The sequence below is a fragment of the Hippopotamus amphibius genome, chromosome 10 (assembly GCF_030028045.1).
Source record: "Hippopotamus amphibius kiboko isolate mHipAmp2 chromosome 10, mHipAmp2.hap2, whole genome shotgun sequence".
In the NCBI taxonomy this organism is placed as follows: domain Eukaryota; kingdom Metazoa; phylum Chordata; class Mammalia; order Artiodactyla; family Hippopotamidae; genus Hippopotamus; species Hippopotamus amphibius.
In genome coordinates, this window is record NC_080195.1 from 18,651,075 (window position 1) to 18,939,432 (window position 288,358).

Sequence of the window (288,358 nt, forward strand, 5' to 3'; positions counted from 1 at the left end):
AAATGAAATAATCTATGTGCAAAAATTTCAGAGTTAGAGGTGCCATATAAAAGATTAGTATACTCTGCATCTGCTTGAGTTGTGGGACTCTGTCTTCCCTCCTTGACCCACTAAGATCTAGCACAGTGCAAGACTGAATTATATTTTCAAGCTTATCTTTAAGCAGCCTATGTAGAGATGGTAAGATCTTCTACCCATTAATTTTTGTGCCCTGTCACCAAGATAGGATAAAATTAAATCTCCTGTCATGAGTAATGAGGACTGAAATAAAGGGAATATGGACTATGGGAAATCCATAGAGACAAGTTATGCCTTTTTTCATGTTGGGAACATCTTGGTAATACCTCTCACCCCCCAATAAGGGTGTGAGGTAATCATGTTACCTTGTTTTTTTTTTTTTTTTTTTTTTTACACATAATAAAGGTTTAATCATACAGAGATTTATAGAATTATTTTGGAAGACATCACTTTAAATGATTATAATATTCAAAGTAAGCTCTAAAATAACATTTTGTACCATAATCCAAAAAGAAACATGTACCATAATGTTCACTGCAGCACTATTTACAATAGCCAGGACATGGAAACAACCTAAATGCCCATCAACAGATGACTGGATGAAGATGTGGCACATATATACAATGGAATATTACTCAGCCATAAAAAGGAATGAAATGGAGCTATATGTAATGAGGTGGATAGACCTAGAGACTGTCATACAGAGCAAAGTAAGCCAGAAAGAAAACAAATACCGTATGCTAACTCATATATATGGAATCTAAAAAAATGGTACCGATGAACCCAGTGATAGGGCAAGAATAAAGATGCAGATGCAGAGAATGGACTGGAGGACACGGGGTTGCAGGGGCAGGGGGGACTGGTGAAGGGGAAGCTGGGACAAGAGAGAGAGTAGCATAGGTATATATACACTACCAACTATAAAATAGATAGCTAGTGGGAAGTTGCTGCATAACAAAGGGAGATCAACTCGATGATTGGTGATGCCTTAGAGGGCCAGGACAGGGAGGGTGGGAGGGAGTCGTGGGAGGGAGTGGATATGGGGATATGTGTATAAATACAGCTGGTTCACTTTGGTGTACCTCCAAAGCTGCTACAAGAATGTAAAGCAATTATATTCCAATAAAGAGCTTAAAAAATATCATTTTGCAATGGTAGAATGTAAGACAATTATGAAGAAATATTTAAATGATAATATAGTCCATTGACAATTAGAGACAGTAGGAATGTGACAAAAGATACTACTAAACGTCCCCGAAGAATGTTAAAAATGGATTTCAGTATCTAGCGCAGTGATACTGAATTTTAAAACTTCTTAACACTAAATAATGGTAATATAGAGAAGGTTAAAAACTGCATTGAAACTTGCAAATATGAATACATGGGCAAATAAGAAATCTAAATCCATGCATTTTGAGGTGTGATAGGGCTGAAATTTGAAAGCAGCATATCGACACATCAAATATTGCAAGGGTGCTTCAAAAATAGTATTCCCTAAGTATCAAGCAACAGCCTTCTTTCCCAGAGGAATGGAAAGCGCATGCTCACACTTTCAGGAATCCGTCCTTTCATAAAGGAATCTAAAAATACATGCTAAATATAGAAATGCCTTCTTCCCTAGGGATCATAGAAACAGGTGTAGCTACATGATCGTAGGTGAAAATGAGGCACCAGAAATTAAAAAGCTTAAAAAGGAGAATGAATTTTTCTCATAATCACCTGAAAAGATGCTGACATAAAATCACCAGTGAAGATATTCTTCAAGGCTACTGTCCTTCTCATAGTCTTACACTAAATATGCTGTACCATACAGAAACTTCCATGCATTTGAAAAAGCAGTGAATTAGATAGGCATATCTTTTCTCTATTTAAAAACTATATAGTAAAATTTAAGAAGAATTTTCAAAAAAGTACTGAAAAACAATTAACCTCACACCCCCCCCCCCCCCCGCACCATTTAACTTGATTTCGTTTTTCTACATCAGTTTGAGTATCCTGATTTCTGCCCATTTTTCTCTTGCTTTCCACACTCATCAACCTCTTTACTCCTATACAAAGGCACAACAGGGTAAAAAAGGCACCTTCAAAAGCAATGCCTCTTTTCTATAAAAGAATTTTGCCTTTTTACCATTATGGATATTTCATTTATATATACATATGTATATATCTATAAATCTACCTTTTTGGTCATTATGTACCTAATTTAGACTCTGAAAGTCCTGACGACAGGATCATGTCTTTTTGAATAGCATTGGTTATAGGTTGCCAAAATTTTTTTTAAAGTTATATGCGTAATTTCTTTGCGTTCGTAAAATAAACACAAAATTTATCATTCTAACCATTCTAATGTGTATACTCAATGTATTAAATACATTACAATGTTGTTCAACAACCATCACTGTCTAGTTCCATAGTATTTGTCACCCCACTAAAACCATTGTGTAGTCACATCCCATCTTTCTCCTGCCTCCAACTTCTAACAACCACTCATCTGCTTTCTATGTCTATAGATTTTTGTTGTTGGCATCTCATATAAATGGAAGTATACAATGTGTGGCTTTTTATGTCTGAATCCTTTCATTTAACATCATGTTTTCAAGGTTCACATGTTTTAGCGTGTATCAGCAATTCATTCCTTGTTATGGCTGAGTAATGTTTCATTGCATGGATACACGCATGTTGTTTATCCATTCATCAGCTAATGGCCATTTGGGTTGTTCTCTCTGTTGACAGTTATAAATAGTGCTGCTTTGTACCTTCATGTACATATTTTTGTTTGGACATCTGTTTTCAGTTCTTTGGGGTGTATACCTAGGAGTGGAATTGCTGGGTCTTATGGTAATTATGTATTTAATTGATTGAGAAACCATTAAATTGTTTCCAAAAGTAGCTTATTCATTTGACATGCACACTAGTAATGTGTGAATGGGGGCTCCCACTTTTCCACATGTTGGCTAACACTTGTTTTTTTCTTTTTAAATTACAGCCTTTCTGGTAGGTGTGAAGTGGTATCTCATTTTGATTTTTGATGTAGCATTTGCCTAATAACTAATGACATATTGAGCATCTTTTCATGTGTTTGTTGGCTGGTTTTGTATCTCTGTCTTAATGTTTACTCAAGTCTTTGCCCACTGTATTAGATTCTTAGGACTCCTGCAACAAAGCTCACAAACTGTATGGCATAATACAACAGAAATTCATGGCCTCAATGTTCTGGAGGTTAGAAGTCTAAAATGAAGGTGTTGGCAGGGCCATGTTCCCCCTGAAATCTTCAGGGGACTCCTTCCTTGTCTCTTCTTAGTTTCTGGTGATTTGCTGGCAATCCTTAGCATTCTTTACCTTGTAGCTGCATCCTGCCAATCCTCCATATGGAATTCTCCCTTTGTCTGTCTTCATATAGTTGCCTTTGTCTAAGGGCACCAGTCTTATTCTATTTGGGGTCCACCCTATTACAGTATGACCTTACATTAACAAATTACATCGGCAGCAACTTTCCAAACCAGCCCTTCTGAGGTACTGTTCTGAAGACTTTCACATATCTTTCTTGGGTGGAACACAATTCAACCCACAATATCTTTTTTTTTTGTTAATAAATTTATTTATTTATTTATTTATTTATTTATTTATTTATTGGCTGTGTTGGGTCTTCGTTGCTGCACACGGTTTTCTCTAGTTGCGGCGAGTGGGGGCTACTCTTCCTTGTGGTGTGCAGGCTTCTCATTGCTGTGGCCTCTCTCGTTGCGGAGCACAGGCTCTAGGCGCATGGGCTTCAGTAGTTGCAGCACATGGGCTCAATAGTTGTGGCTCACGGGCTCTAAAGCACAGGCTCAATAGTTGTGGCGCTCTGTGGCATGTGGGATCTTCCTGGGGCAGGGCTCGAACCCGTGTCCCCTGCATTGGCAGGTGGATTCTTAACCACTGAGCCACCTAGGAAGCCCACAACATCTATTTTTAACTGGGACTTTATCTTTTTGTTGTTGACTTGTAAAATTTCTTTATATAGTCTAGATAGTAAATCCTTATCAGATTCAATATGTAGATTTTCTCTAATTCTGTGAATTGTCTTTTTACTCTCTTGAAAATGTCTTTTGCACAAAAATTTTTAATTTTGCTGAAGTCCAATTTATTTTCTTGCTTGTGTTTTTGGTGTCATATCCAAGAAACCATTGCCAAATCTAAGATCATGAAGATTTAACGTCTATGTTTCCTTCTAAGATTTCGAAGTTTTAGCTCTTACATTTAGGTCTTTGATCCATTTTGAGTCAGTTTTTTGTAAATGACATGAAGTAAGTCTCCAACTTCATTCTTTTGCCTGTGGGAATCCAGTTGTCCCATTATTACTTCTTGAAGAGACTATTCTTCCTTCATTGAAAGATCTTGGCACCCTTGTAAAAAATTAAAACAGAGACTATAGGTATATTTTGGGGCTCTCAGCTTGATAAAGGACATTTGTGAAAATACACAGGTAGCATCATCCTGAACAGCGAAAGACTTAAAGCTTTTCCTCTAAGGAACAATGAAATACCCCATGAAATCTTTATCCATTCATCCATCAGTGGGTACTTGGGTTGTTTCCATATCTTGCCTGTAGTAAATAGTGCTGTGATGAACATACATGTTCATGTATCTTTTCAAGTTAGTGGTTTTGTATCTTTGGATAAATACCCAAAAGTTGAATACCTGGATCATATAGTAGTTCTAGTCTTACTTTTCTGAGGAACCTCCATACCGTATTCCATAGTGGCTGCACCAATTTACATTCCCACTGACGATATACGAGGATTCCCTTTACTCCACATCCTCTCCAACGCTTGTTATTTCTCACCTTTTTTATAATAGCAATTCTAATGGGTGTGTGGTGATATCTTATTGTGGTTTTGATTTGCATTTTCCTAATAATTAGTGATGTTGAACATCTTTTCACGTGCCTGTTAGCCATCTGTGTCTTATTTGGAAAAATGTTTATTCAGATCTTCTGCCCATTTTTTTTGATTGAGTTGTTTGTTTTTTGTTATGAGTTCTTTATATATTTGGAATATTAACTCCTTATCAGATATGACTTGCAAATATCTTCTCCCATTTGGTAGGTCTTTTAATTTTGTTGATGATTTCCTTTACTGTGCAGAAGCTTTTAAATTTGATGTAGTCCCATTTGTTTATTTTTGCTTTTGTTTCCCTTGCCTGAGGAGACATATCCAGAAAGATATTGCTAAGACCTAAGTCAGAGAGCATACTGCCTATGTTTTCTTATAGGAATTTTATATGGTTTTAGGTCTTGTATTCATCTGTAATGCATTTTGAGTTAATATTTGTGTATGGTACAAAAAAATCATCATTTCCTTTTCATGTGGCTGTCCAGATTTTCAACACCATTTATTGAAGAGGTAATCCTTTCCACATTGTATGTTCTTTGTTCCTCTGTTGTAAATTAATTGTCCCTGTATGTCTGGGCTTATTTCTGGGCTTTCAGTTCTGTTCCATTGATGTTTATGTTTGTTTTTTTGTTTTGTTTTTGCCCATACCATGCTGTGTTGATTGCAATAGCTTTGTAGTATAATTTGCAATCAGGGAGCGTGATAGCTCCAGCTTTCTTTTTTCTCAGAATTCCTTTAGCTATTCAAGGTTCCCTACAAATTTTAGGATTTTTTGTTTTATTTCTGTAAAAAATGTCATTGGATATTGATAGGGATTTCAGAGTTTGTAGATTGTTTCAAGTAATATGGACATTTTAGTAATGTGAATTCTTCCAATTCATGAACATAAAATATCTTCCCGCTTCTCTGTGTTCTCAATTTCTTTCAACAGTGTCTTACAGTTTTTAGTGGACAGGTCTTTTTACCACCTTTGTCCAATTTATTTTATTCTTTTTCGCTGATTGTAAATAGGATTGTTTTCATAGTTTCTCTTTCACTGAGTTCATTGTTAGTGTATAGAAAAGCAACATCTTTTTGTATATTGATTTTTATACCTTGCAACTTTGTATTCATTATTTTTATTGGCTTTTTGGTGGAGTTTTTGTGGTTTTCCATATATAAGAGCATGTCATCTTTAGTGACAATTTTACTTTCTTTACAATTTCAGTGTTTATTTCTCAGTCTTGTCTAATTGGCCTGGCTAGGACTTCCAATACTATGTTGAATGAGAGTGGTGAGAGGTGGGCATCCTTGTCTTGTCCCTGATCTTAGAGGGATAGCTTTCAGGTTTTCATTGTTGACTGTGATAGCTGTGGGCTTGTCATATATGGCCTTTATTATGTTTAGGTATTCTTCTATACCTGTTGTGAGTTTTTTTTTTTAAATCATAAATAAGTGTTGAATCTTATCAAAGTTTTTCTGCATTACTGAGATGATCATATGCTTTTGTTTCATTTTGTTAATGTGGTGTATCATGTTGGTTGATTTGCAAATGTTGAACCATTCTTACATTCCTGGAATAAACCCCACTTGATCATGCTATATGATCTTTTAAATTTAATGTTGTGTTTTGTTTGCTAATATTTGGTTTAGGATTTTTGCATTGGCGTTGATGTCTGTGTTGTCCTTGTTTGGTTTTGGTATAAGGTAATGTTGGCCTTGGAAGATGAGTAGGAAGCATCCCCTCCTCTTCAATTTTCTGAAAGTGTTTGAGAAGGATTGTCTTTGAATGTTTGCTAGAGTTCACCTGTGAAGCTTTCTAATTTGGATTTTACTATTTGGGGAGCTTTTTCATTACTATTTCAATATCTTTACTAGTAATTGGTCTATTCAGGTTTTCTGTTCCTTCTTGATTTACTTTTGGAAGTTTGTATGATTCTAAGATTTTATCTATTTCTTCTGGGTTGTCTAATTTGTTGGTATGTAGTTCATAGTATTCTTCATAATCTTTCATGTTACTGTTGTATCCACTGTAATTTCTCCTCTACTGTTTCTGATTTTTATTTAGCTTAGCCTTCCCCCATTTTTTTCTTAGTCAGTCTAGCTAAAACTTTGTCAATTTCATCTTTTCAAATAACCAGCACTTAGTTTCACTGACCTTTTATACTGTAGGTTTAGTCTCTATTTCGTTAATTTCTGCTCTGATCTTTATTATTTCCTTCCTTCTAGTAACTCTGGGCTTTTGTTGTTGTTGTTTCAAATGACCCCTTTTTATTTTGTGAGTTTGTTACCGAATTGAAGTAGCTATAGCTATTTTTACAGCTTTTTTTCCCTTTAATTTTTATGCTATAATTAAATGTGTAACAACTTATCCTGATACAGAGTTTTGATTTTCGGATTCTTTCCACCTTCCACTTTACTCAAAGCTTTATGTACTTTTGCCTTTTCATTTCAGGTAGAACTGCCATTCAATACTTCTTTATAAGGCAGGTCTAGTGGAGATTAACTTCCTCAGCTTTTCTTCATCTGGTAAATCCTCTATTTCCCCTTCACATCTGAAGGATAACTTTGCTGGAAATAGTATTACTGGCTGACGGTTTTTCTTTCAGTATTTTGAGTCTGTCATTCCATTCTCTCCTGGCCTGTAGTATTTCTCTGGGAAATCAGCTGATAGCCTAATGGAGATTCCTTTGTAGGTTACTGTCTTTTTTTCTCTGGCTGCTTTTAAATTTCTTTCTATGCCACTGACTTTTGCCACTCGTAATGTGTACCAGAGAAGGTCTTTTTGTGTTGAGATAATTAGGTGTTCTCTTAGTTTCATGGATTTTGTATACAGTTACTTCCCCAGGATTGGGAATTTACCAGCTAATACTTCCTTAACTCTCTGCACTGTTCTCCTTCCTCTCTTTTCCTTCTGGTATATCCATTATCCTCATGCTGTCTTTCCTAATAGAGTCAAATAGTTTTCACAAAATTTCATTTTTACAAAATATTCTCTCTTCTTCTACCTGAATCATTTCTAGAGTTCTAGTGAAAGAGAAAATTCACAAACTCAAATTTCCAATGCTTTCAAAAAAGTTCTTCATCTCATTTACTGAGTTCTTCAGCTCCAGAATTTGGTTTTGTTTCTTTCTTTCTTTTTTTTTTTTTTTTTAGGGTTTCAGTCTCTTTGGTAAAGTGTTCTTTCTGCTCATTGATCTGATTCTTGATCTCACTGAACTGCCTTTCTGATTTTTCTGATTTAGCTTGTTTCTTCATGACAGTTATTTTGAATTCTCTCAGGTTGCAGTGTTCTGTGACTTTAAGTTTGGTTTCTGGAGAACTGTCATTTTCTTTCTGTGACACTATCTTACCATGGTTTTTCATGGTGCTTGGTGAGTTGTTCCTCTGCCTGCACATTCTGAAGTAGCAAATACCTTTGTTCTTTAGGTAAAGCTTGTCTTTTACTTTAATTCTAACAATTTAACAGGTTGGTAATAAGAGGCCTTTCTTTTGTTTTTCAGTAGGTGGCACTATAGCACAAGTTACCGCTTTCTTTTACCTGGACTGGCTCTGGCTATATGAGAATCAGTACTTTTTATTTCATGGTGTCTACTTCATGGTGTCTGAAGGTCTCTTAGGCCTCATAGGCTCTACTCATTTTTCTTTCATTCTTTTTGTTTTGTTTTTGTTCCTCAGACTGGATCATTTCAATTGCCCTAGCTTCAAGTTCACTGATTCTTACATCTGTCTGTTCTGCTGTGAGTCCCCCTAATGAATTTCTCAATTCAATTATAGTATTTTTTAGCTTCATAGTTTGTATTTGATTCCTTTTATAATTTCTTTTACTTTACTGATAGTCTCTATTTGAGATATTGTTCACCTTGTTTCCTTTAGTTGTTGATGGTTTCATTTAGCTGAGTATATTAAAGACAGTTATAGTCTTTATCTAGTAAGTCCATGTCTGTGCTTCCTCAAGGATAATTTTCTGCTAAATTTCTTCTTTTCTGTGAATAGACTACGTTCTCTTGTATGCTTTTATTTCTTGAAACTGGTCATTCTGAGTACTATAATATGCAACTCTGGAAATTGAATTCTGCTCCCTCTTCAGAGTTTTTGTTGCTTGTTGTAGGTTGTAGTTCATGACTTTTCAAAATTGTTTTTGTAAAAACTGTATTTTTTATCTTGTGTGGCCTGTGAAGTTTCTATTTCATTAGCTTAGTGGTCAGCTTGTGGTATGACAGAGCTTTCCTTAAATTCCTAGAGACAAAAAGAAATACAAGGAAACAAAAGAAAATACTTTACTGGTCTTTGCAGATGCACTCTGTGTTGTGGTGTCCCTTCAGCACTTACCTAGGGTGTGTACAGCTCTGCTTTAGCCTTCACTTCCTGCTTGGGCTTGGGTGTAAAGATCAGCAAGAAGTAAAAGCTTAAGGTTGTCTCAGATTTTTCATGAGGGTTCATCCTGTCCTGGGTTATTGGCAGGTCTTTTTATATTCCTTACAATACGTGGTTGCTTCTCAAAGCTCTTATTCCCTGAAGTATGTCACGCCCCAGTTTTTCTCTCAGGCTTTCAGCTGTGTCTGTTGTTTGTTTGTTCCAGCTATTATCTTTTGCTCAGGCAGCAGCATGTTCACTTACCTTCAGAGTTTTAGAGAAACACCCTCTGTGTGTAGTCTCTTTGCTACCCTGAGTAACTTCTGAGTTGGGTGAAACAAAGGCAGGCCCCTTGTATCAGTTCTCCCAGGAGCCTCCAGACAGGTCAAAACACTGTTCCTTGGGAACAAGGTCTGTTCTGCGTCCTCCAGAACCAGGCATTCACACTAGGAGCACAGGCTACCCTTTTTAAGAGGCTGACTGGGGAGAAGGGTGGAGGAAGAGGAAGATGAAATACCATTAAGCTATCTCATCTGGGTTTCAGGTTTGTTTGTTTGCTGTTTTCTTTTTAGCATTTACTTAGTTCTTGTAAGCCTTTAACTATTTTACAGACTTTCAATAAAATTGACTTATGCCAGTCTGCGGTGTTTCTATGGAGGGGGTAGGTCCCTAGAGTTTTTCATTCTGCCATTTTTGTTGACATATATGCATATTTTTAACGGAAGTAGATGCACCAACATTTGGGTGAATATGACATGATTTTCGTATTATAGTCTGAATATGTGATCTTTATTAAAACTTTGTGTGCTTACACTCTAGTTATGATATAAAAATTTGCATATATTTCAGAAATATAAATAGATAAAAAGAGTATGGGAAATTAAAAAATGACAGATGTGCATGAATTATATAAGGAAATTTAGGGGCTAATGTGTACATACTTGTACCCTCTGAGTGTAACTAGCTAGTATGCTCACCCTTTCCCACTATTAGAAAAAATACCATTAGATTATTGGTTAGAGCCAGTATAGCTGCCTGCTGGAGTATGAAAAACATCTTAATGTTTTAAACTTTGTGGACTCTGAGGAACATTAAGTCTCCAAGAGGCCACTCAAATGTTTTGTCCCTAGATGCTACAGCTAATGTGTTTGCCCCTGTCACCAGTCCTTCTTAAAACATGATGTTTAACCTCTTTGATCTCGGTATGTCATGCCTTATTTAGAATAACCACTCCCTTTAAGTACCCTTAAAGAGGTTCTCATAACAGCAAGAAAGGGAATACTTGGCAAGCTTTCTGGTCACAAGATCTCATCTTCCCAAATCACCATGCTTGCTGAATTGTGACTGACAAGGATATTACTCCATGTGCAAAAAAGAAATTACAGTAAACACACAGCACTACTGGGCTTACTCATGTGAATATCTAATGCAAGGAACAGTGTGCTATGGAAAATGGAACACTTTATTCATCAGATGTTATTATAGATGAAATTTTTATATTAAGATTTAAATGGAATTTCACTCCTTTAGATGGAATTTTATATTAAGATTTTTTTCTCTCCAACTGAGTAGGAAAGTTAATTCCTCTTATTCTAACTGGAGATTGTTAAACATACAATACGTTTTCAAGGGAGTCTTCCACACAGTGAATCTAGCTGAAGTGACGCTGGAGGATGTAACATATCATGTACAAATTAATTTTTCAATTTACATTATTTGGGAAAGGTAAAGATACATATTTTGTATGTGATTTTACACATGCTACATTCTAAAAGCAAATTACATTTTAGCCACTCTCTGTAGTTTTGCCTGTAGCACTTTCCCATAACAGCTTATTTTAAGGCAGATTTTTTCCTTTCCCTAATGCAATAATGTCTATAGAGAAGCAACATCTTTTTAAACTGAAATTCTGAAAAAAAAAAAGTTTTTATAGTTGGCATATTTTTAATATTCAGAGACATTTACAGAATATAGGCTAGAATTTTTTCTTTTAAAATTTTTTGTTATTATTTTTACTAATCTGGGATAGGGAAGTTCTCCTTACCTAAGTCACAGTGTCTGAGAATTCTCTATCTTTGGTCATGATTAAACATTATTAGGCTTTATACAGAGAGATTAGATGTGTGTTGTTAGTAAGAATTTTGAGCTTTAAGGGGACAAACATAAGTAACTGTAATTAACAGACATTTACTCAATGTAAAATTTGGCTTCAAACTCCAATTTTGATGTTTGTTCTGAATAAACTTTAGAAAATGGAAAAGTACTAGGCGGATTAAGATTTACAGGTCAAATGCTACCTAGGTGTAGACATTAAACAAATTATGATGATCACTCACAGCATTTTCCATAAATGCCATTCCAATACTGAATTTATCAATCTGTTAACAGGAATTAGGGGAATGAATGTGATTTTTAATAACAGATTTTGGGAATGTGAGATAAGGTTAACATAGTTCAGAAATTACTTCATAATTTTTGCTGAATATAATCATATTTTGAAAAGATAGCTTTCTTCCTGCTAGCGCACATGCTGCACTAGGATTTAACTTCATATACCCTTGTAGGCTTTTATATTTCCCATTCTTTACTGAATTTCATAGGTACAAAACAGGTAGGGTCACTGGATAGACACCTGGGTCCTGGTTTGAGACTACACAGCTAGAACTCTCAACTAACAAAGTTCTCCATGGTCTATTACTCAGATCTTAATGAAAATTAGATAACAAAGCCTAAAAAAAAAAGTTTACTTAGTTGACCAAATAACTGTGTTTCTAAGTCCTTCTTTAGGTAGCACCACAGAAAATAGAAATTCAGGTTTGAGAGTCTGAAAGCCCAGTTACAAGCTCTGTTTTTTCTTTGCAGCTTTCAGCTTCCAGTACTTGAATAAGTCAGATAAAATTTACACTTCCTGTCTAAATTCCTGTCTGATTTACAGGATTGGTGTGAAGAAAAAAATACCATAACATATGGGGAAGTGCTTTATAAACTAAAATACAATATACAAACATAATGGTTACACTCCTATACTGGATTTTCAAGAAAGCTTCATTGAGTCACTCATATTAGGGTAACTAATCTCTATCTAGGTCTGGGAATAAGATTTTGATGAGAAGCTTCTTCCATGTAACACAAGGGGAAAATGTCCATAGTGGATTAGTTTTGTGGCTGTAAATCTGGATTCTTGGGTGACACTTCTAAAGGTGGAGAATTAATTCCTAGTTCTGGGGTGTTGCTTTCGTCTCCTGACGCCTTGAGACATGTTGATTTAGTCATGTTCACTTTATGTCCTGGGAAGGACCTTCATGTCCCAGGGTAGGCATTCAAGTACGACTGATCCAGGCCCCTGTCCTATCTCCTTTATCTAGTTACAATGAATAAGAACAGAAGGCTGTTTGTAACCATGCACGTCCTTTATACTGAAACTGCAGAAAGAAGAGTTTTTTAGTACATGACATATTTTCATGCATACACCTATCTCTGTACAATCCCAAGAATTGTTTAAGATACATTTCATAGGTTTCCTTTACTAACATTATGGTTTTCTTTACTAACGAGTGAACAGTTTAAAAGCATGAATTCATAATTACATTGTCACTTATTTCAATCTATAGCATACACTGAATGTAATATGCTTGAGAAACACTTCGATGTTGCCTTTGAAACTTCCGTATTAAATTTAACCATCCATGTCTATAAATTAAGTTTACTAGGAAAACGCACATTTAAAAAAACTGTACAATAAACAGCTGGATTATCACAATTAGCAAGGAAATGAACTCAAGAATTCGAACTAGTATGTCAGGAACACTCTGTCTTCACGGTAAACATTCACTTTATGCAAATCCCACTTGGCTTCATTTAATTAAAAAGCTGAAAAAGAAAGAAAATTCTGTGCTGAAAATAAAGAAAACACACGTGCTTTTTATTCCATTCTAAATTAGTACATGTAAATATGAAATAAAAATGTCATAGTTATGTTAATTCACCTCATTCTATGTTTTATATCAGGGCAATTCCTCTGAACTAGTTCCTGTAATGGGATCAGGCTTGTGGTGAGAAAAGGTCAGGGGTGGAAGCAGATGCTGATAAGAACTTGGACTTATGGTGTTTAAGTTTGGTAACTTTTTTTTTTTAATGGTTGATTAATAAGGTGTTTGTTTCAGGTGTACAGCAAGGTGATTCAACAATACATATACATGTATCTGTTCTTTTTCAAATTCTTTTCCCATTTAAGTTATTACAGAATACTGAGCAGAAAACCCTATGCTATATAGTAGGTCCTTGTTGGTTATCTATTTTAAATATAGCAGTGTGTACATTTGATCCCAGACTCCCAATGGGTAACTTCTGTGAGCCATTCTCATTGTTAGCTAGACCATTAGTTAAATCAGCATTTAAACTGACAGTGTAGGGGCAAAAAAGGGAATGGATTAAAACACATAATTGGAGTGGGTCATTTCAATGTCCTAAATAAACAAAATATTTTTTCTGGTTATTTAATCTATTATGCATTTACTTAAAATAACTAAAGACATTAAAAAATTTTATAATTTCATTATATCAGCCAAAAAGAGTGTACTAAAAATCATAATAAAAACATCATCAGATTCTGATGAAAGAACACAAATAGATGTTTGTGCATAGAGAAATACAAGTATGAAGTAACTGTTTTTCCTTTTTTAACTTCCCTAAGCAAAACTTTAACCTATAAAAAGAAATTTAAGTTTGTAAAATCGTAAGTCAATTTAAGTAACATTCATTAAGCTTTTGTTGGCTGTTTGTATCTTTCTGCTAACAGGTAGCAACTTTTTTTTTTTTATTAATTCTTGACAACATAACTTTAGGACAACCAGAGATGAACCAATTCTTAACTAAATTTAAAAATATATATATATATATATTAATGGTTACTATAGTTGAAAAGCCATGTAGTTGGGAAACTGTTCAAACTAGTAAGTTTAATACTTGAACATTTAAATTATAATATCCTAGGCATATGTTACTTCGTCTTTCTGAACCTCGGTTTCCTCATTAGTGAAAAGAAAACTTGTTTTGGATGGTCTCCAAAGTTCTTTCCAGTGCTAATATTTTATAATCCTGGTGATACTATATGCTAAAAGTAAATATATATATACACATATATATTATAAAACATTATATAAATATTTAAACTTAAAATATTTTAAATGCATGTTATCTATATTGGTTTACATTATTATAATAAAGTAATTATTCAATACAAAGTAAACTTTTTATCACTCTGTTTCCAAGGAATTACTAAGTTACAAGATAGAAATCACGTGCTGACATCTAGATGCAACAAGACATTGCTTCTATTTTTTTGAGATAACAAGCTATGAGTTAAGTACTGCAAGGGTAACCGCTGCCAGGAAGAAGAGTCAGCAGCAGAATTCCTCAGAGCAGTAAGAGAGAGGTGCTGCTCAAGCCACGTAGTCCTTAAAAATATGATGGCAAAGCGGGTATATAGTCACGTGCAGAGGAACGCTTCGGCTTTCTCTGTCCTCAACTGTAAGACTGCCCTAAAGATAAAGCTAACTGAAGAATAAAGGTTAATGAAAAAAGAAAACTTGATCATAAAATATTTAAGACTGTAATTAAAGTTGAAAAACTTACAACTTAAAAAAAAAAACCTTGAGAATTTATAGTTTTTTATTTTTTGTGTGTGGAAAATAGTCTGAAAATTTCAAGCTATGGGATACTAAAGCTCACCTTTTAGCACTGCTAAAAATATTACCATCACAAAAGCAAGGACAGTAATATGCCCCTTTATGGTCATTTTATATTTGTTAACTTTCTGGTGCTGGAAAGGTTAAAAAGGTTCTGCCACTTTTATATGTTGCTACAGTCACAGAGTAAAAGGCTCTTTGTATTTTCTTAATATTAAAATAGACTAAGAATCCTTAGTTACCAAGTTATTTGTTTATGCCAGGGGTTTTTCCAAACTGAAATATTTTTAGAAAACTGTTAAAAATAACCTTTTGTTTATATATTATTATGAAATGAGAAATACATATTTAATCTTGAACTGATCATTCTATTGCACTACAATAAAAGATTAACCTAGCAGAGTACTACCTAATTTATATTTAAAATAATCTTTCTCATAAAGAGTCATAAGCATTTGTTCAAGACACTGGAAATACTTGAGACACAAAAATGTCAAATATTTTGTTAAAATATTTCTTAGAAAAGTATGAACTATTCTCTAGGTAATCATTTAATAGTTCATGTTTGATTTTTTTCATTATATAAATGTCCAAGGTGTGTTCTAGTATGAAAGTTTTACACTGATTTCATCACTTAAGAAATAAGTTCCCTCATTTCTATGTATCAGGGTCTGACATTTTTTTCCTCCTCTCACATTTACCTGTTTAATAATGTTGATGTATATCATCTAATGGTTCTCGTAGATGCATGTTTCTAATACTGTTTGGATATTATCTTTCCTATTAAGGCTTATCATAAAAACATATAAAATGATTTTGTATCATACTTAAAAACTGTTCAGTACTAAAAACTGAGTATATTCCTCTTATTTGGAATGTGTTTTTCAATGTTGCGGTCTGTTTCCTCAGAGGGAGAAACTGCCTTGGGTGCCACAATCAACTTGTGTCTGGACTTCTCTACACCCCCTGTCATGAATGATGAATCTCATTACAACTCATAGTAGTCTGTACATGCGTAACACTGACTACAGTGGCTGTCTTATTCTCACGTGAATACATGCATGGTCAACTCTAACTCAGGTAGCAGTATAAGATAGATGCTACTTAGCAAGGGTATTGACCTGTACCCAAGAACAACAGGTAGAGGCCAGGACCAGCCAAATATGCCCCAGAAGCTCCCCTTCTCCTAGCCTAAAGGGATGCAAATATTCCCTTCTAGTCTGTGTGACTTGATTATTGTTTAAAGTACATCAGGGATGCCGAGTGGCCTTCTGTATACAAAGAAGGGATGGGATGCAGATCTCAAAGCACTTCTCCCTTTAAGTCTGGCTCTCTCCTATCTGCTCCATCACAATAGCAAATATTCAGGATTTAGATAAAAATGTGGTCCTTCGCTTGCTGGGGAGTGATATTCCAAAAGTTCATAAACAAGCTTATTATTTGAAATCAAGCTTTCCTAGAGAAAGATTATTTAAAATAGTAATTATTTTCTCAAATTCAGCCCCCACCCCCAAAGTCAGCTTCAGTCAGTAGTCAACAAAGACTTATTGATCATCTGTTGTGTAGAAGAATATTATGACTAGAAGGGTGTTGCAAGAAAAGGAATGACAGAAAGTCATGGCCGTTATGTTTCCTCTCTAGAGGAGAGAGACCTGGATACAATGATGTGTAACTCAGTGACACACTTGGTAAGATGGCAAGTCCAAGTGTTAGGACAATTTAAACAAGGAAACGAAGAACTCTGGGAACAAATGAAATGAGGGGATGACAGCCTAAGCCAAAGGCGCTGCCTGAGGAAAGACACTATGAGAGTACTTTCTGTGCGCTCCTTATGGCTAAACCGAGAGTCAGCACACTGCCTGTGAAAAGGCTGAAAGTCAATATTTTAAACTATGTGGGCTGCAGGTCTCTGTTGAAACTACTAAATTAAGCCTCTCTAGTGCAAAAGTAGTTGAAGACAAGGCTTAAACAAACGAATCTGGCTCTGTGCCAATAAAACTCCATTCATGGGTGCTGAAGTTTAAATTTTATATAATTTTCATGTCACAATATTCCCTTTTCTCCAGGGGTTTAAAACTGTAAGAACCTTTCTTAGTGTATGTGGCACACAGAAAAATTGGCAGCGGGCTAGACTGGGCCCACAGGCAGGAGTTGGTTTAGAGCAGGGTTAGCATAGGGTACAGTGGAGACTGTGCTAGAAGAAGAAACAGATGGAACCACACTTTAATATAACCCTTCTCTAAGTTCAAAATATATACAAGTCAAACTGTTGACATCCCAACCTGAGTGTTGGGATTATAAAAAAAATTTATTCAGTGTCTTTATATTTTTCTAGAAGGAACATGTATTAACTTTTCCTTCTTTCTGGTTAGCCATCAATGGATTTTGATGAAGAAGCAGCATAATTTGTGCATATTTGAAAAAAAAAACTCTGCATTAGAGGAAGTGATGGCTTATTGACGGTAACATCTAAACACAGGGAGACAGATTAGGAGGCTAGGTGGCATTCTGGAAAAGATACCAAGTACATAAATTAAGCCAGCAGCCGTGGGGACAGAAAGTGATGGAGGTCAAACTGACTCCAAGGTTTCTATCTTGTATGATTTTAACAATAAGTGTCCTAGGGAAAATGGGCAGAAGAGGAGACACAGGTTTGGAGCAGAGATGAGCTTGGCTTTGGAGTTCAGGGTGAGGTGGCAATAAACGTGATACTGAGGTGTGGTTCTAAATCTAAGGAGAAAAGTCAGGATTTGACTTGTATATTGGGACTGAGAAGTAATCTAAGAGGAAAAATGAAGGTCCAGGGGTGTCATGTTACAAAATCCAGGGTATAACATGACCAAGAGGAGCTGGTTAACTGAAGTCCTAGGAAGGTTATAGGGGTTGCAGAATGCGAAGAGATTCCGGATTTGGTTATTGGGTGGCCACTGAGACCCATATTACATGTAAAACACGTTTCTTTTCTCTTCCTGTGAAATATCTGAACAGGCACCAAACAGTGGTTTGTCGTTTGTTTTGTTTGACTTCTCTTAGCATAATTAATTCACCTGTCCCCCAGTGTTTAAAAAAATCAGAATGTACGCGCTGCTCTTGAATGAATGAATTCTGTCCAATTGGGAGCGTGTTAAATTCTCTACAGCTGGACAGACTTTTTCGGTCTAACGTTCTCATCTCCTGTTCTCAAACTGGGAAAGAAGTCCGAGATCTCACGGTTATGTGATGGCACTTGGTTGCACAGAAATAACTTCTTGGATAAGGGGCAGCTGCTCTGATTGCATCTTGGAGACAAAAAAGTGCAGAAGGGAGGAAAAGCCTTGCCTCTTTACTCAGAACAAGGATAGGTCACTAGTGACTTCACTCCTGTTCCCCTGGGCTTGTAGTTGGCAGAACTGAATGATTCAGTGTCCTCAGGATTTTCTAACCTCTGTGTTCACAATTGTTCTAAGGGGATGCGAGGGAGAAGCACATTATGGCTGCCAGCCAGACCCCTTCAGCCAAAAGCCTTGGGGCTCTCTTCCTGGTAACAGAAAATTATTGAACCCGGAGAAGTCTTCAAGTCTGAAGTACATGATCTAAAATAAAGGCCTAAAGAAATGCAGGGCTTTATCAGGACTTGGGAAAGAGAACTTTGGGAATGGAAACCTTTCTACTGATACAGCTACAGTTACACAGGGTGAGAGCTGTCACGTCTAATGATTGCTAAGGCCGCTTCTCTACAGCCTACACGAGGAGGGCACTTTGGAAGAGTCTGGATAACATTATTATTATAACCAGGTGTGGTCAGAGACATGGATGCTAGGTCTGGGGGAAAAAAACCAATCAAGCTAGTATGTGGGGTAAGGTTGGGGGACAGGTAAAGAACAGAACTTGTAGATCACAGGCGCTTCCTACTCTTTCCCTCCTTTTTAGGGGGTTGCTGACTGGTAGAGTTTCTGCTGGAGTAAGAAAGTTGTATTTGCACAATGGAAATAACCCTCTAGAGCTTCACTTTGCTGTGTGTGTCTCTGCACTGACCATGTGTTCTGAGGTTTGAAGGATTCGCATGTGCAATGAAAAACAATCCTGGATTCTGAGTTTTCTATAAAAATTACTTTGGATTTATGTAGAGGTTCCTAGTGTCTATTTCTGAATTATCAAATGTTGATCTAAAAAATTAGTACGTGTTTAGAAGGCTTGTATTTTATTATTTTGGACATTAGGGCTTATTTGTTTATTAGTGGGAAAAAAGCATTTGACTAAATTTTTCCTTGGCGGAATTATATTTGTCAATTGTTTTGTTTTCCTCCGTAAAGTAATAAAACAGAATTAACCGAAAGGAATTATACTTTGTTTGAAGTGGAGGGCATATGCATGCATATGAATACTATTGTTTAACCATTGACAAACACTGTTTTTTAATTCCATGGGTCACAGCCTATTGCAGGAAATTGGTATCTGAGGACTTGTTCCTACAGCAGCTAAGTACAACAGCACAAGACTGGGATATGTGATCTCACAGTTCAAAGTTATCTTGCATTTGTAAAACAATAGTTTGCCACAACTTGTCTTACTTATGAGATAAATATTATGGTTGTTATCTGAAAGGTGAGGAAAACTGAGGCTCAGAGAAGATGAAAAGACTTGCCTGAGGTTACAGTTTTAAAGTGCCATGGTCCAAATCACATCTTCTCACTCAAAGTCCAGATCACTTTCCAATACACCACAGTGAAATACAACAATATGGAGAAAATAGTCCTTAAGATTCGAGGTCCATTTGTACAACAGCATTACAAAGATTTAGCACTGTATTCTTTATGTAGATAAGATAGGAGACACACAGTGGTGCCACTATAGCACTGCAGCTCTGCTCTGAATCACCTCTAAGTCTTTGGTCCTTTACGTCATTCTTCAAAGCTGGAACTCAGCATCAGAAAGGCAATCCCAGTGAAACTCTTATCAATGGTACATATTGTGGGTTGATCACCACACCATTTCTGTGTTTTCTACTTGTAAAGCTAAAGACGGTGTTTTACATTTTCCGTACAGATGAAAGGTCTACATCTAAGTAAGATGTAGGAATGAACGTGATACTGTTACATACTGTACGTCCTGGGAATTTTTGCCTTGCTGTGCTTGGTTCACTAGCACACGTTTCTCAGAATTCATTAGGAATGTCTTTCATGTCTGGCTAATATTCTGTGCTTTCCCTTACTGAGTGTTGATCCATTTTCTGCTCACCCTCTCTCAAAGTAACCAAAGACATCATGAATTACAAGTATCGTATTAAGACAATGGAATAGTTTCTATGTCCATTGTAAGCTTCATTAATACATATTTTTATTTATTTATTTTCTGATGCCAGCCAGCTCAGGATCAACTGAGGCTGCAATAAGTATCTTTAGAGCCCAGGTTTCTGGAATAATGTTTCCACACACCACACACACCTCTAGATGTGTGGAACAACCCGACAACTCCATGGGGTGTCATGGGGTGTGAATTCCATCTTCTGGAGTTGTGCAGTGTGGCAAAGCCATACTCTTCTCTCCACTATGTTTCTATCTTAATGGTTCCTGTTGTATTTACATAAGGAATAAATAAAAAATGTTTTTGAGTAAACATTCAATTAACAAGTACACGATGAGCACCTACTATGTGCACAACATTTCAGAGATATCAAAAAGGCATTTCCATGGACCTTCTCTAAAATACCTTACAATACTCTAAAATGAAAAGAACTTCAGCACACACAAGTTCCATATGAATACTTAATGAAAAACGTAATGTAGTAAGGTGATACTGAAATGGCTAGTACAGGCATGAGTGAAGTAATGACTCTTGAGAACCCACTACATTTCAGGCACTACAGATTGATTATATAATTTATCCCCTCAAAATTCTCAGATAGGTATTAATTATTATGGCAAGTTTACAGATGAAGAAACAAGCTTGACAAAGTTGTTATCCATCCCCATAAAAACACTACTGTTAGAGGTGAGGAAAAATGAGACTCAGAAGTTAAGTAACTCGAAGTCCCAAAGTTAGTGAAGAGAGAATGGGAGAGTCAAACTTGGATCCGTGTGACTGCAGAGACAGAGTTCTTAACTAACATACAGAATTATTATTATTATTTTTTACTAGATCATCGGTTTATTATAAAAGGAGCTAACTCAGCTATAGCCAGGTGGGACAGGCAGAGGGTGAGACATGGGGAGGGGGCAGGAGGCCCCCACACCCTCTCCAGGCTGCCCGTCTCCCCAAATCTCTGTAACAAACAGAATCATATGCTGAATTTGAACTCGGGTCTTGTGATTCTAAATATTATTTTTCCATTATACCATACTACCTCTCTAAGACAGCTAAAGAGTCATAAACAGGAAGCATAGTGATAGAATTAGTAGGGAATGTTTCATGCTATTTTCCTACTAAAATAAAGACTTGATGTGTCAAATAGTTTTATAGAATTTTTTTGAAGAAAAGTTTTGAATCAAAGTGTGTCAGTGGCAAACAGTGGGAAAGTAACGACCCATAATGGAAGACTCTCACGTGTGACCACTAGGCACTTTGCTCTTCTTAGAAAATGGAATAAGCCCTAAAGTTAATCTTTATTTAATACCTAAAATGAATTCATTGCTACCACTACAATAAAATTCCTTTTTCTGAACTATGGCTCAGACGGTAGTTAGATCAAATTCTTAATAATCTTTGATATTTCACTGATAATTTCAGTTGATTCAATTAACTTCATCAAAAGGTTCAGGGAAAATCTGTTCTTCACCCAACTGAATCATGCAAATAAAAAAACAATAGTTGCCAATCCCAAACTTCCTAACAACAACAACAACAACAAAACAGACAAAAAAATTATAAATTACTATATTGTACACCTGTAACCTATATGATATTGTACATCAACTATACATCAATAACAAAGTGAAAAAATATAAAAAGAAAAAACAGAACACCCCACACAACCGTTGCTTAATATATAGCATAAAAAAATCCTGTTTAGGAAAATGATATATAAATGTGTAAAATCTTTGTCAGAACTAATAATAATTAGCATCAAATAGTTACTGAGTAATTAACACTTTGTGCCATTTACTAAGGACTAGGCAGTGTGCTAAGTGACTGAGTCATGTAATCTTTAGAAATGTAATCTTTAGAAATGTCAAAGTATGTAAATATTTCCCATTTACAAATGAGAAAACCAGTTATTGAGCTAGTAACAGGTAGATCAGGGATTTACATGAGGGAAGTTCACTTACTGAAACTTGAGATGACCTGGGAGAATTTAGTGATGGCAATGAAACATGTCCACACTGTAGGAAAGAACCCTTAAGACTAAAATGTGGGTAAGATTTAAGGAAATACGGTAAACATGTAACAGATTTTATACCTTTCAGCAAGTACACAGATCAACAACAAAAAGCAACTGTGTGAAGTGCTAAGAAAACAAGAGGCACATAAACATTTAAGGTTTTGTGAGGTTTAAAATAAAAATGAAAAGCAGAAAGATCTTTCCATATAGAAGATGTTATGGGGATAAATGTCTAAATACAGCTGATTCACTTAGGTGTACCTCAAAAACTGGTACAAGAGTGTAAAGCAATTATATTCCAATAAAGAGCTTAAAAAAATAAAAAAATATAAAACTGCGAGAAAGAAAGAAGATATTAAAGGTTGTAGATCAGACAATTTAAAATTGTGAGGAAATAAGAAATTAGTTTAAAAATATTTCTGCACATAGTTCTGTGCATCAGTGGCATTTCTTGGTACAAAAGTTACAATTCACAAACTTAAAAACACAGATATCGAAGGCCACCAAAGCCTGGGGTGTTACACCCGAGACAGTCCTTTGGCGTTGGAGCCCCTGTCTAAAGGCGTTTTTCAGTTAGTGGATGGTGTTATGTGCAAACGTGCATTTTGAGTAAAGGACATCTTGTGTCTTTGCCAAAGTACCAGTATTATCTAATGCAGGTAGAACTGGGAGGTTCTTTTCATTCTTTTCGAAGAAAACTGTTTGTCCTGGCAGCTCATCTCACATTTAAGGAAATGGTCTTGGTTGAGAAAGTATTCTCCTTTTTTTCCCAAGCCTACTTCACTGTATGTCTGGAACAAAGGATTGGATCGGTTTAGCTCTTTATCACCAGGGTTTATGGTTCATTATAAAAGGCACTCACTCTCTTTGAAGATGCACATTCACAATGTCTTTTCAGAAGTACTTAGGCCAGGACATATGGAATATGGAATACCTTTCCTCTTGCTGTAATGATGGTGTCCAGTATCTCATTTTCTCATTCCCTACAAACTACCTGTTTCTGATAGGAGCTAGGTTTGGTTTGTTTTTTATCAAATATTATCACGCTGGTGCCACAGATATATGCTTCTGGGAGTGCATTCCTTCAGAATGTGATACTATGTTCATAACTGACCAAGCCTCTCCCACAGGATAATTCAGTGCGAAAGATCTCTTTTTCTTTTTTATTAACATCTCATCGTTCAACTAGTCCCAGAATTATTTCTCTCATCCTTTCTTTGATTTATTCCCTTTCTCACTCTGGCTTTTGCCATCCCTTTGCTTTTTCTGCAGTGAACTGGTTGGACAGATATTTTTTTCGCTGTACTGCCAGGTTTCTAGAATTTAGCTCAGGGTTTATCCAAATCTCTGCTGTACATACTCTCTCGAGTCCTTCTGGCAGGAGCTGCTCTTGATGTTAACCACCTATTTATTATCATAATCATTCATAACAAACCTAATAAACTTTCTGAGAAAAAACCTTATTGTGAAGGAAAATGATGCAGGGGATTAAAAACAAACCCCAAAGCATATCTAGCATTACTAAGGTGACTCTGGCGTATATCCACGTGTTAGACTAGTAAGAGAATAAAACTTTTCAGATCAAAGTTGTTTGCTCACAGCGCTCCCCTCTACCATGTTCTGTTCGCTCAGAGGGATGCGGCAACGGTAAAGGAGGGAACACCTGTAGCCTGTCCTCTCCTGCTTAGGAGAATCTGATGACGAATGACTGGAGAGGGCTGATCTAGGAGGCCTAGAAGGATTTATGGAAGCTTGATGACAGTGCACCACTACATCCAGGAAAAAGACAGGATGCAGAAAAGCAGATGCAAAGAGAAGTTCTTAAGAGGCTGCAGGGAACTATTAGGAAGCTTGGAAGTGATCTGGGGAGAGATGAGTAACTGAGAGGATGAGTTCAATCAGGCAGTGGAGGGACTGGATGGCCGCGTCCTGCCGCAGCACAGCAGGTGGCAGAGCTTGCGAGAGCGGACGCCACAGCCAGGATCCTGCCTTCACGTCACCGTAATGACGTGTCGTGCTCTTCAGTGCACCGGGTTTCCCAGGCTTTTTTGCTGGGCTCTATTCTGATTCTGCTTCTTGGCAGCTCCTTCTTAGGGATTTTCATCTAAACTATGTCAGATTTCACATTCACAAACCACTCTTGGGCGTGATTTCCATCTGACTTCTTACAAGAGGTTTCATCTCTACTTCCAGCCCCATGAGGCCAGCTGACAGCAAGCCCCGTCCCTGTTTAGCCCGGTGGGCATCTGACAAGCAATGGTTGACGCTACACTAATAGAGAAATAAAATAAGGGTGTCCCTGGTGGCGCAGTGGTTAAGAATCCACCTGCCAATGCAGGGGACACGGGTTCGAGCCCTGGCCCGGGAAGATCCCACATGCTGCGGAGCAACGAAGCCCGTGAGCCACAACTACTGAGCCCGTGCTCTAGAGCCCGCAAGCCACAACTATTGAGCCCATGGGCCGCAACTACTGAAGCCCACGTGCCTAGAGCCCGTGCTCTGCAACAAGAGAAGGCACAGCAATGAGAAGCCCACGCACTGCAAGGAAGAGTAGCCCCCGCTCTCCACAACTAGAGAAAGCCCACACGCAGCAATGAAGACCCAACGCAGCCAATAAATAAATAAATTTATAACAAAAATAGAAATAGAAGTAAAATAAGCATATACTCTGGTTCAGGAGCTTGTACTATGAATGTCTAGGGTGAGGCCTAGAATATGTATTTCGAAAAGTTTGCCAGGTGATTTACATGTCCACTCCTGGTAAAGAAACAGAGGATTACAGATTTTTACTACTATACGACAATTACTCCTTGGGAAAAAAGTACAAACTGAAACTCTTCATATCATAACAAAAACAGTACTGTCAAATGTAACATTACTCTGTGGAACTAGTAAAAACTTAACTTTTCTCTGCTTGTTCTAACAGCAATATAATGACTAGGAAGACACAGATAAGGAATGATATTCTTCTTAGATTAGGTGCTCTGATATATAAGGAAAGGTGGAATTTGCTCCTTACCTTCCCCCATTTTCTGACTGTCAACTAAATAGGTTTTCAGAATCACACAACATCCCTTACTACACTTTACCGTGTATAAAAACAGACACCTTTCATTGACCTTGTAAGTGCTGTAGGTTGAAATGAATTCAAGTGTTTTTGGCACACTGAATAAAAACTTTAATAGAAATACTCTTCTACAGGTTCCATTAACAGAACACATGCAAGTCAAAATAAGACTCCAATCATACAGAACTGTGATTCTCAATTTAGGGTGGGGGAAGAAGAAAAACATAAACTGCATCTTTCTTGGGCAAACTTAATCTTGGGTTGGTTGGTCTGATTTTACATTTTCAAGACCAAAATTAGACAGCCAGCCAATGGGAAGAATTAAATCAAGAAACTGGAGACTTTGCTTGCCTTTCTTATTACTCTTCTTGCCCTCAAAACTAATGTTTTTTAAAAATTCACACACACTGCAGGCAGGTTTTAAGGCAGATGGTCCCTTGGCTCAGATCTGATACTCACATTTCTTCCACTCCTTTAGTACATTTATTTTTAATGGGTGTGAGAAAGAAGAGAATTGGAAATGTGCCTCTGCCCGTATGAGAAAATACAGAGGTGGAGTTCACGTGTCTTACTCTTCCATTATAAGGCCGTAATCAGATCTGTCACGGGAATAGTTCTGTGCCCCAGAAAAAGCTATACGTTGCTGCCATCACCTGTGTAGAAACATTCTCTTAAAATAATTGCTAAAGTTTCCAAAATCTCTGAGAAAGGAAATACAGGACCTTTACTTCATTAGAGAGGAGGATGGGTTAAGCTATTAGAAGGATTCCTTAAAGAAAAAGGAAGTGGGATATTGATTCCCTCTGAGAGAAGCTGAGGGAGGAACGTGGTCAAGAAGTGAATCTACCTAATTGATGAGCTGGAAAATTCTCATCTGGCACGTCAGCTGTACCTTTAGTATGAGTATAGTTTGGTTATAACAACATCATTTCAGAATGAATTTTCAACCTCTTCCCCTTACCAACTATGAAAATATGTTGGTGAAAATCGTAGGAGATACTCATTATGACAACTTCTAGTGACCAGCGATTATTTTATCATTTAATTTTCCCTTTCAAGTTGATTTTCTTATTTGAAAAAGCTAAAACTTTGCAGAGATCAAAACGATGTGGTTTATTGGACACTGGACAGTAGATTATATGAGAAAAAAATTTTTGCAAATGAAGTAACAATCATGATGGATAGGCAAATCAAGATAAGAAGCAGTTTTGATAAATCCCACAAAGTTTAAAACCCATGCTGTTATATGTATATGTACATAAGCCATATGCATATAACATGTGTGTCTCAAGTGAAATGACGCTGTGCTCGGCAGCAGGAAACAGGCCTTGTATCTCCTTCATATAGTCTATGCTGAACACATGGCAGGTGCTCAAAAACTTGCTTAACAGAGTTTAAAGTCACTTGGCAAATAAGTTAGCTACTTTTTATTAATCCTTCAATATATGTTAACCATTGAAATTCTGTTTATGCTCTTAGTTAAAAATGAAAACATCCACATTAGTATAATGATATTACCTGTAAGGGTAGCCGTGGTACTTGGAACGAAATATTGAAAGTAGAAAACTGAAGAAGAAGACCACCAGGCCTAATCCCACTAGACAAATGACTAGAAAGAGACAGAAAAACTCCATTAGTCTAGACACATGCAACCCAAATGTTTCTATTTTTTAAATGCATTCAGTTGATTACAGTGTACTCACATGTGCTAGTTCACGGCACATACAGGTACAAACCAGATAATCATTATTTTCCACATTCTTCTCAATGAAAATATACTATTTGGATATGAAAACAACCAAAGTGACTGTTCTAAGTCTTCTGGTGGTTTTCTTCTCTTACAGAATTCCCAAGTACTAAAATGTCCCCAGAGGGATCAAAACAAAACACAACAAAATATGGGATAAGCCACAAGCAAGATTCTCAGCCCCTGTTTGTGAAGTGCTGGCTATATCAGTGGAGACATTTGCGTTATTAGAATGCGCACTATAATTTTATTTTCAGATGCCATGCAATATTTACAAAGAAAGGTAATTTCAGATTATTGGCTAGATTATTGCCTCAATGAAAGCCTGTTACTTATAAATAACAGTTCATCCCAGCGCACCGAAGGCCAGGAACAAAAGCTTGGGGTGGGAGAAACTATGAACTCTGACAGTCAAAGAGGGAGAAAGATCCCCCTAAATAGCTGGTGACAGTGTCAAGGTATTACTGTTTGTTTCACAAAGGAACACACGTGTATGTTACAGCAGAATGCGCTAGGCTGCAATCTAGGTTTTCATTATTGCTTTGTCCAAGGCAAAGTGACAATAGGTTTTCTTTTCCTGTTATGGTTAGGAGATTTAACTCTAAAGTAGATGACTAATCAAATATATATAATATATATATAATAAAAAACATGCAGATACATACATTGGATTTTTAATTAGATACACTGTTCTCAGTAAATTAAGTAAAACTGAAATGCTTAAAAATTTAAGCCAATTAAATGCAGGTATAGAATTAAATCCTTGGCATGAAAGAAAACAGGTATATTTAGAGAAACAGAAATTTATTTAAATCTGCTCTGTAAATAAGTAGAAATTAGTTCTCTTAATAAGAACTAAACATTTCTTAAGAATAAAACATTTGTGCAGTACTTGTAGCCTTTCATTAGTTTCAAGGAATTCTTTAAAAACAATGAAATAGCTAATATAATTAATTATAAAAGAAAGGGGAGGACAAAAGAAAAAGAGATTAAACATACTAAGAGAGAAGAAAACAAGGAAAATTAAAAAGTTCTATATGCTGCAATAGTAATGAAATACGATTTTTAAATTATTCTAGCGTATAAATTAGACTAGGTTTAATTACAACCCTGGAAACTGGGGAGTAGATAAAGGTATGGCACTGTCAAAACATGGTCCAGAAATCTGTCAGTTTTCCTTCAACTCTGCGGGAATACCATTCTCTCAGTTTCGAGAACATGCTGTAAAAATCCTAAGTGCTTAATAACGTTCAATTGCAGCCTCTGTGACATTTCATTTCAGGTAACACTCATGCAGGTGAACTTCAAATGAATATTGGCAGAAAATAAGGCAGAAAAACAGGTTGCTGAATACCTCCAAGTGTAAAACACCTTTTTTCCCTTAAACTATAGAGCGTCCAAGTATGACAGACACCAGCCACTAGACATAGCAACTTTGCTTATAATCTTAGTAAACCGAGAATGAATGCTATGATGCTTCTTTACTTTATACCTTCCTACGTTTGGTATTACCAAATACCTCTTCCTTTCCTCTTTTGTTTTTCTTCAGAAGCTAAGTAAAACACTTTATCACTTCCTTTGCTGCTTTTAGCAGCCTCATTTGACTGTGCTCGATGGGAAATGAGCCTCAAAATGTGATCAAGTAAAACAATATATTTACTTGATTCTATGCAGTGGAACAAAATAATGCTATTCAAGTACTCGCATGTGGGAGAGGACTCGAGAGAGCAGTTGGTAGTGACCCAACAAACCACTGCAGCCCGTACGAGATAACGTACGTAAGAAGAAAATGTTGTAACGACACACGCATTCTGACCTGGGCAATAATAATCACAGTACTTGTATTATATCAAAAATAAAAACCACACTGGAATCAAAAGGAAATAATTTAAAAATGTATTTCCCTTTCCCCACCCCTTCTCTCTCTCTGTCGCGCTCTCTCCCTCTCTCTCACACAGACACAGACACACACAAGGAAATAAACTGGCAGTGGGTGGGGGCTGGAGTGACTTTATATATATATATGTATGTATCTATCACAGATGTGAGATGGAAAAACTACGACATCTTTCTTACTACTTCAGTATGACAGGATACATGATAAATATATAAACATGTAAGAATTCATCCTTATAATCTTATTTGTCAGTCCCAAGAATATCACATCCTTTATTCAAAAGATAAATCATGAAATGATGTTCTGAACAATGCTTAACAAAGCAACGTGTTTATCGCTTCTGTAGGAAAAGGGTGTAGAGGGCATCCTGGCAAAACAAAGGGTAGACTACAGTGTCTATTAGAGGCAAAACATTTCAACATTTCCCATAAGGAAAATAAGTCTGGATTTTTATTTTAAACTTAGTAAATTATGAATCTTTTCCAGATGCTTAGGCTCCTCATACATACCTTCCGGGCTTTAAAAAGGGTTCAGAAATGCAGAGAATATTGAGAAAAATCTTAATGATAGGTTTGTGGAGGCATAATCCTGAACTCACACAGAGACTTTATATTAATTATAAAAAGATCTGTGGCAGGAAATACTGAATTTAAGGCTCTCTGTCCTTTCCGAACCTATGTTCTTCAGGTCCGAAGATTTTTCCCATGTGTTTTTCCCTTTTCCTGCCCAAAATATGTTACTTTATTAAAATGTATTTTTTTTCTACAGCTCCCTGAGAGGAATAATTCTGTCAAAGGATAAAACATAGTTACCTTGTTAAGACATAATGCTGGAACTTGGTAGAGTTGTAAATCTTGGAATATCATTGGAAAAGATGGTATCACGAAATGCCCCCTTTCTAAATGTTGTTAAAAAGAGGTTTTGGAAGTAATTGGAAGTATCATAATATTTCAGGGTACAAGACCTAGGCAGAAACTTCTCTGAGTCCATCCTTGAATGCATACCTGATTCTTGTGGTACAGGGAACATATCATTAGCCAATAAAACCTCTGAAGACTCTGCCGGCAGAATTTTCCACCTCTTGCTGTAGGCAGATGTGACTACCGAGACTTACAACTTCAGCAGAGATGAGTCAGAGCACCCCAGCAAGGGTGAATAATAGCTCTTCTCTATATCCAATCTCATGGAAAATCACCCAGTCCCATTTTGGAAGAAATATATTTTTAAGTATTTGCACACATACATCCAAGAAATAGAAAAAAGTAAGAAACACCACATCTGTCTTCAAACTGGAACATTTCTTTAGAAGTTCATTTACAAAGGACTTTTATCTATTTCCCATTTGATTTAAATGACGCTTAAGACTAAAACAAACTTACATAAATACCAACACAGAGACTTACTCCGTCTTTTTCCAACATCGCCTTTGGATGTTGCAGCTTCATTTAGAAGAACCATCCCCATGGTGATAGCAGCATCTATAGCAGTTGTCAAGGAAACAGTAGAAATAGATGCAAATAAAATCTATTAATTTTTCTGGATCTGAACACAATGTGTTCTGTCCCAGAATGATTAAATTACAGATGCACACCGAGTAAATGCAATTTATTCTCTTTCTATAACATAAAATTACTGTTCTTTGTGTATTTAAATATGCCTTAAGTTTTAGACTATATAACCTGAAACTTTAATTTGTGAGATTTTAAAGGTCTAGTTCTAAATGCTTTTAAATTCCAGGACTTTCATGGTGCATATGAATTATATACTCTCAAAACCTATAATGACATTCCATGTTATACATAAAGGTATACACTAGTTACAATTCAAATGACATTTCATTGGCAGTCATAGAAAATTAGAATATATTCAGCATAGAACCAACCAACCAACCATGGGTGGACGCCCAATGTATACAAGAGAAAAAGCCACTATTAGCCCCATGCAGTACTGTCCCCCTGCCCGACACACATATATACCACTAAACTTTTAGGAAGTCCACTGTAACACAGTTTGAAAACCTCTGAAATTTAGATAATTACTAAGTTCTTTGCATTTCAGTCATAGTCATGGCCTGAAAGGACAAGGTAAGAGAATGAATGTTTTGTACTAGCAGTATGTTAGTTTGTGGACTTTAGGGATTCATTATTCTTAAGGTGTTTTGGATAATTTACCGATATAAATTGCCTCGAGTCCAGAGTCATAGGAGGTTGCCAATAATAAAATGATAGAAAAATTAAAAGCTTGTATCGCTCAAACTGCTGATATACAAGAAATTTCGACTGCTTAACTTAATTCCCTGGACTAGACTGATAGGACTGACGAAGATCCTTAATAAGGAGTTAAATTAGGATTCTCCTTTCATCTTTCTCTGACAACACCCTTTTATATTCATGTGTAATTCTTTTTGTAAAAAGCTATTTCTTTATTTGGTTGTACTGAATCTTAGCTGCAGCAGGCAGGCTCCTTAGTTGCAGCACATGGGCTCCTTAGTTATGGCATGTGAACTCTTAATTGTGGCACGCATGTGGGATCTAGTTCCCTGACCTGGAATCAAACCCGGGCCCCCTGCATTAGGAGCACAGAGTCTTATCCATGTTACCACCAGGGAACTCCCTCACGTATTATCTCATCTATACATTTAAATGTACATATTCGATCTACTGAAAATTCATACAGAATTCTGGATTATTTTAACTATCACAAAAACATTTTTAATAAACATTCAAACTATAAATGACATTTAAACGTGATTTTATGTAGATAATATAAACAAAACAAATATTTATTTTATGATGCCATCTGCTGAGTAGCTTCCAAAATTCCTTTATACAATTGGGGAAAATGGCATTATTTTTCTTTCTGGAGAAAACAAATTTTAAAAATTAAATGCTTTAAAATTCTAATGAGTGTAAAGCCATATATTAAATATTCTCAGGGTAAAACTGAACACATGAACACCCAACGTGTACATTATATATATGTGTGTGTGTGTTATTAGCCCACAGACATAAATATGTACTTAGGGAAGACTTATTAAGCAAATTATATTTTATTGGATATTAACTATGGTCACTCAAGTGTAAGCTATCCCTGTTAACATATCTTCATACTACATACTATTTTTACTACTGTCCCTCTGTAAATTGCTACATTCTTATATTGAAAACTATGTGAACAACATGCTTCTCGTTTGATTGCTTTTGAACTTCATACAAACTCAAACAATGTTGTTACAAAATTGTAAGGTTTTCCTAAGAGTATACCACGTTACTGCTTCATCTTACTCATGGGCATTTGTTTCAAATTGTTTGCTATTATAAGTACTCCTACAAAGAATATCTTTTTATATGTACATGTGCAATATTGTTTTCTAGGGTCTACATCTAGAGGTAGAGTTTTTGAGAAGCTGGTATGTGTATTTTCAAATTTACTAGGTACAATCATATTCTGTAAAACAATCATATTCTCTAAAACAAGCAGTGTTAAGCATGTCTGTTTTTCGTACGTTGCACCAACATGATATTGTTGAGCTATTGATTTTATCAGATTATTGAGTGGGGATCTGTATCACTAGTGAGTCTGAGTATCTTTTGATATGTTAATTCTTTTTTGTTTAATCTTTTGTACAGTGTTTATTTGCCCATTTTTCCATAAACATATTTGCATTTTCTTATTAACTTAGAAGATGCTTCACTTTTTTCTGGATATGAATTGATTGAGGTGTTGCATATAGATTCTTCTACTTGTCTTTTAAATTGTTTAGGTATGCAGAAGGTTTTCATTTTAGTATGGTCAAAAATTATTATTCTTTTCCATTATGAGCTTTGGTTATTGTTTCTTGCTTATGAAATTAGTTCCTACCCCTAAGTCTTAGAAATACTCCCTAGCTTTTCTTACTTGAAGTGCACAATATTATGTTTGTTTCAGGTATAAAACATATTGTCTGGACATTTAAATACATTAAGAAATGATCACCACCTTAAGTCTAGTAACTATCTGATCCACACAAAGTTATTACGATATTACCAACCATACTCCTTATGTTGTGTATTATATCCCCATGACTATTTTAAAACTGTAAGTTTGTACTTCCTAATCTCCTTCCCCTATTTTGCCCAACCCATCACCCACCTTTCCTCTGGCAACCACACTGTTCTCTGTATCTATGAGCCTGTTTTTGATTTGTTCTATTTTGTTTGTTCATTTTTTAGATTCCACATACAAATGAGATCACATAAGCTATTTGTCTTTGATTTATTTCACATAGTATGATTCCCTTTAGATCCATCCATGCATGTTGTCACACATGGCAAGATTTCTTTTTATTTAATGGTTGAGTAATGCGCCACTGTGTGCGCCACATCTTCTTTATCCATTCATCTTTGATGGTCACTTTGGTTGCTTCCATTTCTTGGTTATAGTAAATAATGCTGCAGTGAACACAGAGGTGCAGACATCTTTCTGAATTAGTGTTTTTGTTCAGGTAAATATCCAGAAATAAAATTGCTGAATCATATGCTGGTTCTAGTTTTAATTTTTTTGAGGAACTTCCATACTGTTTTCCTTAGTGGCTGCACCACTAAGAAAAAACTTCCATTCCGTTTTGTCCACATCCTCGCCAACATTTGTTATTTGTAAACTTCTTCATGTTGGCCATATTGACAGGTGTGAGGTATTATCTTATTGTGGGTTTTTTTTGCACTTCCTTGATGATTAGTGATGTAGAGCATTTTCTCATGTGTCTGTTGGCCATCACATATCTTCCTTAGAAAAGAAGAGGTCCTCTTCAAGTCCTCTGCCCATTTTTTTTTTATAAATTTATTTATTTTATTGGCTGTGTTGGGTCTTTTTTGCTGTGCACGGGCTTTCTCTAGTTGCGGTGAGTGGGGGCTACTCTTCGTTGTGGTGCGTGGGCTTCTCATTGCTGTGGCTTCTCTCGTTGCAGAGCATGGGCTCTAGGTGCGTGGGCTTCAGTAGTTGCAGAACGTGGGCTCAATAATTGTGATTCGCAGGCTCTAAAGTGCAGGCTCAATAGTTGTGGTGCACGGGCTTAGTTGCTTCATGGCACGTGGGATCTTCCTGGAGCAGGGATCGAACCTGTGTCCCCTGCATTGGCAGGCGGATTCTCAACCACTGCGCCACCTAGGAAGCCCCCTCTGCCCATTTTTTAATTGTGTTGTTTGCTTTTTTGATACTGAGTTGTATGAATTCTTTGTGTATTAGGATATTAACCCTTAGGGGACACATGATTTGCAAATATCTTCTCCCATTCAGTAGGGTACCTTTTCAATTTGTTGAAGGCTTTTTTCAATGTGCGAAAAGCTTTTTAGTTTGATGTAGTCCCACTTGTTTATATTTGATTTTGTTTCCCTTGCCCGAGGAGACAGATCCAAAAAATTATTGCTAAGACCTATGTCAAAGAGCATACTGCCTATGTTTTCTTCTAGGAGTTTTATGGTTTTAGATCTTACCTTTAAGTCTTTAATCCATTTTGAGTTATTTTTTTGTATATTGTGTGAGAAAGTGGTCCAGTTTCATTCTTTTGCACGTAGCTGTCCAGTTTTCCCAACATCACGTATTAAAGGGGCTATCTTTTCCCCATTGTATATTCTTGCTTCTTTTGTTGTAGATTAATTAATTATAAGTGCATGGGTTTACTTCTGGGCTCCCTAGTCTGTTCCAGTATCTGTTGTGTCCGTTTTTGTGCTCATACTGTACTGTTTTTATTGGGGTTGGCCAAAAAGTTTATTCGGGTTTTCCCATAAGATGTTATGTTATGGAAAAACCCAAACAAACTTTTTGGCCAACCCAGCATTACCACAGCTTTTTAATACAGTCTGAAATCAAGGTGTATGATACCTCCAGCTTTGTTCTTCTTTCTCAAGATTGCTTTGGCTAATCAGGGTCTTTTGCAGTTCCATGCAAATTTTAGTATCATTTGTTCTAGTTCTGTGAAAAATGCCATTAGTGTTTTGAAAGGAATTACACTGAATCTGTAGACTCCTTGGGTAGTATGAACATGGAGCACTCTAATAGCTTTCCATCTTATGCTGAGCCCCAAGGCTGTACCTGGTTTGTACCCTGACCCACTTTCTATACTTCTCTACCTTCGATTGCTCTTACTCATGTCCTTGGTATTCTTCCAACAAGAGGAGCCCCTCCGCCTCAGGACCTTTGCACTTGCCTCAGGACCTTTGCACTTGTTTGAATGCTCTTCCCCCCCAACGTCCATGTAACTCACTCCCTCACCTCCTTCAGGTTTTTGCTCAAATGATGTCAGAGAAGCCTTCCTTGAACTCTGTACTTCTTTATCACGCTTTGTTTTTCTCTATTAACATCGTTTTTTAAAGACATTTTAGATTTTGTATATTTTTTTTTATTTACGTACTGTCTCTCTCCTGTCACTACAATGTTAGCCCCCAAAAGGTAGGAACTTTGTTCTGTTCACTATCTCACCCATTACCAACTACTCTTTGATGCAGATATTGTTAATATTATTGTTATTCTCGGTTTACAAGGAAGGAAACTGCAGCCACCAGAAAGGTCCAAATAACTTGTGCAAAGCCACAAAGCTGGTGAGCAAAAGCTGCAAACCAGAAGAACGTGGAAGAAATGAGGCAGGACGATGAAAGGGTTAGATGGAGGCCATGAGGAGCAAAGGAACAAAACAGCTAAAATGATCTTCACTTAATGTATGAGCATAAGATTTTATGTCTAGTGAAAATGCACATAAACAACATGATCTTATCCCTTTCAAAACAAATACTAAGACAAATACCAGGAAAAAAAGATAATAAAAAGTTAAAAGCAACTGTCTTGGGCTAGTGAGGTTGTGTGTTTTCTTCTATTATTCAAACCCTACATAGCAGCAGTTTGCAAAACTTTCCTGTAAAGGGCCAAAAAGTAAATATTTGAGGCTGTGCAAGCTGTATGGTGTATTGTTACTTCTCAACTCTGCTATCACAGTGCAAAGTAATCATAGACAATACACAAACGAATAGATGTGGCTGTGTTCCAATAAAACTTTATAAAAATAGCAGACAGGCTGGATTTGGCCCTCGCTGGTCCTAGTTTGCCAACCCTTGCTACAGAGGATCTAAGATGGTGCCAAAGATACTATAAACTATTTTGTCTGAGAGGAAGTTAGCTTTGCTCTTAATGTAAAAATAAAGAAATGAAACTTAGTAAGCTCTTGTACATATGAGCTTAAAGTAGGAATTTTAAAGCAAAGGGATTACTAGGTACAGATGTTATGTACAACCCCAAGACATATTTTATTAGAAAGCAGCCAGGACATGGAAACAACCTAGATGCCCGTCAACAGATGAATGGATAAAGAAGATGTGGCACATATATACAATGGAATATTACTCAGACATAAAAAGGAAGGAAATTGAACTATATGTCATGAGGTGGATAGACCTAGAGTCTGTCACACAGAGTGAAGTAAGCCAGAAAGAGAAAAACAAATACTGTATGCTAACACACATATATGGAATCTGAAGAAATGGTACTGATGAAACCAGTGACAGGCAAGAGTGGAGATACAGAAGTAGAGAATGGACTTGAGGACACGGGGCTGGGGTGAGGGGCAAAGGGGAAGTTGGGACGAGGTGAGACAGTAGCATAGACATATTTACACTCCCAGCTATAAAATTGATAGCTAGTGGGAAGTTGCTGTATAACAAAAGGAGATCAACTTCATGGGAGATGTCTTGGAGGGCCGGGACAGGGAGGGTGGGGGGGAGTGGCGGGAGGGAGGGGATATGGGGATATGTGTGCAGATGCAGCTGATTCGCTTTGGTGTACCTCAGAGATGAGTACAAGAGTGTAAAGCAAATATATTCCAATAAAGAGTTTAAAAAAAAAAAAGGCAGCAAGGTCAGGAACCAAGTGTGACTTTGTACTCAGAATGTTTCCTGCGAAAATGAATTTTCTAGGCTTTAACAAGGAATAAACGGTGAACCTGCTTTAAACTTGATGGTTGTAATTAAGATACCTGAATGAAACTAAAATGGCTTTTTTTTTTTTTAAAGTCACATTTAGGAATTTGTTATCTAGGATTATCTTTTTTTTAAGCTCTTTATTTAAAGCTAAAGATACTTTTAAACTTAAGGACTTTGAGTTTTGAGAATTATTTAGCTTAAGTTCTACTATATCAGTGAAAACAGTTTCGGCTAAAAGAGAGCCTACATAATACTTAACAACTGGGGGAAAAAATCACAATTGTAACAAACATTGTTAGATAAAGGACTGATTTATCTATTTATCTAAATAAGGAAGAAGCTTGAAGATTATTCGCCAGAGTTAATGTGTAGGTCTTCTTTCATTGGGTGGAAGGCTGAATGACTAACGAAAGCTCCTACAAATCTCTGAGAGATTCTATGTCTAATTCTGGAATGAGATGCTTTTCTGTCATTTAACTGATGGGTGTAACCATTTGACTATACCTTATTAAAGAGTCTCAACATTAAAAGAGAATAAGAGATGTAAATATATACTAGATAGATTACAGTGTTCCTGAGACTTTTTCTATCGTTCTGAGATTGCAAATGCCCATGCCCGCCTGCCCCCCCCACACACACCCTTGTTCTATTTCATGTATTACTTTGCACATTTGCGTTGATTAATATCATAGCAATATACGCTTCAACTACTGTGCACTCTCCAGCTTCTCTGCTTATCCTGTCGATCACCTTCTTACTGCTAAAGAAGTCAAAATATTGATATGATCCTGCATAAAACAGAAGCTGCTGTTTGTGTAAATTATATACAAAACCCAGAGGCAACGAGCATCCTACTGAACTGTTAACACATACATTTGCATTGCATTACAATCCATTCTCAACTGCACATGGGCTGGGTTTACTGCTGCTCCTGGGAAGAGAAGCAGGACTGTCCATTTAAAGATAAACGCGAACAAATGTTGGAAAAAAGTCAGCACATTATAGAAGACTTTGTCTTCTATCTAAATCTAAAATATATTCAACTTGCATCCTCATTAATTTTCTTCTATAGTATGTTTCTCCTTGAATATAACACATAAAAATAAAAGAAACATTTGCTCTCTATCACAGATGAAAACAAATCAGAGTAAAAATCATACTCTTTTGTAATAAATGGAAAACAAATGTTTTTCTCATAGGAAAAGCACATGTGATCTTTACAAGAATATATATTTTTAAATATTTTAAAACTGTTATTATTGCTAGTAAAAATCTGTCTTTTATATCAGAACTTTTACTTCCAATTGATATTTATCTCATGTCATCTTCTTGAGATCCCAGAACTAGAGCACGTGCAGAATCAGGGGTCGGTCAAGATTTGCATCCTTGACAGTAAAGCCAGTCCTGGAACTCAGGTGTCTTGTCTCCAACTGGCACATATGGCACATAGAACATATCTTGATGAATTCAGATCAGGTTGAAATTTCTTAACGAGGTATGGGAAGATAGTCATTACCCAACCAATTAACCTTTCATCAATCTGCCCTTCAGTTTGTGAATACTCTCTCATTTTATATTTTTGTGCCTGTTGTACCTTCCACTGGAATATTCTCACTCATTCTCCACCTAGGGAGAAATTCCTTTTCTACTGTATCAAAACCCAGCTGAAAAGTCAGTTCAACATCTCCAGGCATCAAGTTGCTCCTTCCAAGTGTTGATTATTGCGTCTGTCCTACCAGATTAAAATTATTTCTCTATCAGTCTACCTTCTTGCAAGCAGCAAATACATTACATTTGCGTTCAGGTGTTAAAACATAACTTAAAGCAATTAAAATATTTTACTTGGAAAAATGTAAAGGATTATATGAATTAGTCTTAGAAAGTTCATATATTCCTTTTTAAAATGTCATAACATTTTTTATTCCTTTTTAAAATAGTTTTCTCTCAAAGACTACTTAGGATTTTTCTCCCCCTCCCCTGCCACCCCAAATAGGGTACTGAAATAAAACACTACTAACAGGAAGAAAAATCTTATTTTTACTCAATGTGAATTTATAACCTATGACATCAAATGACTCCATATGTTCTTTCTTAGGTTTTTTCAATAAAATTTTGTACATAGCAATTGCATCTAATGATCTTGCTTACTAAATTAGGAAGAGAAAACCAAAAGGCAGAAATGTTCTCTAAAGCTAAACAAAAAGTAACCACTTGGAATTTACAGTTTTTTACATAAAGAGAAAAAATATACATGCAAAATTACAAAAAATGACATGGTACGTTTAAAGATATCAGTAAACTCTTCCGAGTAAAAGTAAAATCAGAAATTATCATATAATGGCTTCTGTTAAACTTTTACTGATAATTTTAATGAGTCCACTATTTTAAAGGACATTTTCTCTTTTCATAGATACCTGTAAATAAAAATAACAGGAGCAATAAAGCCACAAATAGTTACTAGTCAGAAAGAGAATAGGGGCTTTTTAAATTCTACATATTACTGTTAAAAATCTACACGGAAGACTTCATACTGTTCATGAAATTTCTTTGCATCCTAAATCTCAGCTTGATGTCAATGAGCCATGAAATCAAACCTTGGGGGATTCCTGCCATAAAATGGAATGATGGTCTCAACACACCTTTTCATTCCTTTTGCTAGGTATTCCTGATGTGTTTAATAGACTAGGTGCTTTGAATAAAGTATACTGCTAAAATGCTACAACATGGATTGAAATCAGATAGAAAAGAAAAAAAAATCTATACAAATAAGAACCAAAAAGTTACCTGCAATACATATTCCCCTCTTTTCTGCAGGTTCACTTTCTGTGGTTTCAGTTACCCACAGTCTAAAAACATCAAATGGAAAAGTCCAGAAATAACTCATAAGTTTTAAATTAAGATTTAAATGCCATTCTGAGCAACATGATGAAACCTCACACCTTCCTGCCCTATCCCATCCAGATGTGTCATCCCTTTGTCCAGAGTATCCACACTGTATTCACAACCCATTTATTAGTCACTTAGTAGCCATCTTGTTACCAGATCAACTGTCGTGAGATCACAGTGCTTGTATTCAAGTGACCCTTTTTTACTTAATGATGGCCTCAAAGCACAGAAGTAGTGATGCTGGCAGTTTGGATATTCTCTTACTGTGCCTAATCTATAAATTAACCTTTATCATAGCTATGTATGTACAGGAAAAAATATAGTGTATGTAGGATTCGGTACTATCTGCAGTTTCAGGCATCCACTAGGAGTCCTGGAACATTTCCTATGGATTGGGCAGGGGGACTACTGTATTGTGTTTTAACACAAATGTGTTTTACTTCATAAATTAATTTATATAATTAAAACATAAAGGAGTAAGTATTGCGTTATCCTTAATTTTTAATAAGGATGAGATGTTCCTAGAAACATATTTGCAAATATTTCATTTTCTCACCTACATTCTCTCTAATGTACAGAAACTATTAATCTCTTACCATATGAAAGCTGGAAAAGAGAAACCGGGTAGTTAACTAATCAAGATCAGAAAATTTGAGAATGGAAGTGGAAATACCTGCATTTAAGTAAACAATCTGAGACAAACTAGAGCAAAAAATATGCATCATAGTGGCTTCTTAATTGTGAAGCCATAAAGCACATGGGTAATTAAATAAATGCAAGGAATGGGCTACAGATACCCACAGTTCCACGAATGCGTTCAACTATGAGTAGCCAAGGGTGAAAGGAATAAAAATGTTGAGAACTGATACAGAGGAAGATGGCTGATGCCGTTCAGTGAGTTTCAAACAGACAGTGTTTAGTTCCCCTCTAGTAGAAAATGGAGTCTTATAATCTCATTTCAAGCTTCTTTTCCAAGTTCAAATCTTCAAAAGGTGTCACTTTACTATCTTGTTAATTACACATGGTTAATGGGTTCAGTGAATCTCGCTCCAGAAAAAATCATGCCATTGTGTTCCCAGTGTAACTTTTAGAATTCTGAGAAATATCAATACCCTAGGACTATGTTTTCGGGTTTTTTGTTTTGTTTCTGGTCATCTGCATCTTTGTCAAATGTTAAAGAATCAACCAGAAAATGTTTACACACAGTATCTGTGACCAGCAAAGTTCTGAGAGAGAAAGATGGGAAAATATAACGGGAAAAACCAAAGCCCTTAGTGAGTACTAGATGTTCTCTTTGTGCTATCTCACATTCCACAGAGAAGTGCTATGTAGGTAGTTTGCTAACCCTGGTTTTACAAGTGAGGAAGTTTGTGAGCTTCTTGAGAACTGGAAGCGCTTTTAAGTACCTGCCACCCCTTTCCTCCACTAGGGTTAATAGAAGGCTCGGTATATCCTGGTGCCTGATGCACTGGCCAGAACATATTATGCAAGTAGAAGAGAACTAAAGGTGGCAAATACATATTTACTGGTGGATTAAAGAATGCACTGTTAGAGCACAACAAAGTAATCAAATGCAAAAGCTTCAATGGTATTAAAAGGTAGTCTTTTCTATCCAGAATAAAATTAAAAACTTCATGATATCATGACTGACACTTATTCATGAAATCCTATAAATAATAATAATAAAATATTATATATAAAACCTGTACAACTGGTAGACCATAAAAACAAAACAAAACACAAAAAAACTGAATTCTAATCCTAGTTCTTCCTCCAACCTAAGGCAAGTCAATTAAATTTTGTGGGTTTTAGTTTTGCTAGCTATAAAATGAAATTTTGGCCTAGGTGAGTTCTAAGAATCCTCAAAGGTTTAAATAATTATGGTTACAGCAAATACTGGAGAATTTGGTCTGGACTGCTTCATTTGAATATGAATGTTAGTAACCAGGAGAGTAATTAAATTTTATAAATGACACTGTAAGGCACACTTTAAATCCTGATGTGTTCAACACTAAATTTAACATACAAATGTTTCCCCAGGACTCACACAAATGTCAATATTCCTCCAAAGTACAACTGTTTGCCCAAAAAGTAACCTTACTTCATTCTAGTAATATTTAGTTTGTTTTTAGGTACATGATCCTTACCTCTTTCCTGTCCTGCTATCTTCTTTACCCTTGTACCTCTAAATCATAAATTGTACGGTATTATCTAATTCATAACATTTAGTTTGCTATGTTCCAAAAAGATGTCTAATTATCCTAAATCTCCCTCTTCTCACTTACTATGACATTTAAGGGCACCAGTACTAAGATAATTTTTTTATCCTGCTTTTTATATTATAGGACACTTTTTTCTCCCCATTAAGATCCTAAAGGGTAAAACCATTACAAATCTCACAAAAAAACTCTAGCCAGAGATAATCAATGCAGAGCAAAAGCTATACTTCAAAATTCAATAGTCAGTTAAAAAAAAAAAAGAAAATTATAGCCTATTAATGGTTCAGAATTTTAAAAATTACATTGTAAGAGAAAATAATTAGCATAAGAATTAGGAAATTAGTCACATGGTAAAGTTTAAAATTTAATGTCTTAAGAGTCTTGATATTTGTTAGAAAAAAATCAATTTGATAGCATGCAGCTTTGCTTTGTCCTTTTCAATCCATCAGTGTTTTAAAGGATACTTAGTACCAGAATAATGTGTGACTCTGCCACGAATTGAGCCTGGCTGCTCCCATGAATGTAGCTCTATAAAACAAGACAAAGAAGCAAAAATTACAATCTGGGGAAAGCAGATTTTTGGTAGTTCTTTTCTTTGTATTGTATAGTTTTATGCCTTGAAGATAAACAATGGATGAATCTATGAATTAAGCCCCTGTTTATAGTTTTTGAATAAAATAATTATTAGTTATTTTTGAATAAAATAATTATCAGTTAACTAGAAATAAGAGATGAAAATGTTGGTTGCTTATGTAACTGTAAGCTGTAGAAAGCAACCTAATAGCAGAAGCAAACTTAATATAAGTTGTTAAAAGGTTTACCACAAACACATACACACAACGTAATGATTCTTCCAGAGTGACTGTAAAATGTACTTAATAGAACATAAGGTACAAATGAGAGCAACTAAGTTTAATGACTCTCCATCCTTCAAAGTAAGTAAAAAATGATCTATTAAAGTTATATGACTTTCCCACATTATCAAAGTTTTAAAAATAAGGAGATAGCTTTATAAATGCATTCATTTTATTAGAGAGTTTCAACTGATTTTTTTCAAAACATAATTATTAAAATTGTTTAACCCCATTGAGGAATGTACAGTGTTCTATACCTAGTAGGAGCTATACTGGCTGATACCAGTCAGCTGCAGACATTTGACAAAAATCTCCATCCAGGATATTTTGCTGATGCCCACAGTATTTCTACTTTAATGGAAAGAGTATTTAACTAGGAGTCAGAAAGTTATTCCTTCTTGTCCTCAACCCTGGGCACGTCACCAAATCACTCAGATACTCAATATGCCCTCATCCATAAAGCTAGGAACTGCATTAGATGATTCCTACCATCTTTTGGAAGCACAGACAATCTTGTGTGTATTGTCATCAATTCTGTCTTCGTATTTTCATGTGAAGGCTACTCTTGATCTTCTGACCTAAACTGTCTTTGTTTCCATCTCTGATTTCTCAGTCATTTGTAGTGCAGCTGCCTCATTCAAAGGTGTGTTTGGAAATATTTTTAAAGCACAGCTTCAAGCAAACTGACTGAAAAAATAGCTATTCCTCATTCATTCACATTATAGCTTCTGAGGAATCCTATCATGTTTTCTTTTTATTCTATTAAATATTACTAATGAATGACAATAGTATAGCAAAACAAATACTATAAGCTATGTGCTTGACATTCCTTCGTCTGATTAGAAACTAAGATCTTCAGAACTAAGAAGTGAAGGTTTTATTATTCTAATAACTTTAACAGCATAGATAGTAACAAATACAACCATATCAAGTACTAATAACAACTACCCTTTATCAAGCACTCATTTTGTGTTTAACACAAGTTCCACATGCAATATCTCCCTTAATTCTAATCATCATAACAAAGCAGGTATGCTTTGGCAAAAGTTCCTTACAAGAAAAAAAAAAAAAATGTGCTCACACTAATCCCAGAGAGATGTGATTTTGAATTTTGATCACTGAAAAAATGTAACTTATTTACAAAAAAGCATTTATGACACCAAGAAAATGGCAAATGAAAACTAAGATTTGATATTGTCTGGTGTTACCCAAATGATAGTTTCAGTTCAAGGTCAAATCCACAAAAGCACGTTTGGTCCTTTCTTTCATTTTAAAATACATGATTGCAAAATGAACCGAGAGCTTGTCAACAGCTAGAGGAAACACTGCTGTGATTATAATTTACCATCTACATGAATTCTTTCTGTCCCATCTTTTCATGCAGTTTGACTCAAATTAGTTATGAAATTTCATTTGTTCATTTTCCTTCCCCCTTCTGGCATATGTCACGAAAAATTACCTGTGTGAATCCTTTCAGCCTTTTTTCAGGCCCTTATTTACAATTTCCTGTACAAGAACAGCAGACTTGAAATTTAAGAAAATATTTAAGTGATAATCTTTCAATTGTCTAGCATATGATTCTCATTCTTTGCAACAGAAATACTGCAACAGCAATAAAAGAAAACATGATGATTTATTGTCAACATAAAATCAGAATGTAGGATGAAACTCGTGTTTTCTTTGGCAGGACTTCGGAGAAGTCAAAAGGGTTGCCTCATTGCTCTTAAATAAACTTATGTCTTTAAAGTTAATCTTGGCTATTTAACATTTAAGCCACTGCTTTCCTGATCAAAGCCTATATACAATGAAGGATCCATTTTTTATATATGATAGAATTATTTCTTTTTTTTACACCATGTAACTCTAAATAAAGAAGATGCTATTTTAAAATATATTAGTTAGTAGGAATGCAGCAATGACAACCCTAGGCCTGAGTCTCCTTTGTGTGCTCACGTACCCAGAACTAAAATGAAATCATCTTTATTATTTCCTTCTCAGTTTTCTTTCTGAGAATACTGACATCCAGGAAGAGATTCTTTTGAACTGTTAAGATATATTATCTTATTCAGTGTTAAGTTTAATAGCAGTACTTACAGGCATTCTATGATCTTCCCACTGTATGATACTATAATCTTGCTTAAGATGGAACCTATTATTTGAGTCTTCAGTAAATAAACAAAGTATGAGAACAGGCAAGTGGGTGAGTGGGCTTCTGTTGGCAAATGGGAGTATTGGGGTCACCACTGCTGGTGCACAAAACAAGTGGAAATCCCAAGGTACTTAGCACTCCGACATTCTAATAAAAGATGTCTCTATTTCTTGATAGTTACATATTCCTAGCCCTTTCTGTAGAGGTCCTCTTTTTATTCATCAAACTACATAAGCTTCTCTGAGGTAGCACTCGTTCTTGCTAGGCTGCTAGACCAAAGCGCAGATGTGATATAGATCATACAATGACTAGGTGAAGTCCTCCTGGATTTATCTGAAAGAAGAGATATAAATAGGTATTATCTACCTCTAGGTGGCAAAGAATGCCACTGGGTTGATTTCCCCAGGCTAGTAAGGGTGTGATTGGTTTTATTCAAACTCTTCTCTACAAAAAGCTGTTGGCTCTGCTAGTACAGTGGAGAACTGGCGGTCCTTATGAGCTTCACCTGAATTACAGCAGTAATTAGACTGGTAGTTCACATATTGTAAAGGGGGGAGAAAAAGTAAAACAGAACAACAAAAACAAGAAACTCCAATCAATACTAAGGAAATCCTCAGCAGAATATGCTGAAATAGTTAATTATAACTGGCCCTCCCTAGAAGGTCAGCCAATGAGAACACGGACTGCAGGGCTGGAAAACTCTGTGGATACTATAAAACAACCCTACGCCGCAGCCACTGGTGAGATAGCTACTGGGGATAAACTACGTTTGGAGAAGCACCTTTTCTTTTTGAACAAAACCGATAATATGATTGATGAGAGAGCTTCTCATATTCACTGTGCTTTCAAAATGTTGAGAGGTTAAAAAAAAGTGACATCGTAAGACTAGGTTTCTTTCAAGTGTACAGCAAAAACTTAAAAGGTCCTATGATTCAGCTTCTAAGTAATTTTAGTAATTAATATTTTCTTGACAACACATTTCTAGACTTACTATAGGTTTTCTTTTATTTACTAATGAATGAAAGCTTGAAATGCACAGTATACTCTCGGAATTTTTTTGGTAACTAAAGTAGTAAGTTCAAAATGAAAAGTTATTTGTTATATTCTTCTTTATAAAATCCAACAGAACAGCTTTTGATATAAGATACACTGAATATGTAAATCTACAATGCAAAAGTTTTGGTAACTCTGTCATATCAGATATATATGAAAAGTATAATTTAGTAAAAATATGTGGGCTTTTCCCCTTTTTATCCTTGGAAAAAAAATCAACCATCAGGGAGCATTACTATTCTCAAGTCATTATTATAAGCGTAATCTACAAGGCAAGAGCAACAACGACAAAAACAACTAATATAGCTTAAAATTTACATTATTCTGTGTTAAAAATAAAATCACTCATTTCCTATCACTGAACTTTTTGCATCTGTGATTGGTGTAAGAAATGCATTAGGAACAGAGTTTCTCTTTTGCCCTATTCTAGCTTTGCAAATAAATTCAGTGATTTCCCCCAGGAAAGCCATTTAACCTCTCTTTAATTCATTTCCCTGGTACAGATCATTTTTTGTTACTTATGGGGCTATTAGGTGGTAAAAAGATGCTATTATCAAGAAAAGTCTATAAAATGCATTTAAACAGAAAATAAACAAAAAAAGGACCACTGTCTTTTGAAGCATAGTCTCTCATGTTTTCCCTCTTCTATTTTGGATTATCTGTGAAAATGGATATTCACATCTTCACTCCCAGTGCTCACATGATAATCTTTGATAATCCTATATATGGAAGCATATTCACGTGGATGAAAGTACCCTGGCTGGCTAGGCAATTATTCCTTCATAGTGAATCTTTTAGCATATCTACTAGATCATCCTTTGATCCTGTTTGTACTTGGTATTTTTTCCTGTGACCACCTCACTGATTGCAACATGAGTAAAACATAGCTCAGTCCGGGTCCTCTTACATCATGCTGGACGACCTGCTACGACAGTTTTTCTAGTCCAGTCCTTCCGATAGCTTTGGTCCTTGAAACTTCTCTTCTATTGTCCTAAGAATGATACTCTCTCTAAAGTTCACCTAATGCCAACTGCTTCAGAAGTCCAGTGTCATCCATTTTCTCCGAATGTCCAGGATCAACTGCATTCTGATGAGCAAGTCTGGAAAATCACTGCCTCTAAATCTTTGACATCAGAGACTTTATCTTGACTTTTGATGTGAAATATAGCACAACGGTATGATAAATGAAACCTGTCTCAGAAGTGAAAATGACGCTGATAAGGATTCAGATATTAGACCCATATAACACTGCTGACAGTACCGCGGCTCTGCAGGCCTTGAGAATGGGTTTAACTAATGATGGATGCTACTGGCTAAGCATGCTAACCTGCCACATGAGACATCAAATTCTTGGTGTGGTTTTCTACTTCTTTAAGCCTAGTGTTTGAAGGCTTCAATTAAAGGCTCCTCTAATCTTTACTCTCCAGTCTCTCACTTCTAACTAAAACTTCCAAAATCACCACTATCATTAGTCTACTGCTCACAAATCTTTGAAAATTTAAAATTGCTTGGAGGCCAAAGCCCTCGGCAATTAAATCAAACACTTTTGAATCAATCAATTAATCAATCAAACCAACAAATATCTACGCAGTATGAGATACTGTATTCCATAATATAAGAAAACAAGTAAATATAAAATGTGGTGTTTTTGCTCAAAAGGAAACATAGTAACATGTACATAACGAGATATCTCATCACACAGACAAAATAAAATGAGGGCACTGTGCTTAACACTCTAGAATTAGTAGACCAAGATCTGAGTCTGTGCTTGAGTTGCCTCCTTCGTAAATGCAGGTAATAATAATATCTTTCTTACTGAGAATTGCTATAGGACTGAACAGATCAGAAGTTAATAAAATTAGCTACTAAATTACATGGTATTTGGTAAGGACTCTATAATTTTGGCTGTCAACTTCGCTGTGTGTTCAGTGAGTTCTAGAGAAATATAAAAGATGACATTACTGCAGGGTACAAAGATGGTTGACTGTAAACAGGGTATTTCAGTGGAGACTATGTTGAGATAAATTAGGAATACTGGGAGAGGATTTTAAACAGGTAGACTGTGACGAGGAAATTAACAGAGGATGGGAAGGGTTTGGAGGTAGAAATGATTAGGATGCCACAGTAAATACATTTATTTTCACACTATTTCTATTAAAAAAAATTACATCTCAGTAAAAGAAAAAAATAATAATAATAAAAAATATGGCCTCCAAACATCCTATCCTCATTTCTACCCCTACATGGGTTCTAAAGGCTGTTCCATTTTTTTTCTTCCTGACCCATATCAAGGAATGATCTTCATTCTTACTGGATAACCAAAATTCAGCTTGATTTAATACCAACTCAAATTCTACCTCTTTTTAATAAAACTTTCCCAGATAATTTTGCCTCAGGGTAATTAATAGTTAATGCTCTTAAACTATTATAATACTATTACATTTAATCTATATCTTAGTCACATATGGATTTATAATGTTAGGGTTCTGCACTTAAAACTCACATGAATAACTGTCTCAGGAAAAAAGATATATTATTTATAGAATACAGAACATTTCTGTTATTTAAAAAAAAGAGGCTTCAAATACTTGCTTCAACATATTTTAAAACAATTTAAATAAAAAATATATTTAAACACTACAGTGAAATGTAAAATGACTGTAGAACTGTGTATATTTACTGTAATTCAGGAATTTAAAAAAAAATCTAGAACATCTATTAATAGCTTCGTATTTTTTAAGTCTTAAATGAAGCTAACAAATGAAACTAAATTCCTCAAAAATGGCATAAAGAACAGTTAAACTCAGGACATTTCATATATAAATCTTAGAGAAAAAGTGATGATGTAAACAACTATGTAGAGTGAATGTTATTTAAAATTAATAAAATCAGAGTTTACTCTCTTCAGATTCAGACTGAGCTCATTAAATAATGATTTGTTTTTAGTAAGCAGTTTTTTGCCAATAAAAATTTTTGGCAATATCAAAAATATTGATATTTGGTGGTTATTAGTATATACTATAAGCATATAATTAAGAAAAACATATTTCTCCAGAGATTTCAAAAGTTTTCCTATTTCTCCATCACTAGTAATTAATGCATTACAAATGTACTTTTGTATCAGTGTATTACAGGGGCATATTTGTATGTACGTAATGATTTTTTTACACAATTTGCTTTTGTATATAATTCCATTTTTAAAACATTGGCTTTTTCTTTATAGATTTTAAAAATCTTACATTAGAGCTTGCAAATATCAAAATGCAAACTTACCTTCACATACTGAAAGTTTGTGACACTATAAGTATATAGATTGTTTAAAGACTAAAGCTTCTCTTTCAACTGTGCTTTTTCTCTCTGTTTTTAAAAACTGGCTAATTCATAAGAAATTCCTCAGATTTGTTCTTAAACAGAAGTACACATTAGGGGGAAAAAGGCATTCAAAAATTTTGCACTGGGATATTTAAGTTCAGTCAAAACTCATAGATTTAAGACTTTTGAATTTCTGTACGTAAATTATATGCCAATTCAAAAGAGATATATTTTCAAAGAAATATTATCTGGAAAAAACGAGCAGAAACAAACGAGCCTTTTCATCCTATCTATAATAAAATTCTTCCATGAGTTTTTCATTTATAATCAGGAAGCACTTATTTCAAGAATAACCAGTACTGCTGGAGAAATCTGAAATGACTTTTTACTGATTTTCTTTTACTATGTTTTTCCATCAGAATATTTTATTTTTTTAATTAAAATTTTATTGGAGTATAGTTGATTTACAATGTTAGTTTCAGGTGTACAGCAGAGTGATTCAGTTATATACACACACACATTCATTCTTTTTTAGATTCTTATGCAGGTTATCACAGAATATTGAGTAGAGTTCCCTGTGCTATAAAGTAAGTCCTTGTTGATTATCTAATTTATATATGGTAGTGTGTCTGTGTTCATCCCAAGCTCCTGATTTATTCCTCCTCCCACATTTCCTCTTTGGTAACCATAAGTTTCTTTTCTATGTCTGTGAGTCTGTTTCTGTTTTGTAAATAAGCTTATTTGTATCTTTTAAAAAATCAGATTCCACATATGAGTGATATCATATGATATTTGTCTTTGTATGACTTACTTCACTTGGTATGATAATCTCTAGGTCCATCTATGTTGCTGCAAATGGCATTATTTCATTCTTTTTAATGGCTGAGTAATATTCCATTGTATACATGTACCACATCTTTATTGATTCCTCTGTTGATGGACACTTGGGTTGCTTCCATGTCTTGGCTATTGTAAATAGTGCTGCAGTGAACACTGGGGTGTATATATCTTTTTGAATTATGGTTTTCTCTGGATATATGCCCAGGAGTGGAATTGCTGTATCATATGATAGTTCAAGTTTTAGCTTTTTAAGGAACCTTCATACTGTTCTCCATAGTGGTTGTATCAATTTACATTCCCATCAACAGTGCAGGAGGATTCCCTTCTCCACACCCTCTCTAGCATTTGTTATTTGTAGACGTTTTGATGATGGCCATTCTGACCAACATGAGGTGGTACCTCATTGTAGTTTTCATCTGCATTTCTCTAATAGTGATGTTGAGCATTTTTCATGTGCCTGATTCTTAATAAGACTAAATTGAAAAAAAAACCTTAAACTAGCAAGATAGAGAACAAGAAATTGTATATTTATCATTTATGCTAAGAAAGAAGAATAACCTAGGAATTTATTTATTCAGTATTGAAAATCTGCTTTGGATTAATACCAGATGCTTTAAGATAGCTCACAACTTTTCATTAGTATAATTAACATAAAATATAACTTAAAATGCAGTATATGCATTATAATGCAGAAATTTGAGGTAATTAAAACATTTTATGGCTAGAAAGAAGGCATGAGAGTTCTGTTTTATTCCTCTATCTTTAGATTATAGCATAACTTCAATAAACTTTGGCTTCAAAAATTAAAATTTCAAAACAAAGTAATTTTTTATTTGCTATATTTATATAAATTTATAGGTCACTTATCCAAATCCTTTATAAATGTGCAATATGTACTCAATTAAGCACTTTTAAAATGAGACGTGAATAAGTGACCAGTGGTTTTTATGAGACATATGTTTAACAAATGTCCCAATTGAACAGTCATGCTCTCTTATGGGCTGAACTGTATACCCCTCTGCCACGTGCCATATGTTTAAGTACCTCAGGAGGTGGAGATGGAGTCCTTAGAGAGGTAACCAAATTAACATGAGGACATCAGGGTGGGCCTAAATCTGACTGCTCTCCTTGTGAGGAGGACACAGACATGCACAGAGGAAAGATCAGGTAAAACAGACACAGGGAGGAGAAGGCAGAGCCATCTATCTAAAAGCTAAGGAGGGAGGCCTCTGAGGAAACCAACCCTGCTGACACCTTGATCTCAGACTTCTAGTCCCTAGAACTATGAACAATAAATTTTTGTGGTTTAAGCCACCCAATCTGCGGTACTTTGTTATGGCAGCCCTAACAAACTGACACGTATTCCAAGTGACAAAAAATGACTGTTAGTTTACTAAAAAATCCTTTTTTGTTGACACTGATGTTTGAGGTTCTCCGTGTCAGCTTCCTTCTGAACAGTAATATCAACATGTTTAGATTTTACACTTAAAAATGTAATATTAATTTTAAATGCTTACAAATTATATACACATGTATTTTTTACACATGAACATGTGTAAAAAAGCTTAGAAAAGCAATTGGAAAGATCTGCACAAAACTGTAAACCACTGTTAACTGTGGAACAAGTTTTACAAGTTGAGAGAGGAATAAGGAAAAAGGAGACATATTTTCTTTTACATAGTTCTGTATTATTTGAATCTTTTACAACATTTACAAAAATATTTGTGGATTACTTGGGGAACAACATGTTCTTTTAAAGAAAGGCAAAAAGTTTTACTCTTATCATCAAGTAGTTTATAAATTCTAGGAAAGTAAGAATTGCTTGCAAATGCTGTGGATTTTAAAAATGACTGAAAAGTGTCCAGCTGATTTAACAACGTGGAAAGCCCTGGAGAACCTGGTATGATTTTCAGGGGAGTGATGGGTAGAGCAGTCAGACAGAAGGACACGGGGAGTGACCAGAAATGAAATGAGTTCTTGGGCATAGACAGTCCTTTTGGTGTCTCACATAGGGAATAAGGTTATCTAATGAGTGTGAAGACTAGGAGACAGATGTACTACTGAGAAACTTTAGGAACGAACACTGCGGAATACATCCAATCAAACTTTATTATTTTCCATAATATCTTATAAGTAGCAATCAAGTAAACAGTAGAGCTTAACAGGAAAGGGTATTGACAAGGAGGATATGGTTGAAAAAAAGAGGATGGAGATTCTGGAAGAAAGGTTGACCTTAGTGTCCTTGGGGGACCAGTTGAGTCCCTCGGAAGAGGGTGAGAGAACAGGAAAATATGAGAGATCGAAGAAAATGGACAAGGAAGGAAGGCCAGAATAATCAGGAATAAGAGAACAGAAGAAATTGAATTCAATGATATTAATCTCAAGTTTGAGAGCTTGGTTTTGGAAACGTTATAAGTTTTGATGAGGTTTCAAGTAAATAGTTCCTAAATGAGCAGTTTAAATGGAATGAATGGTAGGTTATAAAATTTAAAGAGAAAAAAATGATAATATGAAGCCAGTATGCTAAAAGAATCGACAGCATGGGTGCTCTGAACAAAGGGACTGAAAAAAAAAAAGTCATATATGAAGACAGAAGAATGAATTAGAGAACCTTTAAAAGTCTTTTAAGACCCTCTAATCTTATTTTTCAATGAAGTTACTACATGATTGTCTTCAATATTATAAATAGATGTTTTCCAAAAAGAATATAAATGACACAAAGAATATTCAATCCTAAGAAATAAAAATATAACATCATTTACATAAGTGCTGCAAATCAACTTAATGGGATACTTTTCCTCTTGAAAATATTAAAAAAAAAATCAAGGGCTGCACAATTCTAATTTACCCTACTTAATTGCAATTAATACATCGCATGGTAGCTACTGCAATGTTTTCTTTAACAAATCACAACAACATGTATTCATAAAGTTAATTTCTTATTTATGGTTTCCTTTCAGTTCCTAAAAATATAGTGAAAACCTGACTATATCAAACTGGGGGGAGAAGGAAGGTGTAAATTTAAAAACAAATTCTCAAACAGAATAACTCTAATTGTTAAGTAAAAGTTCAAAAGCGGAAAACCTGTTCAGTAAAAGATAAAATATATTGGCAATTAGCATCATCTTTATGGATAGAAACAATCAAGGTACTATTGTTCACTTAAAGATATTTTCTTGAGCAAACTAAACTCAGTCAAAACTGTTTACAGCTTTAATTTGCTTAGTAAACCGGGCCTGTACAGTATAACAGTGTACTCATCTGAAGATAATGTTAAACTATCACAAACTCTAAAATTGAGTCCTTTTTTTTAATTGAAATATAGTTGATTTATAATATTATGTTAGTTTCAGGTGTACAGCATAGTGATTCAGGGTTTTTGCAGATTATATTCCATTACAGGTTATTACAAGATATTAGGTATAACGCCTTGCACTATATGGTAAATTCTTGTTGCTTATTTTATGTAGTTTGTATATATGAATCTCATATATATTGAGTTCTTAATTAATGCTTAAAGCAATTTAAAAATATATGTACCTTTCTTTAAAGTGTAGTGACCTATTTTATAAGATAAGCTTTTGGTTTAGAAAAAAATAAATTATCAGTGGCATCAATGTTTGGAAATTTTTATCCTTTCAATCTTCCAAATAATGTTTGAGGAAAAAAAAAAAGCAGAATCTTCTATGCCTAGTGGATTAATTCTGGAACCCTATAAGAGAAGGGGGAGACTCCCAAAATGTGATCCTAGGACTTAAGGAGTTCAACACTGAGGAAAAACTTAGAAGAATTCTTAAGAAGAAAATTTTTATTAATTTTTATTATAAAGGAGAGAGAAGATGACAAGAAAACAAAGGAGAAAGGAGAAAAAGGAGGAAGTAGCTTGGGGAATATGCTTGTTACATGTGCATGACCAGGAGCAGGCCTGGATTTAGGCAGAAGTTCTGCAACTTCCTGTACTAAAATGCAGGAAACTCTAGAGGGGTGGGTTGAAGGGATTAACTGGTGAATAAGGGAAGTGTGGCAGTGGCTTCTGGAATGCAGGCTACATTGATCTGGTGCTGGTTATATAGCTGTGTTCTCTGCATGAAAATTAACTAAGCCACACACTTAGGATTTGTGGCACTTTCTTAAATTTATGTAATGTTTCTATTTAAAAAATCTCAGATAAATAAATAAGTAAATAAACTGGGAATCTTGCTACAAAGGTACATTTCTGGATACCATTTTCTGGAATCTGCATTTTAAAGAGTACCCTGGGGGTCTATGCAGCCATTCCAGAACATAATTGGAAAAACAAGAGCTGAGAGGTTCAAAGGTAATTTCTTTATCCTCTCAGCAGTGCTTTCTCCTGCAGCAGGCATTTCTGGGTATTCAACAAATCTGCTGGTTTGAAACCCTCCTACTCTAGTCGGCCAGGAAGCAGCTGGATTACTGACTGTAGACTTGGGGTCGATACTCATTTCCATCCTTACTCTTGACCTATCGAGGCTTAAGATGTACCAGGCCCTACACTAGATACCACAACAATGTGAAAATCATAGTTGCTGCCTTCAAGAAGTTTATAATCTAGTTCAAATAACTATACATTACCTAAAATGCAAGACAAGCAAAAAATGAAGCGGCATGGGGGCAGCAAACAAAGCACTGCAGAAGTAAGAGGAGGGATGGAGAAGCAAACACGGTCTCTTGGAAGACAGCATCAGAACCCGATAAAACCTAAGGTAAAATGTCAACAGACAGGAGAGAAAAAGAGGAATCACTCCTGAAAGGGCAGGCGGGGAGCACTACCTGGGTAAGGACGGGTAAGGGCGGCAGGGACTGGCCAGGGGGCTACTGGGAAGAAAGTAGTTAGAGACAAGGCTAGAAAGGCAGGCTCTCACGACCTTCAGAGGGGTCTCGGATAAGAGGCAGAAATAACTGTGCCTAATTTTAATTTTATAGGAATAAGGACGTCACAGAGCACTTCTGGACAGAAAGAAGACGTGACTGTAAGTCACTTCAGGAAACTGAATCCGGAGGCCACCGATTTAGTGGACTGCGGCAAGATGCAGGTAAGTCACCACGCTATATCCCGGCGGCTGTGAACCAAGGCTACACAGATAGATCTAGGTTCTGTTGCTACTCTACATGATCAAGCTGCTTCACCTCTCTGGGTCTTGGTTTCCACTTGTAATCAGGGGATGACAGTGACCACCTCACATCAGGGTACCATGTACACGGGAGGAGGTAACACGTGAAGCTCCTAACACACTAGCGGCATCGTGTCATCACTGCCATCCGCTTTTTCACATCGCTCTAGCTCTTCCTGTGCTAGTGAGTATGGAACATTTAGATGGCTCATGTGAGTCTGCTTGGAGCTGAATTCTGATGAGGGAGATAAAGGGTAAGACAGAAAGCAGTAAAGTGAAGAAGGTCTAAAAGACGTGCAAGAAGTTCAGTATGCCAAAGAAGAACTAAGATATATGTGAAATAACCAAAAAGACACAAAATATAACTTTTCTGGTAGTGCTTGTTCTCATCGCCTCATACATGGATTTGGGTAAAAAGCTTCCAGATTGGCTTTGATCCCTCTAATAAAATAACAGAACTGTATATTGCTGTCAAGATACTACAACTAAAAGACAACTTTCTTTTTTTCAGTGGTAACCAATCTGCCTACCTGACATTCCAAGAGGGCTTACGTTGGTTTTATGTAGCCTAGATTTTTATGTACACAGTTCCGAATTCCACGCAGTCCAATGTTTGGCTGCTCTTTCTTTTCTGGTCAGGCTATCCTCCTTTGAGCCAACTTAAATATGACTTATCAAATCTAAATGCAGTATCACTTTCTAAATGTGGCTTCTTATAGCTCGACATAAGTCTTTTTCTAATCTGAAACTCTGCAGTATGTTCAAGTCATAACTACTAAGCTTACACTTGATTATATGTTGATTTCAGTTGTTTTCTGCTTCACTTTTATTAGTCTCATGACTCCAAATGTCTGGTAAAGTTCCTGAAACAGGACCATGGTTGTGTATATTAGTCTCCAAAATACCTAGGATAATGTTAGACAGAAAGCGTTTCTAGAAAACTGCTGATTGCTCAATGAAATTCCCTATCTAAAAATTTAATATTATATCTTTCCTCCCCCACGAAAATTTTTAGTTATGGCACAGGTTATCAAGTTGTCTCCCAAGCCAATCTCAAAATTACCCCAATCCTCTCTTCTTAACTGTGCTCATCTTATCACATACAAAGTTCTATCATTACCAGTCTAGCGTCACTACCACACTTTTTGTTCAGGAACCCACCATCTGTTACCTCAGTCTTCAAACTTAGTCTTCCAACCAACAGTTTTACATATCACTTTCCTAAAAAATACAGCTCTACCCTGGCCACTTCAAAGGCCTATAGGTTTCTAACAGCCAAATGCCTACAGAAGACAATCTAAACATCTTAGTGTAGCACACGAGGCTTTTCCAAATCCGCACCCCATCAAATTTCTTAGAATCACCTGAACAGTACTCAATTTACTCCATTTACTCTAAATTTATTACTCTGAGCCTCCTAATAACTTTTCATGCCTCTCTGCCTTCAGGCATTTTCTTTATTTTTTTGTATTTTGCCCAGTGTGGTGGGTTGAATAGTGTCCCCACCAAATTCATGTTCACGGAGAAACTCACAATGTAACATTTGGAAATAGGGTCCTTGAAGATGTAATTAGCTAGCACTGGGATTATATTGGATTAGGGTTTGCCCTAAATCCAAAAAGAGTATATCCTTTTAAGAGACAGAGATATAGAAGCAGGTGATGTGAAGGCGAAGACAGGGACTGAAGGATGGATCCACAAGTCATGGAAGGACAAGACGTGCCAGGAATCACCAGAAGCGAGCGGAGGGGCATGGGATGGTTTATCTCCGAGAAACTCCAGAAGGAACCAACTCTGCCAGTATCTTGGTTGCAGACTTTTGATGTTCTGAACTTTGAGAGAACAAATTTCTGTTGTTTTAAACTACCCCGTTTGTGGTACTTTGTTATGGCAGTTCTACAAAAAAATTTATTCAGTTATCGACTTGTCAAAATTCTACTTTAAACTTAAATATCTGGGCTGTTTCATTTATCTTTCCTCATCTCCTGTGGATTCATTCAGGCAGTAAGCTGGTGCTCCATCTTTGCGCCCATGGAAATATCTGAGGCTTATATCTGTCACTGAGTTGCATGATTGTTATCTATTTACGTCATTTCCCCTGTGGCTCTGGGAGCATATCGAGAGATTGATTTCCAGTATTTAGTGGTGCTTGACATAATAAATGGTCAGCAATTAGTTGCTAAAAGTACAGGTTTTAAGAAATAACACAAGCCCTACAACTTACAGGATTTTATATTGTATTCAGTACTGTCATTACAATGCTTATTACAGAAGTTCAGGGTAGAAAAAGCCCAACACCTGAAACCTAATTTCAGATTTCTTAAAATGTAAATTTAAAGCTTTTGAGAATAGCTTGGCAAAAGCATTTTTCAACTGTATATGCATTTACATTAACCTATTATCTAGGTTCAATTACTCTCTGCACACACTGTGAAAGTAGCTGAATCTCAAAGAAAATACCATCCTACATATTGATTAAAATTAGGTTAGTCTGACCGACTTTTAATGTAATAGGAAACAGTGGTGCTAAAGCTTTGAGAGACATAATAACTTGAAGACAAAATCAGGATTCAGAAAAAATATGCAGTCTAAAAATCATGAAATATACTTCTCTTATAGTTAACAAGTGAGGATTTATAATTCATACGATTCAATGATCAGGACTAGCATTCGTCTAGTTAAAAGTCACTGTTTAACGTTGCTCTGGATGGCTGCATCAGTTTCATGACTTCACCTAGAGACTAATTTCCCAAATTTAAAAGCACGACAGAGTGGAATAAAGAGTAGAATAAAGTGGACAGCTTAATATATGCTTCTCTAGAAGCACTTCAGTTTCGTTAGATGTTGAAATTGTTGTACAGTACAAGGGTGTTCAAAACATGGTTGTGAAATCAAGAGTTCAATGCAGTTTATGTTTCATCCATACAGGAGGCATAATTATGATTTTATTTTCAAGTTACGGATACTTTGTATTAACATCTATATTACAAACCACATTTTAATATAAGCGATGTAAAACTGTTCACACTGTAAAAACACTGATAATAGTGTTATCTTTTCTCTACTCTTGCAAACATAATTTCGGAATGGAAGCAGCTTCTACTGATATTTCAAATGCTTTTTAAGTATTCATATTATCATTCTGATACCTGTTTGATAAGTGCAATGCCATGAAGAAAGTCTGAAGAATAATTTCTTAATAAGCTTACTTAAGAACCAGTATTTTATATTACCTAGTTAAATGCTTTTGAGATTATATATCACGAGAAATCTTTCTTCGATTCCCTGAGGAAAAAGCACCTCAAAATAGAATGCTGTTCATGAGAAATAACGTTTTTTTCTTTTCCTTTGCTTCCTTAACTGATCTATTGATAAAATAAATGCAAAGAATAATACACTAGGTTCTAAAATGAAAATAAGCAGCAGATATACAATTATAGATTAAAAGATACCATAAATATATAGTATAGGTATATATATGGTATCTTTTTAAAGTTTTTATTTTATATTGGAGTATAGTTAACAATGTTGTGTTAGTTTCAGGTGTACAGCAAAGTGATTCAGTTATACATATACATGTATCTATTCTTTTTCAAATTTTTTTCCCATTTAGGTTATTACAGAATATTGAGCAAAATTCCCTATGCTATACAGTAGGTCCTTATTGGTTATCTATTTTAAATATAGTAGTATGTATGTGTCAATCCCAATTTATCCCTCCCCCTCACCTATCACCTTTGGTAACCATAAGTTTTTTTTCAAAGTCTGAGAGTCTATTTCTGTTTTGAAAATAAGTTCATTTGTGTCTTTTTTTTTTAGATTCTGCATATAAGCCATAGCATATGATATTTGTCTCTGTCTGACTTCACTTAGTATGATAATCTCAAGGTTCATCCACATTGCTGAAAGTGGCATTATTTCATTCTTTTTAATGGCTAAGTAATATTCTACTGTATATACGAACCACATCTTCTTTATTCATTCATCTGCCGATGAACATTTAGCTTGCTTCTCTGTCTTGGCTATTGTAAACAGTGCTGCAATGAACACTGGGGTGCATGTATCCTTTCAAACCATGATTTTCTCTGGATATACGCCCAGGAGTAGGATTTCTGAATCAAATGGTAGCTCTGTTTCATTACTTGTGATTGGTCTGTTTACATTTTCTATTTCCTCCTAGTTCAGTCTTGGAAGGTTGTACCTTTCTTAGAATTTGTCCAGTTCTTCCAGGTTCTCATTTTTATTGGCATATAGTTGCTTGTAGTAGTCTCTTATGATCCTTTGTATTTCTGTGGTATCAGTTTTAATGTCTCCTTTATCATTTCTAACTTCATTGATTTTTAGCCCTCTCACTTTTTTTTCTTGATGAGTCTGGCTAAAGGTTTATCAATTTTATCTTAAAAAAAAAAAAAGCTTTTAGTTTCACTGATCTTTTCTGTTATTTTCTTTGTCTCTTTCATTATTTCTGCTCTGATCTTTATGATTTCTTTCCTTCTACTAATTTTGGGTTTTGTTTGTTCTTCTTTCTCTAGTTGCTTTAAGTGTAAGGTTAGGTTGTTTACTTGAGATTTTTCTTATTTCCTAAGGTAAGATCATATTGCTATAAACTTCCCTCTTGGAACTGCTTTTGCTGCATCCCAAAGGTTTTGGATTCTTATGCTTTCATTTTCATTTGTCTCTAAGCATTTTTTGGTTTCCTTTCTGATTTCTTCAGTGATTTACTGGTTGTTTAGTAGAATATTGTTTAGCCTCCACATGTTTGTTTTTTACAGTTTTTTTTCTTGTAGTTGATTTCTAATCTCATAGCACTGTGGTCAGAAAAGATGCTTGATATGATTTCCGTTTCCTTAAATTTACCAAGGCTTACTTTGTGGTCAAGCATGTGATCAGTCCTGGAGAATATTCCATGTGCATTTGAAGAGAATGTGTATTCTGCTGTTTTTGGATGGAATGCCCTATAAATGTCAATTAAGTCCACAGGAGACCCTCCATTACCAGCAGGTAGTTCTGGCCCAGGCTCCTGTGAGGTCACTGCTTTCCTCCCTGGGTCCTGGTGCACATGAGACCTTGTGTACACTCTCCAAGAGTGGAGTTTCTATTTCCCCAACCCTGTGAAATTCCTTCAATCAAACCCCGCTGGCTTTCAAAGCCAGATTCTCTGGGGACTCTTCCTCCCATTGTCAGACCCCCAGCCTGGGGAGCCTGATGTGGGCTCAGAACTTTCACTCCTGTGGGAGAACCTCTGTGATATTTTCCAGTTTGTGGGTCACCTGGCGGGTATGGGACTTGATTTTATCACAACTGGGCCCCTTCTACTGTCTCGTTGTAACTTCTTTGCCTTTAAGATGTAGGATATCTTTTTAATAGGTTCCAGCATTTTTTGTCAATGGTTGTTCAGCAGTTAGTTGTGATTTGGGTGTTTTTTATAAGAAGAGGTGAGCTCATGTCCTTCTACTCCACCATCTTGTCCTTATCAGCTTTTAATACTCATTCCTGATTTCCTGAAAATTCAGATGTGCCTTGTGTACTCCTATGTTCAGTCAGGAGAACTGAGACAATAAGAGGTAATGCTCCTAGCTCTAGATGACAATCCAGTTCAATTAGGTACAAAAGATAACTATTTCTGTTAGACTCACTACTGAAATCTGGGAGAGATTCAACCATGTACAATGTGAGCATCTTAAAAAAGTGTACTTAATTATCATCTAAAATTTAAGTTAACAACATGTAAGAAAACAGTAGGAAATGAATGCCTTGAAGTTGATCTCTGCTGAGTCACAACACAGGGATTCAAGCTTTATGAACAAGAAAGGGCATATGGAGTTTTACCTGATTATAAATATGATACGGAACATGACAGTGGGATGACAGCAGAAAGATTAGCTATAACATCTAAGAAATATGACTGACTGAACATGACCCACCTGCCATCACCGCTGGAGTGAAGCAGTACTACACAGAGGAGAGGCACAAAGACCTTGTTTTTCCTAATCTATTACACAGCCATGCTCAAGGTTAGTGCAGTCTTCTGAGAAGGATTTATCAGTGCAAGCTACCAACACTTAGGCAAGAGTCATTTTAAAGGCAGTTCGGTAGCTCTATCACATTACCCCAAGAAATGGTTATATGAAGACTTTATTCAAAGTTTATGTAAATTAATATATACGGCAGTAGTGTTAGGTGATTAAATCTAATGTAACAAATATTCATTTTGATTTCTAAAAATGGTTTCACAAAAATGAATAGATTCTGGATCACTTTTCTATAACTATTTATGAAGTCTTCTTGCTTAAATATTAACGTTTAGAATATTTAAACATTTATAGTTTGCTTTTCTTCAAAGTAAATCTTTTTTTTAAAAAACATATATACCACCATGAAGCTCCACTCACCATAAAAGCCAAAGAAAATATCCCAGCAATATTGCTTTTTATCATCAAAATACTGTCTCTGCTCTCCTCTGGAATAATTATTTTGGTGATTACGACTCTAATCCCTGTCTCTCAGAAGGAATGCATGATTCTGAGAAAAAGAGTTATGCATCCAGAGCATTCTAAGTGATCTCTGGAGAGATGGGTCATGAAAATACAAAGATGTAAATAATACACTAATGAAATAAAGCCATAAACTATGAGATGCCAACTTGCTGTGTGGCTTTGGGGAAATTAATCTCTTTGATTCCCAGTTTCTTACCTAAAATTTAAATGACTGGAGTAAGGATTCTTCCCATTATGAAATTCTATGGTAAAGGAGTTAAATCACATAGGAACAAACAATGTTCATTGTCTCCATTCCTAAGCATCATAAGTCTGCAAAAGAAAAGGAGAGGGATAGAGGATGAGAGGGAGAGGGACAGACTGGGATATATGGTGGGTGCGATAATTTAAAGGATGGAGTGAAGGGGAAGAGGAAGGAAAGGAAAGGAAACTTCCTCTAGCTGGCATTCATGCCTATCTTGGTACTGTTCTTGAAGTGCTTCGGAACGAAGGTGCACCATTTATGGTGGGGCAGTTCTGACTGTTAGTGTCCTACACACAGCAGAACATTTGCTTCTCTGATCCTTAGTCACTGTGAAACCAAAAATACCACCCTACAATTCCAAAGCACATTTCTGTGTGGGGGAGGCGGACACATTTCTGCGTATGTCTTGTGGAGACTGAATGTCAGAATCCACTTTATTGGTGCCCTAAAGTGAATGAAAACGAAGAAACAGTAAAGCTAAATGCCTTTTTTTAAAAGTTGTATTTCCTTCAGAAATACAATTTGTATTAAAAGTTGTACTTCCTTCAGAAATACAATTTGTATTAAAAGTTGTATTTCCTTCAGAAATACAACTAGATTTTCTCTTTTAATTTGCATAAGCATGGCTTTTACCATGGTTTTTCCTTACACCAACTCATTACAAAAACGTCCATTCCCTTTAGATGGTACAGATATGAAGCAAAGAGTAGCTACTCTCTTTTGAATTAGTAACTAGGGACAGTGTACTTCCAAATATCAGGCACGTAAACAGGTAATTTCAATTTACCTCTCTGGAACCCTGTTACCAGTCATCCTCCACTGTGCCTAGTAATGCAAGTGAGCCATGAGTTTAACAGTCTGATGAAGCTATTAGCTCCAAGAATGTTAGTTTTGTTTTTGTTGTTGTTTAAGTGTGTAAGTCTGGTACCCAGAAATACATACTTCTCCTCCTCCCTGTTCACAACATATCTAAAGAATAATATTCAGACTTGAACACCACAGTTATTAAGAGCAGCACTGATAAACTAGAGAGTAAAAGAGAGGACAGTAGCTAGGACAGTGAGGACTTACACATGTGCCCCGTGGTAACACTGAAGGAACTGGAAATAGGTTGCCTAGAAGAGTCTGGAATGATAACCTCACATTTGTTCAGCTGATATATAGAACTGAGAAGGCCCTTATTCTATGAGATTTCAGCAGGTGGGGAGGACAGCGCTAGCATTAGGCATTTCAAAGGAACAGTCTCCAACCCAGTATAAGAAACACCTTCCCAACAAATAAAGCTAAACTAGACTGTCTCATGAGAAAGCAAGTTCCCTCTCACCTAAATTGTTTGGGAAGAGCTCTAAAACTTTGCTTTAATATGGATATTATAAAAGGGTTTCTTTACTCAGAGAATTCTGGCCTTGATAACTTCTAGAATCCCTTTCATCTATAAGATCTATAAGAAGTCTGAAAATTAAATGCCAAAGTAAGAGGTCTACAAAAATAAGCCCCATCAGCCCCTGAAAACAGAATCTCTTTATTTTTACTCCAAATATACTGTATTGATTCCTAATCTAATGGCTCTTCCATCCTCATCACATCACTATTACCTTGGTTGCAGCCTTAATAACCTGAAATTCATCAACAACCCTTTAACTTATCTCTGAGAACTGAGGCCATCTGTGTCAACCTGACTTAGTAGTTTGTTCAAAGAAATCTTTTCCTAGCAAAGGTAAGACTATAAACCAAAAAAACAACCTCACTGTTTGCTTCAGGTAGTTCTTATAGATCAATTTATCAGAGACAATAGTCTGCACAGCTGGACGAACAGCTTACTTTAAGATTTCACCTCTAGGTGTCCAGTAAATCTAAACTATCCTGTAAAAATTTTGGCTAATTCAAATCAGCCTCCTGCTTGAAAAGCCCACCCTTAACAGTATGAGTTCAGATCCCAAGATCCTATACATAGCCTACTTCTACTTCCTCCTTCTGAGATATTGCAAAGGGTTTCTGACTGCAGCAAGTTCTAACACATTTAGCTTTGCTTTATTAACGGCTGCCTGATGACACTGTGGGGCCATGCACCAACCACCCCTTAACCCCCCAAAACACCTACCATATCTACTGTAAAATTAACTTCCTTCTTAAAACATTGCTTTTAATATATTGTTCTGTGGCTTAACATTTTTAATCGTAATACACACATACATACACTCACAAATCATCTTCAATCTCAAAAACACTGTTAAATAAAAATATCCAGACATATATTGTGCAATTTTTTTCTTAAATTTTTAAGCACAGGCAAACTAATGGCAGTGGAAATCAGAACAGTGGCATGCTATGAGGGAGGGGGTGTAAATGGAAGCGGGCCTGAAGAAACCCATGCGGGGAGATACCAACAGTCTGTCTTGATAATTACAGGAATATATACTTGTATGAAAGCTTATCAAATTGTACATTTAAGATCTGTATATTTTACTGTACATTTACTTCCATAAAAATTTGTAAAAGTTAATTTTAAACCTTGTGGTTCTGGAAAAGATGGAATGGATGTACTTCTCATCATTCCTGGTGCAAAGTACTGCCCCAAACCCTGGATGTTATTTAAATATAAAACAAACATAAGAAGACTCTGAAAGGTAGAAGAACACGTACAGGTTAGGGACCTCGGGGACCAAAGAACAATACAAGTTCCTTGGGTTTTCTTGTACTTCTTACTTAAATCCTGGACGGAATGATACTGGAGAAGCCGGGAGGCCAGAAACAGTAATGGCCCAGACAGGAAAAAAGCTCCAAAAAAGCCTGCTCTTTCTAGCAAAAAAAAAAAAAAAAAAACAAACCCCAAAACAAACAAAAAAACCCCACAAAAAAACCCAAAAACAAACAAGCAAAAACAGAACCAGGAAAGGGGCAGCCTCACAGTACAGAATTGTCCAGGCAAACTTCTGCCAATTCATGCCACATCACTCTTGCTTCACATCATCCCATGACTTCCTACTCCTCTTATGATTAAGAACAAATTACTGCAAAGCTTTTAAAGTTCTTCATAATCTAGCACCAAGTTATCTTTACAGTCTTAGTTCTCAACATTCACAGACACTAATCACATCAAATTACTTTCTGTTCTCTGAACAAGGCAGATGGCCTTTGTTCACTCTGTCCTCTCTACCGTGAATATATTTTCCACTTGTCTTTTAACTGATAAAATTTTATTTTTCCTACAATTCCCAGCCTGAGGGATAAGGTCTTTTTCATTCCTCCTTACTCTGGGCTCACCTATCACTTTGCTTTTATCGTGATGATAGCTCCTGTCACACTGTATACGAAATGAACTCTATCATTTCCTGCCTGCTCAACGAAATTGTAAAACTTGAGAATGCAAGAATTAAGCCTAGAATATTGTTACAATGCCAGAGCAACACAGAGTGAAAAGCACACAGTAGTTACTTATTGAACTGAAGTGAACTGTAAATATTTCTGTGGTATCACATGATAACTTCATTTTTTTCTAAGTCAGTGCCACTGGTTTCCTAGACTTTGCGTTTATTTTGATATGAGTGGATTTGATACTTCACATACTGTCACCTGGGCTTGCTGCTGTCACTACAATCTTGTCCTTTATTTTGATCTCAGGAACATGCAAAGGACAAGGTATTTCATTTCTACAACTGATAATGGATTCTATTAAATTGTACACTATAAGTAGATTGTGATGTTAGGATACCCTTTATGCTGATCCAAATCCAGCTTATAAAGAATGACCTAGGACGATCTTTTACATGGGCTTTGCTCTTTGCATAACTCTTGCTTCTATGATATTTGTTGCAAGGACAACCATTTGGTAAAGAAAAAACAAAAAACCACCTATTTTATAAGTTCTATTCCCCTTTAAGTGCTGTATAAAACACAGAATTAGCTTTTTCTACAGCCTTAGTTACTGCCTAACAGAAAGTCTATACTCTGAAAACTGCACTAAATCTAACAAGCCACAACATATTTCAACGGTGTGTCACACTTGTCCAAACTCTTATGAGAGAGGGGAAAAAGCCCGGCATTGTCACAATCCAAAATTCATTAGAAAATCCAACCATAATTAATAAGGAAGTAAGTTTCATTCTGAATTTATTCTTTGTGGAGTAAGTAGCAATTGAAGTGTTTTCTTTACAGCATTTCTTCCAGCTTTACTGAGATATAATTGACGTGCAACATTATATAAGTTTAAGATGTTCAACCTGTTGATTTGATACATATATTGCAAAATGATTAACACTATAGCATCAGCTGATACCTCCATCACATCACATAATTACCATTTCTTTTCTGTGGTGAGAACACTTAAGATCTACTTTCTTAGCAATATTTAATTATACAATATATTGTTAACTATGTTCATTTCTCTCTGCTATAAATTATATCCCCAGGATATAAGATATTCTTATAAGGTAGACATATAAGACACATACCTTATAACCAGAAGTTTATAACCTTTGACCAATATCACCCTATTTCTCCCACCCTCAACCCCTGGTAACTTACCATTCTGGTCTGTTTCCCTAAGTTTGGCTTTTTTAGATTCCACATATATGTTATATCATACTGTATTTGTCTTGATCTGTCTGGCCTCCTGCACTAAGCATTACCCTTCAGGTTAATTCACGTTTTCAAAAATGGCAGGATGTTCTCATGGCTGAATACTATTCCGTTATATACATATATACACGTACATAAATACTTGTGTATGTGTGTGTGTATATATGTATATCACATTTTATTTATCCATTCATCCACTGATATACACGTAGACTGTTTCCCTATCTAGGCTTTTGCAGATGCATACCCAGAAGTGAAGTTGCTGGATCATATGGTAGTTCTATTTTTAATTTTTTTAAGGAAACCCCATACTGTTTTCCATAGTGGCCGCACCAGTTTACATCCCTACTGACAGTACACAAGGATTCCTTTTTCTCCATATACTTCACCAAAATCTTATCTCTTTTATTTCTGATGATAGCTATTCTGACAGGTGTGAGGTAAAATCTCATGGTGGTTTTGATTTGCATTCCCCTGATGAGTAGTGATACTGAGCATCTTTTCATGTTACCTTTAGGTCATTTTTGTATGCCTCCTTTGTAAAAATGTCTATTCAGTTCCTCTGCTCATTTTTTAATCAGGTTGTTTATATTTTTGCTGTGGAGTCATATGAATTCTTTATACATTTTGGATATTAACCCCTTACTGAATGTATAATTTCCAAATATTTTCCCATTCTGTAGGTTGTCTTTCCATTTTGATGATTTCTTTTGCTGTGCAGAAACTCTTTAGTTTGATAGTTGCACTTATTTTGCTTTTGTTTCTCTTGATTTTGGTATTACATCCAGACAATCACTGCAAACATCACTGTCAAGGATCTTTTCCCCAGCATTTATTCTAGGAGTTTTATAGTTTCAGGTCTTAGGTTTAAGTCTTTAATCCATTTCAAGTTAATTTTTGTGCGTGGTGTAAGAAAGGGGTCCAATTTCATTTTTCTGCTTGTGTTTATCTGGTTTTTCCAACACTGTTTATTGAAGAGGATATCCTTTCCTCTTTGAGTATTCTTGGCTCCTTGTCAAATATTAGTTGACTGTATACATAGGGTTTTATTTATCTCAAATTCTGTTCTATCTATGTGTCAATTTTTATGCCAGTATCAAACTGGTATAAAAGTACTATAGCTTTGTAGTATAGTTTGAAATCAGGACATGTGATGTCTCCCATTTTGTTCTCCTTTCTCAGAACTGCTTTGGCTATTCAGGGTCTTTTGTAGTTCCATATAAATTTTAGGATTTTTCTTTTTTATGAAAAATGCCATTGGAATTTTGAAAAGGGTTGCACTGACTCTACAGATGGCTTTGACAGTATGGACATTATAACAATGTTAATTATTCTGGTCCATGGTCATGGAATATCTTTCCATTTATTATGCTTTCTTCAGTTTCTTTTATCAATGACTTCAGTGTACAGTGTATAGCTCTTTCACTTTTTTGGCTGAATTCAGTCTCAAATTTTTTGATAGAAAACAATCCTACTTACAATACTTTCTCAGATATTTCATTATGAGTGTATAGAAACACAACTGATTTTCATATGTTGATTTTGTATCCTGAAGTTATACTGAATTCGTTGGTTCATTCTAACAGGTTTCTTTTGGCAGAGTCATTAGTATTCTCGGTACATTAGATCACACCATTTACAAACAAAGAGTTTTACTTCCTCCTTTACGTTTTGGATGCCTTTATATCTCCCTTTCTTGCCTGATTACTCTGGCTAGGCCTTCCAGTCCTGTGTTGAACAGGAGTGATGAGACTCTTGTCTTATTCAAAGCTTTTTCTCTAAGATCAGAACATCTCACTGTTGAGTATGATATTGGCTGTTAGTCGTATGTGGCCTTTTCCAGGTTTTTTCCTGTTAGTGATAAATAGTTTCATAGCACTGTAGTCAGAAAAGATACTTGGTATGATTTCAATATTCTTAAATTTGCAAAGACTAGTTTTGTGACTTATCATACGGTCTCTCCTGAAGAGTGTACCATGTGTGCTTGAGAAGACTGTGTATTCTATTGCTGTTGGATGGAATGTTCTATATATGTCTCTTAAGTCCGTTCTGTCTAATGTTAAAAGTAGGGTGCTGAAGTTCCCTACTATTATTGTATTTTTGTCTAATTCTTCCTTCAGATCTGTTTACTAATTCATTGTTTAAAATATTATTAAGCTTAATGACCCCCCTTATCATTATATAATGACTTTCTTATCTCTTGTTGCTGTTTTTGGCTTAAAGCCTATTTTGTCTGATGTAAGTATAACTAACCCTGTTCTCTTTTGCTTTCTAATTTCATGCTATATCTTTTTCCATCTCTTCATTTTTAGCCTGTGTCCTTAAAGCTGAAGTACATCTTCTGCAGGCAGCATATAGTTGGTGTTTTATTTTATCCATCCAGCCACTCTATGCTTTTTGATTAGAAAATTCAATACATTTATATTAAAATTAAAAAAATTTTTTATTGGAGTATAGTTGCTTTATAATGTTGTGTTAGTTTCTGCTGTACAGCAAAGTGAATCAGCTATACTTAGAAATACATCCCCTCTTTTTTGAAGTTCCTTCCCATTTAGGTCACCATAGAGCACTGAGTTCCCTGTGCTATACAGTAGGTTCTCATTAGTTATCTATTTTATTCATAGTATCAATAGTGTATACATATCAATCCCAATCTCCCAGTTCATCCCAAATCCCCCCCCCCTTGGTATCCATACATTTGTTCTCTTCGTCTGTCTCTCTATTTCTGCTTTGTAAATCGTCTATACCATTTTTTTCAGATTCCACATATATGCATTAATATACAATGTTTGTTTTTCTTTCTGATTTACTTCACTCTGTATGACAGTCTCTAGGTCCATTCACGTCTTTACAAATGACCCAGTTTCAATACTTTTTATGGCTGAGTAATATTGCATTGTATATATGTATCATATTTTCTTTATCCATTCATCTGTTGATGAGCATTCAGGTTGCTTCCATGTTTTGGCTATTGTAAATAGTGCTGCAGTGAGCATTGGGGTGCATGTGTCTTTTTGAATTATGGTTTTCTCTGGGTATATACCCAGTAGTGGGACTGCTGGGTCACAATGGTAGTTCTAGTTTTAGTTTTTTAAGGTATTGACAGGTAAGGACTCACTAATGCCTTCTTATCAATTGTTTTCTGGCTGATTTGTTGTTTCTTTGTTATTTTGTCTTGCTGCCTTCCTTTGTGAACTGATGATTTTCCATAATGATATGCTTTGATTCCCTTCTCCTCACCTTCTGTAAATCTACTGTAGGTTTTTGATTTTTGGTTACTATGAGGTTTATATAAAACATCATATATACATATAAATAGGAGATCATTGTACGGCGACAATTTTACTTTGCTCATATACAAAAACTCTAATCTTTTACTCCCCCTTTTATGTTTTTGATGTCACCATTTACATCTTATTTTATACATTAATAAATTGTTGAAGCTATAGCCATTTTTAATACTTTTGTCCTTTAACCTTTAGAGTTAACTATTTAACACATCACCATATTACAGTATGAGTATTCTGAATCTGACTATATATGTTTACTTTTGCCAATGTGTTGTATATTTTCATATGTTTTCATGTTACTAATTAGTGCTCTTTTGGCGAAGCTTGATTAATTCCTTCAGTATTTCTGTAAGGTAGGTCTAGTGATGATGAATTCCCTTAATTGTTTACTAGGAAAAGTCTTTATCTTGCCTTCATTTATGAAGGATAACTTTTGTGGGTAAAGTATTCTTGGTTAGCAGTTTTTTTCTTCTGTACTTTGAATATATCACCCCTTTCTCTCCTGGACTGCAAGGTCTTTGCTGACAAATCTCTGATAATCTTCTGGGGATTACCATGTATAAGAAAATTTTTCTCCTGCTACTTTTAAAATTCTTTGTCTCTGATTTCAGATAGTTTTGTTATAATGCATCTTAGAGAAGATCTTTTTTAATTGAAATTTTGGATTTACCTATTAGCTACAGAATTTGGATGTCCAAATATCTCTCCATATCTGGGGAGTTCTACGCCATTATTTCTTTTTCTTTCTTCCTTTCTTTCTTTTTTTTTTTTTTTGGTCGCACCATATGGCTTGTGGGATCTTAGTTTCCCAACCAGGGATTGAACCCAGACCCTCAGCAGTGAAAGCAGGGAGTCCTGACGACTGGATCACCAGGGAATTCCCTATTATTTCTCTAAAGAGGTTTTCTATCCTTTTCTTCTCCTTCTGGGAGATGCATACATCAATGATGCATACATCATTTCTCTTGGTGTTCCATCAGTCCCGTAAGTTCTTTATTTCTTTTCTTTTTTTCCTTTTTGTTCCTCTGATGTGATAATTAAAACTGACCTGTTTTCTAGCTCACTGATTCTTCTATTTGGTCAAGTCTACTCTTGAAACTCTCTACTGAGTTCTTCAGCATTGTATTCTGCATCCTCAACATTTCTGTTTGGTGTTACTTAATGTTTTCTATCTCATTGTTGAACTTCTCATCTTGTTCTTGTATCATTTTACTGGTATTGTTAAATGATTTATCTGTGCTCTGTTATAGCTCTGAGCATCTTTAGAGCAATTATTTTGAGTTCTTTGTTGGAAATTCCTGGATCTCCATTTCTTTGGGGCCAGTAACTAGAGGTTTACTGTATTCTTCAGTGGAGTCATGTTTCCCTGATTCTTTGTGATCTTTGTAGACTTGCATAGGTGTCAAAGTATTTTAAGAAGCAGTCACTTCCAGACTTTATGAACTAACTTTGATAAGGGAAGCCTTTCACCTGTAGGTGGGGCATAATGGAGCCTGCTGTCAGCCTGGGTCTAGTGGCACATGGTGGCACCAGGTGTGTGTGTGTGCGCACGTGTGTGTGGTGGGAATCAGGCATAATGCCGCTTTTCCTCAGGTTGCTGGACACCCAGGTAGGGGTTAGCAGGGAATCTAGGCTTGCATCTTGCACCACAGAGCCCTGAACCAATTACCAACATGGCTCCCAGCTTCCTGCAAAGGTGGGGAGGGACTTGGACGGCTGGTGTCTTCCACTTGTGCAGATGCAGAGGACTATGATGGCTGCTGGTGCGGTTCTGGGGCTACAGTAGGGTGGGGAGGAACTCAGGCGGCTGGTGTCAGCAAACACAAATACCTGTGGAGTGAAAGGTGGCAAAATTTTCTCCCTGGTGGCTGTGCTGGCCATTAGCTTCATCAGTGGCAAAATCTGATGAGTTTGTCCTCAGAACAGGTCTGTGTGAAACGCAATTATTAGCACTGCATTTATGCTAAAAATAGCCCCTGCTTTTCCTCTTTGATCCTAGGTGGCTCGATTTGTCTCAGCTTTGTTGGTATGGGTGGGGTGAAGCTGAAGCAGACCATTGCATGGGGCCCCAAAAGGATGAAGAAGCTGCTTGCTCAACCCACTCTTCCTTTTTAGGCAAGGGGAATTCTTTCCAGCTGAGAAGTCCCTTCCCGGTGCTGAACAATGCCAACATGAGGGGTGGGATGATGCAGGCAAAATGAAGCTGTTTTCCTTCTCTCCTTGTGAGATTATTTGCAGGCTTTTTGTTCCCCTGTGTTGCTAAAACTTCGTAAGCAGACTGTCTAGGTCTCCCACAGCTATTTTTATTTGTGGATAGCTGTCAAATCATTGATTTTTATGGGGTGCATGGGGGACTGGGAGGCTAGGTCTCCTATGTTGCCATTAGCACTTTTAAGCCATTATCTTAAATCATATTACTCCTATCAATGCTAGATTTTTTGGCAGACTTTGATTACTGATAGCTGGAGACTTAAAAATCTAGGTTGTTTGGAGTTTCATTAGCATTAATGAAATAGGAAAAAAGGAGCTATGAAGGTTTGAAACTTTCTAGAACCATGGTGAATGTAAGAAGTGTTTGGAAAAAATTACAAAGAAAAAACTTTCTCTGAAGTGAGAATGTCTTTAGTAATGACAATGATCAGTAATCAAGTATAGATCATAGCTCACTGAGGAGATATTAGAGGTAAATGACTGCTAGTTATATTTACAGTGTATTTAATAAACCTGTTAGTTTTTTTAAAATAGGTTGAAGATGATCCATGCTTTCAGAACTTAATATATTAACCAATAAGCAAACTGGAGAAAAATAATGGTTTCTAGTCATCAAAACTAAAATATAAGCAGTATAAGAATATCATGAAGACATATAACAATGAAAGATATGAAAAACACTTCCTTTTTATATAAAAATGAGGGAATGGTACTGGAAAAATAGCTTACATATCAAAATATAGTGTCAGATACTATAATCACCTGATAGCAAATGTTATTTTGAAATGTAATAGTTTCAAACAATGTAGGTGCCATAGATTAACCACAATAATAATGGGTTATCACAGTAATAATTTCTTCTTCATATATAAGGCTTGAGATAGTTTGTATGAATTGACCAGTTGCAGGACTCCTAAAGAACAATAAAGTGGTATTGCATTCTATGTGTGTGATCTTACACATTTTTAGATATTATTAAAAATTTAAAAAGCATGTACCATATAATTTTGAGTAAATGAGAAGAAACTGTAGATATTAGTTTGCACCTCTAATTAAACTGAACCTGACAGGTATGTACCTCAAAAAAAAAAAAAGCTCTGTGGTGTGATGCAATCTCATATAATGGGAAAAGCACTCCTGAAAATTTATAGTTTACATTTTGAACCTGAAACTGTAACTTAAAGATTTAATAAGTTTATACATTGCAAATCAAATTTCAGACACTATAGTTAGTGACTGCTTATTTCATAATGTTCCCTTTATTGTAAAAAATATTTTCATTCTTTTAGTGGAAGTGTAGTGTTACCTAACTTTCAGAGCTTTTGACAGATTCCTGCAAGATTTGATGTAGGACACAATAATTTTGTTTCTTGGCAGAAATAAAATGTTGCTTTTCGCAGTAATTGCTTCTTTGGGGAGAGAATTAAAGCATCTTTCCATTATTAACACAGTAACTCTGCTAGTACATCCATTATAAAATTCATTTTAGGCATGGGGCTTATTTAAAATACTATAAATTCCACAGCTTTTTTGAAGTTAACACTCAGGGATAAAATAAAAGATTAGAAGTTATAGTAGAGGCAAGCAATATTTAAAAATTGTTTTAAAACATTTTATGGTATATACTTTGTATTTCAATACACAGTTTGGGGTAAATCCAAATCAGACAAGTCCAAACTTTCCAAATAGGTTAAACTTTAGTAAGATAAGAAATAAACAATTACAACCTGTATAAATAAGTTATTAATAGGTTATTAGATATAACTGAATAGCCAGACATAATTTCATAAATAATCATTTCTATACTGTATGTAGTCAATGGTCTTCTAGTTAGTGAGTAGAACAAAATTAAGTTAAAGCACTTATTTTCTCAGATTAACCTAAGAACAAGCAAACAGAAAACAAAACAAAAACTTTGACATTTTATGAATAGCTAGGAGAACACATGCAGCATTATCAGCCCAAATATGGAATAAAATATATAGAATCCATTAGGTTTGATCATTTTGTGTGTATGTTCTTTGGCTCATTCATTCATTCAACAAGTCATACTGTATGTCTTATAAAGAGAATTATAAAGATAAGTCATATCCCAATTCTGTAATTGGCCAAGGTAATTTCATGTTATTAGTGGACATGATTATGCAAAAAATATTATCAGATTGAGAAAAATGAATATGACAAATAATTACCATGACCATTCGGAATTGGAGAACGTTATACTCATCCAAGAGCATAAAGAAAAGACTTCATCCAAAAAAGTGACACTTGAACTAGGAGAGAGGAGGAGGGTTTTACAAGTAAAGAAAAGGAGGAATGTCATTCCACAATTATAATACTTACAATAAAAGGAAATGTATTATGTGTTCATTGTTAACCAGAATTAACAGAAAATAAAATACATCTGACTCATTTTTCTACCCAAGTCCTATTCTAATACATCCCTTAGACTATTTTATTATTTAGCTAAAATGACACCAAAAGTTTAATATTTAGGGGAAGGGAAGAAATGAGTAAGAGAGAATGTAGGGAATGGGACAGAGAGAGAGAGAGAGAGACAGATCTACTGTTACTTCAAAATATTCAGCATGATTCCTCCAAAATAATGGGATATTTCTCCAATACAGACCTATTGTTTCTTCCCCTTGAGGTTATTAATTATATATAAAGTATAGCACAATTTGGTCTACAGCATGACCAAATCACACTGTGGCATTTTTTTAATATAAGAGGGACACAGTATATTTTGATTTCTTTGTTCAGATAAATATATGTGACACATATGATGTGGTGTTTAAGACTATGGGGAAAAAAAGGTTACTTAAATATATAGAAACACTAAAACTTATTTTATTGTAACCTAATACTTAAACTTCACACAAATTTTCTCATGGCTCCTAATCTTTATATCTAAAGGTGATGTGAGAATATGAATACTGAAATAATTTTTGAATGCTAATTTCATCCAAGTTTATTTATAAAAAATTAATTGTACTTAAATCATCGATTAGCATTTTAGAGAATCAAAATATAACGATGTTGGAAAATATGCAACGAATAAGAAATATTCTGAGTTAATGAAATTTACATGGTCTTGTTTTGCGGTTGTAGAGATAAAACTCAAATGCTGTTTTTTCAAATTAGAATGTATATGCTTACTATGAACTATGTTTAATATAACTGACTCAATTTTATTGATAGTATGAGAATAATTTCCTTGGTTTAGAATAACCATAGGAGTCTGTTTAGTACATATTCTTTCCAATGTATTAAATAATTTACCAAAATTGGAAAAAATTTAAATAATACAAACCAGTTAGCAAATAACTTATCCCTTTCTCTGTGGGTGGGTCAATTCTTCTTGTCTTTGTTTTTTTTACTATTTTCTCTGAAATCACAGTTATTCTGGATCCTCAGAATGTTTAACGGTATTAGATTCAGTGTGACATTGTAAAACACCTTCTCATCTTGTAGTTCTATAATCCCTTTGGGTATGTGCTTCCAAGGTTTTAATTACAAGGTACAAACAAACCTTAGGAGGGAAACCACTCATTTTTCAGACACAGTTAACATTTTTGAAAGGCTGAAATATAACTGGAGTTCCTATTTGCAAAGAAAGATTTACTTATCTATTCAGCTTTATTTTTATGTTACATATATCATGTGTGAAATGTTTTCATAGGTGCTAAGGATACAAACCACATGGTCCTTCTTAATTAACTGCCAGGACTGTTAGTAGCAACAGTTGAAAGGCAGTAAAGGAGGAGTTTGGGTTGGCTTCAGAAGTTGGTAAACATCAGTGAGTTTAGGATCAAGGGTGTACACTGTGATGATGAAAAGTCAAAACCAGGTGTAGAGACCGCGGAGAGAAGCAGCCACAGATGCTAGAGATAAAGGCAAAGAGTCTTACCCATGGTCAACTAGGCACAAAAATTTTAAAAATCAAAAGAAATAAAAAGATAAGGCAAAGCTGGTCAAGAGAAAAGATGCAAGGTCATAGCAACAAAGCAACCATGGTACTGAGGCAAACTTTTAAAACAGTTCAGTTTTTAAAACCACGCAAGACAATAATATGCAGAACTTTAATGAATGAGACTTGGGGCCACCCCAGATCATACTACATCTCTCCACCAGTCTATCAGCTCCATGATATAGCTGTACTACTGGGGCAAATACAGTACCTGGCATTTAACGGGCTCTCAACAAACTTTTATTGGATGGAAAAATAAAGGAATGAATAAATGAAAAGGCAGAATCCCAATTCCAAACTCCACCATAAGTTTTCTGCATACCTTTACCAACTATTATTATCTTTCTGATTTTTAAAAAATTTTTCATTATATGTTGACATTCTCTTTGCTGGTGGTATGAAGATTACAATAAAACTACTGAACATCCTAAATAAAATAACTATTTAGTTTAAATAAGTCTATACAGTTTTCAACCTAGGACTAAAATATGTTCCCCAAAGAGCTAGCATATGCAAAATCCCTGACCCATGAGAGTGTACAGAACTGGAAAAGTATGAGACTATCATGGCTACCTAAGACAGAAAAAGTGCTACATTAATGCTAAATTCTAAATTAAGCAGCATGCATTTTTGCAACAAAATGCTTTTGCATGTGCATGCAGAACACAGCTCTTAGCTACATTCACAACTGAAGCATAATGCAGTGAAAAACTTTTGATTATATATAGTAAACTCATAGCAATCCTCAGGCAGCAGCTAAAATCCTAAAAAAAAGAGAGGATAATACACTTACTTATGTTGGGAATTATAATCTAAGCACAGGTTTATTTCACCGACTGCATCTCACTCGAGATGGCCGTTTTTTTAACAACAGAAAATGTCTTTATGTCCCATGTAACCATACAGTTATATAGATTCCCTTTAGCTACACAGTAATGACTGTTTCTGTGATAACTTTCATGCTGTTAAGTAGACCATCAGTACTTGACTTGTGCCATTACATAGCAACTTAACGGTGACAAACAAACTTGCAAATCAGCACAGTATCATACTGCCTGCACTATTGTCTTTACATTCTCTGTATTCATTAATTTAAGTTCAATGCAGTGAAACTTTGATAACATTTTTAGATCCTTGCAGCTGTTTTATTTCACAATTAGTATGTGAAAATGTGAAGTCACCGACATTACTGTTTAATTTTAATTTTTTAAAGCTAATAGCTAAATAAAGACCCAACACAACATACTCCACAGTCTTTTAAGCTTGTCTGATCCAATTAGCTCAGTTCAGTGAGAAAATTTAACTATTAAAGCTAGAATCAGAAGTTCAGAGCTGACACAGGCCCAATGTATATCAATTCTGTTGATGGCCACAAACTACATACTGCTCTAACCAGTGTATCCCAAAGAGTATTCTGTTGATCCAGAGGTGAATGAACACTGGGGATGCACAGCTGAGAGGACTGCAAAGCACGTCCTTCCAAAAAACACAGTTCAAAGCACAGGCCCCGCTGACAGAGGATCAGTAACAAACCTTCTGTAAGGGGACAAATAATCTCTTCACCTATAGAAGAATTGTTAAAATGTGTAACAGGATAAAACAATTTCTGATAGATATTCTTAAATAAGTATATATTTTTTATACTTTTTCCTACAGGATTGTCTATGAGACAATTGGTGAGACATTTTGACTGTCACTATTTTTTTCAGAGCATGATATCTTAAAAACACCCATTGAAAAGTATATTTCTTCATGATTTTTTCCCGTCTGTTTTGGAACCTACTAACAAAGAATAAACTTAGCACATTACTGGTAGCTGTAGCAGACACGTCTGCGAGGGCACTGCCCACGCACCCCAGCCTGACTTCTACCAGCAGCACCTGCATTTCTGTGCCTGTGTGGCTTTAACACCTGATGCCCCCAGTGCAGGGAAAGTAATGCCCTCCCCGAGTTGGTATATAAATACCTTAGTTTCCCCTCACCACTCGGGTGGGAAAATCACTGTGTGTGTTCTGCAGCGGCTCCCAGAGATCCCCAAGCAGTATGAAGCTTCAGTGTTCACGGGCTGGATAAGGCATCTTTTCTGACTGCCTTTCCTTCCTGATATCAGTTTCCCACTCCTTTCTCATGTTTCCTTCACCTTCAGTATGAACTACTTTCGCATGAATTGTTGTCTTTGGGTCTGTTTTGGGAGAAACCCAAACTAAGACAGGAGTGTTTTCAACTTTTAAAAGTCCTTATACATCTATTACCATATTTTATCTCACAAACTACAAGTAAGAAAAGCAATATTAGACTCATTTTGTATAAGAAAAGAGGGACTAATTAACCCCCCCACCCTGACCCCGAACACAACTGGTAAGAGGCAGAGCTTGGGAACAACCCAACCCTGTTTTCTTCCCATCTGTTTCTCTTTGCCTGTGTACCTCAGGACAAAGGCATAAAACTGACTCTGTGGGCCTAAGTCACTTTTACTCTCATGTAAACATCTCTTCTTAAGCATGTATAAAATGTCCAAGATTGGGCTTCCTAGGTGGTGCAGTGGTTAAGAATCCGCCTGCCAATGCAGAGGTCCCGGGTTCGATCCCAGCTCCAGGAAGATCCCACATGCCACGGAGCAACTAAGCCCGTGTGCCAAAAAGTAAAATGTCCAAGATTAAACCATGTTTACTAAGATAGATTAAAGGAAACGACTATCCCGAACACATATCATCATATTTAGTGATGGCATGCAATAGATACAACCATGCCAAACATTAAACCATAGGTCAGTGTGATCCTAAGTACTGACTGGTTGCTTCAATTCAAAAAAAAAATTTTTTTTTAAGAAAGTCATCCTTTGGGTATAAATGCTAGATGGGATGGTCTTCCTGGCTACAAAATATATAAGGAAACAAAATTATGTTTAAGGTTCTCTGGAGCTCTAAAACAGGGCTTCTCATGTTCAGCACTGACATCTGAGCCAGGTGCTTCCTTGCTGTGAGCCGCGTCCTCCCCGCTCTAGGATGTTTACTGGCATCCCTGACTCCACCATTAGTTGCCACTAGAGGGCATATGCCCCCACTGCTGTGGCAACCAAAAAAGTATCCAGAAACTACCAAGTGTCCTCTGGAGGGGGTGGGGTGGGGGGGAAGACAAATTCATCCCTCTTGGTATGATATGAGTTTCACAGCCCAAACATCCCTTCACTACTTCATGAGACAGCCAGGCTCCAAGGGCAGTAAAGTTTAATGCGGTGTTGGAACAGAAACCATTTACACCTATCTTGAAATTTTATCTAACTGTTATAGGGTTCCAAAGTTAGCAAGAGTAGAAGAAATAACAATGGGTGTAAAGCTTACACTTCTGAAACATTACTTAATGCTATTTTACAGAAAGAACCATGGCTTTTCACGTTTGGGGCCAACAATGGAATCTTATCAGTTAGCTTGTCTTTCCCACTAGTAGCTCAATATAGCTCTGACAGCAAGAGGCAGAACATGAAACCTCTAGTAAGATGAGAGACAGGACATGTGAAGTTAAACAGTATTTCTGGGGAATAAGCAAAATAGATGTAAGCATATTGATGGCAACTTAAAGCCAACTCTGAGGAAGTTCATAAACACAGAGAAATTATATGCCAATGTCCATTTCAATAAATTCAGATGTTAACAGAAGTTCTCCTGTGCTTTGGGATTTGGGCTTAACTAGCTTTACTTCATAATTCTGAGGCTAGCCTTGCATTTTGATGAATCCCTATCAGTATTTAACAGGAAAGGAAGGCAGGGGTGTATCAGGCCACCATCTTAACCCTGAAAATCTCTCTTCACTTGTTGCATTGTCAACTTTTATCATCTTAGGGACGTACACAGGCCCATCTCAGTGAAGCTGTGTGAGTGCAGGTTTATATCTATGGTATTTGCTTGATGCAAGAAAAGGCCATTCAATTCTCAGTGGCCTTTTAAGCTCTCTGATTATATTTTGAATGACTAGCCTAGCTTTTAATGTTCTGCATCTCATATTTCTCATAACTTTGCAGCTTAATGCAACAATATTCTCTTTAACCTATTAGCTATAGGAAGGCAGTTTACTTAACTACATAAGATGTTCTCTCTCCTTGACATGAAATTGCAAGGGGGTTGCATTTATTGATACCTATTTTTTTATAATTTTCTAAATTTCTATAATGAGCACTTATTAATTTTATGATCAGAAAATAAACTTTGAAGGCAAAAGTTGAAAAAGTCAAAGTACCATATTTTAAAGAATAATGAGAGGAATCAGATAATAGACAAAAATAGCCTTGCAAGCTAATGACACATTTCAGGACTATACCTGGCCATGTGTATCTTTAAGTCTCTAGGGTCTTATTAGGCCTTAGTTATTTTATTTAAAAGGATTATGTTTGTCAAGGTTATGGAGGTTTCATGGTATTTCACCCATATTTAATTAGTCAATCTCCATGCAGAAAATAGCAGGTATCATCTCAGATTCAGAGACTGCTTAGGGCCCTCAGAGTTCCTAGAATTTCTGTCAAAAATTTAACATAGATTTTACCATCAAGATCCAATCATGAACCACTGTTACTAACAATATTTATGTCTAAACTTTAAATATGTATTTTAAAGATTTAGTCTAATTATTATCAATTTAGTCTTCGAATGACTCAATCATGTTACAAGATCCACCATTCTAATTCTGGCTCCTACTACTTAGACTGTTTTTCCTCATTTGTAAAACACCTACTCTCTGACCTCACAGTATTATGCTTAGAAGGAATAAAACTAGATGTTATAAAGCCAAATCCCATTAAAAACTCCCATATACAAAAAACCCCAGCAAATTAGGCAATTTAAAAAGTCTGGCACAAAAGAACTCACCACCACCCAGAATTCTATTTAGAAACCAACTTCAGAGAAAGGAGAAAAAAAAACCCAACTATTTTTGGAAACCATAGAGACCTTCATAGTACAATTTTAAAGTATTCACAAAGTTAGTTAACTTTAACATTGAAATAATTCTTCATAAACAATATTAATACAAATTTCTTAAACCATTTAACATAAATCAAATAGTTGAAGCAAAACATTTTTAAAATTAATTTAGAAAAAGTGAACAAAAATTAGAATTCAATTAGCTGACATTTATGTGTAATACCTACCTAAAAATAGATCTTTAAAATGTAAATGGTTTTTCTATTGTTACAAATAGGAAAACCACAATAAAATTACTGCCTAATACACCTTACTCCAGTAAATGTGCATTGGTCATCAAGAATTAATGCCAAATTATAAAATTTATTTATAAATATTCATAAGATACACTTTGTCATTTTACTGCATACCACTGAAAGAGATAATCTAATTATAGTTATTTTCAAAAACACAAATCCTACATGGTAATTTCTTTTTAGAACAGGTTAAAATATGAAGATATTACCAAAGAAGGATAGTGCTAATTTTCAAGTTATATCTTGAAATTTAAACACATCTATTATTAAAAAAAAAAAAAAAAGCCATTCATTATTATTATTCTAATGGACAATCATTGTTTAAAGGATAATTCTGTACCAGTAACCACTTGATTTTATAAAGCAAAGTTAATCTTCTATTTTGTTCCGGTAATATGAAAACACATTATTATGCAAATCTATTCATTAAAACAAAACAAACCACAATTTTCTGTTTCAGTATATGTTGACATTATGCATATAAAAAAGCAGGAAGGGAAGTTTGCTAAAATATGTTAAAATGCAAAACAAGAAAAGAGTTATTACACCAATGGGCAACATTCTCTTGCCCCTGTAACCTGCCTCTGTCTGTACTGCTCAGTAATTAACATCTCACAAAACTGTATCCACATCTCTGGCCAAGAGCGCATTCAAGCAACTGATTTTGTAGCAAGAAGCTCCTATATTTCCAAGACTTCCTTAATTTTTTTTCCCTTCAATCCTAATACTTTATTCAAATATAAGAAAAAATATTTTTATAAAATACAAGAAGGTGAAGAGTTTGGGACAAAATTCATCTCTCTAAATATCTTGGTTATAGGTTTACGTCTCATCATTTCTATAACTTTTGATTAAGGTGTTGAAAAGCTAAAATACATACATTGAAAGCTAGATGCATGTATGAAGGGAAAGTTTTTTTTTTTTTTTTTTAAATATAGAAAATTCTATTTTCTTAATGTGCTCCTCTGGGCCATCACAGTACCTTTTCCTAAGGGCCATACCAATCTCTACCCACAAAACAGTAATACAACAAGGTAGAGGGGGAAACAAAATTTTCTAAATCAATAGAGAAAATTTCTTTCAAATCTAATCTAAACCTTAAATGTTCCTGTCACATTAAGGTTACTAACTGGTTTATGCTGAATTAACAGTGACGTGTTGATCCTATTATTCTTCAGACTAGTGACAAAAAATAAATTGAAAGAATTAAGATAATCCAATTCAAGAAACCAAAATCTCCTATGTGAGTCTTTATAATCATTTAATAAAACATTTATTGGAGATCAGATGTATGTATGTGTAAAGATGAAAAATAGCTTAAAAGAAACTCCCTATGTTAAGAATTTGACTAATACATGAAATATTAAAAAATTATTATTATAAAGGAATTATAAAGAGATACATAAATGCACTAGCTACATGTTGATAAATATGTAAAGGGAAGAAGAATTTCTAATATAATTAAGGAATGCATTTCAGAGGGATGGCAAATTAGGTGGTATTTGAAGGATGGGCATGATTTGATAGAAATTCCCGGAATGGGAGCAGTAAGATAAAGCATATATTTAGGAGACAAGGGACAGTACAAGTACATTAACACTGTTTCTCTGCAAAGCAGTAGAGCTCTCGGGCTGAAAAGGAAAATTACAATGGGCAGGTAATGGAGAGCCACTCAGGATTTCCAACTTAACTGATAACTCAGGTCCACACATATTAATATAATCACTAGCATCAAAGTGTGCTTTAGGAATATTCATCTAGTGGCCTAAAATACTCATTTGTGAAGTCTAGTGCCTAGCATATACTCAGTAAGCAGCAGATGGCATCCACAGTTGTCACTGTTACTATAATAAGTGCAAACTTTTTTGGCGCTTACTCCAGTAAACTACATGTGAGGGGATTAGAGTCTGGTGATTTAGCAAAGTAATGGCTGAAATGGTAAGAAGAATACAGTCAGAATGAAGAGTGACAGAATATGACACTTCAAAATATGCCACGTTAGCATGAGAATTATTTTAAGCCGAAAGCACTGAGAAGAAGCAGATATAAGAAAAGTTCTCTGCCTTCCCCATCCACCTAAAAGCAAGAGGTAAATTTACAAAGGTGTCCGTCCCCCTTTCTCTGCCAGGAAGGACACAGGTTAATTCCTGGAGACAACTTAAGATCCTTATCAATGGAGAAGGCATTTGCTAACTTAAATCTGCATACTAAACCTTACTTTTGCTTTTCTTGCTTTTCCTGGTCACCTCCACATAACTGGCTTTCCCTCAATACCTTTCTTTCTGTCTTTAACTGAAGATGGTACTTAAGCCTGAGTTTTAAGCCACCTCTGAGAGTTATTCATTTTTCCTTGAGTATCTCCCATGTATACATGAAGTATACATGTTAATAAATTTGTTTTTCTCTTGTTATTCTGTCTTCTGTTACAGAGGCCTCAGCCAAAGACTCAGAACAGTAGAGGGAAAATTATATTTTCTTCCCCTACACAAGCGAAAACAATTCATAAGATGTTGATTAATTTTTCATATACTTTAACAAATGATAAACAATAATAATGCTTAGTATGTTTTTTTTACCTAAGGAATATTATTTTACAAGAATATTAAAAGGCAGTAATAAAAATTTTATAAGATTTCCTAAATTTACACTTTTAAGTATCATTAACAAAACAGTGATCAAATCTTTGTGCCAGGCCATTCTCTGTGAAATAGGAACACAGCAGGGACCAAAGCGAATTAAAAGCAATGCTTTCAGGTGCTTATATCCTAATGGGGTCCTGGCAAAAGACGAACAAAAGTAACACAAAAGAAGTAAATTATATACCATGTTATGAGTGCTATGGAGAAAACATTTAAAAAGTAAAGGAAGACAGTGAGTATGGGTATTGGGAGGAGGAGGAGAGAAAAGGACTATACTTTTAAATAGGATGGTCAGGAAGACGTGAAGATAAGGGGACAATTTATTGCTTGATAATTAATTCCAATTATTTTTTTCTCTAAAATAATTTAATTTTGAATATTACACTCAAATCACTCTAAGTAGTAACAGATTTCAAAACTACACAGTACACATAAAAAACATATCTGATTTACTGTAGCAGCTGATTATCAAGAGTCTTTGACTCCATGACACCTATAGAAGATAGGTGATCTGAAAATATTAAGACCTAACTGGTTATTATGTAGTATCAGTGACTGTAACTCTTATAATTAGCAACCAGTCCTTAAAACCTAATTGAGCCATGAGGGTATATACAATAAATACAGTGTATTATATCCCTAGATTACAGTTCCACAGAGAAGTTCAAAGAAAGTCACAAACAACTTAGGAAGAAGAAATAACTTGTTAGCTTTAATATTAAAGATACCTGAAATACTGTAAGCAATGAAGAATAAACCTCATAAGCTTACACTATACATTTATATTTATAGCGATACTAAACATTATTTGCCATAGGATAACTTTATTCCATTCAGAATCACAATTTCAGAAATTAAGAATTTATTACCATTTTAGATGTGATTGTGGTACTGTGGTTATGATTTTTAAAGACGTTATCTTTTTGAGATACCTATTGAAATATTTATGTATGAAATTAAATGGGTAGTTATTTCAAAAGAATCCAACAGCAGGTAAAGAGAACTGGGTGGGAGAACATATGAAACAAGCTTTGTTATGAATTGGTCATTAAGTTCAGTGATGAGTACATGAGGGGTGTCGTTATATTCTTCCCTCAAAATCTTTGTAAAGAAAAAGCTAGAGAAAGAAGGCACATTTTAAAACAGTAAACCTGTTTTAAATCTTCACCAACCTAATACTAAGCCTTAAAGACAGTATTTTGTAAAGTTGATCTATTACAATATTTCCCACCTACCAAAAGGAAAGGGAAGGCAGCAAAACAGAAGCAGTTACTAATGTAAACTTTGCTACTGATTTAACGACACACCAATTTCACTTTCAATTTTGTGGCAGACAGTTCCTGGCATCCTAACACAATGACTTTCAGGGCTCTTAATGATCTTCTGAACTAAATTAAATTTACCATTTAATCTCTTCCGAACTAAATTAAATTTACCATTGCGGAGACACTGGCTACAAACTCTTCCTATTTCCTCTTTTGGCATGACATATTATTGCCATAGCAGTCTACAAAGCTGAAAAAGTAATTTATGTGTGTATATTTGATATGGTAGGTACATGGACTGAATTTTCTTTAATCCACGCTAAAGCAGTCCTCACCCTAAAAAAAAAAATACATATATGCACGTGTTTATGTACATGGTGGAGGTAGTACATGAGAAGAGAAAGAACATGTATTTGGATTTACAAATAGAATCCTTTTTTACTAAATACTAAACAATTTCTGATTCTTATGTAAACAGGATTAAAGTCCATAATATTGATGCATAGAACATGCACTCACCACTTGTCCATTGTGTGGGTTTTTATGAGCATACGGTGGTCCACGGATATGATTCCACATCTGGCCAGAAGTCATAGCAAAGACTATACACTGAAAAAACAGGGTACAATATTATAACATGTGAACTAAAAAATATGAGAATACTGTATTCTTAAAAAAAAAAAATTTGGACATGAAACTATCTTTCAAATATCATGTACCCGCTCACCCATTAAAATCATTTTCATTTACTAACTATGGGACCTTCAGTAAGTTACTTCTGCTTCTCAGATTTGATATCTATAAACTGGGGATGCCAACTATGCTGAAGACATATGTTAATGATTAAATTGGGTAACATATATAAAGCATCTGGCATGATGACTGATAACCTGTTATGTCCTAACCAGAGCTAGGTCAAAAGCACAGATGAAAGATGATGTTTTATATACAGCCAGGAATAATTCACAGAAACCATATTCCTGCTAGATCTAGCAAAAAAGGTTGCATTTGGAAAACGAATCTTAAAAATCCAAGGCATTACAGAGAGGTTGGGGGAGAAAGAGTATGAACCAGAAGTCCCAGGCAATCACTATAACTTATATGTAAGCATACATAAGTTGTATATAAGCACTATAACTTACAGTCTTTGCTGTGATTTTGTTTACATCATGTATGCTTAAATTTACAAACGTGGACATCTTCAGACTGAAGTATGTCTTCAGGTTAAAACACTTCCTACTGTCTCAGAGCTTGCCCAGATCACTCTTTACTTGAATTTCCTGCCTCTGGTAGGTAGTTGTATCAACAAAGATTCAAGGTCAGAATGAGCGCTGTGTGACTGGGGATCTAAACATGTTAGATTTGCACCATTTTTAAAGGAGAAAAAAAGGATACAAAATGGGAAAAGTAGGATCGGGCAAATTATGGAGGATTTTTAAACCCAGGGAATAAATCTGGACTCTGTTTCATAACTTCTTGGGAACCACAGCATTGCAAAAGAAAATGAAAGTGGTATAACAGGATTATAGAGATTAATTTGAATCCTTTCCCCACTTTCTTGAGAATAACTCTGAAATAAACTCAGACTTCTTAAAAGCCAGATTTGGCGTGTATCCAGGCTTTGCCTAGATTGAGGTATTTTCTGAAAGTCAAGATTTTAGAAAACATTTGCACTTTAAACTTAGAAGGTACATTAGAACATTAGGCTCAGAGTGACACGGAGAATGATGCACCATCCAAAAAATTATTTAAAAATGTGAAATTGTTACGTGAGAAAAATATTGTATATCTAATTTACAGGAGTATCCTGTCAGTGATTTAGAGAATATATTAACGTTGATTATTCTGTAGATAGATTACAACATAGTAGTGTGAAAGACAGAGTATATTTTAAAATCCAGGAAAAGATATACCTAGTGAATAAACACACTTATAGTATAAGCAAATGACATTTTTTGTTTTTAATAGGCACTCAGTAATACTAGAGAGTTCTACCTTTTTTGGGACCTAACCCTCATAGTCACTAAATCAGAACTGAAACTGTATGTGTTTCTGGTTTTACTTTTACCTGTCTGCCTCTTCCTTCTCTGCCTTTTACTGCTCCACTTGATATTCCTATTTCCAAATATGGAGGAAAAAATGCATGATCAAGTCTGTATGTTAGAAGGACGGTGGTAGCCACAGCATGCAGAATAGACTGGAAAGAAGTATAACTTGAGACACAGAAATCAGTTTGGAGGCTGATGCATAAAAACCCTTGACAGACTATAGTGGCCAATTCCATGGTAGTGACAGGATTGAGAGATTTAGACAAACGGGAAATATTTAAGAGATGGAATCAACAGACTTTGGTGATTGAAGTGATAAACAAAAATAGTCAGAATTAACCTCTGGCTTTCCGATTTGAGCAACAGTGTATAGGTTGTGGTGCTACCCAGTGAGATGCAGAATAAGGCAGAAGTATGTGAGGGTGGACAGGAAGAAGATCACAAAGATTTGGAGTTCATTCTTCTTATTATCTTATAGTAGTCCTTGCTGGTTATTTATATATGATATGTGTCCTTCTCTGTTTGACTTACTTCACCTAGTAGGATAATCTCCACGTCCATCCTTGTTGCTGCAAATGGCATTATTTCATTCTTTTTTTATGGCTGAGTAATATTCCATTGTATATATGTACCACATCTTCTTTATCCACTCCTCTGTCAATGGACATTTAGGTTGCTTCCTTGTCTTGGTTATTGTAAATAGTGCTGCAATGAACACTGGGGTGCATGTATCCTTTCGAACCACGTTTTTCTCTGGATATATGCCCAGGAGTGGGATTGCTGGATCATATGGTAGCTCTATTTTTAGTTTTTTAAGGAACCTCCATACTGTTCTTCATAGTGGCTGCACCAATTTACCTTCCCACCAACAGTGCAGGAGGGCTCCTTTCTCTCCACACCCTCTCCAGCATTTATTGTTTATAGATTTTTTTCATGATGGCCATTCTGACCAGTGTGAGGTGATATCTCATTGTAGTTTTGATTTGCATTTCTCTCATAATTAGCGATGTTGAGCACCTTCTCATGTGCCTTTTGGCCATCTGTATGTCTTCTTTGGAGAAATGTCTATTTAGGTATTCTGCCCATTTTTTGCTTGGGTTGGTTGTTTTTTGGATATTGAACTGTATGAGCTGTTTGTAAATTCTGGAGATGAATCCCTTGTCAGTTGCATTGTTGGAGAATATTTTCTCCCATTCTGTGGGTTTTCTTTTCATTTTGTTTGTGGTTTCCCTTGCTGTGCAAAAGTTTTTGAGTTTTGCTGTGCAAAAACTTTTGCAAAAGTTTTAAATAAACATTTGTTTATTTTTGTTTTTATTTCCATTACTCTAGGAGGTGGATCCAAAAAGATATTGCTGCAATTTATGTCAAAGTGTTCTGCCTATGTTTTCTTCAAGAGTTTTGTAGTATCCAGTGTTACATTTAGGTCTTTAATCCATTTTCAGTTTATTTTTGTGTATGGTGTTAAAGAATGTTCTAGTTTTTTTTACACGTAGCTGTCCAGTTTTCCCAGCACCATTTAATGAAGAGACTGTCTTTTCTCTATTGTATAGTCTTCCCTCCTTTGTTGTAGATTAATTGACCATAGGTGTATGGGTTTATCTCTGGGCTTTCTATCCTGTTCCACAGATCTGTATTTCTGTTTCTGTGCCAGTACCACCATATTGTTTTGATGACTGTAGCTTTGTAGTATAGTCTGCAGCCAGGGAGCCTGATTCCTCCAGCTCTGGGTTTTTGTTTTTTCCCCTCAAGCTTGCTTGCGCTATTCGGGGTCTTATGTGTCTCCATACAAATTTTAAGATTTTTTTATCTAGTTCTGTGAAAAGCACCATTGGTAATTTGATAGGGATTGTGCTGAATCTGTAGACTGCCTTGGGGAGTTCATTTTTAAATGGTTGACTTAATACACTTTCAAAACATTCATTTCAAAACATCTTTGGAGTGAGACTTCTAAGAGACATTTATATATATATCTAGTGACAGGTGTAGGGGAAAAAACTACAGATTTGGGAACTGTCAGCACATAGTTGTTCACTGAAGACATGAGAATGGATGAAATTGATCAAGAAGAGTAGACAGAGTGAGAAGAAGCCTAGAATAGAACCCTGATGAATACCTGTTAATTCATAAACTCATAAACAGGAGCCTGCAAAGGAACCTGGGAAACAGAGGTGAGAAGAAAATGAAAGCAGGAGATATAGTATAACAGAAGTCAAGGATAGAATTTTGAAAAAGAAGAACGTGGTGGTCAAAAGTCATCAAATGTGTGGAAAGATCAAATATAAACAACCTGAAAAGACTTTATTTTTCCCTAACTATTCATTTGAGATACTAAAATACTTTAAAACCTGAAACAGTTAAAAGAAGTTAAAAAAGTAGTATCTATCCAAGGACCTTCAACACTCTTAAGATCCACCACTTTGCCCAGCAGTATATCATAGTAGTTAAGGATGGAGGCTCTTAAATTAGAACACTTGAGTTAGAGGCCTATCTTGAGCACCTGTGCTACCTTGAAGACATTCATCATTCTGGGCCTATAACATTAGGATTGTATTAGCATCAACCTTTTTAAGCTATGGAGGTTTTAGTAAGTTAGTCCATGTAGCATACTTATCACTATGCATGATACACAATGTAAACTCAAGAAATACTTATGATTATTCCAAAGCCCTCCACAACCCGGTCCCACCTTCCTAAATAGCACCATGTCCCACACTCCTTAACTGGTTCTCTATGCTTCACTCGGGTCACTCTTGTAGCTCGACCCCCTCCACCCATGAGGCATTGCCTTCATCTACATCATGCCACACGTTCCAGAACTCCTACCTAGCCAACCTCTCTATGCTCGGGGTCTACATACAGTTCTCTATGAAGCCCTTCCAGTTTAATTTACTCATTTGACAATTATTTACTGAGCATACCAAGTATTTACTAGACACTAGGAATATAGCAACTGAATAAAATATAGTCCCTGCCCTTAGGTGGAAATCCTAAATAAGTGACATATATCCTGAATCATAAAAAGTAAGTAGGTATTTCTCACTTATTCATTCAACATTTACATACTGAGAGCCTACTATATATTCAAAACCTGTTTCAGAAGCCAAGAATAAAATGAACAAAAATATTCTTGCGTTCTATAGGGAGAAAAGAGACAGTAAAAAATTACATAATTAAATTACATGATAGACAGTGATAAAAGTAAAGCAGGGAAGGTGGAAAGGAAGTCACGGGAGAAGGGGCTGCAATACTAATTAGTGGTCAGGTGGGGTCTCCAAGACAGTGGCATTTTCGGCATAGATCTGAAGATGTCTAAAAGCCATGTAAATACTTGGGGAAAGAGGGAAGAGTCAGTGAACCAGGCTCTACTGAAGGAGAATGTCTGGTATATTTTAGAAAGAGGATGGAAGGACAATTGATGAGGAGAGGAGAAATGGATAAGGTTGGTGAAATAGTGCAGGGCCAGATGCCAGAGCCTCCTGGGTTGAAATTTTGAAAATTAACCATATTGAGGGTAAAGGTGGAAGCTAGGATATAGTTAAAAGGCTACTGCAATAAGTAGATTAGAGCTTAAACAAAGGTGGTAGGTATGGGGAGAGATAGTTAGAATCTGGACATATTTTGAAGGAAGAGCCAACAGGATTTTCTGAAAGATGAGATGTGGTGTCTGGGAGGAAAGAGGTGGTGAAGGAAGACTGAGGTTTCTGACTTGAACAACCAAAAAAATAAAGCTGCTATTAAGTGAAAAGTCATTAGGCTTGGGGATAGAGATCGGGAGTCTGTTCTGTACCTGTTTATTTTGAGACACCCTGGAGCCTTCCAGGTAGAGAAGTAGTATGAGCATGTTGGATTTTTCAATCTGGAGTTTACAGGGAAGATCTGGCCCCAAGATAAAATTTAGGACTCAATAATAGTATTTAAAGCTTTAAAGCTAGACACCAATTAAGTAAATATGGAGAAGATGACCAAGGTCTGAACTCCCTGGTAACTCCAAAATAAGAGTTGTTGAAGATAGAAAATGAATGAGAAAAGACGATTAAGAAGTAGCAGTCAGAGAAGTAAGGAAAATCATGTGTGGCCTTGATGGGGGAAAATTTGAAGTTTATAACTTTCTGCTAGCTCTGTTTCTGTAAAGACTGCTTGCTGTGCCACGATAAGAACAAGATGACCTAGTTATCAACTGTAACCTTAAGATGTTCTGATAAGTATGGAATGTCCTGCTCCTGCTCATGCAAGTTTCTGTTTGGACCCCACCCCCAGCCCGTGTAACCCATAGCAACTCCCTTGCCCTGTAACTGCCCTACTCTATAGTAATTATGTAACCAATCAGTTTGTGCCAAACTCAGCTAGAGCCTTGTTTAAACCAACCAATCAGTCTGTGCCAATTACAGCTATATGACTTAACCTATAAAAGGAAAAGATTCCCCTGAAAGGGGGCCCCAGAATTTTGGAGCATTAGTTCGTCTGGGTCCTCCGGCTCAATAAACCTGAGTTCTCCAACCCTCTGAGTGTGGTGCTTGGTCTCTCCTGGGATCGGTTTTCTGCAACAGCCTCCTGGAAGACAAGTAAAGAAAGTGATTCTGGATGAAAAGCTCAGTTCTGTAGATCAGTAGTATGAAGACCCAGAACTAAAAACTGAATTTATTTCCCTGGAAAATATCTGCGCCCTTGACTAGAGCATTGTCAATGGAACAGTGAGGCAAAAGCCTTATGAGAAAGAGAAGGAAACAATATAGACAACTGTTTGGAGTTCTGCTGTAAGAGGGATCAGGTAACTAGAACAATTATCTGGAAGGGAAAATGGTGTTATGTCCCTTTAAGATGTTTACATTGCTAACAAGGATGATTCAGTAATAAAAGAAAAAATTAGGATGACAAAGAGGGGAGAATTGTTGGAGCACTGTCAGTGAATAGATAAGATGGGATAAGGTCTAGTACACACGTGGGGGTGTTAGATAAGAGCAGAAAAGCTCAAGTAGTGGAGCAGTACACAGACTCCAAGGGGCTGTGCACAGCATGCGGTGGTGGAAGGAGATCTGGGAACTTAAATGGGATACAAACAAACCTTCATTTTCACTGCCTTGTAAGTATATCATTTCCTTCAACTATGAACACAGTTGACGGATCACAATAGTTACAGCAGCACCAGTGATTTTCATTAATGAGGGAAATGCACATATTTTCATACTGTAACATTTTCATATTACAACAGTTACAGTGACTATCTCAAAATATTGTTTATACTCATAACTACTTCAAAACTTATTACATCCACACTAGGTTTGGTGATTTAATGCATTAATAGGAAACATATATAATATTACAAATTTTACTTACACATAAGAGAAAATGCTAAACTTTTTTTTTCAGATCTTTATTGGAGTATAATTGCTTTACGCTGCTGTGCCAGTTTCTGCTGTACAACACAGTGAATCAGCTGTATTTATACCTATATCCCTATATCCCCCTCAAATTTTAAAATGAGATGTTAAATAGCATAGCTATACTATCTATGGTTTGTTACAGAAGTTTTAAAAAGTTCATCTTAATACACGATTTAGTCAAGATTCCAAGAAATGGTTCAATTAAAAAAAAGCAGGCTTAAACATGGTATACTCTGCTCAGTCATTTCAAGTAGTGACAGATGTATTTACAGTATTTATAATTACAGACAGAACTGTGGCACTTCTCACAACATAACAAAATACTAAATAAACATAAACTTCTAAAATGCAAAATGGCCCAGATTTATAAAAACTCTTTCTCTAAGTATAAATGATATTTCCTTTTTTGGTTTTAACAACTGAACTGTCCATACTTCACTGCTCTCATTGGTCGGGACATTTAAATGTTTGTAATTAATTTAACCACAATTTCATTTTTGTACCTATTTACTAAAATATTCATGCAAAAAAAGGACATGATTCATAAGGGTACATACAGCTCAAATTTTCACATGAGCACACCCTTGTAATCAACACTGAGATCAGGAAGTGGAATACTGTTAGAAAAACAGGAGTCCACTGATGCCTCTTCCTAAGCATTACCCACATAACCCTCCGAAGGGATAAGGATATCTTCCTGAAAATGCTGCAGCACAGAGTACGTGCATACCAGGCTTTAGTGGACTAACCAAACATTTCTCAGAAGGTTCGACCAAGTTTACACTCCAACTAGCAGTGTTTCAGAGTTCTGAGATGGTCCATTCACATTCATACCAACAACTGGTATTATCTCTGCATTTGTGTGTGTGTGTGTGTGTGTGTGTGTTCATCTTGGCTATTCTGGTGGAGGTGTGGTAGCCCATACTGTAGTTTAATTTCACAACATCCAGGTGATTAACAAAGTTCAATACACTTTCATATGTTTACTGAAATTCGAACACTTTGGTCAAAGTACCTAGCAAGTCTTTGCTCCCCTTCAAAATTTGATTACCTGCCTTTTGCTTATTGTTTTGTAAAAGTTCTTTATATTTTTGGATACAAGTCTTCTGTTAAGTATACGCATGGCAAATAATCTTTACCAAACTGCAGCTTGCCTTCCTTTTCGTTTTCTTAATGGTGTCTCTTGGCAAACAGAAGTTCTTAATTCAATGCAGTTCAGTTTACCAGTTATTTCTTCTATTACGTGCTGTTTCAAGAAACCCTTGCCCATCCAGCAATCATTAAGATAAATATCTGTTTTCTTGTTAATGTTTACATTTCACACTGAGATTCACAATTCATCTTTTATTTTATTTGAGCTATAATTGACATACAACAGTATATTAGTTTCAGGTATACAACATAATGATTTGATATTTGTATATATTGGGAAATGATGACCACAATAAGTCTAGTTTAACATCTGTCATCATACATGTTACAGATTATCTTTCTTGTGATAAGAACATTTAAGATCTCCTCTTAACAACTTTGAAACATGCAGTACAGTACTAGTGACTATAACTGCCATGTTGTACATTACATCCCTAAGAGTTGTTTATTTTACAACTAAAGTTTGTACCTATTGACAGCCTTCAACCATTTCACCCACTGCCACCCCACACCCCCCACCTCTGGCAAACACCGATTTCTTCCCTGTATCTCTGGTTTTATTGGTTTTGGAGGGTTTTGCTTTTTTGCTTTAGATTCCACGTGTAAGTCTTTCTCTGTCTGACTTACTTCACTTAGTATAATAGTATAATGCCTTCAAGGTCCACCCATGTTGTCCCAAGTGGCAAGATTTAACTTTTTAATGGTTGAATAATATTCACTGTATATACCACAAACTCTTTATCCATTCATCCACTGATAGACACGTTTCCATATCTTGGCTACTGCAAATAATGCTGCCAATGAACATGGGAGTGCATATATCTTTTGAATTAGTGTTTTTGTTCTCTTCTGATAAATATCTAGAAGTGGAATTGCTAGATCATTATAGTGGTCCTATTTTTAATTTTTTAAGGAACCTCCATACACTTTTCTAATTTACATTCTCACCAACAGTGCATGAGGGTTCCCTTTTCTCCACATCCTCTCCAACATTTCTTATTTCTTGACTTTTTAATAATAGCTATTCTACAAGTGTGAAGTGATATCTCATAGTGGTTATTTGCATTTCTCTGATGATTAATAATATTGAGCATCTTTTGACATGTACCTGTGCCATCTGTATCTCTCTTTAGAAAAATGTCTATTCAGATCCTCTGCCTATTTTTTAACTGAATTGTTTGTTCTTGCTGTTGAGTTGGGTGAGTGCTTTATATATTCTGGATATTAACCCCTTATCAGATACATGATTCGCAAATATTTTCTCCCATTCAGGTTGCCTTTTCATTTTGTCAATGGTTTCCTCTGCTGTGCAGAAGCTTTTTAGTTTGATGTAGTCACACTTGTTTATTTTTGCTTTCTTTGTGCTGGTTTTTGATGTCAAATACAGAAAATTATCACCAAGAACAAGGTCAAAGAGCTTACCACCTATGTTTTCTTCTGGAAGTTTTATGATTTCAGGTCTTACATTCACATCTCTCATCCATTTTGAGTTAATTTTTGTGTATGCGCTAAGGTAAGGGTCCAGTTTTATTCCTTTGTATGTGGCTGTTCAGTTTTCCCAAAACAATTTATTGCAGAGACTGTCCTTCCCCAGTATATTCTTGGCTCTTTTGTCATAAATTAATTGAACACATATGTGTGTGTTTATTTTGGGGCTCTGTATTCTGTTCCATTGATCTATATGTCCATTCTTATTCGAATAACATATTTTGATTACTAGAGCTTTGTAATGAAGTTTGAAATCAGGGAGCAAGATCCCTGCAACTTTGTTTTTAAGATTGCTTTGGCTATATTCAGGTTCTTTTGTGGATCCATACAAAGTTTAGGATTTCTTCTATTTCTGTGAAAAATGCCACTGGAATTCTAATAGGGGTTGCACTGAGTTTGTACACTGCTTTGGGTTGTATAATATTTGGTAGTTAATATGGTAACAATACTAATTCTTCCAATCCATGAACATGGTATAACTTTCCATTTATCTGTGTCATCTTCAATTTCTTAATAGTTTTCTGTATACAGGTGTTTCAATTCCTTGGTTAAATGTATTCCTAAGTATTTTATTCTTATGAATTGCAAATGGAATTGGTTTTTTAATTTCTCTGATAGTTTGATACTAGTATATAGAAATGCCACAGAGTTCTGCATGTTGATTTTTTTTATCCTCCAACTTTACTGAATTCATTTATTAGTTCTAGCAGTTTTGGGTGGAGTCTTTAGGGTTTTCTATGTGCAGTATTATGTTATCTGAAAATAGTGACAGTTTTCTGGTTTGGATGTCCTTTATTTCTTGCTTAATTACTCTGACTAGGACTTCAAATATGTCAAATAAAAGTGGTGAGAGTGTGGACATCCTTGCTTTCTCCCTGATCTTAGAGGAAAAGCTTTCAGCTTTTCACTACTGAGTACCATGTCAGCTGTGGGTATGTCATGTAGTGCCTTTATTATGTTGAGGTATGTTCCCCCATTAAAAAATTTTATGATAAAGGGAGTATAGAAGGTCAGTGGTCACTCCATGTACTGGATCTTCACAGTGAGGTTTATTTGTGACTTTATAATAAACAAAAAACTGAGGCAACCACATTCAAATGCAAAAAAAAAAAACAAAAAAAAAACAAAAGCAAAAAAACAAGGCAGGTCCATCCATCTATGAGTAATTTTAAAATGTTCTTTGAATTTATTGAAGCCATTACCTATCCTCATTAAAGAAAATTAAGTGCTAGATTTATTAAGAAAAGCATACCCTAAAAAGATATTCATTTCATTATATTGTTTCCATACTCCTGACACAAAAATATACATTTAGCTATATACAGAAATTACCTATTTCTAAACAGACATACCTATCTTCAAATGGCCAAATGATTCAATTGCCTGATGGGTAAAACTGTTTGTTAAAAGTTACTTCACTGGAAAAAAAAATATTACCAGCAATTATTTGCGTCTCACTTATAAAAAGAACAAAATCTCATGCCACAGAGATCGTACCCTGAAGTAACCTACTGGTGTCGTTCAATACTTTACTCAACCCTTCCACTCTAAACTTCCCATGAAGCAGATACTGCGTGTGTTCATTTTCCATCACCCTCCATCTTTAGGGGGTGTTTGGAAAGCAGAATGAAACCGAACCAGAACCAATGTATATTCAGCTCCGTAAAGAATCATCAGTACCTACTAAATAGCAGTTAATAAGCATTTTTACCCTCAGGAAACATGAGACCAGGAAGAACTTATGACTATTCCTTTACCTACTTTTTTTTAAACTCAAAACCAGGAAGCTCTAATATCTATGTATGACATTTGCATATGTTACTTTCTCTATGCCCGGAAATTGAAAGCTCTGTCTCTCTCCTACACCCTAAAGCACTATAAATAGCTTCCTCTCCCTAGTATACACTTCATTCTTAATCCCGTGAGTCATAAATAACAATATGAATATGATAATGAAAAAGAAAAAAATCACCCCAGCCATGGAATACAGCCTACCCAGAACTAAGGACTCATGACACTAAGTAATCCCAGAAGTACTGCGGCACAGGTTCAATGGTAAGACACAACTGCAAATTGTAGGTAGACTTGTTCTTTATTAAGAAGTGAGCATCTGCATAAAAATTCTTTTCCGAATTGTTTTTCTTGTTATTTTTCTCTTGCATATAAATTTTTCCATTACAGACGTGGTCTGCTGTTGTATAGTTCATTACTGTTTTTATTATAGGAGCTTTCATTTTACTGTGCAGTCCAAGGCTTTCATCAGAGTTTCTACAAATCAGATGACAACACTTTGCCGAAAATTATTTTAAAATATATTCTCATTTCCAAAGGAAAATGGGATCTTGGGTGTTTGAAATAGAGAAGTATTTAAGAATCTGAATAAATGGTTCAGCATTTTGGATACTTCTTAACTTTGTAAGGACATCCTAAGAACAGGATTTAAAAAGACTGGAATTGAACAAATCAGTTTTTTACTTAAAAATAGTTTTAAATAGTTTTTCTTTATAAACAAAGAATCAAGTTTGGTGGTGGTAATGGTGACTAACAGAAAATGGTAAAGGAGATTCAAAGTATTTATCTCATTTTATACTCAGAGCAGTTTTCAAACATGTCTGTTCTCTGCAGCCTGTTACTGACTTCTGAAAGGCTGCCATTGGGGAGCAGAGGTACCTGCCAAGACTGCCTCCTCAAGTATGTGTGTGTGAATGTTAGAATATCCTCTGTTATGCCAAGCTCATTAGCTTTCAAGGATTCAAAGAAGGAAGAAACATCTGCATGATGTAGCAGAGGTGCAGGAAAACTGCTCACTGAAGTACTAACATTTATGCACCACATAACTGTTCTGAGGCATTTATTTACAGTCCTAAGAGCTCACTGCATGCACTGCGTTCAACATCGAGCATATGAGACGTGCCCAGATTTCGAGACCCCAGCACTGTGAAAAGAATACAGAGCCTGAAGTCAGACACACACAGAATCAAATCTCAGTTAATCATTTTCTTGCTGTGTGAGCTTCTGCAAATTGAGTTTACTGAATCCTAATTTCCTTGTTTGTAAAATGAGCATGATACAAATTCCTTTTCATAGTTATGGTAAGGAATCAGCATATAAAACATCCCCCAAAGAAGGAAGAGATGCAGTGAACAGTAATGCCTCTTGTTACTAACTTACAGCAATAATCCTGGGGCTCTTCTCAACTTAATGACTACGGTGACTGAGCTCACCCACCGTACCCAGTTAAAAGAGATGAATTAATTCTACTCTCATGTAACTCAATTATCAAAAAGTGAGAAAATATTAAGAAACCTTCCTTGAAATTTCTTATCTTCCTTACTCTGAAAAATCCAAACTTCAAATTCATATTTCTCTGTCTACCACAAAGCCGTAGAGGTTCTGGATGAATTTCTAGACTCTAGCTATTATTGCAGATGATGGGTGCTTTACAGTGACTTGCTTGGGCTGCTCATTAGTCTCTCCCGTCACATCCAACTCAGTCATAAACACCACTAATTCTGGGTTGAAAAGAAAAATGGAAGGATGAAGGGCTACTGCAAGAAGGCAAAAGGAACAAACTGACACTTAGCTGTAAAAATATACATTTGGATACATATATTAGTTTCAGTTTTAATATTCTGTTTATAAATATTTTGTATATCTTTTGTTACTTTTAAGAGATTTTATTGTCAATTATCTATCTAAATTGTTTAAAAATCCTAATGATTTTTGGAGACTGACCTTGAATTCAAAACAATGTTCAAGTCTGGTATTAATTGCTTTATTGGTTCTCCATAAATTGTGATGAAATTTCCATGTGGACAATCATATCAGAGGCAAATCATATCTTAAGTAAATAATAATGTCTCTTTCTTTACACTTTTTTATCTCCTGTATTTCTTTTTCTGTTCTTATGCTTCGACTAAGACCACCAGGAAATGATGAAAAGCAGGTGACTGTAGGCATCATTTTAAATTATCACTACTAAGATAGTTGCTAGAGATTTTAAGATAGCCTTAATTAATTAAGAAAGTCTTAATTCATCATAAAGTAGCTAAATTTGGTTGGTAACACAGATTCAAAAACCTTTTTTGCTTCTATGTTCACAAGCAGATCTGCTATGTGCCGTGGCACACCTTGAAGGTGGTAAAGGTAACATTTAGTATATTTCTAAATGTATTCAACATACATTTATTTAGCACTTGGAATATGCCAAGTACACATGGAAAGACATTACATTTTAATAGTGAAAAGTAGAAGGAAGATAGCACAGTCTAGACTAACAGTGAACTTAAATTATATCACCCCAAGTCTTAAAAAGTTAATTCTTCTCATCTAGACTTGATTTCCATTATAGTAATAATCTGGCTCATTTTGTCAATACTATACAACTTCTACCATTACACGAAGAACTAGGGTAAATGTGTTAACATACCAGAGATACCATGGCCCAACCAGTCTTGTTATAGATGAACTCCAAGTTGTTCCTTCTTAGATAGAGCAAACCACCAACAAGTGACACCAACAAGGCCAAAGCAATGGTGCCAGAGTAGTTGGGGGGCCTGAAGACGCGAATCTGTAAGAATACAATGAAAATTTTTCAGGTTAAAGAAAAATATTAATCTTTTTCTCTGGATAATATTCTAGTCTTTCCAGTCTTTAACACAAAAAATTCAGAGAGCTGCCATCTTACTTTTCATACCTGGCACTAACGTTCCTTTCGCTTTGAGTCAAAAATACATGCCTTAAAATATCATGGCTGGGGGCTTCCTAGGTGGCGCAGTGGTTAAGAATCCGCCTGCCAATGCAGAGGACACGGGTTCGATCCCTGCTCCAGGAAGACCCCACATGCCGTGGAGCAACTAAGCCCGTGTGCCAAAAAATAAATAAATAAATAAAATAAAGTTAAAAAAATCATGGCTATGTAACACGACTTGCTCTTCAGATGCTTTTAGGGGAATACAGTTAAATCTATGCAAACCCTACTTACATTCAACTCAGAGCTGTTCTGGTTCACCCATGGAACATGGGATCATATGGTAAAAAGTAGAGGTGAGATAGGGGTATAATACTTGCTTTATTTCAAACTGGAACTTTTTAGAAGGTTTTTTAAAACAGCTTTATTGCGCTATAATCCATATACCATATAGTCCACCCTTTGAAAGAGTACAATCCAATGTATTTTTGGGTTTTTTTTTTAGCATATTCACAGATATGTGCAACCAACCCCACAGTCTGTATCAGAACCTTGAATCACTTCAAAAGGAAATCTCATACCCTTAAGCATTCACTCCCTTATTCCTCTCACCCTCCAGCCTTAAGCAACCACTAATAAATCTACTTTCTGTCACTATACATTTCTCCATTCTGGAATTTCATATAATATGTAGTCTTTTGTAACTGGCTTCTTTCACTTTGCATAATCTTTTCAAGGCACATCTTTGTTGTAAAATGTGCCACTGCTTCATTCCTTTTTATGGCTGAATATTCCATTGTATGGATATCACATTTTGTTTATCCATTAATCAGTTAATCAGTTGATGGGTATTTGGGTTGTTTCCACCTTATGGCTATTATGAATAATGCTGCTATAAACATTCTTGTACAAGTTCTTGTGTAGGTGTATGTTTTCATTACTGTCAGGTATATACCTCGCAGTGGGATTGCTGGGTCACATAGAAATTCTTATGTTTAATGGTTTGAGGAATTGTCAAACTGTTTACCAAAGTGGCTGCACTAGTGTGCAGGTCCACCAGTGGTATCTATGTATCTATGAGGGGTCCTGTTTCTCCACTTATTTGCCAATGTTTATTGTCTCACTTCTAGCCATTCTAGTGGGTGTGAAGTTGTATCTCACTGTGGGGTTGGGTTTGCATTTTCCTGATAACTAATGATGTTGAGCATCTTTCTTGTACACTTTCCTTGAAGAAATGCCTATTCAGATCCTTTGCCCACTTTTCAACTGGGCGGTCTTTTTATCAATTTTAAGAGTCCTATATATATACTAGATATAAATCCCTTATGAGAAAAATGATTTGCAGACACTTCTCCCATTCTTGGCTTGTCTTTTCAGCTTCTTGACAGTGCCTATTAAAGCATAGAGACTCCTTTTTTTTAAGTAGTTGTAATTGGCAGTCATAAACATGATTTCACAGAATGTACCAATCTTGGTTCCAATAACCTTCCCCACCAGAGGAAATCAAGGCTGCTAGGAGAGATGGCTAATCAAGCACAGGGTAGGATTGATATGTAGACAGAAGATGATCCTGAAATATATTATGTGAGAAAGTAAGAAAGTATTTAAAAGAAAATGATGGAGACATGTTACAAGGACAGAGAAGCCAGAATGAAGAGATTCCCACTGGTCAAATCTAGAACAATTTTGGCACCAAAATATTTAATAACTTACAAACCACTGGAGGAAAAAAAAAAAGCCATTCATGAGTCTGTACCAATGAATGAGTAACTGATAAAGAGGGGATGACTCTTGCTTCCAGTAGAATGCTAAAAGCCAACTAGAAAATGGACAAAGTGCTAGAACTGGAACATCATCATTCTGCAACCACAGTGATAAACTCTGGATTAGGCAAGGGTCATCAATGATTAAATACTGACAAAAGTTTAATGATGAGTAGGATATTTACATGCTCTTAAGGTGTCTCCACCTAGATAGCTTACTAATTAGAAAGGAGAGGGGGTAAAAAGAACAGTAATTATATAAAAAACACCTTGACAAGATGTTCAAAATTAACATCACCAATGAGGGACAGAAGGCATCATGGGCTATATTTGTAATCAGAACAAAACATGACCTCTGTGGTATTGTGGTCAAGAATGCATTAGCAGAATCCAGTCATGAAAAAACACCAGGCAAATCAAATGAGGATCACTCAATTTAAGAAGTGGGAGAGGATTATATTATTCAAAATGTTAATGTTCCAGGTTAAACAAGGCTAAAGGACAAGTAACTGTAAAACCTAACTCTAGGCAGGATCTTGTACTGGAGGTGAGGAACTATTATTAAAGGATAGTATTAGGTCAACTGACAAAACTAGACTATGTACCATAGCTCAAACAGAAATATCAATGTAAATCTGTGAAGGTGATAACCATACCATCCTTATGGTTGGAAACGCAATTCACCTTAAAATGATTCAGAAAAAAATTGCATGTGGGTGTGTAAGTATGTGTGCCGAGACGGGGTGGGGGAGAGGTAAGAGAATGAAAATGGCAAAGCAAAAGTGAACACTGTGTGAATCCTGATAAAGGGTACACGCTGAAACTATGCTATTTTCATTTGTTGAAATTATTTCCAAATATATATATTTTTACAAATGTGGATCTATCAACTAACAATGTATAAGTTAGGATAAATAGGTTAGAATCATTTCTGATTAAAATTTAGTATTTCTTATAAAGAATAAATAGTACTTTTCAATATTACCTATAATATTTTGTACCAAATAAATGATACACTGTAGAGCTGAATATCTGCCAAAACATTTCCAAAAAATGATGAGTTAGGAAAGTCACCAAAATATCATTAATACGTATCTTATTTTATTTACAATGATGGTATTATGAGACATCTTTCTCAACTGAGAATAAATGTGTATGGCAAAAATTAATGCTTCTGTATTACTTCTAAGGTAAATGTCATTTTAAAATAGCTGGTTATAATTGTTCATTATAGAACATTCTGGTGACATTAACAGACAAAATAGCCATAGCCCTCCACACTGACATGAACTATCAACATTTTGCTTCATTTACTTGCTGAATAAACTGTCTACATATCTACATTCATATTCATGCTTTTCTAAATCATACTATAAATACTGTTTTTTTTAACCTACCTTTCCACTGGTTATACTCTGAGCTTCTTTCTACGTCAAATATTCTTGCAAACTAGTTTGTACAGACTGTGGCACATCTAATTTATCTCTTATTTTTATACACGATTTCTTTACGATTTTTTCCATTAAAGTGAATGTTTTAAATTTTTTTCTATGGTTAAGAATTTAAATCATTCTTGATTATATCCTTAAGTTAAATTCCACAAAACAAAGACATGACACATACCATTAGAATAGTTATACCAATTTATAGTCCCGAGCACAGTATATGCCAGTGGCATTTTCTCACATGGCTCATGAAAAGTGGGTATTATCCCCTTTTTACTTGCTCAAAGGATAGATAAAAATTATACATCTGGCTTTTTAATTAGAATGTCCTTGATTACTAAGACTACTGAGCAATAGCCAATGTATTTTTTAGTCTCTGAAATTACTCTGTGCCTAACTTATGTATTCTTTAGTGTTTCACTGATGTTTTAAGAACCTTTATTCTAAAATCCATTTAAATTCACCTAACTCAAAGTTTAGCTTACAGTTATCAGATGCAGTTTTCTCAAAGCAAGGAGAAATGTTCCATAGAGAAATTGGGGGAAAAAAAATCCCGTGGCCTTATTACAATGTTTTACCAAACCGAGCTAATAAGTCTGTTATTATAACTGGTAGGGAATAAGAACATACGTGAACATCGGTCCTATCAGCAATCCACTTTGCTAGTTGTTCAGCTGCAAATCCAATTCTTTGAAGGTCAAAAGTATCGGCTCTCTTGGGCCTGCCTTTCGGAGGAAAATGCATGAATGTAGGAGCAGAGTTCATGTTGAGCTGTAAAAGAGGACATAAAAATACTAAACACAACATCCCAGCAATCTTTACATATCCTTAATCTAACATTTTTTTTTTTTTCTGCCTGAATTTTGGAAAGATAGCATTTATTAAGAAAATCCAGGTGGCTTTCCACAGCTTAACTACTGTTTTTATTTATCTTAATATACTGTTGAATAGAAAAGAACTTATGAATTAGGCCCAGTTTGCTGAACCTTCGCATTTAACACACATCATTCATATTCTCAGCTGCATCATCTATTTCATTGGCCATTTGCTTCTTTATTTTCTATAATTCTACAACTAAATAAAATGATTCAAAGTGCAAAACAGAAATATTGTAATTTGGTGGTACATGGACACTCTTCACTTCTTAAGCAATTATTAAAGAAAAAGGACTGGCATTTGATGAAAGATAAATATATGATGTTATTAATTTCAAGTATATTGACTTCTCTGTTAAAACTTTAAAGGCTCTTTTTCTGTTCGACTCTAGTCTCTCAACTGTCTCGAAATAGTTATATTTCATAACTATTTTCTAAAGGCAAGCGCCAATTGAAAAGTATACTGAATAGAACACTAGTATAAACAACATAATATCTAAAAACAAATACGAGGTTAATTTGTATTGAGGAATAAATTGCAAAACATATATACAGATTAAATTCTCGCTGCCCAAGAATTATGAAAAATGTTTCAAATGAAAGGCAAAGAGATTTTTGGCCCTGACTTCCAATACATTCAGCATTCCCCAATAATGAGAATAAACAGCAAATTCAAGTAACAACAAACATGCAATCATGGTTGCTGCCATCAAGGTAAAGATACAGCCGTACCAGCTGTGGGCTTGCCTGTTATGGACATACAGCAATTTTTATTAAATTGAACAAAACACAGACACCAATTCCTTTCTTCCCTGTACCTTCTCCCACTCCACACTTTGGATGCGTAAGAGATAGCTACAGCCAATATGTAAATGTAAGATTCAAGGAAGAGGGATTCCCTGCATTAGAACAATCAGAAAGTCCATGCTAAGACTTCACATCCTAGAATTTTAGAGTGAAAAAAATATAATTCAAAGCTTTCATCTTAATTAAAACGTACAAATTCCCCAAGGCTACACAAAGCAGGGTACAACACACACCTGATTGCTAGTGCAGAGCTCCTTCTAACACATCATTAACTTGTTGGCCTGCTGTCAGGCACTTAGCCTCAGCCGTCACGTGGGAATCATATATAATTTATTTACTTTCCGAACAAGTCCCCAACAAGCCAGGGACTGTCAAATTTCTGCACTTGTTCTTAACATCATATTCAGACACCACAGAGACAGGGCTGACAGTACTTTAAAACATTAGTGTAGAGCGAGTCCGTCAACAAGATGTGATTCAGTGGTTAGCAAGAAAGAAAATATAAGCATTAAGAATCTTTTAGTAGTTCTCAAGTAAAACAAAACATACACTTAGCTATTTTTGTAGATTATAATTTCCCATACAAATCATTAGCAGATACAACTTTTATGCATTTCTGCATTTTAAAATGAAAACTCTTATTGCTAAGCCAAGGGCTAGGTTTTGGAAAAGACAAAGCAGGTCTATATTAGGAATGCTGCTCTTGTATCTTGTATCTGTGCCAAAGTTAAAAAAATGTTTAAAATGTTTAAAGCATATAAAAAGAACTCAACAAATATATCTAACAGTATATCTATATGTTTATATACTGGCAGTCTATAGAGTCAGTACCTAGCACAAAGGACGGATTACTTTCTCCCACAATTTTGTTTTCTTTAATCTGAATTAGCTGCAAACATTTTAGAGAAAGAAATTTCATATAAAAAGTCATTATTTGGAATAGGATTAAGATGGCGGAGTAGGAGGAAGGAGTAGGAGACATGCACTCACTCCCTCTTGCAAGCACACCAGAATTACAACTAACTAATGAACAATCATTGACAGAAAGACACTAGAACTCACCAAAAAAGACACCCCACATCCAGAGACAAAGGAGAAGCTGCAATGAGATGGTAGGAGGGGCACAATCACGTTAAAATCAAATCCCATAAATGCTGGGTGGGTGACTCACAAACTGGAGAACAGTTACACTGCAGAAGTCAACGTGCAAAAGTGAGGGTTCTGAGCCCCACATCAGGCTTCCCAACCTGGGAGTCCAGCAACAGGAGGAGGAATCCCCAGAGAATCAGACTCTGAAAGCCAGTGGGATTTGATTGCAGGACCTCCACAGGACTGGGGGAAGCAGAGACTCCACTCTTGGAGGGCACACAAAAAAATGTGCTCACCAGGACCCAGGGGGAAGGAGCAGTGACCCCATAGGAGACTGAACCAGACCTACCTGCTGGTGTTGGAGGGTTGCCTGCAGAGGTGGGGGGCAGCTGTGGCTCACCGAGGAGGCAGGGGCACTGGCAGCAGGGGTTTTGGGAAGTGCTTATTGGTGTGAGCCCTCCCAGAGTCTGCCATTAGCCCCACCAAAGAGCCTGCGGGCTCCCGCACTAAGTGGCCTCAGGCCAAACAACCAACAAGGTGTGAACACAGCCCCACCCATTAGCAGACAAGCAGATTAAAGTTTTACTGAGTTCCGCCCACCACACTGGATTAAAGCCTTACTGAGCTCCGCCCACCCAGCCCTACCCACCATCAGTCCCTCCCATTAGGAAGCACACAGGAGGCTCCTAGATAGCTTCCTCCACAAGAGGGCAGACAGCAGAATCAAGCAGTATCAGCAGTATTTCGTCTTGTGGAACTGAAAACCACAGCCACAGAAAGATAGAGAAAATGAAAAAGCAGAGGACTTTATACCAGATGAAGGGACAGGATAAAGCCCCAGAAAAACAACTAAATGAAGAGGAGATAGGCACCCTTACAGAAAAAGAATTCAGAATAATGATAGTGAAGATGATCCAGGACTGAAAAAAGACTGGATGCAAAGATCAAAAAGTTTACCAAAGACCTAGAAGAATTAAAGAGCAAACGAACAGAGATATGCAACACGATAACGGAAATGAAAAATACACTAGAAGGAACCAATAGCAGATTAACTGAGGCAGAAGGGTGAATAAATGACCTGGAAGACAGAATGGTGATCATCACTGATGCAAAAAAGAATAAAGAAAAAAGAATGAAAAGAACTGAAGACAGTCTAAGATACCTCTGGGACAATGTTAAACGCATCAACATTCGCATTATAGGGGTTCCAGAAGGAGACAAGAGAGAAAAAGGACCTGAGAAAATATTGGAAGAGATTCTAGTTGAAAACTTCCCTAACATGGGAAAGGAAATAGCTACCCAAGTGCAGGAAGTGCAGAGAGTCCCAGGCAGGATAAATCCAAGGAGAAACACGCCAAGACATATAGTAGTTAAATCGACAAAAATTAAAGACAGAGAAATGTTATTAAAAGCAACAAGGGAAAAACAACAAATAACATACAAGAGAATTCCCATAAGGTTAACAGCTGATTTCTCAGCAGAAACTCTGCAAGCCAGAAGGGAGTGGCATGATATATTTCAAGTGATGAAAGGGAAGAACCTACAACCAAGAATACTCTACCCAGCAAGGATCTCATTCAGATTTGATGGAGAAATCAAAAGCTTTACAGACAAGCAACAGCTAAGAGATTTCAGCACCACCAAACCAGCCCTACAACAAACGCTAAAGGAACTTCTCTAAGTGGGAAACATAAGAGAAGAAAAGGACCTACAAAAACAACAACAAAACAATTAAGAAAATGGTAATAGGAACATACATAGCAATAATTACCTTGAATGTAAATGGACTAAATGCACCAACCAGAAGACACAGACTGGCTGAATGGATACAAAAACAAGACCCATATATATGCTGTCGACAAGTGTGGGAAGACATTCTGGAACCTTTTTGAAACACTGAAAATGTTGAAGTATGTGGGCCGAGCGATGGGATTCAGAATGTCCTGCTTGAGCAGTGGAGGAGCTGAGGGTGCGGGGCGTGGAGACTAATATCACCCTGTTTGGTCCTGAGGGATGGCTGGTTAGCCAAAGACGGGTAAGATTCCTCAGAGGAGGAACAACCTAAGACAGGCACAGCCGCAGAGGGGCCAACAGGGGTGGTGCATAGAGCCTTCCTTATATCATCGTGTTGGGCCCTGGAGGATGACTGGTTAGCCAGAGACGGGTAAGATTCCTCAAGGGAGGAACAACCTAAGACAGGCACAGTCGCAGAGGGGCCAACACGGGTGGGGCACAGACCCTTAATCCTTTTGAGAGAGGTCTCCTGCCCCCAGGGCTGTTTTGCTCTCCACCCCCAGCTCAAATCCACACCTGCTCAACTCAGACCCAGGAAGTAAACAAAGATAATTGCCTCAGTCATGTGAGGCCTTTGATTGTTTATGAGTGTAACCTGAGAATGTTAGCCCATGAACTCAATAAAAGCAACCTGGGATGAGTCAGCAGGGCTCTTGATCCGAGAGGTCTTGAGCCCCCCGGTCCCACTTTTCTCTTCAGTCTGTGTCTGTGTCTTCTTCAAGCTTGCGGCACCCGTCACTCACCTCGAGTCGCCGAGCTGGTCTCGGCAGACAAGAGACCCACTTCAGACCTAGGCACACATACAGACTGAAAATGAGGGGATGGAAAAAGATATTCCATGCAAATGGAAATCAAAAGAAAGCTGGAGTAGCAATACTCATATCAGATAAAATAGACTTTAAAATAAAAAATGTTACAAGAGACAAGAAAGGACATTACATAAAGATCAAGGGATCCATCCAAGAAGAGGAGATAACAATAATAAATATATATGCACCCAATATAGGAGCACCTCAATACATAAGGCAAATGCTAACAACTATGAAAGAGGAAATGCAAGGCAGAAATAGAGACACAGATGTAGAGAACAAACACATGGACACCAAGCGGGGAAAGTGGGAGGGTTGGGCAGGAATGAATTGGGAGATTGGGATACCAAATTGTACACTCTAAATATATGCTGTTTATTGTCTGTTAACTGTATCTCAATAAAAGTTCTTAAAAAAAATAAAAATAAAAATAAAAAGTCATTATTTGGATCTCTACTTGAAAAACAGATCTAGCTCCACTGGCCTGCAATTCTCCACCAGAGAGGGAGCTGAGCTGCACCTCTCTCCCTGGGTCAGGCTGGTCCTGTCCAGTCCGCTGTAGCCCCAACCACGCCAGTGAAACCAACGGTCAGCTGCACAGCGCGCTGCTGATTTTATTCCTTACAGTAGTTAGGAAAAAAGTGAAATTTAAGTGTTTCCATTAAATACTTAAAAAGAAAAAAACCAAGAAAGATTTTAATAAAAATAGGAGGGCATATTTAATTCTTCCAGTGAAGAACTAATGTTTTTAATATACTAAGTATGTACATAAACAAAGATCCCATAATGAAACTAAACTCATGCAACTGGCTTTCTTCATTTAGCTTCCAGGCCTGGCCCAGATAGATGCTCGGTTTGACGCCTCTGCTCTAGTAATTGGATTGGACCTGGGTGACTCTTTCCTAAGACGGCAGAGAGGATTCACACACACACTGAGCAGCACTTCCATCTGATGATCTCTAAAGCAAGTCTCCTGAGAGTCTATACAGACCTATAAATTACATGAAATAATATTTGGATCTTATAGTACTGTAATTTACCTTTACAAGGTTATTTGAAATTACACATTTATGTATATGTTTTTCTTTATTTTTATATTAGCTTCCTAGTGTGTAAGCTCCTTATCGGGAAGAACTATATGTATGTTTTTCTCACCAATTCAATAATATTTCCTGAATAGATGAACAAAAGGAAACATGCCCAAAAGGTGAAGAATACTAATAGGAAAGACCAAGGGTAAAGGGTACTGAAGGCAAAAAAGAGAGAATTTATCTTATTCAACTAGAAATTGGCAAAGAATGAATTATCAATCTGGAAGCAAGTAAGCAGAAACACTCACTAATGGATCATTTACAATTAGCTTGAGTCTTTACAGAACTAAATGCTTTTCCATGACCTGGTAAAGAATTGTGTCAAAGTGTCACATGTGAGAAAAATAAAATAGACCAAGATGCCCAAATTAATCAATGCTGGGTACTGCACTAAGTTTTACATTTGAAAGGCATGATCAAGTAGTGATAAATACAGAAAATTAATAATTGCAGAGTAACAGCAAGGATCAAGAAGCCAGACAGCTGAGCTCAAATTCTATCTCCATTTCCTTTTATCATCTCCATATACTAACTGTAACTTTGGACAAGTGATACAACCTCTCCATACCTTAACTTCCTCATCTGTGAAACAGAGATAAAAACAATATATTCTCTTTGGATTGTTGTGAAGCTAAATGAAAGAAAATACATGAAGCACTTAGAAGAGGCCTTGGACTGTAAGGACTCATGGTGGCAATGATGATGTCATCACAACAAACTCCAATAGGATTCGTATCTTTATTGGAAGTAGGACATGAATCCCACTGGGTTAGGGTCCCACCCTGAGACCTTCATTACCCCCTTCAAGGCCCTATACCTCCCCAAAATAGCATAAAGGTTAAGTAAAACTTACAGTGAATCTTATATAGAATTTCACATATTTATGCTAAATACCACCCAAACCACATACAACTGAATATCAAAATAAGGCTAATGCATGTAAACTGCCACTGTATGCTGAAAAAACATATTTCCTCTAAAATGGAGAAGTTAAAATGTGTTTATTCACTAAAGGCAAACACTGTGTAATGATAAAGAGGACTCTAACTGTAATTATTTTAATCATATCACAGAATTAAGAGCTACTCACTGTAGTCACTGAATTGTATTTTTATCTGGCAAAGATGTATCAATCATAACCAACTCTATTAAATATGTTATTAAAATAAAACTCTTTTACCTGTTGAAAAACGTCTGTTCCCTCATCATAGTCCACCATACTGAAGAAGAGTTTGTTACAGAATGCAGATGAATAGCGCCAGGAGTTGGCCAGTATCTGATATTCCTCGTTAGCCTGCCTGATGAGGATAATGGGACAGAATAGAAACATTCTCAGTATTCAAGTATTAACAAAGCTATTAATGAAACAGGTAATTCTAGGGCAAGAGTTGGCCTGTTTTAGTATGGACTGCAAGCAAACAGTAGATTTTATATTTTAAATGGATGTAAAAAATAAAAAGAATATTCCATGACATGCAAAAATTATATACAATTCAAATTTTATCAATCATGAGTAAAGGTTTATTGCAATACAGCCACGCTGCTTCATTTACTCATTCCTGTGGTTGCTATTATGCTATCTAAGGGCAAAGTTGAATAGCTCTAATAGAAAGTGTGTGGGCAAAAAGTCCATCCTGACCCTTTAAATGAGAAGCACAACAACTCTTATTCTAGAGGATAAAAGCATTTTGTGCCGTCTCCTATACATATAACTTAAATCTTCTGATGATTTTTAGTAAAAGGCATAGAGCAGGTTTTAAGAATTTTGCAATTCACTTTAACAAAGAAATAAAAATCATGGATATAGGTTTTAAAACTGTAAATACAGTTATACTGCACCTTTATATATTCCATCTATCTAAAAATGCATTTACATTCACATCTAAAAGTAAGCAAAAATTTGAGTAGCTAAACCAAAGGCCACAAACAAGCCCTCCTCTAAGAGCATATTTACTCCTATTTTGAATTCATTTCTATTGGACATTTCATTGATATGCCAGACACGAAAGCTCTATTTTTAGGTGTAGGCATAGGGTAGAAATAAAGAAACAGTGTTGCCAGAAGGATGTAGGCACAGTCATGGAAAAAGAAGCAACAGTGACTGCTAAAACTTTAAAAAGAGTGGGGGGGCGGGGGGCGCTTCTTCCATATAGTTGACTATTCACAGGAGATTTGGGGAGTCTCTCTTCCAAAAGAAGTCTAGATATAAAGAGGTAAAACCCCACAATCACAAAAAGACTTGGAGTGGAGTCAGCAGCAGATGAGATTTCAAGAAATATCTGGAAAACGTAAGGCTAGTGGAAAAGTTCTGATGGAGGAAGCTACAATCTCCAAGAAGACTGCAGTACAGGAAGAAGCTAGGAAAAATGCTGGATTAGAAGCAGCAGAGATTCTGGGTCTGAGATTTCATCTTGCTAGCCAGCTAGCCTGTGACTGTTTCACAGATGCTGGCAGAAGCCATGTGCCTCCTGGGTTAGAGACCTAAAGGACTTTATTCTTCATGTTTGTCTGCATCAGTTCCCCACGCCCCCAAGTTCATGGGCTGGCACAAAAGGCCCCTCCTGGATACCTGCACACACTGTTCACTGTGTTACAGGAGAGCAATACTGAATTTGGGGGACTTACTGTTTTTATATCACATGATAACAAACCCCATGCTTTGTTCCATGAAAGACATAATGTCACTCCTTAAGGCTTGTCACGGCACACACAACCCTTGCATTCTTGGCCTGCCCAGCAAGAGCATGCAGGATGATCAGAGCCCATGGCAGCCTGCTTTTCCCAACAGTATTCACAAAAAAATAACAATGCCACATAAAAAAGAGCATCTTTTCTACATACATTATTTTCTTAATTGTTAGCTATTTATAGAAAGCTTCGATAGAACTGTTTCAACTGCGTAACTATTCAAATATTTTCAAAGTCAAAAAAAATTAAAAAATTATAATAAAGAGCAAAGAAAGTAAAAGAGCGAGCACTTAAAAACAGAAAATATGATTTCTCAAATTAAACACCAATATTAGAAAATAAGAGTTAAATAAAATTCACAGAACAAAATGACATAGGTGGACAATACTGGTGGGAAGAAGGAGAAAGGTACCTAGACATATAATCCAATAAAGCCAACTTTCAAACAGAAGGAGCCCCAGAAAGAGAGGAGACAAAGGAAGTATTTCTGGAAACATAATACAATTAAAGGAGACTAAGTATTCAAATTAAAATCACTTCCCAGGTTCTGGATAAGAGGAATAAGAAAAGACCAACAGAATGTAATATTTTAGAACATTATGGATGAAAAGAAGATACTACAAACTTTTAGGAGAAAAAACGTACTCAACAAGGGCAAACAATGAGGTTGGGATTGGACTGGTTAGTAGTAGCAGCTCTAGATGCTGGCAGATAACAGAATAACGCCTTCAGAGTTTTGAGGGCATGTTATTTTCGATCTAGAATTGTATCAATATATCAAGCCAAACAATCAATTAAGTCTGAAATAAACATATTTGAAGAAACATAAGTAATATGAAATTACCTTAGGATATAACTGATAGAAAGGTACTATGAGTGGAAAAAATGACAAAACCCGAGAGCATGACAGAAGAACTATATGAAAGGAAAAGGGGCAACTAGAAATATGGTACAGTAGGAAAGGAAGAAGATGTATAAGAAAGCTGTGATCCAACTACGAAGCTATGAAATACAAATCAGAATAGGAATTTAATTGGACTTCAGGATGAAGAGAACAGATTCTAAGCAACCATTATAATTAGGAAAAGCTGGAAGATATCAAGACTATTGTAAGACATATTTGGTCCTACAATAGGAAAAATGACAACAGCAAAATGAATATAAAAGGCAAAGTCTAAATAAGAAGAAAATTAAAATGTATCATAACCTTGACTAATAGGTGATGGAAAAGTTAATTAGTTTGAACACTTTCTTTTGCGTGGGGGAGGCGTCATAACAGCACTGTGGAAAAGGAACCATAATAAAAACCTACGACTTTGCAATTGATGCTATTTATGTGGAAACAGTAAGTTAACCTACAGAGCACAGATGTAATAATGGTTACAGTGTACTTGCTAATCTTCAACAGAGGCAATCAAGAGCTACCACTTCAACTTATGAACAAGAACTAGAAGGATGCTACTTACTGTTACAATAATAAAAGAAAAAAAGAAAACTATAAAAATTGTAAGGGGTCAGATGAGTTAAATCCTCACCTATTAGAGCCAGAAATGTAAAGATCAAGTCTACTGTATGAAATATATAAGACTACCATTCAGAGACATGAAAAAAAAACAGCAGAAGAAGAAAACACACTGTGACTGCCTCTGGCTAAGTCTGCAAATAAGTGAGTGAGAGGGCTAGGGACATGCTAGGCCCTTTCTTACTAACAAGGAGCACATAATATTGCTATGATTAAAATATATCTATGTAAGAGGGCTAAATATGAACAAGGCCATAATCTGAGGTCATTTAGCATAAAGACCTTAAGGGCAGGTTTTATGAGAATACAGTACAAAAACTGATCACTGCAAAGGTCATCCCGAGACTGCCTTCTGCTCAGTAGGCAGAAAACTATATTGTATTTATTTTGAATCTGTTCAATGAAATAGTCACAAACTTTTAAAGCTTTGGTGGTTAAATAAGATTTAACCTGAGCACCTAATAGCAAGAAGTGAGCCAATCTCCAAGGTCTCTGCTCAATGGAGTTGATATTTTAGTGAGGAGACATATAATAAACAACCAAATAAACAAAAGAAAATCATTAAAAGCTAAGGTATAGACTGAGAAAAAAAATTACATGCAATTGTATTACAGAAAACCATGGAGGATCTACTTAGATGACAGGGTCATAAAAGGCTTCTCAGATGAAGCTGCACTAATGCTCACGTCCCAAGGATGAGAAAAAGGCATCGCTGAAGACAGCTCGACAATCAACATTTCAGGGAGCAGGACGAGCAAGCACCAGGGCCAGAGCGGGAAAGAATTTAAGATGCTGGCGAAATGAAGCTGTGATAAAAATGGGAACATGCTCTCTGCTTCCTGGAGGAGTACACATGGATTACGCAGTTTATACCCTCCCTCAACTATGTGAAACAGTGCCTCAGGGCTCCTCTTGCAATCCTAAATACAGAGTTAGGACCAATCTGAGCCCTAAAATCTGATTTGATTTTTGTCATATGGAATATAATATTACAGGTAATTATTCCTCATTGATTTTCAAAGAAAAAAATGTAACGTCACGCAGTGATTTGGCCCTGATGATTAAGCAGATCTGAACATCTCTGCATCCTAATAAACCTTCAGAGACAAGTGCTCCCTTAAAAAACTCATTAAAAGGATGGCATTAAAATTAAGAAAAGTTTGTTTTTACACAGAAGAACATTTTACACAAAAAACATTTTAATTTTTAAAAAGAAATTTAGGGAAACGGCAAATCCACAGAAACTGGCATTCATGTGATGATGATATTCTAAGAAATGAAAATGCTTCATTTTGAAAAATACAGAGGAAGAAAACAAATTTTAGTATTCAACATCTGTGTATAGTGTCTTATGGAATGATATAACAGTGGAATAATCATGGACTTCTTTCCCTCATAATGTTATATAACCTACCCCAGACCTATTAGAATCTACTAAGTATACATTGATTCACTCATTAATTCACTGCTCAAAAATATGTTAGTGCCAACAATGTGTCAGGTAATGAAGGACTGAATAATAAGTTCAAGGGCCCTGACCTCAAGGAGGATGTACTCTAGTGAGAAAAAGACGCCTCATACAATATATATACAAAAATCTCCAGTAATTAGAAACACTCTGAAAAAAATAAAACAAGAAAATGTGATAAGTAGTATTGAGGAGTCAAAGAGGATGAATTCATTTTGCCTGCAAACTCTGTTTTCCACATCGTCCACTTTCTCAGTTTAAGTGGGTTCTATCCTCCGTTCCGAAGTCCTAAACAGGTCCCCACTGCCTACACAGTGAGGACCACAGGTAGAAGACAAGGTCCCCCATCCCCTGGCTGCAATTTACATCTACAGTCTATGTCCACATGAACATACCACACACTCAAAGGGTCTCTGTTTTGTGACACCCTGTGTTCATTCTTTAAGCTTTAAAGCATTAAAGCCTCTGCTTAAAATGTCCTCCCTTCTTTCAAAGCTTGCTCAGAAATGCCCCTCCTTCAGAAGCCATTTCAAATCTCTACAGTACTTCAGGCAGTTGTCTGAAATGGAAATTCTCAACTACTGTGCAGTGCTATTTATTTTATGTATATTCTGTTTTCCTTATACACACTATGTTTATGCACTGATTGTTTGGTGGCTACAACCTAGTCCAGAATAGGCATTTAATAAAGGTTTGATTTTCTAAAGAGTCAATATATTATATACACCCTAAAACTAAATACTAATTATAACACTAAATCAGAGATTTTGAATTCTGGAGAGTCTGACTAAAAGCCCACTTAGTTTTATGTCACAGGTTAATGTCTCTTTTAAGGCCAGTTTGCTTCCCTGTGCTGGTGGTCTTAGGAAGAAAAAAAGAAATACCTTTAAGTCTTGGTACCATCACAAATATGTGCTATTTGTCAAAGTAACAGTGGTCATGATTTGAAAGATTATAATGACTAAATCATCTCCTAACGTCATGTTCCTAACATCAGTTTCATATGCAATATAAAATCTAGATCTTAATCACTGATGATACTTATTCAGCGTTTTAATATGTGCTGCAATAATAAAGAAGTATACCTCACAATTTCCACCCTCAAGAAGCTTGTTAGAGAATAGAATAGACATACACTAACACAAAAGTAAGATACATATATTGAGAAAAGAATGCAGATTGTAGATGCTATGCAGCATATGGAAGAGAATGGGATCACAGTGGATTGGAACAGCTGAACAAAGTATGAATGTAGAACTATTCAGAAAAGAATGGAAGGACTAAAATTATAATAAGAAAGGACAGGAAGAGAATATTAAGGTAACAGAAGCAGTATAAACAAAGCCAGTCTGAAATGTACATTACATAGTCAAATAATAGAAGTTTCACATTAGAAAATAAGGAAAGAAGAGAACTGGAAGCTCACAAAGATAAATAAGAACTTGACTCTATTCTGCAAATAGTGAACTACTATGCGTGTTTTGAAAGAAGTGGATTATGCAAAATACTAATTAAGAAAGCTGTATCTGGCAACAGTGTGCATAATATACTAGAGGAGAAAATAAATGTTTGTAAACCACTTAGAATGGCCATAATGGTCTAGTTGGGAAAACATATGAGGCTATTAAAATACTATATCAATGAAGATATGACCTATTTCTTACATATTCTCGTTTAGAATCCAGAGCACCAAAGCAACCAGCAAAGTTTTCTACACATCTTGCTTCTAGTTAGGAATCTATCTGCTGGAATAAAGAATTCCAGGCGAGCTAAGCAAATTACATTTTCTCAACACAAATACATTACTTAGAGAAAATTTACTACTGACGAGGTAAATGGGGGCTTTCTTCTATTGAATATAATTTAGTAGCAATAGGACTAGAGACGAGATCTGTTTGTTGCTAAAAATAATTCAATAAGCCTGAGAAATACACATTTCAATACTGATAATACCTAGAGTATAAAATACCCGTTAGAAGGAATGTACCCCAGTAACATAAACCCTGTTCTCTAAACTTAACTCCATTATCTCTTATCCCTCCATATTCCAACTTCTTCATGCTTAACAGGGGATAGAAGAAGCCTAACGACAAAGAAAGTCACCGGCTTCTTGCATATGTTTGTGTCAGCTTAGACTAATGAGCAAAGGCATCACTAGTACTTGTTAGAACCCTTCAAACTTCACTGCCACCCGAAACAAAGTTGAAAACAACAAATGCTCCAAGCATTTAAATAAGCACATTTCCAACACTGTCAGCGAAAACAGTATCTTCTAATAGTTCATAGGAACATTAACGACATAAGTTTACGAATGGAGGGCATGCTGTAAATTTTTCTAAGCTATTCACATGCAACCTGAAGAGGGCAGTCAAGTTGCAGCAAAGCATCCAGGGAGGCTGAAGCAGTAACTGCAGGGCACAGTTCTGGTAAAGCTCTTCTATTAAATCGTCTCAATTTTTTATTACGGAAACAAGAAAAAAAAATCACTTAATCCAAATGCTGTAACATTTTATATTATAATCCTTTTAAAAGGGTTATGTAAAACTAAAAAGGATTATTAACTCATCTCTAGTTGTATATATTTACTATAGCTCCCATAATTAATGTAATTTTTTTCTTTTATGCCCTTGAAGGGATTTTTAAATATGGTTTCTCTTTTTAATGTTACTCAAACTTCCTATAAAGTAACAGATGTATATCAAGATCCCAATGTATTCCTTTTATAGTTATATAATTATGATGAATTATATATAGATATAACTATATATTGCATAGATATTCCAAAGCACGTCTTCATAAAACCTCAAATTAATCAATCTCTATAGATAGTGATATACAGAGATATGGTGTGAGCGAAATCACCTATTACTTACGGTTCTGATACCCTGAAGAGAAAAAACTGGTAAACACCACCCTGCACAAAGATTTCAACACTGATTTCTCTCTGGTTGTGCTATACGTATTCAAGACCCTGTTGAATATACTGAAATATTTTAAATAGACCCAATGCCCCTGAAGAGCTGAAGAATCAACAGTTTACTACCACTTTGTAATAGGCTGTATAATAATTCACTACTTGTAAGAGAAAGATGTGTTTATTACACCTATGTTTTCTGTGCATCTATTTTTTCCCTGGAAAACAATTCTAACATGAACATGTGATTCCAACACATATCTTACAGCAAAAATGTATGGGAACATAAGCGATATTAAACTATATGCAACATGCATAGCTGCAACTTAGTCTATGAGTCAGCAGAATTTTTGTTATGAAAAATGGTAACACTAACACACAAAAAAGCTTGAAGGTTGTATGCTAACTGACACATAACGTGGCTAAAAGAAGACTGGAACTGTGTAGAAATTAGGAACTTTAGTTCATAATTTGTTTTCAGAGATCATACTGGTGTTGTAATTCTAAAACTATTTTATATGCACTGAAAGAGAGCAAATGAGCAAATATTAAGTTGGCCAAATGGTTCATTCTGGTTTTTCTGTAAGATCTGATGGAAAAAAACTGAATGAACTTTTTGGCCAACCCAATACATCACTATTGCTGGGATCCAGGTTTTCATTTTGGAGAAAGGAGATAAAACTATGGAATGGGGAAAAAATGAGGAAAAACCCAACAGTGTTAGTTGCTGGGATCCAGGTTTTCATTTTGGAGAAAGGAGATAAAACTATGGAATGGGGAAAAAATGAGGAAAAACCCAACAGTGTTAGCTTGGAACAGGAGATATCCAGTTGAAGTCATAATTTATGTGTGTGTGTGTATACATATACACACATCCTCGCTCTACCTACTAAAAAAGGCCGAAAGCAAAGATACTGTCCCAGCAGTAAAGAACATAACTTGCCCAGTTCTTGCTTTCTAAATATCATTTCCTACCAAAAAGACAAAGGGCTCCTTGAAAAAAATGCTTCTTGCAGTTCCATAACAGGGAAAGTATAAAGTAGGCTTAGAATATTTTGTTAAGCCAGAAAGCAAAGACTAACAGAGGCATGTAACAACACAGGAGTTGGTTTCCACTGGTCAAATTTAGGGCACCTTGAACACTGAAGAAGAATAATCACAGAAACGGATTAGTGAATAAAACAAGAATCTTTGAGTTGAGATACTCAAAAGGGCAAATGGAGGAAGAAAAAGCTCTCCTTTATAGAAGAATACCAACTAATTAATGTAGAAGCAATGACAGAACGTTTAAAAATCACCCCTTCACAATCATCAATGTATTATCAAATTCAGGCAGAGATTATCAATGGATGTTACAACTGCTGGGTAAAAAAGTACCAAGAAACAGGATAGTCACATTATCTCAAAATATGCTCCCTCTTAACCCACTCAGCTCCCCCAAACACTTATCACAAGGGAAAGATATACTTGTACAACAGAAAGATGTGGTGATCACCACCTTGATCAAGTGATTGATTTCATCACTGGTATTTGAAAGAACTAACATTATGTGCCTGATATGATGCAAAAAGAAGTACACAATAAAAGGAATCCAAATTGGAAAAGAAGTAAAACTGTCACTGTTTTGCAGATGACATGATATTATACATAGAAAATCCTAAAGATGCCACCAGAAAACTACTTGAGCTAATCAGTGAATTCGGTAAAGTTGCAGGATACAAAATTAACACACAGAAATCTCTTGCATTTCTATACACTAACAATGAAAGGTCAGAAAGAGAAATTAAGGAAACAATCCCATTCACCATTGCAACAAAAAGAATAAAATACCTAGGAATAAACCTAACCAAGGAGGTAAAAGACCTGTACCCAGAAAACTATAAGACACTAATGAAAGAAATCAAAGACAACACAAACAGATAGAGGGACATATCATGTTCTTGGATTGGAAGAATCAACATTGTGAAAATGACTATACTACCCAAAGCAATTTACGGATTCAATGCAATCCCTATCAAATTACCAACGGCATTTTTCACAGAACTAGAACAAGACATTTTATGATTTGTATGGAAACACAAAAGACCCCGAATAGCCAAAGCAATCTTGAGAAGGAAAGATGGAGTTGGTGGAATCAGGCTTCCTGACTTCAGGCTATACTACAAGGCTACAGTGATCAAGACAGTATGGGACTGGCACAAAAACAGAAATATAAATCAATGGAACAGGACAGAAAGCCCAGAGATAAACTATGGTCAACTAATCTATGACAAAGGAGGCAAGGATATACATTGGAGAGAAGACAGCCTCTTCAATAAGTGGTGCTGGGAAAACTGGACAGCTACATGTAAAAGAATGAGATTAGAACACTCCCTAACACCATACACAAAAATAAACTCAAAAAGGATTAGAGACCTAAATGTAAGGCCAGTCACTATAAACTCCTGGAGGAAAACATAGGAAGAACACTCTCTGACGTAAATAACAGCAAGATCTTTTTTGACCCACCCCCTAGAGTAATGGAAATAAAAACAAAAATAAAAAAGTGGGACCTAATGAAACTTCAAAGCTTCTGCACAGCAAAGGAAACTATAAGCAAGACAAAAAGACAACCCTTAGAATGGGAGAAAATATTTGCAAATGAATCAACAAAGGACTAATCTCCAAAATACATAAACAGTTCATGCAGCTCAATATCAAAAAAACAAGCAACCCAATCAAAAAATGGGCAGAAGACCTACATAGGCATTTCTCCAAAGGAGACATACAGATGGCCAAGAGGCACATGAAAAGCTGCTCAACATCACGAATTATTAGAGAAATGCAAATCAAAACTACAGTAAGGTATCACCTCACACCGGTTAGAATGGGAATCATCAGAAAATCTGCAAACAGTAAATGCTGGAGAGGATGTGGAGAAAAGGGAACGCTCTTGCACTGTGGGTGGGAATGTAAATTGATACAGCCACTATGGAGAACAGTAATGCAGGTTCCTTGCAAACTAAAAATAAAACTACCATATGACCCAGCAATCCCACTCCTGGGCATATACCCAGAGAACACCATAATTCAAAGACACATGCACTCCAATGTTCACTGCAGCACTATTTACAACAGCCAGGACATGGAAGCAACCTAAATGTCCATCAACAGATGAATGGATAAAGAAGATGTGGTACATATATACAATGGAATATTACTCAGCTGTAAAAAGCAAAGAAACTGGGACATTTCTAGAGACATGGATGGACTTGGAGACTGTCATACAGAGTGAAGTGAGTCAGAAAGAGAAAAACAAATACCGTATATTAACATATATATGTGGACTATAGAAAAATGGTACAAATCAACCAGTTTGCAAGGCGGAAATAGAGACACAGATGTAGAGAACAAACATATGGACACCAAGTGGGGAAATCGGGGAGGGTTGGGGAGGAATGAACTGGGAGATTGGGATACCAAATTGTACACTCTAAATATATGCAGTTTATTGTATGTTAACTGTATCTCAATAGTTTCCAAAAACAAAAAAAACAAAAAAAAACCTGACACTCTCAAAGGAAAAAAATAAAAAAAGTACACAATCGCTATAGTACTTTAAAAAGAGGCAGATTATATCATTGAATTAATGTCAATTCACTTAAAAGTAATAATGGTATTCTGATTATGTAAGAATGTCTTATTCTTAAAATATGCAAACTGAAATATTTAGCAGTGATATTTCATGATGTCTATAACTTATAAGTACATTTGCTGGTATGTAACTCATTTTTTACTTAAACTTAAAAGAACCCTACAAGGGTTAGGTCGCAAACACTGCAGTCACCCACAGACAGTACACCAAGAGGAATTCATGATGAAAAACAGGGTGAGGCACCCTGTGCTTTGGATAAACAGGCCCTTAGATAGTTAGACGCATATCTCAGGAAGAATTTCAATGACCCCAGATTCCCGCATCTTTCCAGACACAGAGAAGCACTAAATTATTAACTTGAAATATCTGTTTTTTTGGAACTAGCAGTGATCTTTTACCAAGATGTGTGCCTGACTGCATGTATTTCCCAGCCAAAAAAAACATATATGTAAACTGGCTCCCCCTCCCACCCCCACTTCAGAGCAGTTCCTTAGGACTAACAGAGTGGCTGTCTCCCAGGCTGTAGTCCCCATAAGATCCTGAATAAACTCACAACTCTGTGTGTCTCTCTTCAAGTCGATGAGCAAAATCAAATGTGACAAAATGTTAAAATTAGTGAAATCTTAGTAAAGGGTAGATTGGTACCTTTGTACTACTGTTTCAATTTTCTGTAGGTTTGAAATTAAAAGATGAGTGATTAAAGCTGGACTTTATACACAAATAATATAGAAAACAGAGCTCAGAGAATGCTACAATGTCACATAAATAATGAAAGTTCATTGAAAACATCCATTTATTCATTGTAAAAGAGTTGGGATTATCCAGTGTGAGGAAGAGACACCTAGGAAGAAACTGAATACACTGAATTTATATCGTATGCCTTCGACATAAAAGAAATTAAACTAGACAGAGCTCAGCAATAACCCTAGAACATCATTTATATTAAACTGGTTGTGGATTCAATCAAGTCTGGAACAGTCCTCACGTATTAGCCAAGCCAGGCAAAGAATGTGTGAATGGCATGAGAGTTTGCCAGTCTTTGACAAAGAAGTGAAATACTTTGTCCAGGCAGCCAGACATACTAGAAAAACTTAAGAATTAAGACCATGGAGAAATATTATCCAAGGACTAGAGGAAATAATAAGGGTTGTAATCCCAAAAACATTCAGAAAGCACTTACAAGTGCAGTAAGTGACGCACAAGGGTAATTTAACCTATATACGCTTCTCACCTTATGTGCTCACTTTAGAATTGACTCTCCTAAGAGATGTGACTTCACTGTAATTAAACAAAAGACTGATGAGCTCTTCCACATGGTCCTGGCCAGCTATCTCCAACTTGCCAGCCCATGTTATGAGATGCTAATCTGAATAAAAGCTTTTCATGATCTAATGAGTTTAAGAAATGCTGGCTGATGGATCCCTGCCCCAAAAGATTAATAATCTTAGTTGGGAATGCAAAAGGAAAATGCAAATTAAGGTTCGCAGGGTAAAAGCAATGATGAATACGTACACTTAAGGAAAGCATTAAACGTACTAGCTCTGGAGTCACATATCCCAACTCTGACAGGTATTAGCTCTGTAACTTTGGATAAATTATATAACCTCTCAGCTTTAATGTTTTCATCTAAAAAATGGATTTTTTGCAGTCCTACCTTTTGGAGTAGTGAGAATGATGAGATATTACATATACAAATGACTTAACACAGAATTGCCCAAATAGTTTACACATAGTAAACAATAATTTTATTTACTTAAAGCAAAGATGTTAGCCAGTTAATATCTAATATATAAATGTAATAATTTTTTCTCCCTCAGCTTTAAAATAAATACCTTTGTAATTACTGATTATTTTTTCATTTACTTGAAGTCCAACAATATATTAATTTCCAATACATTACCAACATTTGATTATCTGTGTACCTTGCTTGATTCTACATGTAGTGCTTGATTTTCCTTCACCTGGATGTTTTTTCTTACATCTATTGAATCATAGTAATAACCTTAAAGGGGACATTTTGTTCTTAGAGTTTTTAGTGAATTCTGGAAGAGATGAGTAACTCTGTGGTAGAACACATCTAAAAGATTTAGCAATTATGGGGAATATTCCTTATAGTACAATTTGATAAAGGAAGTTTGGAGTTAACACTTACGGGAGGTGAGAATTGTACTGAGTAGTCTTAATTAACAGCTTTATTTGGCCAAGGAGTTTGATGTTAGCACTGAGGAAGGTGAGAATTGAATTGTAAGATTTGTGAATAAACTGACTGTGTGAAAGAAGAGCAGAATGATTTGCTAGGAGGGCTTACAAAGAAGCCAACAACTCATTCACCACACTTTCAGCAAAGAAAAGCAACTGGAGAATCTAAGTGTGTTAGCTCTAGAAGAAAATGTCACTTTTTCTTCAAGAAAAGAAAAAAAGCAGAATAAGTCTCACAAAGGAAAGCACTAATCTTTTAAAATTATAGCTATGAACATTTCAATGATTCTACAGAATTATCTAAAAAGTATAGCAGTACTATAGAAATGGTCCCAAATAACACTGACACAGAAGGACCCAGGAGAATTCAATGCACATTTTTTAAGAAAAAATGATTGTGGATGATAGGGTGCCTTTCTCAATGAATCTACAACTCCCTTTGAGGCTTAATTTATAATACAGAATATAATTTGAATACTTTTTCTTGAAAATTTTTCTTGAAACTCCTCTCACCTTTTCATCTTAGTTGTCCCCTTTAAGATCTCCTTCGTTCGCTCTGCCCATATGGTCACAGTTAGTACTCTCTTGGCTCAGTGATAGACCTCAGACCACTTTTTAACCACAGTTACTTAACAGATCCTCCTTTTAAATTTATATTATTCTACAATGTAAATCTATCATCCTCATCCAACAAACTCCAAGGCATCCCTCTTTCAGCTCACTTAATATTTTTGCTCTCCAGTTCCATTAAAATCCTGAGTTATTTCAACACACGTTTATAATCTAGGTATGATCCCAACCTTATCGTTCCTAAAGCTTCTCTATTAATCAATTATCTACATTATACTTCAGCAATTTACTTATTTATTAAATAAACCCTTTACAACAACTTCCTAATTTTCAACTCCACCCTTCTTTGACACAAACCTCTCCTTCACTCATGAAAATCTAGCTTAATTCTATCACAACTACTTTATCAACTGTCCCCTGGCTTCTCTGAGCCCCCATCCAACTTTTAAGCCACAGTTATACCTTTCAAATACTGACTAGCATTCTCAGAATATTTCCCTAATCCACTTCATAGAATAAAGCAAACAGCTTAATCCCTACGGAGGGTGTTCTTGCTCCTAAATTGCTGAGTATTAGGGAAGAAAATCACTTAATTCTAGAGATTCTTCACCAAAAATCTGAGTATTCTAGTTTCATAAAGGATATTTGTCAATGCTGTATGGTCATCCAATTAGCTAAGCCTTCCCACTCCCGCTGTTACTCAATGAAAGTAATTTTTCAAAAGCTATGAATCATGAGCCTGCTTCTCCGCTTCCCTATCTCTACACTGGCTGCACACTAGGATTACCTAGAGCATGTTTTTAAAATGTCAGTGTGTTGACCCCCACCCCCAACCCCCCCCACCAAAAAAACCCCACAATTAAATCAGAATATCTGGATATGGAAACCATGTATCTGCTCTATACTTTTTACTTGCCTCTAAACCTTCACTTGCCCTTTCTTTCTTCTCTAACAACTTCACCATCATCTTGATCCATGAATTAACTTTTTCTAATAACTTCAATCTTTCTCTGTTGTAAATCTAAAACCACTCTAAAATTTTAAAGTCTACAAAATAGGCTGTAATAAACAAGTAAATAAAGGTTATTTTGAGCTAAGCATCATTAAAAAATTGAGGGTCCATATTTAACCATTTAACAACATAATGCATTAACTAAACTGTTACCTAAAGAATATACCATTTAACAGTATGTTGTGGTTTATGTTATCCAAATACACACAATTATATGTAACTGTGAAATAAATACTTGGATAATAAAGTCTTTCTAGATTACAGTTACAAAACTATAATAATCAATTAAATAGATTTCTTCATAATAGTGGTGAATATAGGAAATCAATATATTCCATTTTTAGAAGCAAAGAAATGATCTCCCTAAAGTACTCACGGCATTGTAGGATGCCAGAGTATAGTTTACATTTTTGTGGAATCTGAATTGTTACACCAAAGGCCAACGAAGATGGTGTTTTTGCCTCAACAGGGCTTTTTAGCATCCCTTAGATAAACATAAACATACCCTGTCCTTAAGTGCTAGCTCAATTCTAACAAATGTTAATGTCCACTTAAGTACTGGTCCTCAAATTAATAGGCAGGGGACTCAGAATCCCCTGAAATGGTGTTTTTCATAATATCTTGCTCTTCATCTTTTCTACCTGCTTTGAGCTATGTCCCAACATACACTCATTATTAGCTCGTGATAAAATCTTTCATGAAAATTCCAGAACACCGAAATTCCCTTTCTGCAAGCTAGCCTGAGAGAAACTGGTTTACTTTTTTTCATTGGCCCATGTTCCTAATAATTATGGTTTCCACTAAAGTTCAAAACGGTTTAGAAATCTAAATATAGTGTACGGAGGAATATACAACGTGAAGAGTCTGTGGAGCCACCACATAAAAAGTGTTTGCTCTTGAAAACAAAAAGTGTTCAGCCAAGAAGAAATAGGCAACCTGAATTGCCCACAACAACTGAGGAAATGGCATATGTAATTTAAAATTTCCAGGTAAAGATTTCACTGGAGAATTCTACCAAACATTTAAAGAAGAATGAACACAATTTCGAAAACTGTGTAATTTCACAAATCACTTCCAGAAAATAAATGAGGAGGTAACATTTCTCAGTACATTTTATGAGGTCAGTATTAGAGTGATACCAAAACTAGACAGACAGTATACATAATGAAAAATATAGATCAATATCTGACATGAACTTAGATCTAAAATTCTTCAACAAAATACTAGCAAATAGAATTCAGCAATACATAAAAAGAACAGAACACAGTCAAGTGGGATTTATTAGAAAATGCAAAGCTGATTCAGCAATTGAAAAATCAATATAATCTACCTCATCAACAACCTAAAGAAGAAAAATCCTATCAATTGACTCCCCCAAATCTGACAAAACCCAACACCCATTCATGACAAAAGCTCTCAGTAAAGCAGAAAAGAACTTCCTCAACCTGATAAAGTACATCTATAAATATCTCACAACTAATATCATACTTAGTGATGAAAGACTGGATGCGTTCTCCCAAAGATTAGATCAAAATGTAAACCATAAAATTATAAAACTTTTAGAAAAACACATTAGAGAAAAAGTTTGTGATTGAGGGCTAGGCAAAGAGTTCAACTTGACAACAAAAGTAAGATCTATAAAAGGGGAAACTGATAAATTGGACTCATTAAATTAAAGTCTGCAAAAGATCTTGTTATGAGAATGAAAAGACAAGCCATAGATTAGGAGAAAATATTTAAAAACCATATACCTGACAAAGGACTAGTATCTACCATACATAAGAACTCTCAAAATGCAGTGAAAAAAAATTCAGTTAGAAATAGGCAAAAGACATGAACAGATATTTCACTAAAGAAGTGATACACAGATGACAAAAAAGCAAATAAAAAGATATTCAACACCATTACATTAGGGAAATACAAAATAAAACTACATACCCATGGGATGGCTAAAATAAAACTGACAACACTGACGCTGGTGCAGATATGGAAAAACTAGGTCCTTTACACACTGCTGGTGGGGATGTAAAATGATACAGCCAACCTGGAAAACAATTTGGCAGTTTCTGATAAAGCTAAACAACTTTAGCTTTATCAGCTAAAGCTGCAACTACCATGCAACTCAGCCATCACACTCTCTGGCCATTTATCTCAGAGAAATGAGAACTTAATTTCACACAAAACCTATAGAAGAATGTCCATCACAGTTGTGTTTGTAATAGCCGAAAGCTGGAAACAACCCAGATGTCTTTCAACAGATGAAGGGTTAAACAAACTGCAGTACATCCATACCATAGGATATTACTCAGTAATAAAAAGAATGAAGTACTGATAAATAAAACAACTTGGATGGATCTTGAAGGAGTTATGATAAGTTAAAAAAAAGCCAAATCCAAAAGGTAAATACACTGCATGATTCCACTTACATAATAGTCTTGACATGATGAAATTATAGAAAAGAAGAAGAAATTCAGGAGGTGGGGAGATGGGGTGGGTGTGGCTATAAAGGGCAACAGGAGGGATTCTTACTGTGATGGAACAGTTCTGGATCTTGACTGTATCAATACCAATATCCTGTTTGAGAAATTGTACTAGTTTTACAAGATGTTAGCATTAGGGGTCACTGAATAAAAGGTATATAGGATTTCTCTGTATTATGTCTTAGAATTGCATGTGAAACTACAATTATCTCAAAATTAAAAAGTTTAACTTAAAATTCCAAAACTTCCTTTGTTACGTTCCCACTGAAATATATTTCATTCATTTCAAATTGCTTATTTCTATATCATAGGAAGTAATTTCTCATCATTAGAAGTATTGAAAAGTAAATGAACTTCCTTAAGTGAGTATGTCCTCTTGATTAAACTATTTAACTAGAGTATGTTTAACGGAGCTACTTCATTGCACCTAGGATATAAGTAGGTGACCTACAAGGCAATATTCACACTAAATTCTATAACATATGTACCTTTATACAGGACATAAAGATAAAAAATTTGTTTTATAATTACATGTGGACTGGTCTAGTAAATATTCTACATAATATAAAAGTATTAGCCTATCAAAGTCATTCCCTAGAAAACAGACTTTGAACTTATGTTTATATGCACATAATTATAGTTGACTACAACACTGAACAAATGTTTAATTTGATTATACACATTTATCTTAACTATTGTAAACATATAATCATACAATAATAGTTTTTAATTTTTTAAAAACATACATTACCTGCACACAGAACACTGACGCTGAGGTTGAAGAGCAGTGAACATAACAATCATAGAATAGTTTCGAGGTGGTGTCTTTATAAATTTTCGGAATTTGTCACCATTCATTCGGAAGATTGAACGCCTGGAACTCCATTCCATCAGCTGTTCTACTTTCTCAGCTAAAAGATTCTACAATAAACATAGGAATTTAAATTTACACAGGGTTAAAAATCCCTCCACTTGTACCTCCTATAAAAAGAATTACATAAGACTATATTTTACCCAAAATTAATTTCTGCGAAAGGTCCTCATTTTGGTGAATACATTCATTATTAACTGACCATATATGCATAAAATATCTTATTTTTCCTAATGATTGCAAGAGTTTATAAAATAAATATCAAAAGTAAAACAGACTTTCACTTCCAGAAAGATGGAATAGATATGCTTTTCCCTAATGCCCCACTAAATATAGCTAAAAACCCTGGTCATTATATGAAAAACAAGCATAAAAGGCTCTGAAAAGTGGAGAAAAGAAGGGAGATTGGCTGGGGACCCCAAAATGAAGAGTGTCATGGCGGTGAGTGCCCTGAGTTTTGTTTCAGCCCCACCTGTCCCAGACTAGCAGCTAGAGGCGTTGGCAATCCAAGACCACCAACGGACACAAACCAAAAAAAGCCGCAAGAAGAGCGTGCTCTCTTTACCCAAAGGATAAAAAGGGGCAACCTAGTAAGACAAAAAATAACTGCTCTCGTCTAGCCAAACACCGCAGACGAAACACTGCCCTTCCACCACCTCCCTCGCTAGCAAGGGCAGAATGGGGAGCCTCAACCCAACTCTAAATTCCCCTCCAAGCATCAACGTGCTGGCATGGAGGGATCTCATGAAGACAAAACTGAACAAAAGAGACACACAAAAGAGCACGGCACAATTCTCTTTATAATAAGGTCAAAAACAGGAAAAAATCTGCTGCGCTAAGTCAGGATAGCGCCTCTCTGCAGCAGGCACTGGGATGGTGGGAGGTGTGAGTGGGAGACGGTACCATGGAGCTGGGGGGTTAGGGAGATTCTCTTCCCGGGTAGGGGTGACAGTGAAAGTAACACTCTAGCCTCTGTACAGAATGCTGTTAATCTTTAGAATGTCCATTTTACCTGAAAAAGTCTGAGAAGTAAAAAACTCTATAGGGTTGTATTCCTATAAGAAATCTGTTCGCCTCGGAAAATCAAGAAAGCATGAGTGGTCGGGAGAGAAAGGCTTCAATTGTGCCACTGAAGAAAGACTAAGGACCTAGGGACAGATGCAGTCTTAACTGATGAGATGTATGATACCTAGAGTTACACCTGAGCACACCAAGCACAGTGTAAGAGTCCTGTATGGAAAAAAAAGCGGGGAGAGGGGCTGCATTCTGGTCACTACACAGGAAAGCTTGGACAAGACGTTTCACCTCTCAGAACCTAGGGACTCATCTATTAACATCTGACCTTCCAATACTACCTAGATAACTTATTGGGAGATGATAGATTAAAAATCTTTGTAAATTATAAAGAATTATAAAATACAAGGCAGTATTAGTAGAAGTACTGTTTTTACTGTTGGTAGATAACAAAGGGTGATCTTACCACTATAATCCTATATGTAGTCTATAATATCCCTCCTGCCAAATTTCCTACATATTCTGAAAATACATCAAAGCAACACATGAGAACCAGTTTTAATTCTGGTATTACCAGAGAACTTGTGAAGAACATTATATTCAGATTAAATATTAGATGACAAAAGATAATGAGATCTTTTCAAATAAAAGTCTATCTTTCTCTAGTTACTGCCTCAGAATATTAAGTGCTTTAGACATGCTAAGCACCATGCTATGGATATCACATATGCTCTCTTCTTAAACTCACACAGGAACCAAAGCAGCGGACAGATAACAGGCTTCCTCCACAGATGATGAAACTGAAGTCTAAAGAACTGTAGCTCTCACCAAGGCCCTACCCTGAATGGTTCTACTTGCAACAGACTCTAAAAAGTATACCAGTTACCTTCAACCAACAACTGACACCTTTTGAGCTCACACTGTTACTCATCTGACAAGCCTCAAATCCCCCCTCATTAGAGGAAAGGTAACCTACTGTTTGAGATAAAACACCTCACCATGGTAAGTGATACAGAGGGTAATTTGTCCAAGTTTTTTTTTTTTAAGAAATGTTCCAATTTTAAGAAGATAAGTCAATAATTTCTGTATGTGGAGAAAATAATTTATATTCTTAATAAACTAAATACATGTCTTTCCATGTGAAAAAAAACATAAACAAACAGCAACAATTTCTGAAGATATTCAACTATGAGTAGATTAAAAAAATCAGGTCTAGAAATAAAAAATAAATAAATAAAAAGGGAAAGATATTGCAAAACATAGCAGTCACGCACCTTAAAGATTTGTAGTAATAAAAACCATAATGGTTTATTGTGTGCTTGCTATGTGCTAGGGACTGTACAAAAATGCTTGTCTTATACAATGAATTCATCAATCCTCATAACAATCCTATAATGGGGGTAGCATTGACATTTCAAGTTTAGAGACAAGGAAACTGAGGCACCAAGACATTAAGTAACCTGTCCGAGATTATACAGCTCATAAATGGCAGAATTGGGGTTCCTAGTCTTATTCCAAAGTACATACTCTAAACTCTATACACACTGCAGAATCTTACAGCTTTTAGAGGTTACAGAAAAATTCTTTCAACCAATAGCCTAACATTCAAATGAACATGTTGAAGTCAAAACAAAAATGTTAAGGGAATTCCCTGGTGGTCTAGTGGTTAGGACTCTGGAAAACTAAGATCCCACAAGCCACATGATGCAGCCCCCATCCCCCCCAAAAAAATTAAGAGAGTCTACAAAATGAAGACGGGATAACACTACTACATAAGGAAAGAAAAACCTCATCGCATCTTGAACTAGTCACCTTTGCACAGAAAAAGAAATGTGGCATATATACACAATGGAATATTACTCAGCTATAAAAAGGGATGAGATGGAGCTATATGTCATGAGGTGGATAGAACTACAATCTGTCATACAGAGTGAAGTAAGTCAGAAAGAGAAAGACAAATATTGTATGCTAACTCACATATACGGAATCTAAAAATGGTACTGATGAACTCAGTGACAAGAACAGGGAAGCAGATACAGGGAATGGACTGGAGAACTCGAGGTATGGGAGGGGGCGGGGGGTGAAGGGGAAACTGAGAAGAAGCGGGAGAGTAGTACAGACATATATATACTACCAACTGTAAAATAGTCAGTGGGAAGTTGTTGTATAACAAAGGGAGTCCAACTCGAGGATGGAAGATGCCTTAGAGGACTGGGGCAGGGAGGGTGGGGGGGAATCGAGGGGGGGGCGTCAAGGAAGGGAGGGAATATGGGGATATGTGTATAAAAACAGTTGATTGAACCTGGTGTACCCCCCAAAAAAATAAAATAAAATAATAATTAAAAAAAAAAAAAAAACAAAAATGTTAAGGGAATTCCCTGGTGGTCTAGTGGTTAGGACTCTGGAAAACTAAGATCCCACAAGCCACATGATGCAGCCCCCATCCCCCCCAAAAAAATTAAGATAGTCTACAAAATGAAGACGGGATAACACTACTACATAAGGAAAGAAAAACCTCATCGCATCTTGAACTAGTCACCTTTGCTCAGAAAAAGAAATGATCTAGGAAGGCAGGTTTTCGGGGCATCATGGTTGATTCAAACACTCAAGACCATTTGTTATAAAGAAGGCTAAGCCAATTTTCAAAGAAAAATGTTACAAGGTGATAGAGCAGAAATGTTCAGTAAGGAACAGAAATCTGATGAATATGAATGCAAGCTTTTAAAATCTGCTAAGAAAGAACCACAGGTTGAGCTACAGTCCACAAATAGGGTTCCACAAATAGAGTTTATTCTACTGTTGCATTTCTCTGGGACAGGCATACGATGTTATTTAAGGAGAAGGTTGGGTGCATCTGTTCCTTCAAAGTACTTCCCTTTTCAGGGCCATTTGTACTCCTCTTTGTTGGGAATTTCTCTTCGCTACAGTTCCCCTCATCCAGGACCACCTGTAAGACTTCACTGCCTTCTCTGTTTGTGTGTCCCTTTTGGTCTCTTGAAGAGAGTGATGCTCATGCATTTTAACTCACTATTCCCCCTGGAGAATGAAACCTGGAACAGAATCATGCTCCAGAGAATTCTATGTGGTGAAGGGAGCATGGAAACATCCACAAGATGGAATATAGTGCAACCTCTAAAAATTGAGAAAGCACCATATGCTCATTTTAAAAACAGAAAAGAATTTGATAGCTCAAGTTTAAATGATGATTCTGTATTTACATGCAGTGTGGCATGACCAAATTATTTCTCTGAATCTCAGTTTCTTCATCTATAACATTGAAATAATCTCTCACAAATTGGTAAAATTAAAGGTATGGAAAACTCCTAGCACAGCATCCTGCAAAGTGCAGGCACTCAAATTTTGTTCCCCTCTCCTTGGGTTAATTTCTATCAGCAACATCCATCAGGTTGCTAAAGGAATATCTACAGTGGGAATTTTTTTTATCTCATTAGTATCTTCAATCTCAGAGTTACCAAATGTTTTCTGAGTACTTATTACATAAACATTGTGCTAAATTTCTAAACATGCATTGTAGATTACTAATTACATGACCAGCACTAAGCTAAATTTATGGAAAATGAAAATACAACAGATCCTCCGCTCAAGGCTTTATTTAAAAATATACTTTGCTTATATTGACATGCTACGGTTGTGGCTTTGCTATTAAATAAATAGCCTAGTGCCAACTCAGGAAAAGATGGCACGTAAGATCTTATTTCCGTGAACACTAAGTGATTGGTAGAAGTTAATTTAAATTCAGTACAAAGCAAAATTTTGAAATCCAGACTGATACTATCAGTAAAGGGTGTGTAAGTAGTTGAGTTCTGTCCACTGCTGGTACAAGGCTGGGAAATACAAACATAGGTGCCACACGTCTACCATTTCTAAAAGGAAAAAGAAATCTAAAACTTAGAATCTTCAAGGAAGAAACCCTGTCCTGACCTGTTACCTTGTAGAAATCATGGGCCAGCAGGGCGCACATATTAATAAACGTAAGATACTCCGTCATACTAACTACAGGCGCCCAGCTCTCTATTTTTATCCTGAATGTTTTTATAAAAACTGAATTGTAAGGCAATTCACAGTTAATAAACAAACTGGCATAATCTATACATGCCAGTCCTCAACATTTGACATTACTCAATTTTTTTCTCAATTCATGTTTTGTAACCAATTCATAACAAAAATACAAAGAAAGGTACATTTCACTAAACATGTAATGAAACTGTTCATTCCAAAGTGAAGCTTAAACAGGAAAAAAAAATCTGACTAATACTTTTATACCCATATTTTTTTCCAGCATTTTACCCCTAGGTAAATTTTAATGATAAGCAAATGCATCAAAACAAAGATATGTATGTGGTCCCCTGTCTTAAAAAAAAAAAGATACATCTGCCAGAGGGATAGCTCTGCATGTGTCTGTTCCAGTCACCTACACAGTATTTACACCTGCATAGTATTCGTTCAGGTGCCACATACACTACTATGCATAAAACAGGTAACTAATGAGAATCTGCTGTGCAGCACAGGGAACTCAAAAAAAAAAAAAAAATTGACAAGTACTAGGATATACTGTACAACGTGACAATATAATTAACACTGCTGTATGTTCTATATGTAATTGTTAAGAGAGTAAATCCTAAGAGTTCTCATCGCAAGGGAGATTTTTTTTTCTTTTGTATCTCTATGTGATGACAGATGTTTACTGTGGTAATCATTTCATGATGTATGTAAGTCATCATGCTGTACACCTTAAACTTCTACAGTGCTGTACGTCAATTATATCTCAATAAAAATGGAAGAAAAAAATAGCCACAATATAACTTGCTTACAATAAATTTGCAGGACATAAATTTGGAATGAGAATAAGAAGTACATATTGAAGGTATCTCTTAGTGACTCACAGAAACTTCATGACCCTTCTGTCTTTCCCTGTACTTTACAGAAAGCCTCTGAGAGGAAAAGAGAGTTTTACTTTCCACAACTTGAATATCCTAGAGGTTCAATCAAAGCCCACTGACAAAGCAAACAGAAGCAGCCTGATGCATATTTTTGCATTTGGGAGAAAAATTAGCTTCAATTTCTACAATTATTTGCAATGAATGCTTCCAGAAATCAAAATATCGGCGATTATACCACTCTACGTATTGATACATTACAAACCATTCACTAAAGACCACCAACGGCCTTAAGGGCACTCAGAAGACCGCAATAAGCTACACAATAAATAGGATAAATAGACCATTTTTATCAAAAATTAAAAATGCAGACAGTACACTAGCCATAAAGAGGGCAAAGATTCAAACAAAGAGTTAGTTAAGAACGCAGCAAATCATGCTATCTCTGCAGGAGATACAATCTACACTCTATAGGAAAACTTCAACTATCATTACTTCAAAGGTGAAAAAAGAGATTCGAAAATACCTTAAATAAATCATACTGAGAGTTCTTTGATGTATTTATTATCAACCACTTCAAAATTAAAGAAAGAAATACTGGAAAACCCCACGCTGATTCCACCTCAGTGTAGATCCTAAAGAGAACCTGGCTGTGTAAGTACAGAAAAGGGAACCTAGCTACCTATGGCCAATACCCCAGCAGCTACAAGCTGATGTCAGGCAGAGTCTTACATAAGTTTTTAAGTCCAACATGTCAAACACAGTATCTAACACAATTCAGATCTGAATGAGAAATGTAGAAATAAAGTTATTTGGGAAAACACTGTTTCAAATGTTCATGCTTTTTTAAAATGTTCATTTTAGAAATGAACTTCAGTTGATGGTGCTACAATACTCAATTTTTAAAAAAAGTTCAATTAAGTGAATTTTTTCTAGAGACTCAGTAAAAATATTTCCAGTGACACTTTTTTAAGTAGTGACTTTATGAACCTGAACTCTCCTCAGAAAATTTCCCTGGGAAAAGATGCACATTTCCATGATTTTGTAACCTTCAAAGCATCCTCGGCATAGCTAGCTCCTGATTGGCCCTGAAGCTCCCTCTACATACACTGTGTATTACAGAATGGATAATATGTTAAATTTTTAAGCTATAAACTAGGAATTGATAATTTATTATTCCTATTCAGATGTAACTTTTAAAAAAAGGGTTTCTAACTTCAGTTTATTATAGATTCTTTGCTCTGTTCACTGCTATGAAAGTGGAAAGAGTATTATAAAAGAAACAATTGTTTGACATAACCATAGAACTTATGAATTACTGTGGTCAAATTTAAAATTAATGATTCAAGAATTTAATATCAATTGTAATTATTCTAGGATTTTATAATTCACAAGAAAGTAGTGCATTTACATAAACACGTGAATATAAATTCTACAATGAAAAATATCAAAATGCTTTATTCCATGAGAAACTTAACTATCCATGGCAGTAATAAATTTTAAGATTCCTAATGTTAAATGCTTTTATACCTTAATTTTATCAGGGAAAACACATCAGAAACTATCACATGGTGTTTTGAACTATTTTGTAATTGATACTAGTAGTAATAACAACACTAGATGAATGAATGCATGGAATTACATAAATTCAAGTATACTTGGAAATACATCTCATCCCCCAAAAGTAAGGCCCTACACAAAAACACTGATACAAAATACATCACACTAATAATAATTTATTCATCACATCTACTTTAATATAACCTAAAAAATAATTCCAAAGGAGAAAATCTGAACATAGTTATGTGATTAACATCAGTAAAAATGAAAAAGCCAGAAAATAAGGGCCATATTAAAACAATGAAATATGAGGGACTAGAATGATACATATGTGACCTGTAACTAGTGAAAAAATTCTATTATAACATTAAGTGGAAAGATAGAATAGAAGGTAAAATTTATACTAACTACAACTAAATAACTACTAACTGTATGCAGATAAATAATAAAGTCATGCAAATAGTCGAAAACTGTCTTTTGTAGAACTGGGAGTTAACTTTTATTTTTTACTATAAAGAGAACACAGGTTTTGGGGTGTTTTGGGTTTTTGTTTGGGAGGAGGTTTTCTTAAATTCACATGAGTTGTCTTTGTGACTTTTTCACTATAAAATTGCTGAGGTACAATATTCTCCTTGTCAAGAGACATCATTAGAATATGGACCATGATGTTTTCACTTGAAGGATCAAAACATGAAGCCATTTTAATAAGGAACAATCATGACATGGGCTAAATGAGCATCCCAGTTTTATTCCACTGCTGCATTAGTTTCTGAGACCTTCTTTCTTGCACTCCCTCATATCCTTCTGTTGGACATTTATTCTTGTACAAATATTCCATTGTAAAACACGTACCAGATACAAAAAATAAGAGTAGCTGTACGAGCAGAGAAGAAAATCAGCTTGAGGCTGTACATAGCCATCTGGTCTTACTCCCTTGAGAGCAAGGATCCAGACAAGATGGCCATTACCAGTATTAACGAGTGTGGCAGGTACTGTATTATAATACATTATATCATAAAATACTCTGCACTGCTGTAGAAGGGGTTGTATACAACTCTTCACTATTAACAGCAACATACCATGTGCTACAACTGAAGAAAATTTTTACTACAAGAATATGGAAAAATAATAGCATTAACTATTCATAAACTGCAAAATTAAGAGATGAATTTTTTTCAGCAGGCTTATTCTTGAGTCATACAAACTAGTCAGTAAAATCTGTGATGGTAAAATTATTAAAACCAAGAAAAATTAAATAGAATCCAACAGAAAGCAAGGCAGGAGGAAAGCAAAGCTTTAAATGTACTCTAAAGCTTTCCAATACCTTTTTCATTAACCTAAGTAGAATCTGGTCTACCAAATTATTTCCAAATGGCAGCAGCAAGTCAAGTTTTGGGATGGAAAAAAAGGTCTGGTTTGGTTATTTCGTATAAATGGTATGCTATCAAAATTATCACAGCTACCCCCTAACTGAAATCTGTATTATTGGCAGAGACCCCCAAACTGCGGGCATTAAAACCTCCAAAGAAACTTCTTACATGGGGCTTTATGTAGAAAACAGTGAGTCATATTAGAGACAATATTCTAACCTAAAAGTACAAAAATAATGTAAGGTAACAAAGCAAACAAAAAATTAATGAATTCAGGACAAATTAGACCCAGTCACAGAGGTGGGGGGACTACTTGAGGATAAAATCCAACCAAGAGGTAACCCAGAATGAACAACTCAGGAAATAAAGAAGCTATGTTAAAAGACTGATGACTATACTGTTTATTAAATACAAATACATTTAAGTATAAAACTAAGAATAATCAACAACTCCAGCAACTACTGTTATAGACAGTCTGATCATCTTCGTTCACCTAGGAGGACCCAAACTGTACTCGCTGGCCCTGCATAATCATGAACAGTACCTCCTTTCTCTCTCAAAATATCCTTGTCTGGATAAGTTACATGGTCACCCAAGGTAACACACCTCATTTTCCAAAATTAGACAAAGTAATTCATCAAATATTTGGAGACAGGGAAGGGAATTGGGAGGGAATGTAAGAGCACAAAATTTCTACATCTATAGCACATAATCAATATAGACTTTAATTAAAACAATATAATTTAAAATAGTAGTTAATCTATGCATGTTGAAGGAAAGAAGAATACTTATTTCTGCAACTTACTTTAAAAAAGGTGGGTGATAATTGATAGGATTGGACACGTGATCAAGCAAGCACAGTAAAATGCTGACTGTAAAATCTGCTGCTGGGTATTTTTGAGTATTCACTGTAAAATTCTTTCAACCTTTATGTAGGTTTGAAAATACTCATAATAAAATGTTGGAGGAAAATGAAATTCACCTAACACATTAATGACAGTTGTTTTTAGGTAGTTAAGTTGTTTACTGAATTTTTTTTGCTCTCATCTGTGAACATTTCTATTTTGCCTTTTGTTATAGGGTATTATATTACAGATGTCATTTTATAACCATAACGCTAATTTTTTAAATAGTTACCTATTATCAGCTACTTATCAGTTTCTACCAATACGTTATTAAAATAAAGCCCAGAACTGTGTCTCATTTATCGTGTCCTCCATGCCCAGCCCAGTGCCTGCCTCACAGATAAATACCTGTATAACTTACATAATGGAACAATTTATTGGAAATGCAGAAACAGAATTAGCACAGCTCTCTCATGGCTGCCATAGCCCTGGATCCAGACACCCTTCCACATCCACTTGTGGCAGGAGAATTACCCTCTTAAAAACATTTGCTATTATGATCAGAGAGAGCAGCCCAAGATGAAAGCTGATCATTAAAACTTGGAAGTGGTGTGTACATAAGGTCCCATATGTTTAATGGTAATATTCATTTGGTAAAAGTACTATAAAAACATTGTGTTTCCACTTCACATATGAATAAAATGTTATATTAAAAACACCACTGTAGGGCTTCCCGGTGGCGCAGTGGTAAAGAATCCACCTGCTAATGCAGAGGACACAGGTTCGAGCCCTGGTCTGGGAAGATCCCACATGCCGTGGAGCAACTAAGCCTGTGAGCCACAGCTACTAAGCCCCCCTCCTGCCCCAGCTACTGAAGCCCACAAACCTAGAGCCCATGCTCCGCAACAAGAGAAGCCACCGCACTGAGAAGCCCACGCCCCTGCTCTCAACAACTACAGACAGCCCGTGCACAGCAATGAAGACCCAACGCAACCAATAAATGAAATAAATAAACTAAAATTAAAAAAAAAAAACAATACCACTGCAAAATGTTAAGGTAAACAATATGGATATACATTGGTACAATCTTTCAAGGTCACACTAATAATACAAATAAAATTTTAATTTCATATCTTTCAGTACACCAATACCATTTCTCAGAATTTATCTTAAATAATCATACAAGGCGCACATGCTTATTTAAAAGGATAGTCACTGGAGCATTGTTTATAATTGAAAATATTTGGAAATAGTATGTGTGCCCATAGAAAGGAGATCGGTTAGATCATAACATGGTATGAGACGGATCATTATAACCACCATTAACAAGATGAGACAAACTTACCTTAAAGGATAGTCACAACTTAACCTTTAAGTAAATCCAAACGGATTACTTATCAGAACACTATGTAAAGAACTATTTCATATTTTAAAAATATACGTGTGTCTATTCACTCTAACTTATTTTACATACATGGTAAATATCTTAAAGGATATACAGTGAATTGATAATGGTTTATTTCTAGAGGTGAAGATTACAGAGGTGTATTTATTCTACTTTATTAGTTTCTATGTTTTTTGAAATATTTACCTGTATTACTTTATAAACAACAAAACAACAGTTATTGCCAATTGGAAAAAGACAGTGAAAGAGCCATCCAAAGAAGAACAGTTAAAAGACAAGAAATTCTGATTTCTCTAGGAAGAAACATGTAACACAGCCAGGGACTGCGGCAGTTACCCTATGTGTCTTTGCTGTTCCTTACTCACCTCCCTAGCTAGGGGCTGAGTCCACTCTCTTGGAAGCTATGTCCACTTAACTTCAACCTAATCCTTACTTTTTGGTCAGGTTGGTATTTGAGAAAACAAAGATGTTTCATTATATCCTAACTTGCAGTTACCACTACGTTCATCCTTATTGACCAACACCTTAGTTCATTTCAGTGAAAATGACTTGGAGTATTTATCAAAAGTTCTTCTTCAATAACCAGGTTTTTATGTATCTCTTTACTAAGAAAGTGAAGAAAGCAATCCTAGATATTTCAGATCTAATTTAGTGAACCATTAGAGAGATGAGATACAAGAAACCAATATAAGCCCAACAAATAAAACCATTTTCCTGGCTCTAGTAAGATAAAATTTTGAGCTTTTCTGGTAATAAACATGCCAGAAATGGGCAAATTTAGGGCTATTAAGTTACTGCACAGTAACATAGTCCTAAGCACATTAACTGAGTTTCCATTCTGCTACCATAAACATCAACTGCTATTTAAAAGCTTACTTTTACAATCTAAAAAGAAAAGCAAAAAGCAAACAAATACTTGCATTAGTCACAAAATATCAATTGTATATATATATGTACAGGAATAACCTATATGTACCTGAAGCAAATGAAAGAAGTTAATCCCCTTTCAGCTAACCTATCTCTGTACCACTTCTTTTTTATTACCACATTTATTTATAATCACTATAATATTTTATCAATCATTATTTTAAAATGTTTGAGAACTGTTCTTTTAATTCTCAAAAGTACAAAGAATAACGAAGCAAACACCTGTATACCCACTATCTATAACTGATGATTATTGAGTAAGGTTTGAGGTTTTTTGTTTTTTTTTTTAACATAAACGATTAAAACATTGCAGGTATATCTGAACTCTTTTATCCCATCTTATTCTCCTCTCTCCCATTTAGGTAAAAGTATTAATTTCTTTTGAGTCTATATCTACACAGACACACACAAAGACAAGTACATAAGAATCATCAGTGACACGCAATACAGTTTTATGTTTCTTTAATTAGCATAATAGTCTTTTCTAATTTCGTACTGAAACTTTTAAGTCAAAGTTTGTTTTAGAAACCCATGCCTGTTGATTGGAGAACTCGAGGTTTGGGGGGGGGGCAGGGGGTGAAGGGGAAGCTGAGACGAAGTGAGAGAGTAGCATAGACATATATATACTACCAACTGTAAAAGAGATAGCCAGTGGGAAGTTGCTGTATAACAAAGGGAGTTCAACTTGAGGATGGATGATGCCTTAGAGGACTGGGACGGGGAGGATGGGGAGGAGTCGAGGGAGGGAGGGAATATGGGGATATGTGTATAAAAACAGATGATTGAACCTGGTGTACCCCCCCAAAAAATAATAAATAAATAAATAAGAAAGAAACCCATGCCTGTTGACACATACAGGTATAATCCACTTATTTCCATTGCTGGAGAGCAATTATGAGAATTATAAGCATTTCTAAGAATTTATAAGCATTTATAAGAACTCTTAAAATTCTTATAAACAATGAGCACTGCTCGTGGTTTAGAGACTCTCTCTACAAGAGTTCTTACACTGGGTCTCCACTGCTTCCATGATTAGAATTCAGGGAGACCGTGAACTTGGAAACGGTGGAAAACCTCTTCATTTTCACAAATCTCTAACTAAAATTTAACAATTCAATTATAAATGGAGACAACGAACGCCGCAGAATGAACAGTATCTGTGACGCTGTAACGGATAAAAATCAGGGCTATTTCCTCCTCCATTCTGGTTGTTGCCCACACCTCTAGAGATTGTTTACACTCCTCACTGCTTTGAACTCAGTTATCAGGTCTGTCATCAGACTGTTGTTACAAAATGACTTCACAAAGAAATGAACATTATTGCATCACATTTATATTTTGGTAACAGTATTTCAATGAGGTTATTATCTTTTGTATGTCTACATATTTTATTCATTTAAAAATTATTCTGCAAAGAAGTGCATAGGCTTTAGCAGACTGTCCAATTCGCCCACAGCACATAAAAAAGTCAGTAACCAACCGTCAGGTATTGCCAAATGGTTTACCCAGACAAATTACACCAATTTAGACTCCCACCGACAACACGTGAGTTCCTATTTTCCCGCATCTTTATCAACACTAAAACTGTCAGACTTAAAAAAAAATTTTCCAGGCTGATGAGTAACAAATAGCATCTCAATCTTCTTGTAATTTTCATATCCCTGATGATCAATGATATTACACACATTTTAGTATGTTTACTAACCACTCAGGAATTCCTCTATGAATTGCCTGTTCAGATCACTCATCTATTTTCCAATTGAGTTGTCTTATCAGTTTATAGTAGTTCCTTACTAGTAATCAATTAGTAATGTATTAGTAGTTAATATCAGGACTTAACATATAATTTTACTTATGATGTGTTTTGTCATATCCTATTCTTTAATGTGGTCAAATTCAATCTATTCCTTTATAATCTGCACTTCTTTGTAAGTTATTTAAAAAGACCTTCTCCCCCCGACATCATAAAATATTCTCCTAGACTAATAACATTAAAGCTTTATTTACACTTAGATTTTTATTTTTGTTAATTTTATTTATGGTATGAGGTAATATTCTACTTTTTTTCTATAGATCACTTTCATTGCCTTTTTTCTTTGTATAAAACAACAAAGAAATAGCTAACATAGATTGAATGTATGCTATATTCTAGGCACTACACTAACAGATATTGTGTGTGTGTATTGTTGCAATGATGAGGCAATTTGCAGGAGACCACAGAGATAGCTACTTGTGCCAAGTGACTGCAAACTCTACACTGCGTATCACAGACACTGCATCACCTCATTCCACAATGAGAAACTGCCTCTAATAAGTTCAAGAATACTTTTAACAAGTGAGTGTAAAACGTGAAGCTGTAAAAAATACGATCCATCTGATGAACTGCAGAGAAATAAAACCTAGTAAATATTTTTCATCATATCTGTATTAAAGTTCACTTAATGGATTTTTCCAAAGAAATCAAATTTTATCGTATATTCTATACAGACTCCACAGAAAATAGGTTCTGTGGTTCTGTGTAAACAGCAGGCAACAAAACAATAAATATACTAGTAAATGAAGTCCCATATAATCTAAATTGTAATGTAAAAGTAAATACTGATACTGCATTCCAGTTAATTTTGGAAACTAAAAAACAAACCACAATAAAAATAACCACATCATCTGAATAAATTCTTATCTAGTACATGAAAACAAAGCAAATATATTCATAAAAACTGGTATTAAGCAAGCCAAAAAATGCAATAAATGTTCAACAATTCCTATAAGGTTACAGGTAGTCACAGTGCATGTAGAAAAACATTTTTCAGAGAGAAAAACTGGCCTAAAGCATACATCAATGTAATAAATTTAAAGAATTCCAACATTATGTTTACACATGTATTAAAATCAAACGTTTCAGTTAGTATACTGTGTATCCCAATTGGGAAAAAAATATAAATGAATCCTAAAAGAAATTCATACTTTAATAACTAGAACTAGAAATATGAGTATGCTTTTATATTCAAATCTAGAAAAATCACTCCCAAGGTCTCAAAAGCCATCATTCCTTCAGAAATTCAGGCAATCTCTTCATCAGCAGCCTTTACTCCATTAGAACCACTATCTTCAAAATACCACTCTACACCTCTCTACTATCTTCATAAAGTCTCCTCAGATTTAGCTTGAAGCTAACATTAAAGCAATGCCCCCCACTGATACAGAACCACAGGTTTTATAAGTGGACAATAATAAATTTTTTCTTTCTTTCTTTTTTTTTATTTTTTATTATTTTTGGGGGGACAATAATAAATTTAAACAGAAAATATTGAATTTAAATCTACATTGTTACAGAAGCAAACCAAGTTCCAGCTCTGATGAGTTGTGTGGCCTGTGGCTTTTTTTAAAAAAGAACAATTCTCCATAGAATGGGCCCTGAGCCTTGCTCTGAGGTGTTGGGTTACCAGGCTCCACCACTAGGTGGGAGTATCACGACTATGGTCTTTCTTGCTCAGTGGGCTAGCATCTCTCCCCAGACTCCTTCAATCTGCTAACCCTTTAAGCACTTAGACCTCCCCGCCGCCGCCCCACTATGAGTACACATTGGTCACAGAATAGTTTGGGAAAACGTTTGTGTGTTGGTTCTTTTTTGGGGGGAGGGGTAATACATTTTATACACTTACAAATGCAAAGTGGACAGCCACTTACAGTTAATAAATAAATACAAACACTGCTTATTAAAATAAAAGTCCTCTGAAATAGATTATGACCTCATCCTCATAAGAATATTTCAGTTAATGAACGCACTTTAGGCCTGCTACCCATGGATACCATGGGAACAAATCCACTAATCATCTTTTACAAAGTTAACCCATAATTTAGAATCTGCAGTGCTACAGACTTGTAGTTTTAATTACTTCTCTTGATTTCAGTGAACCTGCTGAAATGGGGGGAAAAAAAGATATTTCCACTAAACAAATAAGGTATTTAACACAGTGCATGTACACATAAACTCTCAATAGGAATAATTATTAAGAAATTCAGATTAGTCATTTCTATTATTATGAAGCAATTTCACATTGAGATTCCATTTATCCAATCTACTAGGGACACAATTCCTTTATTAGCAAGATCAACAATGGTAACAAACAAAAATATTTCAGAATCTGTAATATATAATAACAACAATTACATAAAATCCCAATTTATATTATATTCTCTGAATCCCCTCTTCAACCAGTTATTCAACCACAAATTCTTGAAGTTTGGAAATAGCTAGATGCAGACATTGTGGATGCATAATGAAGAGTTTCTGTTAATATTATCTATAGGCTAATAAGTCCCAAAATGTTCATATCTCCAAACGGGACCTTTCCTCAAACTCCAAACTCATAAAAATTGAGGCATATTAAAAATTGAGTTTATTTGAGCAAAACTCACGAAAAGCAAGTTTCTAAAATCTCATTGTCAGTTAATGGCAAAGTCATTTTTCAAGCTCAGCCTTCTCAAACAAAATCCAAGATTCTGTCCTGCCTCTATCATTACCACCATAAAATAACAAATTCTTCTTGAGCCAAATCAAATTTTATTAACAACGTGTAATTCCAGTTCTCTCAGAATACACATGCAATCAATTCAAAGGGCAAAATTTATTACTCTTTTTAATTTGATATCAGAATATTTCATTAATAACGGTGGGGGGAAAATCTCAAACTTCTTCATTTGATGAATCAATAATAAGCTGTATCTTCACAAAGGAGAAAGCAATTGAATATAAGTATTTTGGAAGTGGTTAGGGTACGTAGCTTTTCATGCCCCTAAATTACTACCAAAAGATATACAGAAATCAGCCACATATCGTCAAGGAGTAAAAAAAAAAAAAAAAAAAAAAAGAGAGAGTGGGACTGTTTCCCATATCAGTATCACCATAATGGCTGAAGGAACAAAATATTAAAATCTAAAGAAAACAGCCATGAAAAATAACAAAGAAAACTACTATTGGGGTGAAGGAAAACTGACAAAAAATATTTTTAAACTACCACCTGGAGTGTAGGTAGTTCTCATTTTCTATCCCATCTAGTACACATAGTTCATAGTAAATTAGTAATTACATAACAAAGTTCTCCAGATGTAAAGAATCAAATTTATAAGAGCCTGATTATAAGTAATATTTTGGGATAGATTGAAAAGAAAATCCAGGATGACTAATGTTAAAATTCAAATATCCATAAATATCATCTATCATCTACTTTGTTACAATATAACATGTAGCTGCCTAAATACCAAGGCAGAGGCTTTTAACAGAACATTAACAGAGTGGGGTCTAATCCAAACTGTAAATGGTACTCAGAAATTAGAGATACATTATGAAGTGAAATCTATCCCACCAATAAGAGCAAGTGTACCTTAAAGAAGGTGTACGTTTATTAGTTCTTTCCTGTTCCTTGCTAGAGACAGGGAGATTTTATACTCATTTGCTTCTACATGGAAGTTTTCCCCAGCTTTTCCTCAAGAGGTTCTAGAATCAGAAGAGTGTGAATCATTGCTTGGCTCAACCATGAACTAACAGTGGAACAGTAACTGCATTACTTAAGTTCTCTAAAATGAGTAATTTGCTCATTTGTTAAGATGATAATATGACAATAGTGATAAGAGACCCACCAAGAGGCAAATAAAATACTCGAATCTGTATTTTTTCTTCTGTAGAAGTGTTTAAGCTGTAGAAGTGTTTTTAAAACATTATCTCTATTTCTTTCCAATTTCATTCTCAATTTTGAAACTTTTAATTCAAATTTACACATACTGTCCAAGTCATCCAAGGCTGTGAGCTTAGCATTATACACAGCATCTGAACAGGACCTAATAAATATAGGCTGTGATAACTAAGCTTACTGAACCAGCACACTAGTTATGAATCTCAATGAGATAGCAGGCTTATTTCATGGTAAATGCCATGTTAATTTAAAATTTAATTTTTAATTACCCACTTTAATCTTATGTTAAATTAACTCTGCTCCATACTACATTCTTCCTTCCTAAAGTTCATCCTATGTTTCTAACTGATCAATTTACTAAAATCAGCCCACATTCTAATCATGTCATATTCTCTCAAGTTCTCAAACTTTTAAGGTGCGTAAGGTGCTCAGGCTCTTGCTAAAATGCAGATTCGGAAAGTGTCTGGAATGTGAGTCTCAGATGCTGCAGTTAAGCTCCCAGGTGGCGCTGATGTTGCTAATCCAGGAACCATGCGTTGAACAGCAAGGGTCAAAATACCTGCAGCCACAGCACAATCACCTGTGTTACAGGAATCTAATCATCCTTTAGCTCCCCCCACCACTACCCCACCCTCACATCTTCACCTTGTTTAGTGGCTCCCTCTGGTGTCCTTCCTACAGACAAGTTCCAGCCTCTCCCATTTAAAATAGTAACAAAACTCCTCACTCCTTAACCCACAACATTCAATCCTCATACGTACCACTCGAGGTTCCCGACAAACTAGACAAACTAAAGATGACCGAGCAGATCTGATGGATATACTTCTGGCTTTACATTATTTGAACGCGATATCTGGCACCATTAATCATTCCCTCCTTAAGATGTTTTCCCTAGTTTGCAACAGCACACACTCCTAGTTCTCCTCATGCCTGTCTCTTGTTTTCCAGAATTCTGTTTCCTCTAGCCACCTGCTTTCTTCATTCTATATGAATTCATCTGGGTGATTTCATCTACGTTCATGGCTTTAACTCTCGGCTTACACATTTATAACACCTCTTATGTGTCCTAAGTCTATACTTCTCTCCTGAACCTTAAATGAAGTTGCCAAGGACCTCAACTGCCATGTGTCTAAAGGTGAACCCATATGTATCCTAACAGTTCCCATCCCTGTATTCCTGATGCCTGTGAATTCATCAGTTGCCTAAGCCAGAAACACACAATCCATTCTGCAGTCCCCATTCTCCTTCAGTCCTTATACCCCAGTGGCCATTCCATCTCCTAACAAGTTTGACAGTATCTCCTTCATTCCTTTTACCACAATAACAGCAGCCCTTCATTATCTCTTCCAAATTAATACTTTCATAACCTTGACTGGCCTTTACTCCAAGAGTCTTATATTTAAAACATCTCCAACCCCAAACCCCTCCTCCACTACTGTGTGTTATCTTTCTAAAGGCAGATATGTAGTGTCTTTACGTCTGTATATTATCCTTCAAAGTCTTCCCATCTCCTCCAATACAAATTCCAATTGCTTTGAATAACAATTCAGACCCTTAAAGCCTTGGTTTCCATTCATGCTTCTCCAGCCTCACGTCATATTAATCCCAATAGAACTCTAACTTGGCACATGCAAAAGACCCCACCATTTGAAATTCACTGAACTCATTATATTTTCAGATTGTACCTTTGTGAATCCTGTTCTCACCACCTGGGATTCTCCATTCACCTCCTGTCACCACTACCACCACCAACACACACACACTCACTTACTCACACTCATTCCATATCCAAGCTGCAGCCTTCATCAACTTGTCTAGCTCCTCCTTGTGAGTCAAGACTAAACTCAATTACCATGCAGAGACATGGACTTATTCTTATGAGGTCATAAAGTTAATCTACTAGCACTTATATTGATTTTGTTAGTTTTTATATATGTCTCCCTCACTAGTCTCTGAATAGGAAGTAACTTTACATTTCCCCTAAACCTGTAAACTCCTGTAAGAGTGCTAGTATACATTTAATGAATGATCAATAAATAAGTTAATCAAAACTAATAAAAGAATTATAAGACAATTCATATGTAATTGGAATCTTTTCCCACTTGTACAATATAATATAAAAACAAACAAAACTCTTATTCTCCTTGATCAGTCTGCCTTTAACATTCTGCTGAGATTAACAATTTTACAATTATTCACTGATACATCAATACATTTGTCCTCTACTCAAATTAACTATAATGTGTTCATGAGGTTCACAACTAAGAATATGTTAAAGAAATATTAAATAAGTTTAACATCAATTAAGCATCTAAGTATATTGAATTCCCACAAAAATACTAGTTATGCTGCAGTGTTTTATCACACTTCCCATAAAGAGCTGTTTTAACATTTCCTTACAAAATACTGCCTTGTTAGTAGAGGGCAACCTAGTTACATCATTTTTCTGAAGCTTTAATCCAGTTCACCGGCTTGCTACAGTGACATTCCCCTTGCTTCTTCCCATTCCTGATTTTTCCCCCTAAAACTGTATCCTCATTTAAGAGGAGTCTCTCCTCAATTAAGAAGGATTTTGTTTTTTTGGTTTTTTGGTTTGTTTTGGTTTGGAACATATAAATAGTTTGTACTTCACATAATGCACTTTTTTTAAGAATTGTCCAAGAAAGATAACAAAAAAAATCCATTTTTTGGAAAATCCATTACCATTCCTCTTCACTAAAGAATATAATTGGCATTGGAGTAGATGCAATTTAATTAAAACTCCCACACAATAAGGCATGTACAGTATCCTGACAGTGGATCGCCACAGGTGAACACTTTTAGTAAAAATCAGCTTGCTATCTTACCAGGCAGCCAATTTCATTTTTAAAAAGTGATAATATTTCAAAATTCCATGTAACATCCACCCACTGGACCTAGTCTGCCCTCTGGAGCAACGCAGAATCAGTCTTAACCACAGAAGACACATTTTAAAAAATCCAAATGGAACAACTATGAGTCATTATCTTTCCAAGCTAGACTTGCCGAGTTACTTTCACTATTCCCCCATGTAACATGGCTTTCACTCTTTACCATCAGCATCAATCTTCTCTGCACTGGCTCTAGCTTTCAAATCTAAAGGGAGCTTTATCTGCTCTTCATTTTATTACAAAGTGACTATGAATTTATTTAAACAAAAAATAACACAAATAGAAAATAATCCAAAAGAATACTGAATCCTATAATTACTAAATATTAAATGTTTAATGGAAGACAATTAGTAGAAAATCAGAGTGCCACTGTTTATATTTGTACAGTGCTTAAAAAAAGGGTCTGTCACATAGTAGTACTACATCAAGTGTTTGACAAATAAAATTAAAATGAACTATATCTGATATGTGTGTGCATAATCACATGTAAGAACAGTTAGTCTACTCAATACTGGAGTTTTAAAAACATTTCTGCTTTCTTAAATATCAGATTACTAAAAATTGAAGTTTAAAAATCCACCAAAAATTGTAGAGCACTATTCGCAAAATCGATAGTTACAACCCAAATTAAGATCACAAAATCATTACAATCAAGAGATGTTATAGAGAAAAATAATGAAATATTGCCAACTGCAGCAACATGGATGCACCTAGAAAATATAATACTAAGTAAAGTAAGTCAGACAAAGGCAAATACTAAACATCACTTATGAAATCTAAAGAATAATACAAACGAATCTATACACAAATCAGAAACAGACTCAGACACAGAAAACAAACTTATGGTTACCGAAGGGAAAAGGGCGGAGGAGAGGGTTAAATTAGGAGTATGGAATTAACAGACACAAACAACTATACATAAAATACGGAAGCAACAAGGATTTACTGTACAGCACAGGGAACTATATTCAGTATCTTGTAATAACCTATCAAGGAAAATATGGAAAAAACACACATATATATAACCAAATCACTGCTATACACCTGAAATTAATATTGTAAATAAACTATACTTCAATAAAATAAATAAACCAAGATTTAAAAGAGAGAGAGATGTTATAGAGAAATTCTAAAGCATCTTCAGAAAAAAGAATTTGCTCTTCAATTTCCCAGGATGGGATGGAATGTAGAGCAGGTCACAGGAAAAGGGAAACATCAGCAGTGACTCTCCTCCTACCAGGAATGTTCACTGCTGTTAACCTATTCAATTGACATCACTTAATAATTCCTGACTAGAAGTCATAAAACCCACATGAAGGATGTGAGGAAGCACAGCCCAGGATGTATCTTAATGCCGTATCATTATCAGGCTTTGTTTCATTCATAGTTGTTTGCAATTGGTGTTTGGAATAATTTTGGGGGCGGAGGGGGTACTTTTTTTGAATTTTATTACAGTAAGAACACAACATGAGATTTACCCTCTTAATGAAATGTTATTTCTGTTATTGTTGACTACAGGCACAATGCTGTCCAGAGCTCATTCATCTTGCTTAACTGAAACCTTATGCCCACTAATTAGTAACTCCCCATTTTCCTTCTCTCCCCAGTGCCAGAAAAATACCATTTCATTCTTTGATTCTATGAATCTGACAATTTTAGACACCTCCTAAAAGAGGAATCACGGAGTATTTGTCTCTCAGTGACTAGAATTTCATTTAGCATGTCCTCAAGGTTCATCCATGTTGTCATACATTCCTTCCTTGTTTTATGCTGACTGTATACACCACACTTTCTTTATCCATTCATCTGTTAATGGACATTCAGGCTGATTCTTCACCTTGGCAGCTGGGAACAGTGCTGCAGTAAACATGGGAGTGCAGATCTCTCTTTTGACATTGATTTCAATTGTTTTGAAAATCCCAAAAGTGGGATTGCTGGATCATATGGCAGTTATAGTCTTAATTTTTTGAGGACCCTCCATACTGTTTTTCAGTGTCTGCACCACTTTGCACTCTCATCAACAATATGCATTTCTATACACCAACAACAAAGCATCTGAGAAGGAAATTAGGAAATGAATTCCATTTACAATAATACCAGAAAGAATAAAATACTAACAAACTCATCTAAGGAGGTGAAAGACTTGTATAATGAAAACTACAAAACATTGAAGAAAGAAATTAAAAATTAAAAATGACACAAAGGGAAAGGTAAGAGAACACTGTTAAAATATCCACACTACCTAAAGTGATGTATGGGTTCAATGCAATCCCTATCAAAATCCCAAATGGCATTTTTTTGATAGAAATAGAAAAAACAATTCTACAATTTATATGGAGCCACAGAAAACCACAGAGTCAAATCAATTCCAAGAAAGTAGAATAATCTTGATTGTCTTTCAAATATTATTACATTTAAGAACAGGTGAAAATCTTAACTTCAACCTATCAACTGTGTATACTTTAAACTCAAGAAATAATAGGTTAAAAACGGGCAGCAGTAAGAGGGTACAGATTATGGATGTTACTTTTCCTGTTTTTAATTTTGTAACATTGTTATGCCATTTATTAATAAACAATTAAAATAATTTTAATAGGTACTACCCGATGCAGCTGGGTCATTGTAGTACGCCGCACAACTGCCAGAGACCTGACCTCCCTTATCTGGGAGAAAATTTACCTTGGAGCTCCAGATACACAGGGAACAGTGAGAGAAAACAGCACATCAATCTAGACTTTCAGATCAACCCTGGTATTCAGTGAAGAGAAAGATTTCACAGCGATATAAACCATACCCTAGCTAGTTTGGTTTCAGTATTTCCCACACTATCTCGAAGTTGAATTTTGATATTATGTAAACAATAGTTTGAAAACTGAATTACAGAATGAGTAGAACCAAAAGAAAAAAAAAAAAAAAGTCAGCTTCATCACCATACTAGCTTATGGCATTAGTCACTTAGCCTCCCATGCATTAATTTCACCATCTGTCAGACGCATAAAGTATCCCTAAATGCTTTCTAGAATCAGGATTTCCAGAATGGCTGTGAGAGAGGCTCAGCAGACTCTTCTTTCTCAGCAAAAAAGAAGGAAACTGATGAAAATTATCAAAAACAATCATTTAAAGTCTCTGGAAATTGACCTAACAGCATGCAAAAAAACTGAAAAGCATCTCATCTACTGAATCCTGGTAAGAACAGCAGAGTTTGTTGCATCTGAGCCAGACATGCTCCCAGTCCCATCCCAGCTATGTGTTGCAGAAGTTCTATTCCAGGCAGATGAGTGTAAGAAGAAAAAGGAAGAGGCCCCTTTCCCTTGCCCGGCCCAGTACACAGGGCATAAGGTAAAAGCTCTGCACTAGGAAGGAAAAACTGAGAAGGCCAGGGACTACCTTCCCCTTCTAACTCCTACTTGTGGGTGGAGGGGCTACTCAGGGAGAAACAGGCTCCACCTCCCCAAGCCCACCTCTAGGACAGCACAACGGAGGCCCTGTCAGGAAGAGAAGATGTGAGAACTGGCAGCTCCACAGCGCAGCCTGAGGTCTTATGTAAGACAACAGAGATCATGTTGGCAAGGAATTAGAGAAAAATAATACACTGGCCATAAATTTAACAGAGGGATTCAAGAAAAGAGGCGGCCAAAAAAAAAAGCCCTGCTAAGATTATACTCATCTTTTAATGATCTGGAAAGCTGCACATATTTCTGAGGCAGACGTCAGAAATATTGTGCGTTGGGTTCCAGAGCATCGCAATAAAGTGAGTATCATACCAAAGTGAGTCAGATAAGTTTTTTGGTTTCCTGGTGCATGTAAAATTTACATTTACACTATACTGTAGTCTATTCAGTGTGCAATAGCATTATAGCTAAAAAAAACAATGTACATACCTTAATTGAAAATACGTTACTGCTAAAAAATGCTAACCATCACCTGAGCCTTCAGCAGGCCTTACTCTTTTTGCCAGCAGAAGGTTTGAAGCAGTACAAGAATTACCAAAAGGTGACACAGAGACACAAAGGAAGCAAATGATGATGGAAAAATCGCACTGATAGCCCTACTGGACACAACACTGCCACAAACCTTTAATTTGTAAAAACCACAGTATCTGGGAAATGCAGTAAAACAAGGAAGGTACACCTGTACACTCTACTGCACATGCTCAGGAACTGCTAGAAAAAGAACTTGCCAGCTGTCAATCCCTGGTTAAATGCAAAGAAGACATGAAAACTCCCTTAACTTTGAAAACATTCCTCAAACCACACACAGAGCCACTGGCAAAGGATGGAAGACTTACTGCACCTGGACTTTTTTTTTTAATTAATTAATTAATTGGCTGCATTAGGTCTTCACTGCTGCACACAGGCTTTTTCTCTAGTTTCAGCAAGTGGGGGCTACTCTTCATTGTGGTGTGCGGGCTCCTCACTGTGGTGGCTTCTCTTGTTGTGGGGCACGGGTTCTAGGTGCATGGGCTTCAGTAGTTGCAGCACACGGGCTCAACAGTTGCAGCTCACAGGCTCTAGAGCACAGGCTCAATAGTTGTGGCACACGGGCTTAGTTTGCTCTGCAGCATGTGGGATCGTCCTGGAGCAGAGATCGAACCAACGTCCCCTGCATTGGCAGGGGGATTCTTAACCACTGCACCACCTAGGAAGTCCCTGGGCCTGGGCTCTTAATCACAGCCTCTTACCAATCACTGGAAATTCCTAGGTAGCCAGGCTTAAAAATAAAAACAAGGAAGAAAAAAAAACTAAGCATTAAAATCAGAAGGTGAACACTGAAGGGGAAATAGACTACACAGAATTAATCCAAGCAAGCCACTAAATAAATAAGCAAAAAAAAAAAAAAAAAAAAAAATTAAAAGAACCAGAATGAGCTAGGGGACATGCGGGGGTGGGAGGGGGGGGTGGAGTCACAATCCAGAGTTGCTAAAACACCTTATCTAAAATATCCTGTTTTCAACAAGAAGACATATAGAGAAACCGAAAAGTGTGACCCTTGCACAGGAAAAAAAGAAAGAAACCAGAAAAAAAAAAAGAAACCAAGTGAAAGAAAAACTATCTCTGAGTGGGTCCAGATATTGGGCTTAACAGACAAAGATGTCAAAGTAGCTATTATAAATATGTTCAAAGAACTATGTTTGAAGAATTAAAAAGGAGGATGACAATAACTCAGAAATAAAGAATAAAGAAACACACTCTAAAACATAATCAAATGAACATTACAGAATTCAAAACATGTTTCCACCTCCAAAAATCTAAGCAGGAGTAAACTGTCCTGACGATTAACATTAAACAAAATAGTACTTTGATTATTAACTCCAAGATCCACTGTGTAAGATGGTAAATTTGTTTTTTTAAAAACATCTAAATCAAAATATACCAATTAATGTTGTCCTTAAGAAATAACATCATTCAGGCTATTTGCATTACACATGCTTGGGATAGCCCTGGTTTATTCCTACTGCCATGGGGTAACTACTGTGAACATCTTTCATTTCCAAACCTGTTCAAATTCTGATGCTCAATTATATGGTCACCTAGCTAAATGTACCTTTACAAGTTATTTATAGCATCTTTAACTTTACTCTCTTTAATCTTTCATTATTTAATTGCCATTTAAAATGTTAATATGAATTTTTACAAACTTAAGATAGAGTTGTGGATATTTAAAGTAGGCAAAATGCTCTTCCTTATAGCATGAAGACATCCTCAACCAATGTGGGTACACAAATAACAAAACAGAAAGGTGTTAGAATAACAACAACAAATAGAATTTATAAAAATTGGTTTAAGTCTCATTCTTCAAGAGGACATTTAATTCAGCTCCATTTTCACACCCTGATAGAAAAAGCAGTGGATTCCTAATTACCTAGCAAAAGGAAGTTGGTCCATCAAAGAATGAACTTATGCTTTAGCCTTCCTCACTTAAGCAAGCAAGAGTGCTGCACTTATCATTCAAGAACTCTGATGGCTGATTTAATGGCAACTTTTGTGCTAAGTAGGTTCAAATAAATAAAGAACCAAAGTATAATCATAATTTTTAAACTTCTGCAGAAAAAAAACTAAACTCAGTCTCAAAATCTGAAATTTGTAATCTTATTCAGTTGCTACGATATCCATTTATAATTTATATCCATTTTAATATACAAATCATAAATTTCTGATTCACTTTTATAACCCTTTCTTAGATTTAAAATTCATTTTAACCTTGGGTGTAAAAATATCTTTAAAAAAGTCTAAAATATGTATCATTTTCACCAAAAATATAAGTTATATATTTGTGAAAGAAGTATATCTCAAAGGAATTTTTGAAATATATTATTCCCTTACTTAATGAAATAATATATGCACACACATACATTAGCTATTTAACTTCTTAATATTTCAATTAGTTGCCATGAAAAGATCATTGCCATTAAGAAAATAACAAGTTTGAATAATCACTGCAAAATAAAATCAAATTATTCCCGTCCAGTAGTTTGTAATACCCCATTTTGGCCACTTACTAGGAAGCCTTAGTCCTTTCTAAGAGTGTTAAGAGTCAAATACAAAAAAAAGAACTTTGAAAATTCCCGTTATTTCCTAATATAGAGTATATGTTTATATACAAAAGATACGTACGTATTATACACACAAAAATTATTCAATTGATTCAATTTGTCCCATAAAATGTGCATTTAAAAAGACAATGTAGTATATTTTAAAAATCACTAACTGCTTTTGATGAGTAAGCTTACAGTAAATATAAAGATTTTCTAAACAATAAATTTTTAAAAATGTTTAAAACTAAATATTCTGTAGGAAAAAAATTCCCAAAAGTTAAACTATCTTTTCTACCTCAAAATAACCTTAAAATATAGTAACACTAGGATAGTTACAGAGCAAGAAATAATCCAAACAGGAAGTGCAGATCTTTCTCAACTTATTATGTGCTATGCCCCAAAAACCCAACCTAAAATGCATGTGATACACTCAACCTACCAAACATCTCAGCTTAGCTTCGCCTACCCTAAATGTGCTCAGCACACTTAATTAGCCTACAGTTGCGCAAAATTACCTAGCACAAAGCCTATTTTATAATAAAGTGTTAAATATTTCCTATAATTTATTGAATAGTATACTGAAAGGGAAAAACAGAATGTTTGTATGGGTACAGGACGGCTGTAAGTATATCAGCTGTTTACCCTGGAGATCACGAGTTACTGCCTGAGAGCTGAGGCTCACTGCCACTGCCCAGCATCACGAGAGTATCCTACCACATAACGTTAGACCAGGAAGAGATCAAAATTCAAAGTTCAGTTTCTACCTAGTGCACATGGCTTTTGCACCACTGTAAAGCCAAAAAATGGTAAGTCTAACCACTGAAAGTCAGGGACTGCCTGTATGAAATTAGACAAACTTATTAGGTTTTAACGGGCTGATCCCTCTAAATGTTTCCAAGTAATTTACACCTAGATGAAAACCCACTTGGACACAAAGTATAACATTCAGCTTAAAATAACATTTGATTGATCAATTTCTCTACAGCAGTTGCAAAGGACTGAATATGTGCGTCCCCTGTCCCCAAATTCACATGCTGAAATTCTTACTCCCAATGTGAGGTAGAGTCTTTGGGAAGTAATCAGGGTCATGAGGGTGGAGCCCTCATGAACTGGATTAGTGTCCTTATACAAGGCACCTCAGAGAGCTCTCCTACCCTCTTTATGCCATGGGAAATACAAGTCAGCTATCTGCAATCCAGGAGAGGGCTCGCACCAGAACCCAACTATGCTCACACCTTGATCAGACTTCCAGGCTCCAGAACTGTGAGAATTAAATTTCTGTTGTTTATAATCCACCTAGTCTATGCTACTTTGCTACAGCATCCCAAAAAGACTAATACAGTGGTATAAACCTACCCAAATTCTCAAGTGGACCAAGAGGTTAGTCACAAAATGAGCTCTAGCTCTCACGAAAAAAACTGTGAATAAAAACTTTCAAGTAAGCTCTGTGACGCAGAGTTACCAGAAGAATTATCAACATATAAATTACTCTTGAGGGGTTAACAGGCAGCCAAATGCTTTACTAAATCATGTTTTTATCCAGGCCCACCTTAACCTACCTGCAAAAGTAGAAAGGAACCCCCAGTTTCAAGAAAGGGCCTGAGCAAGAGAGACAATCTGATGAATGCTAACTACCCTGGGAAGAAATGAGAGTAGGATGACAATGAAACACAGAAGAAAAGAAGTTGAGTACAAGAGAAAGAACAACGCCTTTTTCCAGCTCTTTATTGGAATATAATTGCTTTACACTGTTGTGCCAGTTTCTGCTGTACAATAAAGTGAATCAGCTGTATTTACACATATGTCCCCATATGGCCTCCCTCCTGAGCCTCCCTCCCACCCATCTAGGTCATCACCAATCATCGAGTTGATCTCCCTGTGTTATGCAGCAGCTTCCCACTAGCTATCTATTTTACATTTGGTAGTGTATACATGTTAGTGCTACTCTCTCACTTTGTCCCAGCTCCCCCCCACCCCACCCCATGTCCTCAAGTCCATTCTTTACGTCTGTGTCTTTATTCTTGTCCTGACACTGGGATCATCAGTAACTTTTTTTTAGATTCCATGTATTTGCATTGGCATACAGTATTTGTTTTTCTCTTTCTGGCTATTTCACTCCATATGAAAGATTCTAGGTCCATCCACCTCACTATGAATAGCTCAATTTCATTCCTTTTTATGGCTGAGTAATATTCCATTGTATATATGTGCCACATCTTCTTTATCCATTCATCTGTTGATAGGCATTTAGGTTGCTTCCATGTCCTGGCTATTGTAAACAGTGCTGCAATGAACACTGTAAGGTACATGTATCTTTTTGAATTATGGTTTTCTCTGGGTATATGCCCAGTAGTGGGATTGCTGGGTCATATGGTAGTTCCATTTTTAGTTTTTTAAGGAAACACCATACTGTTTTCCATAGTGGCTGTATCCCTTTATAGTCCCACCAGCAGTGCAGGAGAAAGGTTCCCTTTTCTCCACAGCCTCTCCAGCATTTACTGCTCCTAGATTTTTTGATGATGGCCATTCTGACTGGTGTGATACCTCATTGTGGTTTTGACTTGCATTTCTCTAATGATTAGTGATGTTGAGCATCTTTTCATGTGTTGAACAATACTTGTTGACAATTTTATAACCTACGCAATTTTCCCATGCTAATCAAATTTATTTATATTTACAATCATAATTGTATGCTTTTGGTGGCAACAATGAGGAATGCAGGAGGTTAAATTTCTGTAGACCTGATGGTGGGGGTGGAGTGTGCACAAAAGCTATCTAGAGAGTGCACAAAAAACAAACAGGTGACTATGAAGTGGATTAACAGCTTGAATGCCAGTGAGGCTCTCTTCACAGGAGAATGCTGAACTTTCCTTTCTACGTCTACCTAAGCCAGGTAAACCAGTCTAAAGGCTGGAAAAACTTCCAGGAACAAAATATCACCCAAAAATGGCACTGGAAATAGCTAAAATTACCTAGGGAAAGGATTGGTTTAGCCAGCTTCTTCATTCTCTGCCTTGTACTATGAAGTGTTTTGTTTTGTTTTTATTTTTTTTCTAATCCCTCATATTTAGAACTTCCAGGAAGTTGCAAGATGGCATGCACTTGGGAGACAAATCTCCAATTTCTGCATGTTCTGTCCTGTGACAGCTTTTCTTCCAGACTATCTTTTCAATATTGTTTGTAAAACAAAAAGCCTGGGAAGCTAGAGACAGTTTCTCTATGGGTCAGAGGAGAGATCTGTTTCCTAACCATAATAATAAAGATATATCTCCTATAGGGCAAAGATTGGACAGGTTTGCTAGGTCCCCCATGAAAAGACTGAAGTTTCCTAAACTCAGGGTTCCTCAACTGTGACACAGCCCCACTGGGTACACAGCATCCACCAGGGCCCACCTCTACATCACCCCATGGAATGTAAGGGGCAGGGCAGCCCATTCAAACCTGAAGATCATACTGCCTGCTGTGTCTAGAGTAATAAAATACCTAAATCCATTTGAGTTCCCTGTCTCCTTCAGAAGAATCTACGGAAGTGTGGCAAGCCAATCTAGCAGCTGCCACTACACCACTGTCTAGAAACCCTTTAACTGCTTGACATATACAAGCCCTGAATGGCTACGGCTGTAATAACTTTGGATGTGGCTTCTATCCACAGTAGTGGATAGTATAGCTCTGACTCTCTTGTTTCTCAAATAGAATAATCCTAAGCACCCCAGGGGTGACTTGACAGTATGCCAAGAAAAACATGATATACCATCCTGAAGCAATAGTTATATTCAACAACTGAGATCACAAGTCAGAAAGAGAAAAACAAATAGCGTATATTAACACATATATGCGGAATATGGAAAAACGGTACAAATCAACCAGTTTGCAAGGCAAAAATAGAGACACAAATGTAGAGAACAAACATATGGACACCAAGTGGGGAAAGCGGGGGAAAGTGGGGGAAAGGGGGGGAATGAATTGGGAGATTGGGATTGCCATATATACATTACTAATAAGAAAAGAAAATCAAATTGTGCACTTTAAATATATGCAGTTTATTGTATGTCAATTGTATCTCAATAAAAGCTCTTAAAGAAAAAAAAAACCAACTGAGCATACCAAAAAAATTACATTTTTTAAATAAAAATAAAAGTAAAAGATAATGGAATAAAAAGAAAAGTTTGCAGAATGTTTTAATATAATGCATAAGATCACAAAGACAATATGAACAATCAGGTGGCTTCATGCTGCCCCTACAGATCTCTGGAGCTAAGTATTCATTCTTCTGGCTCAGTATAAGAAGCACCAACAGAGTAATAGTTAATTAAAAGGAATAACTTGGAAGTTCATTCTGCATTTGAATACTGGCACAACTGCTAGCTGTATTATTTGGGACAAATTACTTCAACTCTCTTAAGCTCATCTATAAAATAAAATTGTACTAGGTTGTTGTGGTGCTTAAATGAGGTAATGTATATAAAAACACTTAGGGGACTTCCCCAGTGGTGCAGTGGTTAAGAATCCACCTGCCAATGCAGGGGACGAGGGTTTGATCCCTGGTCTGGGAAGATCCCACATGCCACGGAGCAACTGAGCCCGTGCACCACAACTACTGAGCCTGAGCTCTAGAGCCCAAGAGCCACAACTACTGGGCCCACGTGCCACAACTACTGAAGCCTGCATGCCTGGAGCCCGTGCTCCACAACAAGAAAAGCCACTGCAATGAGAAGCCCGTTCACCGCAACAAAGAGGAGCCCCCGCTCGCCACAACTAGAGAAAGCCTGCACACAGCAACAAAGACCCATTGCAGCAAATAAATAAATAAATAAATAAATATAATAATAAATAAATAAAATAAAAACACTTAGAAAATGGCACAGAGCAGGTATTTAATAAATGGTAGTTGTTATTGGTTTATTATAAATTATATTGAAACATACCAACAAAATGTAAATATCAGTGTCTGTTTTAAGCAAATCTAAACAATTAAATGTTTTTAAAATAATAGCTAAGCCCATGTGCCACTACTGGGGACGGTTGGGGTGGGATGAACTGGGAGATTGGGATTGCCATATATACATTGCTAATAAGAAAAAAAAAATCAAATTGTACACTTTAAATACATGCAGTTTATTGTATGTCAGCTATATCTCAATAAAAGTTCTTAATAAATAAAAATTAAATAAAATAATTTTCAAATTACTTCTTCCAAGCGCAAAACTACTAGTAATCTGGAAAACAAAAAACAAAACAAAAAACCCCCACAAACTACTAGTAGCTGCTGCTCAATGAAAAGTTTGTGAGTTTTCTTTAGATTAATAAAGAAGGGAAAAAAAAACTTAAGTCCGTATTTGAATTGATGTAGTTTCATGTTATAAATGCAGCTGAAGGATTTCAAACCAGAGTACAGACTTTTAACTAATTTCCCGCAAGTAACATTAGGAAGCTAAGTGAACATTCATTATATGAATTTCAGCACTCCGTGTGGGGGTGTGGGGGGGGGGTGTAAAATACTGTTTTAACACTAGGAAAAGACTAAAACAGGAAAAGACTAAAACGTGCTACCATGTTTCGTGAAATAAATAAATAACAAGGAAGGTATATAATGTGCAAAATCAGAATTTTACCATATTGACAAAATTACTAAGAATTTACAATCTTATTGACTTTGTAAGCTTTAAACAATAAATGAGTAACGATAATATGGGTACATTTTATCTCTATGGGCCATCTTGAGAAAAATTTTCAACCAGTATTTGGTATATATAATCTAAAGTTCATTATTTATAAACATACAGATGCAAATAAACCTTTATTTTTACTGAAAATGAGTTGTTTGATGAAAAGACAGAAATAGTAGGGTAAAATTTTTAAATCTGAGTTTAGAGAAATACACAACACTGAAGAAACCAAAGCAACACACCAAACCCTTGCGCAGCACAAAATGGAGAACAAATCATACACAAGGATGTAACATAGTGTTTAAATAGAGAGAAAGAGAAATTTTTGACCAAAATTCATATAAAATCATTCCAATCGATCAATGAAAATGTATCGAACACTAATGTATTGTATCCATTTTAAAACCCTTCTATTCCACTTCTAAGGTGACCACATGTCCTAAGCTAACCCAGGGACAGTCCCAGTCTACTCCTGTTATCTCACCAAAATTAGCGATTGTATCTTTTTTCACTCTCAAGTATCCTGGCTTGAATAATAAATTATAAGATTACCTTTACTTCTAAATACCTGACTCCTTCTGGCCATAAGCTATCATTTTTGCCCTGGTCCAGATGTCAGGGTAATTATATTCTAAGATAGGTGAACTAAACTTCACGTGTACGTATAATGTTGTTTCATTATCATTATGCTATAATTTATCTCAAATTCATATGGTGAAATTTCTTGATTCTCACCTCAATTAGTCTTAATTTAAGGAGTATATATTTTGTATAAAAATAAACTGCCCATACATTTTCCAGCAGGTACCGAGAAAAACTATATAAACAAAGGTAAGAAATGAGTAACTAAAAGAATTAAGCTGCTTACCTATATTATAGTACTTGTGCAAAATACAAAAGCATCTAGAACAAAAATATTTTAACAATTGTAACAGTGTAAATAAACTTGTTTCACATATTCTTAATCGCATATAATAGCAATAAAAGAAACTAAGAAATTGAATTTTTATTACTATTTCTCAATATTTGCTCATTCAACACATGAGTAATCATAGAGTATTCTTTAAAAATGATTTACAAAAAAACTATGGCATCTAAAGCAAGTCTATTTGGAAATATTTACTAAACAAATAGTTACATCTTCCTGAATGACTAAAGAAAGGAGTCAACTAGAGTGCTTTACCAGAACACCATGACGTTAAAGACTGGAACAGAACATAAGAAACAAATAAGGTAATCTCCATCTACTGAAACCTGAGAAAAAAATGTAAAAATGTATGACAAAGTTTTTACTCAAATTCACGTACTGGAATTTATTCATGTATTTTAAAATCTGTATCATCTTAATGAAAGCTGAAAATATATATGACTTTCATATTTATCAAAATGACTTTTATTAAAAATGACCTAAGCCTAATTCAGTGTAGCTTGGGCAAAAAGGTGCTGTATAAGTACATATAACAAGGAAGGATGGAAATAAATCTGGTTTCAGAATTGACTACATCCAAGAACGTGACTGTGTTGTCGGTACTCCCTCCCGTCACAGGAGCACATCAATCTTTATATGTTGTTTATTTCTATATTGGTGGCACCTAGACTATTATTCAAATACTTACTGAATCAGTAAAAATCTCTTTATCTGCTTAGCTTCTGTGCATCAGAGTTTTTCATGCCAGAAGTGATAGGCAACCTAAAATCCCATCCCATCATTCCAATTTCATACACCAACCAGCAAGGCAACCTACTAGTTTCATTTAGAAAATCTCGGTGAATGATTCGAGGTCACTCACCCAACCCTGTGCCACGTATGACAAGTGGCATGAGTGGTATGACTATTGTAGCCTGGTAAGACACTCACCTCTGTGGTCCTTAAAGAGGGGATTGTTAAGATGAAAACAAAGAGAAGGGAAAGGAGTGATGCCCTACAGAGGACAAAATAATAGACACCACACCTTCTTTACTATGTCCCTCCTTACCAGCAACCCAAACACAAACAAGCTCTTCATTTCAGCAATTTCATAGCAGTTTTCTGTCCTGCATATGCCACAGGAGAGCCGCCTTAGCCAAGTACTCAATATTTGCACACAAAAAATTCAGAGTTGCATAGAGGGGCAAAAGCAATCTACAGTATAGTCACTAATGAACCAACCGTTCATAAAAGTAACCCCAATGCAGACATCCACCCTCATTTCACCCGAGCAGCTATCCCAACACACCATGTCACACTATTTTTTTGGCCATTATTTCACTTGACTGGAATCTCATAAATGTCAAAGGATTTCATCAAGTTGATTTTTAAGACTGATGCAGCAGAACTACTCAAATTATATGCAAAACCACTGACAAATGAGTATCTGTCAGAATTATAATGATTAACATGTGAAAAGAGAAAACCAACTAGGAGGATGACATTAGGTACTTCAAAAAAGAGTGACATGAATTTCAAAGAATTGAGAGGCACCCCTGAGAAAACTGGTAAACCTGAAAATATTTTTGTGAAAATGACCTCCAGAATCATGCTCCAAAAGTCAACAAAACTTGAAGATGTCTGACAATTAAATCATATAATTTTATTGAGAAAATTCACACCAAAGAAATCTGAGCACTTATTCATTCATTGTTCATTCTAACAAATCACAACTACTTGCAATTAGAAGCTAAATTTTAAGTATATGATCAATTGGATTAATTTTTATAATTTTAGTTTTAGATAATTTCACTTCTATAAAGTATTATTCATCATTTTAACTAGGTTCATAGGCTGGCCTCTGTCCATTTACCCTTTAATTTGAGAAAGAGCTTGTGCACTTAAGAAACGCTTGCTACTAATCAGAGTGTTAGGCAAATACTTCAGTAAGCACCTAATCTGAGCAAGATACTGAACTGAGTTCCATGGGAGAGCTGAAGATGAATAACACAGAGAACATTATGCTAATGTTTGAGAGAAGATTTAGGAATGTGCTGTGACAGCGCTAGGGGAGTGAGCAACAGCAGCTAACTAAAGACACAGTAAGTTAGGGAATATTTTCCTAATTGAAAAAATATTAACTTTAGTGCTCTTTTGAAAATAAAGCTTCCTCCACTGCCCTGAAATATTTTTCAATACTTTCATTAAAAGGAATGATAAGATGTGAAAGCTGAAAGGCATCTATGATCTAGCTCAACTCTATTTTTTTTTTAACTAACAAAAGTATTGTGACCCAGAAAGACAGTGTGGCTTAACCAAAAGGATAAGAGTCAAGAGTTAAAAACAGCTATGACTGAAAACAAAAACAAACAAACAAAAACAACAGCAGCAGCTACTAGAACCCTTGTTATGAATTCCCAATAGGCCACACTACTATCTTAGCCAAAAGAACCTTCCATAAAAATATACATCTATTAATCCCATCTTCCTAATTACACATTTTCACTTGTATTGTGTTCTCTATTGGCTTCACTTAAAATGGCCAGCAGGAGGGGCTTCCATTAGCAGATACACACTACCATGTATAAAATAGATAAGCCACAACGATTTACCGTATAATACAGGGAATAATATTCAGTATCTTGTAATAACCTATACTGGAAAATAATCTGAAAAATAGATGTATTTTTTTAACTGAATCACTTTGCTATACACCTGAAACTAACACAATATTGTAAATCAACTATACTTCAATAAAAAGAAATATGATGTGTTACAACTTTTAGGAATGTGTGTCTTCTGCAAGGAGAGGTAAATAGTACACATGCCAGCTGTGAGGACTGGCTGATGGAAAAAGTAGTGAACTCAGAGTGGGAAGATCACGTTTGAGGCCCCTCCCATTCCCTTACCAGCTGTGTCACCTTGGGACAGAAATCTCTGAACTTATTTATGTTCTCTGAACTTACAATGGTAACAATACCACCTGTTCAAAAAATCCTACAAAGAATAAATGAGATGACGCTTTGGTTTTAAAGCTGTGTTCCTCCAAATACCAGCCACTGAGATTTGTTTCTGGGCTCCAGAAACACACTAGCAATCAAACTGCTGCATCCCACATGAAAGGCGTATACTATTAAAGAATAGCTACTGAATTCTATGCATTAGTCTAGACATTGCAAAAAGTATATTATATGATCACACTGTTCCAAATATGCAAGTAGCACCGTCATCTGAAAATGCAGTCCAGGGAAGAAACTAAGCATGTATACCAATGAGTTACTTCAGAGGCTCAGATAGTGACTTTTCAGTAAATGATGAACACAAATGTTATGAGTCTGTTTTCCTTATACAATAAATTCATAAATCTATATATAAGGAAAAATGTACTACTCTAAATCAAGTGTGTTTAAACACACAGAAAGAGATGACATTTGCTGTAGTATTCAGTTTTCAACAACAAAAAAATCTCTATTAAGAGTAACCTAGGCTATAGTACTGTAGTGCCAAATAGGGTCCAAAGTTTGAGTGACTTATATCCATGTAATAGCGCAGTGCAGAAGTCAGGGCAGGGGGAGACTCTCCTCCACACAGTTATGGCCACCGAGGCTGATGGCCACTGCCATCTGCAGCACAAGGCTTTCTGGGTCACTCTTTACATCGCCAGTCACACAGAATGAGCTTTGGATAAGTCAGGGTTCAGTCAGGAAAACAGAAACCACTCTATATACTCCAAGTATAAGGGTATTTAACGCAAGGGATTAGGAGAAGCTTAGAATGCCACTGAGAAGTGCAGGAGAAACTAAAGTTAAAAAAAAGGAAAAAGAAAGCAGCTACTGACAATCTCAGAGCAGGGGATTCTCATGAGCTCACCTGGAGCTCTTAGATTTCTTGAAGGCTTCCACCAAGTATCTTGGTCTGTAACCAGTAAGTGAGTAGTTGTGATGGACTAAACAATGTGCTCCCCTCCACCCCTGCAAGATGTTCACATCCTAATTCCCAAAAACTAGGAGCACGTCACCGTACATGCTGAAGGAACTGTGCAGATGTGATTAAGTAAAGCACCTTGAGATAAACAACAAGCTCCCACCATACAGCACAGGGAGCTAAATTCAATATCCAGAGATAAATCATAGTGAAAAAGACTATAAAAAAGAATGTGTACATACATATATATAAATACACACACACATATGTATACCAATCACTTTGCTCTATAGCAGAAATTAACACACTGTAAATCCATTATACGTCAATAAAAAAAAAAAGAATTTTTAAATGGGGTGATTATCCTACATTAGCCAAGCGGGCCCAATATAATCATTAGGGTTTTATAAGAGGGAGGCAAGAGGATCAGTCAGTATAAGATGTGAGGATGCAAGCAAGAGGCTGGAGTGCTGCAAGTAAGGAATCAAAGAATTCAAGCAGCCTTTATACGTTGAAAACAAGGAAATTGAATCTCCCCTCTGAGTTTCCAGAAGAACACAATTCTTACCACACCCTGACGTTAGCCCAGTGAGACTGATTTTGGACTTCTGATCTCTAGAACTATAAGATACAAATTTGTGTTGCTATAGACCAGTAAGTTTGTGATAACTGGTTCCAGCAACAACAGGAAGTGAACACAGTGGCCATCCTGGACTTTCCTGGCCGACGCTGCAAACCTTGCAGCTGCCCAGGAATCAGCCGCGACTGCTTCTGAAGAGCAGTGGCCTCCCTCCCTTCCCACCTTCCAAAGCTGAGATGCGAACTAGCACAGGCCCTCACAGGAGAGCCTGTGACACGATCCTGATGACTCTTCCCACAGGGTAGCGGACGAGCGGCACGGGCCGAGGGGCCGTCTCTACAGCCCGGCTGGAGACAGTGCACATCACTTCCCGTTCACATTCCATTAACCATAACTTTGTCATATGGCCCTACGTAAATGCAGCGGAGGCTGGGAAATGCAGGATAGCTTGTGTCTGTGAAGAAGAAAAAACCCATACGGTAAACAGCTCTGGCACACCATCAAAGAATTTAGAAAAAATGTAATCAGTTCTGATAAAAATATGAAAGCCACAGCAGGAAAGCGAGATGAGAAGCAGCTCTCTAAAAGCTGCTGACGATGATGCTCAGGTATATACGCAAACAAAAGTTGCTATTAAAAAGACGTGTGTATCTTTCAAAACAGTACAGGAGAAGAGCAAATAAATTGTCAATTTTATTAAGGCATTATCTTGAAATTCTACATTATTCAGACTCAGTAATAAGGAAGTAGACAATGAACTTCATAGTTTACTTTTTATTATACCAGTTTGTTAGCAGCTGGTATGGTATTTCACATGAGACAAGAAATCACTTTTTTATCTTTATTTTTTATCTTAGCTGATAGAGAAATGTTAATTCAAAACACAACATGACTACCCTAACTTAGGTATCCTCCCAATAGTCTCTATAATATTAATAAGTGCAATTTGGAAATGCAGGATCCCTTGCTATGAGGCTTACAAAGATACATAAAGTATCAGCCATAAAAATGGAAAAAACATCTAAAGGTAATTTAATTTCTCTATTTTGAAACTGCAAGTAAGCATCTGATAGAGGAACAGCGATTTATTCTATAATGGGGTGAGTGGGAGGGATACATTTCCATAAAGCGCTTAATGGAAGAAAATTTATTTTTAAAATACATTCCACTAAACAATTTTTAGGCAGGTTGAAATTTTCTTTTTAATTTTAATTGTAAGTTTCCCATGTGAAAAAGAAAATAAGACATTTATTACTCTCTGAACTTATTTAGCAGTTTAACTGGTATCCCAAGGCTGCACGATAACTGTTTAAAATCCTTCTCGTCATTTCTGACTTCTTTCCGTGAACAACTATTTTCTCTGCACGATGCAGTTTCAGAACCATCAGCTTTAAAATCACTTGGAGGATGGTTTCACTCTGTCCTCATTGGTTTCAACTTGTTCTTGTTCTTCCCACTGTACAACATCCTGCCTTCCCAATTGCTCCTGGACCACAAACTCCAGCAGCAAACATGCAAATAACATCCTTACTTCACCAGCTCCCACCACTGCACAAAGTCAAATTCCTGTGACAAGTCCAGATACTGATACATATACACACATACACACATGCTCATCTTCCTGCCTTCCTGCTTCTCCGACTGAACTGAAACTTCAATTTTATTATCACTTCAGTTTTATCACTTCAACTTTATAGCCTTTCTAAAAGTCCTATATTAAATAATGTTGTCCTATACACTGATTACCATAACTGTTTATGTTGATTTTATAATCCACCACTTAAAAGTACAGAAAAATCTAAAAGTGCAAGCTCACCTACTTTAATAGGTAGAATTCAAAAATAATACCCAGAGACCCATAACCCTTATATAATTCCTTCCCTATGAGTACCGACACTTCTATAATTATATTACTTTATACAGCAAAGACGTTCAGGTGTAGTCAGTTAACTCTGAGTTACTCACAAGGGAGTTTATACTGAGTGGGCCTGACTGAATTAGATAAGCATTTCCAAAGAAAGTGAAGAGTCAGAGAGGCGAGCCTACTGGCCTGGAAGAGAGCAAACAGCCATGTTTTAAACTGACCATGGAGGGAGTCACACAGCTAGGCCCTGAGGGTGGCCTCAAAGAGCCTAGAGAACACAGAAGGCAAGAAAATACCCAACTAGGTCCTACAATATTCACTTCCTGCCAGGAAGTAAATTCTGCCAACAACCTGAGTGAGCTAAAAAGAGGCTCCAGAGCTCCAGATGAGAACACAGCCCAGCCACACCTGAACTTCAGCCTGTGAGCCCCTAATAAAGAATCCATACTTATGAGCTGCAAAAACTATGAGATAAAAAATGGGTGTTATTTTTAGTCACTAAATTTGCAGTAATTTGCTATGCATCAATAGGAAACTAATACATTCACAAACCACCATTGTATTTATAGCCTATTTGTGAATGCTCCTAGTGGATTATTCATCTTAAGAGAAGGAGATAAGAGTGATGGAAAGATAAATTGCAAAGCAGCTCTATTATCAGCGACACCGCATTTTCTAAAAGATAAGATTTTAGAATAAGACACGTTACATACAATCTATAAATGATAACATCTCAGAAGAAAACCACGATGAAACAGTGGTTGGTAAATCACTGTCGTACTAAACCCTATGCGATAATTCTGTAATGATACCCCTGGTTACGAGAAAATGCTGGGAATGGTTTTTATTTCCAAAATCCCTGAAGCCAGAGACTCCTGCCTAGCTGTCATTGCAGCTATTTTTCCATTTCTTTCGTAGGTGTGAAAGCTGACTTAAAAATCAATTCTTACCTCTTTTTGTTAATGGTTTTGATCATGCACGTCCAGAAATCATACATTATTGATGCATTTTAAGTCAGAGACCTATAAATGTTATGAATTCATATTGGCCTGTATCTCATAAAATGATCCAGAGCTGAAACAGTCTATAGCAAATTTAGCTAGAGGTAATACCGTTAAACAAAAGGCTGCAATTTGTAAAACACCAACTGTTGCCAAATTTCTACAAGATCATTTAAGCAGAAGCAATATTCCATACATCTATGAAATACTGCAAACCTGAAAAAGTTTATCTGATTCATAAAAATGTCGTAACATCAGGAAATTGGTTTGAGACCTTGGAAGTAAGATATGGAGGAAAAGAAGGTTACCGTTAACTGCCTAACAATTTCTCATTTTAAAACTACAATACTGTCACCTAATCAAAGAAAAAAGCTCACATAAAATTTTCAAAATCACAACGAATTCCTCACATTTTCTATATCTATAATGAGCGTTCCCCTGATCTCTTAGCTAGATCCTCTAGAGCTACTAAAATGGAAACCATTCATTGTCCTTAACTTTCACTCAGGGACCAGAGTACACTTAGCATCCCCTTAGTTCTGTGTCCTCACATAAAAATTTCTGCTCCCTTATGAATCAGATCTTCAAAACCTAACATTCTCTATCGTGTTCAGTCACTGTCATCTACTAAACTCTTGGTCACTACCCTTTATCTTTCCATTATTCCGAGTACTGAACAAAGTCCACATAAACAATCTTACATCCCAGCCTTTCAGCTCCTTATCCTCCTCATTTCCAACAATTAACCTTGGCTTCACTGCAGCCACTCACCACCAGGGTCTCACCTGGGGCCATTTCACCTCGGAAATGATAAACTGATATAAGCCACTAACGACAAAAACCTACTCTCCCAGTTCCCTCACCCTTGTTCCCCCCCACATTCTGATCCTCCACCCTCACTGGGGCTGCTTCTTTCCCCTCTCTCAGCATCCACAGTCTTCATCTCCCATGTCGCCCACCCCACGGGGTGTCTTCAGCTCTCCTCCCACTCTTTCTATCTCACCCACTTCAAAACCTCCAACCCTGAATCCATCCAGCTGCCTACATTTCTTGTCCCTATAGCTCCCCCTCTGAGCTCAGCTACAGGGAGAGAAAATCAAATAAGGATTATATGAAACACATGATCTCCAAACACACACAGCCCTTCCTGTGACTTAATGCTTGTCTCCTTGTGCTAGCTGACTAAAAAGGGGTTATTCTAGGCAAATTACCAAATACCTATGCTAGCTATTTAAGACTGTATTCACTGTCCTAGACCTCCCCGCCCTACCGGCTTATTCCTCCTTCCTAGTTTACCTTCCATTTCACAGAGAGAACATCAGTCTCTGCCAACAAAGGAACAGATGTGCCTGCAACTGCACCCCCTTCTTTTACCCATTTCTCCCATTACAAGGTAAGAGAGGTCAATACTCCTTGTAATGATCCAAACAGCTTAAATTACAGAGCTCTAACAGCTCCAATCTCAGTATTTAAAAAAAAAAAAAAAAGTGGATTTCTCCATCTCTATGGGTCGGCAGGGAGACTCCATCCAACCCATCCACAGGAGGACCCAGGCTAACAGAGCATCCACCATGTCAAACACTCCCAGGCCCTGTGCCAGAAGGAAACAGACAGTGGCAGAGCATGGAACGACTCTCGGAGCTTCTGCCTAGAACTGACACGTGACACAACTGCTCACACCTCATGGGCCAAAGTCAGGCACGGGGCCATACCCAAGTTCACAAGAGTGGGCCAGTGCAATCCTATCACAGGCATGGAAGAAAACCACATGAGCAGCCCTGAGAGCTGCCGCCACCCTCCTGGATGAAGCTACCACCGGATGGTCTCCGGTTCCCACTCCTTCCTCCCACCCTCTCAGCCACCTGGCTCTACTTAATTATCTTCTCTCACCATGTCAACCTCTTCTCCAGCTTCTACCCACTAATTCTCCACCCATCCACAGCAAATGTGCTTGATAAGAAGTGTTGGCTGTCTACTTCCTCATGACCCACTCATTCACAAACCCACTCACTCCCTTCCAGTTTCCACCCTTGCACTGTAGTTAAACTGCTCTGGCTAAATCCAAAAGATTCTTTACAGTTTTTGTTTAGCCTGTCACCATTTGTCTCTGCTGACCTCTCTCCTGTTGAAATATTCTTCTCCTGAGACATCCACAATCTGCTTCTGGCAGTGCAGTCTTGGTCTCTTTTGCAAGCTTGCCTTCTGAAGGACAGTAAAATACTGCCATCCTTGAGCGTCTGCCTTTGCTCTTCTATTTTCGCTCTATGTACCCTGGCCGGGTGATTTTTAACCACCACCAAAAACTCAGTTCCCAGTGATGCTAATGATTTCCAAATCCATTTCATCTTCAGCCCAGATCAAAGGTCCGTGTGCACACACACCACTGCCTCTCCAACACCTTGCTTTAGATTCCACACAGGCCTCACACACATTCTTAAAAGTGAACATACTGTCTTCCTTCCAAAATCTCTTCCTTCTCCTGTTTCCCAGTTCAGTATTCTTATCTCCTTTTCCCTCACCCCACACACAATCACCAAGAACTGCCTAGTCTGGCTCCCAGAGCTCAAAAATCCAGTGACTGTACTGCATTCTCACTGCCACAACCTGTGACAAGTCACCACTGCCTCTCACGTCCACTTCTGCCATAGCCTCCTGAGCAGAACTGCTGCCCTTCCTCCCATTTCACATCCCCACCTAAGCTAATTTCCACTGCATGGCGAGAGCAAGCCTCCTAAATATAAACCCCATCCTCACCTCAAAGATAAAACCCTTCAATTCTTCCCACTGACTTCAAGGTCAAGTCTAGACTCTAGCATGGCTTTGGGATTTGACTCCGGCTTCCACTTCAGCCTGAATCCCTGCCACTCCTCCACTCTCTGCATTCTAAGCCAGCCATGTCACACTGCGCTGTTTCCTGAATTTGTCATGTTTTTTCATACTTCTTGACCTTTACTAGTACTATTTCTTCTTCTTAGAATACTTCTCCCTTCATTAAGTCATTTCCTATGTGTCTCTTCAGTGCTCAGCTGACCCCGATGTGCTACCATAAAGCCATGGCACCCAACAGTTTCCAGTTTATGCATTTCTCACACCACATTATAACTGCCTGTCTTCCTGTCCGAATCTCCTAAAGGACTATGAGCTATAGGATGTCAGGACACTGGCTGTCTAATCACTTTACCTCCAAAATCCAGCCTGGTGTCTGACATGTAGTACTCATCGACAAATGGTTGTTGAAAAAAAGGAATGGTAGATCACATTTTAGAGAAATGTCAGTGACATGGCCCTTTAGTCATTAACGTGCCGTATTTTAGGGAGATGACACTCAAATATTCTTTTTTTCTATCATTTACTTCAATATTATTTCTATTTAAAACAATTAAAAAGGACATAATGTGAAAAACATTTACAACATATTTAAGAAATCAATAAGCAATCATAAAACATAAAAGATTCATCTACTTTGGGCTTCTGTTACGATTAGGATGACACAGATAGTAAGACTAGGAACTCCCACACTAACGTTCAGATTTTAGTAACAAATCAGTAAAACAGTTTCTGCAAAACAATACAGAAAGGCCCCTAGGATCTTCTACTTACCATGATGTGACGCAATCCTGTGAAAATGCAAACACAAAAGGACTATAATCTATGTAGAAAATGCCATAGGGCTAACTTAAGCTAACTTTACAAAAGTAACTTTACAAGGAAAAAGGATATGAAGAAAAGGAAAACAACACCCTGTTTCCCTCACTAATTCCTTTTTAGATAATGAAGTATGTTCCTTCTAGTCTGCTAATATGTATCTAATACATATTATTCTGCTAATATGAACACTAGAGACCAGTGTTAATGATTGTACTCAGATAAATTGCTACTTCTCTAAGTTTTCATATTCTGCTAATATGAACACTAAAGACCAGAGCTAATGATTGTACTCAGATAAATTACTACTACTCTAAGTTTTCTCACCACCTATCATGAGTTGTATAGTGTCATCTCCCTAAAATATGGCACATTACTGACTAAAGGGCCATGTCACTGACATTTCTCTAAAATGTGATCTACCATTCCTTTTTTTCATCAATGCAGATACAGCATCTATTTTGAAAACTATAGCAATGTACAAAAATAGCTTATTGTTTTAATTTCTGGCTTTTAAGATTACATATTTGAAACGGGCAAAGATAAGGCAAGTGTAAACCTAATTGCTATCTGATAGTCAAATAAATAGAACTTAAATAGCTCTGCCACAGTTTTATTTATCCTCTATGGATCATATAACTCAATTAAATTGTTGAAAACTAATATTAGTTAAGCTTCTTTATGATAAGGTCATTGTAATCAAATCAGAGCAGAACTATTACTAAGATTCAACCTCTAAGACATAAAATTACCTCTGATATATAGAGAAACTACCATAAATCATTCTCATATTTCATATAATCTTACCATCTGGAAAGGATCTAAGCAAAGGTTTAATCCAATATATTTTACCTTTCTAAATATCTAACAAACATTACAGATGCTCATGCCAGAAAAATCCATTTATGCCATAAATGAAAGATGTCTATAATCTCAGAGGGCCAATGGGAAACTTTCCCTATTTTCCCCAGATTCAGACACCCTGATCTTATTCAGTGTTCTCATTTTACAACTGAACTGATGCTTCAAAAGGGAAAGGCAAGGGCCCAAGAGCACAGAGTTTACATCAAAGAAACTGGAAGTTACATTTCATTTTCTAGAAGTAACTCTTATAAAGCCCTTAACATTTCATAAAGTTCACATTTTATTTCACTTCATCTTCAAAACAACCCCATGCCAGGAATTACCTCTAGTTTACAAAGAAGGAAACTGTGGTCTAAATAATTTCCAAAGATAAACAATTGAGCTAGAATTCACATTGCCTGCTTTTCTCATTCTAATTCTACTCTATAAGACTACCAAACAGTAAAGTAAGAAAAAAGACAATGAGAAAGCAAATGACCAAACCAAATTATACAGTCACAGGCTTCAATTGAAGGCCAAAGAAAAGTGACAATTAAAATCAATAGCAAAAAAACAGTAGAGGTGATAGTGATATTCTAATAATCTGTGCTATCCATCATTCTGGTTTAAAGCCATGTAAGGATCGAGTCACAAAAGTCAAGGATGGTGAGCTTTCATAAAGAAGGAAATAGGAGTGATGTCAGCAACATGTTAGCATAAGACGGCCCTCATTTTTATCCTTCCCTCCACTCAACAACAAAAATTCAGCATCCATGCACAAACAGAAGTACTTCTGTGAGAGTTATGGGATCCAGAAACCCAAACCGAGCTGACTGGCTAAGCACTATCTCTGTCAAAGCAAACCCGTGAAGTATGCAACAGCAGACCACTTATTCAAATGTGAGGATACCAATGTAAGGAATCAAGGATCACAAAACATCAGGTAAATATGACACCACCAAAGTAAACTAATAAAGCTCTAATAATGGAAACTAAAAAAATGCGGACCTATGAACTGTCAGACAAACCTCTTAAGGAAGTTCAGTGACCTACAAGAACATGCAGACAGACAACTAAATGACATCAGGAACACAGCACATCAACAAAATGAGAAGTTCAACAAAATGAGAAGTTCAACAAATAAATAGAAATAATTTTTAAAAATCCAAACAGAAATCCTAGAGTACAAAAATACAATAGCTGATCAGAAGAATTCAATAGAGTTTCAAAATCAGACTCAACCATGGAAAAGAAAGAATCAGCGACCTGGAAGACAGGACAACTGAAATTATCCAGTCAGAGAAAAGAAAAAAGAATGAAAAAGAGTGAAGAAAGCCTACAGGAACTGTGGGACACAACGAAAGGAACAATGTTTGCATTATGGGAATTCCAGAAAGAGAAAGAAGGGATAGAAAGTATATTTAGTGCAGTAATAGCTGAAAACTTCACACACCTGGGGAGAGAAACTGACCTTCAGTTCTAAGAGGCCCAAAGGACTCCAAATAGGTTAAACCCAAACAGGGCTACACAGAGACACCTGTCAAGTGGCATAACAAGTCAAACTGGAAAAGTAACCACGATCAAGTGGCTACTGCCAAATCTTTAGTAATTTGAAGAAGGTAATGACATTTTCTCAAGAGCTAATTTAGTAGCAGAATCTGTCACACAGGAAAATATTCATGAAAAATTATGCATATCAAATTTCTTTGTTTCTTCCATAGTGCCAAATCAATTTATGCTACTCATGAAAAATCACGCTGGAAACATAAAACAAATCACAGAATATCACGCAGATTCATTCACCAACATCGGCACCAAAGCTAACAGTCATTAAGCACTTATTATGATCCAGGCACTATGCTAAGTACTTTAGAGGATTATCTCATGTAAGGCTCACAGCTCCACAGTAGGGACCAACAAACTATCACCACTTTACAGATAAGGAAGTTGAAGCTTAGAGAGATTAAGTAACTTGACTAAAGTAACTCTACTAAGCGTTTACCAAGTATAAGGCACTATGCTTGAATATGGAGATACAGATACAAAAATAAACCCACAACCCTTCTCCTCAAAGGGCTTGTAGAACAACAGGAATGACAGACAATAGGCAATAATTCACATAAGCGCCATAAAGAATAAGCACAGAGATCCATCTATGTGAGAACGGGGTAGGAACTTCTGATCCAAATGGGGAGGAAGGGGTAACCAGCTGAAGTAAACACAGGAGGGAAGCATGCAACAGTGGTGAGACAGAAAACAGGAGACTCAAAGGCTGGCTCAGCAAACACAGTCAAGAGCATGCAAAGAACGCTGGATTGCATCCTCTAGGCATTTAAATAGCACTCCTCAAAGACAGCATTGGTTAGAGAAGTCCCAGGGGATGTCTTCAGCTGCGGTGAAGGAAGGAGTGGCAGAAAAAGTCACACATGAGTAAAGGTTTGAAACTAAGTGAACTGTGCCCGGATTTCTGGCTCTGGCAAAGAGATGTATGAGAATGCTTTACTTAGTGTTAGGGATTACAGCAGGCACTATTTGGGGAAGAAAGATGGAAAAGAAACTTACATACTTTCTTGATCCATGTAGGTTACAGAGTTCCGACTTTTGTGACTTAGGCTTCCTTTAGCCTAATTTCGTTTATTTAAACAGCTTCATAAAGAAACAGATGGCCTGATTTTATAAATTATGTTCTCAATGGGGTCAAGTCTAAGCAGTATTAGTAGGTTTGTTGTAGAGCTGCCAAATCTTTAACCATTTTGAAGTTTAAAAAACAAGTACCCATGAAAAAGTTCACAAAAGTTCCATAAAAGCTAAGAGAAAACAGAGAAAATAATAGTGTACTTAAAGTAATAAAGAGGGGAGGGGCAGAGACATGACAGCATAACTGAGCATGGGAATACGGAAATATCAACTCTGGAGGCAGGAAAACTACTTCCTAGTCCCAGCTTTGTTATTTAGCCTGAAATCTGACTTTCCTGCTCTATCATTCTATAACTCAATGTTTAACCACCACCACGCTCCCCCTCCACACACACACACACACAATCTACAGTTACTATTCTCTTCATGATTTGGAATACACTCCAACATCAAAGCCTGTGACTCATGCAGCTCCCAGTGGGACGCTAAGCTGATGAGAGTGCCATTATGATCCCGTTACACCTTGACTCAGCCACTCTTTCTCCCCATAAAAGCTCCAAGAGAAAAAATGCACAGGAAGCAAGAGCAAGACACAGCAAAGCCACTCCACTTTCATGAGTATAAGAAAAATCTTTTATTCCTTTTGAAAGCTTCCTCTTAAAAAAAAAAAAAAACACATGAACCAATCAGCACTGCACAAAGCCTGATCTTTGAGGAAGGTCCCAATTTTTCTTTTGCTTAATCTTAACTCAAACGTTAACCAAAGGAACATTATTAAAATATGATCAATTTAAAAATAAAATTAAGTATCTTTCTGAATTTTATTTTGCATGTCTTTAAAATAAAACTACATATCAAGCTATTATATACACAAGAGCAAAAGGAGTAAGTATTTTTTAAAACATTCACATAGAAAACAGCAAAGAGCAAATATGTCTCAGGCATACTTACTACTCTCTTCCACTCTTTTCTTGGGCTAATAGTTTTCACAGCACATAATAAATTTATGCCTAATTTCTTTCCTACAATCTTTTGGACATAATTTTTGAATAGAGAATTTCAATTCATACAATAAAGACAAAATTATTTTAATAAAAGGAAAACATGAAAATTCACTTCAAAGACAGCAAAGCAAACTTCTAATACTGACTGCTGATATTCAGGATTGGGGACAGCTATATATACTTAAATGGTCCTCTACTAATATTTAATAACTAATTCACAAGGAGGGTCATATAGCTAGGTAATTGTTAGGTTACTAAAACATAATGTAGAAAGAGTTCTTTGGAGTATGGCTGTAAACTTACAAGTTGTACACTCATAGGTGAAACCTCTGATCCAAGATGACCTGCCTCGGTACCATGCTTTCAAACACAAAAAATCAGAAATTCAATCTGAAATGTCTTAAACAATAAGAAAGGTTATTAACCCATATAATAAGGAGTCCAGAGTTGGAGCGTTTACAAGGCTGGTTAAGTCATGCCATCAAGTACCCATGTTCTTCCCACTTTTCTATTCTGCCAGCATGAACTTACTGGTTTTGCCCTCAGGCTTGTAGTTTTCTTTTCATGGTTATGAGTTGGGTTCAGCAATGCAAGCATCACATTCTCATACACATATCCAAAGACAGGAAGAGAAAATTACCCCACTTTGGGTCCTTTATGAAGAAGGAGGAAACTTCCAGAAGTCCCACATAACTGTATCATGTGCTCACTGCTAAACCAGTCATTTGCAAGGTACTAGATAATCAGGACAATCTCTAATAAAATGACTGCCTGGGGCTTGAGATAGTCCCAATTCCTCCTGTTACTTACAGCAAACCAAGGTATACTGTTAACAAAGACCAAGGTAAGGCAAACAAAATGGTCACAATCACCAAGATACTGAGATGATTATAAACAATTTAAGTGAAATGCCTGGCATCCTCTCTATCTACGTTACTGTTATTTTTTTTTCATTTCCTGATATAATTTAAGCCTTATTTCCAAATCCCAAATTTGTTAAATTCAATAATTATAGGATGGTATCTCATTAAATTGAATACCTAATATGAATAGTAAGCAGATCTCACAATTTGTAATCAATTTTGCACCTTAAGTTTTACCACAAAAATCATATGAACTAACTTTCCAAGCAGAGAAGACACTGAACCACAATATTTCCAAAAGTTGAGTCAAATCATTTTGGTAATAATATTGAGCCATCTCTAAAAATACACACTTAAAATAAACAGTTCCATTCAATAAACTCAATACCACAATTTATCTAACCTAGACTCAAGTGCCCCTTTTCATTAAAGATAGCTGAGTTCTCATAGTAACATGCAGGGGAAAGAAAATTTCCTTTTCACTTCCAAATGTCAGACTAGTTAGGTATCTTCAAATGAGCAACCAAAAATGTAATAACAATAAATATATTAGTAAAAACTTCCTATTATTCTTAACTTTTTTCAATTCATTAATGGCTTCAGGATGCTATAGTTCTAAGTTAGGACTTTTATCACAGATTGTGAAACACTAATATAAGCTCATTATTGACACTGACCTTTTTCCTTCTGACATTAAACAGAAAGAGACAGTCAGGCAGTAGATAGACATCAATTACTACAAAAAAAGATACTGTCTGTTCTTCTGAATAATATTTTTGAAGTTTCACTATTCAAACTAAATATTTGTGTTTCACATATCTATGTATAATAGAGGAATCATATTTTTGCAAGATGGTCTCCTTACATCTATGTACGACTCTGCAAGAAATTATGTGAAGTCAGCCTCTCGGTGTACAACGTGCGAAATATAAAATAAGAGCTACAAAGATATAGTATTATATATGGCAAGGGAACTTAAAAAAAAAAAGGGTTAAAATTTGTTCCCCATAAAACAGCATTGTTAACAGCAACGAGAAAACAGATGGGCCAGATGGGCGGAGGGAAGGATTGAGAGTTCCCTTTTAGATATGCTCAATTTGAGAAGCTGCAGAAATCTTGCCAACAGATAGAATAAACACTGGATGGAGACTGATGTAAATACTACCTATTTGGTGCACACACATGCATGCACACGTGCGCGCACACACACACAGCGTTATAAGAGAAGCATACATTTGTTCATGATCTCCTGTCCTCTAGCAGGACAACAGTTACTCCTGTACTCAACCGAAAGTAAATTTTCCGTCTAGGTGGAAGTAGCAAGATGCTCCGGGAGGGAGTCTTATGGAAAGAAGCAATCATCACATGATCTAATACACCAAAGAAACCTGGAGACCAACTACTAAGGTAGTCACAGGCATACTGATCACACATCCAAACTCACTGACTATTTAACGCTAAAGAGAATATGCACAAGTGAATGTAGCCCAAAAAAGTTAACAAACAGCTGGTGAATCTGTGGCTCAAGTTTCATGTTTCTGCTCTTTCCCTTTCTCTGTGTCGTCCCTGTAGAAAAGAACACATACATGGGACTGAACATGCTGGTGGTGTGTGTATATGAAGGAAAATATCCCGACGTGTTCTCTTTTGACAAAGTTAAGGTCCCTTACACAGGCAGACGGCTCTTCATGATTTCCACATAACTTGCAAGCACAAGTACTGACTGACTTTGTTCTAGACTATGTTTTCAAGGATGTTTGTATAGCACACAGTTTTGTTAGACAGTGTCCCTTCCAGAACAAAGATCAGGTTTGTTTACTTTCCAATTTAATAAAGATGGTGATTCCCTCTAGGGCTGAAGCCCATCATGAAAGACTTGGGTTCCATAAGCTCAAGGTCCTCTCCTGCCCCGAAATTCACTACATTCGCAGGTGTCAGCTGGCCAGCTCATCAGCACAAGCTGATACTCTGGCAATTCTATTACAGTACTAAGCTGCCCACCTGTGACCTGGGAATCCCATGCCTTCTGCCATTATCTGTGAAACTGCGGCAGACTAAGCCTCACAGTTACTGACAAGCAGTTTTGGCCATTTTAAGTAAGACCTGTCATTTCCAATTACTCTTCAAGGAGTTACTGTACATAAAACCTAACTTAGATGACACAACTGCCTGATATCAGCATGGTGGGTGTATATTTGTATACGTATCAATGTATAATTACCATGCATTTCTTAAAGTTGTGCTCATAGTATGTTTACAAACTATTTCTTCCACCCAAGTTCTCTGCTTAAAGGTAAAATCAAAATCCATCACTTATCTCCATCCTCTCCCTATCATTTGCTAAGACATTAACAGGTCTCTATTTCAGGGCTGCGCCACTAAAAAGTAACTGGATATATACATCTCAGTGTAAAGTGTGCTTACAGAAGTTATCTCTGTAAGGCAACTAAAAACATTACTTCTCTCTTAAAAAATACTTATGAGTCGCTCGATGTTTTGAATTACGTATTTATTATTACCTACATGTTGTAACTTATTAGCTAATCATTTTCTTTGCAGAAAGCATAAGTTATTATATTATAGTTGTCCTTCAGTAAACGAGTGGGATTGGTTCCAGGACCCCAGCAGATACCAAAATCTCAAACTGCTTGAGTCCCTTATGCTGCAAAATGGTGTGGTACAGTCAGCCCTCTGTGTCTGCAGATATAGGACCCACGGATATGGAGGGCTAACAGTAGCTGCTTTTGATGATGGCAAAGTCATTAAGTTCACTGGAAATCATTACAGAATTTGAGCTCTTTTTAAACTATTAGAAGAGGTCATTAGAGATTAAAACAATTGTAAATGAAGCTGATTAACTGATAAATGTTAGCAATATAAGAAATAGAGAAACTGTCAAAATAATGGAAGCCCATGATGCATCAGAAATGCAAATCATATACTACTAAGAAGCTAAAATCTCCCACAAATCCGTATCACTTAACATGAGGATTCAAAAGTCACTTAACGTGACTATTTAATGTAATTTAGGAAACTAACCATAAAAATCTCCCGTCAATTTTCTGTGCCTATTTTATTTCTCTTGACTATATTCTTAAAGAATATGACAAAACTAATTATTTTTTGATGAATGAAAATGTCTTCATGAAGAAACAGATATATACCTATATATGTAGACACACATACACAAATCCATGAATACCAAATTCTTCCATGATGTAACATCTCCTCTTGGGAAGTTCTCAAGCAGTGTGAGAGTCTGGAACTCCCAGTGTTTCATAAGAAAATAAGTAATGGACAATTTATTCCATGAACTATGTAATTTACAATTACCATAAAGTCAGTTTATTTAGCAAAACAATTAATTTGAAAAAACTTTTATCACATTTTAGGATCTCATTATCATGTGTATGCTTTTCATTTAAATGAGGACTACATAATAGCAGGTACCAAATTACTGATCATTTGTTATGTTCTAGGCATTGCACTGAACGCTTTAAACACAGTCTTATTTAATCCCAATGACAGCCCTGAGATGTAAGTATTATATGTGTATTTTTAAACAAAAGAACTAAAATTCAGGGCAGTTAAGTGGCTTGATGTCAATTAGATAGGATATGAATTGTAACTGGACCACCGGTTTTATTCAAAAATCTATGGTGGTAACCATCACTGTCATGTTACCTCCTTAAAAGCAGCTAGTGTCCAATTCCTGATTCTAGGTTCAACTTTAGATTTCCACTTGGATTCCCCTGAAAAAAAGAATACACCACCCATGCCAAGTCAACTATTCCAGTACTTATGTTTGTAATATTTATTGTAGTAAATTAAGTTCCAGCTGTTATATTTTTCTGGTTCACTGGTGTCAAATCTCATACTGGGCATCAGGTTCTAAACTAAGCAAAAAGAAAAAAAAAAAAAAAAGCAGCAGCCACATGTGGTCAAAACAACTCTGGAATATTCCTAGAAAAGTAACACACTTGTGACCAATCACTTCCCGATACTTCCAGTAAAGAATGTTTTTCTTCCAGTACTGGAAGAGATCATAGTTTCTGAACTGAGTACCAGATACAAAACTAGACTACACTTCAGAGATATGCATGCTCATTTAGTAAACTATTAAAACTTCAACTATTTGTATTTTGCTCTTGTCCTTAAATATGTGTAATCTACAATATCACCATGCAGTGGTATTAGACTCTCCTATATAAGAGAAATAGAAGTTTTGGAAGACATCCTTTTTAAATCCTCGACAATTTTCTCCCTAATTTTGCATTTTTAAAATGTCTTTTATAAAAAATATTTAATGGAAACAGATGTTATAATTTATAATTACACTAAATTAACAAATGTCACATGTTAAAGTAGCCTTACAATTGGAGATGCTAAGATGTTTTGAAGATGTACACTTTTTAGACTTCTTTTGGGGGCTTTTTTTCTTTCAATTGAAAGTTACCATGCTCACAGTGATCTTTCTAGGACATAAATCATCGGAATTTCCACATAGTTCCTCAATGTTTTTACTGCCAGTTCTACTCCGGTAATCTACACACAAAAAAACTTTTCAAATCTCCTCCCTTTCTCAAGAAAAACTATGAATCTAAGAATTGTGTATAAATACCAAACGCTAGGGAAAAAATCGTTATATTTGCAAATACAGTCTTAATTTAACAATGGTTCTTCACCAAACCTCTTACCAGAACACCACCAAGAATTTCGCTAAGGCCTATTTTCACGTTAAAATAAAAAAGGGAATAAGTTAATATTGAGTTCAGAGTTGTTTCAGGCAAAGAGTAAAGAGAATCAGAATTATTTCGTATGTGAGGCTGTTTTTTCACTCTTTCTACCCAGCTATCAAGAAAGTTGTGGTAATACGTGAAACCCAAATTAGAGCCACGTGTATGTAAATAAAACTTCACCAGGAAAAACCATTTTGAGTTAATATGAAGAGATACTCTCACTAAAATGACGTACAATTAGAAACCTTACATTTCCAAAATAATTTTTTTTCTGATCCTACTAGATCAACCATCTAAGGCAGAGATGGATAACTGAAATTCACAAATAACTCTAAAACTACTTTAAACACAGTTACTTCAATCCTCGCCCTCATCAGAGTTACTACAGGACTAAGATTGAAATCAGGTGATCTGAATCTCACAAATTTGCGCAATCTAAATAACGTGAGAGTATTCACACAATTATACCTTCAGTTTAACATAAAGAAAAATATACAGCTTTAAAAATGCATAATAAAATACAGAATAACTTTAAACACCGTCTCAATACGTTCTGTTGCCTCCTGAAACGGATAACGAAGGGAGCAGGGTAATGAACACAAGGGACAAGTCGTTTCTGTAGGTCTGAAATACCCCTAAAGGGTATTTTCACGTCCAAGACACCCCTTTTTACTGACTGGAGGGCCCCGAACCTCTGCCTTCAACTAGGGGTCAAAAGAGCCCCGTGTCTGAAAGGTGTGAAATACTAAGAGCACAAAGGACGATACTTCGTTGTTTTTTGAGAAAGCACTGGGTAACCCCACTTTTGAGACTGTGAGGCCCAAAGGACTCGCGCAAACGCCTCCCACTCGCTCACCAAAACAGCCAGCACCCCAAAACAGCCATCGCCCACGCCTGGCGGCCCGGCTGCCTAGCAACGCGGGGAGGCTGCCTAGCAACGCGGCCCGCCCGCCCGGGCCAGCCCGGTCCCTCCCGGGAATGCCCAGGGGATTCACGGTACCTCTTTCTTCTTCTGTCCTCCACCGAGCTGGATGCAGAGAAGCAGCAGGAGGAGGAGAAAGGGGAAGCTCCCGGTGGGCAGATACCGCGGCCGCCGCCCCGCCTGCCTCCGGCGTGAAGGAGCGCCCCTGGCACCCATCGCCGCAGGGCAGTGTCTCCTCCACGCTCGGTAGCCGTGCGCGCCCAGCTCCTACCGGCGCCCTACACCTGCCAGGCCAGCCGCCGGGAGCCCCCTGCCCGTGCCCCCGTGGGTGCCCGCGGCCGCGTCAGGGAGCCGGGAGGCAGCAGAGGACGCCAGGGAGGAAGCTGAAGGAGCATCCGGTTCACCGGGAGAGGAGACCTGGAAAGGCCCGGGATGGGGCAGGAAGTGGGCGTGGCCAGGGAGCTTCCGCGGGCGCCGCGCCGCGCCGCGCTCTTGGCCGGAGTCAACCCGGAGACCCTGACCGCCGAGAGCACGCTTCTCCACCTCGGTGATCTGAACCGTAGCCTGTCCTGCCACTGAAACCGGTGCCAGGTCCCGGGAATATGCGAGGGTCCTGTTTATCCAACACTTTACCTGGAACCAGGGATAGACATAGTTGCCTTCTTCAATGATGGAGAAGAGCTTTGAGGAATTAGTAAGGATCTGGCCCTTCTAGCTAATGGCAGTCTGATTTCATTGGGACGTTTTTACTCAAACGTAGTTCAAAGAATTGAATGATATTGTGATAACAGACATCGTCTATTCCTGTCTACTTATTGTGAACATAGTTTCTTAGTACTTAACATAAACAGAAATTTAAAATAACAAAGTGATGCTGAATATTCTCATTCTAGCAATAATTAATATTTATCCACAGATGCATAAACTTATTTTTTAAAACTTTATTTCTACAAGTAATGTCTTCCCAATGCAATTTTGCTTTTCCTGTTTATTACTGTTTTCTCAAATTCGTAACATGTTATTTTGATCAATTGGGTACTACTAATAACTAATGATTTTGCAGAGAAGAATGACTTTCAAGCATAAAAAAATCAATGAAAGACTTCCAAGCATAAAAATTGTATATTAGGAATAACATTCTATCAGATTACACTGCCTGTGGGAGAGTAAATTGGTTTAACCACCTTGAAAAACTGTTTGGCAGTATCTGCTAAAGCTAAATGAACTTACCCAAGACCCAAAACTTCCACATAAACATATAGTCACCACCTGACATGTCTAAATTTGTAAAGCAGCTTTATTCATAAAAGTCTGGAAAAGACTTTTCCTGAGCCGGAAAGAGACCAAATATCCATCAACAGTAAAATAGAGAAATAATTTGTGATATAGGAACACTATACATCAATAAAAGCAAATGACACATACATAATATGGATGAATTTTACAGCATAAAATCCAGACACAAAACTAATATATTGGGGTTTGTAGAAATAAACGAAGATCAACCAAATGAGAACAGGCAAAAGCTATTTATTCAGAGCTTGCAATAGCAAGTGAGTCAGCTACCATCACCTGTTTTTGGGCAAAGACTCAAAGGCAGGCAGAAAAGTAGCAAACAGTAGTAGCAGAAAAAAAAAAAAAGAGGAAGGCTTCAGGTGTGCTGTGATTGGAGACTGTTGACATGAGGGGAGCTGCAGGTGGGCTAACTAGAAGGGGGGCACCTTATGTGACTGTCTAGAGGTGCTTATTTGGCTTTCTCTACTTTGTCTTAAGTTGGACAAAGGGACAAAAATTAGGGAAGCTGTCAGTTATTAATCAAGTCCTGGCCATTTGGGATCAATTATTACAGAAGTTATTGTTTGGTACCATAGATTGTTATTAGAGATAGCAGTTTAACTTCCTATTTGTCCAACTTATAGCAGCCTGGCTTATTGGGTCATGATAGATAAGGGGTTGATTTCCTGGGCAGACTGCTGCAGGTTGTGGATCCAATCTCTACTTTTGTAAATGATCTGGCCATTTTTGGTTATTATATTTATTATCACAGATTAGAAGTCAGGAAGTGGAAGAGGACCCAACAGATAATCCTGGGGTGCTAAAAATATTTTATGACCTTTCTCTTGATCTGAATGCTGGTTATTAGATGAGTGTGTATTCTCCTTAGAAATGTGTTGAGCCAGAAACATGATGTATTTGTGTGTTATATTTCAATACAAAATTTACTTTTTAATAAAGAATTTTATGAAAAGCATATATTTAAAATCACTCAGAGGCAACAGAATGCCAATACAAGTTCAGGAGGATAAAAATATAAGATAAAATATTCAACTGTTAAAAAGAAGAGCTCCTTTTTTTTTCTTAGTTTATTAATGGATAGTAATGACCATCCTTTCCATACTTTGGAAATATTTAAAAGAATGCCATGACTTTTATTTTTTAAATGTCAGTATAGCTTGTTGGAAATTTTATTCTCTGCAGCTATAAAACTTATGATGAAAATTTTTAGATATTTGCTTTAAAATGAACAAAAGGGTATCTAGTCTTCCATATTCTTTTAGAGGGATGTTATCAAAGCATTTTGAGGACCACATTCTGTACATTCCTGCCTCTGTCACTGTTGCATCTTTGTGGAATGACCTTGTCTATATTCCTCCTTGCCCTTCAAAATCTTGCCCATCTTTCAGTGCACAAATATCACCCCTTTTGTGATTCCTGATTCCTAGCCAGCAGCAATTTTTCCTCTTTGCTTCCATAGATAATTGTTTGTAAGTTGCTTATTTAAAAACACATATTTAGCATTTGATATAGTTGTCAGAAAATGTAAGATATTAATTAATATTAATATGTCATAATTAAGGACAAAAAAATTTATAAATAATCTTGTCAAAATACACTACAATAAACAATAATGATTACTGGGATCTTAACTGTTCTTTCAAAAAAAAGCAATCTTCAAAAACGAGTTGAGAAGACAAAAATTTATGACAAATGAACTGCTAATCTAGGCATAAAATAACAGTGATTTTACAAAAGAGATTAAAGTTATAATTTTACTCCTCTGTACATTCTTGAAACAATATGTAGTAAAGGATTTATTAACATACCTTCCTATATGTGTATTTAAGGTATAAAATGCATAAAGCTGTAAATTAAAGTTTTTAACTGTAGCTTTGAAATAGCCTATCAGTATATTAAATAAAACAATTTTTATATCATAGTAAATATATCATATTGATAAACTATGATAACTTTCTTAATAACATAAAGTTCCATGTGTTCTTTTGTGTTCATATTGATATCAGTATATCTCTGTCATCAGAGTGCCTAGAATAGTCAATCATTTATATTAATTATCATCTTTAACCAAAATCACCAATTTTCTCCAGACATGAGAGAAACCTGGAAGACAGAAAAGTAAGAACTGTTTAGGTATCTTTTCTTCATAAGCACTAATTTCTTATTTTATATTAAGGCAGCAAAAGTAACTATACATACATGTATAATACATACTATATATTCATATATAATTCAAAGGTATTTGCATAGTTTGCTCATCTTAGCTATTCTAAGAAGTAAGGGTAAATTAAAATTATGTTTAGTGATTGTGATATTGTGATTTATAAGAAATAAATATTTGGTCTTCATCCTGTTTTTGGCACAGAGCTCCTAAAGCCCTTGGAATTTCTCAAGTGATGAGAGGATAAAAGTGTCTCTTGTAACGTTGATCAGGTGAGATTTGGAAAGCACCTAAGGATGGGACTAGTTTCCAGGAGAACCAATGGGGTGATTAAAGGGTTGAAACTATCAGTCTTACCACCTGACCTCTGGGGAGGGGAGAGGAGGTAAAGGGGCTGGAGGTTGAATCAATCGCAGATGGTCAATGATTGAATCAATCATGCCTATATAATGAAGCCTCCATTAAAACCCAAAAGACCGGGGTTCAGAGAGCTTCCGGGTTGGTGAACACGTGGAGATTTGGGAAGAATGATGCACTTGGAGAGGGCATGGGAGCTCTGCACCACTTAGCTCATACATTTCCCTATGCATCTCTTCCATGTGGCTGTTCCTGAGTTACATCCTTTTATAATAAACCAACAGCCTAATAAGTAAAATGTTTCCCTGATTCTGTGAGCCATTCTAGGAAATCAATCGAACCCAGGCCATTGGAACTTCTAATTTATGGACTATGAATCAGAAGCACAGGTGTTAATCTGGGTTTGTGTCGGGAGTTTGAGGAGGGGATGGGGAGTGGAGAGAAAGGGACATGTGTAGTCTTGTAGGGTTGAGGACTTATAACCTGTGGGATCTGAGGCTATCTCCTATCTCTGGGGTAAATAGTGCCAGAATTGAGTTTAATTGTAGGACATACTGCTGGTGTTTGAAAATCCTGCCACACGTCGGAATTGGGTGCAGAACGTTTTCAGTGATCAGTGTTTATCCTTCTTACCTAAAAATTACCCAGCACCCAAAGATTATTTTCTAATTAGCTTAATAATATGTCTAAGGCAGTGCTATCAGTAGAACTCTCTGATTATGGAAATGTTCTATATTTGTACTGTCCAATATGGTAGCCACTGGCCATATGTGACTGAGTACTTGAACTCTGGTTAGTGCAACTGAGGAACTGAATATTTAATTTATTTAATTTTAAGTAATTTAAATTTCAGTAGCTACGTCCTGAATAGTCCAAGGTCTTAAAGTTAGTTAAGAAATAAAATCTTAGTTAATATATGAAGTCCTCATGATTAGCAACACTGTAAGAATTTCATAACATCAAACTTTTAAAAAGATGTCCACTGTTATTATATACAAGTGTGAGTCAAAAATTTTCCACACTCTGGCTGTAGAATTTATTTTAATTAACTTTTAGAAAAAAAAATACATCATTTTTCAACATAATATTGCTTTTCGATACACTTCATCCATCTGTCAACAAGTTTCGTATTCCCTCATTAAAAATGTTTTAGGCTGAGCTGCAAGCCACGAATGCACCGCTGTCTTCACTTCTTCATCAGAAGTGAATCGTCCTCTTCGTAGGGCTCCTTCTTGATGGCTAAGACTTGTGCAACCTTCCTTGAACTTCTCTATCCATTCATACACATGTCTTCTCAACAAAACACTTTCTCCATACTGTGCACAAAGTCTTCAATAAATAACGGCACCAGGTACACCCTCAGACCACAAAAAACAAATCACTGCATGCTGCTCTTCTTTTGCGCAAATCGCAAGTGGGGCATCCATTTTTGCTTGCTCCGCAGTTACAAATGAACTAATGTAACACGTTCACACCTGCACAGCAGTGACTGGGGAGACAGTAGCCTTCAATGGAAAACGCTGATAAGACAGTGCGACCAACAGAAGTTTTAATATAACCGGAGCACGGAAAATTTTTGACTCACCCTTGTGTGTATATATACATAAATGTATATACACACATAAATATGTTTTCACATATTTTTAATTTAAAAAACAGTAATAATCTACTTAAGTCATAAATTGTTTTACAGAATTTAAACTGTATGAAATTTAACCCTGGTTTGTATAAATCTAAGTATTGTGCCAATATTATTTTTATATGGTAAATCAAATGTAACACACTTTAATGCCAAAAGTTATTTCATATATTAGAACTAATATCTCTTTTTTAAAATCTCATAGTTATAGAAATGAAGGCTATTAAGTAAATACATGTTTCTGCCTGTACAATTTTTAAAGCAAATGTGACACAGTAATGTTTTTCTTTTTTTAAAACAATTTTTAGTGTTTGCCTACACTAGTTATCCCCAGAGTGCATGTATACAAGCAAAATGATTTTTCGAATCTGTTACTCAAGATTTCCCAAGCACAAGAAAAAGAGAGGAAGAGGAACAGAAGTAGAGAAATAAGAAGTGAGAAGAAGCCAATTTCCGACAAATGTTAAATTATCATTGTAGACAGCTAATTGTCTCCTGCAAGCAGAGGAGACAAAGTTTAGATGCAGGAAAACCCCTTTTGGCATATATACACACAAAAGAGAGAAAGAATATTTGACAATTTTATCAAGCCATTCAAGAGCCAGGGATTATTGAACCCTGAAGAAGTGAAATTAAAGAGGAGCTTCCACATTGAATAAAATAATCTCTTTGTGGTAGACAAGACAATCTCCCCATGAGTGTTTCTTCCTCTTTTGTTCTAAAGGAGCTATCAAGTAAACATCCTGCTAATGTCAAAAGTTCCTGCAGTGTCATTACAGTTTCACATCGTCTCTGGGAAATTTTACCAGTCAGAGGGCAACTCTACCTTATATTTAGAAAACATAAAGGAAACATGGGTTTGGCTTGAAAGTGTTGCAGTTTTAGGTCAAGATGGCCCCATGAGAACTCCAGCAGTCGATAACACTGGTGTTTGTACAAACTTGTATCTCTGAAACTTGCCCCGATCAGGAATCAAATAGACCTCTCTGCCTCTGGGCAGGTGAAACTAAATAAATTATTTCTCACAAGACTGAGGGAAAACTCCTGAAAAGTTTTTGAAATGGTGATCTAAAGCATTTTTACTCAAAGAATACTAGTCTGATGACACCTGAACTCCTTCCTCAGCACTGGCTCAAAGATGGTCTCATCAGGTCTATGTCCATCCCCTCCTTATAGACGATTCTTATAAAATAAACAAGCAGACCATAGAAGTGAATATGACAAAGACAGAAAACAATTCACCAAGAAACAACATAAAACTGATCATACAACCAAAAAGTCCCAAGAGAACTTGTTCTTAAGTAAACAAAAAACCCAATGCTGAAGAATCACAATGAAATAATAATCAGAGCTTAGTTCAGAGTGAAATTAAACTCCCATAAGTGGCCAGGGTGACACCTTGAACACTTTAACAGGTAGAGATTTCAAAGGGGCCCAGTGTGCACCTTATTACTGAGTCTAGTGTCTTGGACAACAGTGAGGGTCTCAGCCCAACCTTAGTGGAACGTGAATGTCTGTTAATATCCGCCAGCCAAAGAACACACCTGAAGTAGAACTAAGTTGAGTTTATTGGCTCATTGCAAACAAAGAAGATAGCGCATCATGAAGAACTGGAGAATCTCAGTAAAACAGTGTTAGAAAAAACTTACTATAGGATTTAGGCTTCTTGTTAATCTTTTGGGAAGGATTTTAGAAAAATATGGTTTTTCTCTGGGTTAGGAGCTGTCAGAAACTAGGGTAATTCCATGATATTGTCTTAATAATTTCTGTCTAGAAGGTTAGAGGAACAGAGTAGAGCTAAAGATAAAATTGATCACAAAAGGAGCTAATATATAAACATCTATAATAGCTGAGATAGGGAATGTTTGGTCATTTTTGTGCTTTGTAATGTGCTCTTGTTTTTGTCTATGTTCTGACAAGTTTATGAAAAGGACTGTTTTTGTCTTGCTCTGTCACAGTCACAGCGTGGCCTTGTCCAAGGTTGGTGTGTTCTGTGAAGTTTTTTATAATTCAACAGAGGAAAACTAAGGCCTGTTAGAGCCAGAGGAACCCAAGCTGACTGGAGTCAGGAGCTAAACTGTTCTTTCTCATCTTGAGCAAAATTATCTTAAATTTCCTAATCAAGAAAACTATAGGATTCTTGTGAAGCTAAATTAAGCAATACATACACAATACACAGAGCTCAGAATATATAAATTCTTAATAAATATTTGCTAGTGTCACGATTATCTTTTACCATCACACTGAAAACATGTTTCCCTCCTGCTAAATAGTCAACACTGAGGACAAGGATGTGTTTTATTTATCTTTGCACTCCCTGCACCAATTACAGTGGAGTGTTTGGGAGCATGGGCGCTGGAGCTAGACTCCTTCCTTTTCTTCTTAACTAGCTGTGTGAACTTAGGCAGATTATATCACCTCTCTGTGCCTCACTTTCTCTATTTGTAAAATAAGGATAAGACTAGGACAATGAAGATGAAAGAAGTGGATGCATGCTGAGAATTTAGAAGAGTACCTAAAACATTGTAAATTCTGTATGTTATCTCCCGCTGTGGTCCTAGGTGCTCAACAAATATTTAACTGAACCCAGACATGAACTCTCTACTCTATGAGACACTATAGGCATAGTCCTTGCCTAAGAAACATGGCTAGATATCCAGCAGGTTTCCATTTGAGGGATGAGTCGATCAGTGAGGTGTCAAAGCATCCCTCTAGCTGCTGTGTGGAGGACAGACTACCAGAGAGCAAGGATGTGAACAGAGACTTCAGCCCCATATTCCTAACACTGTCTCTGATGTAATACAGGAGAATAAAAATGTTTACCCCCAGATCTGTTATACAGATGCCCCTATGTGTTACATAGAGGACAGTGTAAAGAGCAAACGCCTAGAACTCCAAGAAACACAGTTTGAAAACTAATGATTGGATGATTGGAAACAATAGGCATTAATATTTAATCCTAGCAGGCTTTTCTCATTTTCCTAAACATATTCATTTGTTAGATAGTATAGCCAAGTAATTTTATTATTTTTCAAACACTTGTCTATTTAAAACAAGTTGTCTATGATGAGTGTTTCTTAGAAATAGTCAAGAATAAAAATAATTTTTATGGGATGATAAATTATACTCTATTTTTAAACAGTCTCTTAGTAACTGAAATCTTGAAGTACTGTCTACATAATCAACAGGAATTAGATTATTTTTATATTTTTTAACCTCAACCTAGTGCTACTTCCCATAGCATTAAATTAAAATATTCCCTTTTATTCATATAATTTAGTAGCATTTATAAAAATCCTTTGCATATGATCTTTTCATTATTGTTAGATTTCTGCCCTAGAATATCTATCAAAGTCAATATAAATTCATATTTAAAACACAGTATTAAGGAAAAGAGCCACCATATGGAATTATAGTACTAAAGAACATGCACCTGTACAATTACATTTCAGAACCTAATGTTTGTGTTTCAGATGTTTTCAGAAACATCCCCCAGCACATGATTTGATTATGTTGAATGTTTGGTTATCTCAAACAGCATTTCACTTATTTGTTCAGCATTTTTTTCATGTATCTGGAAAGGCCAGTGGAGCATATGGTAGGGTCAAGAAATATCATTTCAAAGAACTGTGCATTGGTTAGAAACTGGGGGGCCACAGTGGGGACCAACGGGGAGGGCATTATTTTCTCAAATTTTTATAAATCAGACACCCTGAGGTAAAAGTCCAAAGTCTGGCTGCTTTTGGGCAGAATGCTTCCAGAACTTTCTAGACTCACTAAGACAATGCAATTTATCTTAATGAAATTATAGAGAAGGAAGATAGGGATACGGACAAATGATTGAAGCTATTTAATTCATGCAACCTGTAGCAATTTTTTTTAAAAGAGAAAAGAATCCAAGAGGGTCACAGGAGTGCAGAGAGAGTATCTCAGAGATTCTGAAATAATTGAAGAAGTGTTCTACAGAGCCAGGAAAACATTGGAAAGGAAACTATGAAGCCAGGTGAGCAGGAGAGATAATTTCACTCTCCTTATTATGCCAAACAAATTGTCTGAGCTTGGACAGATGTGAGTTTGCTGCTGAATACTTAACAGGGTTATTTAGATTTATAGTTCTCATGATTTAAAAGTGCTGTAATTTGTTAGGATACAAGTGGCCGATTTAACTTATTTTTACTTCTTTTCAATTATCTCTTCTTTTGAATTATATATAAAAGGTTAAATTGAACTTTAAAATGTAATGAGTAAACTATATACTGAATCTTCAGGTACATGGCTTTCTTCCTAATTCATTTCCTAAACTCACCAAATAAGGTACTTTATATGCCAATATTCACATGCTGATAATTTTATTTCACTAAATAAATGTTCATTTTAAACTTGTCCTTTTCAAGGAAAGAAGTAATTGGTAGTTTTTTCTTTTCTTAAACACCACAAATGCTGAGCTGAGTAAGTATAATTTTTCATATTAACAAAATTAAGTATTTAACTGAAATTATAATGTCATTAAGTTTTATTGGTAGACTATTATGACAAATTCAGTCGATTTCCTGCAAGAGCTCATCATATATTCTAGAGGCTAAATTAGTTAATAAGAAATATGTCAAAGGATATTTCTTGGACTAAAGGACTAACCAAGAAGCTCAAAATGTAAGTACCCCAATTTATTAGTTAATGGGGTTTAATCCACATTGATTTTTTTACTAAAAATCATTTTACTCATTAAAATTGAATGAGTAAATATAAATGAATATAGGGTAGGATGAAGGGAATGCAATTGGAGCTTTTAAAGAATAAGACAAAAAGCATTTTAAGTCAGGGATTTATTTTGCCCAGTGATATTGAAGCTGTTGCTCAGGGGAGGCGCTTGGTAACTGCATATAGTGATTTTCCAACTGAGGATGAAGCAAGCTTCAGGGACATTCAAGCTTCGAATAGAAAGGGGTTAAAAATGTGTGAACTAACAATTTTAAATCAACAAAAAGTGTATTTTCTTGATTATGAAATAAAACAGACCAATAGTCGATATCAATGTGGAAATTATAGTAAACTTTTAGCGACCTGGCATGATTAAAATGGAGAATTCATCAGTTATTCAAATGAAGTTTTAAATGTTTCACACACTTTGCTTATGAATTCACAGTTAAAAGTTCTCATATGATAAAAAAATACTTAATATTTAAATTGTATCAAATATCATTTAGTAGTTATGATCCAGAAGCCTCTTCAACATCGAATGGTGGGTGTGTCATCACTATCAATATTTTATCTTTCCTTCTAATCCCTGCTGTGTGCTTCATGCTCCTCCATTCTCACCCATCACTCAGGCTTCAAACCCTGAAACTCTAGCACTGGGCCTTATCATTTTCTGCAGGAACTCCTAAGATAACATTTCGACTAGTTTCCCTCCATAAAGAATCTAATCCACTCCCAAAATGAATTTCCTGCAAGTAAAATCACATTTATGTCACCCTCCTGCTTGGAAACCTTCATTGGCTCCCTAAAGCCAATATGATTAAATTTAATTCCCCTAGTCCTATGTTCCAGCCTTTGTCTTTCCTGCCTGTCTGTTGTTACTTTTCTCATTACTTTGCTACTATTGTACTTGCTTTCCCCTTACAGCCAAACACATTCAATTTCTCTACCCCCACCCACTCCATAGTTTGCACCTTCGCCTTTGGCTCCCTGACTTCCCAGCCCTTTCCATTCTACAATGTTCAAATCCCCCTTTATCATTTAAGACCCAATGCAAGTTCTTATCTCCCCCAAAAGCTTTCACAGAATCTTCCAGTCCACATTGAACTCCCTTTCTGAATTCTTTGCTTAGTCCTATCATTGGACAATTATTAACAGATTGCAGCAGTTCTCAAACTTTTTGAACTCAGAATACCTTTACCCTCTTGAAAATTATTGTGGACCCAAAGAACTTTTGTTTATGCGGGCTGTATCAATAAATGTTTCCCATGTTCTAAATTAAAACTGAGAAAAAATTTAAACAATTTATTAAAAAATAAAAGTAAGTCAATCGCTTGTGAACATAAATAACATTTTTATTTTAAAAAATAGTAGTGAAAAGAGTGATATTGTTTTACATTTTTGCCAGTCTTACTGTCTGGCTTAATAAATGACAGCTGTATTCTCATATTGTTTCTACATTTAATCTGTTGTGATATCACACATCACATTCATGAAGTGATATCATATAACTTCTGGAAAACTCCACTGTACACTCATGAAACAATGATAATGAAAAGAGTCTCGCTAAGGAATGATAGGGGCAGAGTAAAGGGACAAAGTAGGTGATTAAATAGTTAATCCCACTAGGGGACTGTAAGTAGAGAAAAAAGTATGGGAGACCTTGTAAGTTAGTGATCACTCAAGAAAGCAGGTTTGCTTAATCACAAAACCAAACAGCCTTGCTTAGCAGCAAAACCATGCAACAGCATCATGAGACATGCCCCCAAACAGTAAAACAATGGTGGCATGAGACCCACATCCTGTCCAGTGAGCTCAGTAAGTTAATGATTCCTAGGACACACTCCTCTGCGCACATTAAAAACAAAAATATAAGGAAAAGGTGACATTATACTGAAACCTGAGATGATTTACCATATTTTAGTATATGTTACTGACATTTTGCTCATTTCCATTGCACGATGACAGTCCCAGTTTGACCAAGTAGGGACAAGAAAACTCCGCTACCCGACATGGAGAAGGAACTAATGATGCAAGCTTGATGTCTACTCAAGAATGAGGAAGAAGGTGGTCTTCTCCCCCTTCCCACTTTTCCTTTGATTATAAAACTGTAGGTCACTAAGTTCTGGGCATGGCACTCCCTTGCCCACCATCTTGTATCTCTCACAAATGTCCTATTCTAATAAACTCTTTTCTCACCTGTCACTGTGCCTCTCCCTGAATTCCTTCTGTGCCGAGACAGAACCTGTGCTCTACTAAGTCCCAAGGCTCATTCAGAATTAGCCATGGGTTTGGGTATCTAAAAATGAGTCCTTCATTAGGTCTGTCTATGCATATATCTGCTTGCAAAAAATTAAAAGAAACAGAGAAGTTGTATATTATTATAATTATTTAAACATAGATTATCCTCTTTGTGGCTTTAAATTTCAAATAAACTTCCTCCCAATACTAACACTAGGTATCACTTCCATAAAGTCTATTCTTAAGGAAAAAAAAATATTTTAATATCAATTTAAGCAAAAGCCACTGAGTTTACATAAATGTAAGATATTATTTTTGTTATGTCTGTATATATTCCAAATTCAAGGATAAATGATCTTAAGAATTAAGTCACAACTTATTCCTTTCCATTAGATATGGTAACTGAGATTGTTTATTAATTATCCCAAACTGTTCACTATTATTATGGCTAGATGGTCATAAATGTATTGAAAGGGATTATTTATAGTAAATAGGCTTACTATTTTTAAAAAATGCTAATTAACTCCTATTTAACATTTCTACATTCAAGAGCATAAAACAAGTGTATGGTGTGATCACAGCAGTCAACATAGGCAAAGAAAAAAGTGTTTTTTATTGAAGTGCTAGGATTATGGGTTAGCGTCCTCATCTACTAGGAAACACACTTTAAAGAAAAACAGCTTTTTAAAGTCAATTATCTGGCAAAAGATATTGAGACGTTGGAAATACATTTACTACTTAATCAACAATTATTTAGCATGCTACTTAGGGAACATGGCACATTGATGGGTGATCTTAAAATTTTAAATAAAATAAGCATTGGCTCTCACAGAGCTTACATATTTTTTGGTAGACAAAACAAGCACTCATGGAAGTTACACAAGGAGTAAGTAATAACACAAGTAATACGGCCGAGTGTATATTATGTACTGGGAAATGGTAAATACGAGCCCACACCTTTATTATAGGACACACAGACACCTCTGTGTGCCACTCCATTTCTTCCCAGCCTCCTCTGCTCACCCATGCATTTAGTGATTACTTCCTCCAGGCTTGACACAGATACATCGGGCAATGCTTCGGCTCAGACTGTCTCACATACTTCTCACTTCCTGCCTCAGGGTTTGCCTGATACTGTGGTAGAGATACCTACAGATGCAGGGGGATTAATAGCATGGCGTAACCTTTGACAACTGGGAGATGAGAGCCAGTGGAGAGATGGTTCCCTATTTCATCATCCTGGCAGATAGTTCTGGGTCTTTCATAAAAGTCATAAGGATTGAGGATTGAGCATCTTGCTTGGGTGATGCATCTTTGTATTGTTTTTCACCCTCTCCCTTTTCACTTCCACTGCCCCTCTCTCCTACTACTTGAAAGAATTCCCCAAATAAACTACCTTCACATAAGCCTGAAATAGGGCATTTGTGTGGACAAGCTTGAGGAGCTTAAGCCATCAGATGAACCCTTGAGGTTGGCAGCTGTAATCCTCTTGCTAAAGGAAAGCAGCTTCTCTTTACCTGGAGACATTGCAAAAATCTCTGCCTTAAGCCAGAGGTTAGCAAGATGATGCTTTCTTCCTCACTGCCACCAGCCATATATTCTGGGTCAGACCTAAGCATAACTGGAATAGGAAACAGCCCCTGCTTTGGGAGGAAATAGCTTGCACACCAAAAGTACTCAAAATCTGATTAGTAGGTAGGTGGTTAATTGGAACACACGTGAGAGTGTAGCTTGAGCAGGTTCGCCCAAAGTAATGAGACAAAAAGTCTTGATAGCGGAGTATTTACTAATTTAAGAGTACTTACCAATGACTTGGTGTGCAATGTTCCAGTAAAGCCACCTGGAGCTGGTCCAGAAACTGGTGAAACGTTTCTTAGAAGACTGGGCACAACAACGGTCTATACTAGGACTTCCTAGGTGGTGCAGTGGTTAAGAATCTGCCTGCCAATGCAGGGGACACGGGTTCGATCCCTGCCCCAGGAAGATACCACATGCTGCGGAGCAGCTGAGCCTGTGAGCCACAACTCTTGAGACTATGTGCCGCAACCACTGAAGCCCACGTGCCTAGAGCGCGTGCTTCACAACAAGAGAGGCCACCATCATGAGGAGCCCGTGCACCACAACAAAGAGTAGCCCCCACTCACCACAACTAGAGAAAGCCTGTCTGCAGCAACGAAGACCCAACACAGCTAATAAAATACATACATACATACATACATACATAAATTTATAAAAAACAAAAACAAAAACAATGGTATATAGTAAACGAGGTGGGGATTCCAGAAATGTCTTGCCATGGTATTGTGGGAGGAATCAGAGGCTAGGGAGGTGGGAATATAGAACATGTTTCTCATTTCCTGCCCCAGTGACATGGGTTACCTGCAAGACCAGCTAGTCACTCAACCATGCATGACTTCAAAGCACAGAGGTGTTAAATCCCTGGATTAGCCTTGACCAGTGGGGAAGGGGACCAATGAGAAAGAGGAGTCAATAGCCCAAAGGTGACATCAATTTGGAGACACATTCGAAAGTACCTCAGAAGGTCCAATGGGATGATGTGCCAGGCTCCGAGAATTGGGGCCAACTGGAGGTCATGCTCTTTGTAAAGAATTTCTCTCTTCCCTGTTTCCTTCCCACTGCCCCTTACTCATTTCCTGTGATTAATTCCCCAATAAATTACCTGCACAAAGCCTTTGCTTCAGGTTCTGCTTCGGCAATCACTTTCATCATTTTATTGTAAATATTCGTTTACTTTTTTTTCCTCTCCCAACAAGACAACAAGAACAGGATTTTTCATTTATTCATTTCTACACCTGCTAGTCCTAGCACATAGTAAAACCTTACTGTAAATAAAAAAAAATAAATGCTAGCATTTTTGAAAAATTTCCTGTGAGTAGAAGCAATAGCAGGTTGCAGGCTAGAATTAAATAGGTAGAAGTATGAATGCATGAGCAAAATTATGGAGTGATAAACCCATGAACCTTCTCTATTATTTCTATATCTGTATATTTCCAGGCACATGCAATAAAAATATTGTTTATTATCATATAATGCAGAGGTTTCATTCAATACAGAGGAAGGGATGTTTCACGGCATCCTATAGGACTCTTTTGATTTTTTATAAAAATATAGATTGATACCATTTAAATAACAAGTGGCTGTAGTAGTCAATTATTTTTAGAACTGTAATAGGCACTGGACCAAGTGGTTCATATGAATTATCTTATTGACAAATGAGGAAATGAAGGCTTTTGGAGGTTTAATATCTTACTCAAGGTCATAATGTTGTTAAGCGATACAGCTGGAAGTTAAATCCAGTTTTACTGTAGCATTAATCTCAGTCTTCATGATGTTAAAGATATTTAAACGTCTATCTACTTACAAAATCAGAAATCCTTATTGACAGAGACCATGTTTCATTCTTTTTTTTCTCTCTCAGTGTTTCCATAATGCCTTTCAAAAAGAGTGTTTGTTGAATTTGAATTCATCTAAAATGTGATTAACAAAGATATCATGTGATTAAAGAAAAATTAGGAGATGAAAGGATAGCAGGATGAAGAGGTTAACTGGATCATAAAAATCTCAGATTCTGTCTGAATCCAGTAGGGGCATAGAATCTCCTAATTCTTCTATCCATAAGTACCTCCAGTTTTTCCTTCTAAATATATTGAGTTATACTGGTTATAACCACATACCAAGACTATCATTCCATATTGAACAGGCTAGTCAGCAAACAAGAATATTTATGCATAAAAATATTTTAAAATAGAGCAAGCATCCACTTGCCTTTGATGGTAGACATAGACCTTTCCACAACCATAAGACCACTGAGTCTATTGTAGCTTCAAGGTTCTATAATTTATGAGTAATAAACTAGTTGAAAGCCTATATAGCTATAACACAAGAATGATACATGAAAAATGCTGATTATATAAAATATGCTCCTAGGATTAATATCAAAAGATATTAATGTCTTTACAGTCTTCAGTAAGTTTCAATTAGGGTTTTAGCTCCAAAAAAGTTTTAAAACTATCCTAAAATTAGCCGAATAAGGGAATAAAATGCAATCATTATTCTCACAATGATGACTCTTCCATCATGCTTCAACAGTTTAATTAAAAGATGGGTGATAAATCTTATGTCAGCAGATGTGTGTCTGAGTGTGAATAGGAAGCCAAGTCAATGAGCCAAAATACAGGATGATACAACATTGTTATAATAGTGTTCTGATGTATAAGCAAATGCTATTTTGTGACATATGCATACAGAGATTTCATTTATTGATTCAATTTTAGGATAGTCTTGCAGTGTCATGGGCATAATTCAATAAACATTTTCAAATAGAGAAGAGAGAACAATATAATTTAGATTGATTCTATTTTTATTTTTTTAATGGAATAATTTCTTCATACTTAGATGCAAATTTGAGCATAAAACTTTGTGTTTAGTTTTATGAAAAGAGGAGGGATTATTGGCATGGCTATTTTTTTTCTTTTTTTAAAAATTTGATTGAAGTATAGTTGATTCACAACGTTGGATTAATTTCTTCTGTACAGCAAAATGACTCAGTTATGCATATTTTTCATATTCTTTTCTATTATGGTTTGTCACAGGATATTGAATATAGTTCCCTATGCTATACAGTAGGACCTTTTTGTTTATCCATCCTATATATAATAGTTTGCCTCTGCTAATCCCAAACTCCCATTCCTTCCATCCCAGCATGGCTAACTTTTAAGTAACTGCTAAGAGAACCCCTGAGTAAACCTTTAGTGACATAAAGATGGTTTAATCCTTTATTTTTCTCTCAAAATTCAAATTTACTGCCATGACTAGTAACCATTCCTACACATATGTAGCTTATTTAATGTCTCTTTACAATTCTGGGGAAAAAAAGAAAAGGACATAAATATTATAGAAACAGGATATCTTTTGATAAGAAGTGATTTGATGCTACATTAACCCAATTCAATTAAAGAAATTCTTCTATTTAATACATACTATGTGTGTGTGTGTATGTATACACACACACAATACTCTCCATATTAGATATATTATTATATCTATATATTAATGTGTTTTATCTATATAGTAACATTATACTAAAATATTATTACATAAGTAGGTATGTTAATGTATTATATGCATGTATATATCTTTCCTCCATTAAGAGAACAAAGAAAGATTCGAAAAGGGCCTGATAACATTTCTTATATTTCTCTTTATTTTCTCCGTATTTTTCTACTTTTTTCTCAATATCACACACTATAAGGATAAATCCATAACATGTATAATTTGAGATTATTGTAAATATGAGCCAGAAAATTAAGAGCATATTTTATTGTATAAAAGACTTTCAAATGGTAAAAAGTAATAATTATTAAAATACTAACAAAATCATAAAACTAGAAAATACTTCAAGAGAGTAGCACAAACATTATGCTAAGGGAAGGCCAGACATAAAACATCACACATTGTATGATTCCATGTACATCAAACCTATAGAATGGGTAAATATATCAAGCCTCAAAGTAGATTTGTGGTTATCAGAAGGGAGAGTGGGGAATAACTCCTAATGCATAGAGATTTTTTTTTTTAAATTTTGTGGTTATGAAAATGTTTTGGAATAGATAGTGGTGATGGTAACAACCTTATGAATATAGTAATAATCACTGAATTATACACATTAAAAGGGTAAATTTTATTGCATGTGAATTATGTATCAACTAGAAATAAAAATAAAATTTTAAATGGAGCCAAAAGACAGGACATCTACTCTTTGATTTCAGGATGACACACATCCTGGTAGAAATCTGTTACTTATGTCTCAGGGAAAAACAAAACAAAGAAGCTCAAGATTTGGAAATATATAATTGAAGGTGAAATATGTTAAGATACGTCTGCTGTTTAACAATTGTTTACTGTGATGTTTAGCAATTGTGTAATGTGCACTATATAAAATGAAGAAAGTCTCTCTTTGAGGTATATATTGTTGAATTTGATCATTTTGCCAGAAAGTACAATCATCTAACAGCTGTGTACAAAACTTAAATGTGAATATTACGGCTTTTTTTTTTTTTTTTTTTGCCTGATACTAAATATTAGGATGGTCTCACAATCCTTTAGAGTGTAAGTTGTTATTCACCTTCACTCTGATAAATGTGTGTATATGGGTATCTCCCCGTGTCTGACTTTGTGAGTGTATGCGCGTGCGTGGTTGATAATCGTGCTGGGAGGAATCAGGCGGAGGTCAGCTTCATGAGGGACACATAACACTGTACTGGTAAGGAAATCTGAGTTCTTTCAGCTTTGGGAATAACTTTTTTATGACCTTACACAAATCAATGTACTTCTTTGTTCTCATTTCTTCATCTCTAAAATAAAAGGATTGGATTAAGAGAAATTATGGCAAATAGGTATAATCTCAACTGACAATTCAGAGCTACTGGTAGAGGATCCCTAGAGTTCTTTGCTCAGAAGGAAGTCAAGGCTCCCAAGGAAAAGTGCAAGCATTGATTAATGGCAGGTCACAGCTAAAAGGGAACAAGGAAATCTAAGCATTGATACCACAAACTAGATGATCTTTAAGGAAATATAAGCATTGATACTATGAACTAGATGATCTTTAAAGACCTTCATATTTCTAAAGTTCAGCCACATTTTATTAAGATCTTTTCACAGTTGTAATACAATTCAAATAACCATATCAAAAGAAGCATACAGTTAATCATCTCACTCCCTAAAACTAAATTTAAATGATACAAACATTCTAACATTGCATACTACTGTTAAAGCCATAGACTCATTTGGAAACATATTCTTTGTAATGGATATCCCACATTTTTATATTTTGTCTGATTGTCTATTACTCCCTTTTTATTCTTCAACAAACAATGAGGGAATAGTGAGTGACCTTTTATATTTCATAGAATTAATTGCCTAAATATAGCCTGTCTAAATCAGAAACATTTTTGCCCTCTGGTTAATGGTAGTGTGACTGTGAGAGCAAACACTTCACATAATGAATGGTAGAACAGAGAGTTTCATGGAGGAGCAAAATGCTTTCAGCTCCAATTTATAAACCTACCCACTTTAATTAAGAAAAGTAATCTGCATGGTAATAGAAACGCAAACCATTTTAGGGGGGAAGATCACCTGCCATAGTACCAAGAAGCTATGTATGTATCAAGAGAAATACATAGAGCCCAGGTGTAATGTATTGTAAATGAATAATGCCATGAAGTAATCAAAGTGAGAAGCAAGTCTGCAACAAAGGAAGCTAGTAAACAGAATGAAATTGTCAGTAATTAAGGTCAGGTGAGAATATTAGAAACATTTTAATCACTTGCTTTAAAAAGTTGAAATAGATCATGAATTCTGTGTATTGGTTGGCAATGCATTCCTCTGAAGTTGTTTCAATGGCCATTATATGCTGAATATATCAAGGACAATATAGGAAATATATATCAATTCTAAAATCAGTGAAGCAATTCTGATACGATAGATGAAGATGAGTCAAACTCAGTTAACCATGAAAGTCATTAACAATAGGTAACTATAAAAATCTATACTCACTTGACCTTTTTATACATTCCTCCAAAGTCCCCTAAAATTTTTTCGGTTGGATAATTTCACAAAATAGGAAATTCTGGGAATGTTCCAAGGGTATAGTAAAAAATTTTGAATAGTACAGTTCTTGTATAATATACTACGTAAACTTATATTTGAAAACACTTGATTAATAAAACCTCACTGGCATTTTGCTATATGCTGATGTTAATAGGACAGCCTCCAATTTTGGCTTCAAATTCTACAATTAATAACAAACCAAGGAAAATGTAACATTTGGACATTTGTTAGAGTCAGGAAAATGCTGAAATAAGGGAGTAGAATTTGAGTAAAATACACATCTAGATTATCAGTCAGTCTCCCTTAAGTTAGTCCATTATCCAGAGGCCTTATTTTCATTCCTCAATGGAGCCAGTTAGGGGAAAAAAAAATGTAAGTATGTTTAACTGTCTCACTGAGGATTGGCATCTGATTTTAAAAAGAAATTGTCCTTTAAAAAACATTAAAGTAGAAATTGATGGGCTCATCTTAAAATTCATATGGAATTGCAAAGGACCCTAAATAGCCAAAACAATCTTGAAAAAGAAAAAAGTCAGCGGACTCATACTTTCTGATTCCAAAACTTTCTACAAAGCTACAACAATCAAGAATATGGTCTTGGCATATGGATAGACATGCAGATTATCAATGGAAAAAAATTTGATTGCATGCAAGGATTCTTCAGTATATGCAAATCAATGTGATACACCATATCAACAAATTAAAGGATAAAAACCATATGATAATCTCCATAAATGCAGAAAAAACTTTCAACAAAATTCAACACTCATTTATGATAAAATCTCTTCAGAAAGTGGGAACCTACCTCAACAAATAAAGGCTATATATGACAAACCCACAGCCAACATCATTCTCAATGGTGAAAAACTGAAAGCAATTCCTCTGAGATCAGGAACAAGGCAAGGGTGCCCACTCTCACCAGTATTATTCAACATTGTTTTGGAAGTTTTAGCCACAGCAGTCGGAGAAGAAAAAGTAATAAAAGGAATCCAAATTGGAAAATAAGTAAAATTGTCACTGTTTGCAGATGACATGATACTATATATATGGAAAATCCTAAAGATGCCACTAGAAAACTACTAGAGTTAATCAATGAATTTGGTAAAGTAGCAGGATACAAAATTAATGCACAGAAATCTCTTGCATTCCCGTATACTAACAACAAAAAATCAGAAAGAGAAATTAAGGAAACACTCCCATTTACCATTGCAACAAAAAGAATAAAATACCTAAGAATAAACCTACCTAAGGAGGCAAAAGACATGTATGCAGAAAAGTATAAAACACTGATGAAAGAAATCAAAGAAGATATAAACAGATGGAGAGATATACAATGTTCTTGGATTGGAAGAATCAACATTGTGAAAGTGACTATACTGCCCAAAGCAATCTACAGATTTAATGCAATCCCTATCAAATTACCAATGGCATTTTTCATAGAACTAGAACAAAAAATTTTACAATTTGTGTGGAAGCACAAAAGACCCCGAATAAATAAACGAGACCTAATGAAACTTAAAAGCTTTTGCACAGCAAAAGAAACCATAAACAAGACCAAAAGACAACCCTTAGAATGGGAGAAAATATTTGCAAACGAAATAACTGACAAAGGATTACTCTTCAAAATATACAAGCAGCTTATGCAGCTCAATATTAAAAAACAAACAACCCAATCCAAAAATGGGCAGAAAACCTAAGTAGACAATATCTCCAAAGAAGACATACGGATAGCCAAGAGGCACATAAAAAAATGCTCAACTTCTCTAATTCTTAGAGAAATGCAAATCAAAGCCACAATAAAGTATCATCTCACACCAGTCAGAATGGCCATCATCAAAAAATCTAGAAACAACAAATGCTGGGGAGAGTGTGGAGAAAAGGGAACCCTCCTGCACTGTTGGTGGGAAGGTAAATTGATACAGCCACTATGGAAAACAGTATGGAGATTCCTTAAAATACTAAAAATAGAACTATGATATGACCCCTCAATGCCACTACTGGGCATATACCCTAAGAAAACCATAATTCAAAAAGATACATGTACCACAGTGTTCATTGCAGCACTACTTATAATAGCCAGAACATGGAAGCAACTTAAATGCCCATCAACAGATGAATTAAAGAAGATGTGATGCATATATACAATGAAATACTACTCAGTCATAAGAAAGATGAAATTGAATTATTTGTAGTGAGGTAGATGGACCTAGAGTCTGTCATACAGAGTGAAGTAAGTCAGAAAGAGAAAAACAAATACCGTATGCTAACGCACATATATGGAATCTAGAAAAATGGTACTGATGAACCTAGTGACAGGACAGGAATAAAGATACAGATGTAGAGATCAGACTTGAGGACACAGGAGGGGAAAGGGAGGCTGGGACATAGTGAGAGCGACATATATACACTACCAAATGTAAAATAGATAGCTAGCGGGAAGCTGCTGCATAGCACAGGGAGATCAGCTTGGTGCTTTGTGACAACCTAGAGGGGTGGGATGGGGAGGGTGGGAGGGAGGCTCAGGTGGTGGGGGATATGGGTATATATGTATAAATATAGCTGATTCATTTTGTTGTACAGCAGAAACTAACGCAACATTGTAAAGCAATTATACTCCAATAAAGATGTATGTATAAAGGAAAAAAAAGGCTTAAAAACAAAAAAACAAACAAAAAAAACCTTGATTCCAGAAATAAACCCAACATCTATGGTTCATTGATTTTCCAACCAAAATTAAATAACGATATCATTTATGGAGTATTCATTATATGCCAGGCATTGAGCTAGAATATTTACATATTGTCTTCCTATCTTAACCACACCCATGCAAAGTAACTTTTATTATACTCATTTTATCAATAAGAAATTTGAGGCTGAGTGAGTGTAAGTCAACACACTAGTAAATGGCTGAGTCATAATTCTGAAGCCAGATCCACCTAATTCTAGAGCCTGATTCCAAAGGAATCATGAATACCAGCCTATGTAATTACTTTGATATATCTTTATAAAATAAATAAGACAAAATGGCTATTGAAAATATTGTTATTGGACTTCCCTGGTGGTGCAATAGTTAAGAATATGCCTGCCAATGCAGGGGACACCGATTCGATCCCTGGTCTGGGAAGATCCCACATGCTGTGGAGCAACTAAGCCTGTGTGCCATAACTACTGAGCCCAAGTGCTGCAACTACTGAAGCCCATGCACCTAGAGCCCATGCTCTGCAACAAGAGAAGCCACTGCCCTGAGAAGCCCCCGCACCACAATGAAGAGTAGCCCCCGGTTGCCACAACTAGAGAAAGCCCGTGTGCAGCAACAAAGACCTAACGCAGCCAAAAATAAATAAAAAATTTAAAAAAAACTATTCAATTGAAGATTTCTAAAAATAATAAATAAAATATTATTATTAACCAAATAAATAGAAGTGTCAAAATAGTTTAATAAACAAATGTAGGAAACTGTTCCATACCAAAACTCAAAATAAAACATAGCGATTGGGTCCCTTGTTTCAGATTAGATATTGTCTTCATATCTTTAAATAATAGTGTATAATTCTCAATTTATCTCCAACAAATTAAATAGTACCTTTTGATTCTCCCCATGAAAGACAAAGAAAATGGAAATTTCACCTCCAACCACCAACTCCCCATCTCCCCATTAATGACAGTTTTTAAAATGAATTTTTTCTGACATTTTAAAAAATTCATTCCTATCAAGTTGCTGTTTATCTATTATGTAGTTTTCCTTTTATGAATTACAACAATTATACTACATTTGTAGCTACCAAGTTACTTATATTTAATCTATGTTTATTTGGATCTAATTCTCATAATCAATTTTTATATAGTATGACATTCATTTTTGAGTTTCTAATTTTTATTTAATATTTGGGTGGCTGTATTAAATTTTCAAGTAGTACTTTCAATTAGGTCCATGAGTATGGTAGTTCACAATTTTTCAAATATTTAGGATTATTAGGAATCCTCTCAGGGCAAAAACTTCTTGGGTCATGTATTAGGGTTCTCCAGGGAAACAGAACCAAGCATATGTATATATACAATATACATATAATATGTATAGAGATTTATGTGTGTGTGTGTGTCTGTGTGCACGTGCTCATGTGCACATAGAGGGGCAGGATTTATATTAAGGAATTTGCTCGTGTGATTGTGGAGGCTTAGTGAACCCTAAATCATTGGAGGAAGGTGGCAGCTGGACACTCATGGAATAGTTGATGTATGAGTCCAAAGGCAGTCCACTGGTGGAATTCCTTCTTGTTCAGAGGACATGGGTCTTTGTTCTAGTAATGCCTTCAACTGATTGGATTAAGCCCACCCCACATTGTGGAGAATATCTACTTTACTCAAAGTCCATTGATTTAAATGTTAATTTCCTCCAAAAGACTCCTTCACAGAAACATCTAGAAGAGAGTTTAACCAAATATCTGGGCACCGTGGGCCAGCCAAATTGGCACACAAAGTGAACCATCACACTTTTTTTCTTCTACTGTGTTGACACTCTGATTTTCTCTTCTTCCTCCTTCTCCTGATCCTTCCCCTTTTTCTTCATCTTCTTAATTCTTCTTGAGTGAGCTACTAGTTTTGATAGGGACAGAGTAAAGTGACAAATAGGTGATTAAATAGTTTATCCCACTGGGGGATTGTAAGTAAAGAGAAAAGTACGGGAGACCCCTGTAAGTTAGTGATCACTCAAGAAAGCAGGTTTGCTTAACCACAAAACCAAACAGGCTTGCTTAGCAACAAAAACCATGCAATAGAACCATGAGACATGCCCCCAAATAGTAAAACAATGGTGGCATGAGACCCACATCCTGCCCAGTGAGCTCAGTAAGTTAATGATTCCTGGGACACACTCCTCTGTGCACACTAAAAACAAAAATATAAGGAAAAGGTGACATTATACTGAAACCTGAGATGATTTACCATATTTTAGTATATGTTACTGACTTTTTGCTCATTTCTATTGCACGATGACAGTCCCAATTTGACCATGTAGGGACAAGAATACTCCCCTACCTGACTTGGAGGAGGAACTGGTGATGGAAGCTTGATGTCTACTCAAGAAAGAAGAAGAAGGTGGTCTTCTCCCCCTTCCCACTTTTCCTTTGATTGTAAAACTGTAGGTCACTAAGTTCTGGGCATAGCACTCCCTTCTTGCCCACTGGCTTGTAAGCCTCACAAGCAAGCATCCTATTCTAATAAATCACTTCTTATCTATCATTTTGCCTCTGGCTGAATTCTTTCTGCTCTGAGAAGTAAAGAAATGGAGCTCCTCAGAGCCTCCCTTAATGCATTTCTGTGGTTTCAGTTTCTTTTTTCTGAAATCTTGCAAGATTCCTTTTTTATACTTAAATTACAAGACCTCCTTGACTGGAGTCTGGTGCATCTTACTAATTTTTAATTTATTTTCCTTTTTTTTGACAATGAAGCTTTTCAATCCCTACATTTAGGCTTTCTTTTCACTGGAGTCTTTTTTTTTTTCATAATATTTTGAATTTTTTTTTCTGTTACATTTTTCTATTTTCTTCTGCATATAGCAGATTACCATTGTCTATTTACTTGTGGCATTGTGATTTATAAGAAATATACATTTAGTTAATCAAATGACCAAGATATATTTCTCACATATATTTGGACTTTATTCACAGTTCTTGGCTCCTAAAACTCTTGGAATTTCCTAAGCATTTGAGAGTAATCAAGGTGTCTTTTGTTATGTTAATGAAGTGACCTTTGGAAAGCACCTACAGAAGGGGTTTGGTTGTCAGGAGAACCAATCATGTTAGAACGTTGGAACTTTCTGCCTCACCACCTGACCTCTGGGGAGGGGAAGAGGGAGGGGCTGGAGAGCTAATCCATTACCAGTGGTCAGTGATTTAATCAATCATGCCTGTGTAATGAAGCCTTCATAAAAACCCAAAAAGACAGGGTTCAGAGAGTTTCTGGGTGGGTGAACACATGGGGGTGCTGGAGAGTGGTGCCTGGAAGAGGCCATGGAAACTCTGTGTCCCCACTCTACTCATCTTTTCTGTCTGGCTCTTCCTGAGTTATATCCTTTTGTAATAAACAAGTAATCTAGTAAGTAAAATATTTCCTTGAGTTCTATAAACCTCTCTCATGGTCTGCCCATACTGCTTAGCCTCTTCTTTCTAAGAAAGGACTTTTCATAGGTGCCCCTGGTTGTTGTCTTTTGCAAGGTCAACCAAAATGTCTGGTACACCCTTGTCAAGAACTGTGAAGGGTCTGGGATTTTTATAATACTTGAAAGCTAATAATTAGCCTACCACAATTTCATTGATGCTGGCAAAAGACATAAGATTCCTGGGTTAGAGACAAAGAACTTTATTATTTATGGCATAATGGGCTTAGTGTTTGCATAGTTTCTCCTTGTCCTGCAAGTCTCACAAGGGCAAAACACAGAGCATTCCAGGTGGCTACTATACACACAGCTGACAAAACTCAAGCTTAAGAAACCACCAACCTATTAACAGGCTGAGAGCAAATCTGCATAAACTTTGCCTCAGAGAGAGAAATTATCTTTATTATTTTGGTCAAGAAGCAACTCATTCCTGCTGGGAGACACTATGTCTATCTTTCAAAGTCGAGAACATAGATGTCAATTCTTCTTGCTCAGAAGAGGAAGAAAAGCAAACAATCCATGAAAAATTGTCACCCCCAAATATTGACCTCATTGTTCAATTTATTTCACATTTTAGGGTCTTAATTGTTTGTGACCCCCCCCCCGCCATTTTTGTTCTTTGTTTGTTTTGGTACACTTTAAGACTGAAAGTTACACAAGTGTCATTCTAATCCCTGGAGGGTAGGAACTTCCTGATGATGAATCTGGTGAAAGATGCAGAAGTTCCTGATGACTATAAACTCTTTTACCTTTCAGAATGGTGATCTTTCTCACTATAGAAGAGCTATTGAGTAGTGAGAAGTCAACACTTATCTCAACTCTGACAGGACCCCTCAATTGTATGATGGTGAAGAGTTATAGGCAAGAATTTATCCCTTTAGGGACCAAAAATGATCTCCATAGATGGTCATACCATCTACCACCTCTAAAGTGAGCCCCATCAGTCCCTGCTTTCTGTAACTACCTTGCTTTGTTGAAATCTGTCCTTCAGGCCTCATAAATCTAGAACTTATAGCAGGAGTGTGGATGTCATCTCTTCCTAAATCAATAACTTACCTGCCATGCAGCACAAATGAGAGATGTGCAAACATTTTTCAGTAAGCAGTGGAGAGCCACTAGAGATTCAGGCGTGCTCCTGGTGATATATTAGTATGATTCAACTATAAGCAGATATTAGGATAGATGGGAATATGAGAGATGATGAATGGAAAATATTTTTATAACTTTGAATATAAGAATTAACGATCTTATGTTTTCTTATATTGTTTGCCTCAAATAGGAAAAAAAAAAAACCTTTTACTTTCAAAAAAATCTGATAGATGCACTTATTAAAAAATTAATACCAAAGCACTTTGTTAAAATAATGCAATTGCTTGCACCCAAAGTTTCTCACCCAATTTTGGCCTGTCAGAAGCAACAATATTCAACTCTTTCAGCTACTTCTTTGGGGATTCTTAAAGTATAATTGACATGAATAAAGTGAGTATTTTTAAAGCATAAAATCTGTAAGATTTTACATATGTGTACACTCATGAAACCATCACCATAATCAGGGTAATGAACACATTAATCACCCTCAAAAGATTACTCATACCCCTTTATAATCTCTTTCTCCTGTTCTATCCCGTTCTCTCTTGTATTGACATCGCTTTGTAGATTCCATTTGAATTTCACCAATGATTAATGGTGTTGAGCATCTTTTCCTGCACTCACTTGAAATACATCCACCATCTTTCATAAGGATCTGTTCAAATCTTTTGCCTGTTTTTTCTTTGGGCTTTTTTTTTTTTTCTTATTATAGAATTTTGTGAGTTATTTACATATTTTGGGAAGAGTACCTTTGTCATATCCCAAGCCATGGCTTATCTTTTCATTCTGTTACAAGTGTCTTGCAAAGAAACAAATTCTTAATTTTGATGAAATCCATTTTATTAATGTTTTATGAATGAAACTTTTGGTGTTATAATCTAAAAAAGCTTTGCCTTACCCAAGGTCCAAAAGATTTTCTCCATTATTTTCTTCTAGAAGTTTTATAGTTTTAAAATTAGGACTATGATTTATTTTGAGTTCATTTTTGCATGTAGTATGAGGTATTAATTCAAGTTTATTTTTTGCTATTTTCAGGTCTAATTTTTCCATCACCATTCGTTAAACAGAATTTCCTTTTTTAATTAAATTGCCTTTGTACCTTTACCAAAAATCAATTGAACATACATTTGTGTGTCTGTTTCTGGAATCCCTCTCCTGTTTCATTGATTTATTTCTCTATCTTTTCACAAATATCTCACAGTCTCAATTACTGTAGCTTTATAATCAGTTTTTTCCTATTTTTTTTAAATTGAAGTATAGTTGATTTACAATATTACAATAGTTTCAGGTATACAGCATATTGATTCAGTATTTTTACAGATTATACTCCATTACAAGTTATTATAAGAGAGAATCAATTTTTTCAATCACATAGTGAAAAATCTTTCAACATCATTCCTCTTAATCAAAGTTGATCTTCTAGGTGCTGTGCAATTCATATGAACTTTAGACTCAACTTGCCAGTTTCTACAAAGTGCCTGCTATAATCTTGATTGAGATTGCATTAATCTATAGAAAAATTTAGGGAGAATCTATAAAAAAATTTAACAATATTGAGTCTTCTGATCCATGGACACAGTATATATCTCCAGTCATTTAGAGCCTCTTTAAGTACCCTCAGCACTGTCTGGTAGTTTTCAGGGTATATGTCTTGTACATCTTTTGTCATATTTACCTATAAGTTTTTATATTTGATACTATTATAATTCATGACATTGCTTTTTTTTTTAAAGCTCTTTATTGGAGTATAACAGCTTTACACTTTTGTGCCAGTTTTTGCTGTACAACAAAGTGAATCAGCTGTATTTATACATATATTCCCATATCCCCTCCCTCCCTGAGACTCCTTCCCACCCTCCCTATCCCACCCCTCTAAGGCATCACCCACCATCGAGTAGATCTCCCTGTGGTATGCAGCAGCTTCCCACTAGCTATCTATTGTACATTTGGTAGTGTATATATGTCCATGCTACTCTCTCACTTCGTCCCAGCTTCCCCTTCACCCCCCACCCCGTGTCCTCAAGTCCGTTCTCTACATCTGCATCTTTATTCTTGCCCTGTCACTGGGTTCATCAGTACCATTTTTTTAGATTCCATATATATGAGTTAGCATATGGTATTTATTTTTCTCTTTCTGGCTTACTTTGCTCTGTATGACAGACTTTAGGTCCATCCACCTCAATACAAATAATTCAATTTCATCATGAGATTGCTTTTTAAATTTCAGTTTCTAACTGTTCATTGCTGATGTATAGAAATAGAACTTTTTTTGTATATTGACTTTCATTTCTGCAACCATGCTAAATGCACTAATTTGTTCTAGTAGCTATTCTGTATATTTCATCACATTTTCTACATAGATAATTATATCATCTTCCAATCATGGCAATTTGCTTCTTCCTTTTCAGTTTGGATACCTTTTGTCTTTTTATTCTTGCTGGATAGATGACCTTCCAGTACTATGTTGAATAGAAATGGTAGGAGTGGGCATTCTTGTTTTCTTCCTGAACTTAGGGGAAAGCATTCAGGCTTTCATTAAGTCTGATATTAGTTGTAAGATTTTTGTGGGTGCTTTTTTTCAGGTAGAGGAAGTTCTATTCCTAGACTGCTGAATACTTTCTCAGGAATTGACATTAATTTTTTTCAAAATATTTTTCTGCATCTATGGAGAATATTAAAGGGTTTTCTTTTCTAGTTTGTTAATAGGTGATTTGCACTGATTGACTTTTTAAATCTGAAAACAATTTTGCATTCCAAGAATGAACACCCCTTCATTTACATAATGATGCATTATCCTTTGTACACACAATGTCAAATTTGCTATAATTTTATTTAGAATCTTTGCATCCATAATCATGAGGGATATTGGTCCTTGGTTTTATTTTCTTGTTGTATCTTTGGTTGTGTGATCAGGGTAATACTGACTTCATAGAATAAGTTGGGAAGTATTCCCTCCTCTTCAATTTTCTGCAAGGGTTAGTGTAAAATTGGTGTCATCCTTTCTCCAAAAATTTGATAAAATTCACCAGTAGAGCCACCTGGGTCTGGAGTTTCCTCTGCAGGAAGATTTTAAACTACAACTTCTTTTTTTTTTTAAAGGTATAGAATCATTAGTTTATTTAGTTCTTCTTGAGTGAGTGTTGGTAGTTATCTTTCAAGTAAATTGTCACTTCATATTAGTTGCTGAAATTATTGGTGTACATTTGCACATAGCGTTCCCCATTATCACTTTAATACCTATAATTTCTGTAATGATTTTACCAGTCTCATTCCTGGTATTGGTAATTTGTATCTTTTCTTTTCTTGATCGGTCTTTTAAAAGTTTATCAATTGTAAGGATCTCCACAAAGAACCAGCTTTCCGGTTCCTCCGATTTTTTTTTTTTTTCTATTGCTTTGATTTCTGCTTTGATCTCTGATACACCCTTACTGCTTACTTTGGGTTTAATTCTTTTAATTTCTAGATTTTTAAGGTTTAAAGCTGAAGGCTTTGATTTGAGGTCTTTTTCTTTTCTTTTTTCAGTTATAGGTGTTTAGGGCCAAAAATTTCTCCCTAAGTACTGCATTAGCAGCAGCCCACACTTTTGATACATTGTATTTTCATTTCATTCACCTCAAAATAGTTTTTAATTTCCTTTTTAATTTCTTTCTTGACCTACACGTTATTTAGAAATATGTTATTTGGTTTCCAAATAATGGGGGATATTCCAGACATACTTCTGTTATTCATTTCTAATTCAATTCCATTTTGATAGAGAACATATTTGGTATGAATGGAATCCTTTGAAATCTACTGAGCCATGATATATGGTTCAGAATATACTCTCTTGTAAATGTTCCATGTGCATTTGAAAAAGTATGTGTATTCTATTTTAAACTTATCTTTGTTTATAAACTTAATCAGTTCAGTTGTTTTCCCAGGGAAAAGCAAAACAGAAACTGAGTTATGCTCTAGTAAGTGACTTTAGCCATGTAGAAATTTACCCTACAAGTTTCCTGAAGATGATCATCATTGTTGAAACTGTACTAAATAGGACTCCATTCCAACTAATTTGGTAACCTTCAGACATGGAGCTTCTCTTTGCCTTGAGGTTTGATCTAAATCTAACTATTGAATTCAACTGGAAACTAGATATTTAATAAGATAGAGGATGAATCAAATCTTGTTACTCCAAAGCACATATAAAATAAAAAGATTAATTTTATTACTATTTGACATGTTTGAACTGTCAACACTCTCAAATCTCCTATTTAGTGTTACATAAATAGAAAATAACTTGTTAAAATAAAACATATATACACATGCATATTTTGATCAATAATACACAAGAAGATAGTCCCTTCATGTATTCACATTCATCTCACTTCCAAATGATTAGGTCAGAGAATTTACAGAGATGGAATATGAACTTCAAGATGATTTGTATTTTAAAGATGAGGTAAAGCCCAGAGATCTTAAGAATTACAAATCCAAAGTTAGGACTACAAGTTTGTTCTGATAATACTAAATCTGACGTTTTTTCACTGTTATAGCAAAATTTCAAGTTTCACAGCGCATTAGATTTAAAAAAAAAAAAAGGAAACTGCCACAGGGTGTTGCTGCTTATTTATTGACAAGTAAGGACATTAAAAAAGAAAACAAAAATGGTCCCTAATGTTCTTCAATATCCACTCTTTTTTCTCTTTCATTGGAAAAGAAACTTGATTTTTATCAGACCAAAGGATTTCACCCATACCTGGCCCCTTGATGTTCCTCAGCTATTCTTTGCTCTTTCCCCATTGGCTTCTTCTCCCATTCCCAAGACAGTTTATCCACATCATTCATAGCTTTACCTAACTGTCCCTCTCATTCTGAGCCAATGCTTTTATCTTGAATTACAACTCCATCAATCAAGACTTGTGCAACCTGGGGCAGTTACATAATTTCTTAAGTTTTCAAATTTCTGTTTGGTAGAATGGAGTCAGTAACAGTACCAACCCTGATGGGAGGAATTAATTAAGGTAACACATTTAAAGCTCTATACTTATTTAATATAAAATGGGGAAAAAAAATCTGCTCAAGTGGTGCTGGGAAAGTTGGACAGTTAGCTGCATGTAAATCAATGAAGTTAGAACACACCTTCACATCACATACGAAAATAAACTTAAAGACTTAAGTATAAGACAAGACACCATAAAACTCCTAGAAGAGATCATAGGCAAAACATTCTCTGACATAAGTCATACCAATGTTTTCTTACATCAGTCTCCCAAGGCAATAGAAATAAAAACAAAAATAAACAAATGGGACCTAATTGAACTTACAAGCTTTTGCACAGCAAAGGAAACCATAAACAAAATGAAAATACAACCTATGGAATGGGAGAAGCTACTTGTGAATGATGTGACTGACAAGGGCTTAATTTCCAAGATATACAAACAGCTCATACAACTCAACAGCAACTCCCCCCGAAAACAAACAAACAAACCAAAACCAAAATAAACAAACAAAAAACCCCCAAAAACAACCCAATAGAAAATGGGCAGAAGACCTAAATAGACATTTCTACAAAGAAGACAAACAAATGGCCAATAGGCGTATGAAAAGATTCTCAACATCACTAATTATTAGAGAAATGCAAATCAAAACTACGAGTTACCACTTCACATCGGTCAGAATGGCCATGATTAAAAAGTCTACAAATAAATACTGGAGAGGGAACCCTCCTACACAGTTGGTAGGAAAGTCAGTGGTGCAGCCACTATGGAAAACAGAATGGAGGTTCCTCAAAAAATGAAAAATAGAATTAATATATGATCCCACTCCTGGGCATATATCTGGACAAAACTATAATGCGAAAAGGTACATTCACTCCTATGTTCATAGCAGCACTATTCACAACAGCCAAGACATGGAAACAGCCTAAATGTCCATTGACAGATGAATGGATAAAGAAGAAGTGGTACATATATACAGTGGAATACGACTCATAAAAAAGAATGAAATAATGCCATTTGCGGCAACATGGATGGACCTGAAGATTTTGGACCTAAGATTACTTCACCTTACTATGTGAAGTAAGTTAGAAAAGAAGGACAAATATCATATGATACCACTTATATGTAGAATCTAAACTATGGCACAAATGAACCTATCTACAAAATAGAAACAGATTCACAGACACAGAGCACAGACTTGTGGTTACCAAGGTGGGCGGGTAGGGGAGGGAGGGACTGGGAGTTTGGGGTTAGTAGATGCAAATTTTTACATATAGAATGGATGGACAACAAGGTCTTACTGTATAGCCCAGGGAACTATATTCAATATCCTCGGATAAACCATAATGGAAAAGAATATAAAAAAAGAATGTACATATGTGTATAACTGAGCCACTTTGCTGTACAGTAGAAATTAACACAACATTGTAAATCAACTATACTTCAATAAAAAATCAATTTAAAGCTCTCAACGAAGTTAGTAGCTTAGTAAGTTCGATAAACTGACTTTTAGTGTCTTTACTAGTGTCTTTTTTCCTTGTTTCACTTAGAAAGGAAGCCTAGATTCCTAAACTACCTCAATGTTTTGCCTTTGGACTATACATTTGTCTACAATCTCACTTAGTCCCATTTAGCCATTTTGTCAGTTTTCTAAGGAAGAGACCTCCATCTCTAATTTTAGCTAACCTGACATTCTGCTTTTTAGACCCTATGCCCTCCTTCCCTCTTTGAGATCTTGTCAATCATCCATCCCTTTTCTTCCCTGCAGAGTCCTTCACTTCAGTTAATGGAATATCCTCAAATCTGTCCTATGAAGAAAGAACAGTCAGAGCAAGTTTCAGCTCCACTTTTATTACTGTGGCTCACATACTACCTCTTCTGTGAAGATTTGTTCACCTCCCTCCTTTCTATCTGGCTTTACCTCTTCGCTAGGCAATTCATTTCCTTTGTTCCTTTTGCCTGTTTATCACTTAAATTCTTTCTATCTCTTCCCCGCAGCACCCCCCCCCCCCCAGTATTAACTCCAAGAATGACTTTTATTAGTTGAATCTTCAACACTTGTCAGATTCTCAGTACTTAGTGCTTGTGAAATAATTCCTACACTAGAATACGGGAGGTTACAGAAATCATCCTCATTTACATCTATTTTCTTTGTCTTGTCTTTGTTCTCATAGATTCCTTTGACTTCAAAAGAGCGGCATCTAACTTTTGAAAAATTTGATAAAACTCCAAGAGGGCACAAACTCTTAATTTTCTGTAACTATAAAAAGAGCTGGAATCTAAAAGACACAAGGAAAATGGATGTTTTCCCCTTTTGCTTTTTCTATTTCACCACCTGTCTGATTTGCAACAAATATTCCACTTTCAACTGCACAGATCTCTATTAAGAGAATTTTGGTAAGGCATGAACTATAAAGGGATCAGAGTTATGTATATGGAAGATATCTGAAAAAAACAACAACCGTTAAACACTTCCTCCTCGCAACTAAAAAGGACCCTGAGGCCAGGGAATTAAAATATGCAATAGGAGAAATCATGTTTAAACTGGTAAACCAAAGCTTACCTTATTATTCTTTCTGTCCACGTAATGAATTCAGATGCCAAGTTCTTCTACACTTTAAACAATATACTATGCATTCCAGCGTGAGGTGGGAGTTACTCTCTTTTTTACCCTCTCTTCATTCAAGGCATTTTTACAACTTTTGGTGCAGAATCTCTCATCTAAAAGCTGTTGCAAACACTAGTACACCAGCTTGCTGTGGAAAGGGATCATGAATTGGTAAATTGATTTTTTTTAATTGTTTTTAACCTCTTCATTGTATCCTATTGTTTGTGTGACCAGATTAGGAAAGAATTTGTTCCTTAGGATTTTACAGACGTTTGTAGTCCAGTACAAGAAAGGAATGTTCTCCCTCAACCATGGAAGCCTATCGATTCCATTCATGTGTTTATTATCAATCCTTGCTTCCTTGGAGGGTTTGAAGCAAAAAAATTTAAAAAAATTAAAAAAAAATTGTAACTACAAAATATAAAGTAGTGTTCCCAATTTGCCATAGGATTCATCAGTTAAAAATATAGTTTTTCTGGCCCCCCTTTCAGACCTACTAAATCAGATTCTCTGTAGGAGAGGCCTGAGTACCTTTATTTATTTATTTATTTATTTATTTATTTATTTATTTATTTATTTTTGCTGCACAGGCTTCTCATTGTGGTAGCTTCTCTGGTTACTGTGCACGGGCTCTAGGTGTGCAGGCTTCAGTAGTTGTGGCGCACGGGCTTAGTTGCTCCGCGGCATGTGGGATCTTCTTGGACCAGGGCTCAAACCTGTGTCCCCTGCATTGGCAGGAAGATTCTTAACCGCTGCGCCACCAGGGAAGTCCCTGAGTACCTCTGTTTTCAGTCGATGATTCTTAGGACAGACTGATCCGTAGGACAGAGTTTAGGAAATTCTGCCGTAAAGGAAGCCACAGAATGGGATGGAACAACTAGTGTGACAATGGAACATGCAATCAGGAAACGTACTAGTGTTCACTGCTGAAGACTTTACCAACAGGAATAATAATGTTGCTAAGATTATGCACCAGCAATTAACACTCAAATTGACTGATAAAGAAATAGACTTGGTACATTAAGTACAAACCTAAAAATATATTAGAAAACATCTAGACTTGACACAATGACATAATAACAGATTAAACCCCCTGGCTATCAGACTATCAGAATAACATCCTGAGTCTGTCCATCCTTCCTTCCTTCTTTCCTTCCTTCCTTCCTTCCTACCTTCCTTCCTCCCTCCCTCCCTTTCTTCCTTCCTTCTTCTCTCTGTCTTTCTTTTGAATTGACAGTGCACTTTCACTTACTGACGTATATGTCTTCTTTAGAAGAAATATTCCTAAAACATTTTATCACAAAAAAGTAGCTGTGGAAAAGGACATGAATCATATAAGGAAACAGTTGTAAAGTAAAGCCAGTTCTCATGTTCATAACAGAGATGATTTATTCCAACTGTTGGATATTTTGTGGGCTTGGTGGATGGAAGGCCATCTGTCATATTTTCACTATGTGGGAGCCAGATTTCCTGACTCTTATCATTTGGCAGAATAAGATTTTTATTATTTTGTTTAATGTTTAATGCATGTCGAAATAGTATTGTTTAGGAAGTCCCTAACTCTTTTGAAATGGAAAACACATGAATTACAAAAAAGAAAAGAACAAATATCAAAAAATGTAGCTCCAATGTTACCTTTAATGGAAGAATTTGGTTTGGCAACAGGGAACAGAGTCCTAAAGAAAAAGCAGTAAGTGAACGTATGTATATGTATAGCTGATCCACCTTGCTGTACACCTGAAACTAATACAATGTTGTAAATCAACTACACTCCAATAAAAACTTTTAAAAATGAAAAAAAAAAAAAAGAGCAGTAACGATATGGTATGATAGGAATGTACTTCCTTTTGAACAAGGTAATAAACTGGTGTTAATAATAATGATGACTCATGCTAATACTAACTTACCCTTGCTGAGGGCTTACACCTACCTTGTCTCAGGCATTATGCTAAGTAACTGACATGGATTAATTTAATTCTCACAAAACCTCTATGAGTTGGGGATTCTAATGGTCTCTACTATTTTACAATCGAGGAAACTGAAGCTTACAAAGTTAGACAGCTGGCTAGTGGCAGAGCCAGCATTTGAACCCAGGCCTGCACTGTTGACCATTACTCTGTAGAATCAAAGATTTACCTTTGCTGGCAGCATTGGCTGCCCGACTGAATCTAGTCTGAAGTGAGCAGTGGATAGGGAGATAAACTGTGTGCTCTTTTCTGCAGAAATTCTTTTTATATCCATACCTTTTGGGTCCTACAGCCCAGACACATGAGGATCTTGGTTATAAAGTGAAAGTTCAGTATCTTTCCTGAAAAGAGATTGTTATAGAATCGGTTAATAGGTACTATAATTATATGCTAAAATCAGATTAATGTAATTTCCAAAAATAGTGAGCTAATAAACTGACATATTATTTCCTATTTTTGCTATAACAAATTATCACACTTTTGGTAGCTTAGAACAATACAAATTCATTATTTTATAGTTCCAGGAAGTCAGGAGTCTACTGGGCTAAAATTAAATTGTCAGAACGGTTGGTTCCTCCTGGAGGCTCTATGGGAGAATGTTTCCTTTCCCGGCTTCTAGAGGAAGATGCTTTCCTCCATCTTCGGAGCCAGCAGCATAGCATATTCAAATTTCTTTCTCTCTCAGACCTCTGATTCCACCAACACATCTCCCCTTCTCACTCTGGCCCTTCTGCCTCCCCCTCGTAAGGACCCTGTGATTATGTTGAACCCATCGGGATCACTCAGAGTAACCTCCCGTTTTCAGATCACATCAGCTTAATCACATCAGCACAGTCTCTTTTCTCATGTGAGGTAACACATTCACACGTTCTGGAGTTTAGGATATGGCATCTTTAGGGGGCCATTATTCAGCCTGCCACCGCTAGATTAATAAACTCAGACACTGTGTGTATATTTTATTTATCCTACAGAATTTTATTGCAGAAAAAGACTAATTTATACTGATGGAGAAATTGAGGTCAAGAAAGAGTAAGAGAGTGTTGAAAATAGCTTAGGCTTTTCAGGTTTCTTTCAAAACCTTAAATTAGAAGAGAAAATGGAAAATGGAAACTACATGACAGCATGTTTGCACACGAGCCAAGCGAAAATGAAAATAAGAGGCTGGCCTAGATAAGCAGTTGTGCAAAAAATATACTCCCATTCTTTTTTCCACCCTAGATGCTTTTACTGATGGAACTTTTACAGTGATAAGATCATGCACTTGACAATTCTTAAGTCTTTCACATAATCACTCAAAAGTGGCAAACTGTATGCATTCAGTCAAATTTGGTGAAGCGTATGAATGCCTAGATTTAAAACTCACTCTGAAGGGCACAGCACAGTAAACTTAAAAGACCCATGTCAAGGCATATTATAGTGAAATTACAGACAATAGGCTATAAAGGGAAGATCCTAGAAGTATCTAGAAAGAAAAATGGCTCTCATGCAAGAATCTCGAGTGGTACCAAATTTCTCTAACAACACTGAAAGTCAATGAGAGATACCTTCAAAATTCTGAGGTTTCTAAACCTAGCTAAATTATTGACCAGATGAAAAATAGAATGTAGACACCTTAAAAAATACAAGAACAAAAATAGTATCTCACTTGCACTGTCTTTGGGAAGGTACTGAAAGATGTGCTTTTGCAAAATGTAGGATTAAACAAGAGATAGATAAAAGCATAGGATCTAGGAAATGGTGATCTAATAAATGAGTTCTAATAAAAGGAGGTTCCAATCCGGTCCCAGTGGTAGAGGGAGGGTGGAATTCTGGAAGGACATCTCAGTGCTGAGAAGGGTGAAATAAATTATAGATTATATGATGTATTTGAGTTGTGGGAAAAATATTGCTTAGGTATTTGACAAATTAGTTGGGGCATTTGGGGAAAAGGAGGAATGTATATATAAAACTAAGCAAGTGAAGAAATAAAGAATATATACACTCCAGCAAAAAAAAAAAAATGTACAAAGGAAGACAATTATAGTTTACCATTCAGCTTAAATGTGAACATTGTTTACATTGTCAAAATAATCTACACTCTGCAGCTTTAACTAAAAATTATGATGTAACTCTATTGAGAGGATGGATGTTGAAAAGATACAAGAAATGATGCGTAAAGGAGTTCAACACTTATCATAACATGAAACCAAGAGATGATGACTAAATTGAAATATCAAGAAATAGGATTATGAGCATAATTGTTTGGAAATATGGAGGCAAATTCCAGAGGAATAGATTAAAAGTGATAAGTGGTACTTCTAGGGATTAATACCGGAGGAAGGTGGGGACAGGTAGGAAAAGACTCTACTGTTATTAAATATATTTTCAAATACAATTTGCTTTTTAAGTTTGTACCAGAATGACTTTGATAGAAAGAAAAACTTTAAAAGAGCACTAGACACAAATAAGTAAAACAATGAGCATCCTGTTAGGTATTCGGTAAGCACTTAACTATTCTCCATCATTCTTATTGTTGTCCATTGCTGGAGGGAGAAGACAGGATTAGGAGGAGAAGAGAGTGATTCGCAGACTCATTGGACGACACTCTGGGTGCCCATAGGAGTCTTCCGTCTGGTTAAGGACCACTGCCACGGTCAACCTGGCTTCTTGCTCCCTGTTCCCAAGTATTGTACCGACTTGAAAAGATGAAAAGAAAATCTACCACCATTCCAGATTCAATATACATTTACTAATCAGCTACTGTTTTCAAGGCACTAGTGATTCAAAGATGAATACGACATTGTCCTGCTTTCCAATAACTGAAGACCTACAGAGTATAATAAAGGTGGTGAGTTTTGTTAATTGCTGAAGTGAAGTGTAAGCAAAGTGCCACGTGTGCACCAAAAAGAGAACAATTGGTCAAGAGTTGCCTTCAAAGATGGATTCCTGGAGGAGGAGGCACATATTTTATTTAGGTCTTGAGACTGTCGTCATAGATATAATTAAGAAATGGAGAAAAGGTAAGTCCAAGAAGAGGAGTTAAGCAGAGCCTCAAACAGAAAAAAAAAAAGAATGTGAGAGAAACTTCACAGTTTTTTGTATGAGGGCACAGAGAGATTTCTAGGCTAATGTAAAAGTTGTATATCTGATTTGGAGATGGTAACATGGATGTATCTCGATCCAACAAAAATCATTTAATTGCACACTCTAATCTCTGCATTTTATTATATAGAAAGTATACCTCAATAAGGAAAATATGTTAAAAAATAAAAATGCCTAAAAATTTCAGATATGAATAAGAGAGACAGAAAGAGAGAGAAAGGAAAAAGGGAGAAGGAGGCTGGCTTGGCCTTGGAGAGGTTGACACTGAATCAGGAAGTGTTGATAAAATCTGATGATGTGAGATTTGAAAGTGAGATGGGGGTGGAGGTTAGGGAAGAGGAGAGTAATTGGGCAGCAACAATGAACAACCAAGGAAAAAACCTAGCTGACTTCCAGGCCCAGTTTCTGAAGGTCTGTGGGAAAAGTAAAGAGGCACTTGGATCAGCTGAGGTTTAATTAGGTAAGCAGAAACACTGTGAATGATGTGGAAATGAGAGAATTTTTTATATGGCTTAGACCTTACATGTTGGTAAGAACTGGAAAAGAAATCTACAGAAGGCTTTAGTGTTTGCATCTGGGATTGGCTAAAAGCTGCTGTAGGTCCGCAGGGCCAGTAACTGGAAAAAAAAAGCTTGAAAGGTGGAAAACAAGTAAAAGTGGAGGATGAACTCATGAGAATGAACCAGAACCTGTATATTTTTCAGTGTCTCCAACTTGACAATGCAGGTGGTCTGCAGAAGATGGGAAAATATAAAACACTAGTTATTCCTAACGCTCCACGAATCCACACCTATATTTGTGCAACTAATCAAGGTTGGAAAAAGACAAAACCATGCTGAGTAATTTAACTTCAAATTCGCAGCTAGGAGCCTTAGGTAGATTCCTTGGCTGCCATACTGTAGTTTTTTGGTCTATGCACTTTCCTACTCTCCTAGAATACTATTTCATACCTGCTCTTGCTACTTAATCTCCAACATATTCTTATTTTCACTTTCAATTTGTACTTTCTACTTCACTGAGAAAATGAAAGCAATCAGAAGGAAACTTCCATAAACTCAGTACCATATCTATTCATCTGTTCTATCTGTATTCTTATGATCTCTTCCCTCTGGAAGCCGTATTCTTAAAGTTGAAACCTATACTTTCAAATACATCCTATCCTGTTCCTCTCCTTAAAGGCACATCCAGTAGTTTTGCATACCCTTTCCCAGATTACCAATTTTTCCTTCTTTAATAGGCCATTTTTATCAGCATACAAATATACTTTTGTCTCTTCCACCTTAAGAAAACAAAATGAGAAAACTTGTCTTAAGTACACTTCCCTTCTAGCTACTACCCCATCTATCGGAGCAAAACTCTTCAAAAGACAATAACCATAGATGTGATTATTGTCTCTAAATCCTCTCCTCCCATTCTCTCTAGAACTTAACTGCAATTAGGCTTTAAATCCCATCACTCCAATGAATTGCTGTTCTCACAATCTCAGTCATTGGGAGACCATTCCTTATGGGTCTATAGTGTTTCTGCAAGTTTTGTGAGAAGAGGCACTGACTCTCTTTTCTAGAATATCTTTTAAGGACGTTTGTGTAGCAAACAACCTTGGAAGATAGAAACAGTGTCTTTGTCTGGGATGAAAGTCAAGCAGGGTTACTCCTCATTAGAAAAGTTTTGTATACCCTCACTTAGGGATTTTCCTGCTCTGGTGTAACCCACTGCATGTGTACTCGTCACGCGGCCCTCTTTACATCACCCTGTGGAAATTGGGGCTTGAGGACAAATGCTGACACTCTGGTTCATTTCTCTCTCAGTCTCTGCTCAAACTTAAACTTCTCAGAGATGTTCACAATGAATATCCCATTAATTTGAAAATATCATCATCACGCTTTTTATTCCCCTTACCTTGCTCATTCCACTCCACACCCCCCCCCCAGCATTTATCACATTTTCCACATTGTATATCATTTACTTATTATGTTTCTTGTTTGTCATCTGCCTCCCACATATTCCTGGGGACAGAGATCTTTCTCTTTTTTGTTCACTGATACATTCCTAGTGTTTAAAATGGGGTCTGGCACGTAGTAGATGCTCAATAACTTTGTTAAAACAGTGAGTAAATTCACCTTTTATTCTCCCCAGATTTCTGCTCCCAGCTTCTTTCGACTCTGCTGTGAAAATTTTCTATGCACGAGTCAAGGTTGAAAATTCATTCGAAACAAAATAGTAAATCTTAAGATTTAGCTTAAGACACAAACACTGGAAAGAACTTAAATGAATTTTCCAGTATTATTTTTATTTTTCTCTGGTTAAATTTTACACATTTGATAAAATTTGACATAACTCCATGGTCATGAATAGAAAATTCTACTTTCGTCCCTTCTGTTCCACAGATGTTCATCCCAAGAGCACTCTTTAATGAATATCCTGCCTGCTAAACTTCATCTAAGAATTTGCTTCACAGGAACCCAAACTGACCAGTGACACGTGATACCAGGAATGTTCTAAGAAAGCAGGTGCTAGGATAGGGTTTGGAGCTGCATCACTTACTTAGTGCCTGCTGGCAAAAAGGACCCTTTTACCCTAGCTGGTAGAAGGCAGAATACAGATACTTCCCTACACTGTCTACTTGTTAAAACTTTTACCAGTAGTGAATTGATATGGTATGCAAATAAAAGGACTGAATTAGCTGGTGTAATGTATTATGAGTTTGAGAAATTTAAAATAAGTTTAAAGACAGTGAGATGCTAAAATGGCCCAGCTCTCCCTGTTCAAACAACCCGCTCCTTTTTTGCTTTGAGGTAATAAAGAGGCTTCCTCCATGCAAGACAACATGTTCCCTCTTCAGGATCTCTTCCTGTTCCCCACTTAGTCACTGGGTCTATAGTTAGGCTTAACTCACAGAATAGCCCAGCTGGGAGCGTGCTGAGCTTCATAAGGCAAGAAAACTACTGTCCCAAAGGACATGCAAGACCTTGCCAGCAGTATGCCAACAAAAGCCAGGAAAGTATGTGTTGGCTTGAACTCAGGGTGTTTGATCAAGAGGGCCAGTGCATAAGGTTGGATAAAGGAAAGTTTAGTAATTTGAGATCACTCTCCCAGAATACTGGATTTAACACTCTGGTACTGACTGCAGGAGATGGTGCAAATTTGCTCATAGGATGGCTCCTAGAAGCATGGGGTAACCAATGGCCTGTGCTAAGTGAGGCTGAAGTGCCCGATATTGCTTTGGTGGAGAACAGAACATGTATTTGAAGGCTCAGGGAAGTGGGCTGGCTATGTAAGGCCAAGAGATGTACCAGGTGATCATGTGGCATGGGAAGACCCAGAGGGTACACCACTTACAAAAACTATAAAGAATGCTGTTGAAAGCTGCACCAGCATCACTGGGGTTAGTGGTGTTGGTTCTTTGTAGGACAAGGCTGATGATAAAAGACGGCATTAGGGAACTAGCATCACTAATAGCAACAGGGATGATAGAACTTGGGACAATAGAGGTGACTTGGTAGGGTTACCTGCCGGAAGTCAGGTAGATGCAATTTTCATATTTAATGGCAAAGTAGAACAAGAAACTGAACTTTACAAATTTAATAGAACTCGAAGACCCTAGAGACAAAATAAGTGAGCAGTAAACAAAGACACATTCAATTTGTAACATCAAAGAAACTGCAAGGTGAATGATTATGGGTTCAAGGGCAATTTCTCCAATATAAAGCGATAATGTTCTTTCCAATTTCTATACCTGAGTCAGTGTTTGGATCTAGAGCCCACTGATGAAAGAAAAAGCTGCTTTCCCTGGAATAACAACTCTGAATGATTATATGTAAGTATACTTGGCAAAGGTTCTCATCCTTCCCCAAAGGGACTTATGGCTATTTTCCTGGATAAAATTATACACTAGGGGCAGGAGAATACACGAACATATCAAGAGCTGCAATGTATAGAATCTGAGTTATCACTGACACCTGGAAACGGAAAGCATCATCCTAGGCTCCTGCTAGAAATGGGGTGCATACGGGACAGGTGACCAGCTCCCATGCAGGCATTCATCAAAAGTCACCTTGTGAGAACAAAAGACACTGCTATCACCCAGGAAATTCCAAGGAATTGAGGCGCTCTGTGTCAGAAACTGGGGCCAAAGACCAAATATTAGAACAAAAGATGCTCCTAGTGCTTTTATCACTTAGGAAATTACAAGAATTTTAGGAGCTCTGTGCCAGGAACCAGGAACAGAGACCAATATATATATTGATATTTTCTAATATCAGACAGTTCCACTAATTTTTCTCCTCTAAGTTTCCTGCTAAAAGAGTGGTCTATTGGATTCTTGGAGGAGCTGTTCACAGAAGGTGTATGAGTTGTGACTCCAAGCGGCACAAGGAAAGGGCTGTAGTAGACACTGAGATGTGCTGCCCAGATCCCACTTGAATGAAGTACTTGTTACTTCAGCTGCTAAAAAGCTACTGGGAAATTTTCAGCAGCTAGAACTCCTCTGAAATTGCCTTCCCCCTAGAAAGCCTCCTTGTCCGAGATCACAACATTTTCTGTTTAACCCACACTCAGTGACTGACCTCAGGCTGACTGGCTACTCTGAAGGGAACTTCTAGCTCAAGGATCCCCCGTGGGGTTAGCTGAGGCCAGCATGTGTCCCGCACCAGAACTCAGCTTCTCCCTCTGTTCATTTTCGCTTCTTCCTCTCCTTCCACAGATACCCCTTAATAAACATCCTGAGTGCTAAACATCGTCTCAGAGCCTGCTTCCCCACAAAAACTAATGTGTAACAGGTATCTTAAGTACCCATTGATTAAAAAATGGTACAAACTATATGAATTCAGTCACTGTTTGAATATATTTGTGTTTTCTTAATCATACATATATGAAAATAGTAGTGCATATATGCTTATGTACATTCCTTATTCTGCCTGTGGCAGGAATATGAGTTTGAGAAGTGCTTGTAATAATTCTGTAGTCCAGTAGAGATATGCTGCCCACAGGCTGGAAATTGGACTAGAGGTGCCTCACTGTTCCGTAAGTATCTTTCATCTACGGTACATAATTTTCATTACCTGTTAGATAGAACACTATGCCATGTCACTTACACAATTTAATGATAGACTCTATATGACATCCCTTGACAACCATGAAGGACTTTCGATTCAAAATTCATTGACTGTATGTGGCACAGGAAGACCACTTGAAACAACACAGCCTAGTGGACCCTGTGAGGACAGCAGCAGTGGCTGAGGGCAGTGCAGCTGGTGAAGCAGCAGGCTGGTATGGGGGGCTACGCTTGAACAAAGATCCAAGGATGTTATGAGTCTAAAGGGAAGGAAGTGTAAATAAGACCGTGTTGTGTAAATAGCAGCTGGACTTGCAAATCAAAGGGCAAATTTTATGGGCACAAATCATTGAAGAGGTTATGGCATATTTACTGGGCTTTTCAGTGAAAATCATTAGTATAGTTCTTCAGCCATGAAGAAGGGCTATATTTAGACATTTCACATCTTGGTTTCCAAACTCAGTCAAAAGTAAAGGTTGTAATTGGCTAATTGATCACCTAATTGACTGGCTAGTTGATTGGATAAGTAATTCCTAAGAAAGAAAATGATAACTTTTATACTCTAGATATAAAATTAAGGTTGATGTGTTGCACTCACCTTTTTTTTTTTTTTTCCTGCACTCATCTTTTTGACTTGATTACCAGTTAGCCTTTAATATCTAGTGTCTTCTTTTCCTAACTGGATAGTTCAATCCCTGAGGGCAAGAACTATATATATAATTATATATGACCATATATAACCCTATATATAGATATATAACTTTTTTTTTTTTTTTTGCCATGCCACGTAGCATGCAGGATCTTAGTTCCTGGACCAGGGATCGAACACATGCCCCCTGCAGTGGAAGCACGGAGTCTTGACCACTAGATTGACAGGGAAGTCCTGAACTGTATTTTGTATTTATTTAAAAATTTTATTATACCTACCTAGTGCTGTTCCAGCACCAAGTATTCAGTAAATATTTAATGATTCATTTTTTTAAAGTTGATGTCTCAAAGTGGGACCCATAGAATGTAGTAAATTAGCACAGAATCTGGAGTCAGACCAGGGTAGAAATTTTAGCTCTTTGATATACTATGTGACTTTGGGTAAGTTACTCAACCATTCTAAGTCTTAGTCTGCTAATAATACCTACCTTGCAGAACTTTTATGAGGATTAAAGATAATGTTTACCAAGCACCTAGCCCTGTGGGTGGAACACAGCAGAGGTTTGATAAATGGTAGCCGCTGTCATCAGTTCTGTCTTTTTTACAATGAATTATAAGACTTGGTGAAGAGAAGAAAGGATTATCACTAGAAAATCAACTCCATTATTTTTGTACATTTGTATATTTTGAATATTTTGTACATATCCATGATGATAAAACTTCATGGATATCATAATTAAGTAATATATTTAAAAATTTACATAATTTATGTCTGAAATAATCTGCAAATCACTACATAAAATCTCCTACCCAATGCATTGTCTATAATGTTCCTAGGACTACCCAATTTCTGTTTAAACATTTCCAGAAATAGGGTTTCAACCACCTCAAGTCCTCAGTTTTGGCGCAGCTCTTAACATTAGAATACTTCATCTTTAGGGATTTCCCTGGTGGTCCAGTGGCTAAGGCTCCATGCTCCCAATGCAGCGGGCCCAGGTTCAATCCCTGGTCAGGGAACTAGGTCCCACATACTGCAGCTAAAGATCCCGCACACCATAACGAAGATCCCACATGCAGCAACTAATACCCAGTGCAACCAAATAAGTAAGTTTTTTTTTTTTTTTAAAGAATACTTCATCCTTAAGGTGAAAACAAATTAGGAAGCTGGTGATCTCCCTTCTACTGGCCTTAATCCTGCCTTCTGGAACTGTGCCTACAAGGTCTTCAAATAATAAAATGGAAAGAATAGTAATACCGAGAAGCTAACGTTCACGGTCATGTTCATATTATTGATATAAGGAAGGGGGGTATCAATCAGGGAAGACTTCAAAGTGTGGGCACTTCTGAAGTTGCTGCTAACTCCCATTGTCTTTCAGGTCATCACTCTGACCAAACAGGATTCACACACCTCTCCTCTGTGTTCCCACAGCCCCTGCACGTACCTGTAGATCGATGAGCTGCTAGATGGTGGCAAAGAGACTTCCATGTGGTAAGGACTCAATACATGTTTTACAAATAAATGAATGAATAAGATAGTTTAGGGTAAAGGTATTTCAGGAAGCAGGACCATGTGGAAAAACCTGAAAGTATGAGACTGCATAGTTTTTGACGTAACTCTAGGTAGTTGGATGCAATTAGCTGCACTAATGAATATTGAAGTTGTCAACATACAAAGAAAATCATCTAGAATGGTTAATACATGGAAACTACTTAGAGGACAGCCTTGCGTGTTGGGCCTGTTCTCTTTAGCTAGTGTCTCTGGGTTGATGGGTAGCAGCTAAATATGTTTACGTTTCCCAGAGGATGCTTAGCCCTGGTTTCTCCCGCCTCTGACTTGTGAGTCAGCTGGAGAGCGTACAGCACAGAAAGGTTAGGGACTTGCTTCCTAAGGATGGTCAGCAGTATTTAGCAGAGTGTGTGCAAGCGGAGAGAGAATTCAGTGGGTGCGGAAGAGGTCTGTAATTCTACGTCTCCACTAGAAATCCGGTCTTGTCTTAGTCAGGTAGGCTTTGGATTTCCCAGAGACTCATTCTGATGTCTAACAGAGATCTAGCTAATGAAATTATGAGAAAAATATCTCCTGCATTGGATAGTTTTGGTGAATTTCTTTCATTTCGCTAAATAATATGAAGCAATGTATTTTCTTTGATAAATATCACCCTTATTGCAGAAGAGAGTGATTTTTTTTAATCAGATACAAAACATACAGCATCTCTCTCAGACAAAGGCAGGACTGTTTTATAGATGGAGGAAACCGGCATATCTGTTATCTATACTTGGGCTGGCCCCGGCTTATTCGCCCTCAGGTCCACTCTTTTCTCTTGTCCTGTAGGGCTGGCCTCTGCAGGCTGCATTTCTCAGGCTTCCTGTCAGCAAGCCTGCAGCTGGGTGCAGCCGATGGAAGGCACTGCTAGAAACTGCAGGGTGATGTTGGGGTTGGGGATGGGGTGGTGAAGCAAGAGAGGAGAAAGATGGAGTGTTTTTCCTCCTGCTCCTCCTCAGGCAGCTCTCCGGTGGGGGCTGTGCCTTCTCTGTGGTTCCAGCTCCCGGGGGTCTGTCCTGCCATGATTCTACCTTCATGTGGATGTGACTCTGGCTCTTGCCCTCTGATAACTTTGCCTCTTCTCTTTGTCTCTCCTGCCTAGGGATGGTGATGGTTTCATGTTGGTTCTAATATCTAGAATTACTCACCATTACTTATGTGGCTTTCTAGCCTTCCATCATCCATGTAAAAAAGAAATCTCTGTAATAGATTCCTTCTGTTGTAAATACTTGTTGAGGACTCTGTCTTTCTGATTAAAGCCTCATTGATATAATGTCCTAGTAAAGCAACCCAAAAGAAGACACCTTTTCTTCTCACTGTATTAGCACCAACAAAATGACAATACTTTATAATATGTGATCGTCTAATCATAATGGAATTAATCTTTACTACCTTATATGTCTGATTTGGGGGGAATAAAATAGATTCTGATATAATGTGTTTTGAATAGCTAAGAATCTTTAGAAACAATAATTGAAAATATGGGAGGGGGAGGAGTCTCAAAGTTATATTCCTAGGCGAGGTTACCATAGTGACAAATATTTTAGAAGTAAATGCATATATTCAAAGTTGAGATTGAAGGAAAATTTTAAGTGACACGGGAAAAGGAAACTTCAATCAGGATGGGATACAGAGTCAAAGAAACATACAAATTGTCTACTTTAAATTTTCCCTTCCCAAATGCACATCATTTTACAGATAATAAAACTGATGCTCAGAAAAACTGATTTTCTACAAGCCACATTGCTTAGATTAGAGCTAGGAGTAGAATTCAGGTCACCTGAATTCTAGATGAGTGTGGTTTCAACAACTCAATACTGCCAATCTTCTTGTTAGTAGAAAACATCTTTGTCAGCATATTGACTAGTCTAGTGACAAGAATAATAAACTAAGAATAGATAATAAATTAATAAAGTTTGCTTTGAAATTTTAAGGCAATGGTGCCAAAAATATGTGATTATTGGAAATATCTAACATGGAAGGTAGAATTTAGAAAAAATAACAGGATAACTTGGAAATGTTTTGTATGCAAATGTAGGGAGATAGAATTTACTTAGGGAAATAAGTGCTTTGGCTTATGAAAGAAGAAAGATATGAGGGACTTCCCTGGTGGCGCAGTGGTTAAGAATCTGCCTGGCAATACAGGGACACGGGTTCAATCCCTGGGCTGGGAAGATCCCACATGCCATGGAGCAACTAAGCCCGTGCGCCACAACTACTGAACCTGCGATCTAGAGCCCATGAGCCACAACTATTGAGCCCATATGCCACAACTACTGAAGCCCATGTGCCTAGAGCCCATGCTCCACAACAAGAGAAACTACACAATGAGGAGCCCACATACCACAACAAAGAGTAGCCCCTGCTCACCTCAACTAGAGAAAGCCCGTGCACAGTCATGAAGACCCAACAAAGCCAAAAATAAACAAACAAATAAATAATAAATATTTTTTTTAAAAAAGGAAAGATAAGAAACAAGATGAAAGGGTTAAAATATACAGATAAAATGAAGTTGATGATTAAATCAGGAAACTATTCCTCAAATACACTAGGCAATAAAGAAAAAAAAAGAGAGAGAGAGAGAATTTTATTGCTCTGCCAGAAAAGAAAGGAAACTAATAACAGATAATGGTATAAAAACTGAAGGTTTTCAATATATACATTCCTGACAATTCAGATAAGATTACATGTTTAGTGACTGGGTAAATCATGTTCCAATTATATTGAAAAGATGCAAGGCTTAAGTTACTAGGAAAATATATAGAGTACCTGGATATACTCCCATTATTGAGTAAGAGGCATGCTTAAGGAACTACAGATATATTTGCTTTGCTATTAACTTCAAATTTTGAAAAAAGGAATATAGAATAAATTTCTGAAAAATAAAGAAAAACAATATGTTTATTTTAAATAATTATAGAATACGAAGAGAGGATTATTCTTGGAAATTACAGAATGATCAATCTAAAAAATATTACAGCCAAGTACAGGCAGTCTCACTTTGCATAGCCTGGATATGCACAAATTTCAATTACCATGTTTTAGTTACATAACACCTGGCCCCTAGCAACACAGTTCAAGTTTCAGTTACCCTATAAATACTTGCATAAAGGATAAAATTAGCTGACAGCTCTTCAGTCCACCAATCACCACATAAATAATAGATGTACATTATGATCAATGACCAGTCACATCTCTTTTCTCAAAATCTGTGGCTAATTGATCACTGTGCTAATTGATCACTGTGCATCTGTTATTCGGGTCCTGCACAGACAGCAAAGTGCATAGTTATGTTGCTTACTTGTTCCCCAGTGATAAACCTATGTGACATTTTATGAAAATGATAGTTGAAAGAGGGAATTAGCCAATGAAGATGAACATACAGCAAAGAACACAAAAGTGATAACACTGGAAGTGAGATTCACACTGAACAGAAGTGAATTTATAATAGCTGGCAATGGGAATGCCAACACTGCTGCCATGTGAAAGACTCTAGATAATGAGCCAGAAACACTTGGTGAAGGTAAGCTTATAGACACAAAGGAGGAATGTGGTTGTGACAAAAGGGATAAAAGTGTCCTAGAGGAAGTGATGCTGGCAAAAACCTTCATTTTCAAGGTACTCTTGGAGATATTTTCTGACACTGGAAGTGCAAAAGATAAGTAAATGAGCTGATCCAACCTTAGAATGGAACATGATGATTCTTTAAGGCACAGAAAAGATGCTCACTCCGGTCATAAACTACACTGTGAGAAGCAAACAAGCACTGTGCAAATTACTCTTGGTACGTTTTTTGCAAAGAAATAAAACACTTCCCAATTTTCACTTCCTATATATTTATAACCAACAGGAAGAGTTCTTAATATTTTGACAAAATTTTTAGTGGTCTTTGAACAATCATAAATTTTTCCATAGATTTTTAGATTGCTTTGCATGGTTTCAGCTTGCACCGTCATTTTCATGACTCTGCATTACTTTGAAAGCAAGAACTGCCCACATTAAACAACTGGTTTGTATGTACCAAGAATAATATAGTATATTGTCTAATTATGTTTGTGAAGAGCAAGGTGCTCAAGATTAATGTTACATTTTATCTCTCTCATTCCTACTATGCAATGAGAAAGGGATAGATACATTAGATCTCATTTGACTGAACACTTAGATGTATCTCACATAAATACCATAACATAGGGGTTGTTGAGTATTTACTGTGCATCCTCTATTATGCCAGCAAATGTGGAGAAAACTAAAGAAGCTTTTACTTCAGTGGCTTCATAAAATAATCATAAATATAAATGAGCACAAATGAAGCAACTAGAGAACAATTAAGTACCGAACTATGTTCATTTCTGATGAGGAGAGACTGATGTGATGTTATGCTTCCTGGGGAACTGGGCTTAGGGCAGAGTGGAGATTTGAGTTAAGATGTGAATCATGAGGATTTGGAAAAGTGGAGACAATTATATGCTAAGAAGGAGTTGCATTACATCAGCACAAGATCATAAGTGGCTGTTGTCTCTGTTCACGTGCCTGGTATCCCTAGGGCACAGAAAGGCGAAGGAGTTTGCTAGAATACACAAATAAATATTTGGGAGTCCACAGATGAAAGACGCATAGATCATCTGGAGCCAAATGTGTTACCCTCTGCAGGTGAGTGCCCAGGTCAGAACAAGAGAAGAATCCCTGTGAAAAAATAGAGGATGAATTTACCACTTCCCAAGGACCATACAAAGTAGATATTGAATTCCAAAGGCTAGAAAAAGAGTCAGGAATCTGAAGGATAGCACAAACTCTAAGAATATATTTTTGTATCTGACTTACATTTACACTCCATCAGGAAATACATATTTCCTTTTAAGGAAGGCATCAATTTATAGTTTCCGGTTGTATTTCACCCAGGACCTGAAGGTGGTAGCATTGTATTGGTGGGCTTAAATAAATGGGGGGAAGACAGATTAGATTAGATGGGGATAAGACAATTGTTAACAGAGCAGCAGCAAAAGGGCTAGATAAATTACTGTACTATGAAAAAGTGGATGGAATAACACCTGGTTTTCAAATGATAGCTCATAGAAGATGATACATAATTCTCTAATTAATGGGAAGAGTGTCAGAGCTAGTTTATCTAATATATTAGAGGGAAAAGGTCTGCACAGACCTAATCTATATAATTATGAATAAGATTCTAGGAAATAAAAAAGAAGTCAACTCCAAACAATGAAAATCAGACAGGCCTTAGATTTTTCTCACAGCAACATTCTTACAGTGGCAAGAAGGAAATGAAGCAAAGTCTACTAAGGAAAGAAAGTCTGACTCTAGAATAAGTATAAATGTAGGAGGAAGATTTTCTTGAAAATGAAGATCTCGAGTAATAGATCAGGGACAAGCCCCATTAAAACAAACAAATGTACTCAATTTTACTCCAGTTTTTCTTTTGTGAATTATAATTAACAATAAAATTTAATACAATTTAACTTTAAAAGAGCATATATAGTATTAACACATTTCTCTCCTTTCTACTCTCTTTTCTCCTGTTCAATATATATGAATAGAGACATATTTTGTTTGTTCTGCAACTGTTTGAGGTGGTTTTTAATCTGTGAGTGTTTGTAGTTTGAGTTTTTTCCTTGACATTTTTATATGATTTGAATTTCTGTGTTTTGTACAGGTACTATTTTAATTTATTAAGAGTCATTGCTTAAAGTAATATGTACTCAAGGTACAAACTTTGGAACCCAAAAGGAAGTTGCAGAAGGAGAAAGAAGTCATTCATCCTATCATTTAAAGACACTGCAATTAAAATTGTTTCCTGGATTTTTCCAATTTTTTTCTTATTTCTAAGAATTTCAGCACAAATTTGTTATTATTTTGATCACTACAAACTTCATGATTGTATAATATTTCATTGGGTATATATATTCCGTAATTTAGACTAAGTACATCTAATACAGTTGAAAGGGCAATTATACAAATAGCCTTGAACATCCTGCAGTGGTTCGAACATATGATTAAAGGAACAGTGATGGGCATACTAATATCCGACATCTTTCTTAATTACATTAACTTTTTAACTATGAAATCACCAGTAGAAGCTACAACTTTTCTTTACATGTCTTGAAGAATAAGGTCTTAGAGAATGATGTTGAATGCACAGGATTCCTGGATTTAAGATGAAACATATAGGTCATAAAATTTTATATACCCACTTTATTAATAAATAAAATAATTTAATTTCTTCTTTTCAGAGCCAGTGTAAACACAATGAAGGATCAGGCCCTCAGTTTTTACTCTTAGGGTTAAGGAACCACAGAGGATTTAATAAGACACCAATGATATACATATATATGAATCCAAATAAGCTGTATGCTACAAAAACAAACGCTCGCCCAAATATTAGTGGCTTATACCGACAAAGATACATTTCCTGTTCACCATAGATATCCACTGAAGACAAGCTTCAGATAAGCTCTCCATTATCTTTACTCTAGGATCCAGACTGATAAAGAAGCCTTTATCCTTAATAGTACCCAAAGGAAAAGAGATCACATGAGCCACAGGGTAGCTTTTAAAAGTTCTGATTTTATTTCATTGGCCAGATCAAGGAGCAAGAAGTAGGAACATATAACAAAACCATTCCACAGGGAAGGGTACTGGAATTCGGGAAAGTAGATCTTTGGCAGAAGAGAAGTTTAGTCATGTTATGGACCAAATTATGTACTCCTCCTACCGAATTCATATCTTGAAGTCCTAACCACAAGTACCTTAGAATGTGACTGTTTGAAGGCAGGGCCAGAGAGGTAATGAAGCTTAAATGAGGTTGAATGGATGGACTTGAAACCAACTGATAGGTGTCTTTATGAGAAGAGGAGAGTAGAGCACACAGACAGACACGAGGGGCGTGTGTGCACAGAGGGACCACCGTGTGAAGAGGCAGCAGGCATGTGGCCACCTGCAAGCCATGGAGAGAGAGCTCAGAAGAAGCCACCCATGCCAACCCCTTGATTTTAGATTCCTGGCCTGTGAGAAAATACATTTTTGTTGTCTAAGCCACTCAGTCTGTTATGACAACCCTAGCAGACCAAGGCAAGTATAGCATCTCTTCAGGAAAACGTCCACGGATATTTTACTGATTTGTGTAGTGTTATGGAGACTAATTTGGAAATAGGCAAGAAAGAGAAAAATAAGAAAAAAAAAAAATAAAGCAGGAAAGCAAGGAGATAATTTAGCCATCATGTGATTTAGGACCTAAAATTCTTTGACAATTTATATGAAAACACCATATGTGTATAACAAATATATTTCTCACTATATTTGTTTCCTGTAAATTGTCTAATGCGAAATGTGAGGTTCATTTTCGAAGTTAGTTAGTTGATTACAAGTCATTATTTACAGAATGAAACCATCTCTACAATAAAAACTTGATGTTAGGTTGTAGGCAAAGTTTTTTGAATCTCCCTGCTAGAGAAAAAGGTAAGGTTCGGGGGGTGGGCAGGGTAACCTCAGAGACAACTAAATGGAGGCTTTCTGTGCAATGTAATTGGAAAATTCCAAATTTTGAGCACAACACAGAATAAATTCCTTTGTAAATAACATTTTACAAATATAAGTGAGCCCTGTCTTAAACTTTAATATCTGAGGATTTACCAGCTTTGGTGATATAGCTACTGTATTCCTTAGAGGGGAAAAAAATCACTATAATCAATCAATAAAAAGACTGCGATGTGTTCAAATCAAAACATTCTGTAAACTTCTGAACTATTCAAGAAAGATAAGACATAATAGAAAACAAATGAATACAATACATTAAGAAATGACACATGTTTTGGGTGATTAAATGCATTTCCTAGGATTTACTGTAGGTTTTCAAATTATTATACTCTGCTCAGTATTCACATTGAATTAGATATTACTGTGTTTTTTTTTTCTTTAAATGGATTCTTTTCTTACATAAGAACATAAAACCTATTTGAACAATCACAAAATTACGTAGTCATTCCTTGGGTACAGGCTGCACTTTGGTATGTTAAAAAAAATTCACTTTATTCAGAACGAAATTTCTAAGTAGGAACAAACAAGTATTGTAGGAACAATTTTAAAGGTATTTTTGAAAGCTTGATGCACAGAAAGCCAAAAAATACCTGATCATGTTGTTAAAATTCTAGAAATTCTATTCTATTGAGCTCTAAATGTTCATCAAACTGAGTTATCCTTGTTAGAACAATCTAATTAGAAGGGAATATATTCTGGAATCACTTAAATCTATCAGGGGAAGAGAATTAATGCAACTATATCATCTAGACTTTCAGAGTGCATACATCTTATTAATGCTAATTACATTTATAAAATGCAAATTACTTACTTCCCTTTGCTCTGTGTATTTATGTTAATGTGCACAATTTAAACGAAGGCAAAAACACACTTAAGCTGATAATGTTCATATAAAACTAAAATGATTAGTTTATTTTAAAAAATAGCTATTGTAATGGTGTATATCCCAAATAGTCTGATGCTCCAATTTTCCAGCTTATTTATTTATACTTTTTCTTTCAACTCTATAAAAATGAAAGTATATGTATAGGGTTAAATAGTTTCTGATCTCAAAGTTTATCTAGGGGAATTTAAAAATCACTTTTGGGATTTGGCTAAGAGGCTGAGAGATAAACAGAAAACTGACAGATGGGAAGAATAATATTAGTACTAATTAACTGAATCCAAAGATGATACTATCTAAAAATTATCTCAAATGCTGCCTTCACTGTGTAAGCACCATACAAGAGCATAGGGAAACAGTGCCCAGATTTGGGGACAGACTGATTTAGATTCTGCTCTTAGCTCTGTCCTTTATCAGTTCTGTAACTTTTAGGCAAGTTTCTTAACATCTCTAGGCTCATTTATAAAATGGATGTAATAATCATATAAACCTCTCAGGGTTGTTGTGAAGGCAACATAGGATAATTTGAGCCTTCAGGGCTTAGTAGTAGTGCCCAGCAACGTAACAATTGCTCAGTAAAATTAGCTATTACTATCATGTAGTAGCAAATCACATATAAAGGGGACACATAAATACAGTAGTTGGATTGTAGCAGTTGACAATTATCCAAGCATTTAAGTAGCTAACAGCAAAATAAAGTAAATAAATCTCTGTATCCAGACATGTCACAGAAGAGGGGGGTGGCTTGAAGATAGAAGAAGAATGACTTCTTTAGCACAGTGATTTGAACAGAGTCTGGCAGGGATGCTCAGGGTTGGAGTGGGATGAGAATGGGATGTGGGTGTGTGAGTACAGAGGAAGAATATGAAAAGTGCGATTATGAAATAAACCCCAAGTTCTAAATTACCAACATTTCTTGGTTATTTCACTTACTTTTTAAATGTATTCTCATTCTTTGAACATTCAATTTTGTTTGTTCTACTATGAAGAAACAAAAACACATATTTACTTGTTAAAAATATCACCATAAACCCACAGCTGTAGAATTATGCATTTTTTTTCCTGAATTTTCCCAACAAAGAAGTTAAATTCCAGGATGCATGCAGCTTTTATTATATCTGTTCCATTTGTTACTCCTAGGGATACTCAATTACCGTGTCAATGAAATTAGGTAACTTTGCTCAGTAGAACTGAAGTTTTTTTTCTTGTTCTATGAACCTATTAACTCCAAACCAATGCTTTAAGTGACAGTGCCAATAAGACCTCAACCTGAAGAACAAATTCACATGAAGCAAGCTTTTTTAATATAATGTTTCATATTAAAGTGACACATTATAAGAAGCCCCACTACTGGTGTTACAGATCTGGATCTGTACATAAAAATACCTGAGATACCACTATCCACCAAGGGAAAATTTGATTATTTTCAGAGATAACATCAATGTTGAAATTATACCATATATTGAAAATACCTGTTCCCCAGATTGATATATAGAGTCATACAATTGCCTTCCAAATTCCAACAGAATTTTTCAAATTTGCTACTTGATTCTCAAGGCAATGTGGTAGAGCCAAACTACAATACAAGGCATAACAACCTCACATCTGTCAGAATGGCCATCATGAAAAAGACCACAAATAACAGAGGATGTAGTGAAAAGGGAATCCTCCTGCGCTGTTGGTGGGAACGTAAATCGGTACAGTCACTGTGGAAAACAGTATGGGAAACAGTAAAAGTTTTTCAAAAAAACTAAAGATATAACTACCATATGACCAAGCAATTCCATTCCTGGGTATATATCCAAAAAACCAAATACACTAATTTAAAAAGATATGTGTACCCCGATGTTCATAGCAGTGTTATTTACCACAGACAAGATATGGAAGCAACCTAAGTGTCTATCAACAGATGAGTGGATAAAGATGTGGTGTGTGTGTATATATATATATATATATATATATATATATATATATATATGGCTGAGTGGTGTATACACACACACACACACACACACACACACACACACATATATATTTTTATGGCTGAGTAGTATTCCAGTAGTATTCCAGTACTCAGCCATAAAAAGAATGAAATTTTGCCATTTGTAACAACATGGATGGCCTTGGAAGGTATTATGCTAAGCGAAATGTCAAAGACAAATTCTCTACATTATTGCTTATATGTGGAATATAAAAAATAAAACAAATGAATGAATATAACAAAACAATATACTCAGAGATACAGAGAACAAACTAGCGGTTACCAGGGGGAGGAGGTGAGAGGGGAAGGGCAGGAGAGGAGTATGGGATTAAGAAATATAAACTACTATGTATAAAATAAATAAGCTACAAGGATATATTGTATAGCTCAGGGAATACAGTCCCTATTTTATAATAACTATATATGGAATATAATCTTTAAAAATTGCGAATCACTATGTTGTACACATGAAACTTATGTAATATTGTACATCACCTATGCCTCAATTAAAAAAAAAAAAGAATAGGTATCATACTCTTAAAGAGATAAAACCAGAGGAACTTCCTGGAGACATATCAAGGCATATGATAAAGCTGTACTAATTCAGACAATGAGACCTTGGTTCATACTGATCAGTATAATAGAGCTCTTCTAAATAGGCTCATACATATGAAGACATTTTAAATATCACAGAGAGGATGCTGCAAATTGCTAGGATAAAGCAGCAGTCCTGAACAACTGGTACGGCATGAAAAAAAGAAAATTCAATTGGATTTCTACTTCAATTCATATAGGGTGCTACAAAACATCACACAAACCTTTAAGAAATGATGTGGCAGAACTTCATGGGTGCTTTCTCTAACAGCAGCTAATCTTTTGGCCAATTATAGTAATCTTTCAGATATTCAGGGAGGGCCTGTGTGACCCAATTCATTGGCTCAAATTTAAAATACTATTGCACCCTATGTAAATACCAATATTCCTGGTAAGGGTAACATTTTAATCCACTGAGTAACATTTATATCAATCACAGTAGGAGCTACGTATGTGAAAGTGGGTTTTTATTGAGATAGGACCAACAAGGACATCAAAGGACCATATATTTTCTTGAAGGTCACTAAGAAATCAGTCCATTTTCACTTTATAGCCCTGTCTTTTCCAGAAGACTTTTAAACAAATCTGCCTATTAAGATAATATTACTTTTTGGTTTCTTCCTTTGTAAGCTTAAACTATATGGGCTTTGTTTTTTTTAATCCCTGGCTGATAGACATGCTCAGGCAAATATTTCTAAAAACCAACTGTATAGATTAGTTCTTATTAAGTCTTGGAAGCTGTGTTATTGATGCTAAGACCAAGAAAAGTAATTTTTTGTCTCAAAATATTTTGCTGCGTTTGAAGAATTTATAGAATTAAAATCTATTTCTCACATCAACCTGAGACTCAAATGATATAATTTATTCAAGTTCACACCCTTTGTGAGGCTCACAGCTCAGATTAGAATCCAGGTCTGCCTGATTCCAAAGTTAGTATTTTTTCTCCCACTTTTCACATTCATACACAAAGGAATGAAATAGTGAAACAGTCAAGTAGTTGTGAAAATGCAGTAAATTATTTCAGATTTTGCTTTAGGTACAGATCCAGAGTTCATGCACAATTTCAGATACAACTTCAGGTAACATAACTATCAGCTAATGTGTGTGTCTGATCAGTGAATATATGCCATGCTAGGTGTAGGCAATCTGTCTGATTATATCTGTAACGCACTTATTTCACTGCATAAAATATCTGAACATATTTTTGCAGCATAATAGATTTGACCTTGATATTTAGAAGTAGAAATGTGGATAATTGACCACGTGGAGTAAAAAATTTTAAATTGATGTCATTTCCAGTTTACAACTCAAGAGTCCCAGGACACTACCTTCTTGCACATGTCCTTGTACCATCTTGGACATCACTAAAGTGCGCTTTATTTCAGAAGAAAATAATATGATTCACTTTGGTGTCCCACTTGAAGCCCAGAACGTTTGGGCTTGAAGAACACTTAGGAAGGACATTAAGATAATGAGAGAGGTTTTGACTACTTTGAACGTACTTTTGTCCATAATGGAAGGAATGGCCAGAGACAAAACTCAGACCTTCAAAAGTCACTTTCAAAAATGATTTATTCACAGTAATATCGTAAATTGATGTAAGTATGATATTGAAACTTTACTTCAACCTCGTGGATGACAAAGTTTTAGAAATTTATTTTGTGATCATTTTTGTGGGCAATTATCCTTAATTTAAAAATATTTCACCATCTCTTAGGCTTTGAATTACAGAAATCATTTGAGGCAGACATTTCGGAAGTTTACCACAGAAAAGCAAGTCAAGTTTTAGGCATAAGTTGGAGAGACCTTTATTTTACTTTCTTCAAATGATATTTGAAACAAGCAAGTTCCAATTTGGAAAATTCCTCACAAATATTCCCACCAGAAATACACCAAAGACATTTTCTCAAAGCTAAGAATTATTTTAAATATTTCTCATGTATTATTGAATAATTACAAATCTGTGCACTATGATTATAACTTCATTGAATAGGGTAGCCTATTTTAATTAATTTTTCCTTGTGCACATAGCCAGCAGACACATTGAAATTGAGAATTATGTTATTTAATTATGATATTAAATCAGTGGAACTGGAAAGAAATTTCACAGTTGTAGATTTATAATGCTATGATTCATGAGGTCTTTTATGTGAATGTCCACCTCTTTCCTAAAAAACTGAGTAAATTTAAGATAGTTTCTCTCAGAGGTGAAGAAAAAATTTTAATGGTAAAAGATAGAATACATCTTCTTCCAGGGACAATAATACATTCTTTTAGAACAGTGTTTTTCAGTTTGGAAATAGCCAGAAAGTGTGAGTAACAATAATTATTATAATGAATGAGCACTGGGGAGAAAATTATATGCAAATTATTTTTTATTCATTTCACAATAAAACAGACAATTCTACACTCAATAAAACAGACAATACTACTCTTGAGAGGCAATGTAGTATTGTGGAAAGAGTATTCTTTTGGACTAATATAGAAGGTCTTTGGACTTCAAGGGCAGTAAATACTTTCTTATTGTTATGTTTCATCTTGCTGTTAATTCAATCAATCTTTTTCCATTAAGCAAATTTGATTTTATAGCAATTTTGACACTATTAAAACAATTTGCCACTTAAAATTGATGAAGGAATACAAGAAACTAGCAAATTTAAGAAAATTTGTTTGCCATTATTTTAAAATTTGAAGAAAAATTAGCCTTTTGAAATAAAATATTAAGATAATCTCTAAAACTGATGGCCTGAAAGGTTCTACATTTGCTTTGAAACACTACAGTAATCATTAGTACCATTGTAATTGTATTAATTATATTATGTGAAAAAGATAGTAGATCACTGCAAAGTTCAAAGGGCAAAATTTTTCAACAGTTGATGTGTTCCTCTTATTTCATCAGTTAAAAGCAAAAGGGGATGAAAGCTTGAGGCTGTTTGGTCTATTCTGGACACGCTTCTGTTCATTACGTTTCTAAACAGCTTTTATTTTTCCTAATGTATCTGGCATGTTTCTTAATTTTTCATGGCTAATGTCATCCTGGAAGAGAGTCATGATTTTATCCTGTGGCTAGGGTAAACGCTTAGAGCTCAGCTATTTAGTTTGAATTTGAAGGATGCAGGGATGATAAGGATTTTTAACTTTCCCTTGCACTGTTTTAGAATTCTGAAAGCATTAAGAAAATGTAATACAGATGAAATACATTAGCACAATCATCTTATATTAAGATATAAGCTCTACCCAGATATTAAAAGGTATATGTATAGCTAAAAAAAGGGCCAGCTTTGAGGTCATAGAAAGAGACAAAGCTTGTCTCCTCATCCTTTCAGCCATGCCCTTTGGACATTCCCAGAAATGAGACACCTTATTTCGTCATGGAAACCAGTATCCACATCTCTAGTTTCATATTTTCTCCCACAGACATATCCTCAAGAACTCAGGAGACAAACACCTTCTCTGCATACTAGTCAACTTAATTCATGTCTGCTGCTGCCTAAAATGAATACACTCTATTCAGAGAATAGGATAATTCCACTTCAATTAGCAATGCCAAAATGGTAGTGAGAAGCATACAAACAATGGCTTCACAACCAGCTAGATTTTTGTTTTAATGTACCCATCAATACCAAGTTGTTCACTTTTTCTGAATATCAGTTTTCTCATCTATGAAACGGAGTTGTTGTGTGGACTACAGAGAACATGGGGTATATACTGAAGCTGTAATGAAAGCTTCCATGAATTGTCCTGTGTGGGCCACACTGAATAACTCAACAGGGTGGATGACTTAGAGCTTTTGATTGTGCTTTTCTAAGCAAAATGTAGAGCAAACAAAGGATCTGCATAGATACCAACTATAATCATGGTTATTTTAATGATCTGAAAGCAGATCTTTAGGAGAGATTTTTATCCAGTATCATTTCCCAAGTAGTTGCTATTTTCCTGAGAACTTTTTTGTTTGTTTGTTTGTTTGTTTAGGTTTTTTCTTTGTTTGTTTGTTTATGTCTTGTGGGAACTTGAATTGATCAGGTTTCCCTTTTTTGGAGGAAAAGTTTAATACCAAAACTGATATAAAACCATTAAATATGAATGTTGTTTGACTTTTTCATGGATTTAGTTTTCCTTCCATTTCTGTTTACTTTTCTTCTTCTGTTATAAATATACACATATTTATATACATTTATATATACACATATATGTATGCATTCACATGCACACATATATGATTTTTTCAATTATCTCTCCACCTAAATTTATACTATCTATAATATTTATGCCATCATGTTGTATTTCACTTATAATTTTAAGTTACATAAATTATTTCTGTAAGAAAGTAATTAAAAGTAGCTTGAGGAAATATTTAAAAGGTAAAGTATTTATTTATTTATCTGACAAATTATAGAGAAGAGTAAAGAACAGAAAAAAGGATACAGTTATTGGAAGGGCTGATTTAAAATATTGAGTGCATTATTGAGCACTGAATTGCTATCCCTCTTTCTATTTTAAATTCCAGTGAAGGAAATATGGCACTGACTGTGAACTTATTACCTTCTAACAAAACTAGTAGAGTTCTACCGGAAAAGGATATCTGATTATCTGTTCCTGGTGGATTATTTGCTTACATTCTTACTAAAATGTCCATAAACGTGTAATACAGGATGAACATGTACAATATTGAAAAGTAGGGCTGATAAATACCCTGATGACACAATCTAGAAGGAATTAATGACATTAATGACAAAGACTCCCTCTTTGACTGAACTTTGGTCAAGGTCCTCTGAGCCTTCATCTAGACTAGGCCTCAAAATGGGTCTTCTGTGTCCATGACTTACTAAGCCTGGTTTTGGGGAGAATTCCATGACCCTTTATATGTGATCAAGTTCTTCATCCCCAATCCTTGATATGTAAATTTTTGGTCTGCCTTTAGCAAGAAAGCAATTAAACCAGTTTAGCAAGAATTCTATTATGCTTGATGTCTCCTTTTAGTAATTTTTCATCCACTGATCCCCTCACTCTGCTTGTAGGTATAAGTCTGTCTTTGTTTTATTCAGAGTTGAGCTTGGTTTTCAGCTGAGCTCAACTGAACTGAAGTCTCTCTCCTCTATTGCAATGGTTTGAATAAAATCTGTCTTGCCATTTTTAACCAGTGTCTGGTGCAACATTTTTCTTTATACTAGTAAGCAATTAATTGATGCAATTACACACACACACACACACACACACACACACACACATTATTCAGGCTACAACATATGGTACCTTGCATCTTTGCCTTGTAAAACAGACCACTCAAAAGTAAGAAGAGTCTCCATATTGTTACAGAAAAATTTATTCATGAAACTTGTTAATGAACAGTGAGGCTGACTTCATATTGGAGGGCTGCTGCAATGGACACAGAGTCTACTGCATGGGGTTTTACAGTAGGGGGAGAGATTGGGTTCAACTATAAAGACAACAAGAAAAAATGGAAAATTATAGTCAAGAAGTAGGGTGTGTGTGTTTGTGTGTGTGTGTGGGGAAATCAGTGAATGGAAAGTTACTAAGAGAAACACCAGGGGGTAAGGGGGGATTCTGGCTGAACTGACCCAACAGAATTTTTGCTGTAGGCAAGCTAGTGATTAGATACCACCTGGGGATGGTGGAAGGTGAGAAACCTGATCACATACTGAGAGTTATCAGATATTGAGAGAAGGGAAATCTGGCTATACTGACTTAGCAGGACTGCTGCTAAAATTGGACAATGCAGAGATGAATATGGAAGCCCCAAATCCAGGGCCTAGTTGAGAAGATAGTTCATAGGAGTCTCATTAGAGTTTGGTCAAGAAGAAACTCTTTGTCAATAGCTCCCAAATATCTTCTCTGACTCAGAAATTTAGAATGTATGGTATGTAGAGAGGATGATAAATGTTTTCCTACATCCTTAAAATAGTACCAAGTGAGCCAGGTAGACACCATTTCCTGTCCTTCATCTCTCCATTTGTCAGTTTTCTTCATCTTGAGAGAAACACAAAAATCCCAGCAAACTACTGGAAAGAAAGTAGGAGGAATGTGCTGATAGAGAACCTTCTGGGAACTTCAGACCCAGGGGAAGGACAAGCTGGGAAATGTGCTCTATGTCAGTTTAGGTACCAGAAAACTGGGCAGCGGAGGAAAGAAGTGTATTAACTTGGAGAAAGCATATTAGGAACAAGAAATTTGACATGAAGCTATTAGCACCAACAGACTTCCCACTGCAGGTCTGAGGACAGAGAGGAGGAACGGGGAATGAGGAAAATGAAATGATCTCAAATCTGTATAGATGTCCTCACCTTAAGGGTGAGTAAGAATAAAAACTAACTGTATGCTATTAAAATCATTGCAGAATAAGGAGAAAAAGTGTCTCCTGGTGGGGAAAAGCAAAACTCTAAAAATGATCTATTCAAGGATATATTAAAAAAATTCTAGGAAAATGTTTGTGATAATCTACAGACTAAATAAAGATAATGGCCTGTTTAGAAAAGATGTAACAGGTCACATGGAAAGAACAAACTGAGATGAAAAGTGAACAAAATGGAAGTGTAAGTAACAGAATTGGACACAAAAGGAGATAAATAAGGATTTGAAGTAAATAGCAACACTCTTCAAATGGAAATTCAGACTTAGAGCAAAGAATAGAAGTGTTTCTGAAGAAAATTCAATTGGTGATATGGAGAGCAACTTCAGCACTGTTTCCTAAATGCAGAGAATGAAACATACAATTAAAATAATGAGATGAGATAGCAGAGAATGTAGAGTGTTCACATGCATAACAGATCTTCCTAAATTTAGTTCCAGAAAAAGTATAAGGAGAAATCTCAAGAACATCTGTGTTACTCTGCTAGGACTGACAAGATTATTTCTGGTGAGGACTCTCTTCCTAGCTTGTACACAGCCGCCTTCTCACAGTGTCCTCACATGGCATCTTCGCTCTGTACAGGTTATAAAAATCTCTGGATCTTTTCCTCTTATAAGGACACCAGTCTTACTGGATTAGGGCCCACTGTTGTGACCTCATTTAACCTAACACCTACAGAAAGGCCTTATCTCCGAATACCGTCACATTGGGGGTTAAGGCCTCAACATGAATTTTGGAGGAGGCACAATTCAGTCCATAACAATATCCATTCAGGAAAAAAAACAGGTTTCAACAAAACCCCCAAACAACCACTATCATACTTCAAGGATGCAGCCCTAAAATCCAGAAGACAATAGGATAAAATCTGAGGAGTTTTGATGAGAAAATGTTATAACTCAATTTATATGCATGATAGGACTTTGGGTGCTAGAAAAACAAAGACAAAAATTGAAAATAAATAAAAGTACATAAATGAGGAAGATACAGCATTAATGGAGATTAAAGACACAAATTTAAATTACTGTTAGATACCTCATTTAAAAACTAAAAATAAAGATTTAAAAGTTTTCTAAGAAGCAATTTTGAGTATAATAGAATGTTTCTAAATTGAAATGCTCAAAAACTAAAAAGTTGATGGTTCAGGAGCAATGAAAAGAAGCAGTAAAAATGTAGCAAGTGCTTCATTTAAAATAGATTTGACACACAGATTCTGTCACTTTGACACTCTTGATACTAACATGCTTCAGAAATATAGGCTAATGATTACCTTTGAAAAACACAAAGGCAATTATGTCACTTGTTCAGTAATTTTTATTTTTCCTATTTAGGGGATGTTATGTTCGCTTCTCTGCAAGAAATCAAATGTACGTGATGTAACATGTCAAAAAATCATTAACAATAAAAGAAATGTTAAGGGATTTCACACAAGAACATAAAAAACCAGAGATAGCCTCATAATGTTATAATGTATAGGTCAAAAAACAATCATAAAGGATGAAGAGCTGTAATATTTGATATAGTAGCCCCTGGATATGTGTGGGTGTCTAAATTTTTAAAAATTTAACATAATTAAAAATTAAAAGTGCAGTCCCTCAGTTACACTAGCAACATTTCAAGCAATCAATAGCCATGCATAGTTAGTGGCTACTGTATTGTACGGCATAGACACAGAACATTTCCATTCTGACAGGAAACCCTATTGAACAGTACTGTTCTAAAGTGTATGATGGTGAAGGAAATAAGTGAGATGGAAAAAGACACACACCACATGATTTTATTCAACTGTGGAGAATAAAAAACAAACAAACAAAAAAACAAGATTAGTGAACAAACCAAACCAAGCCCAACACGCAGATAGAGAAAACAAAGTAGTGGTTACCAAAGAGAAAGAGGCAGGGAGAAGGCAAAATGGGTCAAGATGATGAACTGTATCGTGATGGAAGGAAACTAAAGTTTTGGTGGTGAGCACACTCTAGTGTATGGAGAAGTAGAAATATAATGTTGTACATGTGAAACATACAATGTTATAAACCAATGTCACCTCAATAAAAACATCTAAAAAAAGAGTGAATAAATATTGATACAAGGTAAAAGGTACATGTCAGAATCACCTTTGGAGCCTTCTCCTATTTTACAGGTGGACCCACTCAATCTTTCAAATGTTCTATTATTTGAAGAAAATAGTAGGGAAAATATGAAAAAAATGTATGTAGAGTAGAGTAGTGTCCATTATAGTATTATTTACAAGCTTGAAATGTTAGATATGATGTTTTGCCCAATAATACTACAGTGCTGGTTAAATAAATAATGTATATAACACTATCAGGCAAATATTAAAATTGATTTACACTTTTTAATTGAAGTGGGAAGATATTTATGATGCCTTGTAAAAAAAAAAAAAAGAAAAGTAGTGCTAAAATGGATATATGACATAATTATATATACATATATTATATATATACACACACAAACACACACACACTTTAAAGTTTATGTGTGTGTGTTTCCATGCTTATCACTATCCTCTCTCTCTCTCTCTCTCTTTTTAAAATGAGGATCACGTTTTTTTGTGTAACAAGTTTAAAAATTATTATTAAAAGATAATTTAGAAAACTGCTGCTTTATTGTATTTGACACATACTTATTTGGTGAACTGAATATTTAGGGCTCTTTTTTCCCCACTGCTGAGATTTTTTTTTAAGCCCACAATGAATACATTCTTAGGGAAAGAGTTTCAGTAACACCAAAGTTCTATCACAGACCTTAATTATAGGTAAACAGAAATTGATTCTGGCTGACTGTTTTAAGCGGAAAAGAAATTAATTAAAAGGATACTGGGCAGCTATAGAAACTCTACGGGGCTGGGCAGGTGGGCTTAGAGCCTCCACAGCCAGAAGAAATGCCTGGACAGCCCATTGGGAGGACACGGCTTGGTTTACTAACCCTGCAGGCAATGGACGGGGCACCACTCCTAGCATCACTGCCACTCCAATTTGAGAACTGCAGCTCAGAGAGGACTCAGTACAAACCCCCTTCCTAGACATCATTAGCTCTTGATTCAAAATTCACTAGATGATGTTTGGTCATGAGTACGCGTCCTCCCTGCAAAGGAAATCTTGAGGAGCAAGTGCGTGGCATTTTCAGCTTTTATAATGTGAGGAGGTTCTAGATCATGGGCAGCCCCAAAAGGTGACGCTGTTTCACAAGAGTAGAGTAAAGTAGGAACACACTCAATACTATCACCATTGTCTGTCTCCTAATTCCTTCATGCACCTGTAGTAATTATGATATTCATTTAATGGTAACAGTACTTTGTATGATTTGAACCATGAAATTATTGAGGGTTTGCTATGTGTATAAAAAACAGCTTTAAAAGTGTTTTAACTGTAAAATGACAATTTCTACAAACAACCATATCAAGTAATTCTTATAAGTATCCCTATAAATTTAGCCACAGAGAAATTATGAAAATTGACCAGAGTCACAGTGCTGATGAGAAATATGACAAGATTTTAATCCAGGAAATTTGGTGTCAGAGCTCACATGCCAAAGTCTGAGGTTATGCTGTCTCCCATGTCTTCAAAGAACTCTGCTGTGGTGGCAGTGGGAGATGTATTTATATTTACTCTTAATCAGATTTATTAGAATATCTTTCTATGCCAGTAATAAAGAAGTAAGAAAAAACTATCATTTTCCCATCAGTGTAGCTGCTCTATTCTACCTTGCTCAGGGTGAACCTGGGGATGTTTTTGTTTGTTTTGGTTTATCTTGGATGTGAAACTGTGATAGGCACGTAAAATGTCAGGGGTTTTTTTTGTTTGTTTTTTTGTTTTCTCCAGGAAAGAAAACATTTGTCAACAAGGGAACATTTTCTTTGTTGACTTTTTTCTCACTTCCCCTTCTTTCCAAACCTGTTTAAAAATATTTTGAGTTCTTGGTATAAATACTACATTTCTCAAAGTCAAAAAAGAAATTTGGATGAACTTGTAAATTAAATATCAGAAGATCCACCAGTGAAGGCAAAGGGCCAATGATTAATACCTCCTTTAATTACATACATGTAGAAATTATCATTTCCCTACTAGAGTAATAGTTTACAGTCATAGATATATACCTAAATTCTACAACTTTCCTGAAGTTTAAGAAAAGGCAAAACATATTATACAACTCCTTTTCAAATAAAGGTACCATAGTACACAGGTATACTATGTAACTGGAATCAGTGGCTAGGATAGAACGTAACACACACATAGGCTGGTGATTTTCATATGCAGACACAGCTGACCATGTTCATCCATTTTGCTTTCTGGAAAGGTCAACTCATGGCTTATACATGTGATTGCACAAAAACTGCCAACTGGAATAATGTTTTTGAAGACTGCCTGTGCATGCGACGTTCCATTAGTATGGTAATAATTATTACTATCATAATTATTTCAAATTTTAATGACCCCAAACCATGAAAGCAATAGATTCTTCTTTCCCAATCATTCAAATAAATTGAATAAGTATAATTGAATATGTATATATATATATATTTATTCAATATTCATTTCTCTCTCAATGACATTGCCTGTTTACTTTTATGGCACCTCTAAAATAGCAAGGAGCTCCTTTCCTGTCAGCATCTTTCAAAAAAAAGTGGTGATTTTCCATCAGACTTTTGACTTGTCAGCTTGTGCAAATTGACTCTGTGCAGCTGCTATGAAGCATTTAACAAATCACTTTCTTTTCCCATGCAGTTGCAGATTCATTAGCTACGAAGTCCACATTTTCAACACATGCATAAATGCATGGATTTCTTGAATGGCCAAGAAGTAGACAAACAGGATTAAATATATGCATAGAACATTCTTCTACTTGGGGCAATAGCTTGGGACTTTATAAAATCACACAGAGGACTAATTCTCAGGAATAGGGTAACTATTTATTCCCAATGTGGAGCCTATAGGTTACGTATAGATTATTTTAGCTAAAGGATTCTGTTTTGTCTTTCCAGATTTTCTGTCATGCATTGATGCTCTAACTAGCCTCCAGCCATCTATTTGATTCAATTCTGTCATCTATCAGGAACACAACTTTCTCTGACTAGCTGTTCCTTTTCTTCTTTTAGGGTTCCTTTTACTTTGTAAAATCAATCAAATATTGCTGTAACTCAGAGGGAGCCCTTATTTTGTGTGTGTTATGTAACCAGAAATAATTTTGAGAAGAAGCTATTGAACTTGCCTGCCCAATTCTTACAGTTAAGTAGGTAGAGTTGATTTGGCAAATTATATCCTAAATCTGTCAGGATATAATTTAATCAATGATTTCAATAAGCATGTTAATTGCCTTGTGTATATTTTTTGCACTAAATATAAACTTTTTTCTGTACAATTTCCATGTCTGTATAAAGCATATCACTTTAAAATGTTAGAATATTCTCTCAGCAGCTATTACTAGCTCCCTCTTCCAAGACAAATCCTGAAGGAATTAAAGAGGAAAAAGACCAAGAAAACCATGGGAAATCCTTAAGGTAATGGGTGGTGGTGGGGAGCAGAGTGTTTTGAGATAATTGGTAAGGTGATGACTTTGACCTGGGGGAGGAGACAGCCTCAGAAGCCTGAGGCAAAAGAGAGTAGTAAAGGAGACTTTTATTCTGCTCTTGCCTCTTCCCACTGTTGCCTTGGGATAGACACCTGTGAATGAAGATCCCAGAAAAATAGGCTCAAACCAACTGATGTCTAGCATTTGCTTCCTATCCCTTTTCCTCCAAAGTTCCAGGGCTGGCAAAGCATGATCTAAGGAATATCTAATGTGGCCTCTCTCTGGGAAATGAAGAGAAAATTCCTAACATGTAGATCTGTTTTATAGACTGAGGAGCCAGTGACTGGTTTTATGATGCCTGGATTTCTTCATCCTAAGGCTGACTGGTTAAAATGATAAGATATTTGAGAAGTATAACTATTTAAAAGAGGAAAAAGGCATACCAGACTACAGATTTTCATTAGGAGCAGACATATTAGAAAGATGAACCAAGAATATAAAACTAGCCTACAGAAATGTTCTAAAAGTTACTAGGAAGGGATTAGCCATAAGTCTATGAACAAGGAAACATGAGAAAAAGACCAAACAGATATCAGGGCTAATTTTTTTGAACGACTGAACAAAATATATGAACTAAGTACTGAAAACGTAGAACTGAAGAATGAAATAATGCGCTGGAAGTCTAAATTGAGAAAATCTTCTAGAATAGGAGTTGGGAGATTGTTTTCGGGATAGGGCCGGAGAGTAGACTTTAGGTTTTGTGGGCCACAGATGGTCTCTGTCATGTATAGGCAGGCATCATTCCATTGCACTTTGCTTTATTGTGCTTCTCGTTTTTTTTACAAAATGAAGGTCTGTGGCAACCTTACATTGAGCAAGTCTATTGGCACCATTTTTCCAGCACCATTTGCTCACTTTGTGTCTGTGTGTCACATTTTGGTAATTCTCACAATATTGTAAACTTTTCCATTATTATTATATTTGTGATGGTGATCAGTGATCTTTGCTGTTACAGTTGTAATGGTTTTTGGGTGCTATGAACTGTATCTGTAAAAAATGGCAAACTTAACCCATACATATTGCACATATTCTGACCACTCCACCACCTGCCCATTCTCCCATCTCTCTCCTTCTCCTTAGGCCTCCCTATTTTCTGAGACACAACAATATTGAAATTAAACCAAATAATAATCCTACAATGTCCTCTAAGTGTTGAAGGGAAAGGAAGAGTCGTGCGTCTCCCACCTACATCAAAACCTAGAAATGATCACGCTTAGTCAGGGAGGCATGCTGAAAGCCAAGATGGGCTGAAGGCTAGGCTTCTTGCACCAAAAAATTAGCTGAGTTGTGAATGCAAAGGAAAAATTCTTGAAGGAAATTGAAAGTGCAACTCCGGTGAACACAGGAATGATAAGAAAGCGAAACAGCCATAATGCTGATATGGAGAAAGTTTTACTGATCTGGATAAAAGATCAAAACAGTCACAACATTCCCTTAAACCAAAGCCCAATCTAGAGCAAGACCCTAACTTCCTTCAGTTCCACGGAGGCTGAGAGAGTGAGGAAGCTGCAGAAGAACAGTTTGAACGTTTAAGAAAAGGAGCTGTCTCTGTAACAGAAAAGTAAAAGGTGAAGCAGCAAGTGCTATGGTAGAAGCTGCAGCGAGTTACCCAGGGGATCCAGCTAAAGCAGTTAACGAAGGTGGCTACACTAAACCACAGATTTTCAATGTAGACAAAACAGCTTTCTACTGGAACAGAATGCCATCTAGGACCCTAGGAATTTCATGGCTAGAAAGGTGGAAGTCAAAGCCTGGCTTCGAAATTTCAAAGGACAAGCGGACACTCTTGTTAGGGGCTAATGTGACTTTAAGTTGAAGCCAATGCTCATTTATCATTCTGAAAATCCTAGAGCCCTTAAGAATTATGCTAAATCAATTCTGCCTGTGCTGTATAAATAGAACAACAAAGCCTGGATGATAACACATCTATTTACAACATAGTTTACTAAATATTTTAAGCCTGATATTGAGAACTACTTCTCGGAAAAAAAAAAAAAAAGATTCCTTTCAAAATATTACTGCTCACTGGCAATGCACCTGGTCACTCAAGAGCTCTGAGGGAGATGTAAGAGATGAATGTCTCATGCCTGCTAATAAAACACCCATTCTTGGACTTCCTAGGTGGCGCAGTGGTAAAGAATCTGCCTGCCAATGCAGGGGACACGGGTTTGAGCCCTGGGAAGATTCCACATGCCACGGAGCAACTAAGCCCGTGTGCCACACACACACACACACAAAATAAAATAAATAAAAAAAAAAAAAAAACACCCATTCTTCAGTCCATGGATCAAGGAGTCATTTCAACTTTCAAGTTTTATTATTTAACAAATACATTTCAAAATGCTACAGCTGCCATAGATAGTGATTCCTCTGAGCGATCTGGGCAACATCAATTGAAAACCTTCTGGAAAGGATTCACCATTCTAGATGCCATTAAGAACATTTGTGATTCATGGAAAAAATCAAAATATCAACATTCACTCGAGTTTGGAAGAAGGTAATTCCAACCCTCATGGATAACTTTGAGGGACACAAGACTTCAGTGGAGGAAGTAACTGCAGATGTGGTGGAAACAGCAAGAGAACTAGAATTAGAAGTGGAGCCTGAAGATGTGACTGAATTGCTGCAATCTCATGGTAAAGCTTTTAACAGGTGAGGAGTTGCTTCTTATGGATGAGCCAAGAAAGTGGTTCTTGAGATGAAATTGACTTCTGGTGAAGATGCTGTGAAGATTGTTGAAATCACAACAAAGGATTTATTGACAGAATGTTAGATAAACTTAGTTGGTAAAAGAGCAGCAGAGTTTGAGAGAACTGGATCCAATTTTGAAAGCAGTTCTACTGTGGGTTAAACACTACCAAACAGCACTGCATGCTATGGAGAAATTGTTCATGAAAGGAAGAGTCAACCAATGCAGCAAACTTCATTGTTGTCTTATTTTAAGAAATTGCCACAGCCACCCCAACCTTCAGCCACTATGACCCTGACCAGTCAGCAGCCATCGACACTGAGGCAAGACTCTTCGATGGCAAAAGGATTACAACTCACTGAAGGCTCAGATGATGGTTAGCATTTTTTAGCAATACTGTGTTTTTAAATTAAGGTATGTACATTTTTTTTAGACATAATGTTATTTTACACCTAACAGACTACAATATAGTATAAATATAACTTTTATATGCCCTGGGAAACCAAAAAAAAAAAATTGGTGACTCTATTGCAATGGTAAACTGGACGCAAACCCACCATATCTCTGAGGTACGCCTATATTTAAAAATATTTAAAAATGTAAAAACCATTCTTAGCCGCTGGTTATACAAAAAGTGGCTTCATGTCAATGTGGCCCCCAGTTTGATGACCTTTCAACTAGAAGGAAGAAGGAAAGCAAATTGAATAGAAAAAAATAAAAGACCATTCTAAAATATACATGGAAATGTAAATTAATAATAACCAGATACTACAGAAGAATAAGAGCACTTATGGTCAATTAATCTATGACAAAGGAGGCAAGAATATAAAATGGAGAAAAGACAGTCTCTTCAATAAGTAGTGCTGGGAAAACTGCACAGATACATGTAAAAGAATGAAATTAGAACACTTCCTAACACCATATACAAAAATAAGCTCAAACTGGATTAAAGACCTAAATGTAAGACCAGATACTATAAAACTCCTAGAGAAAACATAGGCAGAACACACTCTGATATAAAATGCAGAAATATTTTTTCAGATCCATCTCCTAGAGTAACGGAAATAAAAACAAAAAAACAAATGGGACCTAATTATACATAAAAGCTTTTGCACAACAAAGGAAACCATACATAAAACAAAAAGACAACCTAAAGAAAGGGGGAAAATATTTGTAAACAATGCTACTGACAAGGGATTAATTTCCAAAACATACAACTAGCACATACAGCTTAATATTAAAAAAAAAAAACCCCAAACCAAACAACCCAATCAAAAAATGGGCAGAAGACCTAAGTAGACGTTTCTACAAAGAAGACATACAGATGGTCAATAGACACATGAAAAGATGTTCAATATCACTGATTATTAAAAAAATGAAAATCAAAACTACAATGAGGTATCTCCTCACACCAGTCAGAATGTCTGTTATTAAAAAGTCTACATATAATAAATACTAGAGAGGGTGGAGAAAAAAGAACCCTCCTATACTGTGGGTGGGAATGTAAATTGGTGCAGCCACTATGGAGAACAGTATGGGGGTTCCTAAAGAAATATAGTTACCATATGATCCTGCAATCCCACTCCTGGGCATATATCCAGAGAAAACTCTAATTTTAAAATATACATGCACGCCAATGTTCATTGCAGCACTGTTCACAATAGCCAAGACATGGAAGCAACCTAAATGTCCATCGACAGATGAATGGATAAAGAAGATACAGTATATATGTACAATGGAATATCACTCAGCCATAAAAAAGAATAAAATAAGGCCACTTGCAGCAACATGGATGGCCCTAGAAATGATCATATTAAGTGAAGTAAGTCAGACAGAGAAAGAAAAATATCATGATATCACTTATATGCAGAATATAAGAAATGATACAAATGAACTCATTTACAAAATAGAAATAGACTCATAGACATAGGAAAAAAACTTATGGTCACCAAAGGGGATAGCGATGTGGCGGGGTGGGGAGGGGGAGATAAATCAGGAATTTGAGATTAACATATACCTACTGCTATATACAAAATAGGTAAACAACAAGGACCTAATGTATAGTACAGGGAACTATACTCAATATCTTGTAATAACCTATACTGGAAGAGAATATATATATATGTATATATATATCTGAATCACTCTACTGTACACTTGAACACAACACTGTAAATTAACTATACTTCAATAAATAAAAGAACACACACATGCACACACTCAAAGAAAGTGTGTTGTTTCCGTAGAAAACACAGTTGTCCACGGAACAGAATATGGAGCCTAGAAATAGAGCCATTTGTCTGTGGAAGATTGATATAGACAGAGGTAGGGAAAAGAGGAACTCTTCAAGAAATAAAACCGGAAAAAAACAGTTGTCCATATAGATAAAGACAAAATAGCATTCCTGTCTCAGAGATTAGAATTTTCTATAAAGATTACGAAAATCCTAATGTTTAACATACTTTTTAGGAATACATGTAGACGTATTAACACCATGTAAGAAGCAAAGCAATGGAATGGGGAGTATGGAATTCAGGATGGGGGCTACCTGTAGTGCAGGAAGTAGAAGGATGGGTTGGGGTCGAAATCATGTGGCCAAATGTAGGCTAAAGGTCAAGGCCCTCCCTTTGGTTTGGGGAGATGTGCTTGCAGGTGCTTATTTTGTTATTACAAATAGCCAGTTAAATAAATCAGGCTGTGCGGGGGCCAATGAAAAAGAGTTAAGAGTACATATTCTTCCTCCCAATTTTTAAAATAATCACTAATTTTCTACAGAATTCAGAGTGATAAGTAACTTGGGACTGAAAAATAATCTTCTGTAGGGAAGAATCATCAGTTTGTATTAGCTGGGACAGAAGCCAGTTCCTCCTAGGTAATACTTTTTAAAATACTTTGCAGATGACAAAGTATTAACATGCGAGTTCCTGTACTTCGGAAAGACTGTTCTGAGTCTACTAGTTCCATGAGCCCAAGGACACTAAATGGGTTTAAGCTCAAGAGTGAGTCTTGGAAAGTGTTAAAACCAGGCCTATTCTTGCTTTTCCTGATATACATTCAACTTGAATTTTTTCACCAAATAAACCAGATTCATTTTTATTAAATACATGTTGGGGTAACTAAACCTCTTTTATGATCTCTCCAAATGTTCTACAGCTGATATTTCCTTGAATATCTACATTCATAGCCTTATCACTCAGTTTTATATTTTGTAGATTTGAAAAAAGCCCTGGAAATATTCCTGAAATGACAAAATTTCATCAGTGTGGTATTTATCATGCTTAGTTTTAAACTATCAACAAACTCCTAATTGAATTAATATTAGTTTACATCCAAAAATAGAGTTGACTTTCTAGTTCTGAAAATTTTTCAATTCTAAAGTGATAACAGATACTGTTTCACATATTTATTTTGTTGCTATTAATGACCGTCAGTATTCTTGCTCAGTTGGGAAGTGAAGAAACTCTTCTCTTCAATAACCAATTAACACAGAAATTTCTTTGGATGTCAAATTAAAGGATGCAAAAAATAGCAGGCTTGTATATATGCTCAAATTAAAATATTAAAATTATTTAAGGTTTTATTTAAAAAATAAATTTACTTAGTTCAATATAAAGAAAAGGGTTATGAAAATATAAACCAGGTACTTGGAGATTATAGTGAAATCATGAAGGCAAAAAGTGAATGGGTGGCTGAAGTGTTCTAACATTCCTTTAGGTGATGGAACCGGCATCACATCATTGGCCATAATTGTTTTCTTTCTTCACTTTCTTTTGAGAAAATTGTATTATAAGACCCCTAGATTCTATGAAATATCAGTGGTTCTTTAATAGATGAAAAGTGTTTAAGGGCCACGGCTATTAGATTACCTAGAGAACCAGGTCCAAGCTGCACAATAATAAATATTTAGTGCATACCCTATGTCAGGCCTAATTCTGAGCACTCTGCATGTCTTAAATCTTTCAATCCTCACATCAATTCTATGAGGCAGAACATTTTTGCAAATTATATATCTGATAAAGTGACTTGTATTTAAAATACATAGATAACTATTACAATTCAATAATAAAAAGACAACACTAGAAACTGGGCAAAGGATCTGAGTAGACATTTCTGTAGAGAATATATGTAAATGAGCAGCTGCTGTTTTCATTTTTTATACGAGGAAAGCGAGACGCGTGGGGGCTAAAGAGATTGCCCACAGTGACGGAGTCAGGATCTGAACCTCTGCAAACTGGATCATAATCTCTACATAACGACTACCTTTCGAAGTTATTTCCTTTATGGTATTAAATTCATTTTCAGAATTCAGGATGCTATTTCTCCGGAAGAATCTAAGTATCACTGCCTTAACAAACTGCACTATTTTGAATAGAAGCCAACACTGTGTTTAAACCAGGTTTGTTGTTGTTGTTGTTGTTGTTGTTGTTGTTTTTAACAGACATGGCAAAAGTTGGTTTAGAGGCATTTCATTCCTAAAATTCTGTCTATTTTACTGGCCGTGGTGGTACTGATGTCTATTTCCCTGCTTGACAATTTACCTTTGCACCTGTACAAAGCTGTTAAAGCTCTGGTTTCAGAAATACAATCCAACAATGAGCAGAAGGGATGCTGTTCTCTTAAGAAGAATTCTGAGTCACCAACTCCCTGGATCAGAGAAGCCAAGGGAAAGAGAATTTACTTTTTTTCTAGCAAGTGTGAAACAAGTCCAAAACCAGTTTCTCAATTGTAAAGGGGTAGTAAAGGGAGACAATATAAAGAATGTCTTTGGTAGTAATTTCAATTCTTTTTTTCTTTTTTTTTCCCTCATATTTTCTCTTCCTTCTCCTTTCCTTTCCTTTCTCCCTCTCTCTGGTTTACAGACATTTAGGAGATGACTGTTTTGATCCATCAACACATAAGTACTGCAACTGAGTAACCACTGTATAAAATATATGGAATAAAATCATTCATCAGGAGACCAGTTGAGTATAGATTATTTAGTCTGAATTTTAAATTACCTTATACATATTGGTAAGAATAAAAATATATGCTGTTTTTTTAGCTACAGTTAAAGAGCGCTTCACCTCTATGATTCAGATAATAAGCTAGGCTCAGAGGAGATTTTTTTCACTGGCTTAGACTTGCATCGATATGAACATTAGTAATTGTCATGGTCAAAATTATAATAAAAGATAGTGTTTATTGTTGGCACCAAAATTGGACTAGATGAACTTATCCGACTGTGCACTTGATGTTATTCTCCTTTTATATGCTCTTAATTAGGAAGCAGCTGGCAAATGAACACCTGAGTGGCAGGAAGGTAGTAGGATGGGCTAATAGCTCTTCATATTGTTTAATGGGCTGTACTGAAACAACTTTTTCAGATCATGAAACCTTTTGATTATTACCAAATAATTAGTGCTGCAAAGCGCCATTAAGTTAAGTTATCTTTTCCATTCACCTGAATTAAAGAGAATATGAAGGGAAAACTCACACAGCTTGGCTTATTTCCTGGTGTCAGAGATGGTTATCAGTTTATAGTTTCTCTAAAACCGTGATGATTATGCTCCTGTAGTGAAGCGGTTTGTACTCATTATCAAGTACCCCAGAGTTTGCTATGACATCACATCTTCTCAAAACTGTACATATAAAGTTCTATTATTTCCTTCCCATTAAGCTCTACTTGCCTTTTTCATCATTAGTGCACTTGTGCCTTTCTTTAGCAGCAGACAGTTTTATGAATGAAGGAACTGTTGGACTTGTAAAAAGGATTCCTGAAGTTGCTATAAGATGCTATTTAGTAAGAATCCATCAAACTGTACTCTGAAACCCTCAGAGTTAATCAAGCCATAAGTGTATACAGTCAACTGTGGCATGGCAAATTGGTCAATATGGTTTACTGGTTACCAAGATGATTGATTCTTCCAGAGAAGAACTGGAGTCTATTTAACTAGTGTGTACCTCAACAGAGCAGATAGGGAGTGACTAATGTCAGCCAGGTAGACGGTTCTGCTTACAGAATTGAAGTCTTGTTAAATAGGCCCAAGAATGAAATAAACATAGACTCAAGCTTCAAGCACTTAATAATTTAGAGGGACCATAATATATATACAAACAGCTATGCACCACTGGATGTGATTTGACCCACTAATTAACTCAACAAATATTTCTTGAGTGTTTATTATGTGCCAAACAATATTCTAAATCTAGGCATAACAGCACTAAACAGAGAGAAGAACCTTTGTTTTCATGATGCTTTCTCTCAAGTGATCTATTTGAAGCATGAAACAAATATATGTGTTAAGGTAAAGTTAGTCAATATTTAACTATATAATTGCATATTTATTAATATGTCATTTTTTTCAACAAATAAATTTTAATCTACCTCCTTTTATCAGTAAGTTTTACTTTTTCAGTTGAAGATAGGAAACCTTCACATTTAACCAAAGCAAGTATATAACAGAGATCTAAACTTTTACTGTCTGTAAAGCAAATGGGTTTATAACCCATTTTACTTGTAGCCAGTTTCTTATCCCTCATCAATACCTTCCAGAGGCATATGATAACTCTTTTCTCTGCCCAAAACTTGGTCATGATGGATACCTTCTAGGAATTACCAAAAATTTATAAGACAAATTTAAGCTTTACATTAAGTGTAAGAAATCTTCCACTGTCAGATGCGTTGTTATTTTTGCATAGTATTATGAAAGCAGAAACACCCAAGGTGGGATATCAAAGGGCCACACAATTAAATGTAAGAGCAAAAATAGATGAAACCAATATGTGGAAAGAGAGCAAGAAAACTCAGTACCCGGCAATGGGAGGAAAAAAAGTGTATCTCCTCTGAGAATTTGAACCACAATTAGATTTGCATTCTGAATTCACACCACCAATGTGGTCCAAAAAACTCATGAAGAAGTTTTAATTTAAATTGGCCTTGGGCTTCCCTGGTGGTGTAGTGGTTAAGAATCTGCCTACCAATGCAGGGGACATGGGTTTGATCCCTGGGCCGGGAAGATCCCACATGCTGTGGAGCAACAAAGCCTGTGTGCCACAACTACTGAGCCTGTGCTCTAGAGCCCACGAGCCACAACTACTGAAGCCCATGCGTCTACAGCCTGTGCTCCACAGCAAGAGAAGCCACTGCACTGAGAAGCCTGCACACAGCAGGAGATAATAGAAATAAATAAATAAATAAATAAATAAATAAATAAATAAATAAATAAATTGGCCTCAGTCTATTCCAACAATGATGGAAGGACACCGAAGATTATAAAATGCAAACTGACTTAACAAATGTTAAAATGTTTAAAAAATACACCTTATATTCAATAAAATATGATCAAAGTTTTGCTGCATTTAGTGTCCCTGATAGTGAGTCATTAAAGGCTTATTTTTGAGATCAGGAAGTCAAGATCATGTAGAAGTTTCATTTGCCAACATCATTCATCAAGACATGCTTAAAATAAGCCATAACATTGTGAAATTAAAACTCAAACATAGGGACTTTCCTGGCAGTCCAGTGGTTAAGACTCTGTGCTTCCACGGCAGGGGGCATGGGTTGGATTCCTGGTTCGGGAACTAAGATCCCACATGCTGCGCTGCGCAGGCAAAAAATAAATAAGTAAAGCTCAAATGTAAAGGCTCTTTATGAAATAGTTACTTCTCTGCACTGCATACCTGTTCATTTGTCTTAGATGACTTGTATGCTGAATTGGTTAGTTTTCTCTTGGGCCTACTCTAGGTTCTAGGTGCCTTCAAAGTTAACAAGCATTTGCTCATTCTTTGTCACAAGCCACTTAGTGGCACCTAGTTCAGTACAGAATACTCAGGGAACACTCAACAGATATTAAAAGGAAATCTGTGTTTTGTAATGTTTTGGTTTATAGTACAACTCTTCAAAAAACATTATTAGAGTAACTTGATAAAAACTCAAATTCAAAATTTTTTGTCTGGAGGAGCTTTTGAGTTTGTAAACCTTAGTATATACTTCTTCTACCTCCTGGGAACAATACCTCACATTATAAATAGTCAAATAGTGTTGCATTAGTTTTACTGAAAGAAACTGTAATGAAATTACTATTATTCTGAAAGGTGCATTTTTAAAGTTGTTTTTCTCTTCAAGATAATATCTTTTCTACCAGGGCCTAATTGCAGCCGACATGTTCCTTTGGAACAATTTCAACACATCTAAAGAACTCTTTACATCAAGAGGAAATCACTTAAAAATTATCTTTCTCTAGAGAATCTCTTTGGGACTGACACAGTTTTTTATATTGCACAGAATCTTAATATTCAAAGTAATTATATGACTTTATATACTTTAGAAACTTATATGAGTTAACTCAGTATTTCAAAATTATAAAAGCCTAAATTTACAGTCAAAGAGTTGCATCTGATATAGGGAAAATGTTTATATAAAATTTAAAAAATGATTCTTAGCTTATTTTTTCAGTAAAATTCAATATTGCATGCACAATTAAGCTATTAAGAAACTTGAAAAGGTTTTTATTCTTAGCATTTGAGTTGAGACTTCCAATCTTCTTTCAGCTAACATACTAGTTATCTAACTTAAGCAACTAAACTAGTTGTCTAACTTAAACAGGGCATTTCTCAAATGTTCTTTTGCACTTGTGAACAATGGGTGAAGGTGAGTGTTATTCGCTTTTCTTTGTTTCCTTTTGTTCTTTTGTTTTCAAATGAGTCATCCTTTTTAAATTCACTGTTTCTTTTTTCCGGTTTTCCTCTGGGGGAGTGTACTTTTCCCTGTCATGATGGAATTCTCAATTGTTCCACTTGTAATTTGTCACTGCAAGGGTCATTGATCATTAAATACGGCTGCTCTTGTCCTCTTATGTAAAAGACTTCTTCCCTTTAGTTAAAGGACTTTGTGATATTTAAATGCATGACTTCACCTTCCTTTTGCTTGTCACTTCACTGACATTTGTGAAATGCTTTTCCCTTGATATGAAGGAAAGGATAGACCAGGATATGTGTACAATTTTGGCTACACAGTGTAAGAGCTTGGAATATTTGGAAAAGATTCAGAAAAGACACAGAAATTTGATGAAAAAGTAATAAAATAAAATCTATGGGGAAAGATTAAAAGGCAGTGTTCATAGGTTTTTTTAAGGGTAGTCAACAATATTTAATGGGCATTAGGATGGTATTCTACTTGGGATTCATTCTTATCTCATTCAAAGGTACCAAACAGAAAAGTTTTCTAGTCAAAAAAATGTGAGTGTGAGCATTTCTCTATTGATTTTCTTTTCTTATAATAACCATTCTCTGTCTTAGACTCACTTAGTCAACAACTTGGTTTGAAAGCATGATGTGAAGGAATTTGATAGAACCCATTCTAATCAGAATCAATTACAGTAATTTACAAATACAGCCCTATAGCATAACTCTGCTTTAGGCTAGGACACTTTCTAATTCCTAAGTCTTGTGGTTGCAGTTCTTTGCACTAATTTATCTTGCTTTCACCTCCAGGTTTCAATGGAAGCTAGTCCTTAAAAAATAAAATCTTTTCTTCTTTGGACCTTAGGAACACATCTATTTAGCTTCTAGTGGAAACTGCTGCCGGTATGGTAAATTCCTTCATCAAAATCAGCAAGTGGTCCATGGCTTTGACTTTATTCCTCCTTGAAGTCTTTGACCCTCTAAAGTCTTTGTATGTGTAATCAATCATCTTGAATTATCTTTCTTCTCTGTCTCTCCTTTTTTTTTTATCACTATGCTATTTTTCAGTACACTGTATTTTATTTTCCATAAATCTGTTTCTTACTTAGGACTTATTATCCATGATATCTTTCAACAGTATTCTTTAGAGTCCAAAAATATAACTTACTCTCTTTGCCATGGAAAAAAGAGATGTTATACATGTCATACCAATTAAAACACTTGAATCTAGATTTGCTGGCCAGATGGTGGTATCAATATAAGAATGTTTCTACAAAATAGAAAATAGTTTATAAATAGGTAAAATATAATACAAATAATAGTAAATATAGAAAATATACATTAGTAATGAAAAAGAATTAGTATCATGTGCCTATCATAAACCTGAAGTATTTCTGCTAAATGCATTGTTGATGAGACCATGTTGAAAAGCCAAATTGAAGACTATTGTGTGATTATCTTCCTGAGAGAAACAGAATGTTCCCCCTCCCTCCTCTGCCCAGGAAAGAAGAAGACAGATGTCCTTGCAGAATCCCACAGGAGACCCTTTCGTCTGAGAGGTAAAAACTGTGTTTTCCTAAGAGATGGAAGCCCACAGGCAACTAAGGGGCTAATGAAGGATCTCCATTTCACTACCTAGTAATTCTTTGGACAAAAAACATTGCATCAGGTGCATTGAGAGTGAACTACTTCAGAAATAAAAAGGCCAGGCACAGCCACGGACCTTTCTCCAAGGGGACTATCTGTGTTTATGCAGGGAGGTGACCCATGACCATAGCTCTGCCAATGATGAGAGGTTCATGTTTCTTCCCACTCTTTCAAATTAGTAAGAATTATGTACTATCAAACTTTTTTCCCCTTAAATTCAGATCTGATGTTTTCTTTAGGAAATATTTGAGTTTCAAAGTAACGCTCCTCTTAATGATAAGTGATTCAATTCTTTCCAGCCTATACCACAACCCTGGACCAGCATGGGGGCTTCTTAGAAAAGAAAGAAGAAACAAAGAAAAATGACAGTGAATGTGCAAAGATCTTCCATATCAGTAGAAAGGTTTCAAGAGATTTATCTCTTCTGAATATATACTTTAAGAAATAGTCACAGGATATTTTAACTCTATTTTCATATATAATATGAAACTAAATGCTGGAGAGGCTGTACAGAAAAGGGAACCCTCCTACACTGTTGGTGGGAATGTAAATTAGTACAACCATTATGGAGAACAGCATTGCAGTTCCTTAAAAAACTACATATAGAACTGCCATGTGATCCAGCAATCCCACTCCTTGGGCATATATCGGGAGAAAACCATAATCTGAAAACATGCGTGCTCCTCAATGTTCATTGCAGCACTAGTCACAATAGCCAAGACATGGAAGCAACCCAAATGTCCATTGACAGATGAATGAATAAAGATGTGGTACATATATACAATGGAATATTACTCAGCCATTAAAATGAATGAAATAATGCCATTTGCAACAACATGGATGGACCTAGAGATGATCACATTAAGTGAAGTAGGTCAGACAGAGAAAGACAAATATCATATGATATCACTTACATGCAGAATATAAGAAATGATACAAATGCTTATTTACAAAACAGAAATAGACTTACAGACATAGAAAACAAACTTATGGTTACCAAAGTGGAGAGCAAGGTGGGGGAGGGATAAACAAGGAGTTTGGGATTAACATATACACACTAATATATATAAAACAGGTAAACAACAAGGACCTTCTATATAGGACAGGGAACTATATTCAATATCTTGTAATAACCTATAATGGAAAAGAATCTAAAAAGAGTGGATATATGTATATGTATAACTGATTCACTTTGCTGTACACCTGAAACTAACACAACATTGTAAATCAACTATATTTCAATAAAGAAAAGACTGAAAAAATTATTTTCCATGAAAGTCTTCAATGAAAAGGGAATAATCTGAGTTAAGTCAAGAAGGCAGAAAGATGAAAAACCCAGATACTGAATAAAAAATAATGAAGGAGGCAGCCGAATAGATTTGACCCAGAAGAAAAGTAATTAATGAAAGGTAAAGACAAACCACACAGACTCTCCCAGAACACAGAGGAAAAAAATGACACTCAAGACCAGAAGATAATAATAAAATATGCATCTGATCCTGTAGCTTATAAGCTTCTCAAGAGATAATTAAATAATTGGAACCACAAAGGCATGGCCCATGAAAAAAACTGAAAAGCTGGACTTCACTAAAAATTTCTGCTTTGTGAAAGACTGTCAAGAGAATGAGAAGATAAGCTACAGACTGGGAGAAAATATTTGCAAAAGACACATCTGAAAAAAGGATTGTTACCCAAAATATACAAAGAACTCTTAACATTCAACAATAAAAAAATGAATACCCTGATTCAAAAATGGACAAAAGACCTGAAAAGACACCTCACTGAAGAAGATATACAGATGCAGGTAAGTTTATGGAAAGATGTTCAACATTATATGTCATTAGGGATACAACTTAAACAATCAGATAGGACTACATGTCTATTGGAATGGCCAAAATAAGAAACAATGTCAACATCAAATGCTGGAGAGAATGTGGAGCAACAACCTTCATTGCATGTGGGAATGCAAACTGGCACAGCCTCTTTGGAAGGCAGTTTGACAGTTTCTTAATAAACTAAGCATATTCTTACCATATGATCGCTCCTTGATATTTACCCAAATGACCTGAAAATTGATGTCCACATAAAAATACATGTAAGGATATTCATAGCACCTTCATTCAAAATTGTCAAAACTTGGAAGCAACCAAGATGTCCTTCAGTAAGTGAATGGATAAATGAATGGTGGCATATTTAAACAATGAAAGATCAGTCAGTACTTAAAAAGAAGTGAGTTATCAAGCCATGAAAAGACATAGACGAACCTTAACTTCGTATTACTAAGTGAAAGGACCCAGCCTGACAAGGCTACATACTGTGTGATTGCAATCATACGACATTTTGGAAAAGGCAACTATGAAGACAGAAAAAAGATCAGTGGTTTTCAGGGGTTAGGGAGGAGGGAGGAAGGAATAGGCAGAAAGCAAAGGATTTTTAGGGAAGTGATTCTATATGAAACTATAGTGATGGAATATGTCACTATACATTTGTTCAAACTCATAGAATACACAACACCAAGAGTGAACCCTAATGTAATCTATGGGCTTTGGGTGATGATGATATGTCCGGGTAGGTTCATCGATTTTAATAATGTTGACAGTGGGGAGGCTGTGTGTGCAAGGGGACGAGGGTATATGGGAATTCTCTGTACTTGCTGCTCCATTTTGCTGTGAATCTAAAATGGCTCTCAAGCCTATTAATTTAAAAATATAGAAGAAACCATTCCTAACCTAAAAATTTCAGTGGAGTTTACTGCTACGATAAGGATGATAGTTGTGTAACTGGACTACCTGTATTTTATCTCTACTCTGTCAATATCAGCAGCAAATTCCTAAAAAGCAACCAAAAAGTACTCCAGTTTTCTCACTCTGAGCACATAATAAGCAGAACTGACCACTTGGATGATGCACACATCCTTGAGAGAAGCAGAGGTATCACAGGGGAGAACACCCAGGGACGATGATGTTGGTGATTTCTGGATGGCTGGAATGGGTAAGAGAGGGTCATTTAATTTGAATATTTAAAGGAATATATTTGCATATATTAATTGTGATTTGTGATGCAGGATACACTTACATTTGTGGGAGGGTATTGCTGATCAGGCAACTTGGCATAACCCCTGTCCTTTCACAGGCAAAGTTCACTATTGTAGAACATTCTAGCCACAAGAACAAGGTGAAGAGAGATTTGTCTAAGTAAAAGGCAGAGAATAGTATAATCTTTGGCTTTGGTCCACAGGGCCTCACCATGCAGGCTCTTGAGCTTCAAGCACTGATGCCTGAGACTCAGCACCACTTTGAACTTATACATAAGCATCTGTTCCCCAAGGTCTCCCCACAGTGCCTGAGGGATGAATTTTCCAGGCAACATGTGCACTCTCTTTGAAAAACCATCTCTCTTGCCTTCTGCATCTTCTATCCCCCAAATAAAGAAATCTCCCCTTGTCTCAGTCCAGAAGTCTACCCTTAATTTTTGTCAGAGGACTATGGCACTTCTTTTGGGAGGAAACTTCACCTTGCTGCATATTCACCTGTCTTTACCAATCAGAGGCTGTTCAAGCATTTGTAAGGGCAAAAGAATCACACAACTATGAAGATTGGTATCATAACAACTGTATCGTTTCCAGACTCAACTGGGCCCTGAATATGGCTTAGTAATTTTTTCACTGGTTTCCTTCTGACATTCCTCATTGCAAATTAAAAACCTGACTACTCCATTGCCTTCCTCACCACCCCCCCTTGCTAGCCAGAGATGATCTTTCATTTTAACCACGCTTCTCCTTTGCCTACCTTGACAAAGCTTACTTACTCCTAAAGAGATCCCAGTTTTACCACTTTTTTCCAAGCAAACTTTTTGACCTCCTCAAGTAGAATTGAGCACTTCTAGCCTAAGGAAATAGCATGCTTTTAATACATTTGTTATAGCACCATCACTGATATAATTGTTTTGCACGTCTACTCACCCCCTGAAGCTAGTAACAGCGGGGGGCACTGACTATTTTTTATTCAGCTTTGCATCCCTAAGGCTGAATTGAACACTGTAGTGCTGGGCACATGGAGAGCTGGAGTGGGCAGATGGCACTTTTGTTTACCCAGAAAATTTGATTTGGGAAATCACATTTATTCCATTTCCTTTTGGTTTTCTGGGTTATTATTTAGAGTGTTGTGGTTTTTCCTCCTTCCCTCCCTTTAGACATAGTCCAGATTTGGCTAGTCACATTCTATTTTGAGATTCATAAACAAATATTGGGAGAGGGAAGAAATCTTTCCATTTGCTAGAATTGGTAAGTTGAGATGATGACCTACTGGAGCCACCAGTGACCGTCTTCTCTGGCTATGTAAAGTATGACTACAGAAAGAGAAAAACAAAGATATTCCCAGAAACATCTGGGGTCAATAAGAAGCTCCAAACACCCTCCCCCAACAGTGATCAAAACTGATCTTAGAAACGGGGATTTCTAGTCCTTTTCCTATTATGAGAGCTCATAAGGGCAGGAAGGTCTGTGGAGCTCAGGAACATACTCATTTACCTCAGGCAGACTTTATAAAGGAGAGGGTAAAGGTGAACCTCTGACTTGTCCTTTCACTTGAAGAGGGTCTACCTACTCCCTTAGGAGGATTCAGAGTGGACCCTTGGAGGGCCTTGTACTCCTAGTGATGGTCAGTAGCTACTTCAGATCTACTCTCCTGCTGGGGACAACTAGAAAATCAGACTAAAATTTAACACACACTGGGAGCAAACAAGGAATGGGAAAATTATTGGGCCAAGATTCAGACGAAGATGGATATCGAGAGAAGCAAATTTAGAATTTATGGGTAACAAATAATTATTACGTGTCATTATAAGAAAAAAGTAAATCAAACTAGTTAAAACGAAATTGGAACTTTTTGGATGATATAACTCTGGTCACGTGTCACCCTATCATGATGCCACATATGGCCATATTTCAGGGCCTCAGATGATGTGCAGACCCCATCCTCTTTCTCTCTTGCATCTCTGTTGAGTGAATAGGTACCTATAGTGTTCAGTACCTGCTATGTTCTTTCTTCATTGTCTCATAAGTATACAAAACCGACAAAAAATCCCCCTCTGTGTGGAGCTTTCATTCCAGTTGGGAAATAGAGACAATTACAAATAAGTATAATAAATAAATTAATTTTATAGCTTATTAGATGCAATCAGTGGTACCAAAAGAAAGAATGGGGGAAGAGGACTGGGAGTGCAGGTTGTTATTTTATTTTATTTTAAAAATATTTTAATTCATTCATTCATTTATTTAATTTATTGGCTGTGTTGTGTCTTCATTGCTGCGTATGGGCTTTCTCTGGTTGGCAAGCAGGGGCTACTCTACATTGCCGTGTGTGCTGGCTTCTCAGGGCGGTGTCTTCTCTAGTCGCGGAGCATGCGCTCTAGGCGCAGGCTTCAGTAGTTGTGGTGCATGGGCTCAGTAGCTGTGGCTCGTGGGCTCTAGAGCGCAGGCTCAGTAGTTGTGGTGTATGGTGCTTTGTTACTCTGTGGCATGTGGGATCTTCCTGGACTAGGGCTCGAACTGAACCCATATCCCCTGAATTGGCAGGAGGATTCTTAACCACTGTGCCACCAGGGAAGTCCCCAGGTTGTTATTTTAAATAGGATGGTTGAGGATACTTTTTTGAGCAGGTGATACTTGACCAGATTTGAAGAAGGTGAAGAAATTGGCAATTAGGAAAGTTGAAAGATCGTTTCAGAGAATAGCTAGTATAATGGCCCTAAAATAGTGGGTACTTCATGTCTCCTTTGTGGAATAAATACAGAGTAGTAGAAATTGAATCAGAAGGTAATTCAATCAGAAAGTAATAGTCAGATGTCCTTGAAGGTCCTTGTCGGCCATTGTGGGGATCTTGGCTTTTACTTTCTTTCTTTCTTTTTTTTTTTTAACTTCAGTCAAAACAAAGTTTAATCACTGCAGGAACTACATGACTCAGCTCTTGATAATAAGGTAAACACTGAATACTGATTTAACCAAAATGATGGGACAGCTATAGAGGGGGCAGGGAAGTATGTGTATGGTGATGAGTAGAGCCTAACACAGCAAACTCTCACTTTTTCAAAGCAGTTTATCAATAGATACTAAGATTGAAATATCAGTAGATACCAGTAGATACCGTGTGCTGATATGAAGAGATATATGCTATTTAGAAATCAGGAGATAAATTCCAGGAGGTATACGCCCCTGAATTTTCATAGTGATTGTTTCTGAAGAATCACATCCTGGAAACTGAGGGATATGTGGAGGATAACACTGACTTCACTACAGTCTGTTCTCAACAGCAGCCAGAGTGATCCTTTTAAAACAAATGTCAGATCTTGTCACTCCTCTGTCCCTCCCATAGCCCTCCCCATCTCATTTAATGTTGGAAGCAGCGAGACCACTTTGAAGATTATTGGGGAGGAACCCAGCTAAATGATGATGGTGTCTCCAACAATGAATGGAGACAATGACAAGAAATACGTAGTCCACATAGAATTTGAAGGCCATCGGGATTTTATGACTGATTAGATAGTAACTCTATGAAGAATCCAGGATGACTCTAAGAATTTTAGCTTGAGTGACTGGAAGGATAGAGTTGCTATCAAGTAAGGGAAGATTAGAAATGGAATACTTCGGGAAGCGGGGCCAAAACTAGCAGTTTCGCTTTGGACATATTAATTTGGATATGGCTATATCCTAGGAGATGTTGAGTAGGCAGTTTGATATACAAGTCTAGAGTTCAGGACAGAAATCGTGGCAGGAGATTAAAAAAAATTAGAGGTATTTGCATATAAAGGGTATGAAATCAAAGAGACTAGATGAAATCACCGAGAGATTGTGTGTTGTTAAAGAACAGAAGATGAAAGACTGAGCCCTAGGTCACTCCAAAGTTAGGATGCTAGAGAGATGACTGAGCATCCATGGAAGAGACTAAGAACTAATGACCCATAAGGTTACATGACGGAGGGGTTGTAAGGCCAAGGGAAGAAAATGTATTGGTGAAGAGGGAGGGGACACCATTGTTAAATCTGCCGATAAATGAGGTCATTGGTCACCTTGACAGAGGCACTGTTTGAAAGTGGGCAAGAGAAGCCTGATTGAACATGGCTGGAGAGAGAATAGGAAGAAATGAAGTAAAGGAGAAGTTATAATCTTTCGAGGAGTTTTGTAGGGAAGAGGAGCAGACAAATGGGATGGTAGTTGGTGCGGAAAATGAGGTCAGAGGAGGTTTTGTTTGATACAGAAACAGATTCCACATGACTTTTATTTAATGTGACCTTTATAAAAGCCAAAGATTTACCACTAAAATATAACTTTCCAAAGGTGAATTTTCAAAGGCCAGCACAAAACTCCATTTAGTGTGTATAAACTTGGTTAAAAGGTTATCTTTTGCCACATTACATTAAAAAAAAACAAACTAATATATTGATTACAAGCTACCCGCTGCTACATTTTGTTTTTTGATGAAAAAAACATTAACACTCAAACTGTATGATTTGGATGATTCCATTGTAATATACTGACCTTTACCTGGTGATTTTAACTGAATACGTGGAACACTTTGAGAGATCCAAGAATATGGATTTATAAAAGATAGTATAAATATGCTGCAAATGTAAATTTTCTCAATGTATTTATAATGCATTGTACTAAATGATCTTTTGCTCCATTGTATTTTCCATAATATTGAATATATATGATATTAAATATATACCTTCATTTTATAGATGGGGAAAGTGATGCTTAGTACATACAAAAGGCAAGTTGTAGAAGATGGTACAGATACTACAGTCTTCTTTCTAATATTTCAAGTAAAATTCTAAATGTTAGGGACGAACACCTTTGGCATTTATGTTTATATTAGTTCTTTACATTTATTGCTCTGCATTATTTCATGCACATATATCCCTAGACTGGAAACTTTTTGAGAGAAGGAACTTTTGCATTGCTATTTCTTTTTCATATGTGCATCACACCAAATTTGGTACCATATGTGTTCAACAAATATCTGTAAAATTTATGAACAAACATTCTAAAATATTATGACTACTATCTCCTAATTAAAGCAAAGAATAAAAATCAGAAGATAACTGACTTTAGTTATAAGATGTACAAAACTCAAACTGTCTTTCTAGACATTCAGCGCATCAAAAGTTATGGAACAGCTAAGATAACGCAACAGCTCAATCTTCTCCATCAGCTGCTTTTCTCTCTCTTGTAATTAAATCACTGTGATGCTTGACAATTTTTGAAAGTATTTTTAATCTTTTTTTTTTGCCATATCTTTTATCATGAGACAGAAAGCTTTTTCTCCTTTCTCACTGTTACCTTCAGAGCCTTTGTTCACTGGGATAAAACAGAAGGACTTCTTTATACAGGGAAGTCAAAGGAAATATTTGGAAAAAGGGAAACATATAATCATTCTGTCTTAGGATGCCAGGATGAAATTTAGCTGCAACTTACTTTTAACGGTTCATTTTTAAATTTTAACCCTTTAGTATTGGTGAAGAAACCAGCACTGAGCTCTTAAAACTTATTGACTTTACTCTCATTTTCCTGCTATTTCACATTCCTTCTCTTTGCCTTTTGGTGCCAAATTTATTAATTTGTATTTTTTGACATAAAATCTTCTAATTCCTAATCTTTCCCCTTCTCCATCTATTAATAGTGTTTCTTGGCAGTCCTGTGGGGCTAATGACAGCTTTGTAAAATAAATGTTTCACACATAGCAGTAGTTGGAGAAATACTACTTGAAGTAAATACTTGTAAAGACCTTAAACTTTTGGGACCCTGGCATATGAAAATGGTTTTGTTTGGAAAACAGTATAATCTGAGTTGGAAAATGTCTATTCAAAAAGTACCCTTTGCTGACGTTCCTCAGCCTGTCTAGGTAGGAAGACCACCACTCTCTATAACAGGAAAGACCAGCCATGTGCACATTGCTAATAGGCCACCATGGGAGCTGACCGAAACACAGGAACCCCAAACATGTTTAATGATGAATTTTAGAGTAGGCACTCAGGGACTGTTGTTGACTAGCTGACTCGTTGTGCTTATTTGTAATGGATTTTCAGTTTCTTTTTCTTCAACGTGAAATTGTACATGGCTTTCTCCTTTGTTTATTGAGTATGAAATCCTCATAACTGTCTATCTAATGGAACAGGTACCTGAAAAGCTTTTGTTTTCAAGTATTATAAAATGTCACAGTTTCCCAGGCGTATAGAGTTTTAATAATTGGCTCTGTAATGTTGCTAAGAACTTCCCCACATTTCACTAATATTGGCAGGTTTCCACACCTTCCTCCGTTTCCTCCTCTTAATTAAGACATCTTCATACTGAGAATGGACGAGAGAGACCACAGTCTTACTTAACAGTACAACTTAACCAATAAGCCAACACTCATCAGGGACATTCGCTGCAAAACACTGCAGCTGGCCACCTCACAGAATATCTCACCGACAGGGTGGAGGATCGCCCTCAGGGGATGGCGGGTTGCGCATTACACACGTGTGTGGGTAGCGATATTTCCTATCTGGTACACATTAACTCGTTCTTTACTTTCTTCCCTGGAACAAACATTTTTAAATCCTAAGTAAGTAAAAATCCTGCAGTAGCTTGTGGTGGCATGACTTCTTAGCTAGACATACATGATTTTACAAGGAAGGACCCAAGTCTATGTTGTAGCCTCATCTCCTAACACTGATCTCATTCAGTCTCATGCAGCATCAGACTAAGCTACTCACTGTGACTGTACAGTCTGTTCTCTTTGCTTAAATGTTCTTCCTGTCCTTTTTCACTTGGTGAATTTTTGCTTACTTTCAGCTCAAATATTGACGCCACTGTGAAGCCCTTCCTTTTTTCCATGCAGAATGAATTTATTCCCTCTTTTCTGTCAGCATATATATGCCCCTTATAGCATCACATTGTCATAAACAGTTATTTGCCTGTTCCTCCACCCAAGAGTCAAAATTAGAGGTTATACATGGTTTGTCCAGCCCCAAGCACAGTGCTTGAATATCATGAAGGCTACTCAATGCTTAATGAATGGGTGGCTCTTACTAATATTTTTGTTTTGGTATCATTTCTTAAAATAGTACTCCCTTATATGTGGAACACTTTTCTTCAAATATTTTATTAAATAAAATGGCATATAATTTGGGATGCCCTTTTTGTCTTAAGAACTTGAAGTTGACACATGAATGAGAATTAAAAAAAAAAAGAAAGGATGATGAATGATAATTGGCCAATTCCATGACTGTGGATTATACTATACATTCTACGTAGAAGAGTGTTCTCCTTGCAAGTCACATAAGAGGCATCAGTTCTCTAGAGAAGCAATACAATATCCTTCTCTAGTGTTTAGGAACCTTGAAAGTCACAGAAGTCTTCTTATAGACCAAGTGAAATCTTTCTTAATGAAGTTTAATTCTGTTTCTGGGTTCATTCCTCAAGGGTAATTGATAGTGGCTAAGACTCATCAACCAATTAACCAATCAGCAAGTACTATTTCTTGAGTTCTTACTACATGGTCACCACTGTAATTACAAAGTTGGGAAACCTAAGATGTATAAAGATGCCACTATAATCACAAAATTGGGAAACCTAAGATGTATAAGACATCATGATCTTCCTTTTGCAGTTTCAATTTTCTTATGAGATGCTCCGTGGAAAAAATCATTCTGTCATTAAGCCAAAAATATGTATTGAGAATCTGATTTGGGACTAGAGTTACAGGAAGAAGACCCGATCTCTGCAAGAAATGCAGAAATAGTCTATTCTCTCCCCAAATACACCCTTCCTATTATGAACACTTGCACCAAAATATCATGAGTTTTGTTTGAAGCATTGTTGCTGACCATATTCAATAGCTATAGCAGAGGACATGAGTGCTAGAGGAGCAGTGCTTGTTGCATGTATCAGTTATCTGTTGCCACAATAATACTGTATAACAAATACCTTCCAAATTTAGTAGATTAAAGCAACAATAATTTATTATCACTCTCAAATTTATGGGTAAGTTGATTCTGCTGAGCAGAGCTCAGTGAGGCTTACCCATGTGTCTTTAGTTAACTGCAGGTCGGCTAGGTGACTTTGCTGATATTGACTGGGCTGTCTTACTTGTCTAAGGTGTCACCTGAGACAAATGACTAGGCTTTGCTTAATGTGTCTCATCCTCCAGCAATCTAGCCTGAGCATATTGACAGGTTATTAAGGCAAAGGCAGAGGAGCAGATGACAAGAGAAAGAGCAGAAATGCATAAGGAATTTTTTCCTTGAATCACATTTCTTCCATTGGCCAAAGCAAGTGACTTGGCCAAGCTCAGCATCAGAGTACATACTAAAGGGAATAGACACAGACATGAAAAATTTGGCTACTAATACAATCAACCTGCCACACTAGAGTAGCTAAGCATTGAGAGGTGGATTCCAAACCAAAGTGACCAGAATGCTTATGTTAGAGAGTTTTCAATCTTTTGCCACTTCAAATACAGGAGGTATGGGAGGTTGAGTTGATTTTGATTAAACAGATGATTATCTGACAGATATGACTGCAGAACTCTAATTGTACACTAATTGCACATGAGCATCCTTCTAACAAGTGAGCTTTTCTGGGCAAAGACAGAGGCTATAGGAATGTGAAGAACCCACCTATATCACAAATTTATTTTCAAAGTTCATGTCTAAACTACAGGAATGAAGACATTTCTCTGCTCCAGTTGCTGCTTTTCTCTGGTTCTTTTTGGAAGAGCAATTTCCCATTATCACATTTAGTTGAGGGGCCATCACACCAAAAGGCCTGAGTTATTGGCATTTTTCAAATTACATACTGGGTTGTAACTCATGTCCTCCAAAAAGATATGGTGAAGATCTAAGCCTCAGTATTTCAGAATGCTCTCTTGTTTGGAAATAGTGTCATTGTAGATGCAATTAGTTAAGATGAGATCATATTGGAGTAGATATGGTAGACCCTTATTTCAATATAACTAATGTCCTTATAAGAAGAGGAGAGAGAAACACAGAGAGGAGAATGCCCTGTGAAGGCACAGAGAAACACAGGGAGAAGACAACCGTGGACAGAGGCAGAGACTGGAGTCAAGGAATGCCAAGGATTGCTAAGAACTGCCAGAAGCTAGGAGAAGAGCATGGAACAGACTCTCCCTCAGAGAGCTCAGAAGGAACCAACCCTGCTGACCCTTTGGTTTCAGATGTCTAGCCTCCGGAACTGTGAGAGAATACATTTCTGTTGTTTTAAGCCCACCAACGTGTGGAAGTGTCTTTGGAATGGAGGCATGGATAGGACCAGCCCCAGCAGAGCTGTTCTGGGCAAGGTACCAGTGCCCAAAGCTCTCCAGAATTACAGCCCCCATTTACTCTTCCTCTTCTCTCTAGGTATGGCATAGCTTTTAAAAAATTCTCAAAACTCGCATCTTATTAAGACTATTCTCCCAGGATTATTGGAGCCAATCACTGTGCACCTGTATTTCCAAGAGACGGCCAAACCCAGCGATCCCAGGGTGATTGATCCATCCTAATTTTACTGTGACATTTTTGGTTACTATTCTGGCTTTAAAAATCACACATTTATTCTCTGAGCACCCCGGTGGGGCTGCCTGTTGACTACGCATCTAAACCATTTTACCTTGTGAGGCTTTATGCGAGTCCCACATCCTCTTGACCCCCTCAAGCAGTGCAGGCACTGTAGGATGCTTCTGTTCTCTGCCTCCTTCAGCCTTTATCACAAGGCCCCCAGGAGAGCCTGCTGGCCCTTCTTGTTCTCTAGTTATCATTGGGGATTAGGATTCTTGTTTTACAACCACTGGAAGCCTTCACGTCTTTGTATATTCCCAAGGCACCCAGCATACTGTGAAGAGCGTACTGGGGCTCTTCACCTGGTGATTAACTGATTCTTGACCTTTCCGTCAGGGAAGCAGTTTTCATACATCCACAGAGAAAATTCTCTGGAGCGTTATTGGTGGTGGCGGCATGGGGAGGTGAAGTAAAGGGAGGAAAAGCATCACCCAGAGCTGGCAAGGCAGCTGTCTTTATGCTCCAAGTACTATCTGTCCCAGCTGTTGACCAAAGGACCTTGAAACAATTTCCATTAGAGTCACATCTTAGTGATGTTTGAGGATACTGGATTCCACCTGGTAAATGGGAGATGGAACACACTGGGGAGTTGGCCCAGGAGACACGTTACATAGTATATGTACTAACTCTTTGTTCCAGTTGAAATGTACAGAGTCCAGAAGGAGGAGGAGTGGAGAAGGGAGGTTTCAGGTGAGGGGAGCTAGAGGTCTGGTGAAAAATAATCCCTGTTTGTTCCAGTAGGAGCCTCTGAATGACCAGAAGCAGTTGAGGGGCCTCTAGGGAGAAAGGAGGTCAATCAGCAGGAAGGTATCAAAAGTCAAAAGGTAGAGTAAGATGTGGGGGAACCAACTTTGGCAATTTCTTAAGGCTTATCTCTGGTGGGAGAATTGGAGTGTTTCTCCCCCATTTTGGTCTGACAGGTGGGCATGGACATCTGGATTTCTGCTTCATTCATGAAAGCCTTTACATTATAGAAAATATACTACAAATATTTATTTATTTTTTTACAGAGCCCAGGGAGCTTTTCACAGAAGCAATTAAAAACACCTCCAGTTTTGATCCACTCCTTTGCAATGTTGTGGTTTTAAATCAGACACTCTAGTCCTCTATAAAAATAGCAAGCAAATTTCACAACCACAGATACACATTTTAAACCATAAATGTTCTTAAATTATATTTAGGCTAAATCAGGATTAGCCTCATGGTTTTAAGCAGAAAAACCTCCTATAAATTATGAACATATTTTGATTTGGAATAATTAAATGACTTTTAGGCAAATCAAAGTATTTTTATGCCAACGTGAAATTTTACTATAATAAAAGCACTTTTTAGCCCCAGTATTTTTCTTCATGTTTAAATATGAAGGAACGTTACATCTTTGAAACAGCAGGTGACCCTTGAAGCACTGACACTGCTTGACACGGGAACATCCAGTCATTTCAGGTTTGGATCGTTTGGAAATAATCTCATGAGGTTAAGGACTCTGGAATCGAAGGCCTCTGATTTAAAGGGGTTTTAGTGTTTGCCCAGGTCTCTGTTTTATGGAAACTGTTGTTTGAAACAAAATTACTCAAGCAAGATAGAGAATCTGCAACCTGTAAACACCAGGCAGATAAGATGCTCTAAATCCTTGAAAGAGCCATGGTGAGTAACAGGCTTTTGGACAATCATTTTATCCTGTTGATGTCCTGTTAGCTGGTAACCACCTTAACTATTTTACTAGATACTCCAAGAAATTAGAAAATGACACTGCACATTTCTTCTATGGTAATATTCAACCATCAGCCAAGAGATCGAACAGATCTTACTTGAAGACCTACCCCTAAAACCTCTAAGACCTCTTTCGTGGTCCAAGTCTAAAAATCCTGTGTAGGAGATCACCAAGAAAATGAACGTGTCTTCCTTTAGAAATTACAAAATAAGATGCAAATGCTTACTAGACCAAGAGATGGATTTTTCAATGACTTCAGCCCCTTGGCTAATATTAAATCGCAGATGCTAAGTGGGCAGGCCATTTCACTCTGAAGGAAGATGGCTCACCAGAAAAATCCCTCCTGGCTATTTTGTAAGCCTAATACAATCCTCTCTGTTTTCTTGACATTTGCTTTTGACACCCCAACCAGTTTCTTGTCTTGTTTAGAATCCCCGTGGAGTCAATCTGAAGGCAGAGTGAGAGGCTGAAGGCATCCAGGTGTTAGGCAGAGGCCAGTAAGGATGACCTACATTCCTGCTCTCGATGGTCTGGTCGGGCTTATCAACCTGTAGTGAGACTGCATAGGTCATTGCAAAGAGTGTAAGACACAGAGTTTGTCTACAAGAAAAGAATTTTCAAGCGGCTTTGGGAATAGTTTCTCCTACTGAAAGAAAGGAGCTATCTCTGAAGGAAAGAAAAGAGAAAGCTTTAGAAATAAAGTGTAAACTCCCTCCTGTGTGTTTAGATTCTTAAGTCTACAGGTAAACAAGGCAGCAGGGAGCATCTACACACAGGGTGAGGAGGGAGGCAAGCAGGGGGAGATTACTACTCATTACACCACTTGACATTAATTAAACAGCTTTTAAATAAAGAAGGTGTTAGATTACTTTTCTATTGCATGCAATATTTACATGAATTATGCCAAATGCTGAAACTGTTTTCTATAACCAAGTCATCTGCACTTGTAATCAACTCATGCATTTTGGAGACCAACAGGCTAGGTTCGCAGAGGATACTGGCATGCTTTACTCTGTGCGTGTGAAATTAAAACGCCCTGCTTGAGAGAGCTAGTCCTTCGTTTCCTCATCAGATACCACTCCTGTTTCTTTCTCCCCTGTGGAATCATTAGTGAGTACAATTCTGCTAGAGCACACAGGCATGAGGACTCAAGTCTTCTGTACTCTCAGCTTGTGGCCTGGAATGTTATTTCCTAGGGCTGAAACTCTGACCACCGGCTGATGGTTTACATAAATTGCAGGTGATTCTGGCAGTTTCCTTCCTGTTTTATTGTTGATCTCCTGTACCTATTGATTTGCAATGCTTCTAATTTTGCATCTGGTAAGATGGCAATGGATATCATTCCCTAGAACTCATGCTTCCCTGCCCCCTTCCTCATCCAGGCACACAGACCTCCTTCCAGGGGCCTCTACCCACCTTGATCTCTCCCCCCATAGATATCTGCACACGCCAATTACTAGACCTGGAAAGCTATTCCTTCCTCACTTTGCTTAGTTTTCTCCATTATATCTTCCCATACGCCCATGAATCTTTTTTTTTTTTTTTTAAATAGGATATAGCACAATGACAGTTACACATTGGCAGCATGATAATGTGACAAACTCTGCTTCTCCTGTTACAATATGAGCCTCTCAGGGACAGGGGTGTGTCTGTTCCGCTCCACCCAACATATCTCAGGGTCTCCCATTGATCTCAGAGGGCCTGGCATAGAGAAGGAACATAAAAAATATGTGTGGAATAAATGAATAGATGAGTGGAGTCGATGAATAAATGAAAATAAAACCCACAAATATTGTATCCATCCAAATTGTTCCTATGCTTAAAATGTCCTCTGTTTTTTTGATATTTTGATTAACTCCTTTCCATCATTTGAGACAAGTCAAGTCCCAACTCCTGCATGAAGTGATTTTAACTATTAAATCGTCACCTAGGGACTTCCCTGGTGGTGCAGGGGTTAAGAATCTGCCTGCCAGTGCAGGGGACACGGATTCGAGCCCTGGTCTGGGGAGGTCCCACATGCCACAGAGCAACTAAGCCCGTGCCGTGTGCCACAACTACTGAGCCTGTGCTCTACAGCCTGTGAGCCACAACTATTGAGACCATGTGCCACAACTACTGAAGCCCGTCTGCTCCACAGCAACAGAAGGTACGCAATGAGAAGCCTGTATACTGCAACGAATAGTAGCCCCTGCTCCCCGCAACTAGAAAAAGCCCACATGCAGCAACGAAGACCCAACTCAGCCAATCAATCAATCAATCAATCAATCCTCACCTAATCCCTTCTTTCTCCAAATCTCACTTATCATGGATACACATGCCTTGCACTTTTGGTAGGTTTCTCCCCCCACATCTGTAAAATTTGTCTTCCCTAGCAGATTGTAAGTTTATGATGACACAGAGATATTTCCTACCATGCTAAGCACAGCACCTGACACATGGAAGATGCACAAATAAATGTGATCTATTTCTGGAATCATTGAGGTTCTATCTCAAGCTATATGAAACAAGATATTTATGACTATGAGGATAACTACTCCACTCTTAAAAAAATGGATTGTGTTGGGTTAGGGAAGAAGGATGGGGATAATGGCACAGTGAGAGAGAGTGTATCTGTCTGGGGGAGAACATAAACCACAGCAGTTATTTTAACAAATAACTGAACACAGGGAATTGGTTAAACAGGTATGGAAGAGCTGAAAAAGTAAAAAGGGGGACACGGAGATAGCACAGAGATGGTAAACACAGGCAGCATCTACCATCCTCAGGGTTGGAAACAAAGTGGAAAAGTTGAGACCATTAAGATTAGAAGCTTGGAGAAGGCACTCAGTGAAGCTGAGACTCAGAGTCTGCAGCTCAGCTGGTGCTGATGCCCCAGAGGGGTCGCAAAGAGGCTGGTTCTGGGTGTAAGAAAAAGGATGGAAACTGGAACCAACTGCTCCTGGAACAACCAGCTGCTGCTGGGGCAACGCTGATAAGAACAGCGAGCATCCACAGGTTCCCTCTCCCTCCGCCTGCCTTCCAGTCTCATCCCAATGGCAGTACTTAACAACTGAGACAGCAAACATGTACTTTGTGTCCCAACTCTAGCATCACAGAGCAGAATGTAGATGGGGAGGCTTAGAGCTAAGAAACAATAGCTTCAAAACTGACACAGGAGGTTAGAGGAAGAATGAAAACTCTTGTTACGATAAACTTCCAAGAATGCAGATATTTGGCAAAATATATGTAACATAGTAATCCTTATTTAAGTGATAATTCAGGATTTTATTTTATTTCATTTAAAGATTTATTTTATTATTTATTTAATTTTTGGCTGCATTGGGTCTTTGTTGCTGTGCACAGGCTTTCTCTATTTGTGGCGAGCAGGGGCTACTCTTTGTTGTGGTGCACGGGTTTCTCATTGCGATGGCTTCTCTTGTTGCAGAGCATAGGCTCTAGGCGTGCAGCCTTCAGTAGTTGTGGCATGTAGGCTCAACAGTTGTGGCTCATGGGCTTAGTTGCTCTGCGGCATATGAGATCTTCCCGGAGTAGGGATAGAACCCATGTCCCCTGCATTGGCAGGCAGATTCTTAACCACTGCACCATCAGGGAAGCCCGTCAGGATTTTTTAAAAATGACCTTTTTACCAGCTAGTTTTAAAATTGATCACTCTGATATGAGAACAACCTAAGTATCCATTGATGGACGAATGGATAAAGATGTGATATATATGTACAATGGAACCCTACTCAACCATAAAAAATAAAATTCTGCAATTTATGACAGCATGGATGGACCTTGAGGGTATTATGCTAAGTGAAATAAGTCATATGGAGAAAGACAAATACCACATGATTTCACTCATAAGTGGCATCTAAAACCAAACCAAACCAAACCAATGAACAAGCAAAAGAAAACAAAAGCAAACTCATGGATACAGAGAACAATTAATGGCTACCAAAGGGAATGGGGTTGGGGGGTGGGCAAAATGAAGGAAGGGAGTCAACTATATGATGATGGATGGTAACTAAATTCGTGATGGTGATCACTCTGTAACGCATACAGGTGTTGAACTATAATGCTGTACACCTGGAAATTCCATAATAAAAATTTTTAATGAAATTGATTACTTCACATTATTATTTGGGGACTAGTTTATTATCCTTTCTATAGAATCATAATTAGTAAATTTTCTCACTTTGAAATTTCTAGGGAAGAGAAGATTCCAATTTCTAGCCCTTCTAAGTCTTCTTGGCTATTCTCTGTTCCCAATGCCCTTCTACCCTCAATCCCTCAACATACTCACCCAAAATCTGATCTCCATCTTTCCCAGCTTTACTCTGTGCCCCAGAAGGTTGATAGCTAGGGACTTAACACCCATACTTTTCTGCCACCTGGATTGCAGTTGGATTTGGTTAGTGGTATGTAAGAGCAGGTCAGAGGAGAGGATAAGAGAGACATTGGGGTACATCTACTTGGTCTTGACCTCGTTTGATTGTATTTCTGGCAGTGGCTACCATCTCTTCTTGACTACCACAGTTGTTGTGTGGTCTCTTTGCATGGCTTCAGTACTCGCTAGGTTCCAATAATATTATTTCTTCTCCTTAACCTTTTATTCCTAAAGGTAGCAGTGGCTTTCTCCTCTTGGTCTCTGAGCACCTCAAGTTCTCTGTCCATTTCCTTAGTACTGTCCATGGCTCTACAAGTATTCCTTTCTTTAAAATCTTTTGAATCATTGGAATTGGATTCTGTTCACTGGTAAACCTGGGTAATTCACAAGTGCACTGAAGCATCATCTAGGTGCCAGTTGCAACATCAGAAATAATGTATAGGCTTCATATATTTATTTGTGTGACACTTGATAAATGTTTGCTTTAATTATTGGACCATAAGTTACATGAGGGCAGAAATGATGATGATGGCACCCACTACTATATTCCCAGCAAATAACACTGCACCACACAAAATAGTTGATAAATATTAGTTAAGTGGTTTCATCCATTCAATAAATATTTATTGTATTTATTATACACTATGTACACTAACTGACATTAGAAGTACTATACGGGGAGGCAAGGGGCTATGTGGAAGAGGCCTCATGATAAAGGGACTGAGAATTATGGTGGAATATCTGGCTGTGTTTGGCATTACTTTGCATGGGTGGTTAGGGAGTGTCTCTTTATGAAAGGTGATATTTGAACAAAAACTCAAATAAGGGACAAGCAAACTAAATGAAATGAGAGATGAACAGCTTCCACTAAAACCTGCAATAGCCAAGTGTACTGCTATGGAAAATCATCACTTCACAAAGAAAGACAGCAAGAAAAGAAGAAAGAAACAAGGGAACAATAAAACAGCCAGGAAAGAATTAATAAGATGATACTAATAAGTCCTTGCCTATCAATAATTACTTTAAATGTAAATGGATTAAATTCTTCAAAGCATAGAGTGGATGAATGGATTAAAAAATAAGACCCAATTATATTCTGCTTACAAGAGATTCACTTCAGCTTTAAGGACACTCATTGGCTCAAAGTGCAGGAGCAGAAAAAGATATTCTACACACATGGAAACAAAAAGAGAGCAGGGGTAGCTATACTTACATCAGACAAAGTAGATTTTAAGTCAAAAATTGTAAAAAGAGACAAAGAAGGTCATCACATAATGATAAAGCAGTCAATTCATCAGGAGAATATAACAATTGTAAATATACATACATATATATACATATATATATATACACTCAACATTGGAGCACCTATATATATTAACTATTAATGGATCCAAAGGGAGAAATAGACAATGATACGAGAATAGTAGGGGACTTCAATATCCAACTTTCAACAAAGAATAAATCATCCAGAAAGAAAAAAAATAAGGAAACATTGGACTTGACTGTACCTCAGATCAAATGGATCTAACAGACATAAAGAACATTTCACCCAACAGTAGTGAATATATATTCTTCTCAAGTGCACATGAAACATTGTCCAGGATCATCTCAATTATGCAGAAAAAGCATTTGACAAAATTCCTCATCCTGTCATAATAAAAACTCTCAACAAATTGGGTATAGAAGGAACACACTTCAACATAATAAAGGTCATATATGACAAATCCACATCTAAAATCATACTTAATGGTGAAAGTTTGAAATTTTTTTCCTTGAAGATTATAAACAAGAGAAGGGTGCTGACTCTTACCATTCCTATTCAACATAG

General features: G+C 36.2%; 1 protein-coding gene across 8 annotated transcripts; it reads right to left on the reverse strand.

The window, feature by feature from the left end:
• Positions 1-10,722: 10,722 nt before the first annotated feature.
• TUSC3 (tumor suppressor candidate 3) lies at positions 10,723-185,161 on the reverse strand. 8 transcript variants are annotated; one of them, XM_057697256.1, is made up of 11 exons: positions 184,836-185,161; positions 128,887-129,056; positions 110,829-110,946; positions 103,814-103,954; positions 99,715-99,855; positions 85,736-85,825; positions 42,438-42,501; positions 30,326-30,400; positions 26,797-26,887; positions 19,539-19,601; positions 12,623-13,097 (listed from the first exon to the last, which is right to left on the reverse strand). In XM_057697256.1, the coding sequence occupies exons 1-10, from the start codon at positions 184,971-184,973 to the stop codon at positions 19,583-19,585; spliced, it is 1,047 nt and encodes a 348-aa protein (XP_057553239.1). In that variant the 5' UTR covers positions 184,974-185,161; the 3' UTR covers positions 12,623-13,097; positions 19,539-19,582. The 8 variants fall into 8 exon arrangements, 5 of the variants coding, with proteins under 5 accessions (XP_057553238.1, XP_057553239.1, XP_057553240.1 ...); XM_057697255.1 differs by lacking the exon at positions 19,539-19,601 and having other exon boundaries at positions 10,723-12,649; XM_057697257.1 differs by lacking the exon at positions 19,539-19,601.
• Between the last annotated feature and the right edge of the window lie 103,197 nt (positions 185,162-288,358).

Excerpts from the sequence above, each read along its gene's own strand:
- TUSC3 (XM_057697255.1), bottom strand. The coding sequence starts at position 184,973 with ATGGGTGCCAGGGGCGCTCCTTCACGCCGGAGGCAGGCGGGGCGGCGG. Across the intron at positions 85,826-99,714 it reads GTTGGGCCATGGTATCTCTG|TGTATAGTCTTTGCTATGAC; the intron begins GTATGTTAACAC and ends CTGTTTTTTCAG. Across the intron at positions 30,401-42,437 it reads ACACATTATTCTGGTACTAA|ATGCTGCTATCACCATGGGG; the intron begins GTATCCTTTAAA and ends CAACTGCTATAG.